General features: G+C 38.0%; 2 protein-coding genes across 38 annotated transcripts; both read right to left on the bottom strand.

Moving 5' to 3' along the window:
* Positions 1 to 9503: 9503 nt before the first annotated feature.
* On the bottom strand, positions 9504 to 22214 carry DIO2 (iodothyronine deiodinase 2). 2 transcript variants are annotated; one of them, XM_075151360.1, is made up of 2 exons: positions 21369 to 22214; positions 9504 to 10255 (listed from the first exon to the last, which is right to left on the bottom strand). In XM_075151360.1, exons 1-2 carry the CDS (start codon positions 21588 to 21590, stop codon positions 9638 to 9640), a joined length of 840 nt encoding a protein of 279 aa, XP_075007461.1. In that variant the 5' UTR covers positions 21591 to 22214; the 3' UTR covers positions 9504 to 9637. The 2 variants fall into 2 exon arrangements, with proteins under 2 accessions (XP_075007461.1, XP_075007462.1); XM_075151361.1 differs by having other exon boundaries at positions 9683 to 10255; positions 21369 to 21679.
* Positions 22215 to 127641: 105427 nt separating this feature from the next.
* On the bottom strand, positions 127642 to 277023 carry CEP128 (centrosomal protein 128). Of its 36 annotated transcripts, XR_012673845.1 has the most exons (26): positions 276935 to 277023; positions 271723 to 271883; positions 270212 to 270298; positions 266529 to 266655; positions 265444 to 265565; positions 262886 to 262977; positions 262073 to 262145; positions 250400 to 250516; positions 240378 to 240464; positions 238807 to 238881; positions 237409 to 237541; positions 235546 to 235706; positions 225341 to 225691; positions 221141 to 221791; positions 216935 to 217099; positions 212711 to 212887; positions 209472 to 209531; positions 207706 to 207898; positions 196476 to 196506; positions 192190 to 192230; positions 172478 to 172527; positions 163918 to 163941; positions 147901 to 147978; positions 145287 to 145400; positions 142013 to 142121; positions 127642 to 137110 (listed from the first exon to the last, which is right to left on the bottom strand). XR_012673845.1 is itself a non-coding variant. In XM_075151364.1 (25 exons), the coding sequence occupies exons 2-24, from the start codon at positions 271867 to 271869 to the stop codon at positions 137004 to 137006; spliced, it is 3300 nt and encodes a 1099-aa protein (XP_075007465.1). In that variant the 5' UTR covers positions 271870 to 271883; positions 276935 to 277023; the 3' UTR covers positions 127642 to 135510; positions 136970 to 137003. The 36 variants fall into 36 exon arrangements, 33 of the variants coding, with proteins under 33 accessions (XP_075007465.1, XP_075007467.1, XP_075007464.1 ...); XR_012673844.1 differs by lacking the exon at positions 163918 to 163941; XM_075151364.1 differs by lacking the exons at positions 192190 to 192230; positions 196476 to 196506 and having other exon boundaries at positions 127642 to 135510; positions 136970 to 137110.
* Between the last annotated feature and the right edge of the window lie 11335 nt (positions 277024 to 288358).

Genomic DNA, 288358 nt, shown 5'->3' with positions numbered 1-288358 from the left:
CACATTCTGAAATAGCAATGTAAAATGTCATGACATTCTCCAGCAAAGAAAAAGCAATAACAAAAAACCCAACAACTTTGGGATGAGTTCATGCCTGGAATGTTTCTGAAAAAAAAATCACAGAAGATTATATTTCAAAAGAGAGTGATGAATAATGGAAAGTATGAACTGTGAAGTTCTATTATATCAGTTGTATTTAGGTTAACCACATTTCATTTTTTTAAGCTCATAAACCCTTAAGAAATGTTAATCACATGATGCACTTATTTGTAAATTTACATACTGCCCTGAAGGAGACACTGATTGTTGCATTCTGTGGTGACTCATGAGCATCTCTGGTTCAGGCTGCCAGGACTGAGAAAGCAAACTGAGTAGTACGATCTTGTATGAACTATGATTAAATTTCCAGTAGAGTTATCCTCAGGACACTCCATAGCATTTTTTAACATACTAAGATATGAAAACTAAAAAGAGGGTGATATAAAGCAGTCTTTAAGTTTGAAACTTAGCATTGTTTTCTTTCATTCTGTTAAAACTGAAAGTAATGCAATCTAAGCATACATACATACTTAAACAGGAATATCCTATATTTTAGTTGCCCACTATATTCAAAATAATTATTCCAACAAATGCACACAAAAACATTTCAAACAGTATGTGAAAGTCCTTTTCATTAATAAAGATGAACTACTATTACTTCTTAGTTTCACTTCCAAATTCAAGTATCACCAACTTTACACAACAGTTCTTGTTCTCTAAATATCAGAAGTAAACCTGCATGCATGCTACATTTTAATAACATGTATATATTTTAAAATTGAATTCTTTATTGCATGTCAATGAAAAAACAAGCTTACAGTAAACTCAAAGCCCTATCAAGTGATGCCATCTGTTATTTTCTTCTATTGACAAGACAAACAGATTTAAGATATATTTAATTAAAGTATTATCAATGATTAAATATATCATGAGTGACAACGTATGGTAGTAGACACAATTAAAAAATAGTTACTTGGGTTCCTATTTATCTGTCAAGTGAACTGATTTATCTGCTGTCCATAAAAGAACATCAGATGTAATCTAATGGCTTTTTAATACAAGGAAGCTTGACAAAATACCAGCAGATGGTATTCTGGGTAATGATCCAGACTGCAATGATCTCAGTAATGACTTATTGTATCTATTTACCTGGCCTCAAACAAAGGGCAGGGGGGGAAGCTAAAATTATTCAACTAGCCTAGGCTGCTCTGGCACTGTAAATGTTTAAATCACTGAAGCAGCCCGTTTGCTTCTGTAGTGGGAGAAAACATGAAACTGATTAAAACAGCATAAATGCAACAGGAAAATCTTCCTCCTCCGCAGCCAGTTTGGGAATGGAAACTTACCTAGTTCTCATGGTCTTTTTTTTTTTCCCCCCTTTGTTTTTGCTCTGAAGTGGTCAGTGCGGGGGAAATTCTGTCCTTTAAAGGAAAAAGATCTTATAGCACCACTGGGCCACTCCAGCATGCCTCTTCTCAAGGAGTGGTGATCTGCTTTCAGAACAGGGGCAATGAGAGTAAGGAAGGCTTTAGGAGTCATGACAGACTGTTGTGTGCGCTGAAAATCTTCCTTTTGCCTCACATTGACATGGATCATGATACAGGGCTTACAATGACTGCTTTTCTGCTTCCCTCTACAACTCACAGAAACAACTCCAAACGTCATCATAAACCGCAAGGAGTATCTCCTGACTTGTCGCAGTTACACAGTTTCTGAAACCTGAAAAAAATACTTGTGTCCTGTAAAATTCCGTTTCAGATACTGAAAGTCCTGTTGAAGGTAGTTTGATGAACTGAGTAAATACAAATGGAAGCCTCATGGAGATTTTCATACATACCCAAACATATAATGAGAAAACTCTTGCAATTAACATTATATAGTTAGTCCCATTGGAACAGAAAAGGTCTGTTGAACTTTCTCTCCCAGCCTCACCTACTGTGATACTTCCACTGCTGAAAACAGTGCTGGGAAACTTGTTGATCTGCTGTCTCAGAAATATCCATCCCAACAATAAACAGGATGACCTGGACTTCAAATTAGCTCAGCACCAGTGTCACACAGTATAAATTAAGAGGTCATTGCAGCCTGCTAAAGAGGAACTAGATGTGATGCTGGACAGTTTGCCATGGTATTGGACAACAGAGAAGCAACATTATACTGAGGTACACAGGTGTTGGTGACAGGCAAGAGAAATATCCTGAGAGAATAGCTATGATGTCTATATGTACCTTCAGTCAAGGCATCCAGCCTAGCTGCTGTCAAATTAGTCTATAGTAGAGATGTACTTCTGGTTTTCAAGTACTTTGAGATGCCCTGGAAGCATAAGTGGCAAAGTTGTGCTATTTTCCATTAGGTGTGTTCAGTCGTTAGGTGAACTGCTGTGGACAGTTTTAGCACTAAAACTGTAGTTTTAGTCTTGAGCCCCCCGCAGTGCTATTCAGGCCATCTGTAAAGATCTGCAAGGATCACTTAGAGAGAACTTCTGCAGCTAGTAAAAATCTGCTGCTCCTTCCATAGTAGGCTACAAGACTTCCTTTTCTCACGAAGCAAGTGCTTTTCATTTACAAGCACAGTCCACCAATTTCTGGTTTGGAAGGATTGTCTAATTTCCTGTGAGTCTCTGAGAAAACCTCAGAAAGATTTGTCTCATAAGACATCTGGTCAGGTCTAATGTGTGGCACTCCCAGTGCTCAGACCTTCACCCTGTGTGAGCCTGGAGTGTTGGCTTTACGAGTTTTTACAAACTGCTGACAGACATGGGGAGGTATGAACTCTGGTAGCTAGGGCTGAGATCAAAATCTGTATGTTCACTCCCTTCCAGTCTCCAGGAAGCTAAATACTTGTTCGTGCTGTTATAATCTGCCCAGAAAGCCAGTGTTTAGCTCTGCAGGCTAGCACGTGGAAAATGACATTTGAGAACAAACCTGCATGCAGATGATCTGCACTGAGGATACACAGACAAACATAACAAAATGCTGTATTCTCCCATGTCACTTAACCTTCTGACAACTGACATCCTTTTAAAAGTACTCATCCTTGAAATGAAGTCCTCACTAATCTGTAGCCTTAAGCAAACTCCACAAAACCAAAGGCTGAGATGCGGGAATCATCACCAAGGGTATTACAGGTTGGAAAGAGCAAGAGATGGGAAATCAGGTGCAGGAAGTATATAAGGGAAAAAGAACAGGGTTAAAGGACATCAAAGGCTGATTAATTCCTGAAGAAGATAAGGCTTTGAGAAAACTTGCCCTCCTATTACCTGTACACATAACCAATAGCTAAGTCACAGTAGCTTTTGTATGGGTAACACAAATATACATATGAAAATATGGGAAATACTGATTTACAAAGAGTATTTTTGCCTGCTTGCTACTTCTTTTTTAATTTTATATAATAGGCACTATCTTAGGGAGAACTAAAACACTTGAGGTATTCATATGTTTCATATATATGACCTAAAATGGATGCTCCTTCTCTAGTCAAGTGACATAGTGAGGCTGACGAATCTTTAAGGTCTTAAGGATTTGAACAGGATGCTCACTCAACATGTTTCCAATTCACATTAGCTCTGTAAGACACATTTAAGCCAGTGGATTCATTAAGATGAACATTAGAAGCACACAAGCATATACAGTGAGTCAAGTAATGCATCAGACCATGGAAGTGATATTCACTTTAGCTGAAGTTGATTTGTCTGTGATCAAAGTCTTTAACCAACATTTAGGTCCTTTGTTTGAAGTTTATATTTGGGAAAAGTTTATTATGTCTCAGGAATTCTCTTCTTTGTCAGAAAGCAAGATCTTGAGCAGTAGTCAATCCTCTTGAGATACTGCTCTATAACTAATCCATTTTCCATTTTTTTTTCCTTCTACCATGAACACCATCCATTCCAGAAAAAAATACTCTTACAAATATTTGGGAGTAGTCAGAGTCTAATTTTTTGTAAAAAGTTATTTATTAATGATCCTGTTTTCTAATAAAACTGTTACTTCATCACATCTGTCTTCACCTGATTTATACAGGTGTGAAATAAGAAACAAGTCCTGAAAGGTGTTTTTATTTATTCCAGAATATTGAGTAGCTCCTTATGGCAACAATTGATATAAAGTTCGTAATCACTAATGGCCAGACTACAGGAATATTCACACAACTCAAAAGTCTCCTTTCAGTACCTTTGGGGGTTATTTTTGTGACACGAACTGGATAATCTAGAGAGAGTTATTTGTTTGGTTGTTCCAAGAGCTTGTCAAGCATACTGTAATGAACATTTCTGCTTGGGACACTTAGATGTAACCTTTTCCATGGCTTTCCTTTTGATGATTTGTTTTGTTCTTTCTTACCTATATTCACAAGCAGTTTTCAGATGTAGGGTCTTATAAAACTGTAACAAAAGATGACAAAGAGGAGGAAATTTCTAAAATACAACTAAATCACAAAGTGAGTTTGTTTAGGAAGTTGCTGGACATTCTTCCATTTGAAATTTTTTTTTTCCTGTAAGAGCTATTCAGCTGTGCTTTTAATTTTATTTTTCACCTTTTGCCTTCTGTGTTTTCATTGAAATGGGAGCTGCATGTATAGGTGATGCATTCACAACCAATTCGTCCAGGTTTCATGTGCTATGTACAGCTCAGCATGCTTTCTTCAAGCACATACTTTTTTTGAACAGTACAATTCTGTGCAGACTCAACTGCTGTCCTTGTAGCTCTCAGTTTCTCTCCCCCTTACTTTTCTTAAAAGTTGAGGAGTAGTCAGCTATTAAATTAGGCCCACCATTTATAAAGGGGTTTGCTCACATTTCTTAAGATCTAGTCAGGCATAGGCTATTGTATTAAATACAGTTTTAAGTTTCCTTGGTCTAACGTCAAGATTCCACTGTGTAGTAACAATCAATATTAGAATAAGAAGACACAGAAGAGGTATATTTTCCTTTATTGTTTATTATAATACAAGAAAAACAAATCTAGAAAGCACATTTCATGGAGCACCATATTGTAACAAAATTTTGCTGGCTCTCCTACAAAGTGTATTTTTGACATTTAAACAATGACACACACATAGTCAGTACACACAGGCATCTACACCCCGGCGATCTTATTAATGGCCCCAAAGAGACCCCTCTTTCAAATACAGAAACACTAAGGTGCACAGAGGAATGCCAGTGTGAGGGCATCTGAACGCCAACTGAGTTAATAACTCTTTTGTTAGCGATCTTCATAAGCACACAAGCCTTCATTGTCTCACCCCAATCTCTCTTCTCTGAAGCCTCTAAATTGGGCCTAAAGGTCACTGAATATGGATCCGGCACAGACATGGTGTAGAGTTGAACAAAACTGGCCAATATTCCCTACCTGATACCTCTTATTGCTTTGGTTATAGTACTGAATGAAAGTCTTAAAAACTCTTAAACCTACACTCCACATCACAGAAAAGCCACTTTCACACATACCTCCCCACACACACCTGAACGCATAGCACTGATACCTTTTTGAGAAGCTTTGTGGGTTTCCCCACCAAGATCACCTTCATAAAAATGATTGCATTTTGTTTTTCAAAGTGTTCAGACAGTTGTTCAACAATATATTCCACAATATATTTCTTTCTTTTTAATAGATAGGGTATGTTTTCCTGCTGCCTTAAATTTATGTCATTGTCTACACAAGCAAGAGCAAAATGCTGTCGTTTTCATCTGTACAAAATGTTTTACATCCATTTTATACAGTGCTAAATAATGATGCTAAGCACAGAACAATGTAGAATGATAGCCCAGAATAGCTTTTTACCTTGCTCAAAATGAAAAAGTACTGGAAGTTTCCCATACTAATGTTGACAGACAGTATTGGGATCTCTACTATACACAGTAGCCTTCCAGAATACTTTCAGGCACCTGTTTTGTGAGCTATTGCTCAATATGTATGTCACACTGAAGCACCTCAAGTAATATGGTTTAGTCCCCTCAAACAGTGAGAATAAGAGACAAAAGCAAATCCAGCTTCACAGCAGACTAGACCAATTGTGAAGTACGATGCTAGCAAGGTAGCAAAATTTCTACCTGGACCCAAAACAAACCACTGTTACAATAATTTGGGGTATCTGACATATGGCCACTTCTATCATAAAATGAGGACAATGCTTGAAGTTTAATTTAAAACCCTTTCTATAAAATGTTTTAATTTTGTCAACAAAAAAAATTGAAGAGCTTGTATTTCTATCAGCCACTTAAAAAGATATTTATTCCTCTAAGCCCATTTCTCTTTGAAATACTTCCTCTGCTTTCTAACCACAAATTTTCTGGGGAAATTTAAGGATTTGCAATATGTATTTCTGTCTTGATAATCAGTGAGGCTGAACTATCTTTAAGTTTTGGGCTGGGTAATGCGTTCATGTTGCCAAGAAAGAAGTGAGGTTATTGTGTATATTTTCTTGTGGAAAATCCATGTGGATTTCCCATTTACAGGAGCCAATTTTATAATTCCTTTATACTATGTGATGAACAGGCATCTATGAATAACAAGACGAAATAATGGAAATTCAAAAGGAGAAAATGGACTTGAAAAATAACTGTAACTTCAGATATGCAAAGGGGTATTAACTAACTGAATTACTAACTCAGACTCTCTGCTCCAAGCTAAAGGTATGTTTCAACAGCTGTGCTAAACATTTGGCTAGCATTTCCTGGATAAACAGTTCAGACTTCAACTGTATGATGGGGAAGAGAGAAAGAGAAGTTACTAGTTGAAGTTTTACAAAGGTTATGGAGTTGCTATGGTTTAATAAAGTTTCAGATGACTGAAGAATAGCATATAATAAGGAAAAGATGTTGTGCTGGGTATATCAATACATATTTTCACTTGGAGTAATGTCTACAGCTTTACTCACCTGAGTAAAAAGACAGTGTAGCAAAAACAGAAGAGATTCAGAGACAGGCAAAGAATATGGACCTGTGTAAGAATGTGAATTATTGGTTGGCTTAAGAAACAAACAAAAGGTATGTAAATTTCCATACAGAGTATATAATCACTGACATACAGAAGAAAAATTGGTATCACTCCTGTTTATACTGTTTTAGCATACAAGAGCAAGAAATGAAAAAAACATTGAAAAGCAGCCAATTTAAATCTGAAAAAAAAATCTGGCTTTATTTGTTTTTCTTCGTTCTTAAACATGATTTTTTTTTATTTTAGTATTCCCCACCTCAAGAAATATTTAGATCTCAAAAATCAGGATCAGCCTCTCATAGAGATGATGAGACATGAATGATCACATTAGACAAGACAAAAATAATAAGGGTTGAAGCTAATGAAAATTCCAGAAGAAATTATTGCACCTTCCCCTGAAGCATCTGATACAGTCAGAGGTAGGACATTGGACTAAATAGACTACGTAGTTTGGCTACGTTACTGTTCCTATGATATTAGATTTAAAAACTTCAGTTATGTATCCCAGTTAGTCATGAAAATGTATTACAATCTTCCACACTGAGCAATGAGTTACAGTAACGTTAATGAATGGGAGGACAGAATAATTATTATTATTGGTCCTAGACACCACGTATGTGTGCATGCATATGTATATACATACATAAAAATATATGATATACATCTATATGCATACGTAAATGCATACATACACACACACACACACACAGAGACACATGCCTTCTGAGAAGTGGGGCTCACCAGAAGGTCTGAAGACCATTCTTTACACCCTTCTCTGATACACATTACCAAACTGTGTGAGTGTGTGTGTATATGTTTAACAGTTTGTGGAGGAAAATGTGAGAAGGAAGGGAAGCATGAACCTGAATATGGGAGAAATCAGTCATGTTACTGTCATTATTTCAGATCTGTGCTTGAAAACACATTTCCAAATGCCTTGTACGTTGGCTAAGTTGACCATCAGCCAAGCAAGAAGAAATACACGATATTAAAGGGAAATTGTGAAAATGAAAATATTTATGTATGTATTTTCTGTTCTTTCCTGTGTTAGTATTAATACATCATATTCCTGACAATTGGCAGGATGAGAAATTAAAAGAACTAATTTGATTTTTGCCACTTACCCTGTTTATATGTTTCATGTTTCTGCCAAAGTTGAGAGAAAACTTGGATAGTCCATCTCCCTATGGGTTTTCATTTATCAACTCTAATGGGGTTAGCTCATTGTAAATTTGCCTTTTCATCAGGCTTGATTAAATAATTTTATTTTAGAAATACCTAAACTTAATGTATACTCGAAGTTAACAGTATCTCTTTAAACATAATTAGTAATTCCTCAGACCCATTCGTATGAAAATTCTGCCATCTTTTACACTTATTCACATTAATTCACACTATTTGTCCTCCCTGTTTCTCTGGGAAGGCTTTTGAGAACACGAGTGAAACAAACAGATTATCACCTCATCTGATAACAGAGCTGCAGCTAATCAATTCTGAGGCTGCAAACAACTTAACTTCCAGACAAACTAACGTAGCTATAAACTAGTCGCAGGTATCTAAGATAGCAAAAATCAGCATGACTACATTTAACAGGGTAAATGACAGGATAGGTTTCCATTTCAATGAGGTAAAGTTGTGTATAAGTTCCCCCATCCCCAAAATACATCTGTAAGGTCATTATCTCAAATAAAAATAAAGAGAGAAATAAGTTATTCTTTAAAAAGCTGAAAATGAAATTACCTTCAAGCCTATTGCTAGACAGAAAGAGATCAAGGCGGGTAAGGAAACTGAGAAGAGAACCAGAGAATATTGATAAATGTGTGTTGTCAGCTCTGAGAACTGAAGGTTGGTTGGCATCAGCTGAGTTTTGCCTCGTGATGCACGTTCTAGATGGTTCTCGCTGTTTTGTTACAAATAGTCCAGGTTTTTTAGTTTTCAAATTGTAATGGGCTTATTTGATCATTTTTGTCTTTCTGGTCCAACTCCATAGATTTTAACCCCTTTCTCAGCAGGCACAGGCCTGCATACTGGATACAAACATATAGACAGAATTACATAGTTAACATGCTGTGCAGGGGCGTCCATAGAGAGTACAAACACCAGCATACAATGTTTCGTCTTGAGCTGAGCAGCCAGTCTGCCTGCAGGATGCATTGCATGGTGGTTCCTGTAGTCTCTGAACAATAAAATCTCTAGAGAGAGGACAATTGCCACACTCCACTGCATTTCTATGCAAAGTAATTGCAAGCTCCCTGGCTCCTCCCAGGTTGCTTGCATTGGCCACAGGAGGGTAAAGAAGCGTTTCTGATGAAATGCACGGCATTGCCTTTCCGTGGATTGCCTTCCAAGCAGCAACGCTTTCTGGCTCACCCCAGGGCCAACACTTCATGAGACGGGTTCCTGGGAGACAGGTCTTATCTCACCACTCTTTCTGCTCGTCAGCAGCTTTTTGCAGAAGCCTCTTCACCTCTTCGGTCCCGTAGCGAGTGCAGGAGTGGGATTTTTTTCATACAATAATGTTTCTGTGGAGTTAGTTTTTTGTTTTATTTTCTTTTCCTAGTTCATGTTCATTTGACCTTGTTATCAAATGTGTTCCCCTGCAATCATCTGAAAGGCCTTTTTCAAACCAGCATATGTTTTCTTTTTTTCCCTTTTACATCACTTTAAAGGGACACATCTGTTGATATAGCTTCTGTAGAGAATGGATTTCATCTTTTGCTGAAGTTTTGTTCCAGCCAAAGCCGAACCTCCTGAAGATTGTAGAAAAAGGGGCCTTTGCCTCCCAGGTAGGCGATTTTTTGTCTCTGCACAATGCATACTCGCTCAAATGAAACCCCGTAGGCCACATTGGCATTGTTGTCCATGCAGTCAGCCACCACTTGGCACTGAGGTGGCAAGGAAAAGCGCTCTAGGAGCTGGTGAGCAGCTGCGCATCGGTCTTCCTGGTTCCTGTGTTTCTTAACTTCAAATGAAGAGGGAGAGATTCCAGGGGCAGCCCAGCCATCTGACGGGTGAGCCTCATCGATGTAGACCAACAGAAAGTCAGCCACACCAGAGAACTCCTCCACCAGCTTGCTGAAGGCCGACAACTGGCTTGTGAACGGTGGTCAGGTAGCTGAACCAAAATTGACCACCAGTGGCCGCTCGGAGTTGGCAAAATCCAGAAGGTGGCATTTGGTTCCACACTTGCCACCAACACTCTTCCAGCTGCTACTGCTGCCATCACTGCCCTTGGCTATGTGGATTACACTGGAGTTTGGGGCTTCTCCTCCCAGTTTGACCTGACGGCAAAACAAATTAAAACATAGCAAGTTAGTGCGACTTGCTTGTCCGGTATCCTTATGAATACTCTCTTCAAATAAATAAAGTCACTTGTTCAAAGAGTACATCTAACTACCTGCATGGACACTAGCATGTGAATATACAAATTATCAAAAGCAGCAGCTTCAGAAAAGTTCATCTAGTCCATCTCCACTCACAGTGCAGGGAAATGTGGCATTCCTGACAGGTATACTACTTCATCATTGTTAGAAAGTTTGATCTGAGATCCGTCTTGTCCTGTCCACTACACACATAGTCCTGTCCACCCTTATGTATTTGCAGAGTCTTATTTGCTTTCAGACAGACTACCTCCAATTTCTTCTAGTTTTTTCTTTTCTCTGTGAGCCAAATTTTCTAGCCATGATTTTTTTTCACTGCCATCCTCTGAGTTCTCTCCACTTGGTTCATATCTTACTTGAAGAGCAGTGTTCAAAACTTCAAAAGAGTTTTTACCAATTCTCAGAATAATCAGACAATTACTTCATGTATCTCACAGGCTACACCTGTTTATACATTCCAGATGGTTGCTTTTTATGAAACATCATGACTGTTTTGGAAGAACAGACTGTTGACTAGGGGTTAGCTAATGAGAAGTTATAATGCCTGGATCCCTTTTTCTGCCTTTCTAGTTGCTCCCCATTGTGGATTTGGGTACTTCAGTCCAGCCTGAATTTGGTGCTTTACACTTGGCCCCATTGAACTGCATCCTACATTTCAAGCTGTTTTTCCAAAATCATTCTGCATTGTATTCCCGATTTTCATAACACATGCAGTGCCTCTCAATTTTGAGGGGTTTGCAGTTTTGATACGTGTATCTTCTCTTCCATCCATCCCTTCCATTCCACCCCAGAATGAAAATACTCAGATTACCAAACACAAGAGAGATCTCTGCAGACACCCACTCTTATATCATTCTGTTTTGACAGTGGACCATCCAAGACTGTGCTCTCCAAAGGGTTTTCTAATCACTTTGCAGTAATTTCATCTTTCATCAGTGATTGAGTGACACATTTCCTTCTACTGTAATGTTTCTCTAGAAGATGATTGGGGAAAAAGCAGCAGGAAAAGGGGAAAGTTTGTACGATGGTTGAAGTAGGATGAAGTGAAAACGAACTGTTCTCAGCTCTAACCCCAGATCTAACTCAGACCCAACAGGCAATTGTCATTTTGCCTGACCGTTTCTATTTCCCTGCCTATAGATAAAAGACAGAATTAAGCATCTCACAGAAGGGACTGCCAGAATAAGGTGGAGCCTGCAGAGGGCTCCAAGATCCTTAGCTGATAACTGCTATAGAACCACAAAACATTATTACATAAGACAATTAGTTTTTAATGAGCTCTGCCACAGCAATTCCTATGTATCTGCCTTTAACATCAAGCTCTAGTACAACAATGCAATTATCCTTTTGTATTTCCCTGAGTCTTTTTATCTCTCTCTGTCTCCTGTCTATTTGATTATGTTCAGAAGTGTTGCTTTGAAGGAAACATACAGGGCTAAATTCTTTCATATTCTTTCATATTTTATTTATTTATTTCCGAAGCTACGCTCCAACTGAAGTCAATAGAAGTTAATGCTGAATGAGAACTGTGTAAAAACTGAATAAATGACTGATTTTTGGTGCACTTCTAGTCTACATTAAATTATAGGGTATTCCAGTGAGTCAGATACAGTAAGAAGCTGAGTTAACAGCTGAATACTTAACTGATGCGATTGCTGCTGCACACAGATCCAGAGGCAAGTATATTGTAGATACTGGATCCTCCATTTCTCCCAGAGAAACCTGACTACCTTGAACAAATCTACAGTTATTCATGACTCGGCATTATTTCATCCGAATAGCAATAGAAGCAACAGTCTCACCAAACCAAAGTTTGTAAGACACTGCCCTTAAAGCTGCCAGACTTCACAGCTACATGAGAAGGTCTCACAGCATGTTGGTATACGATACAAACATTTTGACTATTTTCTATGGGGCAAATTGAGACACAACTTTGCCACCATTCACTCGGTGATCGGCAAGGAAGAGAGTCACAGAAAGTAAGACTGCTCGAGACCCACAAATCTCTCCAGGCCAGGCACGTGGTGATCAGGCCACTGGAAGCAGGGAATGTACAGCTGCAGCTGCACCACACGCAAGGGAAGCAAGTGATGCCCCAGGAAAGCACAGCCCATTGTGGCCCCCCTCCCTGTAAACCTGCATCTGCAGCATCTAGCTATCTGCTAGAGCCCTGGTAACAGTTCAAAAAAAAAGCCTTGTGCTCATTTGCCTTTGAAAGCAAGTGAGGTTTTGAAATAGCTGAGTTTAGGACCTGCTGTGTGAGTGGGATGTCCATTGAACTCAAGGAAGGAAAAGAGCTGTATCCCAGTTTTTGAGAAGAAAGGATCTATCTAGAGAGAAGCAGGCTCAAAGACTCAGGCTGTAGCATTTAAGAAGAAGCATTAAGCATCTTGCAACATTTAAAAAGTGCTGCTACAGGCCACCTACACCTTAGCAGGTAGTAGATACTCTTCTGTGCAGCTGCTGAACATCTCATTTCTCTCTGCCATTCTGTGCAGTAAGATAGGCAAAGCTGGAGTGAATAAGGTAAAGGGCCAGACTTGAGCAAAGAAATACACAGGTCAAGATCATGTGGTGGCCATATAATCATCCTGAGGGCTGCATTCAATCCGTAAGCCAGCTAGACAACTCAGCATTTTGTGGTAAGTTGGTAACTATCAAAAAAGTGCACATCTCAAGAAACACGTCTGCACATCTGCACAAACACTAGATCCCTCTTTACCTAGAAAGCTTAACTGTTCTTGCACTACCAAGCAAATGCTTTTTCAGAGCTAGTTTGCCCAAAAGGTGCCTTTTGGGCAAAGCCTGACATGTAAGTATCTGGGCTGCACCCACTCCCTGGATGAATAATGGACCTCAGTATTTAGGAGTGTGCGCTCATCCAGTCAAAGGAAAGAAGTAATAACATTAAGCAACACACTTTGAATTCCCCTCACTCTTCTGGTCTTATTTTAACAAAACTATTATGACTGAAAATACTCTAACCAACACTCTTGAACTGGGAAACCACAGACTGCTTCTTGATCATATTTAGGCAGAAGGAGAGGCTACATACTGTAAGCTCCTCATTACCAACTCTTCACCTCAGGTCTACCAAACGCTTCTTTTCCTAGGCAAGTTTGCAAACCCTGAAGGAATAGACTAACAAAACAACTCCCATCGAACACCAGCATAGGAATGCTCTGCAGGTACTATTTAACATTGATACCAAGGGTGGCAATGTATTTCACTGTTCTCCAACAATGCAAGTTTGCATTCTGTCTCTCATACTCCTTATTGACCAAAAAATAGATGGATCTAGGAAATAAAGTGCAAATATACCCTACGTCACCTTATAGCAGTTTCTCTTCATTTCCCACAGCCACAAAGTAAGTCTCATGGCCGCAGGTTACCTATCATTTTAATTTTTGTTTCTAGGAGTGCTTGTGTTGGGGTTTTTCCACTTAATGAGACATCCTTGCCAAGCAGGCATTCACGACGCATTTTCTGCTCTTGTGGAGGAGTAATTAGGTCGGTGCCTTGTTCCATGCCAGTGTCAGGCACTCCAAAAAGCAGCCCTGCCCAGTCGTTAATGCTTAAACATAAGCAGCGGCATCTCCACTAATTGGTCTTGATGAAGCGCTGATGTTCCCAAAGGGACTCTTTATTTCACCAGGCTCGGGAACCGATTGACACAGGATGACAATATCATCCTTGCTGATCATCTGCATTGTAGGCCTTGGCTGTCTTCTTTGTTGTTATTTATTGAAAGAAAAAATAGCTCTTGGAAAAGAAAATCAATGCAATGAGAAAACAAACAAAAACCCCCATGTATTCAGCCAAACCGCTTTTGAAATCTTACACAAAGGCAGGCAAAATATAAATTCTGAGAAACAAACTAGCAGAATTCCCCTCACACGCGATCCAGCATTTCTATAATCACGTACTTATGTCCGTGAATATTCGGGCATTCGGCGTCAGCTTTCTGGGTGAGGTGGAAACCGGGCAGTGTGCAGGTACTCCCTCTCACGCAGCCTGCACGGGACACACAAGGTAGGCCAACCAAATCTGAGAGCCAGCCTGGCCATCAGCAAGAGCAAGCACCAGTCCGACACCAATGCAGAGACTTGCATCATTTGTGTCAATTTTGTGTTTGCTTGACAGCCTTGGTACTGCATCTCCTTCTCTGAGTCTGCACGCAGAGTGAAAAGGAACATGGTTGCTGATGCTTTAGCACGCATACTGCAAAATGAAGGAGACTTGGGAGCAGGAAAGAAAGCCCTATTCATAAACGTCAGGCTAGAAATAGCACATACTGCTAACTTTGTTGTACATTCTCCATGAGGACTAGGAAAAGCCCCACGGACAAAACATCGCCTCCTCATTTACCTTTTCTTCTTTCTCATTTTGCTTTTATCAGCTTTAGCATAACCCTCCTGGGATTCTGCGCACTGGAATATGGCTTTCATTCCCTGCATGAGGGATTTTCAAACAGTTTGGCAGAGTCATCAGGCTGTGTCAACCCCCTAAAGAAAATAGGTGTTGCCGGACAATTAGCAGTCTGTGATATTAGCCATTTAAATATGGACATGCTGTGTTTGGGACTGGAGTCCAGCGACTGGTAATGAACTGAATCCCTGGAGCTTTTTGCTCCTTTTCAAATTCTCTGCTTTGATTTGATTTGATCCCATTCAGCTAAATATAGCCTCAGAACAGCCCGAAATTTCTCAGTGCTTCATCCAAATTATAATCAGACTCTGGCTGGAGAATTATACAAATTATTATTTTTGTTTTCTTCATTTACATGATCCAGGGTTGTGCAGTGGATAAAAATTACAGGAGGCCCTTGTCTGGAGTCATTTGTCATGGGGAGGTGGCAGCTTCCTTTAAGAGACTTGATTACTCGAATTGGAGCACAGAGACTGGAATTGACTCGAGTTCTGCCAGAGCCCAGAGTCTTTTATTTAGGATCAGGTGTGTGAAGCTGAGGGAAGGAAGTGGGAGACAAATTAAAAGGGCACATTCCACATAAAAATAACTAGTCAAATGCTGCTTTCTTTATTTAAAAACTGCCAGTCCCACAAACGAGCATGCATGGCAGAGGGAAAGTATAAAGGAGCCTTTTGGCTTGCACTCTTATAAAAGAAAATGAATAATTTTAGTTCCTCTGATCGGGGAACCTATGGCAAGGTTTCCCTCAAGATGGGAGCATGGCCTATGGCAGTGTGGCCTCTGGGCCGCTGGCTGCCCTTGTGGACTCTACCTACAGGTGACAGAGGCCTTCACCAGTCTTTGTTAGTCAGCACCTGGAGGACATTTGAAGTTAATTTGAATGATTTTTTTTTTTTTTTTTACTCAGCTTTAGCACTGTATGAATACACAGTGGTTGTTTTGTTGGAGAGGCAGAGCTGGGGCGCAAGGACCGGGTACGATCATTTTCCTGGGTGGTGCCCGTCAGCCAATTTTCTGTGTCTACCACAGCCGAAGGGGGTTTTCACAAGGGTTTGACAAAAAGACAAGCAGTCTTTTCAGTCAGTTTTTCACACATAATGGTGAAAATGGAAGATGTGAAACGGGTAGGATGAGACCCCATGTGGGACAGGAGTCATATTCCTTTTCCTACCCTTTGTCCCTCTTGAGTGTTTGAACTGTAAGCTCCGTGGGACAAACTGTCTGCTCCTCTTGTTTAGGACACTGCCTAGTACAATGGGTCCCTGGTCTAGGTTGGTCCTCAGACACTACTATAACAAACATGACTATATATTAATAATAATGACAACGTTTTAATAATAATGACAATGACAAGCCCAAATCCTGTTGAATTTATGTTCCAAACACTGCAGGAAAGGTTTTAATTGTGGTTTTGTTTTGTTTTTCTCACTTCTTTCAAGATTGTTTTCATTTGCAAATGTCAATGAAAACAATTCTGCTAAGGCTGAACTTTGTAAAACCAGTAAAATATTTTTAATACCACACAATGTCTAGTTCTAAACCCTGAAACTATACAACATGCTTTCTTTCACAAATTCCCTTTATCACTGTCAAATGCAGAGAGAGACATTTCCTTACCCCGCCAGACAAAATAAATACAAATAATAAGTATAGAGATTATGTCTTTGTTCCAACCTCTAAAAGATGTCCCCAAAAAGGAAAGAGTTACTGGACAGCCAAACAGCAGGTAAAGGATCATGCTGTTATGCTACTTTCAATATAGCTTTGTGATAATGCTGTGCAGCATGCACTTAACATGACAGTTTTCAGGCTGTCCTGCTTTGCATACTGGTTTATTTTAGGAATAAATGAGGTACCTACCAGGCAGGCAGAAGTAGCCAAAGGTAATTTAATTGTGCCTCCCTGAAATATCGGGAAAATCCCACTGGGTGTTTACTGAACCAGTCTACTTGCTGCTACATCCAGAGCTGGGCCTATGCTGTGAAGTTGGGATCCTGTGCCAACCGTTCCCTCCGAGCTGGGTCTGTCATGCCAGAGCTTGCTGCTGGCCTGATCTACAGACAGTAAAAAGCTGTACAAGTACATACACACACCCATCACCATCCATCGCTTGAGATACTGGCATCCTGGTATCAGGACAGGGCTGTAACGTACGTTTACACACATGAGCGTATATGCACACGCGCATGTTACCCCCATAAGTGCACCATGGCATTCCTAAGCATTTGGCTGCTTCAGGGAGATGCCATTAAGGTCTTCCCGCTAACTACCCTGCACTTACGTGGAGAAGAGGGAGGATTTCCTCTAGGATAACCCTACAGCTCTCTATTGCAGACCAGGAACGGTAGCTCTGCATTGCTGGAACACAAAGCTCGTATCTGGCACAGGAAAAGCTCCCAGCATAAGGCCTCACCACTGGGCCCTGCTAATGGGTGCAATCTTTTTCATACCCATCTTAAAAGCATGTTAAGATAACAATTTCTCACCTTTGGAATCTTAGAAAGCAGATTCATCCCAGTAGTAAATAAAGCATGGAACTTAGTAGGTAAAAAAAGCTTTTAACAGTAAATACAATGTTTTTTTCAAAACTTCGCTAGCTTTTTCTCTGGATTTCTGTAAGATATGTGACACATCCAGTATACGTGCTGTGGGCTGAAACAAATGCCTCACTGTCATTTGTACAGGTGGCCTATACAAATCATGCAGAAGGCACACTAACACCCTCCCAAAAATCTCTTTTGTTTTTTTCTTTCTTATCAGTAGGTGTGGTTGCATTCATATCTATACATATGTATACATACACATATATATGTGGATGTGTACGTATACATATACAGAGAAAGGAGAGAGGACTGACTCTTGAAAGAGCAGCTTATGTCTGCCTATGTGTGTGCATTTTTGCATTTATACGCATATACGTAGATGTATGTACATATATATAGACAGATACACACACGTGTATATATATGTATACATACAAACACATATGAAAGTGTAAATACCTACACACACGTATATACATATTTTGCTCTTCAGGAGTCAATCCACTCATTTCTGTAGATAAACAGAGCACAACAGTAAACTAGAAAAAATAACATTTAAATAAAATAGTTGCACTCTTTCAATTATATAAAGTTAATGTAACTTGACTACTAACTCTATTTATCTCTTTTATGACGATTAATCTGGTCCTAAAGATTCCCTTGTTGTAATGCTTGCCTCTCAGAAAAGAATAGGAGGAGGATGGTCTATAAATCACAAAGCTGGTGCAGTGTAGACAATATCAACACTGAGTGTGACAGATAGGGAACTCAGAGCTAAGGAAGTAAAAAGAAATATATTAATCATTGATAAAATTTATATAAGAAAACAAAAATAAACAAAAGATCAATCATTTTGATTCCGATGGGACTGTAAAATGTGGAGAAAACAAGTCATATAGAATGTTCCAATAAAAAAGAATACTGAATATACTCTATATAAAATACAACAAACTCTGCATTGCTTCCCCACTGAGGATGTTAAAATCTTCAACTGTTGCTAGGTACTCTTGCCTATGAAATAATTGCCCTAACCAAAAAGTCATGAGCAATAATATTCAATAACAACAAAAAGGGAAAATGCATCAGAATAGCTATTTTCAAATATACTCTACTTTAACTATTCCAAGATCATCTTTTGTACACACTAGTCTTGAAACAAAATCACTTAATTCTGGGACAGTCTGTGTGCTTTCAAGGCAGAACTCCTTTCTTATAATAAATTTACTTTAATCCAGAATCTAGTATCTATCCACAGAGTTTTTCTGGAATGGCTTCCAGTAAATTTTCTGTGAATAGAAATTTTGCATCAAGTAGTTTTGTGAAAAATGTTATGAAATGTACTCAGGAAGAGTTCTATGTAAGTGACACAAAACATAGTAAAACCAAGCATAGTTACTGCTTTAATCTAGTTTTCTGCTAACTGGCAGTCTAGCTTTGATTTATCTCAAAATTCTGCTATTCTAGCTGAAAAATAGTGATTATCTCATAAATACTCCTCAATGGAATGAGCTTAAGCACCTGCTTAAGTACTTTGCTAATACCTGGCTTCAGCTAGCAAATTGGAGCAATAAGCAATCACGGTTATGATATTGACTGCATTTTGTCATGCTGTTTAGTACCCTGATTCCATAATATTTTCATTTCCTACCCTCACTAATTAGCTAGGATTCAGATATCACAACTGGGCAGTCCTATTCAGGATTTAGAAAAAGATAATTTAAGGAGAAAGATGCTTTGTGGGACAGTCTTTAATATATTTCACTATTTCTCATGCTTTTTAAACATGCCACAAAGCAGGGTATATTTCAAATTTTTTCAACTCTATCCGTACAGCTTTCCAGCTAAGACTTTTTTTCCTTTCTCTTCCTTACAGAAACAGCAGAAGGTTCTCCTCTATTGTGGAGGTGATGACTCTTCTTCTCCTAATATTGCTCCTCAGTTTATTGTGTCCCCTCTATAATTTATTTCCACACTTATCTACCTTTCTGTGACAATCAAGGGTTTCCAATGATCTTCTGTCCTTATGGCCCATAATTCTATTAAGGAAAACAGAGTCTTTCCATGAATTGTTGGTCAATTAGTTTCGTCTTAAGGACAGCTGGCATGAATGGATTTTTACCCTTTTTGGAACAAGGTGATAAAATTTGGTTATGTTTATATGCATTTTTCTGCTGAGTTCATTGAGGCCCAGAATTCATTCTAGGGACCTTAAAGCCTGATTGGCCTGAACAACCTAGGTCATTTAATGGTGAGGGAGAGTTTTTAATCACCAAAGTTCAAGGTATAAGTTTCATTGGCAACACCAAAACTAGCACAGAGTCATTTTCCCTGTAGCTTCCATGGTTGACAACAACAGTACTGAAGAAAAGGTGAAGTATGACTTTGGAAAATATAGAAAGGCATGCAACATCTTTATTTTAAATCATTTTGTGTTATTTAAGCAAAATGAGATTGAAAATATCTCATAGATATAAGGTTCCTTACAGCTCCACACCTTCTCCAGACCCTGGGCCATATACAGGTTCCAAATGTGGGAACTGGAAACTTGGCTGTTTCAGAGCCGTGCTACCACCTTCCACTGGAGCCTTGACCAAGTCATGTGTTAGCTGTCCTGCCTTGCCTGGTCTGTAAAATGGGAACAATTGTGTTCACCAGCCCATTTAACAAGGCCACTGTAAAATTTACTTACTTAATGTCTCTGAAGAGACTAAAAACAGCAACAAGAAGGAGAATAGTGAGCTTCATTCAGCATTACTTTATTTGGGTAGCCAGCTGGCTGATTCCTAGGGTGGCAGTAAGAGGGTGGCCCATTTGGCAAAAGCTAATGTTATTTATATTTGTCTTACACTGAAAATTAATGTCCCCGAGGCTTGGGTTTCAGGCTAAGCAGTCTGTACTCCATATCACAAAGCCAGCAAACGCCACCACCACCAGCTCTTCACACCTCTAGGTAAGAGCAAATACAAAAGCCATTGTGGGGGAGCGAAAGTGGACTGCGGGGAATGCGATACAAAAATAAATGTTTCAGAAGATGCAGAGCTATCGTTTGGATAGGACCCCTATGACCTCATGACATCACACGGGGTATGTTAAATTAGATGGTCTAAATAAGACAACACATTAACAGACTAGGCAGTGTTTTAGAAGCCGCAGAGCTCTGAATCCAGTTCTTCTACTTACTAACTGGGTGGCCTGTGCAAGAAATTTCATTTTTTTGGGTCTACCTTTTCAATCTATAAAAGGGAACTATAACTACCTCATGAGACCTGGGCAGTACCACTGGGTAATGTTTGTACAAAACTTAAAAGGAAAAAAAACAGTACATGTTGCATAACTGCTATTGGCTTTATTAACTTAAGTCACCAGGCAGCTGTCCCTCAGCTAGTCAAGTTCATTTTTAATCTCTGACATGTCCCTCTGTCACTGCTTTCTCGAAGAAAAAAGGCTCACTCTTTCACTCCGTGCCCAATTTTACTATTACCTGGATGCTTCTTCCAATATAAAAATTAACATATGAGTAATAGAAAATGCCAGTGTAATGACAAAGGTTCATTTCTATCTTATACTCTAATTAAAACAATTCTATGTTACATTGATGACATCTATCTATGTAGAGCTTTATCTGCAGATGCAGTCTTTGTATAATCTCTGAGGATCTCACATGGCAAACAGCTGTGAAAACATCTAGAGCATTTTACAATTATTATTATACAAAGATCTTTAAATACTTTATAAGCATGAAGATTATTATTCGTACTGGTGGGGAAACTGAGGCACGACTAAACTAAGTGACACGGCCGTAGCTGCACAGAGAGTTAGTGGCAGAGCAGAGAGACAGCAGCGCCTGAATCTCGTGAGCCCTTAGCCCCGACTTGAAAGTACTGCTCCTTTCAGCTTATACTTCTCCCATCAAACTTAACATCAAATAGGAGACAGTCCGCACCGCACAGAGTCGTTCCCTTCCCTTCTCCGTTGACAACAGGGATGTTTATCACAGCTTGCCCACCCCAACCTGCCAGTCCCCATCCCCGTGTACCCACCTGCTTGTAGGCGTCCAGGAGGAAGCTGTTCCAGACGCAGCGCAGCCCCTCCGAGGTCAGCATCCTCCGCCACTCACCGCGCCCAGACTTAGACCGGCTCAGAAATAGCACCATGTGCTTCAGGAGGATCACAGAGTCATACAGCGCAAGGAAGAGGCAATTGGAGAAAAAGACCGGCAAGATCTGAAGCGTGATCAGCAAATCCACACTTAGCAGACCCATCTTCCTTGCTGCCTCTCTTCAGCCGGATGCCTTCAGCTCCCTTTTTTGCTCTGTACCCTCATTTAAAAAAGTAAAGTAAAAAGCATTTCAAAAGCCTCGTTACTCCTTTCTCAGCCACTCTCTTTAAAATGAGCAGAGATAGTTAAATATGAGCAGGCTGGCTAAAACCATAACTGCATGATACTCATTCAACTCGGAGCTGCTTATTTTTCAGACACGAGGATGTTAACAGAAATTCTTCCCTTAACCAGGAGACCTGATTTTGTTGAAGAGAGAGGCAGCTGTGTTTCCAGTTCCCTGCAGTTACAAAATTTAAGCTGAGACTGTTAATTGTTAACTTTCCTGCACTATCCCATTGTTTCTCAGCTATTTAAGTACTGAACAGACCTCTCATTTCTGTGTCAGTAAAGCTAGCTACCAGGTGCAACAATACTTTTTTTAAAAAAGGTTTATGTACATAAACTTTCTGTTCCTCCCTCCCTCCCTCCCTCCCTCCCTCTCCCTCTCCCTCTCCCTCTCTCCCTCCCTCCCCCCCCCCCCCCCCCCCGCCTCTCTGTATTCCTGCCTTCCTCCTCTCGCCCTCTCTCTTGCTATCTGTCTATGGTGCAAAGTGCTTTCCCCTCTGGAGCCCTAGCTTGCTTCCCTGAAGCCTTTTATACATTCCCTAGCTAATTGCTGCAATAGAGAAATGAAACCCTAATCTTAGTAAAGATCTTGACGTCAATGTAAAAGAGGGCTTTACTTTGGCCAGTACTGCAGTGAATAGAAAAATGAAATTCTCAAAACTTTTTTTTTTTTTTTTAAGAGAAAGGAGAAAAAAAGAGACACAGACAGCAAGGGTGGAACTTTGCTTTGCTTGAAAAGGAAAAAGAAAAAACCCAATATGCTTCTAACTGCTCTTACGAAATGCTTTCAAATTTTGGAAAAAGTATTTTCATATGACATGGAAGGTGACACAGCAACGCAGGTTTCTGTTGTCGATCTTTTTTTTCTCATGGCTGTTTTTTTTCCTTTGCCCTTTTGTCTTTTCCAGGAAGATGTGTGAGTTGACGCATCCCTGTACATTTTCCTCCCACCTCCATGAAGTACAACATGTATAGTGTTTAAATATCTTTTGTTGTCTTCCTGGTATTTAAGGAAACATAAGTAAACACTCAGCACTGACTTCATCTACTGATATGTAAGAGAAGATAAGGAAGAGAGAAAAAAAAGTTTTTGGAGGATTTGGGTTTTTTAAGCTAAAGTTCCCTGCTTAAAAATAATATGCTACAGCCTTAAATGCTGTCAATCAACTGAGCTTCAAGGACTTTAGTATTTCCCTATGATAACTATTTACATCCACTAGTCTAATAAGGATAATTAACTTTTGGTTAAAAGCTTATAAAAAGAAAAAAAAAAACAGAAAGAAGTTTCCTCTGGCAGAGCCACATGTGCTTTAACAACCACAAGCATCCCTTGCAGCCCCATGCTGAAGGTTTGCTTTGTTCATTTGCACTTCTCTTTGTTTCACCTTTTTAGTCCGATATTTAGTCCTCTGTCTACATGATTTTTTTTTTTTTTGTTACAGTAAACACATTTTGTTTGGGTTTTTTTTAGCATGGTTCTAACTTCCTTAGGTAAATATTTCATGTATTTCATGTTGCAGACATCCATAATTTTGTTTTTGAGTGGATGTCTTCCCTGTGTGCTTATGTAGGCTCTCCTCACCAGATACATTTCATTCCCAGAGATGCCAGCATAGTATCTAACCTCTGTCAACTCACATGCTTGATGAGTAGTACAAGCTTCCTTCATTAATATATCTTAGTCTTCATCAGTCATCCCTATCCTTTCACTGCTAGCAACTGCAGAAGGTAAACACGGTCAATCTTCCCTACTTTGGGGTCTTTCATTTGCAGATATTGTAACATTGCTTGGGCTGTCATTATACTAGGATGCACACCTCTAGAAAGGCCACCCCATGTCTTGTCTTGGGCTCACCAAAGAAAAGTTTGTTTAGGTAGCATAATATCAGGCATTTGCAAAAGATATCACCCAGACATATCTTCCAGCAAATGTTTACTCAAAGAAATAACTTTAAAAGGTTATGCACATTAAACCAGTGACCTTCTGCATTGCTAGCATAAACAAAAAAAGGAACAGAGTTTCTTTTTCAAGCTATAACAATTTTTAAATCAAAATGTTGGTGATGACAGTATTCTGTTGCCATAGAAAGGATTGCAACCTCACAGATCTGGCTTTATTACTAAAACTTGCAAAAACACGTTATAAGCAGGCATTTATATATCCCCACACATGGATGAGTCAGCGTGCTCATGTCATGTGAGCGCAACACAGGAACAAGGGTCCCCAGAGCTGCTAAACTAGCTTACTGTCTGACCTCAGGCAAGCATATGTAATCACTTGATTACAAGCACTCTTAAGCCCAGATTACTCTTCTGTAGGTCCACCACCAAAACATACATGATTCTGTCTGGGAAGGTCCCCTTTCTTTATTTTGGGAAGGTTTGTTAAAAGGCAGGCCTGGAGACTGTTGATGACGATGCCAGATGAATCATCAGCCATTGTTTCTGAGAACAGTTTGCAAACAGCTCTGGGGACAGTCCAGCTCAGGCTCTTCCTGTTCCCTGGAGGTAAAGTCAGGCAAGAACCTACACTGGGAACACAATGTATTCTGGGCTTCTGTGAAACAACTGCTCCTACCCACAGCATACTTCATGGGTGAAGAGATTGTTTGTAAGACAGCTGCAGAGCTTTGAAGTGCATCGGAAGCTGAGCAAGAAGCCCATGGAGCACTAGTGTGAGATGGTATTTCATATTTACTATGTCATCTTCCTTGCCTATAAGGCAAACTGCATGTATCGGGTTAAACAGAAGTACTTCAGGCTGTGTGTTTGAGAGCTTCAGTCAAGAGATTCTGATAACTACCTAATCCAATCATAAAGACAAAAATCTTTTGTCTAAATAAAAATGTAAAAAGACAGTTTTTGCCAATTGCTGTCTTCAGAAGCAGTCTGTCCCTACAGGGCAGAAGCACTGCTTCTCAGCTTGACAGTCAGAGTACAGCAGCCCTCAATAGAGAAGGAAAGTGTAATCCCTGCTTCTTCGTGTTGATACCGCTTCTCTCCTTGGGTGAAACAATTCGTCCCTGTGTTTATTTCTCTCAGACATCAAAAATACAAGGGAAACCACTATTTGCATCTTTTGTGAAAGATGGGTATCTGCAGCATAGCCTCAACGTTGAAGCCAACAGTCTCTTGTTATTTCCCTGCAGACCTTCATGAAGTGAGGAGGGCTAGACCTTTCAGACCTCAAGGCATTAAGAGAGCCTTTACTCTCTTGAAGGAAAACTGGATGAATTTGATACGTGAGGGTGAGGAAGAATTAGGCAGGGTTTAAGATATGCATGAAAGAACTGAGATATGGTTCAGCTAAAGCTCATTTCAGTTACCTGCTCTGCCATACCTTCCTATATAATTTGGGCACAGCCCTACAATGTACCTCAGTTCTCCATCAGCAAAAGAAAATAAAAGTCCTCCCATAATCTAAGGAGCAGTCAGGTTCAGTAATGGGAAATTAAACATATCATCCATAATTTGTCAAGGTGGAATGAGCAAAGCCAACAACATTAAAGCATTCACTGTTACTAGACCTTGTATGTGGCTAAAGTCAACAGTATCGGTATAGATGTTCATATTCTGTAATGTTTATAAAAATCAGTGCCATCAAATCCGTATCCAGGCATAGCGTCATGTTTCTTCCCAGTTTCAACCACAGTAGCATGAAGATTAGGACACGGGCAGCTAGTAAGTTTGTTTACTGCAACTCTCTTGATAACTGTGCCTTGATAACTAGGCACAGGAAATCTGAGGTGGAGTTACTACTGCTCAGGCTACTTTGTCTGATCTCATTTTATAGTGGATCCATACTAGTTTTCTGCATGTCAGATATAGTGTATTTTACAGCCTTCACTTGGTTGTGTAGGTCTTTACTTGTTTGTGGCTGAACTATCTGTGTAAGCTGCCATGGCACTCAATAGCACTGTGTCTCTAGGTACCTAAATGCAAGACCCTGAAGCCCAAAACAAGCAGATTGATTGATATTTTGGTTACTCATCCTTATTTTCTTAGAATAAGCAAGACCATTTTGAATGCAGTTACTCTTTGCAACACAGCTGGGAAAGGGTACCTCACAGTGACAGGCAAGCAAAGGCTGCTGCTCTGGTCCTACCCCCAGGAGGTTCATGGGAGAGATCATCCCAAAGGATTCAGCACAACCTGTGTGCCTGCCTTGCTGCTTCTCACTGCTTTCACTGCCAAAAACAAAGAATGAAGCTTTTTGTTTGAGAGCTAGTTAGTGTGTCCATGAGCTTATCCCTGGAGAATTGCGCAGCTGCAGAGTGATATGGCTAGAGATGGGGAGGAGAAAGTTTAGCTTAGCTTTGCCTCCCTGGCCCTGGGCAAAATTTATTTATTACAGCCAAACAAGAATTTGTACCTCTCATAAAGCTGCATTTTTCCTCTTTGCCAAAAGAGAAATCTCCCCCTTCTCTCAGCAACAATTCCCTCACTTAAAATGCCACGGAGCCTTGACTGACTGTCTATTTCCACTTTTTGATTAGGATCAGCAGTGTATTTTCTTAAAGAAATAATATCTTCAATGAAAAATAAAATTTTTCAGGCAAGTCTCAGTGATATCTGGGTGGATTACCCACGGCGTGGATTCACCAGGCCCTGCCTCCCCCCGTCACTCCTGGCCACAGCACCACATCTGAATGGAGCAACGTTCATCCTGCTGGCACCCAGCCCCATTCTGCCTGCTTAAAGCTGCCTCTGTTCTCTACAGAAATCCGCTTACCAGCCTTTCAAAGGTGAGTGCACTAAATATATCCTTACTGCCTAATTTATTTACCTTTTGTATCAGCCTTGGTTGTGTTTTATTTGGGTTATTCTACCACTGCCATTATGCTGCATAATTGAGAGATGATTATTCTGTGAAACTGGCAGCTGTGAGAGGTGCTGATTTAATAGCTTGGAAGACCTGATTCCTCAAGTTTATCTTCAGAGGGGCTGAGTGCAGGTAGTGAGAATGCAAACTGCCCACAGGAGCAGCTCCCCATGGCAATTTGGAGGGGAGTCCCTCGGAGCATGAAAATGAAGCCAGCCTCACTGCCCACTTAGTCCACAAGGCAGCACTACAATTAGAGGTCATTTCATCCAACAGATGCCAAACTGAGACAGATTTCAAATGAACTAAGGAAGAAAAAGGCCATATAATTGGGACACTTCTGGATAGGGAAAGAACAGAATATCCTAAGAGATGGCAAGTTATAGCTAGATTCTGGGTATAACTGAGGCTGTCTTATAGTCAAGCCACCGTGGTTCAGAAAGATCAAAGTGCAGGAGGAGAACTGGGACTGCTGATGTCTCTGCAAAACCTGTTCTGTAGATTTCAAAGCTGTGAGTCTGGCACCTTCTAAGAGCCTGCATTCATTGTATGGCAGAAAAGTGAAATAATTGACTCGTGGGTGTGGGTGTGTAACAGCGACAAATTTGAGGCTAGAAGAGTTCCCCACATCACTTGGCTAATGATCTCCAAATTTCTATGTAAAACAAAAATAATCTCCCTGTTTCAATAAACTGCAGTGAACAAACCTGATGCTAAAACACACCTGGCTGAGTCAGACTTAATTTTGGAAAAAAAGAAAACACCTTACCCACCCTAAAAGCTAGGTAGTTTCTCTTAAGAAAAACAGGAAAGCTGATCTATGAATAAGGACAATCAGAAGACTTCGTCAGAAGAAAAATAATCAGCCCAAATACTCTGGATATTGCACAAGAAGAGGAAAGAAGACATAAAAGTATTGAAACAAGAAGAGGACAACTTCATCTGCTTGTAGATTCTGTAAATTACTTCCCAAACTCCCAAGAGAAGCTGGGACTAGTATTTAAAGTCTTCCACTTATATGACTATCCAGGTAAAGGATATGTATGCGGGAGTCTTATATAGCTGTCAATAAGTTATGATGTTAATGTATTCCTACCCATCTAAAACACCAGAGAGATGGGTGTGTGTGTAAAATTTTAGTAATATCTCTGTAGGTTGTAGTTGAGCCAAGTAAATTGACTCAAAGTTCTAGAAAAGCCCTCCAGCTCCAGCTCTCCCAGCTGAGAAGGGGCCATTTCCTTTTTCCCGGCAAATCACTGACCTTTTTCTTCAGTGTATCCCTCTGGAGAGCTCCTAATCCAGTGTGTTTCAGTGGAATTAAATGAGGTGTGTGTCCTTGCCATTCTCATCACATGTTTGTACATGAATTTCAGTTGCTGATGATAGCTATACACGACCCAAGCTTTCAATCTCCCTCCCTCACATCCGGGCGCATTTTAAAGTCCCACTTTCTATGGATAATTTTCTGTGCAGGAGTGGAGGCAGAAATGCTGAAATACCATAATAAAGGTTCTTATCATTATATTTCTAGTTAAGTCAGAAACAGAAATTGCCAAGAAACCTGTTTAGTTGAACTTGAATCTATTCTCTGACCTTTTTTTCCCAAACCAAGACAATGAGATAGTTCAGATCTTATGTGGATCGAGATCTGAGGTTTTCAGTCTTTATCAAACAATATCCAGCTAGAAGGAAAAAAGGTAGTCACAGTACCTCCTTAAAGCACACCAATACAAAAATGGGTGTGCTTTGCCCCAAATATTCAATTCCCTTTCAATCTGGAGCACTGGAACATAAAAAAAATTAAACGTCTTACAGTGACAGTAAGTTATGCAGCAGTTTGCCTTTCTGAGTGGAGGGCTTCTCAAGAGGAGCCTCTTAGATGCATGAGATTAGAAACTCTATGCTCTAAATATTAATCAAAGTCTACGAAGTGGTGGGTGCTGAAGTGGAAGCCATTAGAAATCTATTACTTTATCATCATCCTGTTCACATTTGATATTAAAGAGGTACTGCACTCACCATCTTTTTTTTCAGCTTAATGTACCTGTAACAATTAACAAAATGTGGTGTTTTAAAAACATATAAATGAGCTGTCTTATTCTCGGATTGACCCGGTCTATACTATAAGTGTAAGTAATAAACTTGCATATACTCCTTAATGCCATTGCCAATCTGAAGTCAATATCAAGAACCTGTGTCCTAGGTTTCTTAATCTATAAATCAGATCCTTAAATCCTGTTACACATTTTAATATCCTACAAACTGCCATCCTAGTGTCCTTACACACTACTCTATTCAGTTCAATCCTCCTCCATCTTGCCAGGCAAGAATGACCGTCCCAGCTGACAGCTGTGAGTGGTTTCACCAGGGCTTCATTCTCAGTGGTAGTTCATCTAAATACCATTCACACTTGGTCTAAGATTAGACAATTTTGGATTTTTTTCAGCAGGATCCAAATTTCCAGCCTAACCTTGCTTCTCATAGTTTTGTCAGATACTCTATTGTCATCATTTGTATGCCATTTATAAATCATGAGTTTGCAACCAAAATATTAATCTTTTTGTCCTCAGGAACAAGGAAAATACCTAGGCCTTCTTGGCTGAGGCAGTAAGGAGTTCATAGGCAGTTTTCTTTCCTAAGTAAGGAGAGGGAGCTTCTTATATCAAAGACTGAAAGTCAAGGCTTCTTTTTTCATTTCAATAGTTTCAATATTCATGACAGAAACTACAGATCTTTGGATGAAACCATATTGTAATGGTCCAAAACTCCTTGTAAACAACTTGATTTTATACATTTGCTTTCAGGCCATTTAAAGACTGGCATTTCTTTAATTAACTCCTTCAGTTTCCCAGATTCTTTATTAAAAACTGTTAAACGTACATGGGACATGCACAATATTGCTTAAAGTCTGCCTTAGCCCCAGGGCTCTAGCTTTTTCCTAAACTGCTTTTTTTTTTTACTATATTTCCTTCAGTTTGAAAAATTGTCCATACAGAACATTTTCTTTGCTACATTAGAAAAAGTTAATTCTATCATGCTAAAACAATCTAAATGATAATGCAAGAAGTGTCCACTGTGCTTCCTATAGTGGGATGTTAAATATGCATAAATTTATGTGCTTCTTTTCCCCTCATGAAGGTATTTTCAAGACCTCTGGCGACACACGAAATGGAGGAAAGTATTTGAAGTCAGTCACCTCTCCAAAAAAATATCCCACTTTCTGTTTTCTATTCTGCTGGCACTGACTTCAGGCTTATTCAGAGTGCAGCTTTATTGAAACTTCTGTTTTTATTCTAGTGAAATTTAACTTCTCCATTCCCACTTTGGGGTGTTTTTTTAATTAATTTTAATCCCATTACCCTGATTAGTTTAGAAATTATTTAGGCCTAGGAAGCCTTGTGAAAGCGTGCTCTTTCAGTCTTCAGTTTCCAGGTGGTCAGAATTGTGCAACACTTGTACAATACCATGGCTTGTTCCATCTATCTCCTACCACAGTCCCCCACATTAGAGTTATGATTCATGCTCATTTCTTCATGGTTTGTGCATTACAGTAGTAAATATGATGTTTGGGTTAAATAATCAACTATGCTAAGCCTTATATTAGTATATATTATAGACAAACCCTGCCTTGAAGGGCTTCAATTTAAATAGAAAAAGATTGAAGGAAAGAAGTGGAGAAAGGGGTGGAGTCCCAGAGAAATTCAGCAATTTGCACAGTCACAAGCCAGGACTTGAATTTCAGGGTCCTGTAATTCTTTTATTTCCATAAATCTCTCGAACCCTTTTATCAAGGGAAAGAATCATTCCAGCCAGAAATAAACAGAAAATAGCAGGTTTGATTCTCAGGTCTTTATTCACTTGATGCTGCCACGACCAATGTTGGTCAATGACAGAGGGTAAAATAAAGATAATCTTGACGATTTAATGTTAGAGTACCCCAGAAAAGCAAGTTTATAAAATGGGGCAATTCAATGAACATAACTTGGAAAAAAAAAAAAAAGAAAAAAAAAAGAGTTTCAAAACTTTGTCTTAAAGAGAAATTTAGCACAGGTACAGGGTTTAGGTTTTTTGCTTTTTATCCCCTCACCACGTTCTTTGCTCTGAGTATGTTTTGCTGTTTATAGTTGCCTAAATAGCTGTCATGGGGTCTGTTATGTCACCTTCCTAACCTAAAGAAGAAAAAAATCTCCAAACAGCTAGCCTCTTCTTGGGAAAGGTAAAGTCATTATGGACGATGAAAGCTGCTTGTTCCAAGGTTCAGCATGACAGACCATTTCAATAACTGAAGTGAGCATGTACGCAGGAATATTAGTCTTCATTTTCTCCTAACAATATTTGAACAGGCATTTGAAAGGAAATGTAGCGATTCAGAAAGATAAATATAATTCCCTTTACATCAGAAGAATCCTCATGGTGGTGGAAATAAGTGTTTTAGACGGAACGGTAGATTAAGAGTCAAAAAACCTGGCCCCTCCCCAGTCAGCAAGCAATTCACTGTGTGCATTTAAATAAGCCACTGAAAACCTCTGCCATGGTTTCTCTACATATCTATTTTTACCTAAAGAGTTATATCACACACAGGTTTTTATGAAACGTAGGTGAGCTCTTTAAAGTCCTTTTTTATATCTTCAGAGGAAAGATGTTGTATAAGTGTCAGATATTACTAATAGCAGTAATAAGAATAATACAGCAGAGATACAAATTAATGCCATTCACCTGTAAGGTTTAATTATATCTTGTTTCCTGTGAGTTATCTAGGTAGTAACCTATTATTCCCTTATACTCAAAGTACCAAGAACCTTATCAAGATTTTATGTGATTTTCTTTATGAAGTCTCATTGCAAGTGAATAAAGGGCCCTCATCTTCACTGTGTACAGGTAGGATTAACGCTATTAACTTAAGAAATAAAAAACATAGACTATATCCAATCTGTTGCCATATATTTCTTTTAAAAACTCCAGGAGCTAAGGTGTTCCTCTGGTCCTTCTGTTACAACCGAACCAAAAGATAACTAAGAGCTAGACAAGTATTTTTGTAGCCTACATAATGCTATGCAGCATTTACCTTAGAGGTGTCCACAATATCATCTGATCCCACTTATATTAATTCAAAATATTTGCTTATTGCAATAGTAAAATTGGTTTTTTACATCAAAACATTGAGAGAGTATGTGGATAAGGTATATATACACTCACAAAAAAAAGATAGCTTTATTGACATATTTAGTGGCATACTTTTATATTATTACTATACCTATTCAAGGGGAAACTTGGCAGAGCATCTGTTTTAGGACCCTAGCAAGGTTCTAATTTCACAAGAAAGAAGTTAAAGTTGTACCTCTTCCCAACAAAATCAGATCATTTTCCTAAACCCCTCTCAAAATGTCTTCCAAAGTACTGAAGCATGTACACACCTAACTTTAAGCAAGAATTATTCAGTCCAGCATAGAAACTTCAAAAGCATGGATTTTCAAATGCAACTGGTATCTTGCACTTGTACAGAAACCAATTTCTTATGACAGTGTTAGATGAAGTGTCCCATCCTTGAAACATGTATGCACAGGCATAATGCAAGTGCCTTGTAGGAAGGACCTTCCACTTTTGAGTTTCCACTGCCCCATACCTCTTGTGATCACAGACACCAGTACAAGTTAGGTGTATAGTTATAATTTTCCAAGGATGTATCCGTTTACACGCATGGTATGCATTAGTGTTGGTGACTGTAAAAAGAACAGAGCAATGACAAATCATTTTTATGTGTCCATGCCTGCAAATAGGAGCATCCCAATCAAGTTCAGCATGGCAACTCGTAAGTGTACAGTTTCTTACAGAAGTGTAGCTACAATTGGTCTTTGCATTCGTTCACTTAGTGCTCATACAATATCATCACTGCTGTAATCAGCAGCAGTAGTAATTCGCCGTGGTTTTTAAAAAAATAAAAATTCAAAGTATTTTCTAATGTTAGTTTTCCTTGAGAACTAAGGAGCTTAACAGCAGCTAAGTCATAGCTAGTTTTATGGGAAACGTAAAAGATAATAATGAGTTGAACAATAGTAACACTTAGCACTTACATAGGTCTGTGTACTTTCAAAGTGCTGTACAAATACTATATAATTCATTTTAATTAAAAAGGCCTTGAAAAGATTGAAGGACCCTTGAAATAAGTAAGAAGTGTTGCTCATTACCTCAACAAGAGAAAGATCTGGCCCCAAATACCTTTATGTTTGAAAATTGTTAAGAAACTAACACTGCAACGTAAGCTGAGGGAAAAATAATACTCAACCACATGGAAAAAGCACCTGCAAATCAGTAAAGCTACTTGCACAAGTAAAAGCTGTAAGATCAAATCCTAAATTATACATCACAGCTTTTTCCTTTTTTTCTCTTTTTCTTTATTCCAGAGATTTCACCCTTTCAACATACCAGGCAAAAAGTCCCACTGACTTGACCAGGAGCAGTTCCTTAGCAATTTTTGTGTGCTTTCTAAGAAGGTGTTTGTCTTTCCTGAATTGTTCCGTTTCATGTCAGCTGTGGTGCTCATAGCTATAAAACGAAGAAGCTTTTTTTTGTGTGTATGTATGCAAAACCACACCTTTCTATTCCTAAGAACAGGGCTTGTTCTCAGCGCTCCTGCCACCTGCCATCAAGAGAAATGCTGCACTTCCTGTCAGGGACCTCCCTTTTGTTCCCTGTAAGAAGGAGGTTGCCAGTAAAAGGGCAGTACACTGCACCAACTGACTTTCACAGCCTCATTTTACTTGGTTTTCTTTACACTTTGCTAGGAGCCACTCCTCGAGGGTGACAGCTGCATACCAGCTGCCATTCTCACCGTCATACTAGCCAAAATCTTAGGGCTGCGTGCAGCAAGCAAGCAAGAGTACGCTTCAGCATCTTCACACCACTAAAGGCCATACCACCTGATGTACAAATTTTCAGTCTCTTTCCCCTACAACTTTCCATCCTTCCCTCTTCTGATTCACTTTTCCCTTTCCTGACAGATCTACGTGGACTTGGGACGCACCTCTCAATCTTGCTTTTAATTTTCAAGCATATTAAATTTTAAACCATACAGCATTAAACTCTCAAAGGCAATTTTTCTAATGCAAAAATAATTTTGTACCTAACTGATCCATGTAGTGCTATAATGAGCCCAGCCAGTCATTGCTATCTCTACTGAGAAGCAGGAAAGGATGCCTCTGGCTATTGAACTCCATTGGTCTTCCTAACCATTTTCAGCAATCTGTTCCAAAGATATTTTAACTAAATTTACATAAAACATCCTTTCTGGTTTTCGGAGGTCTATTAGTTCCTTTGTATTGTGCTCTCAGAGGTCACTGGTTGTCCTGGTTTCGGCTGGGATAGAGTTAAATTTCTTCCTAGTGCTGTGTTTTGGATTTAGTATGAGAAGAATGTTGATAACACACTGATGTTTTTAGTTGCTGCTAAGTACCCTGCTAGTCAAAGACTTCTCAGCTTCCCATGCTCTGCCAAGTGCACAAGAGGCTGTGAGGGAGCATAGTCGGGACAGCTGGCCCAGCTGGCCAACAGGGTATTCCATACCATGTGGCATCATGCGCAGTATATGAATGGTAGGCGTGTCCAGGAAGTAGCGATCGCTACTTGGTTATCAGTCAGCGTGGATGGTGAGCAATTGCATTGTGCATCACTCATTTTGTATATTCTATCATTATTATTATTATTATTATTTTCCCTTCCTTTTCTGTTCTATTAAACTGTCTTTATCGCAACCTACGAGTTTTCTCACTCTTACTCTTCCGATTCTCTCCCCGTCTCACTGGGGGGGCGGGGAGAGGGGGGAGGCGGGGAGTGAGCAAGCAGCTGTGTGGTGTTTGGCTGCCTTCCGGGTTAAACCACGACACTGGTGATACATGGATCTCTGGGAGCATACTGTATCTACAGTAGGCATTCTGTAAGTGTGCAAGAGCAGTGAAGCCCTGATTTCTGGTCAGCAGATTTTATGAGAATGAACAAGGAATTGCTGCTTGCATCTAACACCTTATAAACTTCTCTATGGTAGGGAAGTGTACCACTTAGACATGTTATGTTCTCCTTTGGAGGAGGTGGTACAGGAGAAAAACAGCAGAGTATAAATTAGAGGTGGCAGCGCATATAAAACTAGAGGAATAGTATACAAAAAATAAGCAGCAATCCTAGATTACTTTTGGAAGCCAAGATATGCTGTTTGTAAGGTTGGGCAAAATTGGGTGAAAGCATTTGGTGGAATAGCTTGTCTGCATACATTTGGGAGTAGATTTCATGTGACCACAGCCTGAATAAGAAACTACTATTCAGGATTTCAGGATTTCAGTTCTACCTATTCCAGCACACGCAGGTGCTGGACACACAGGGCTCTGGACTTGAGCATTAAGCCAGTATTTTTAGAGGACCAAAGCTTAAGCTCTGGAATACAAATTTTAAACAAGACAAAGATTTTTACAAGATAATGGGAATGAGAAAGGGGCATAATGGGAGATGTTGTTATACTTCATGCTCCCAATGGGAAACATGAACCGCTTTTTTCCGGTCCATGATCTGCAGTGGACTTGCTGACTTCTCAGAAACTTATATGCCTCACCATCCCCATCTTACAGTGTGGGCAATGACTGACTTGCATCAGAGCTAAATGAAAATACAAGTATTGCAATTAATTTTTTTTATCGTGAAGTGGAGAAAAAGAATCAAATCTGCGTAACAGTTTTGAGAAGAGATGACATATATTAGGGAGCTATGTTGAACATTTTTCACTAGATAAAATTTACATTATCTGTGTATTCTTCCTCCTTCACCACCTCTGATGAAGGTCAGGTATGTTGTAAGCTCTCTCCTGCAGGCATTTTGTGGTTAAAAACAGCTGGATCTGGCTATGGATCCCCTCTGACATGGATGGCCTGTATGACCTCAAGTGAGCCGGAGCACACCTCGGGGGAATTATTCTTGTACAGAGGATCAACTCACAGCCATCAGACTCAAGTCCACTTCTGCTTTGTCTTTTGTAATTTTGCCCTTTGGACCTTAATGATATTTAATACATTGATATTTCTGAGACACTTTTGTATTATAGCATTTCAGGCCATAAATTCAGACAGATCTGGTGAGGTCACAACCAAATTAGAGCTGTCTCTTCAAGATGTATGAAGTTCAGCTATAGTTCACAGTGACTGTATTTTCCAAAGCATCCTGTGCAATGTGATAACATGAGCTTCTATCAGCCAGTAACAAGGAATAACAGGATGTCACTGTGGATATTATTTCTGAGAGGCAATGATAATTCACTAGTATTTGTGCAGATTACTGAGAACAGGTGTGCAGCAAAGTTGATTCCACTAATTTGTATTAATAGGTGTATTAGGGTATTGTATCTCATCACGTTAATTAACTAGAGTGAATTGAGCTAAGGAGTTGACTAGCAACTAATTAAAAATTAATGAGGGGCCATGCAGTAAAAAGTAATTCTTTATGCTGCAGCAGGTAAGCAGAAACACTCCTTTGCTGCTAAAATCTGAGGCCTTTCGCCTTTTCCCCTGCAATAGCTGAGTGAACTCACACAGTATGCTGGGAAGGCATTGCTGCCCAGCTTTCTTTAAAAGTTTTAGGCATATTTGAAGGTATGAACAGCAACAAAACCTCCAATTTCAGGTCCTGCAGATAGGCAAAAGATGTAAGGAATGGAAAAGGATTCCAGACACCTGGAAGAACACAGCTAGACTAGCAAACCTGGCATCACACATTTTGCTTTCCTATGGCCCACTTGCATTACCCAGATAAATCCCTCAAATGGTCTAGAATATAAGAGGGCCCGCTGAAACTGTTCTGGGTAACAACAGTACAAAGTGAGTCACCTCCCCCTTGATGATGAATTTTCTTTTTTTTTACTAGTACATTTAAACTGCAGTTTTGAGTCACTGTCATGTACAAGTACATCCACATAACACAAATAATATACTGCTTTAGTAACGTGTCCCTTTGTGTTGCAATATCTGAATCACAGAAATTTGCCTGCACAGGCCGAGACCTGTGCAGTCCACCTCTATGCCAAAATAGGCTTGTTCTCTACGATTATTCTGAAAGGATTGTCTCAACTGGTAGAAGTTTCAAGGCATGTGACTTCTGCCACTTCTCTCAGGCAGAGGATTTGACAAACCAACAATTTCTAGAGTTCAAAAGGCTTTTAACCTCTATATTTTCTTCTCAAAAGGTCACTCCATTGACCTGAGTTTTGCTGAGGAATGCAAAATATGGCAGCTAGTTTTCCCCACTTTATACAATTCAGTTACCTGTAGACAGCTACACAGAATCACAGCTAGACAGAATCACAGAGTGGTAGAGGTGAAAAGGGACCCTCAGAGATCATTTAGTCCAACCCCTTTGTTCAAAGCAGGGTCAGCTACAGCAGGTTGCTTAGGGTCTTATCCAATCAGGTTTTTAATATCTCCATGATGGAGACTCCACAACCTCTCCTGGCAACCTGTTCCAGTATTTGACCACCTTCACAATAAAAAGGTTTTTTTCCTCTGGTAAAGTGGACTTTCCTGTGTTTCAATTTGTGTGCATTGCCTCTTGTCTTGTCACTGGGCAACACTGAGAAGAGTCTGGCTTCATCTTCTTTACTCCCCCCGCATCAGGTATTTAACACATGGATATGGGTGACAATATGACACACACTCCCGCCCACCCCGAGCCTTCTCTTCTCGAGGCTGAACAGTTCCAGCTCTTTCAAGATTCTCCTTGGATGAGAGATGCTCCAATCCCTTAATGAGCTTCATGGTCCTTGCTGGACTGGCTCCAGCATGTCCATGCCCCTCTTGTACTGGGGAGCCCAGTGCTGGACACAGCACTCCAGATAGGGTCTCACCAGTGCTGAGCAGAGGACAAGATCCCCTCCCTTGGCCTGCTGGCAATGCTCTCCCTCATGCAGACCAGGAGGCTGTTAACCTTCTGTGCTGCAAGAGTACATTATTGGCTCATGTTCAACTTGGAGTTCACCAGGACCCCCATATCCCTTTCTGTCAAGCTGCTTCCCAGACAGTCAGCCCCAGCATGTACTGGTGCATGGGGCTGTTCTTCCCCAGGCGCAGGACTTGGCACTTCCCATTGTCGAACTTCGTGAGATTCCTGCAGGCCCATTTCTCCAGCCTGTTGATGTCCCTCTGAATGGTAGCACAACCATCTGGTGTATCATCCCCTCTGAATCTTCCTTTGGGCAAAGAATATGCATTGGACCATGCAAGTCTGTAATCCAAATTCAGTTGAATTACATCTGAGATCAATCTTGGCTTGCTCCAATTTGTGTTGCTCCACTGGCACAAAAAGATCATGGTAAGGGTTTTGACAACTGTGCTAGTCCTTGCAAAACCTGTGATGAGGAGAGGGGCCCTGCTGGTATAGATGCATCTTACACTTATAATGGGATAAGTACCCTTTTATTTATTTTTTAATTCAGAGTAACAAACCTCTCCTAAAATTGCACAGAAAGGGGAAAAAACAAACTGTTTTTCAAAAATACAGCAAAATCAGGAAACTAGGAAAATAATGTGCACTGATCATTGGCTCACTTTGTGGCTGTGGGTAAGCCTTTCATCTTCACGTCTCCCATTTGACACAAATATGAAAGCTGATGAGAAACAGTAATCTTAATGGAAAACAGTGCAGAGTTTATTCTAATTTAGATTTTAAAATCTCATTCACTGAGCATCCCACCCATCCTGATCCATATCTTCCACTTCTCCTACAAGTGGTCGAGTAATTTTCTCAATAGTGCCTTTTTTTTTTGGCAGCAACTTTTTCTTCAACACAGGTGATTCATATTAAAGAAGCCATCTGCCTTTACTATTCAGCTCGCTTAAGTAGCAAGTTAGTTATACATATAGTAGTCTTCTGCAGCCACTGTGTCCTGGGGGAATCATAATATTGGCAGTGTTGGCATATTGGCAGCAAGGGTAGTAGTGGTAGGCCAAGGGATTTATGACGAAATACATCCTACATGACAAATAACCGAGAGAGGCTCAGGTAGAGCCATTATGGACTAGTCTTGGGGATACTAAGGGGCAACAGTAAAGCAGCACAGTACGATTCATATGAGACAGAGAGACTTCCCACACAAAAAAAATAAAACCAGCCATAAAACTGAAACCCTCAGGGTTCATGCTGAAAAGAATGACTCAGCTTTTTCACCTCTTAAAAATACAAAAGATTAGATATATTATTTCTGAAGTACTTCAGATCGAAGAATCATAATTTTGTCACGAATCACTAGTACTACTTCCTGTGCGATATTGATGTTTTCTTGGAAGGCATTCATCCAGATACCACCCAGACTCAACTTTGCCTAGTTTTTGAGATCAAACAACGTATTATCTAGGATGGCATAATAAAAAAATACATTGTAATGATGTGATGAAATGGCTCAGGGCCAATACATACCAGATCCTGGTCAGGATGAATTTCATGGAGAACTAAGGAAAAGGTTTCTATGGTATGGAAAGAACAAGTAACAAAAAGCCACAAAGAACCTTATACACTGAGGTCCTCATTTACAAAGCATATTATACAAACATACTCCTTGCTTACAGAGATTATAACCACAGCATGTGACAGAACACTTGAGGAGCCTTCTGTATTCCAGGATAAGCCCATAACCCAGCCAGATATCCAAAAGCCTGCTCTCAGTCTGTTTGAAACCAGACTACAAATCCCATATGCATCTACGGTAAGCGACATCAGAATTGTGGAGGGAGAGACTCTGGGGCTTTCCTTTTGGACCAAAGCTATCAAAAGACATAAGACTGGAAAGCTGGAGACTGCCTGGGCAAGTAGGTATGCCCCTAGGGCTGCTCTAAATATGATGTACATCCACCGTTCACTGGGAATACCTGCTAAGGAGCATACAGCCAGCCTCAGTGGCATTCTTGCAGGAACATAACACTGAAGGGCAGTTACTTGAGTCTCATTCTGCCGTAGAGATCTCTCAGTACAGTTTTGGTATCCCTTTCACTCCAGTGGGTTGCAGCTAAAACATCCTATTGCAAGATCACACGAGGACCTCACGTGTGCTGCATACTCTCCAGTGTTCAGCCCGTTGTCATTATTTAGCCAATAATAACGGCAACCAACAGCCACAGCTTTATTTCTTAACAGACTAGGATAGCAGCTTCCAAGTTTTTTTGCTGAAAATGCCTCTTTGGGCTCATGATATGCTTGTAGTTCTGAATTTCACTTTTGCAACTGAATTTCCAGTTGGCTCCTAACTTCTTGCATCACTGCCATGATCGTAGGGTTTGGAACTGGCAAGTTCAGGAGTTTGTCTCCAAATGTTCAAGGTCATAAACTAAGAGAGATCTGATAAACACTAGGCAGAAGTCTGAAACCACATTAAAAATATGAAGAAAGTAAAGATCCTGGAGTATGCTGATGAAAAGTTAAAGTCATAACAGCTCCGGAAGATTCCAAATCTTCAGCCCGCTAATACAACTGTACCTTCTTGTCAGCACTTTTGTCTTGCAATCTTGGGATGGGGCAATTAGTAAAAGCCTTTCTATATATTTGCTTTGTTTGTGGAGAGGTACATGATGTTCAGAGCTCAAAATTCTGCCATGGCCCTTAAAAAGAAAAAAAAATATCTGGCTATGTTGGAAAACAGCGCTTCAAAACCAACCAGGTGTCTTCTTGGCACAGAAGCCCTTTCATGATAAAAATCAAGCTGGAATATTTGGGTGGGTTGGGTTTTTTCCATTTTGTTTTGTTTTTAATAAGTCAGTATGACTGCAAGCCAAGATTAAACAGTGAGAAAGAGCTGAAGTATTCTACCCAGTTTCATAGTGCCTGCAGGCTATGCCAGCTACAATACCTTTCAACACCATTCTATGTCCCATTGTGAGGAATAAAAAACTAAAAAGCCTTTTTGGCAAAAGTGGCTGAGACATTAAAGATAAAATGAATGGTTTTTAGAGGGAAAAAAAAAAAGAAAAGCCATGATGAAACAACCTGCAGCTGACACCATCTGCTCTAAAAGAGCAGGGCCACTGAACTCCATAAAAAAATATTTGGGGTGATTGCCATCCATAGTCAATGTCTGTTTTCTTTATTGTGCAGAAACACTGACTTTTCTTTGAATACTCAGGCTTCTACAAAGGGCAGGCAATCCAGACATTGATCATACAGCCTAAGGGATTTCCTTCTACCACTTAAATATGGAAAAGCATATAATGATCATGTTTACAGGAGGTCTTCCCGTTTATCTGGGAATTAGGAACAGCAGACTTTTAGGGGAGAAGGAACCCTATAGACTGAGTATATTGTTTCTACTGACTGAAGATAATCTACGTTGATGCTTCATTTCCCCAACATTAATCAGTCAGAGGATGAACGACTAAAACACACAAGGACTGGTGGTGATGGATGCAGTGTGATCTAGTTACCGCAAGGAATAGGGAATCAAGAGATAAGGTCTAATTCTAGCCTTGACAGGCTTTAGTTTATGTGTCTTACTGGTTTCTTTTTGTGGTCTCTCTATCCATTTATCTAAGTTTTCCCATGTGTAAAAATGGAAGATTAGTTTTCATGAACTACTGCCTTTTTTTTTAAATCACTGCTAAGACTTTTGTCATAACTCTGCCTCCTATTCTTCCCTCACCTCTGGAGCTGCAGGAAGGAATTCCCATTGCTTTTCACCATTCACATGGAGATTCTTCTGCCTTTGTTTCACAGTAGAGATTTTAAAGCCTCATTTCTCTTCACTACGGAAATCAGTGTTTGTGCAGCACCTAACACAAAAAGAGCCCTCATCTAGTACAACAACAGTCACCGCCACGGCAGCAGCTACCACCACAACAACAGCGTATCCCCACGTGACTTAACAGTCACTTGTATAGTTTGGATTTTCGTAACTTTCACTGAATTTCTTTCTTCAGATTCAGATAGAAAGAGTGCTTAAGCAATGATTTTACTGACAGTCAGGATAATTACATTTTGAGATTAAATGCATTTTGAATTTTTTTAGTCGTCAGTATATATACACTACATTCTGCTGCTTGTGTGGTTCTCATCTATGTATCCTGTCTACTTCACATCAAATCTTTTTGATGTGTACAACAATGATCATTTTACTGGATATTATTCATTTCTTGTTTTCAGCATAATTGAAGTTATTTTAATTAAATCACTTGCATATGCATTGATTAATTGCAGAAAGGTTAAGAGAATTTTTGCAGTGGTAGAAGGAAGAACAGAAAAATATTTGGGGAGGGGTGGGGAGAACAAAACACCCCAACACATGTGGGAAACAAGCTCCAGGGCATTGTCCCTTCCCTGTCTAGGCACTTCATCATGATTTTGTGAGATTGCGCAAAGAGATAGCACCCCTCAGCCTGCCAAGTCCTAAATTATTACACTTTATCATTATTTATTTTCCTTTCCATGTGCCCAAATCATGACACAAGTGTGAGTGAGAGAGACTCAGTGTGTGTATACGTACACATACACATTAATAGGATTATTCATAGTTGCATCATAGTAGTACTGGAGCTACGGATAAATTAAAGTCTCTTCACCTACATTCACCAGACCAACAGTCCTCAATCCATAACCCACTGAAACCAGGAAATCTAAAGTATTGGCTGAAGGAGGCCTGTGGTAAAACCAGGAACTAAGCCCATATTTCTGAAGGCACACTGAAGTGCTCTGAAGGTGACACTATTCAAGAGAAAGAAGAAAGTTAAAGAGGAGAGAAGGGTTAAGGTATGATGTTGTCTGAACTCAAAGAACTGAAGTGAAGGCCACAGGGCTCAATACTTGAAGAAATTTAGGAGACTAAGTATTTAGCCTTTAGAATTAGTAAGTTTTTTCTAAGAGCTGGTTCATCATTCATAGCGCTAAGGAGAATGATTTCTTGCAATGAATATAAGCAGATGCGATGTGGCAGATCCACAGCTGCTGTCAATTGTCATAGTTTCATATGACTTTGGTGGAGTCAGGCCAGCATACATCAGCTGAGGATCTGTCCTGCACTGTGCCCATGCATTTGTTGCTCATATGTTAAAAGCTAACCTGCACTTCTAGGCTAGAGAAGAAATTTAATTCTGGATTAGGAAAAGTACAATTTCTCCCTTTCCAATGCAGTGGAAGATCATGCCACTGGAAGAGCTGAACTTGAATCCAACACCTGTGGACTTAGTTTTGATCCTGACACAGAGAGACTATATCATGTTGGAAAGTTGCACAAGTTCAGTCCAGGCCTTAAAATGTGTCTCTCTGTCACTGAGGTACTGGAAATCTATGCGTTTTTGAGACATACAGTTCCTAGGAAAATAGGGACAACACTAGCACCTGGAGACGCTCTCCAGTGGCAGTATTTTTACAAATGTAAAGTTCTACACACAGAAAATAAAACAGTAGTTCAGACACAAGAACACAAAAAACAAATAAACTTGGGAATGTAATGAAAAAACAGTCAGCACACACATGCACCTTCCTTGTCCTCTGCACACTCCCCAAGATCTTTGTAACACATTATGCAAACACACTCTTCAGTTGTCAGCCCTTCATACATTGGAAGCCTCCTGTAGTATTTAAAGTTGGAACAATACTGTGTGGTTGAGTAAAATTTCAAGGCTAAATAGTAAGATCTGATCCCTATATCCAGTATCATTTAAAAATATTATTACACTTACCTGAACTCTTCAGGGTATTAGGCATATCTGGTATTGCAGATTACTGCCTATTGAGGGAGTCCACTGCTAAAGTTTCTGAAGTAAAGATGAGATACGCCCCCTATTTGCTGAACATCCATGCTTTTCTCTATATATAACTTTACTCTGGTCTCTTATCTCAGGGGAAGGAAAAAAAAAAACAAAAAAAAAAGATTTGCAAGGCAGTTCTGCACTTCATTTAACTAAGACATTAATTTAAATAAAATAAAACTGCTTCTTCTTTTTGAGAAAAGGCTTAAATAAGCAAACTTGATGGAAGAAAGAAATTAAAACATGCATCTATCTATCTATCTGTCTATCTATCTATCTATCTATCTATCTATCCATCTGTCTGTCTTCCTTCCTTCCTTCCTTCTAAACAGCACAGGTCAAATAGAGTTTATCTATTGCCTAAGGGCAGGTCACCTCTATTAAAGGTGATTGTGGTCTCTACTTTCACTGACCAAACCAGTTTTTATTCTAAAATTTGAAACACCTGGCTAGTTTTTGTACCGGTGTCTTCCATGAATTCACCCTACCAAGCATTTTCAATAAATTCCTTTGCACACCTACTTCCCTTTCACCAAGCAGCCAGACCAAAATAGAAAATTATTGCATTTACTGAAATGGAATCAAAACATGGTGTAAAACTCATCTTAGCCAAATTTGAGAAAATTGTATTGTTCTTCATTAGTAGTTAGAATCTAATTCCAAAAACAATGGACAATTAATTAATTTCTATACTACTGCTGTGAAGTGATACTGTCTTGTTACAGAAGGTGAAGATTGGCACAGAAGAATTGAAGCTCAAAGCCTTAATGGCAGGGCAGGAATCTATTAAGGCACTCCTAGCTCCCCTGCACTTCCACCTCCTGCCTTAAATTAGTGACCAAAACAGGAGATGTTCTGCTTTCCTCACCCACATCAATTATGTGTTTCTGTCTTTGCTGGGTGCAGAAGACTGTATCCATAATTTTCAGAGGCAAGAGACCAAAGCTGTGTGAATTTGTGCTCCTGCCTCTTTTTTTTTTAATTTGCATTGTATTATCTAAAGAATCCACCTACAAAGCAAAGCACAAGCCTGCCCAGAGAGCTACACAAGTCAAAAGCTAAGCAATGCAGTTGCCAGCATACACTTATGCTGTGTTCACAAATCCTTATGCATACAGTTTTTTACTTTACTGTATCCATTGACTAAAGCCTTGTACACAGCAAAAGTAAAATACGGAAGAGTCAGTATTGTGGTCTTTTGGCTCATTCAGAAAGCACATCCCATGTTTTAGTGTAGAAGCAGGTGAAAAAACGGTGAGAGAAATGCACAGACAGGTCAGTGCGGAGGTGACACCGTAACAATAAGATAAAATGCAAAGAGTAGATAGTTTGCAGTGCTAGTCTTTGAGCTCTGTGGCCATCTTCCTAAATAGCTACAGCTGTCCTCAACTGTAGGAGAGTTAAACCAAGAAATGCCCTGAGGGCGAAGACAAGAATCTTGATTTTTAAGCAGCTGTGAGGAAAGAAGAAAACAAGTGGTGACATGGTCCAAAAGCAACAGGAGAGAAAGACATAAATAGCAATATTCTGACCCTTATGCAAGGATGGTTTTGTGAGTACAGTGGCAGAGAGAAGAAAGATAGCTGGTTAATGTGATCAATCTGATTGACAAGTTTTAATGGTGTAGCCAAATCTTTAAAAACATCTGAGAACAAAACAAATAAGGACATGCTGGACTCCGGGTGCTCAGAAATTACTTTCGCCATAAAGCCGTCAATGTTTTGCCAGAGAAGTCGTTAGTTGTAACGATTTCCATCTTTGCTCAGGTAAAATGACCTCAGCAGTGTTACGGCAGCTATTCACCCATCAGAGAAGAATGATTTACAGTGAAATGCAGGCAGGATAAGCTGGCAGCCCTCAAGGGGCTGATTACAATCCACAATATGTAGTTTTGCTGTGTAAGCAGTACAGGACAGACCCTTTCAGCCTGTTCTTGCTGTCATGTGCTCTGAAAACTCCTGGGGTTCCCTGGCAACACTGTCTACATTTGTTCTCGATATAGGTAGCCCTTATACACATAGCTCCACGGAATATTCCCAGCAGTAATGACTACTTTCCCAAGAAGGGTTTGTGTAATCACATGTGAGCTTGACTTCAGCTGAATTATTCATGCATTGGAAGTTAAACACATGTAGAATCGTGTTTGCAAGAACTGAGCCCAAGTGAGTACCTCTGTGCAGAGAAAAAGGCTCTGTTTGCAGCTTTCCTTTTTCTGTATTATAGGATGCACACTTCACGGCAGGTACCAGTGTCCCCTTCCTAACCAAATTATAACTGAAAGTAACAAAAGTCTGCAAAAGGCTTTGATTAAAACAAATGAATTTCTCAAGTTATTTCTCTATCAGAGAGCAAAACATCTCCATTTTGTTAACTTTTTTTGCCCCTGTACTCGGCACTGGTGAGGCCGCACCTCGAATACTGTGTTCAGTTTTGGGCCCCTCACTACAAGAAGGACATGAAGGTGCTGGAGCATGTCCAGAGGAGGGCAACGAAGCTGGTGAAGGGCCTGGAGCACAAGTCTTATGAGGAGCGGCTGAGGGAACTGGGGTTGTTTAGCCTGGAGAAGAGGAGGCTGAGGGGAGACCTCATCGCACTCTACAACTACCTGAAAGGAGGTTGTAGTGAGGTGGGGGTTGGTCTCTTCTGCCAAGTAACTAGCGATAGGACAAGAGGAAATGGCCTCAAGTTGCGCCAAGGGAGGTTTAGATTGGACATTAGGAGAAATTTCTTTACTGAAAGAGTGGTCAGGCCTTGGAACAGGCTGCCCAGGGCAGGGGTGGAGTCACCATCCCTGGAAGTATTTAAAAGACGTGTAGATGAGGCCCTTAGGGACATGGTTTAGTGGACATGGTGGTGTTGGGTTGACGGTTGGACACGATGATCTTAGAGGTCTTTTCCAACCTGTATGATTCTATGATTCTATGATTTTCAAAAATGTATATGATTTCTAGATAATACATCAGAATGAAATACAGTGAAGCCACCATTAATATTTCTCCTTGAGTATTTCAGGTTCCAAAAATTACAACACACAGGAGATACATCATCACATCTTCATCTTTTTGGTATGCCAATGGGCTGCGCTGACAGACTTGACTTTAATCCAACTCATTTAAGTCTGCCATGCCTGTTAATTCTTATCTGGGTTACTATTGACCATGAGACAAAGTTCACCATTCAGCCTTTTTAGAAACAACCTTTTAAAAATACAAGATATTTTGAGAAGCAAACAGAGGAAATGAATGAAGTGACATGAAAGGTAGATTGTGCACAAGTGTTTCGGAGGGTGCTCCAGACAGAGGGGAAGAGACTACGGTTCTTGCTTACAAGGATATGGTGACCACAAACCTCACAAACCAATTAGCTACTAAAGTGCTCCAGGCCCTCCTGAAGCTCTAGATACCTGCAAGGTAGATAATCTGCTCTGGGTTAACTTTATGCAAGTGTTTCTTACTGGATAGGAAAAGCTCGGTCAGCATGACATAGAGCTTTGCATATCTACCTCAGTAGCAGCAGCTGTGGCTTGGTGCAGGCACAGAGCCAGCCAAATATCATAAAGAACTATGATATCTTCTGTACTATCACTGAGTACAAGACACTGCTCAATAAGTTTCTCTGATGATCTGGAAGACAAGCCTAGATTCATGCCAAAAAGAGAATTGCTGAACTGACCCTGGAGCTCTCCTCCCACTCTGATTTTGTAAGTACAGAGGTGAGCAAGGATTAAATGTTCAGGAGACCCATGATGTCTCCTCAGGGATTGTTGTCACCTGTTCTCATTGAATAACAATGCTTCATTTGGCAAGTGTAATTTCAATAAGTAAAAAGACTTTTGTTCCTCTGCCGTTATTTCTTAACCTCTCTTACCTCACACTTTCTGTAAAGTCAGCAATGACAACTTCTTCTTCGGCTCCTTCCCTCAACCCATTCTCTGACCTTCCTAAAGGCTATCCCCACCTGAGGGCTGTCAAAGTGTTCTGACATCCCAAAAGCACTCTGAACTGCCTTTCCTAGGAGGTCTTGAAAAATTTCCATTTCCTACCCAACTCACAAATACAAATTCCCATCAGTATTGTCAGACCATGACTCTTTTTGTAGCACATACTGCTATCCCTGATCTCCAAATTGTGGGTTTTGCCTACTTTTTAAACTTCCAGCTTTTAGGTTAGGGAAAGTGTGTTGGTTTGGATCTTGGACAGTTTCAAACTCACAGTTGATATTTAGCAAGATAGAAATAACAGTCTGCATTTTTATTGTATTACTATGGGAAGAATGCACACAAAAGGTCAGAGTCTATTGCCCTGCATCTTAGCTCAAGTGTTCTGCTGCCATAGGTTTGCAGAAGCCAGAATCAGTCTCACCCAAGGACGGTCTCCCTTCCGCGGTAGAGTGGTTCACACCGCGTTCCAGCCAGGACTCCATCCTGGGGCAGAGAAGTGCCTTTCTCTGAGTATTTCAGCACTTCCTCTTCTGTCTGGAACTTCTAAAGCATCATAAAGAAGGAATGTAGTAGTGGCTGTGAAAGCTGACTGAAGCTTGGTGTGTCGATGCTAGCTATATTTGGTACTTTCCTTACAGCCCGGGTTATTTGAAGATGTGGTTACATGACACCTCAAGACCTGGAAACTAATTTTTATTTTAAATCTTTGGGGAAAAAAGGTCAAAAAATGTTCCCCAAATGAACATCTAAGGCTCAGAAGACAATGAAAATCTCCTTTCCAGTATTTTTTATTATTTTTTATAATGAAGTCACATGTTTTTTCAAGTGACCACAGTTTTTGAGGACTGATCCAGGAGGCTGGATGTTTTGAGCTGGCAAGGGTATACTCAACAGACAGTAAGTAAAAGTTTTACATACGCACTGATGTGTAGTAGGCCTCCATACTGCCATGATACAAGTAGACCAAGAATGCACTTTGGCATTAGAATGGGAAGTATCTACATACATATTAAAACTCCGACAACAACCAACTATGTATGTGTGCACATGCTTATCTGGATATATTTATTTTCTATAAGATAGATGCCCGCATACTAAGCAATGGGTACTTAATTTATATTTCTAATGGAGAAATATTATCGTTGCATTAAGAAATCCCAGAATGTTGGAAAAGTACGATGTAGAAATACCTGTACGTTGGCCCTATTCTGAAATTCTTTTTACAGCCATAATTGGCCATTGTTAGAGGCATGACACTAAGCTAGTTGGACCTTTGATTTTATCAAATGTCTTCATTGTTATGTTCTTAAATAAAATTACATTTTCTGTAGAAGAAAAGTTCTCAGAAATGAATCAGGTTGCAAAAATTAAGTCATATGGTGAGCATTGAAACTAATCCAGCCCTTATAGGAGATGCTGCTAGGATGCTCAGTGCAAAAGTATCACTGGTTGTACATGGATACACCAGCGGAGCAAAATACGAGAAGGACTTGGATCTACAGACTTCAAATTCTTTTTTAGTTAAAGAATGCTGTCATTGTATATCTATACACCATAATATGTAGAAGGGCTTCCTTTGCGCTTCTCCACTTGAGCAGTATAGCTCACATTTTGAGAATGGTTATGGTTGTGTCAGATTTTGATTTTCTGAGAATGTTAAAAGGAAAATAAATGAGGTTATACATGAGGAGGACTATCAGTTATTTCCAGTTCTTTGGGGCATTCACGACTTATTTCAGAAGACAGAGAAATAGCTTTCTGTGAGGTCATGCAATCTGCTGACCAGCTGGCATTCCCACATCAAGTTTCTTTTAAAAAGTATCATTTAGACTCATGCCAGCCGCTGCTGTCATTACTTTTTTACAGTCATTGCAATTCTGCTTCCAAAGCAAGATTGTTCATTAAAAAATACTTGATTTTGATTCAAGTATCGAATTGTTCAGCAAATACATTCATAAATTCAGAGGTAGAATTGCAGAACTTCAAACACCAATCAATAGCTAAGAATTTTTAAATACCATTACCAACAGTGCTGTTCCATACTTGTTAAATTACTGGAAGACATTGTTAAGGAGCGTAATGTCTGCTGCTGGGATCATGTGAAGATTTATTTCATGTCTAAATGTAAACAAATATATTCATCTATACTGTCTCTTCAGTTTTAAAAATTCTGTTAAAGAATAGCCTGCTTCTTGCAAATGAAACTCTTCTATTTTACATATAACTTTTATATTCTTCACTCACAGAATGATGGTAGCAGTATAAAACTGAAATACTTTCCAATACACAAGGAGGGGAGAATTTACACCCTGTTCATCTCATCAGTGCTACTTCATAATGTCCAGATAACTATAAAAATACATTTTTCTTTCTTTAGGCATCAGGACTTCAGGGCTTTTCCCAGTATAATTTCACGTCAGTATCAAAGTCAAGTATACATATTTTGCATATAAAAGAGGTACCTTTTTAATGACTATCAAATGACTGTCAAAGAGAAAAGGTGTAGCTGGTGGCTCTCATGAGGATGACAAATCTATTTCCATAAATCACTGAGTGGGACTAATCTGGTATTTGTAAGGAGTCTACCACTTTGATTATGTATAACTTTCTGTGGAAAGCGCAAAGCTATGGCACTTACTAATGAGATTTATAGTCTGCACAGTGCAGACTGAAAAATTATCTTCATTACTATTTTCATTAGCCAGCTGCCAAAGATTTCACTTTGATGTAATTATGCTGTATTCTGGTTTTGTATTTACTTTCCTATACATTTCTGTCAAGTCAGTGATTCATCAGTAACAGATTAGTGAGACAATATTTGTGTATCGTATCTATATAGTAGGGGCAGGATAAAAGAGACAGACATGCACTAAAGAGATAGAATTCAGACCTGGATTAACATTAAGCTTCATACCGGAACTGAAGTTCAGATTTGTGCTGGAAGCTAAGCTCTGAGTAGAGTGTAATATCTTACCCAAGAGTACCAAAAATCTCACAGGCTGTCTTAATAAAGTTTCAGCTCACGGCTACAAAAACCTCACAAACTCCTAATATTTTCACATTCTTGATCCATCACACCTCTAATTCATATAAACCAGCATCACACTGTAAAATTGATGAGTTACATCAATGTACACTAGTCTGGAAAACTGTATCCCTTTAAGTTCTGGATTCAATCAGAACCAAACATGAAAGCACATTGGATCTGAACTGATTAAATAGAACTGAAATGCCATTCTGCCCCATTTTCCTGCCTTGGAAATGCTCTCTTCCAAATTCTGCTTGAGCACTGTGCCCTTAACAAAGTCCCTGAAATACAGAAACTGATGTTATAAGAACATCCTCTTTTGCGTCCTAGAACAGCCCTCAGAAGCTGCCATCACTTTTCCACTTTCAACTGAAAACACTGGCTTTTTCCTTGCCTCTCTCTCCCTCTGGAATATTTTAATTCTGTAGCTATGTTATTTAACTTGGGAAAGTGTTTGTTTGGGACAGTATGTGGAATGAAAGACATTACAGAACTTAACATTCTATACTATTGCCTCATACTTCTCTGAATAGATAATATCGTCGACACAAATGGCTGAACAAAAAAAAGTCATGAGAACTGAAGATGTGTGGGCACAGAAATATTTCAAGAATGGAATAATGCTTTCCTTTCTCTGTTTAGTCTGACAGATGACAATGTGTCTTGAACACTTCAGGACTGAATGACGGAGAAGATGAAAAAGCCATTTGAGAAATGCCTTTCTTATTCCAAATACTTCACTTTGCATTTCAAGAGTGTGCCCAAGTTGGACATAATGTTTCTTTCACTTACGGCAATGTATAATCCACAGAAATGGTACTAGTACTAGTCACAATTCAGTCGCATCTTCCCTCCCCTGCAAATAAGACTGCAAGTTTAATTTGGGACTGGTCTTTGGGAAGAGTGATCTTCAGGAAATGTTATTTTATTGTAACTTCTAATTGTGAATTTCAGTGATATTTGTAATTGGAGAAGCCTGTGGTTTTTCTTAGGATGGGGAAATCTCTCGTGTTTCTAGTAGCCAAAAATCTTCAGACTTCTAGGAAATGTCCAGAATTCTTTAACTGTGCAAAGTAGGGCCAGAACATGAAACTCTTCCTTGAGTGAAGCCAGTAAGACTCTGCTAACAACAGAGAATGGTTTACCGGTGTAAGACTCAGAGCTGGTCTCTTAATTTTGTGGAAGTTCAGGAAATAAGAAGATAAACATTTACTTATATTTGCTTATTGCAGCCCTTGTCTTCTCTAGTGCCAATCATGGTCTCCTTAGAGCGAGGAGTGGGATGTGCATGGTCCTCTCTGCGCACATGGGCTGGTAACTTAGTGGCTGCCTGCAGCACCCTGTGCACCAGCTGTCCTGCACGGACAGCCTGCAAGGTGAGCCAAAGGCAGAAGGTGTGGGTCTTGTCCTCACTCATTGAAGATACACAGAGCAGCAGCCGAAATGAAACACAAACATGGCAGTTTACCTGCTGAAAGTGCAGCAACAATGAATGGAGAACAATCGTTGCTGGATGTATTAGATGAAGATTCCATCCTCTCTACCTAAATAGCAACCTGGTTTTTTTTTTTTTTAGCATTACCATTCTATCTAAAGATAACACATTTCACTATAACAATGACATGTGCAATGATGTGTGCAAATTCACAAAGATCTACCCAGAATGAAGGACTTTAGATTAGTGAAAATCTCATATTTTTCAAATATTTGCCTGAGCCACACTGAAACCAATATCTTCTTAGGTTTCTCACAAGCTCAAGAGTCCAAACAAATGTGTTTGGAAAACACATTTTCTGTACTGCCTCTAAAGGCATCTTCCCTGAGCTTGCAGCTGCTGAATGAAATTGATATTCCAAGCAGTATCATCAGCTGGCATAGGCTGATGCAGATGGATGGGTTGCTCTGAAGTCTAATAATCCAGAAATCTCTTTCAGGGATGCCCCATGAGAGGGAATCTGGAAGTCATGGGAATCTGCTAGAGACAGTAGTCCCAAGGTCCTCTGGCTATCTGAAATCAAGGACTTTCAGACTTATTATGGTCAATTTTAATGCAAATTCCCTGTAGAACAGGCAAATTTTAAGATTAAGGAAAAAGAAATATCTGAAAAATTATGTGAATTTCCATTTCAGACCAAATACGTTTTGTCCTTGATAGGTCATTTACTATACTCTTAGCAGATCTTCCAGATCAAAAATGTTACAGAAGCCATAAATGCTACAAGTTATTTTAAGAATCCACCTTCAGTTAGTTTGGCTAAGACTTTTATTTCCTAACATCCTACAATATATCTCAATGATGTATCTATTTCAAGATATCATTTTTTATAAAAGTGGCAGCACTGCATTTGCAAGAGTTACATGGAAAGGCAGATCACCTTGATTGAGATATGTCTTGTAAAAACAGCTGCTTTTCCTTTGCAGTGCAGCGTGCAACAGGCACTGGGCGAGTCAAGTTATAGAAATTTTCCTTTCTAATAAAATTGAAGCTTGACAAGGAAAATTATCACATGAACAAATGAGAGCTTAGAGCTTAATAGAAAGATTTCAAAGAACTCAGGGAAATTGCCTATCCTATTCCTGAAGACAAGTGACTAAAACCAAAATAATACAAATATATTTTCTTATGACCCAATTTGTAATGATTTTCAATTGCTTAAAAATGCGTGGGTAAATCCTATTTTTAAACAAAGACATCTCGAAAAAATTTAGACACTTAAAATATTTTAGACACTGTTGTAGTCACTTGCAACATATGATCAGTTTTAAGTAAACTATACTTTGTTTTAATATGACCATGCACATTGCTGACACCTTAAAAGCCCTGATTACAATCATCATTTCAGCAGCATTGACAGAATTTGTAAGAAATACAACGTTTTTATTTAAGGGACAATTTGTCCCCAAGAAGGAAGTTTTTTGCATTAAGGCAGGGACTTATAAAATAGCAAATCTAACACCTTTTTTTCTGTCCCCACTCCTGGCTACACAACAAGAAGCCATGAAGGGTCTCTGCCATGGGACAGCGGAGTCCATGCCTACAGCTTGTGCTTGAGTGGTGGCACAGGCCTGCGCTGCACATCCAAAAAGCCTTTTCCAAAACTTCCAGCGCTGTAAGTCTTGGTTCCCCAGCAGAGGCCTGAGACCCCCGCCAGCCGGGTGGCGAAGTCCAGTCGGGCTGCAGACCTGGAGTGCACAGCCCTACCCTAGAAAGGCTCCTGCGACTACCAAACCCAGAGCTGCAGACGCTGCCTGGCTGCATTACATCTGGCCAGCTTCAGAATCCAGGTCAGGTTCAAATTCTCTGAAAGTTTGTTAAATCTGAGACATTTTGGACAAGATATTCAAGACTTAACAAAAAGGATTCTTAAATTAAATTCTTTCACTGTACAATTCACAACAAATACTGTGAGTTAGCTCATTATGTAAACAGCAAAGGGTTGAATTTTGGCTGCTTTCAGTACCTCTAGTCTATTGCTCTTTCTAACCAGAATATCAGTCTCTAGTGTGGTGCTAATTAAGTTTCTTCTTTCTCTTGATACTTATGTGAGTGCTATCACAGTATCTGAATTTTTTTTTACTAATAGTCACTAATAGATATTATTCCCCACAAAAGTCACTAATAAATATTATTCCCCACAGGAAAATAATTATCCCCATTTTGAAGCCAAAGAATAAAACACTAGCTGTAACTTATACAGTTGGTACAGTATATCTGTGGATGCGCCAGAACATTAACCTGATTTCTGGAGTCCCCATTCCTATCAGCTATGCTGGCCTTGGAACCTCTGTTTCCATCTTTTTTCCCCTTACTGCAGCAGTACAGTCTCAACGCCACATTTTTGTCTTTCATCTGCATGTATTTAATTATGAGTCACTATCCCAAAAGAAGAACAAAGTGATTATACTTCCATGTGAATTTGCAGAATGTTTATCTGGTTATAGATACATGAATGAAAATAATGTATGAGCATATAAATAGAAAATAAAAGCTTTATTGTGGCTTCTTTGAAAGTCTGGAATGCATCTCAGAAGACAAAAAGAAAACCAAAAAAAGTCATTATTCCAGCTGATAAATGTTTGTTCTCCTAAGTTTTTAATCCATGGCAGAGAAGGATAATGAAATAAGCCCACCACCAGTGGCTAAATCTATTAGCTCCATTTTTATTTTAGGCACAAGCATATTCAAAAGAATTAATCAAAAAATGAGGTATAAAGTTGTTTGATTAATCAGCATATAAATGAAAATAGCTAAGATTTATGAGTGTTAAATGCTGAATTATTCTAAGAATTAACATGATCCTTAATATTATTATTTTGCCAGAAATAAAACAGTTTTTTCATTCCTGTTAGCTGAATGTGGATTTTGAAATAGGATCACTTCCTACAGAGCTGCTTTTGAGGGTCAGAATAAACTACGTTCTCAGACCATCTTCTCTTTCCTTGCATTACACAATGTTTCCCCAGCAGATGATGAGACCCCTCGAGGGACTTTCCAGACCTGTTTTCTGTGATTGTGGCTTCAATTATCCCATACGCCAGATAAGCAGTATGTCCAAAACCTGGAAAAACTTATTCTCATTCTTAGTTTGAAAGTAGAGGTAAAGAGGACTTCCAGAAAAGAAAAAAAGCCAAAGTGCTGAATCAATGCTAGAGTATTTCCTAGTAAGATGCAGAGGTGGGGGGCCTAACATGACTTTGTAGGTACTTGCACCTTAGTAGTTTCAATACAAGTTTAATTCCCTATTCTATTCACCCAGGGCCCTCTGGGGAGATAAGCACATCGTTGCCACACGTGTAGGGTGGAGGTCCCTTCTCAGTGACCCTCACTGCTCCTTTGCCTGTACCGCAGATGGGGCATTCAGAAGCAGAACCTTTTGTTCTAGGAGAGGAAGGGCTACAGCAAGCCCTAATCCTCTGTTTGTGGCATCATAACAGTATCCACAGCAACTACATGTGATGTGATACAGAAAGGAATGTGACTTCAAGTGCCAGCAGCTGATGAATGACAGGAGCAAAAATCCTGTTGTCATGCAGATACCCCCAGCAATGGCATATGTATGAGGCAAATGAAATACACACATCTGAAATACGCACAGAAAAAGGTTGTTTTCTGGTAAGCGTCGTTTCTGCCTCAGGATACACTTTAGTCACCACAACAAAACACTCCGAAGGATGGAGCAAGCCAAAGATGGCAACAGAGTCCCCAAGGCACTTCTGTCAATCACTGGCTGGCTATTTATTTAAAAGGGCAGTGAGAAATATAAGTAACTACATCAATTTTCTGCATTTTTCATTGTGTTTTCAGAGTTCATTTATTATCTGCGTTGAAGAAACAATACAGATGAGAAAACCAAGGATAAACCCAAAGTCTGGAGTGCAGTAAACTGCTTAGAAGTTGGCCCTGGGACTTTGGATTCAGGAAAGTTCTTTTCCCAGACCCACCTCAGATTTGCCTTAAGAGTATGACAAAGACCTTTTTGTTGTGCGTCTACAATACCTAGCACAATGGGGCCCTGATCCATGACTGGAGCCTCTAGGCATTGCCACAGTACAAACAAATAACAATAGCTAGCAGTCAAAGACATTGCTGGGAATTGCTTAGTAGGCAAGCAAGCTTCTTATAGAAGTGTGTGCTCTGAGCACTTACTCAGTTCACACAGCCTGGGGTTTCAGAACATTCTTTGTTGAAAAAAGCAACCGTTGGAAATACCCCCTTGACCCTGAATCAGGGCCAAGAAGGTGGAAGATATTAGAGCCACTTCTCCTTGCATATTACAGCACTGAAACGGTCTTCAAGGAAGTGAGTTTGGTGTGTGTTTGAGCAAGGAATGCTCCAATAATGTCACAGCAATTACGTAAAACACCCATGCTTTGAGCAGACGCATAGTATGAAATCTTTACACGATACGTCTACCTATTTATGGGGTGCATAAATAGATATGACTGAAAAAAAATCTGCTGGTTCAGGCATTGGGCTGGTACACTGAAAACTTGCACCTGATTCCTGGCTCTGGCACAGATATTTGCATGCTCTTTGGCAATTCCCTTCACATATCTTTCTTTTCCTCCTTAAAACAAAAGGAAAACAAGAATACTTTTCCTGCCTCACAGGCATTATGAAGATTCCCAAGCACTGTTATACATGCAGATGGTGCTGAGATAAAGCCAAAAAGATATGTAGAAACCTAGACAAGTCCATCCCTGAACTTTGGGATGAGAACTCAAGTTGAGGTTATACAGAAAGTAATTCTCAGATTGCATTGCTTCTACTCCTTTTTTTTCTCCTAAATATGGATGGGTCTGGCTTTAAAAGTATTACATTATTTCAGTAATTCCCAAGCTCCATTGATTTTTGCCATTCTTCAATAGTTAGAAAACAGTGTCAGTTTTAATGAGTACAGATTGTGTGAAAGCTGTGCAATAATCTTGACTTTTGAAAAATAGAGCTGTCCCGGTATGCTCACAGGGAGAATATCCAACTTACTCTTTCCAGATCATTAGAAATATTACACACAAGTCTAACACAAGCTTTTTAGTTAAATCGCATCAGTAGAGCCCCTTTCTGGAGTGCCTTCGGTGCTGGGTGTAAGCCAGCACATACAGTGTAGGGCTACACTCTGGTTCTCGCACTTCAGTTTTGCCAGTGTTTTTGATATGAAGAAAACTCTGTCTTGACATTAGATTTTACACCATGACTCTTGTTTCTTTCTTTCTAGAACAAAGTCTGTAGACAAAGTCAATATATTTTATCAGACTAACTAGCAGGCAAACTTTCAGGCACACAAGTCATTCTTCAAACCTCTTTTTTCACTCTCTTACTTTGTAGACTGTCCTGGTTTTGGCTGGGATAGAGTTAATTTTCTTCCTAGTAGCTGGTATAGTGCTGCGTTTTGGATTTAGTATGAGAAGAACGTTGATAACACACTGATGTTTTAGTTGTTGCTAAGTAGTGCTTATATAGTCAAGGACTTTTCAGCTTCCCATGCTCTGCCAGGTGCACAAGAAGCTGGGAGGGGGTACAGCTAAGACAGCTGATCCAAACTGGCCAAAGGGATATTCCATACCATATGACATCATGCTCAGTATATAAACTGGGGGGAAGTTGGCCGGGGTGCACAATTGCTGCTTGGGGATCGGTCGGCGGGCAGCGAGCACTTGTGTCACTTGTTTTTTTCCTGGGTTTTGTTTCTCTCTCTCTTGTTGTTTTCCTCTTCATCACAATCTATTTTTATTGTTATTGATGTTGTTGTTGTTGTTATTAAACTTCAAGTTTTAAACTGTTCTTATCTCAACTTCTGCCCTTCCGATCCTCTACCCCATCCCACCGGGGGGCAAGAGTGGGGGGAGCGAGTGGCTGCGTGGTGCTTAGTTGCCGACTGGGTTTAAACCATGACATAGACTTCATCTGATTCAGTAATTTCTTACAGGCAAAAAAGACATTTCAAGAAAGTCATTCCCTGTTGCCGCAGCTGCCATCCACTGGGCCAAAAAGATGAAAATGTGGCAAACATCACTTCCCTATGTTAGAACTGGAGAAACACAGAGATGCAAGTGGGCCAACCTGCCTAACTGCACAAAGTCAGCTGTAGAATGGGGTAGCAGCGTCCTTGCTCTAAGCTCTATTTTTCTTGAGCAAGAAATTCTTCATGGGAAAAACTAGTAGCCTTGCTCATCCTGTTTTCTCATATACCAAGAATTTCTTTAAGGCATGTGGATATACACAAAACATTTTTTTTCCATCTTACTGAAAGAGACACCAAAGCTGCAATTCTTTTCCCAACAGTTAGCTGTTTTCCCACCCATCCAGCTGTTCTTCCTGTCTCCCACTTTCTTCTTTCACAACAGAGTTATCTGACATGACTGATTTCCTTTGGGTATCTTGACCCTCTCTGCAGCTATCTCTGTCCTTTAGGTTCTGCAGAGAACAATTCAGGTATTTGCAGAATGTTCAGGCAGCAGATGGGGAACCTGGTTATCAGCAGAGTTACATACAACCGCAACGGTGATGGTAGGAGTGGGGAGTTGCAATGGTTCTCCTGTTACATATGGGGAGCTGCCTCACTGGGTAGTAGAAATTGTTAACACTTCTGCCTTCTGGCAGTATTTCTGTCTCTTATACTAGAGGGAGGAGATAAAAAAGTATGGGGAGAAAGTAAGGATCCAACCTGTCTCTTTAACATGGAATTGAAGGGACCTATGTCTTCCATATAGACATAAGGGTAACAATAGGCATGCAATGCAGACATTTAGAGGGTGAGTTAGGGTGTAAGAGTACTTTTAGCAGTTTAAAAGACACAGTACCGTTAATGATTTTTTTTCAGTCAGACCCAATTACAACTGTTTACAGAGCCCTTCCTCTCTCCCTTCAGAGACTTTGGCTGAATTCCCATCATTTCCGGGACTGGACCCAATTATGCCACTGACCGCAGCATTCTGACTGCTTAATGCAATTCCATGGCAAGGACAGGGAACTCCCAGAAACAAGAAAGGGCTTGATTTGCTCCACACTGTACCTGGAAACAGCTCCCAAAGCAACATGTTATGCCAAATAACTATGCCTCAGAGTAGTCAATTAATTTGTGCAATTCTAGATTAAAACAAAGACTATTCCTTATCTTTTCTTTTAGAAAAGCATTTTTTTTTCCAGGTAAAAATTGTTGGCAGAGTTTTCCCTTGGCTGAAATTTCAGAGCTCTGTAATCTTTGTTCTAGTAGTTCCATGAACACCGTGCTAGGAGGCAATTAAAAGGTGGTGAGGTGGGGGAAATGGGTGGTAAGGATGAAGGAGAATATAGCAGGTTAAACTTACAAAGTACTTGTACATATCAGGAAAACCTTCAGTTCTTAGAAAATCCCATGTTATCCCAGGTCTGACCTGTCTCAGCAAGTGTGCTTACTCACGATGGCAAACAAAAGTGTTTGAAATCCACTGCAAGATGATTTATTGACCTATTTCATACCATCATTTCAGTTTATATCAACACTTGGAGAAGTGCTATATTATTCACTTTTTTCCTTGGCTGATCTTCTCTTCTACTCAAGATTGTTATGAGCTTTTCTGTCATTTATACAGTGCCATAAGTTATTAACAACCAAGAAAAAAAATACAGGACAGAATAGAAACTCTCCCTTGAAAAAACAGTTGAGAGACATATGTGAGTACAATGCAATTCAGTAAGTACAGAGCAAACACAGCGGCATGTGACAGCTGCAGAAGGAATGCTCTGTGGAACAGATAGCATTTCAGGAGGACTTAGTCAGAACAAAGTGAGGTGAGATTTGTAAGAAATAGCATTTCTAGTAAACCCTTTGGCAAACTGAAAAGAAGGCACTTCGAGGGACTAGGTTATGAGAAATCCAATCACTGGCTAAAATTATCCAAAGTATGTGCAAGCCAGCAGGAAAGTAATTTTAGCCTTTATGCAATGTATAAGAAGAGCAAAAAGGTCTTCAAGGACATAGGGCAACTATGGGAACGTTTGATAGTTTTCAAGTCTTCTAATCAGGTTACAGAAATGTAATCACATTAAGCATGAATGCTTTTCAGATGGGCGAAAAAAATGAGCATTTGCTAATCAACCATACCATTGAGTTTTCCTCCAAACATTACTTTTCCGAAGTTAACTTTGTGTTTTACCTTACATGGCACAGCACTTTTGGGAAACTGTATCACCATCACTAATGTTGTCAAGATTTTATGGTCAACTGCAGCATCTCAAAATCTAGTGTCATCACACAGCTTTGATTTTTCTCATCTTGAAAGTTGGTCTAAGAAAATCGAATAAGAAGTGAGAAGCAGACAATATCTTCTCTTCCATGACTGTGTCCCAAGAAAGTTTTAAACTCTAACTGTAGTATGCTTTCTCTTCCACTGTTTCTTTTGGTTTCTGAATCCCATTTTACTCACTCAGCACTCGCCTCCTCCTGTTTTCACCCTCTCTCTGGCACTCAGAAGCCAATACCCTGCACAGTCCTAGGTCTGGCCATCATAAAAGGATTCAGTCAGCCCAGCCCATGATGCAGAACTGAATTTCTTGGAAAACTAGACCTTGAAGGCCTAATGCTTAAACAATTAATCAGTTTTTTCCAGAGATTAGGAAATCCTCTGAAGGACCTTAATCCAACTAAACACTTAAGTAGGTGCCCTACTTTAAACATATGAGTCTCCTTTGTTGAGTGAAACAAAGAAATAGATCTGAGAGGATACTTTAAGGCCACACAGGAAAACTGAAAGACGAGGCAGGATTTACTGATTCCTGATTCCTAATTGCATGTTATGAATATTCATTCACTGCCAGTTTCTCAAATTACTTCACTAATGAGCAGCACTGAAAAGATGATAATGTATACATAGTAATTTTCTATTGGCTCTTGGATGTAGATGGACTAGACCTCACAGAAATCTGAGAAGAACAAAGCCTGTCATTCTTAAATTAATTCTCACCTTTTTCCAAAGAGAAGCTGTAGTTTGTATAGAGAATAGAGATTTAAATTTCTCTGGCCTAATCTTGAGGATTTCCAGTAGACACAAGAGTATTGTTATCGTTGTAAACAGTGACAGCAGCACATCAGTGGTAATATTACTGGGGTACTGAGTTGCAATAGCCTAACGTACAGTACTGCCCATCTGAATACCACATGGGCTTGTGCACTCCACCGTTACCCAATATGTGGCCAAGTAATTTGTCACATGGAAACTGCTTGAGATGGAAAATAAAGATGCCCCTTCTCACAGCTGTAGAGAAACTGGGTATTTCTCCACTACACACTTGTCCTAAACAAGAATCAAGTTCTTCATGTTGTAACACTCCCACTAAGGGACGGCTTGGGAGTGATAAGTCTTATTTGTTTCGCTTTCTCCACATCTTTATTCCTATCATTTTTTTTTCTGTTTCTCTCTCCATGTCAAGCCTTTCCTTATCTTTCTACTCTTCTTTTCCATCACTCCTTTTTGCTTCAGTCAAAAGCAAAGAAATATGTCTCCTTTTTTCAAGTTGAGCTCTTGCACACTTCTGCTGTTATTAGGACTTACTGTCCTAATTAGGACTGTCATTACACTTCTCTGTGACCAGAGGCTCCTATGGCTAAAATTCATGTGCCTCCGCAGCTGCAAGGCCAAGTACTTCAAAGAAATTTGACAGGGGAATAACTACCGAAGAGGAGATGCATCTTTCTAACTCAAGGGCAATGGTAGTTAGCTTATAGACTGCTACTAGCAGTGTCAATTCCTTTATATACCCTCAATTTTTTAGACAGTATCATAAAATGGTGGATATTCCTATTATATATAGCTGTGTTTAAAGATTGTTTTTTTTTTTTTAAGTTTGGCCTAAGTCACTACATTTAGGGATGTTTACCCCTATCCTTATCTCCATGCATTTTGTGAAAACCCAACACCTAGAGAAATGGAAGACACAAGTTAAGGGCTACCTGAAGGAAATGTTACCCTGTGTGCATCATAGCTATCAGTTCTGTTTGATGTGCCAGGATGGTGCACCAATCCACACAGCTAGCCATCCCGCATGGCTAGCCAACCAGCACAGCTAGCCAACCAGAACAGTTAGCCAACCCACACACCTAGCTGACCCCTACATGCATATCTCCAAAACAGCCTCAGGTGATGCTGTCTCTTGCCCAGCCTACGGTGAGGGAAGCATGTGATCACTTGGCAGATGCGGGCTGGGAAAGAAGGGGAAAACTGGCGGTACTGCAGGAGCTGACTATCAGGTGGGCATACTGCTAGCTAAAGTCTTCATAGAGTCTGCTATGTAAGCAGCAAAGGCTAAAAAGACTCTGACATGAATCGTTTAGGTGCCTAAAATTATGTGGGGTTAGCCCATATGTAGTATTCATTGCATCATTTGTTTTGTAAACATTTATGGTGCTTTTTGACTTTCCTCTTGTTAGAAGCTCGCTCCTCTGGCTGCCATGGAGTTCAGCCATGAGTTTGCACTCTGTACGTTGCACACATACATAGCACAGAGTATTTGTATCTATGCTTCGGGTGGTTATATTCCTTTCTGTTTGCATTTCTGCTTTTCAGAAGCTTTCATGAATCTGCCAGGGGCCAATTTATGGGGCCAATAAAAGGCAAGCTCCAGACTTTTCATGGCATTTCAGGTCACAAATATGACAATTCATTTAAAAGACCAGTTCTCACATTAATTCACCTTCATAAATGAAACCCTAAGGCAACGAAAGACCACAAAAACTAAATACTGATTCAACATGAGACAATGGGTCACTTCAGGTTTAAGTGAATATTAAGATATTCTATTTATTCTTCAAACCCTCATATATATGGTGGAACTTGTTTTTCATGTACACTGTAGAATTCGTATTGTGTACGTTGAAAGACTTTTTTTTTTCTTCCTGGTAATAGGGAATCTGTGTTATTTGCACATTGCAAAACTTGTTCCACAGGTATGTTGTGAAATTTTATTGGTCATTTTACAGTTTGTGATTCATGTCATGTAAATGTTGTTCAGCTCAGCTTTGTGTTTTACTGATTTATGAATACTGCATGAATGTGATTTGTTGTTTGATTTTCCTGGGATGCAAGGATAATATTACTGTTTAAAAAGTCAACACTAACTTGTACTTTCCTTTCTGAGCCTGCAAGAGTTTTTAAGGCACAAACTGTATCTCTGGGCATTCTTTAACATCTAATACAATAGCACCCAAGCCTGGTTGTCTTAATTAGGTGCTTATGCAATAGAAGTTACTGGAAAGAGAGTAACCACTTGCTTTTATCAGAAATTTGTATTTATTTTTGATACTATCAATGGAGTCACCCCAGTAATTGTCTGATTACCATGTGTTTTGAATGGGTAGTGACCACTGTTTGCGAGTTTGGCATGGCAAACTGACATGCATTGTATCCAACTGAGTGCATAGCCCAAGAATATGTATGGACCAAGATACTATCAAATTCAGTAAGTGCTGTCAAGAATCCCCAATGAAAGTGAAAACATCTGTTCCTATTCATGAGTGTTTAGGTCTACGTTCATTTTCCAAACAGAGTAAATCATGCCAGCCATCTCCAGGCCTCCCCTGCTCCCTTTCTATTTGTAAGTGACAAAAGTGGTCATATTTACTTACTAAAGAAAATTTAGATCATTTTGTAGTTGAGGGTGAAATATGTCTAAGTACAGTAGGAGTTGTTAAACTGTCAAGGGGAAGTCACTACACATGAGTTAAAGGAACCTATGTAAATTCTTTATTTGACTTTGACTGTCTCTATTTCTGGGTGTAAAATACAATGAGACTGGATAAGACATGATGTACCACCCATCCCTCTTTTCTGCAATCCCAAGCAAGTCTAAGTTCTACGTAATTAAAGTCTCTTAGCCTTATTTAAAAGTTGCCATACTTTCATTATTTTGTGCTAAATGATGTCAGTAATTGAATTAACAACCTTTTCAATTTCATAGGCAGCTACACCTTCGGTCAAAGTATACCAGCCCTAATTAATGTCTTTATCTCCTTTTCACCACTTCATTTGAATTGCTGTGCTTGTAACAGAGCCATTTTACCATGCTAACTCCAACCACAGCCCATTATTCTTAGTATCTGGACCACTTTACAAATGCAAACTATTACAACTATTCTTCATGTCTGTAATGGCTTCTACATTTCTTGGTTCCAGCTGGAGCCAAACAGGAGCACCAAAATACCACAGGAAATGCTTTCTTTGTAGTATATTTGAGCATACACCAAAAACTTAATTTTAGGAGCATCAAGCTGTTTGAAAAAGCAGGCAAGCTATTGTGTTCTGCTTCACCAAAAATGAGTTTGAATTTCCTTGAGGTTTGTCTACTGCTGTGCTACTAAGAAAAAGTTAATTTACATGGGGGAAAAAATGAAGATATGTCTAAACTGGCTTCCCTTCCAGAAATTAAAATGTATTTTATCTTACACAAATCAGTTTTCTTATAATAAATCTCCCTGAACAAAGTTCAGAGAGGGTCCAAAGGAGGTGAGCAGAAGCAGACATCTCTTCTGTGGCATCCTGGTATCTCCATTGCATTGGCATCACAGAGGGGGTGGTCTTTGCCCAGCATTTAGAGAAGCACTGAGATCTGGACCTCAGCTTAGGAGAGTGCTCCCTACTCACCTGTGGAAGGGAGAGAAGAATGACTGCTACCTGAAAGCCTTAATTTGAAGACATGAACATACCTATTTCAAGACTTCAGAAAGCTAAATCTGACTGCAGAATTTTCTTTCCTTTCATCACCAGCCTTCAGGTTTCCACTCCTAGGGAAGCAGTGACTGCCAGCCATGCACCGAGGAACCTCGTGCTGTCCTCGGCTATGCCAGGTCACAGCAGGCAGAAAGCCGTGCCGGGCTGTCTGAACGGTGACTGCTTCAGGTCAGTAGGTATTTAACTTGCACATACCTGAAGTAATGTGCGCAGCATTATAATCACCCTTCTCCAGTAAGACTCGAGTGTGTTTTTTTCCTCCACATGCACACATTCCCGCGGGGACCAAACCTTTTTCTCAGTATGTACATAAGATCTGCAGCCAATACATGAGAGATGATGAGCGAGTTACTGGCAGAAAATCCTATTTATATATCACGTACTTGTATATACATACACATATGTATGTACATACTGAAGAGGAATTTAAGCAGATGAACTGCAACATTTTCTCAGGATCCCTTTACTAGATCTCAAACAATTTTCATAGTCAATACAAAAACTTTGTACTTATCTTCAAAATGATCCCTTGCAATTCAGTCAGACCTGTAATTTGTGCTGTGCTGTGCTTCACTTAGATGTGTGTGCCTCCATTGGATAATGTGGCTTACATACCCCAGGGTGTTAGACTGAGCTAAAATTTGACCGGTTGAAGTATGAATAGGTTTAATTCTGCAGCCTTTGGCCCAAGGAACACCACTCTTTTTTATTTTTATTTTTATTTTTAATGAAGGATGATGCAAAAGAAGAAAAAAAAATCCTACTCCCTGAAAGTAAATCTTTAAGCAAGTAAAGCTTGTTATGAAATTCGCAGTTAAGCAGTGTTTCGTCTTAAAAATGTCTACTTATTGAAACTAAAACTCTTCTTAAAAGTAGAACAGCTTCAACAAAAGCTTCCCTCCAGGATGGAAACTTTGATCAAAACCAGAGAGAGCATAAGCCCAAAATAGGTATCTGGCTGATGGGCAGTGCTTTTAGACAGCATAAGAAAGATTCGGGTTCAGTTGCTGTTCTGTCTGACTCCAATCAAACACTCGAACCTCACCCTGACATACCCACTTGTTTGTCCTGCTCTCTGGGATACTAGTTATTTTATGAGTATTGTCTCCTATTCTTGTTTTCTCTGAAATGGAGCATATTTTTCTGATATTGGTGAGAAATAAATATAGGCAATGGCAATTATTCTGTCATTTTTCTGAATAAGACCATGTTTTAAGCATAGACTTCAACAGAAGAAACTATTGTTTAGTTTCAACAGCAGAAACTATTGTTTAGTCAGCAAATGGATAATTATCTTCTAATTAATCAAACTGATCTTTAATCTGAAGAGGATTTGCTTTAGAATGGAAAAGTGTTGGGAAATAAAGTCAACTTCCTCCCTCCCCAGAGTTCTCTGTTTTTCTCAGACTGAAACAGAAATAATTAATTTTGAAAGTTCAGAAATGGTTGGTGAACTCTTGTTTCTTCCAGCTCTTCTGTGTTGTGTCTGCACTTCTGGGTTCCAGATAAATCTGGAAGCAAATGTGAAATAATGGTCTCATGGTATTTTGGCAGGAACCTCTGGAAACCTTACAAAACAGCTTTTTCCAGACTCAAAGCTGATTTTAAAACAGCATAACTTCAGCTATTTAAGAAATACATTCTTTCTTTCAGAAAACTTAATGTTTCATGTGCCAACAGGCATGATTAAAAAGCATCCTCAATGAAAAAGCCATGAAGAACAGAGACAAGAATCATGAAAAATTTGGGGAGACAGCTCTGAGGTCACAATGTTAAGTCTGAATCTAGTTTGATGTTGGGGACATTTAGCTACAGAACTGGAACCTATGTTGTGGTCTTATTTCCAGTGTGAATCTAAACTAAACAACCTTTAAAACTGTCTCTCCCCGCCCCCCGTTAATTTATTGATCTTTAAGCTTTAGTTGTTGTCACTCCAGAATAGTCTCAGGGGCAACCTATACTTTCACCTGTAAAACCAGCTTCAAAAAAAAAGTATGTACCCAGGAGGTTATCTCCCAGGGTGAGACAGAGCATTTTTAGGTGAAAATAAAGGGGCCACAGCTTTCAAAGTGGAAGGGACTGTTATGTAGCAATAAAAGTCTTATACGACAGTGAGGCAGGAGGGCTTCATGTCCTGCTATCTGCCTACTGCCCACAGTGGCTGTTCCTAGTTCCCTGGGATGGGGAGCAAAGGTGGGTTGATTCCAGCCCATTTTCCTCATTAATTTTCTAGGTGGTGTAGACAAAGCATTTATGGTCTCTGTGTCTCATATTCCCGTGTATATATTCAACAAAATGATATAAATTTATCTATTTGTAATGATCTGAGACCTTCCACATTGATATAAATGCTGGGATTGAACATATTTTTACATTAAAAAGCCATGAGCATGTGGGTTTTTACTGGCCCCCATTATTCATTTTGATAAATGAAGATCTAAATCTGCGAAGTATATTCTGATATGTAGAGTGCCTTGAATTTCCACTGATTTCAGTACTCATTGTCTGTCTGTTGTCACTGCTTCAGAACTAAAACAGCTGGTAAAATCATGGCTTTGCTGAAGACAAGGGGAGTTTGGTCTGTCTCAGTGCTTAAAAACCATCATGTTTTGGTAAGATCTGATTGGTTTTTCCCAAAATTTTTCCACTGCCTTATTTCTGAGTATTTAAACATATGTAGATTGATTTGACCCTGCTTCATAGATGTTATGCAACAGTGACACCAATCAATATCGAAGTCATGTTCTGTGCCACTGACCATTCATTCTTTTGCTATATTTACACAAAAATATTTACCACAGAAAGCCTGAGCAGGAGGAAAGCATTTGCATATCCCTGGCAAAGGATCCTACATGGCACCTCTCTGGTGCAGTACCACAAGTCATTTCATATGGTCACCTCAAACAAAGCCATTCCAAATGAAAATCACTGCAGTGCTGCAGGACCCGACACACTGATCTCTAACCACAGGTAATGCTGGGGAACAGAACTCTTTCTGTCTTCTCACAAGGATATGTTCAAAAGTAAGGGCCCTCCTGACCTATACATCAGGAAATTAGAAAAGTTAAATCAGAGTCACACTTCACTGGAAACTAAGTGGATTCAAATTTTTAAGCCATGCAAAGCAAAATTGCAATGCATGTTTTCAGGAACTTGGGTGTCAGCTAAGATTTCTGAGTTTCACATACAAATGTTTGATCTGACATCCAATTTTCAAGAAACAGTATTAGAGAACAATGTTCACTTGATGAAATGTTCAAAAGAATAAACCTGCTGCTCTGAAGGTGAAACAACACAAAGCCATCCGTGCCTTTATAGCCCTTGGTAGGGCTATATGTACATGAGGAAATGCAAATGAGTGACTTAAAAGCCTATCTGTTTACATATATAACATACCAAGGGTATATATGCCAATAGGCTGACGTTAAGGACCATGGAGGACATATCCCAAAATGTACCAGGGAGAGGCTGCAGAGAGATCTTGAGGACCCTTATAATAAGTAATCCATTAAGCAGATGCAGTGGCTACAGCTTGCTGAAGAAAGCTGCTGAAATTATTATTCATGCTGAAAGTTCACCTAACAATAATCTACTATATGCAGTGTTTGCAGAAAAGGCAGAGGTGCCTGGATAAAAATAGGTACTCTAAAATTCTCTACAGGTATTTAACTTTTTAATCTCTGCAGCAAAATGTCAACCACGCTATATAAACACAAAACCACACGTGTACACAGATGTAAGCACACAAACAAACTTCCCATCCAAGAACCAGATACACTGATTCACCCTCCTGTTGGGGAAAAGAGCATGCTCGTGCTTTAGACTTTTGCTGTGTGGAGGAAAAGAGAGTGCTCATCAAGAGTGCCCAGCAGGGCTGGAAGAGGGCAGCCTGGTGTCTTAGGACAGCCACAGAAGAAGGCTCTGTTCTCTTCTTCTGGAATCGTATTGGCAAAGGGTCACTGTCCCTCCCAGGCCAGCACAGTCTTCTTTTCCTAGTGAGATGTAACGGCAAAGGCCATTTTTCCAGGCCCCCACCCTCCCTAGAGTGACAATGGGGCTGTTCCTACCTTTTCTTTCATCCCAAAATGACTTACTGTCATTTCCCCTTTCCTATCAGAGCTCAAGTCAGGCTCTTCCCATAGATGAGCCCTTAAGTGATGTAACAAGGTTCTGACAAGAAGGAACACATACTTTTGGTTAATCCTTCTATTTTATTGTGTGTTAAGCCCATATGGGCCACCAGTGACAACCTAGTGTAACCGTCTATTTGACTGTCCCATCTCTCTTTACCGTGAATTGCTGACAAGACTTCCTTTTGCAAGTAGAAGAGATTAAATAAAGACAAAATGTCCTGAAGTAACAAGTCCCTAAAAAAAAAAAAAGCCTCTTGGATTCAGTTGCTGCAAAACTGCTGGCTGCAATTACTTTCACTCACAGCCTATGCTGAGCCAAGGCTCTAAAACTGGGGTGTGGAGGGAGGAGAGCTCACTGCAAAGGATTTCTGCAGGCAGCCTAATTGCCTGGGACAAGCAATGACAGCTGCCACGTGCCTGCCTGACTTTCAGGTGTACAAAGCATGATCAGGAGGCACACTTGGTCGGGAGTAAAATTTTGGCTACTTCTTGTGTCCACAGAACAGAATGGAGTTTGAGGACTTTGGTCCTGACCTGTGGGCCAATATCCATAGGTGGCCTGAGCTGAAGCAGCTCAGTAAAGTTCTGAGATTTTTGGGGTGGGGGGAGGATGTGTGCATGCAAAACACTTTAAGGCACTTTTTGAGATGAAAAGGGTTGTTGCATTGACTTAGCCAATGAATCTGGAATTGGTTTTGTATTAAGATACAGTTCGTACCTCTCAGGGCTGTTTGTGTTTTCAAATGCTGCTTCCTCAGTTACACAGTAGTTGTGTTTTTAAAGTCTTTTTTTTTTTCCCCAAACAAAAGACAGAAGCTTGAATTCTGTGATAATCACATGACTCCAGCAGCTGGGGCTGTTGGCTCTGGTGTTTGTGATTTAATCCACCTCTGCATGGTGAATTTTATGGGAACTGACTTCATGGCTAGCACTCAGTCCTTAATAAAATGGACAGAACATTTTCTTATTAGAGCACATTCCTTCAAAGAAACTGTGGGAGGAAAGACATTAACAGAAGATTGTGTAACCAGAACCAATTAAAGGCAATATCCTAAATTATTTAAATCATAGGGCTCTTTGCCATTAACATGAATGGGGCTGGGATGCCAGTCCAACTTTCCATTGCATTTTTCCTCTTCCATCCTCTTAAAGCAATTATCCACATCAGAATATCCTTCTAGACTGTTTCATGTTGAAAGGGATCCAGAGAGCTATGCAGACTGTGCAAGTTGTGGGCACGATATAGTTCTGAGGTTCTTTACATCCATATTGTGGTTTTTCTATATATCTCATTAATTTGTATCTCCTTGGTAAGCACCTAACAAATTTAAATCACATTGGTCCCTGCTTTACTCACCACGAAGGTGGAACTTTGCAGCTGTTTGGTTGCACACAGCACAAGCTAAGGGTTTCTGATCCATGAGCATATTGCACAGAACTGAAACAGCACTGAGTCTTTTCAGGTCAGCAGAACATGTTGACCCCCGCTGGCACCAGCCAGCATGCTGGTGCCAACACTCCTACTCACACAAGAAGTGCCATGAAAACATCGGTAACCACAAGTGGTCAGGGCTCTAGTTTTGTATTTCATTCCAAGCTCATCAGAATCTCAGAGCTTCTTAGGTCTCAGAGCTTCCTACAGAGCAACTTTTTCTGTGGGTGGTGAAAGTAGAAATTGTGGTGTTTGCCCCACCTGCTGATTGTTTATAGGGTTATAAAAAATTGGCAGATAGAAAAATGTCAGCAGGCGTGTCTGCCATTTAGACCTCATCATCCATGACTGTTTTGGTCCGTTTGAGCTGTTCTTCCTATGCTGGGAGTAGTTTAGAAGTTAGGATCACTCCTAAATGACCCCGTTTGTGTTCTAGAGTAGAACTGTGTTGTCTCAGGTAATTGGTACTCTTCCATTCTGTCATTACAACTGTGCCTTTCTTGAGTTATAAACTCTGTAAATAGTTTTGATAGTTTCTTCATAAAAATATTTTCCTACCACGTATGTGCTTTAGTAAGGAATTACTGTTTTTCCCTTCAGGCTCTGTAACAGCATACATCACTTTCTCAGCATCTACTTGCCTGTTCTGCTACTCAGCCACACACCAGAATTTACATTAGGGCTCTTATGTTATAATTCTGTTCTGTATTGTTTTATGTGATCACTTAATTATTTTAACATATGCACTGCTTTGTAATAACACAAATTAAACCCCCAAAACTATGGTGGGAAAGACTGTTCTCTACTGAGTAGTAGGAGTCTTTATAATTGGTTTCTTCTGATTTTTCTGTCTGTTACCTGTCTTATCAGTGTGAGTTACCTAACCTTTGGGGATGAACTAATCTGCAGACGTGAGTGACAGTATTTGGGTGTTCCTCAAAAGACACATCTACATTGGCTTAGGTTATCAGGGAGTGGCAACTGAGCTTTTCCCAAATAATGTGTCCTTTCAAGATGTCTCAAGATAGGAACTCCACACATGCGATAAATAGTGACAGCATTGTGGAAACTATGCTTCATTCAACACCTGAACACATGGAGGAAAACAGGGAAGCTCTGGCAAAGAAAGACAAATCTACCTCTACTACTACCATGCCGCAGCTTTTTAGCTGAGAGAATTTCTGTTCAGGAGAAATCAAATTTGGGCTGGTAACTGCCATGAAATTTGCTGTGAGAAGCACTAATAGAAGAAAACACCTTTCAAGAAAACAAGATTTACCCTGAGGCCTATTATATTCTCTTCATAGTCCTGTTGTTGCCTCCCTTTATATTGATATAATCAAATTTCCTCAAGGTTACTCAAGGAACCTGATACACGGGACAAAAAGCAATCTCCAGCTGGTAATATGTAACTACTATTTCTGACACTGCAATGGAATATCTTCCATTTCATTAATCTATTAATAGTAAAGCATTGTTTAGAAATCACAACAGTTTTCAGCATCCAAGCAGTTAAGGAAAACCAAAACAACATTTCTTCTCCTTTGAGGTGGGTCAAAAGCATCCGTGATGAGTTATCTGCCTTTAGATTTAAGATGTAAAATCTTGGATGTTACATTTTGCCCATGTTTGTATTTTGGTACAGACATAAGAAACAACAGCAAAATAGAATCAAACCCCATAACTTTCCATCTGCAATCTGAAAATAAACACAAGAAACCCCAAATACTATGTTGTCTTCGGCTACCATAACGTAGTGAATAACGGGTCAGCCTTGCTCCCACACAGAGTGGTGGTGCCATTTCCCTCGACTCCAGTGGGAACAGACCAGGGCTAATATACTCCAGGAATTCTGAGAAATTACTTGGAACAAGACCTCCAATGTCAGGAGCTCATTAACTGTTCTTAGTCCTAAATGAGTTAGGCATTTCAGTAACATCCCTCCCTTTCACCCATGTTAAATCTGGTAGCACTGTTGATGATATTTCCTTCAGAGCTGATGAACCCCGTTTAAAATTGCTTACTAAATCATGTGCCACCTTTGAGGATAACAAGGTAATGCTTGTCGTTTTCCAGTGGTTGGAAAACTGGCTTTCCGTCAAAGACATTTCCTAAAATGTGTGTGTGTTTTTAAAACTTGTCCTTGGATTGCCATTATACATTTCATCAGGGAAGTGTTTGATTGGGTCCAGATGCATGTGATAAAAGTCCGTGTGTATATAAACCTTTTTATTTAACTTCTGCGAGTTTTAAAAGTTTGGCTCCAAGAGAATGTATTCAACACAGTAGTTATCCTAGATGAGTGGTGCTTAAATTGTCATTCACAGGCCATGGGGTGGCATCGGACCCTCTCACTTCACCAGCAGTGTGAATTTTTTCAGTTTTAGAAGAATGGTCTAATGGATGAAGCCACTACATTTAGGGACCCATTGAAGTCTAATGGCAGGTCAGCCATATGTTCCTTATACATATGTTCTATGCACCATATTTGCTGCTCTTTTTACATTTATCTGTATTCCAGCAGTATAAATGATAACAGAGTGCTGCTGTGCCTACAGTCAAGGAAGAGGCACAGGGGCTGTGTAAGACAGGTGCTGAACTAAGCACATGTTCCTGAGCTTAGTCTCCAGTCTGCGGTTAGAAAACAGGTCCAAGAGGGAAGGCAGAGCTCGCTCTCCCTCTTTCTCTCTCTCAGGGTCTGGGACACTGTGCCAGGGAGCTTGGGTTCCTGCCAGGGGTAGATTTCACCTCGCCATGTTCTCCGCTTGGAGATTGCTCAGAAGTGGTCCAGACTAGACTAGCAAAGTGCTGCTGAGCAGACAGCACCCAATTAATTTAAAATTGAATTTAACAAAATTGCAGTGGCCAGAGCTGATTTCACCATGCCCAACCAGAGGATGACAGCACAGGGCGAAACTTCATGGTCAGTGGGACCCACCAGTGCCTGTGCCAGGGCTGGACCCTGGAGCTCCTCATCAGACAAGGCCTGATTGCTGGACTTGGGAAGAGCGGCGAAGACATTCCGATGGCCTTCACTTTTGCTAAACCTGTCTGGACTTACAGGTGGATTTTAAGAGGCTCAGGGTTGCTCTGTGACAGTTTTCAGCTTCATTTCAGATAGTTGCAGCTGGGAACTCTGAAGCTGGCCAAATTTCCAGTGAAACCATTTGTTAGTTTTCAGTTTATTGCACAGATGATATACATGGTTATCATGTTTCTTGTGGGTTTTTGTTTTCCTCCCCACTCCATAAAAATATTTTATCATTTCATGTTCCAAAAGATGCCTGAATGTTTGCAACTTGAGAAGAGTAATCTTCGAAACATGACATAAGAACTTATACTTTTATTGTTTGACTCAGAAAAAAAGGAATATAGCTCTGGCTCGTGCTCAAACCATAAATGTTTCTCTTAAGAAAGTATTTATAGGATTTGAACCCAACACTTTTTGCAGCTGCTGACACCTACAGAAACGTACACATAGCTCTTGTAGGGCACATTATTTAACAGTGATTGTGGTTTATGATTTCTGACTTGGCATGCTGTCTTCTGTATATTTTACTTTTTAAATAAAAGAAAGTGTAAGGAGTACGGGAAGCAGCACTAGGGATGTCAATAGGACCCAGAACCTTCAAGAACTGGGGGACAGAGATATCAGTGTTCCAGCCTGGGTGGGCAGAGTGTGATGGATGAAGTCCTGCCTACCCAGAGACTGTAAGAGGTGATACAGTACTTGGGCAACGTGGCAGGAAGCAGAATCCCAAGCTGGTCCCGGAAAACAGAGCAGCAAAAGGTAAAGAAAAGGCTCCACTGGAGACTGACTTGTCATAGAGGCTTTGGGAACTGGCTGAAATCTAAACAGTCAGTTCAAGAGAATCAAACTGAACTGGTTCAAGCACAGATTACAGAGCACAAAGCCACAAAGGAACAGTGCTTGGTGCTCTGCAAATAGACACAACTGTCCTTCCTTGGGAGCCAACACAGAGATTAAGACAGAAAACATGGTTCAGGCCTATCCAGTAGATGTTGACAATTTCAACTGTAAATAAACAAAGTAGCGCTTTTAGAGAAAATGTTTCAGAAAAGAACTGAAAAAAATGATACTGCAGTTGTGTACGTTATTTACATGTATGAGGTTTCTGGTCTGGTCTTATCTCATGTCAAGAGAATACATGCCTTACATGACTGTTTGCCCTCACATTCCTAGCAAATTCCAAACTGCTGTTGAGATCAAGGGCAATCTGGGCATGGGAGAAACACAGGACTGGATCTATGTTTGCAAAATATGCAGGGCTATGTTGCTATCAAGTGTGTTAATTCACCAAATGGTGAGAGAGTAAATAATGCAGAACACGGACTTGAATCATTTTTCTTTGTTCCCTTCAAAATCAAGTTTGCTCTAATTTGGATACCTTTCTGCAATATACAGCAATAAAGGAGACCTCCGAGTCATTTCACACCAATGTATTTCTCCTTCTCAACTAAATCAGCCGTTATGAGCATTTGTCTGTAGGATGGGTAATGATGTAGAAAGAGTCAAAAGTAATATTGAAGGAAGGGGAAAAACTGTCAGCTGTAGCATGGCTGATAAAGTTACATTCAGGAAACCTTCTCAGGTGCTTAGAAGAGCCAAGGATGTGCTCTGATGCATTTTAATACATAGCAGAGACCTATTTTATAGCCTAATTGAATTTGATGGAGTTATTCAGCTTAGTTTGGGCCAGGAACAATAGCATATCTCATGGAAAGCAGCATCTGGCTCAATATGATAGAACTCCCACCATAACAAATAATTTAATGAACGTCCACCACTCCCAGAGGTGCTTAAATTACATAAGAGGATTGAAGCACATTTAAACCTGTTAGTGTGCCAGTCCTGAAATACTATTGCAAACTGGCTGAAAATTCTGCAAAAGTACAGCTTCTCACATGCCAGACTTTTGATTGCGCCATTTTTTTGTGATTTCAGCATCCCATTTGTCACTTGGAGCACTGGGGAACTTATGCTGAAAGGACTGAGCCAATGACCAACAATTAGAGGACAGCCAGAGGCAGAGGTCTTGTATGTTACTTTTCCACCCGTTTATGAAATGGTCTTCATAAAGAGTGGGCCAGACTCTCAGCTGATGTGTAGATTAGCACAGATCCACTGACATCAGCTGGAGCCTTTCCAGTTCACACCATGTGAGAACATGGTGCTCCATTTCTTCAGATACTTTGAAAATACTTTGTTCTTCACTGCAGTTCAACAGATCTCTACTGAAATTATCACTAGCAATTTTTGCCCCACCACGGAAAATTTCAAAACAATTTTCAAGTAAAAAAACCATAAACCACCACCTCCTTCATGGAAAAGTAGCCTGAGGCATAGGTGGGTTGATCAGGTGGCTTGATCTAACAGAAATCAACCTTGCATCTGAGGACAGACCTCATGATAAAATTGTAATGACAGGGTAACTATACTTTTGTTATACTAGGTTGTTGTCTCTGGCTAGATCTAAGCTGGTTTTTGAGTGTACCCCTCAGAGGGGCTATAAGCTATATACATCCAAGTTTCCTTTGCCACAGCCAGCAGCTGTTGCTCTTGCTCTAAATGTGACTGGATTTAGGAGCTGATAAATGCTCTCCTAGGCTTCCAGTTTAGACTTCTGTGACCAACTTCCCAATCATCCTTTCTGCCTTGCTGACTTCTATTACTTGTTTACATTGCATAAATACCACACTTCTTCCCAGCCCCAACTTTAGCTCTAAAAGTGCTTTACAACCCATGAAGGCTAATCCTATCTCACACCTGGCCGGACACATAAAGGAGATGCCAACAGCGAATGTCTGATATGAATAGCTTCCCTAAATACATTTAGTGAAAGGATTGGAAGAGAAAAACAAAGCAAACTTTCCTGCAAAAGAAAAAGTGTGTTCTTCTGGGATAGGACAACGTGAAGAAAAGTACAAATGTGACAAAGGAAAAAGATGAGGAAGATGAAGCAGCTTCATAAAACATGCTATTGCCATTGCTTCTACTATGAAATAGGTATCACAGCTCTTTTATTACCACCTTCTCACTGGCTTTGCTTTCTCCCATAGTGCTTTCCTTCAATCAACACAAAATCAGGAGAGTCACAGAAAGCGCCCAAAATGCTGATTCAGTTTGGGCTATCCCTGCACATTTCTAAATGTGTATTGACACCATTTATCTGCAGGTCAAGTTAACAACTCTTGCTGAGTCATATGGCCAAATAAAAAGCCAAAAGGAAAACCATATTTTCCCCAGTCACTCTTTTTATGTTGTGGCCGGGTTTGGCAAACTGGCAGATAGATAAAATATCTGAGGGACAGAAATTTCCAGGAAAACTTTCAAACATGTAACTCTAGTACCCTTAAGATCACTAAGGATAAAGTGTGTTGATCCTCACTCCCGCACTGCTTTGCATCAAAAATAGTTGCATTAAGGGAATAGAATTCAAGAAATTTAACACAAAGTGAAGAATATACTTCCTTCATCAGCATGTCCCTGGAGTGTGCAATTTCATGTCTTGCAAAGAGTAGGAAAAGAATTTTGTGACGAGATGTCTCAACTTAAAGAACATCTATGGAGCTCAGGGCTATAACATATCATGAGATTTCTAGGATTTAGAACTGGGTGAAATGTACATATAACTAAAGAGGACATCCCAATTTACATAAAATAGAAACAAAAATATTAGAGAAGAGGCATAAAACTGGAACAGCCCTCATGTGAAAGAGTGTTAAGAGGATCGTGGACCTCCTTAGGCAGTCTAAAGAGGTCACAAGGTTGGCCCTCAGATTGGATCCCTGATGGAACAAGTCTTCAAAGCAAGTGTTCAGATGGAAAAAATTGAAGGTCATTTTGTCATGTCCTGTCTCCCACCCACACCTCTGCCCAGGCACTGCAACCACTGGTGTTTGCAAAGCCTTGTTATGGCCCATCTTTGCCTTCTTCTACCCAAATCTGAGGCACATGGGGATGAATTGGACAGGAGCAGTAGTATTGCACTAGAAACATGAGTTTTGCAAGTTGTCTATTAAGAAATCTAAACGAGAACGGCTCTCACCTCTCAGTATCTCTTACTCCTTTCTCTCGGTGGAACTGTTCATTTATAAACTTTCTTACTGAAAAGCAGATGTGAAATACTATCTGGGGGCGGGGGGGCAAAGGAGAAACTTTTCCTGAAACTTTTACTGAACACACCCAATTGTTCAGTATATTGTTTCAGGCACGTATTGGAAAGTACCTGAGATGGATTACTGTGAGGACTGGGAAGAAAACACTAATGCCACCAGCTTCTATAATTCTACACATTAAGTGAGGGTTAATAACATCTCATGCATTGTTGTTTCAGCAGATCATCAAAGATCAGGGATGAAATCCAGTTCTGTGTTCCAGAGAAGCCACAATACTGAACTGTGGACCAAAGGCACGGAGATGTGACATGAGTGCTGCCTTTCTCTGAAGCCTCAGGCATTCAGAACGAACTTGATGGATTATTGTTTGAAATTTCGCAGTCATTGGTATTGAGTAAGATGCAAAACTGTACTGTGTGGGGCAGGAGAAGAGAGACAGCATTAATTCTTTATTCATGCCTTTGTCACAAACAAGTGGACATATGGGAAGAAAAGATGGAAAGATGATACTGAGCTAATGAGAGAGGTAAACATGTACCATATAAATCTCCGAATCGCTGGTCATTCTAAGGAGAAAGGATTAAGTCAGAAGAGTTCATTTTTCTAAGTCCACTATAAGAAGCTAGATTAACAATTACCAAATATAGCCATCAGCAGAAGTTCAGTGCCTTAAACTTTGGGTATTTCATCACCCTAACAACTCATCATGAACTCTGATATAATCTTGTAACAGGGAGACTGAAGAGTGAAGATGTTTACTTCCTAATCCTTCTAGAAACTCAATTTTCAGGCTCTCACCCAAGGCCTAATTTAAAAAGATGAGATGAAAACTACAATTTTTTCCAATTCTTCCTTAGATGTGAATTTTTTTTTCATTCTGATGTACCTTTGCTGGCTTGCTGAATGGAAATCCTTCTATACATTCCCCAACACTAGACCAGTTAAGCCTAACTTTTTCTAGCTCTTCAGCAGACTGAGGATAGGACATTTTGTGAATTCTTTCAAGTGTGAAATCTGCAGCATGATTAAAATCTCCTGCTGCTGTTTAAAAAAAACCACCCTCATGGACAGGTTTAGATCCCCCAAAAAGCATCTGCAAGCAGTTTTTAAATGCAGTGTAGACTCCGCCAAAAGTAGGTGCACATATATTAATAAAAGCACAGCTAAGGTTGCTAGCACTGCTACTTCTACATTAAGCAGTTTTCCTTTTACAGCCTTTTGAATCGCAAGACTCGACATTTCTGCCTTTGTGAGAATAAAGCTGGATCACGCTGAGACTGCTACCTCTTTGCAGCTGCTCAACTGTAGGTACTCACACTGTGGGTAAGAGCACCTCCTGGAAAAAAAACAAAGTAGCTTAAGAAACATTAACACCACGGCTCATCTGGATAGATGCAGTCTTGGAAATGGGTGTGAAAAAGGGCAAAAATGGATCCCCTTATTTGGACTTCCTGATGACTATGTGTCTTGAAACAAACGTGTCCCCTATTAGAGCTCTGTGCTCAACTCTTCTCACTGAACATGAACTTGTTGCTGAGGTACAAGATGTAAGAGGATGGAATCAGTCTGTGTCACATTTCCCCTCTTCCGTCAACGTACTATTGCAGAGAGGGGACTTACCCCTTATACCTGTTTGTGCTGCCTGCTGCATAGCCTTGAAAGTGAGCAAACATTTCCACAGGTAAAGCTGCTTTTATATATCTTCGTTTCTAAAATGGTTATGACCAATTCTTACAGCACCAGCAAGAGCCAATCTAAAGCCTACCAGAAGCCACTAATTAATGGGTTCACCTTGCATTTTAAGTGTATTTGCAGTGGCAGTTCTGCAGAGCTCTCTAGGTTTTTCCAGCTGGTGCCTGTGGTGGGATCGCATTTCCCATATGGTTGTTTCCTGTAAATCTCATCATCACATCTAGTATTGTCTGTGCTCTTGGCTGTCATCAGATATATCAAGGGATCCTTACCAGACCCAAATTTCCTAACTCAAGGAATCATAAAAACATTTTTTTTTTACTGTTACCTTATCTATAAGTTACATCTGTCCATATACCTCAGTGCTTCACAGAATTCTTTCTGACCCTTAGGAAGTAATTTTTCTAGATACTAACTTCAGTTTCACATGGCTTGCTTGTGATTCACGAATCTTTTGATCTGGTGAACTGTTCTTGCTTGGATGCCATGCTTCAGGAGCTGAATTCAGTTTAGAATCTGCGGTATATATAAACCTGAGACTGAAGAGACCTATTTTGTTCCATCTGTTTATCTTACTACCAAGGCTGAGTCATGTTCCATGGCAGATTTACTATTAACCACTCATCTTACATTAGTGCCAAAAAGTCTCTCTCAGAATTGGGGCTTCAGTGTGCTGTGCACTATGCAAGCAGATGGACAGCCCTTGTCCAGGAAGGATAACAAAGCAACAATCAGTGCGCTCAAGTACTGTCCTTGTCTTTCTTCTGTCAATAATAGTGAAAAGCACTGCTGGTTCAGATAAGGAATTTCTCTTCCCTGCCTTCCCAGAAACAAATTCAGAAATTTGTCATGACTGGAGGGTAGATTCTAAAACAACAGCTGTTGTTGCAAAGGCAGAGGCTATACAGGCCTCCACATGACAAGCAAAAAAGGACCTCATCTGCAAGAAAAAGGTATCGAAATAACAATTAAGAAAAAAAAACCTGCACAGAAAACAATTTTGTAGATAAAGAAGAGCCATAGTGCAGTAAAGGTCCTTATACTCTTAACATCCCTCTTAAAGATGCAGGTTTTAGACATCACAAAGGGTAAGCTACAATGATATTACCATTAAGCATCAGTATTTGCCATGAGTTGTATCTTTAATACTTGGTTTCAAATTATACATGCTGTGCTTGTATTCTGCACGGTATGTTTAACTTTAAGGATTTTATATCCTGGTCAGCTATCAGAGAAATAATAGCTGAAATCAGAGCTCTTTACACAAAGAGAGCCTTTGCAAGCACAATGTTTTCCAAGGGAAACAGCTACTGGAAAGAAGAATTAACTAAAGAACTAGATTAAGAGAGAGAATGCAGGAAAAAGATCAAATTTCTGACTTGAATTTGGCATTCTACGCTGTACTAAAAGTTTATTCATTCTCAATGGAGAGTTAATGTTTTTCTAGCCAACACTCTTACCAACTGCATCTAAAAAGTCCTTCCCTGACCCATTCCTATCAGGCACACATGTAAAGCTATGCTTTCTGTGCCAACATTGAAATTCATTTAATTTGGAGTCCATTATAACACTTGTAGTCTGGCAAAGTCATCGCAGATGTCCCTTCCAGCAGAGGTGACTCCTTAAACTGCAAAGGACTGTGAAACTGGGGGAAAAGCAAAAGCAAATGTCTTCATTCCTCTCTCGTGCATACAGCTTCTTTCTCACTGTCACACTATTGAGTGAAGGAAGGACAGACAAGATGTAATTTAAAAAAAAAGGATTAAGAAGCAGCAAAAATGGGAGAGAGAAAGATAAAGTGAGGAAAAGTTCATAACATGGAAAGACACATATGGGAAACGGACACAGTAGAAACAGATGTTGATACATAACATCGTCTCATCATGATGCAACTGACTAAACCTCATCAGAGGTCACGCAGCGTAGGAAGAGTTTTCATTTTCATTTGGAGAAAGATAAAGGTCACCACTCAAACAAACTAGCTGCAGGAAACTTTCCTGTCTGTGTTTCTTTTGCCAAACCATCTTTAAAATGACGCCTGGCTCTACTAGCGAGGCCTGGATCTTGTTTAAGGGTGGGACCTGAAACTCTTGTCTTCTTTTTTGTGGAGTCTTAAGAGAAGCAAATAGCTATTTGGGGTTTTTTGTTTTCATGCTAAGCCTTTCCCCATGCTTGCTAGAATTTTTCAGGCATATAGCACTACTGAGGAAACCAAGTAGACCCTCTGCACGCAGGAAGATCGAAAAGGCTAAACTGAGGGATAGATCAGAGGCAGCAGATGCCACAGCCTCATCCAAGAGTAGTGGGAGATGTACCTATGGGACAGGGCTCTCTGGAGGTAGACAGAAAACCAGGGCAGGCCAGGTGCCTTAACAAGGGAGAAGTTTCCCAGCTTTAACTGACTCCAGAGATTTTCACTAATTGTTTTAGGCAAACCTTCCTGCCACAAAATCCTCACTGCTGCAGACTTCCCCACCTCCTTAAGGTGTACCCTGAAAAGATAATGGCAACCCTATTTGTTATAGGATGCCTTTTAGCACTGGTGCTTATATCTCCAGCACATAAGTGAGGGAGGGAGGGAGGATGATATTACATGTGTTTTGAAAAGGAGCATAAACAGTAGAATTTTACTTCATGGTAAAAAGTTTCAGAATCAACTTGTTTTAATTCTGAAAAAGTGAAATTATGCAACAATTCTGTAGTGTGACCTTAGACAAATACTGAATTTAAAAGTATTATACTGCATTAAACAGCCAGTGATTCTGAACTCCAGCACTTACGCTAGTCTGAAAAAGACTAAGCATAAAGAACTACAAAACTACCATCTTTGTTGTTTATTTTCACCTTTTGGTCTTCTGTAAACACTTTAGGACAAGTTTTACTTTCTGTATCACACTGCGAAAATGTATTAGGTGCAAACAAAATGAGCCAGGTCCAGAGAATATAATGTAAAGAATTATGATGTTTCATCATTAAAATAATTTATTCTTTACTGCTGCTGTTTGAGGATCATGGTAGATAAGTAGATAAGACATTATAGACCCATTCTCAGAACATTTTCAGATGATAACAACCCAGCTTTCTCCTCAAGTCCATTCTTGCAAGTCTAGCGCAGTTGGCTTCAGCGTAGTTACATGGAGTATGTGCTGGAAAACTGAATTTGCCTTCACATATTTAGTTCCACAGCTCAGGTCCGGAAGCAGTTCCAAGCGATTCTAGGGAGGTGTAAATTGATGTACACTTTTCTCTTTCTTCCACTCAGTGTATCCAGTACAGAGACATACATCCCCTAAATAAGTGCACATTTCTGAGCTAGCATTTCCAAACCAAACAAAGCCCTGAGTGGAGATTTGAGTTCAGCATCACAGTAACATAGCTCCTGCACGCCCGGGAGTATCAACAGACTGACCTCTTATCTACCCATGTGAGTGCAATCCACTTACTGATCTGCAATTAATGGCGCTCATGTAGCATTAAGAGACTCCAAAGAAGACGTCAGAAGACTTTAGAGTGTATTACTTAAAAATTGTCTGTTCCTTGTTCAGCTTTATACATCCTCCTAGCACATTTCCAGACAAACTGTTAATTTAGATTCTGTTATGAACCATTCATAACTTCCGTACGAAGTACTGCAAGGACATCAAACTGCACACAGGTGTCCCTTGCCTACCTCAAGTTACATCACATTTTTAAAGACCTTTTGCTTCAAACAGTGGCAAGTGCTATTGCAAAATGAAAGGAAAGAGAAGGAGAAACTACTATGCAACGGCAGGGCCATTGCCACCTGCATGATTAGGAGCAGATGCAGCTAATCAGTCTCTCCTAGCTGATTAGAGAAAGTGTTCTACCTTTGGAGGAAGGTTGAAGCCATAAAAATATATTTAGACCATGCTATTCCAGAGATTAATAATATCTCAGGAGGAAGACTTTACTCCCCTGTAAAAGTTACAGTTGTGCCATAGATGTCCCTGCTCAGTGGGGAGTGTGTATTACAAAACATAAAAAGGAAGTTAAAAATATGTGCAAGACAAGTCCCAAGGAAAATCTCTAGCGTTGAAGGCTGTGCTGTGTATTTGCTGAGTATGCTGGGAATGGAAATTACACAGAAATGGACTAAGCAAGAAGTATCAAACAGAAAACAAGATGCTGTTTTTTCTAAGCTGTTAGACTGTCCATTCACTCTCAGTGAAAAAAATAATTTTTTTAAATTCAGTCAATGACAAAAGAAAAGTACATTGTTCTTGTGAGAAAGTACAGTGTGTGTCAATTCTGCAGCCAGTAGCAGCAAAATGGGAAACAAAATGGCATAATCCCTTGGAATTTCCAAGTGTATTCCATGAAAAACAGAAGTAACACCTCCAGAGTAGACAATGTGAAAGACAGTCCACTGGGATGATAAAAATGTTTACTGCAATTTTTTCTCCAACAGACAGTCCTTGTCCCAAATTAAAAATTCTACCCTGATAAAATGAGTGCCGTCCATATCTGTCTAAACGACTTTTCCTCAAGACAGACGGCAACGACTGAAGAAGGCAGACCATCTTAAGGATGACTTTGAAAGAGGCATTTGTTTCTTCTTTGTAGCTCTATCAGTCAGCAGGTTTTCTTTAAAAAGAAAGGAATTACCTTGCTGGAGTCCAAGTGCTACTCCCCTACAATATTTTAGTTTTCTTTCTTTCAGGTTAAAAATGAATAGATTACTACACAGAATAGAAATCCTAACTGGAATACACATACTGTGTGCCTATTTTTTGTTCATCTATTGGCAATTAAAGTACTAATATTAAATATAAAAATGAGGAAGCACTGCATGGGTAAGAAGAAAGATTAATAAAGTTAAGAAGCCCTAACAAGAGCCACAAGTCAAAATTAAAGCCAGATTTCTTACTGAGCTTTCTAAATGAAAAAGTATCTGGGGTTATATGACTACACAGACTGGTTTTTACTTAGTTCTGAAGTAAATTTTGATATTGCATGTAACAATTTTAAAAAATTATTTCATGACATTACTGGCATGTATGAGTTAATAGCTAACAGGTCTAGTGACAAGAGTAATCATAATATACCATGGGCATTTTTTTCTGAATTAAATCCATGACAATCAGAAACAAAAGCAGTTCTAAGAGGGTAACTGGAGCTAAATTATGACAATAGAATAATAAAGCAGAGTGTGTCCAAGAAAAAAGCCCAGCCAGAAAAAAAATGTAAAGGAAGAAACCAGATTAAAAATCCATATAACTAATTGCTTATAGTATGATGAGCCAAATCCATCTCTGGAGTTTCATGAGTGTTGAATTTGGCTTTAAGCAGGATTCTTATTTATGGGGAATTCAGACGATGGGAAAGAATTATAACACAGTATCATTTTCAATGAAAGATAACATCATTCAAAAATCAAAGTGGGAGTTCAGAATGTTATCTGAATCATACAAGCTGTCCTCATCCAAATGTTCATTTTTGTTGGATTCAGAATCTACTTCTTTTCATAATGATGCGCACACACACATACACGACTACTGGGCTCTTTGTTTATGTAAAAGTACCACAGGAGCGACAAGTCACCTAGAGGAGATTTCTATACTCCAACTATTCATGTGCCTCCTAGATACAGTATTGCATGGAGAACAGAATTTTTTTCTAGATTATTTGGTGCTGTTACACTGTTATAATTCCAAAGTGTTGGTCTATCAAGGTAAATGGATGTTTATCCCCATATGTGTATGTATGTGCACACACGTGCTTTTCTCTTACTCCTCCACCCCTCACAAAAGAGACTAATAGGATGATGCTTCTATTTTAATACAAAGCTACTTTTTGATCTGAGACAGAATACAAGCAAAACTACTATAAACATATAAATAGTTATAGGGCTTGTAAACGTGTAAGCACTCAGACTTTCTCTTTTGTGTTGGTACAGCACCTCAGCAACAAGACCTCGCACTACTAAGTGATACTGTAATATAAATAGAAGTGGATAGACATGTCAAACACACTAATTTACCTGAAAATCTACAAGGAAAGTTTACAGCTTTAGCATAGTTAACATTTTCACCTGTAGGGAAAAACCAGTGCTAGACATCCAGATGTTACTGTATAATCACTGTTGGTTATAGAGGACATACAGTGGATGAAGGTGAAGACCAGAGGTTTATGCATTTAATGATGTTTTATTAAGTTTCACAGCAGCTTTTAAGTTACTCTAGTCTTCTATACAAAGGAACTTCACCCAGCATTTAAGCAAGGGCAGCTTTTACGTTGAGGAAAGTGGGATCCATCCACACCAGTACTTCATAACTCTTGGTAAAAATCTTTGTATTTAATTTCCTCCCTTTGCTAAGTGCAGATGGTGCACACGCTAGCAGCCAGCCCTGCATCACAGCGTGCTAGGAGAGGAAGGACACAGCACCCATGCTGTAGGGAGCTTTCAGTGGGGAACCCCACCACCTCAAATGGATTAGAGCCACCATTGCATGTAAGTAGATCCACATTCTGCTCACTTAATCAAAGAACTGGAAGACCAGCAATGGGAAAACAGAATGGGAAAAAAACTCTCTCTCCCTTAGAGGAGATTCCCGGTTTGGATGTGCAGAAGACGACTGTAGACAGGCCCTTTCAGCAGCAGCTTGTGTGTCCTGACCCAAACTTCCAATAAACTGGCTCCTCATCTCTTGCCTGGAAGCATTCCCAGCCTGGAGACAGACATCCCCGTATCACGTGGTCCCTTTTATTCCCACTAGTAAGTATGCTTCGGTCTTGGTGGAGTCAGTTTTTCCTCAGAATTTCCACTCAGACGAGAGAGAGCGAGCTCACAGCCACCACAATACTCACAGCCATTAGTCCTGGCCAGCTGCAGTAAATCCTGCCCTATTCAGTCAGCTTATTACTGGAATAAAACATCAGCTTCATTCTATCACTCTCTTTGCTCCTCAAGTGTATAATTACAAGTCAACCGTGGGTCATACTGTTACCATAACACCAAAGAACAGAGAGCCTGATAAGAGCCAGCAGAACGACTCATGCTGATTTTAATGGGATTTGCCTCAAACCTTCAACAACTATCACGCTGGAAAAGTAGATGCAGGTCACAAGGTTAAATCACAGGAGGAGAAAACAGGAGAGTGTCTGTATTTCAGACATCATTTAGGAAGCCGTTTGCTTCTCGGTGTTTCAGTCTCCATCAGAAATGTGGAGGCAGCGGTACTGGGTACTTCACGGAGCTGTTGAAAGGCTTTATTCATTTATACTAATGATGCGTTTTGTGGGGCTCTAAGGGATGGCACTGACGAGCAATAAGAACAGCAAGAGAAGAATAAGGCTTCATGAGGGTCTTCCCCTCTCAGCTTTTCACTCAGGTGTGACATTAACTGCTAAAACAGCAATGTAGTCACACTTAGTCTTTATTAAAGGCCTCAGTATGGGCAACAGAACATCTTTCTGGTGACCAGCAACAGCTCTAACACAGTCATAAGCAACGGTGAAATTGTCAGGGAGAGGCTGCCATCCCTATCATGTCATGTGAAAACATTAGAGGGGGACTCCCCCGGCCATCCAAAACCAGTCAGGCAAGTAATACATCAGCAAGAGGATGAATTACAGCATATATGATTTATTTGTGGCTATGTATTGATATGGGATTAATTTTTACCAAGAATTTTAAACCAGCGGTGATTCAATTTTCCCAGCAACATCTTTAAGACTAGATAACAGCAAACTGCAGTAGAAGTAAATTAGGGTCTCAAATGAGTTGCTTCACTGAAGTTCATGCTTTGTGCTAGTGTATATGCACATGTTTGCAAATGAACCACCTAATCCTTTTTTATTGTCTGATACTCCCTAGTGGCTCCTGAAACCAGTATTTCATTTACACATTGTATTCTTGGTATCCAGTATGGTTTTCAAGTTCTTGAGAAAAGTTCTCTACTTCACTTCTCCATATTACATCACCTTCCAAACATTTAAAAATAATAATTTTAAAACAGGAAGTTGAAGGTGCAATCGTTTTGCTGGCCTGACCACAAATAAAAATGAGAAAGTATTGGAAAATCATGCATTTCACCAAGCCATGGAAAACAGATGAAGGTCAAATCACAGCGATCATAGCTGGAAATTCTTTCAGACATCCTGCAAAGGCATTACATGATTAAATGTTGTGGTTTCTGGCTGTTTTTTCACTCTGGAAAGAGATGTGACCAGACCTGGGTATACATGGACAGGAAAAGGAATATAGCTCTGTACTGGCATTCAGTTGTCTGTGATGCGTTCATATGCCCTTACTTGAGATTTCATTAGATATTTAAGCAGACCTAACGGAGCACCAATGCTGAAAGAAGCAATCCTACCTTTTACTCCCTACTGCCACCTGCATGATGCCACCCACTCCCTTGTCTCTTCTCTGGAGCTTGTCTGATGTTTTGCAGAGATGTTCCATTCTGTGGACTTCAAAAATGAACGTGTGTGTATGTTCACTTTTCCCCCTTTTGCTTGGGGTCCTTCTCATGAAGCCTCACCCTTTTTGTGTCCTTCCTCTTTTCAAATACATCCATCGTGTGATGTTCTGTAACACTTTCTGCTCCATAACCCTACTGCTGGTTACAGACAGGTTACATAAGACCCCTGTGTGCCAGTTTGACAGAGGGAAAACTGTAACGTATAAAGCTGAAGGGTCTTGGGGCAAAGCTGAGAGCCAACCCCATAGATTCTTATGCTTAACCTCCCTCCCCACCCAAATTTCTGTCTTCCTCTTTTTTCCCTCTTATTTACTAATGGCATTTTATTGGACTAGAGGAACCTTCATGACTGCAAAAGATGGAGTTATGTTTGGCACTACTCACGTTTAGTAAATATTCAAAACACTGTATTTGTTCTTTTGTGCATCCTCTCAGGAGATAAGTATTTTGTCACTCCTAAGAGTGGGGGCATGCAATTCTATGCTATACATACTAAAGAAAATACTACATTTGTGTTGCCAGACCAGCTGGCAAAGTAATTCTAAATAGAGAAAATTAAGGGATGAACACCAAATGAAATAATCATAAATAAATTCATGCTAATACTGAAAAAAAATACAAATATGAAAACCTGCTATGCCTGTACAAGGTGTAATAATCAAGTAATAATGCTTGTCAGTGACACTTCAATATTGCACAACTGGCTCAGCCAGCTCAGGAGAGCTGTGGGAAACATGCTGAGGTCTGAGCAGTTGCAGTTATTGTGGACAATACATGGTACACAGCTGGTAATCTCCTAAAGACTGACTCCGTGAAGCATTAACTTAGCTCTGGTGGCCAAATTCCTATTAATCCAACAATAATAATTAAAAAAATACAAAAAACAAAAAACAACTCATCTTCAGTGTATACTTTCATTCCAGATAGTTGACGCTTGACTGGAAGAACCACACCTAAATGTGTTCAGAGACCGTAAGGGTATCTGTTACAAGGCCCTCTAAAAGGGCCTTGTGATACCACCACACAGGGAAATCAAATTCATTTCACGGTGTCAGAAACATTCCAGCTGCAAGACTACGTTTATTTGTTTATTTTCACAACTCTCACAAAGGAAATCCATGAAATTCTGTATTGGACAGAAATCTTTCCCGAGATCTCGTTATGAAAAGAAGCTCTCCAGACTGTGTGTGGCCTCATTCTCAGCTGTGCCATTGTTCATTAGATGTAACTAAGGAGGAGACTAAGGATGAGGTCCATAAAAAGCCAATGCATTTCTCTTATCCTGGGGCCAGTTCTTTGCCAGCCCAGCCCTTCCATAGATGAAAGCAATCCAAGAGCTGCTCTAATCTACACCAGCTGCTTCGCCAAAGCCCGATGTTGGTCAGGAATTGCTGCAGCACAACCCAGCCAGGTTCCCTTCTCTCCTCTGCCATAATCTCCACACGTGAAGCTGCGAGAGCGCATGATGTTGTAAGATGGCATGTAACAGGGAGCTGTGCACAGAAAGGATCACTCTGCCAGGGACACCTGGCACCTTCCCACCCTCCTCCTAACACAGCAGCAGTGAAAAGGGAATGAAAGGGAGACCAGTCCCAAGTCTCTGTGCATATCAGATGTATTTATTGTTACCCACGGCTCCAGCTCACAGAGTTCTTCCTCAGAAGTCTGCAGAAATGGCCCCCTCAGGGTTAAGGAGAACATGTCCCATGAAAAGTTCTCATAAATCTTAGGATGCCACTGTCCTCTCGGGATTTTAGTTGCTGAGGATCTCAGAATTTATGAGAGTCATGAGTTCACAGTATGACTTAAAATTTTAAAAATCCATGTGCTAGCTTAGCACAACTTAATAAATATAAATGGTTGAATATATTTCAAAGCTGGTTTTGGACTGCAGTTATGAGGTACTCCAACTCTGCAAACCAAAGATCACCTTGGAAGTGTGGGACAGGGAAGAATGGGCAAAGCCTTTCTCTGGTAGCCAGGTGCCAAGATTTTGTAAGGCCAGTGACAATAAAGCCATTGTTGCCTGCTTACAGGTCAGAGCCTGCAAATCCACTTAGCCTTCAGGATTTTTATCTCACTGTCCCTGCAATCTACAACATCAACTCAGCAGCATATTTGTTACACAAAAAAAAAAAATATGCCACCAAGGGTGCTGAACTTTTAGCCAGAAAGAAATATTTCTGTGTAGAAAGTTTCTGAAGATGAAAGACTCCATGAGTGGGAGCAAGGCACAGTGGACCCTTGCATGCCAGTAAGTGATTTATCATCATATGGTCACAACTGTTTCTTGTAAAAAGTGATCAAAAGTTGTGGACATTACAAGGGCTTAGAAAAAGGCTTGTGGTTCATTGTGAGATCTTCTTCTTTAGAGTACTCAACTGTATAAAATCCACCAGAAAAGCTGGCATTCATGGTAGATGGGCAAAGGAAAAAAAAAAAAAAAAAAGAGGTGGGGGAAGGTTAAGATTGAGGTCATTTGACAACTGTGGAGATTTACTGCTTTTTTGCTGTCGGCTGCTGTACTGGATATGCTGTTGGTCTCCAGTACAGCCTGATAACCTTTTACTGAATTGTGCAATAGAAGAATGTTGGTTTTTTAAAAAGCAAGAAAGTCCCAAATGCTATATGCTAGAAGAAAATGGTTCTGGCTCTTCATTATCAAACCTTTAAAAATTTGGCAAGACGCTTTTAAAATTCAAGCTTTACTTTTTCAATTTCTTTAGTTTTGTTGTTAAAAAACATTTTCATAGAAAATGAAAAAATAACATCTTTTAAAGTTATTATTATTATGGAATTGTTGTTTGTGAACTCCCTTAAGTGCAAATAGTCTTCCCCCCCTGCCTTCCTTTACAGACTGAGAAATGGAAACAGAGAGAACTTTAACAATTTACAGCATTGCCATGTGTTAAATTTGTAGCAGTTAGGATGGGAACCCCTATGCCCAGTATTGCTTCCCACACCACCCCTTCTCACTTGGCATGGTGCATGGGGAAGGAACTATTTGGTACTTAAATACCAATTCTGCATTTTAACTACATGTATTTATGGATATCTTACCGTCCAGCCTCTTCAGCTCAATTTTTCTTCTGTGACTCTTATTCTACAATAGGAGTGGCATTTAAGCAAAATCTCTGTTTTAAAATATATTCATAAACTGTTCCACTCTTTTCCTAGCGTGTCCATGGGCTTTGTGTGTTCGGTGATGTCGGAAAACGTGCTGGCAAACACTGGGGAACAGCGCGAGAACCTCCCCGTGCCCATTCCCAGGTCAGAGCCCTGCACCAGGTGCACGCAGCAGCCACCTGGCTGCCCAGCATCCCATGGCATTTGCATTACCACATTTCTGGTGCGTTTGATATATAGTATTAAGATGTATTTTGCTTTGTTATTAGAGCTGTGAACGTAACCTCACCTAAATACTTGTCAGTAGTATTTTATTCCCAGTGCCTTGCCTACAAGGTGCAACAGCATTCCTGGAATTACATCTGCAGACTCTCTGCCAGATGGTTTCGAATCACACAGAAGCACTTTAAGTTCCATTACATGCAGGATAAAACGTGAGGGAGTTGCTGAAAAACTACTACTCGGCTTTCTCTAAGCACCCTGAAAAAACTTGCACAGAACTTGAAAACTCTCTGACTGGGTTTAATACATGGCTTTGGTTTTCAAGATTAGAAATGTAATGCACTGTCACTGAGCAACTATTTTAGGGCGTTTTCTGGGTTTGGTCACACAGGGAATGCATCCACTACTACTCTGTGTATGCAGTTGTTCCTTAGAGCAGTGACAGATTCTTATCAGATTCCTAAACTGGTATTTAGAAATCCTATGGGGGTAAAAGCCTGCAGTCTTGTGGCCCACCTCAAAGGTTAGGCTCCACAGCGGCATTTCTTCTCAAAGGTTCAGCTTAGAGGTAGAAGACGCAAGCCCAGACTTTCATATTTAAACATTGTTCATTCTGTCAGAAGACCTACTGCCAGAGTCCAAATATAAGTCAAACGCCAATCTTTATAGGGTGGAGTACAAGACACAGCCCTTTGTACCTCTGAGAAAGCAAAAAATGCTGGACGGCGAAATATAGGTACTAAGTTCTGATTATCCAAGGTCAGAGAGTGGAATCAAGTAGGGAGGTACTGAGAGTGTGATGAAATATACTGAAATTTGGATCAATGTTTTTTAAAATAGCTGTGTACTAACTACCAAGGCAACCATAATGAGTGAAGAATAAGTCACACCTTTGAAAAAGTAAGTAAGTGCCCAAGTGAATCCCATTTTATCCAACCTATGCTCAAAAGACACAAATACAGATTGATTATAAATGTATGAGGATGGCTTTTTTTTTTAGTAGCTTTAAAGAAACTTAGTTAAAGGAGAAAAATAAACCATTCCTTGTTCCTTATCAGCAATATCCTGAAGCAAACGAACCCCATAACTCCTGGCTGAGATCCCTAACTGTTAACACAAACTCCATTCATACATTTAAAAATCAGTGCAAGGGGAAAGCATGATAAAGCCTGAAATGTGAAACTTCAAACTTTCTGCTTTAATTATTCAGATCTGAATCTTGGGCTGTGGCCAAGCAGCATTTTGTACTGCTCATAACGAGGGACTGGAATGAATGCATGCACATGGCTTCAAAACCCCTGCTTGCCCCTAGAGTGCATCAGAGCAACGAAAAGATTGTTCTAATTAACACCTGCTACTGATGTTCCAAAGGGCCATTCTGACATCCGAGGATCCCAGAGCAAAGAACAAGGCAGTTTTTCTTGCTTCAGAACTTGTAAAGGAAGGGGGACTGGACTTTCCTATGCCATTCTTGCTGTGAGCAGGGAGAGATCTTCCAATATATGGATGAACTTGGTTAAAGGAAGTTTTGAGACAAAGGAATGTCACAAAATACATTTTGCAGTACTGGAAAAGTCAGACCTATGATATATTTTGCTGCACATAATGAAAATAATTGTAAAACCTTTCAGTTTTATTCAGTGTCTTCAAATGATCCTGTCTTTGCCAGAGGGATTCCTTTGTGGAGACAAGAGAGGAACTAACTTTCTCCCAAAGCTTATTCTTAGCAGAAAAGATGAAAGGGTTTACTTTATTTTTAATTTAAATGAAATTGATAAGCCATTTGAGAAAAGGTACTTGAACTTTGTTGTTCTCGGGAGAGGAGCAAAGAGTATGCTTTTCCAAGCAATCCAGGTCTCCCAGTTACACTAGAATGAGCTTTTCATCTTCCCATGCTGTACAACCACCAAGCTGTGGACAAACACATTTTCACTTAATACTCTCAATGCCCCAAGTCCTCCTCTCCCCTCATAGCATTCTTTCTGTGGGCTCTTAATCTCCCATATCCCACTACTCAGTGCTTGGCAAGGAATCCTGAGTGAGGGGCAAAGGAAGAGCAGGACAGTCAGGTGCCATGGTATTTTTTGGGCTCCTAAAGATTAACAGGTCTCAGGGAAGCTCCCATCTACTGACTTCCCTCACCCTTGGCAAGGGTAAGGAGTATTTTTATGAGAAGTGTCGAGCACTTATTTCTTCTTGAGAAAAAAATAAATCTAGAAAATTAAATGAAAAAAAAAAGTGAATGCACTGTTATATTCCTGCAGACATTTATCTAATGACTAATGTTATCCATGTATATACAAAGTTATACAGAGGCATAAATGTTTCAAAATGTGATCCAAGTCTGGTAAACCACTTTCAAAATCAGGAAATTCCAATTGAAAGGTTAGTTACATTTGCATCTGTATTATTTTCTGCTCTTGCTTCCATTTTTGGTGAAAATTTTAATATAATCCTAGTCTCTTAGTCTATACTATAAAATAAATAAAAGGTTTAAGCTTTTATTGAGTCTGAGGCTAATTATGCCACTCAAGCAAGCAAGAAAGAGGCCATGGAGAGTAATTTTGTTCATTCACATTGAGAGTCTCTTAAAAAAGCTAAAGGGATACAAAAATGTTTTATTGTACAAAGAAATCAGACCCAAATTTTGCAGAATGGCTGTGGTAAAGACCTCAGATCTGGGAAATTTCTGACTAAGAGCCTTTCATCTTAAAAGTCGGGTTTTAATATTGGACAAGTCTGCCTCTTTGGGCCAACCTCAGCATAGATGAACTTGAGCACAATAAAGAAAACAAACAAAAAACCCTGAGGAAAATCAGAATGTAATGAACTATTCTGCAAAAATAACTAGTCCTTATAATATATCCAGAAACCTGTCAGAACTGAACACCACTGGCTTACACATTGCACGAGCAGGGCGCATTTACAGTTTACAGACATAATTCTTAACATATTACCAACACTGAGATATATCAGAGTACTTACTGAACTTTAGATTTGGCTCAAATATTATACAACATATGAAAAGGGGAAAGAAGAAAAGGACAAAGGTGAATGAGAAGGAAAAAATACTGTGAAGCAGTTTGTACTTCACTATACCTACTCTACACTTATTTTTCAGAGCCATTTCCCTGCTACAGATGCATATGTGCTTGCATGCAAGAGGGACTTTTCTGGTACACATGGGTACACCAGACTCGTTCCTCCTGCTGCTACACATGTAGCAACAGCCAAACCATAAATGAGACCTAGATAGATTAAAATTTTACCACATTCAGTATTCTTAAACCACCAGTAATTTGAGTTAGCTCCTAATATTTTTTAAAGGGTTACTAAGGAAGAAAAAAACATTCCAACAAGTTTCTTGCATTTCATATTTCAGCTGGTACCTGAATCAGTGCCGTCACAACTTCACATTTCAGGATCTATTCTCTCAGCTGAGGAAAAGAAAACCACTCTTTCCTTCCACTACTGATGTGCTCCATTTTCTAATGAATGTAAAGCTAACGAATGAGGGTGATAAAATAAAGACAATTTGAAAGATAAACAGCATTCAGCTGTACTGCCAGAGCGGGGATTATCTGTTTAGTGCCACACCCCAGCTGTGCTAATTGAAATGAGGATAAGGTGGGAAAGACCAACCCTCACAAGATGAGTCCAGGTTCTGTTTCATAACACCTCCCTCCAACATCATCTGCTCCATAGATCTTTAAAAAAAAAAAAACAAAACACTAGGAGCAGTCTCAAATAAATTCACTCAGCGAAAAGTTTTCAGCCTAAAGGAGTGAAGTCTTATTTATTCACAGACCACGTACTGAAAGCTGAACTGAAAGCTTCCTCCACAGCCTCTTGCCAGCAGGCCTGCTCCCTACCCTAGATGAATGCTGGATATTTTGAGAAATAACAACCACAATTAGAAATACAAGGGATATATAGACTTTCAGCATATATCTTCACCACCAACTCTCAAAACTGAGCAAGAATCATCATCATATGGCCTGGATTGGCATTTGCATCTTCTTTTCAGAGCACTGGTATTGTTTCTTCTTTTTAAGACAAGATACTGCATTAGATGGAACAGATGTCTGGTCCTTCTGCCTTTTGAGTCTGCTGATCCAGTGGTAACTGTCCTGTGATCTTGAAAGATGGATTGCTACCAACCAGGAATCCACTATAGTCACCAGTTCATTTCCCAACAGTGTCAGATGATGGTTGAACTTGTGGCCACTCACAACCAACACACAGAAAAGAATGATTCGTTAACAAGTTCAGAGTCACTTACGTGGTATGTAGCTCCAAGCTACTCTTTCATTTGGAATTACTTCTTTGACAGATTATGCATACAGCAACCTGATACAGTTTACCAGAATCTGATCACAAAACTATCTTTTCTTTGTGCTCTTCTTTCTAATTATTGCGTTCATTTTGCCTTCTTCCAAATTGTATTGTAAAGTCTTTAGAGAAGGGACCACTATTTACATGTCTGTAGAGTATTTACAGCTTGTCATATTTAGGACATCTATTCCTATAATTTTATTTTTCCAACATTTAATCAAATTGTCTTATTTGTATAATAAATGAAAAAAAAATTTACTGATTAAGTGAAATTAGGAAGGAAATAACAAGGCTCTTTTTATGTGGGAGAAGAATAAAACCTGAAAGGAATGGAATAAAATCAAACACAAACTATTCACAAACATGCACAGCTTTTCTAAAAATGTCATAGCGTGTCCTTTCCCATAGCATGAAAATTTTCTAGACTATGAACTTCAATGCATGTGGGGTATTGGTGCCTATATGCTCTCTGGGGTCTTTAGGTAGTACAACAGCTTTATCTAACCAGCAGATCAGGTGGACTAGATCAGATTAAGTTTTCCATTCAGAAATAATGCAGCTTGAGATATTCCCATCTCTACCACTCATTTCTACACAGTGGTGTAGTACCTCTTCACCGCTGTTGGCACAACTATTTGTGGCATCACGTTTTAAACTGAATTAGGGAAATGATCCTGTGTCAAAATAACTCAGCAGAAAAGAAGAGTGTTTTTCAGACCTTGATCCAGTTTACTATGGTCCCACAAAGAGTTGTGCCAGCAAAACTGAGAGGGAAGTGCCAATGATAGTGACAAAATAGGGCAGTGGGTGCTTTGGTTCTTGTCCCATAGGGCATGGCCTTCTAGAATGAACTGAGCTTTGTAGAAACTTATTTTAACATTTGGACAGCACTCAAGTTTCAGTGGGAGCAACCACTGAGCTTTTTTAAGCACCTGGAAGCAGCAGACAAATGATGCAACACATTTTCCTGATAGATAGCCATAGACAAGACTAAATATTAGTTTTTTCTGTTGGGAGCTCATCCAAAAAGCAAGCAGCAAAATCCCTTTCAACTCATGGTCATTATATTAGATGTTTTATTCGATGTCTTCATTTGTTTCAACAGCATCCCTTTTCTTCCATTTAAGAGTTTTTGTGTCATAACAGGTCTACTGTCTATCTAATCCAAGAGACTTGTGTCAGAAGCTTTGGAGAAAAAATAACACCCTCGTTTGTTCTGCCTGTCAGAAGCAGTAGGTACTCTCCCAGAGTTTTAAGCCCACACAACTGTCCTTCCCCTGCCTCCAACCCCCGTATTATCAATGTCTTCAGTATGCAGAATAGCACAGTCTATTAGTGTGGCATGTGAAATGAGGATAGGGAAAGGGATCTACTCCATTTCATTCAGAACATTGTATCAGTTCCTGCTAATCTTTTCACTGGAAATTCATGACACAGGAAAGCCTTTACAAAGGTGAAAAGATTTCACACACGGGAAGCTTATCTTATCTCCACTGTTTTCCAAACTTTGTACTAGATTCCAGGAAGTATTGATTTTTTATTTATTTTTACATTACTGGAATAGATTCAAGAAACTCATATTCTGAACACTGAAAGAGGTGAAGGTCTTATATTTTATCTGGGAAAAGCTGGAACGTCCCAACATTTCACAGTACTCGCTTATCACTTTCACGAGGCCAGGGCCATATTTAACAAACGTGGGGCCTGGTATGAAATCATCAGAGAGCAAGCAGTAGAGAAAGATACTTGCAAGGTTTAGGGCAAGGAAAGTGTGGAAACTAAACTGAATATGTAATGTTATTTTGCCGGGTACTGTAAAATTATTTTCTGGGATTATCTTCAAGTTGGCTTGAAGATGGGCAACTTTTAAAGGGTATTACAACTAGAAATTCATAACACTAAAGTTGGTAGCACAAAAAAGAGTGTAATAAGTCTACAAATTCAGGAATAAACTAATAAAAAGACAAGAAAGAGCTTCTGAGATCTGTATTCAAAGCTACAAACAAAAAACCAAAACTAGCATAGCTGGCTTCATTACAAAATGGCGTCTCACAACTGACTAATCATTTTAAAGTTATTGTATCAATTAAAAATCAATATTCAGAAGTGTAGTTCAAAAGTGTCATATATTTTAGTTCTAAAATTGGAAATAAGAAATAAATCTTCAATATGTTCCATTCTACCTGAAGTACCTTCTTTTTTTCTCTTCCATCTTCCTTTCTGCACTACAGAGTCCTGGGCAGAGGCACAGATGGCACAAGCGGCAAGGGTTTAAAGATAATTCTGCATATCAGAGAGTTGTATCAAAGCTTCCTATTCATTCTGACACTGTACCCTGTGCTCTCTAAAATTCAGTGGGGCTCAAGGCAATGACCTGTAGATCCAAAACTGAACAATGGATCCAAGGCATTTTTAAATGTTCTATATTAAAACTAAAAGTTTAATGTATTTAACTTCACAACATTTATAATAGCACACAACTCTAAATCCCGTAATTTATTTTTAATGAAATATTTTAAAAAGTAGACATACTTTTTATGGTTTAACCCCAGCCGGCAACTAAGCACCACACAGCCGCTTGCTCACTCCCCCCCGAAGAGTAAAAGTGACAAACTCGCGGGTTGAGATAAAGACAGTTCAATAAGTAACGCAAAAGCCGCACACGCAAGCAAAGCAAAACAAGGAATTCATTCACTACTTCCCATCGGCAGGCAGGTGTTCAGCCATCACCAGGAAAGCAGGGCTCCATTACACATAACAGTTACCTGGGAAGACAAACCCCTTTCCTTCTTCTTCCCCCAGCTTTATATGCTGAGCATGACGTCATATGGTGTGGAACATCTCTTTGGTCAGTTGGGGTCAGTTGTCCCAGCTGTGTCCCCTCCCAGCTTCTTGTGCACCCCCAGCCTGCTCGCTGGTGGGGTGGGGTGAGAAGCAGAAAAGGCCTTGACGCTGTGTAAGCCCTGCTCAGCAGTAACTAAAACATCCCTGTGTTATCAACACTGTTTTCAGCACAAATCCAAAACATAGTAGTACATCCTTGTACTAGCTTCTATGAAGAAAATTAACTCTATCCCAGCCAAAAACAGCACAAGCACTTACCGTAAAAATATTTCATGTTGTATTATGGTTTCTGATTTTTTCTACATCTGGGACATGTGAAGTAACATGCCAGAGGTTACAAACAAATCAGTGCCTAAGCTAAGAGCAGAAATGAAGTATTCAATTCTGCACCCCTCTTTTTAATCAGTAGATGGCATAACCATATGTACGAACCAGGTCTGTACAAATACAAATAAACGTTTTTCATTGGCTGACTTTTTATAATGCACCATAATTTAACATATAAAAGTAGTGTTCTTCAGTTCCATAAAAAAAAAAAGTCATGCATTAGGCAAGCATGTTGATATTTTCTTCCCTTCGTTCTATATCTGTCTTTTGTCTGTCTTTACTATTTGCATCTAGCAAAATGAAACCCTCAGAATAAAGAAAAACATTGACATGAGTCTTTCTTCTTTAACATATTAAGGTAGCAGAATAAAGAACTGTTTCTTCCCCATGTACTTCCACACATTTTACTGTTTTTTTTCTCAAGAGAAGCCATACACATCCCAGTTGCATCTCTCGTATTTCCCATATTTAATCCCCTTTCCAACAACTGCCTCTTTAAGCAACCAGTCAACTGTTTGAGAAGGAAGCATGCTCCTTGAAAGCCATTGGCACTGATCTCTCTTTTTATTTTCCTTTCTTTATAGCTCATTTGTAATATTATTTAAGCCACTGTGTTAGTGAAAATGCTGACTTGCTAATGGGACTAAGCTCATCCTAGCAATGGCATTTATTACAAGAGTAAGAGAGATCCATCTGGTGCTTTGGCTGTGTGACAGTCCTGAACTCTAAAGATCTGAGTTCAATTTTCTGCTCTACAGGAAACATCCTGTATGCCTTTTAGCAAAATATCATGACCCTTAGTCCATCCAAACTGCATTGAAGTGGTGAAGTATAGCTAACATTTTCTTGCTGTCCTATAGAACCACATCAAGTGACTTGATCACTAGAAGTACACTCCCTTCCTCTGCATCCCTTCTTTCTTTTTCCTTTGTTCTTTCTACAGCCACCCTCCCTATCAGCAGCTTCCTCACATAGCTTGGAATGGCCACCATTTATTGGATTTTCAGGACAAACTAGTACCACACATAAAGAAAGACTTAAGAAGGACCAGAAGAAAGCGAGCATGACTAAAAAGTAGGATAAAGTCAGCTTCTAAAGTGAGAAAGCACCCTTCAGAAAACTCAAGTGCTGGCATATTAAGTGAAAAAAGAAGAGTAAGGCAAGCCAAAAAGAAAAAGAAAAAGAAAAAGAAAAAAAAAAAAGCATGGGAAGAAACTTGCAGAAGACATAAGAAACTAATAATAAGCCATCAGCAACTTCTGTTCACCCCAAAGTTCTAAGGGAACTCAAGATGAAATAGGGAAGCACTAATTGTGGTACACTGCTTCTTGCCTAAAATTACTTTGGTACTAGAAGATGGCCAACATGATGCCAAATTTTTTTCAGAAGTTCCAGAGAGACCCAAGGAAGACCTAACCAATGAGCCACACAACCCTCTGGGCAAGTTAGTGGAAGTTATTCTACATAATAAAATTAATGAACATATGGATAAATATGAATAGGGAAGAGTCAACATGATTCGTTTCTTGTTTTGTTTTTTTTTTTTAAAGAAAAATTGTACCTCACAAATTTATTTAATTTCTCTGAAGAAGCAATTAAGAATGTGGACAAGGAGTATCCCTTTGATATGGTCTACTTGTATTTCCAAAAGGCATTCAGTAATATTTTTCACCCAAAGACTCTTAAATAAACTAAACAACATGGGAACGTCCTTGGATGGATAAAGAACTGTTTAGAAGATCAGAAACAGAGCCTAAGAATAAAAAACCAACGGAGTCCCATAGGGTTCTGTGCTGGGACCTGAGGTCCTCAGTGTATTCATAAATGAATTAAAGGGGAGAGAATACTGAGGTGACAAAGAACAGTGATGACACTAAACTATTCAAGGCAATAAAGAAGAGAGACAGTTTCAGAAAAGCCTCATGATAATGAGTGACTTGGCAAAGAAATGGCAGATGAAATTCAGCTTAGATAAATGCACATGGGGAAAAACAACCTGAACTTTATGTATAAACTGTTGCTCGGGGCTGACTATTACCAGGCAGGATTAAAATCTTGAGGTTTTAGTAAATACTTTGATGAAAACATAATCTCCATACTTTGTAACAGTAAAAAACACAGTCAAAAATATTAGGAATCATGAGGACAGGATTATTCCACTGTATGCCTCCCTGACACATTGGTATCGTGAAAATTGCGAGTGGGCCTGACCCCTCTTTCCCAAAAGAAATAAGGTAGAATTGGAAAAGATATCAAAAAAGGACAAGTAGTATTACCAGAGGTAGGGAGTGCAAACCAGAAAAACTAATTAACTAAGATTCTTCAATCTAAAACAGCGACCATTTAATCTGAAATATACTAGTGGTTTGAAAGATAAAGAGTGAAATGTCAAAGATTGTTCAGTGTCTCTTTCAATATAATAACTAGAGAACAGCAAGCAAGATGATCAGGGCTAGATTCAAAAATAACAGAAGGAAATACTTCTTGACCACTGTGCTGTTTAAGCAATGGAACTCCTGGCCATAGAAAGTTGTGGACGCTAAAGGTCATGCAGATTCAAAAAGGGAAAGAACAAACCCACAGGAGAAAAATCCATCAAAGTCTTAAAGGGATGCGTAGATTCCTGGCTGCTGGGAGGGCATTCTGGGGAAATATCAGTATGCACTTGCCTGTACTTACCGTCTTCTCTTGCCACCTTCTACAGGCCACTATTTCTGGTTTGTTTTTGAGACATTCATTGATGCAGCCATGCTATAAATTTAGAACCGCCGATTCTGAAAGAACTGCTTATCCTTACAGTCCTGAATTTTTCCTCAAATTTTACCTCCGCTTCATACTTGGCTTTGCATATTAGTATTAGGTGCCTGAATGTACCCTTATTGACAGCAGTTTTGTACAAAGCAATAGCAGCAGAATAGCTGTGGGCATCAGGTAGTTGTAGTTATAAATCTTAATAGAATACTTGATCTGGAACATCTTTTCTACCTTCTCCTGCCCATTGCAGCTGCTTGCTTCCATGGGTAGCAATCAATACTTGTCACCTTGGTGTCTATGTTCTTCACTATTGTAGCCCTAGGCAGGGAGCAGCAGCTGGTTTCATGAACATCCCTGCCTCAAAGATCTTGCTGCAATAAGGCTCAGGCCATGTGAGGGAACCACTGCTCCACTGACCATTCACCTTGTGTCTCTCACCTTATGACTCCAGTACATAACTTCTGCTTCTTTTTCTGATACGAGTCCTGCTGGTGTTAGGACATTGGGTTAGATGGATCTTTGGTCTGACTTGGCATGACTTTTCTTACATTCATCACTATCTGCTTCCCTAATTCCAGTCTTCTGATCACCTTCTTTCCCTATGCTCTATTTCTCACTGCCTCCTAGATTTGCTGCTGTGCTTGCCACACTCTAATTGCCAATGCCTCTGCAAGCAGGAATGGCTAAAAGTAGCTGAAGAAGGTCGTGAGTAGTCACGGGAGGACACAGTGCACAAGGACATTTCCCAGCTTACTGTATGGGCAGCAGCAGCAGTAATTGTGACTTTTAATCTCTTTCCAAAGAGACAGAGAGGATCAGACTCCTGGTTTTTCACTATTCCACTTCTCTTTAGACTATTAATTCTTTGCATCATACTCTCTCTTGGAAGTCTGTAACACTGCTAGCACAAAGGGGACGTGACACTTGCAAACATTGTTGCAATAAAAATGAAGTCTGGTAGTTATGGCCATTTTCAGTCTTGACCTGCTATCCTACTAATTGGGTCTGGGTAGTATCCTTCAGATCCTGTTCTGCTGTTCTTCATAGCACTCCAGGCTGGGGAAGTAAAATGAGTGATCTGGCAGCAGGTTTAAGACAAAAATAAGGAAGAATTTTTCACTCAACACATTATTAAAATGGGGAATTCATTGCTACATGATGTGAGCACTAAATAAACAAAAATGGTTCAGGAAATAGACTAATGGAAAGTAGGTCTATTATCATGGCTAAAAGTGCTCTGGATGCAGTTTCTAAACCACTGCTTGAGGGAAACTGAATACAGAGTTCACTCGATACATTCCTCTCTAAGAATCTTCTGCTGGACAGTATCACAGGCAGGCTGGTAAGCTAGATGGATCACTGGTCAGACAAGGAATGGCTGTTCACTTTTCTTACACTAGCATGTCTGTAATTGATTGATGCCTTTAACTCCTTGTCAGTGGGGAAAGGAGATGAAGGATGGATTGGCTAGTAAAGTAACCTTTGGTAGAACACAGTTTGAAATTCTTGTATGCCATTATAGATGTCAGTCATTAATGTTTTATTAGACTGGACACTCCTAGCACACAAAGCAGTTAAGCTGACAGATTCATACTGAACCTAATAATATCTGCAAGGTGAAGGTGCAATCAAGGAAGCTAAGATTACTTTAGCAACCAATCTGACTGCATTAGTAAATAAAGCTGTTTCCTAGTTAAAAGCCCTGAAAGTTCCAAATGTGGACACATTATCTATACTTTTTCTCCTAATGTTAAAAAACACACTAACCTTTTTTTTCCTTTGGCTAAATATTAGGAAAAATAATTAATAACTGTTAATATATTATTATATTAGTATTTAGCATATGGACTGCAATATCCTCCTGAGGTCTCTGCCAGTACCAGGACCCACTGTATTCACAACATGACACAGATCTTTACAAGGACAGTAGTGCACTACAAAGGTTACAGCCTAGGAAGGCATGTAGTGTACAGAAGATGAGAAGACAGAGAAGCAGCCAGACAAAATATTTTTGTGAACTTCATATTTAAACAGTCAATTACTCCCACTGGGGCAGCTGTGCACTATTGCTCCCTGTGAATATTCAGGAAGAAATGAATAGTGATATTCAAGAATGGACTCTGATCAGTCCTGTCAAGGTCTGGATAAACATCAATAGCACCTTAGGTAAATGATATTAAAAGCATGTGCTAAATCTGAGATATTCAGCATAGGTTCTTCTTCCCTCAACAGGAGTTCATCAGTGGGCACAATCAGATCCCCCCCCCCAGAATACATAATTGTATATGTGAAACTCACGTGTCACTGGAGATCATACACCATGTCTTAAATGAGAGTGAAAACTTCAAAACAGGGACATGTTGAAGATTTTTGTCAGCATGAGAAGACCATTCTCCATTAGGGAAGCCAAAGGAAACCCAGAAAAAAGAACCCAAAGGAAATTGGCATTTTGCCTTTTAGATGGAAGGCATTCAAAAATAAACTTCAGACAATGGCTCTAACACCTCCCTAGTGATTTTTACCAGACAAGTAACAATTTGCAGTCACAGCTCAAAACTGTGCCTGCAGCTCTAAAATGTCATTATGGAGCACTGGGTAATACTAAAGCAAAGATGACAACTGCATTTGCCTCTGCAGGACTGAATTCTGCAACAATGGAAGCAGACACTGTGGTCCAGATTCCAGGATCTTATGGACTCCTTTCCATTACAGGGTGTAAAACAATGCAAATTAAACACAATGCTCATAAGCAGGATGTGTTCTACACAGCAAAAGCTATTTTCAGCTTGAGAGTTTCATTTCAACTATTGTTTCAGCTATGAGCTTAGGTAGTATATAAGATAATGGAGGTTGGCCTACAAGTTACAGAAACCAAACTGTAATTTCATTTAAAGCTTCTCCACACAAAGAAAATGAAGAGGAAAGACTGGTCTCCAGACTCTCGCAGCTTAAAAATAATATAGCTGTATTTCAATAATATAGCTGTAGATCAAAAGCTGTAATACCAGTTTCTTCTGTAGAATACAAAAAAATGTATCCAGATTCTGCCACACTGATGTTAATCTCCTTAAACTTCTGATTTTTCAGTTTTGTTGTTACAAAGTTACTGAAGTAATTTTTTTCCTATCTTAAAGTAGATTGTACTGTTGTAATACTACCTAAAGTATTTAGGACAAGTCCTGTATGGGATATAAAACAACAAATATCTTCACACCCTACCAATAACTCTCCATCTTAATGTAGAAGTATCAACTATGATTTTTCATTCTATGACAAAAAGTTTTATTTCATTGTCCTATTCAGCCTACAGTGTTGATTGAGAGAGAATCTCAAATTTGTTAGTAGCTCTATTGATACAAACTTGGGGTCTTTGAGTATAACTTGCTCAGGCATGGCCATTGGCCACGACGACAGCTCTAGTTCCCAAATTTGTGCTGAAAAGTACATATGAGCAGAGGAAACGTGCCTTTAACCAGAGCTAGTTAGAAGCTATTACAGTTCCATAAACTTTTGGTGGACTTCTGATAAAGAGAGAAAATGCAATTAAGAAAAAAAGGTACACATACTAGAAGTGAAATTTGCATATTTTAACCAATAAAAAATTATGATCATGGGAAAGGAATGCTTGCTTCTTAACTTACAATCTTTTCATATTAAGCATTGTCTTGGTAATCTTCTGAAGGCAGCCTGATTTCAACAGCAATCCATAGCAATGATTTTAATAGCAAAGCTGGTAGAGTACTCGAGCTTCCAAAGGTGGGTTGGGAACAGAAAATATAAGTGCTCACCAAAACCTACAGTGTTTTCATCTTTATTCTCAAGTACAAGTTGTTGAACAGCTTTCTTGAATCCAAGTTAAAAATCTCCAACTCATGACAGCTCTGTCAAGTTCTCTCTTTCCCTGGCAAAAAAGCTAACTCACTGAAGATCTAAAAGAAAAAAAAAGTATCTTCTTTCCAGTTTTTGTTAACTATTTATTGGGCAAAGTATTCACAAACAATACAAACTAAATCATGTTTGATATAGACATCAGCAGTAAAGTTAGAATGGATTTTGAATTCATGTTGAATAAAAAATCGTTCAAGGTTAAAGAAATATTGGAAGTCTTTCTATTCTGTATCTATAGCTACAAAGTAAAGCTTTTTATGTTTTCTCTAAACATGAAGTGGCATCATTCTTATTAACTGTAAATGACACTTCAGCCCTTTGGAAAAATTAAAAGTATCAGCTGCTGCCTCAACAGTAACAACTGATTGTGTTTGCAAGGGCCAGCTGTAGACTTCAACACTCTCCATGTATACAGAACAGATATCACACTGGGTTCTGACACTGGTCCTATATTTTGACATACAATCAACAAATGGTTAATGGAGTGGGTGATTAGCGATCCCATGACAGAAGTAGTGCTTGAGCTGTTGCTGAGTAGTGCTCAGGACCAGGTTTAAAGTCCTTGCAATTAAAGAATTGTAGCATCAGCCTTAACATGCTTAGATTCAGTATCCATAAAACAGAAGAAAAACCCCAAACCCTCAAAAAATCTACACAGTTGCATTTGCCTTCAAAAATGAGAAACAGGTAAGACCAAGAATGTTTCCTTTAAAAACAGCTAAAAGGAACATCTAAGAGAGTTAAATCCTTTCAAGCAGCATGGTGTCTATCTAAAGGTGCCCTACTAGAGGCACATGGGGAATGCATACTACCTATTAAGAAGTCTTATGAAGAAGCAATATTATACCAACATGGCTAAGTAGGAAGATGACACACATAATTAGTAAATTCAGAAAACTAAAATGTTATCCAAAACAAACCGAACAAAAAAAAAATCATTAACTTGTATGAGTTACCTTTAAAAATACCATGCAAAACCACCATGCTCCAGACATAAACTCTGGAAACAACTTTCAAAAAATTAAAAAAAACTTGGAGTAAAATAGCTGCACACTGCTGTGTAGCTTCTTGCTTAATATCATCTTGGTACCTAAGAATGGGAAGATGACATTCTTAACTAGTATTCCAGTGAAGAACTGGAGGACTAAGGATCAGTAAAGGACAAGTTGATAGGGTCTGTAAAGGAGAATAGAACTGATAAACACATGGATAAATCTGATATCCTGGGGAAACACTAGGATGACTTTAGTAAAGGAAGTCATGGCTCACAACCATGCTGGAGTTCTTTGAGGAAATCAATAAGCATGTGGGTGGAAGAGATCTGACTGTAGTCTATTTGGATTTCCAAAAGACTTTCAGCAAGGTCCTGCACCAAAGACTCTTAAGGAATATAAGTAGCCATCACAGAAGAAGATGCTTTTTTTGAGAAAAAAAGGTTTGGAAGATAGGAAGCAGAGGTATGAGTAGATGCGAAGTTTTCATTACAAATGAAGATCACTTGCCAAGTTACACAGAGATCTCTGTTGGTCAACATATTTGTAAATTACCCAGAAAAGTAAAATAATTAATTTACAAAGTTTTCATTACATTAGTCAAGGACTGAAGAGGACTTGTTAATTTTCATGTATTAGAGAAACACAAGATGATATGTAATCTATGTAAATGTAAAGTGCCACAGGTGGAAGAAAATATTTTTTCCAACTTTACATATAAAATGATGTGACCTGAACTATCTATTGCCATCCAGGACAGATCTTGTAATCTGCCAATACTTCTGAGAGAATGTCCTCTTAAAATTGAGTAGTGGCTAAACAGCAGTTGATATACGAAGAATTATTAGAAAAGGAATAAAGAACAAAATAGAAAGTGTCTTTACACTATTATATGAATTGATGATGTGGTTCTGGTTTCCCCATCTCAAAAAGGATATACTAGCAATGTTTTCAGAGAAGGTCAACAGTACTGATCCACAGACCATCCATACAAGTAGGGTCTTCTTGACTTCAGTTTGGAAAATGACAACTGGGATGGTGGAGAAAGGAGAATATGAATGATTTGTCAAATCACTAGTATTAAAGACAGGTTGGAGAGAGACTGATTGTTCATTGAAATTCTAGGTGCACATAGATACGAACAGGGACAGCGAGAACACCTGTGGGATTTCTCCATTGAGGGTCTACACTGGGCCAAGCCCTGAATCATCAGTATGGAGTAGGTGAGCTTTGTTTGACAGATTCAGCCTGGACTATCTGGCCATGTCATGCTGCTGTTGCAGTTTTCTCTTGCCACCTAGACAGTTCTCCAGCTTCTATCAGTAGAAATTCCTTGAGACAGTTTCCCAGTTGCCATACTTTAACCCTGTATTGAAGGCGTTAAGTTTGTGGTTCGGTTCCATTCCCTTCACCAAATTTTGGCTCACAAAGACAAACAGAATATTTCAGAAATTTCCATGGCAATAAATGCAAAACTCCTATTCCTGAATCACATGCTAAGGGACAGATACATTCAGAAGTCTCAGTATTCCTCCCTCTCAGATGACACATGGAATGACAAAAGAGTGTAACAAATGTACCCTCAAAGAGGCAGGACTTCCCACCTCCTGCTACTTACAAAAGAGAGATTGTCAGATGGGCATGTTCTCTTACCTTGCTTCCGGTGACCCAAAATCTTTTTACTTTGCCCGTCCTCCAGCTGGTAGTCATAACCCCACCCACCTCAATTCCTCAACTTTCTGATCCTTTCCCCTCTTAGCAAGCATTTGTAGATGCAATGTATTTTGTCCATAGGACAAAATGTAAATGGAGTAAATGGAGAGCCATACGAATATTCTGCATAATTCAGAAAACATTCCTACAAAAGAAAAAGTCACTTTGACAGACATATTTGAGAAACATATTAACTTAATTTTTCTTCCAACTTCTAACAAAGGGTGGAGCTAAGCTGAACTGACACTGTTTGGGTATCCTGCCTGTTACAGATCAAGCCCTAGGGCTAATACATGCCCCTTAAACTACCCACCTTGTGCAAAACCCAGCCGTCTGAAAGGCTGTTTGGCTGCTCAGTGCAGGTATGTATTGTTTACCCTAGTCAACTGTGTTCTGTGGAGCCAAACTTCTTGGAATGCCACTTAAATGTTGCCTGCCCCAAGGGAGCTCTGGTTTGCTCTCCACAAGGAGTAAGACTGGCAGAATCCTCCATTAAAAATCTGTCTGGGAAAGAGTTAATATCTCACTAACACACAGTTTCTAACGCAAGATCATTTAAGGAAGAATATGGATCCAAAAACAATCCAGCTTCACAGAGAGAGGCTTTCAATTTTTACTCTGAAAGCTCTGGTGTTCTGCTCTAATACCAAAACCTTTGCTCTGTTTCTCATCAAAACCAGCAAAACTAGATTTACCAGATATTGTATTCACCTAGATGATCTCAATTTTAAGATGATTGAAAATTTTTTTGCATTCAAGTGCAATTCTGACCATTAAAGACCAGGTATCATCAGTTGGCATGGTCTGAGTACAGGCAGGATGCTCTCACCATCTGTCAGGCTTTGAATGTCATACTAATTTCCCAGATGCTTTGGGGCACTGGGAGGGCACTTCTGTGCCAAAGACGTAGCAGGAATTGTATTCTGTTGTTTAGCTGGCTGGCTGATTTGGTTATTACTTCTCCCTTCAGATGTCTGTTTCTGATTTAAACCATATGTAGCGATTTTTTCAACCACCTTCAGGTTCCTCCTCAAAACTAACCACTCCATAATGCAAACAAAACCTGCTATTTATACTATAGTACAAATGTAAAACAGAATGATAACAATATTCAGAATACCTCAAGTTATAAATAACAAATTAAAGTTGTGCTAGTTTTATGTGAAGGCGTTTAAAGTCAGCTATACCAATTCTGCAAACTGAGTCACTCATCCTAATGAATTATCCACTCCACTATAGATATTAGCTCTTTAGAGCTGTGAATTTTTTTACAGGGCTTTATTTTATAAAAACATAAAACCAATACATATATTAATATTATAGAACAACTTGCAAGAATTGGAACTGTAATATGCCTGAATTGAAGAAGATTACAAGTTCAAGCATTGCGAAGTTTTTAAACTTGAAAAAATTTGAAAAGAGCTGAAAGTCCTGTAATTTGACTATACCTTCTAGGTTGTAGCATGAAATGTTGAATTTCATGTTACTGTTGTGGGACTTCCAAAATCTTGCCTGCATGATCAAAGACAGAACCCCGTACACTAGATCCTGCACATGAGCACTGTCAGGGTTCCATTCCTATTGACTTACAAGAGTCAAAAGACTGGAGATTGAAAGGCTCCTCAAAGGCACAAGAAAAGAAGACATAGTCAAGATAAAGAAAGAGAATCCTAGTTGATTGTCCATCCTGAAATCAATGATAATTTTGCAAAGTACTTGACTGGGACAAGATTTCATCCCTGGTCTATATATGGCATCCAGAAATTGAACTTTGACGCCTTGATGTCTTGCCTTCCTTTTGATTGCAGAGGGTTAAATTAGGTGATGTCTCATTTCTAACTAATTTTGCTGAAGAGTGGAAGTTCTGCTTCTTACCTAGATTTTTTAGACTTCTCTCCCTTCTTTTCAAATGTCAATTATCTTCCAGCGTCTCAGAAACAAACTAGTGGGTATTTAAAATGTTTTCCAACAGAAACACCTTAATAAAGAAGTTACGTAAAAGCTCAAGCACTGCCTAATGAGTTTGAATTAAGCACCTCAGGCTTTGTTCACTCAACTGGAAAACTAACATTTGCTCAGCTTGGCAACTCTTTGTGTTTACTGGTGTCTGAACGTAATGTACAGATCTCTCCAGCACAGTGTTTGTTCAGCACCTGTGCAAGCATCCACTGCTTGGTTAGATTAAGCTGACAAACTTCCAAAGGTATTTGGCATTCCCAAAGAAAATGTTAAAAAAAAAAAAATCTTTAATGCTTGGAAGGATCCTGTTTTCTTCTGTTTCAGATTCTCATCTGTGGAAATTGATATGCTTCTATTGTCAGTGAGGTTTTGACCCAGCCTCATTTTTTCTTTAATGTGTGTCATTTAAGACGAAAAATTCAATTAACAGAAGTTGCACTTCTTTTACCAGCAACTCAATAGCTGTGGGCAAAGCTATTCTACTCACAAAGGAAACTCAGACAAGCTTTAAGTTAGCGTGCTTGGGAGGCAGTCCTGCTGTGGAAGTACAGATCTTGACAGGCTATATGTCCTGGATAAATTGAAAATCATGTCATACAGGCTAGCAAAGCATTGCCTTTTTCCTTTATTTAGAGTATATCTGAAGAAGGTTGGCTTATTTCAGGAGCATGAGAGAAGGTATTTTAATATGCACAACAGTGAAGATTTCATTTCCAGGGACAACTTTGGTTGTTTCTCACAAAGCTTTGCATGAGCTGCCTGCAAACTGTTTTGACCTGTTAGTCATAGACTTGCATTACCACTTACCTGTTTGGCAGTAAACAAAATTATGTTTGTAGTGTTTCTTTCACCCTTTTAGGAAGGCAAATAAGAATCTAACTGTTCTTTTTCCTCTACCTAATAAAATCAATATTTCTTTCTTAAGTCATCTCAGTGTTTTCAGCATGTTCTGTTTGATCTTTGATCAGGATAATGTTGTCTTGCATCATATATTGTATTATATCTTAACCCTCTTCTTTCTCTTTTCTCTGCATCTTATTCAACTTCAATTTTCAGTGGTATTTTTCTTAGCTCTGATACTCCCATCGTCCATCACTGACAATGTGAAATTTTTCCTACCTGTTGATTCACATATGTGAATTCACATATGTTCTTCACATTAGCAAGGACTTCTCACTTTGATATAATTGTTTCCATCTCTAAATTTCTCTCCTAGAGCTGCCAGCTGGCTATTATTTCCTTAGCAAGCAGCACAGCTATTAGAGCTACAGCACAAATATAAGATGATGTACTTATGCAGAGCAAACATTGTTCTTAGGTGACCAGGCTGAATTTCTGCAGTGGCAACTCTATCCTCCCACATTCCCTGTCTTCACTCATTTAGCATCATTTTCTTACTCTGCATTTGACGAATTCTGATTTCATAGTTTCCTCAACCAGCCTTTTGCTGCCATCTCTCCAACAGTTCTGCTGTCACAAGTCTCCGACTCCTCTCATTCTTTCTGTTCTGTTTCATACAGGTTCCTATATGCATTCCTCAGTGTTTGATAGCTTTATCCTGTTCGCTGGACTTTCATCCATCTATCCATCCATCCATCCATCCATCCTTCCCAATGTGAATTTTTGCTCACGCTTTACCAGCAATGGCTTGAGGATGGCAGATTCCCTTGCTTTTGGCAGCAGCCTGCTACTCTCTCCATACAGAGACAGAAAAGCAGATGAGACTGACTGTATTGAATAAGGCAGGATGAGAATATGTTCCAGCCAAAACCAGTGACAGCTATGCTTAAGCAGCTGTCTCTTAACCTTTTTTTAGGGTCAACTAAACTACAAGGCAGAAATCCCAGAAATACATGGTACTGACCTTTTTTCTTCTGTGTATTGTTTAACTTGTCAGAAGATTCAAATGATACTGTCTTATGCTGTAAAATAATCTGAAACTTTAATGGAAAATACTGGGCGTAACTCTAGCTGTGATAATAGAAACTTGAATATGAATCTTCGGTGCGATAAAAGAAGTATGACCACAGAATTGCAAGAAGCAGATAAGGAATATAGGAACTGATTTGTATTATGGTCTCTACACATACAGCATCAAACTTCTGATGCTCATTATTTGCATTCAGGTAGTTTGTAATCGAACAATACCATGTAACTGTGAAGGTGAAAGTGGTATTCAAGAAAAAGGTAAATATTGCCAACTACATTAAATGAAGAACTGCTCAGATAGAGCAGCTGAAACTTCCCAAAGTCACAAAGGCTATGCCTACATTAGCAAGCAATACAAGAGGATCTGTAGATCAAAGCAGTTTGTTCTGAGACTCCTACATCTCAGCTGTTTGCTTTTCAGGGGATTTTATGCCAGACTAGGTTCATTTTGGTCACCTAGAATGAAAGCGGTCATGAATATGGTTTGAAGCTGTCTGAAGGCCCAGTTCTTGGTGCTGGTGTCTCTTCGGGGCTGCTGTACATTTGGCATGTTGGAGTGAAACTTGTAATTTAATTTCCACTGAATGGAACCTTGTTCTTATGCACCAAAACTGCTAACTGAACTAATATTCAACAAATTTTCATCTCTAGCAAATTGTACTCGCTTTACCTTGAGCAATGGAGTTTTGATATAAGTTGTGGTCAGATACAAGTATCTTAAAAGAAAATGTCCATCTTTCAAGCTCAGTATCTAGACCCTCAAACAAGCATATCTGCAACAAAATATTAAAAGAACAATTTGCAATTCTGACAACTATACTGAAATTCTGGGGTTTTTATTTTTAAAGTTGGTGCAAATCAGCTGGCTGTGCATCTGAGAGGTTTTTAAGGTGCTTAAAACTTATTTCACTGTAACGACCCACACAAAACCGAGGGAGGTAGTAATGCTAATTAGCACCTTGTTAAATCCTCATCCCTTAGCTCTGATGCTGTTTGTCTTTCACACACTCCAAAGTCTTCTGTTTCTGAGAAGCATCGAATATTTATCCTCATTCATTCACAGATGATAGTCCACTTTGAGGCACATGAGGCAATTTATATATGAATACAGAAAAAAGTCAAAGTGACACTTAACAGCAATAGCTCCACTTACACAGTCCCTGCGGAAACAAAGTTCACTTGGAAGCAGTGTGGAAAAGGCAATGCAATCATCACGGTATTTTAAATTACTCACAATATTGTGTAACCCAAATAGGTTACACTATATTGGAAAAGAAAGGTTTTTATAAGGCACTATTTATAAGACTATTTTAGGATAAGAAAGGTTTAATGCAAGATAAAGATCATAACTGGAACTATCAGTGATTCTCTGATTTTGTGTTTTTGAACCAGCATAAATTGTATTCCTCCTCACAGCTTTTTTTTGCCAGGACATGTGCCAATGGAAAGTCTGATCAACTTTAAAAAACAAATAGCTTTGTGCGGCTGTTAGCAATATTCATTGGCCAATTTTTAAGAAAGGTTTGTGAAATTTTGGGAGCCGAAAGGTAATCATTATTTTTTAAAAGTTCTAATTAAGATGTCAGACTGGGCAGTGGAATGTATTTAGAAGCCCATGTAATTTGATTGTGTTGGCCTATTTAGATAAATTGCTTTGGAAAGACAAATAAACCAGCTACTTAAAATGTCCAAGAGGCCCAGGCTTCGTTCCAGTGTTTCAAGCAATGACTGAAGCAACAGCCTTTTGTAACTAACAGCCAATCCAACGGTAGACATCCAAGTGTCAAAGTCTGATACAAAGAATGATACAAGCGCCTGGATCACCGTCACTAATAGAATAAACAGTACACAGTGTTATTTAAGCACAAATGCTCAGCTTTTTTTCCCTTTGAACTGCAGACCTTTGGAGACTAGCATTAAAGGAAATGAACACCCAAAGTTCGAAACATCTGAAGCTGAGACAGCGTCCTACATAAACCCCTGGGATTATTTGGGTTTGTTTAGTTAGTGTGATTTCCGTTCAGTAGATGTACTAAATCTGTATGACAAACCCAGTGTTTAGAACACATTAATACTGTGCTGTCAGTAACCCGAGACTCTAAAATCCATAGTGCCATTCTTGAAAATTCAGAATAGAGTCTGACCCATTAATATATATATAGACTGTTTATCAGTTTGCACCTGAATGAACTTTACACTCTGTTGCCTTTTCCTTTTATCAGCAGGGAGCATCAAGAGTGGAAAGGGTTAGAAAAGCCTGTTTGATTTCCAGAGGAAGTAGCTTGGTACTTTCTTGTCCTTGCATCCATCGTTGTAGGGTAAATTTAGGCATGGACATCTCTCCCAAGAGGAGGAAGATGAGCTTCTTGGTAATCTATCCCAATGGCACACTTTTGGTGCTCTCAGAGTAGCTTTTCTTCCCTGATTGTTGATTCTATCTGCTGGTCCTATGCAAAGGGCAGCATTTAAGCGTTCGGTAGTGCTTTACCTTCACTCGTGTTTCGGGATTTTTGTGTCGTTGATTCCAACACGGTTTTTCTCGCACTGTGCATCTCACGTGACACAACCCCGGCTCAGTTTCAGGGGCTTAGAAGGGGAATTGTGACGTTGCCAGAACAGATGAAACAAAACTTTCCCTTTGAGCTGGGGGCACGGCACGCCCAGCAGGGCTCTGTGGCGCCTTGGCACAGCAGCAGGGGCGTGCTGCCTCCCCCGGTCCCCTTCCTGTTCCCAGGCGGTGCTGTGGATTATGCTCTGAACTCCCTCCAGGGCAGCGGGAAGCCCGACTACTGTCATGCCAGGCAGCACCAAGGAGGATAAGAAAGGTGTTTGCTCTTACTTGGGCAGACCTTGGTCATTCCCTTGATTTTCGTTTGTTTGTTTGTTTTGTTGTTGTTGCTTTTGTTAAGGAGGGAGAGAACATTTTCCTAGCTGGAAGGTGAACAAAACTTAGAAACAATTTTGCATGTCTTTGCAGCTAATGTACCTGTTTTAACACTGCCTGGAGACTTTATTGAGAGGGATAAGTTACACCCAATTTCAAACCCCCTCTTTTGCATCTGAGTTTCCAGACCTTAATGAAACAAAGTTATATTGAAATTTAACCTACTGTTCTTTTCCACCTTTCTTCAAAGATAACAGGGAGAATATGGCAATAGGATCTGAGAAGGTTACTACAACCATTAATTTTATGCTGGTACCTGAAGTCAACCCAACTTCCGATTCATTAATCAGGTTTAAAGCAACAGGAACGGAGAGTTATGGCACAAAACCAGAATAATCCCAAAGCCTTGGGGGACTGCAGTTCACATGACAGGCATGCATGGGAGCTCCCAGCCAGGGCAGCAGGCAAATCATGTGAAACATTAGATACAGGGTAGGCCCTGGCATGCTCAACTTCCCCAGTGTGTTATTTTATATAATTAAAATTAAATTCTTCAGATTTCTTTTCTTTCCTTAAATAGTGAAGAAGATTGGGAGCAGGACTGTTGTTTCCTGACAGCTGTAACCAGTCACAGACTCCTGCCTTTTGAAGTATTTTTTCCTTCTGTGACTTGTGCATTTTCTTTCAAGGTCTTCCGGTGTTGATTTACTCCAAATTCCCCTAATTGATATCTAATTCTCCTCTGTGCTTGGCATGGCTGTGCCCCCCAGTTGCTCACTTACACAGACTTAAAATTAGCAATGCAAAATCTACAGAGATAATTCAAGCTTCTTGCCAGTTCTCTTTAAAAAATCCCAAATTGGACAGTAGAAAGATATCTTACATTTTCCAATGAAAAAAGTGCCACTGCACTCTTTCTTTCTGCTTAGCCTGCCAACAAAGGCAACTTGTTAGACTGTTTAATGTCATTTTTAGTGCATAAAGAACTTTACCCATAAATACCTTAAGTAGATCACTGCAGAGTCTCCTCAAAGCAAGGAGACTTGGGACCAGGACTCTTCCTGGTTTAGCCACAAGCTTGCAGCTTTACTTTGGCCAAGGCACTTTACATACCTGGAAATTAAGGTGAAAGTTAAAAGTAGATATCACTCCTTACCTACCATGAGAAACAAAAGGGCAGATTTAATTACAGGTTTGGCATGTAGGAAGACAAGCTACAGAAACAGTGAGAATAGTAAAATGTTTTGCAGAAGTACCAGCTCACTGAGGTTACTCACTATGCAAAGGACCAATTTTTACAAAATTATTCTCGCGCATACTGATTATTTTATTTATCAACCATCTTCATTGCATCCACAGTATTTGGCATATAGCATTAAAAATATAATAAATAATAATTAAAACTTCATCAAATACACAATAGAGAAGAGAAGCAAACACTAAACAGAGTAATGGAGCATTGAAAAGGAGGCTTTTACATCTCATCCCCCGTATAGCTTCCAGCATCCTGCTGGGACATTGTTTCGGTACTGAAACAGATGGAAGAACAACCCCTCTTGAGTCACCCACATCAGTCCTTCTGGCACCATGTAGAATACTGCTGTCAGCACTGACTTTAGTGAAGAACAGCCCCTCCCTGCAATACCCTCTCTGCTGCCTGTAGCATAGACACTGCTAGCAGTAGGCCAAGACTCCAGTGGTCATAGGAATTGTTAAGGAAAAACACTCCTATATTCCACAAAACAATGGACTTCCCCCAGAATTGCTAAGTTTGAAAAAACTTGGACTCTCCAGGATCAGACACGGATGAAAACACTTCCAGATAGGCAGAGATGGGAGCTGATTTAAGAGCCCAGTTGTGTGCAGCAGCGGCAGATATTCTGCAGATTAAATTCTGTGTACGCTTGAACAAAACTGTGGATGTATTGTAGGTTTGCCTGCACACTGTAGTATCTCACAAAGGATAATTCCTTCCATGTTAGAGCGGTCTGTTGAGATCCAACAAAGATTACACGGGCTTTGAATTCCAGTATAAAACAACAAACCAATATGAAACAGCAATCTTCCACTGTTTGACAAAAAGACGCAGTTGCAGTTACATACCTGATTAGTCTAGGCTACTTGGGGGAACCGGGAACATCATGCCTCCCCAACTTCATTCAGAAACTCCACTTTGAAGAAAGCAGTTTTGCTAGGCCCCAGGTGTCTTCTGTCCATTCATTCCTTTCAAGCATCTAAATGAGCTAGTCTCATTTATTTTATTAGCCGATCTTATCTGTTAAGCAGAACAGCCCTGGTTCCTCAGAAAAAAAGGTGTTCTATTGAGACTAGGATGTGTCTAGGGACAGATCTTCCATCAGAGGTCATGGGATCTCTGGTTCACACGTTGTCTTCCAAGTGCCACAGAATAAAGCCAGAAGGGTCCAACCTCTCTCCAGTAACTAACAACTCCCATAAATCTTTCTTCCTTGTTAAAAAATTCCCATCCAGATGGGATCCTTGCTGCTGAAGCACTTGCAACATATCAGGCAGCCACAGCAGAGACTGACCAGGAAAGAAACAACTTGAATCTTTTATTTTCTACATCCATTTTAGAAAAGCACATTTTGTGATAAAAGAAAGGTCTTCAGGAGACAAATTCCCTTTCACTATAGTAAGAATTAGGTTACTTGAATTAGAAACTTGCAGGAGGCATATTCAAAAGGGTGACTGCACCCACACGGCAGTAACAGAACTCTTTGCTGAAGGATCTTATGGATGCTAGAAGTTCATACAGGTTCAAAAAGTGTCAGCAGAAATTCATGGAAGCAAAAAGAAAACTCGAGGCTATTATTAAGTACAAGACTATCACCACAGGTTCAGGAACTCCATGAAACAAAAATTGTTATGTGCTAGGAAAATATCCTGAAAAAAACACGTGATATATTTGCAAAGTTCTCAATACTGTTCCTTGATATCTGGAGACAGGATTCTAGATTAGATGAAACTTTTGTTTGAAATGGTACCACTGTTCTTGGGGTTTACGTTCCCGAAAGTGTATTGCCTTACTTTGCATTCAGGTACTTTTTCTTTATAACAGAGCATTTGAACCTTGGGCAGTTAGCTCTGAGCTCAGTTCTTGCCAATAAATGTATGATGAAAGTTGGCTAAATCGGGGGTTACTGCCAGCCAGTGCCAGCTGTAGTCATAGCATCAAGATACTTCAAGCTGGCAGTGATGGAACATGTGGAATAGCTGGAACTGAGCAAGAAAGGTTTCCTTCATGAATCTAACCAGAAAGATCCCAAAGGAGCTGGAATATATAACTTTCCCTGGATTATCAAGAAGCTTCCTTACCAGAGGGATTACGTGCATGTTAAGTAATGATGTGATATCAAGACGACAAAAAATCTCTAATCAACTTGGGACTAGTTAATTGCCTTCTGGAGGAAGAGGTGTAGCTGGGTCCTCCAAGGACAGAGAATGGAGCTGAGAACAGGAGGCAGGAAGAAGAATTAGGGGACAGGTTAGAATGGCTGGCAGAGAACGAACAGGAACAAGCAAATGAATGAAGATGGACAGGTGCATGTAAATAATCCTGCTGAGCAGGAGGCTTGTGTACTGAGACCCCGAGGTAAAGGGTAACGAGGAGTACAGCTCCAGGATTTGGCCTGCTCTGGAAAGAGACAGAATTCTGAAAAAGAAAGAGCCTGAAGACATGACATGATGGGGCCTTGAGTCAACTAGGGATGGAAGGTGGATCATCATAAACAATCAACCTAGAGCAAATTTCACCTCCAAGACTACAAAGATTTTAAGCAGGAAAAAAGGCGTGTTGTCAGAACACAGGTTAGAATAATTACCCTTTCTAAAAAAAGAGAAATCTTAAAATATTTAAGTAAAACAGAGTAAGATTAAAAGCATCTCTAAACAAATGTCCTCCTGCCCACAAATGAGTCCTTTCTTCCAGGCTTGGTCTCAGACCAGCAACATGGTGGTTTTCTGAGATGCAACAAATGATGCACAGTCCCTCCTAAGTCCCCAGGAATGTTTATTTCCATCACCTCTCAGGCTTGGCTGTGTGTCTGTTCCCTCCTCTCTGCAATGTCCTGTTTTTGCCTCTTGCTGAGCTCTCCCTCTCTGAGAGCCCCACCCCACATACTGAAAACTTCTCTGCCTAAGCACATTCAGTTACTCCTTGGGGAGAAGTCATCTTCCTGCCTTTCTCCAAAGATTCCTGACCCCATCAGTCTCTTTTTAAAGAAACATGACGTATAAACTCAAACAAATAAAGCAAACGTGACCCATTGCATGGGGATTACAAGACAAAAGGATATGGGAAATGGAAAGTTGCATGTGCCCTGAGGGTAAGATCAACAGATGAAATGCCAAGAGAGCAACTCTCAGGAACTCTGAAAAAATGACCAAAAACCTGGCCATTAAATCTGAAAACCTATTCTCCTAACTTGATTTATGCTGGTAAATTTTGTTATGTCTGTATTCAGTGGATGTCCTAAAGGTTGAGTTTATTTTATTTCTACCACAAAATGGAGCTTACAATAACCCAAGAGAAATAACACAGTTTTTCTAGATAGGGTAGTTGTGGGGAGAATTTTTTGAACCATCTGTTAGCAAAGTCATAGTATAGTTTGTTCCAAGGGACTGTAAGGAAATCATAAGCAGCGCTCGTCTCTATCACTGTTGTTGGTTGCAGCAGTCTATGCTAGATTCAGTGTTACATATATCATTGCCTGTTTGGAAGTTATCATAAAATTGACTATTAACTGGCTTGCACATTGCTGTAGACAGACTTTCAGAATTCTCAGCTCCTGAGATAAAAGCCAAATTTTAATTTTCAGCATTGCCTATTGTTCTTATTCCACGGTTCTTGGGAATCTTTCATAGACCCAATCTTGTACTCTGGTTTAGTTCCTATCTGAATTTGAGGCACCAGGAGGTACACAGGGCCAGGCCAGGAAGAAACATCACTTTAAAGCTCAGTGAGTTCCTGGCTTATAAAAGAAGCATAAGGTGAGGTCCACACTACTGACCTAGGGCCAGCTGGAGCTTCTATCCGAGGACACAACAAATGCATTTTCCTGAGACTACCACTAAAATTCCCATGAAACCAATTTGCCCACTCTTTATATCAACCTACCATCCTTACTCATGGAAAAATCTTGTTTCAGATGTAACGGGGTGCATAGCCAAGTGCATCAAAGATGTTGATTGACTTGTTCTCATAGCCATCCTGTCTTCTGGAGAACCATTGGTGCTTCCAGTAGTGGTTTTCATGCAGCCTCTTCCAGACAGTACTTGCTGCTTTTTCAAGTCTACCTAAGGATCACATGTTCTTAAAGTATCCGAAAGGAGACTAGAATAAACTTCTTGTTTTCACTTGTAAAGGAGCCTGTTGGGTATTTCTCTGCCATCATGAGAGCTCTATTGTCAGGGGATGCATCTCAAGCTGAAGTCTCCATTAGCAGCTGTAGACTGGTACCTACTTCAAAAGACATGAAGAGATGCCTCATTACTTCGTGACAGTACACTAGGCCATAACACCATGCTACAGGCCACCAATACGAGACTGCCCCAATTAATGCTGATCCCCATCCAAAATTTCCAGTAGTTCTGAAACACCGTTCTTCCATAGCTATTGACTCCTGGGAGAATTCTATAACCCATTCTTTAGGAAAGATGAGCTGAAACAAACTAATACAAAATTTGCATATACATTTCTACTTTTAAAAGTTTTTAAAAGGCATCCGTATTAAGTTTTCTTCTTTTTGTGGTATTTAATACAATGGAATCCCGGTTCCTAAGTAAGTGGTTTAGTAATGCAAATCCCATATAATAGGATGTTCCTGGCATTTTTTTTCATTGTGGATTCCTAAGACTATTTATTATTCGTTTTGTAACTCTTTCTTCTTATAAAATGCCAGCAGAATTCCATCATGTTCTCTTTGGAGTACCTGTGACTTCAACTAAGCACTGACCTTAAAAAACATTTTAAAATGTAATGTAACTGCTTTTCTTTCACCATGTTCATTGGAAGCTGCAGATGGAAATAAGAAACACTGGAAATAAACATCACTAATAAATTGAAAAAAGCAAGGTAAATGTACAATATTTTAGAAGTTACAGTGTATATAGGGGACACCTATAACAATTTTTTTTTTTTAATTTTTACTTCTTTAAAAAAATCTGGCAAACCCCAGTATCTTAGAGTTGAAGCTGCTCTTTGTTCCTCTGCAAGGTAAAAATACCAGCCAACATACATTGCATAAAAAAAAGAAAATCCAAACCAAAACAAAATGGATTTGTACTTGAAATTTGACCTTCAGAAGTAGTGGGAAGATTTTGAAAATAATAGTTTGTTTGGGTAGTGATTTTCTCCCTCTCTTTAGAAGCACTTGAAAACATGTTCATACTCACACATTACTAACTACAAATTCATCTTAGGAAGAAATCCAAGCAACTCTGGAATTAATGAAGCCAGGTTTCCTATGGCTCTGTGCCTTACAGTGGAACTGCAATAGTCTGAGGCTGGTGTCACCACCAGAATTTTGGGTTTTTCGATAATGGGATGGCCTACATGACACCAGGCCTGCTGGCGTCAGATAGGATTCATCTTTCTTAAAGGGGGAAGAGGGTCTTTGCTCATGAGCTAGCAGGGCTGATTGACAGAGCTTTAAATTAGACTTGAAGGGGAAAGGAGATAATATCAGGCTCGCCTGTGACAAGCCATGGGATGACACGCCAAGGTTAGAGGGATGGGGTGCTAGCAAGGGTCCTCAGCCTGTTGCTCTGAGACATGCTGGGTACACTGGAGCACACTTGAAGTCTTACAGAGATGAGCCAGAGGCTCCTGAGGTAATAGAAGCCAACAGGGAAATACCAGTGAAATATCTCAAAGGAATTAAGGTGTTCCTCTAAAAAGGTGACACAATCGAGAGCCCAGCTGAAGTGCCTCTACACCAACAAACAGGAGGAGTTGGAAGCCACCGTGCTGCTAGAAAGCTACGACCTAGTTGCCATTACTGAAACTTTGTGGGATGAATCCCATGACTGGACTGCGGCTATCGACAGCTACAAGCCGTTCCGAAGGGACAGGTGAGGAAGGAGGTGCAGAGGTGTTGCCCTCTACGTCAAGAAATGGATAGATTGTGAAGAGCTGTTTCTGAAGAATAGCCACAAGCAGGTTGAAAGCTTATGGTAAGAATTAGAGACAGAGCTAACAAAGGGAAGCTTGTGGTTGATGTTTACTGCAGGCCACCCAATCAAGGAGAGCCTATTGACGAAGCCTTCTTACTCCAGCTACAGGAGGCATTGCACTCGCAGGCTCTCATCCTGCTGGGGGACTTCAACCACCCCGACATCTGCTGGAAAAGTAGCATGGCGAGCTGTAGGCAATGCAGGAGACTCCTGGAGTGCATTGAGGATAACTTGTTAAGCCAGGTAATAGACAGCCCTAACAGAGGAGATCTGTCACTGGACCTGTTGGTCACCAACACAAGTGAGCTAATCAGAGATGTCAAGATTGGAGGCAGCCTGGGCTGCAGTGATCGTGCACTGGTGGACTTCGCAGTCCTGAGGGATATGGGACAGGCGAAGAATAAAGTCAGGACCCTAAATTTTAGGAAAGCAAAATTCCGGCTGTTCGAGGAGTTAGCCCTAAACCAGGTAATTAGGACCCCCTGGGAAACTGCCCTCAGGGACAAGGGAGCAGAACAGAGCTGGCAGGTCTTTAAGGACACTTTCCATAGAGCGCAAGAGCTCTCAATCCCCATATATAAGAAATCAGAAAAGGAAGGCAAGAGACTGGCATGGATGAGTCAAGACTAAACAGCAAGAAGGAAATGCACAGGCAGTGGAAACAGGGACAGGTATCCTGGGAAGGGTATAGGAACAGTGCCCAGTTGTGTAGGGATCGGGTCATGAAGGCCAAGGCACAGCTGGAGCTGAACTTGGCAAGGGATGCAAAGAATAACAAGAGGGGCTTCTATAGGTATGTCAGCCAGAAAAGGAACATCAAAGAAAGTGTACCCTGCCAATGGTCACGACTGGCAAACTGGTAACAACATACAAGGAGAAGGCTGAGATACTCAACAACTTTTTTGCCTCAGTCTTCACTGGCAATCTCTCTTCTCACACCTCTTGAGTGGATGGACCGCAAGAGGAAAGTCCCTTCCACTGTAAGGGAAGATCAGGTCTGAGACCACCTGAGGAACCTGAACATACATAAGTCTATGGAACCTGACGAGATGCATCCCAGAGTCCTGAGGGAATTGGCTGATGTAGTTGCCAAGCCACTCTCCATGATATTTGAAAAGTCATGGCAGTCAGGTGAAGGGCCTGGTGACTGGAAAAAAGGAAACATTGCACCCATTTTTAAAAAGGGTAAAAAGGAGGACCCTGGGAACTACCGACCTGTCAGCCTCACTTCTGTGCTTGGGAAGACCATGGAACAGATTCTCCTAGAAGCTATGTTAAGGTACATGGAGGACAGGGAGGTGATTCAAGACAGCCAGCATGGCTTCGCCAAGGGCAAGTCCTGCCTGACCAACCTAGTGGCCTTCTATGATGGAGTGACTACATCAGTGGACAAGGGAAGAGCTATGGATGTCATCTCTCTGGACTTCCGTAAGGCCTTTGATAGTCCCCCACAACATCCTTCTCTCTAAATTGGAGAGATATGGATTTGATGGATGGACTATTCAGTGGATAAGGAATTGGCTGGATGGTCACATCCAGAGAGTAGAGGTCAAAGGCTCAATGTCCAGATGGAGATCGGTGACAAGTGGTGTCCCTCAGGGGTCCATATTGGGACCGGTACTGTTTAATATCTTCATCAACAACATAGACAGTGGGATTGAGTGCACCCTCAGCAAGTTTGCAGATGACACCAAGCTGAGTGGTGCGGCTGACACGCCTGAGGGATAGGATGCCATCCAGAGGGACCTGGACAAGCTTGAGAAGTGGGCCTGTGTGAACCTCATGAGGTTCAACAAGGCCAAGTGCAAGGTCCTGCACCTGGGTTAGAGCTACCCCTGGTATCAATACAGGCTAGGGGAAAGAAGCCCTACCAAGAAGGACTTGGGGGTACTGGTGGGTGAAAAGCTGGACATGAGCCACCCAGAAGGCCAACTGTATCCTGGGCTGCATCACAAGAAGCGTGGCCAGCAGGTCGAGGGAGGTGATTCTGCCCGTCTACTCTGCTCTGATGAGACCCCACCTGGAGTACTGTCTCCAGCTCTGGAGTTCTCAGTACAAGACAGACACGGACCTGTTGGAGCAGGTCCAGAGGAGGGCCACAAAAATGATCAGAGGGATGGAACACCTCTCCTATGAGGACAGGCTGAGAGACTCGGGGTTGTTTAGCCTGGAGAAGAAAAGGCTCTGGGAAGACCTTATTGTGACCTTTCAATAATTAAAGGGGGCTTATAAGAAAGATGGGGACAGACTTTTTAGTAGAGCCTGTAGCGATAGGACAAGGGGTAATGGTTTAAAACTAAAAGAGGGTAGATATGAGAATGGTAAAACACTGGCACAGGTTGCCCAGAGAGGTGGTAGATGCCCCATCCCTGGCAACATTCAAGATCAGGCTGGATGGGGCTCTGAGCAACCTGATTTAGAATCATAGAATCATAGAATCATTCAGGTTGGAAAAGACCTCTAAGATCATCGTGTCCAACCGTCAACCCAACACCACCATGCCCACTACACCATGTCCCTAAGGGCCTCATCTACACGTCTTTTAAATACCTCCAGGGATGGTGACTCCACCACTTCCCTGGGCAGCCTGTTCCAAGGCCTGACCACTCTTTCAGTAAAGAAATTTTTCCTAATGTCCAATCTAAACCTCCCTTGGCGCAACTTGAGGCCATTTCCTCTTGTCCTATCGCTAGTTACTTGGCAGAAGAGACCAACACCCACCTCGCTACAACCTCCTTTCAGGTAGTTGTAGAGCGCGATGAGGTCTCCCCTCAGCCTCCTCTTCTCCAGGCTAAACAACCCCAGTTCCCTCAGCCGCTCCTCATAAGACTTGTGCTCCAGGCCCTTCACCAGCTTCCTTGCCCTCCTCTGGACACGCTCCAGCACCTCCATGTCCTTCTTGTAGTGAGGGGTCCAAAACTGAACACAGTATTCGAGGTGCGGTCTCACCAGTGCCGAGTACAGGGGCACGATCACCTCCCTACTCCTGCTGGCCACACTATTTCTGATACAGGCCAGGATGCCGTTGGCCTTCTTGGCCACCTGAGCACACTGCCGGCTCATGTTCAGCCGGCTGTCAGCCAGCACCCCCAGGTCCTTTTCCTCTGGGCAGCTTTCCAGCCACTCTTCCCCAAGCCTGTAGCGTTGCCTGGGGTTGTTGTGGCCGAAGTGCAGGACCCGGCACTTGGCCTTGTTGAATCTCATACAGTTGGCCTCGGCCCATCGATCCAGCCTGTCCAGGTCCCTCTGCAGAGCCTTCCTACCCTCGAGCAGATCAACACTCCCGCCCAACTTGGTGTCATCTGCAAACTTACTGAGGGAGCACTCGATCCCCTCGTCCAGATCGTTGATAAAGATATTGAACAGGACCGGCCCCAGCACTGAGCCCTGGGGAACACCGCTCGTGACCGGCTGCCAACTGGATTTAACTCCGTTCACCACAACCCTCTGGTCCCGGCCGTCCAGCCAGTTTTTTACCCAGCGAAGAGTGCACCTGTCTAGGCCGTGAGCCGCCAGCTTCTCTAGGAGAATGCTGTGGGAGACAGTGTCAAAGGCTTTACTGAAGTCCAGGTAGACCACATCCACAGCCTTTCCCTCATCCACGAGGCGGGTCACCTGGTCATAGAAAGAGATCAGGTTGGTCAAGCAGGACCTGCCTTCCATGAACCCGTGCTGGCTGGGCCTGATCCCCTGGTTGTCCATTTGTCCATTTGTCCTGATCCCCTGGTGTCTATTTGAAGATGTCCCTGCTCATTGCAAGGGGGTTGAACTGGATGTCCTTTAAAGTTCCCTTCCAACCCAAACCATTCTATGATTCTATGAATACCTTCAAGCTCCTTCTCCACATTGTAACTACTGTAAGATCATATAATTTATATATAAGTAATGTAATTAAAAAACGTGGACCAACGGATACAATTATAGATTTTATTATAGACTGTGTATATTATATAGTTATATTATAATTATAGATTTATAACCAAATCAATAGCCCTATGCTTCAGAAATCAGTTCTTTGAGACACAGGAAAGTTACATGCCTATGTCAGGTATATAGAGTGTAGGACAGCTCTAAGTTCATACCATTCAGGTTCTCTGTTGCATTTCCCTGCTCAGATCACTTTTGGACTAATCTATCCTTCCTCCCACAGAGAATAGCAGTGCAAAAAATGCCAGAGGGTAGAAAAAATGTATGTAACAAATTAAATTGGGATTTGGCCAGAACTTCCAGGTTAAATCATGGAAGCTGGCAAAAACTGTTGAGAAGTCTATCAAGAAAATTGATGGCCAAAATCCTTATGCTTTTTTTTTAATAATCTCAGCTGAGAGCTATTCCAACTTAATATGTTTTAGGCCAACCCACCCCTAAAACTCCAGAAAATGGGATTAGCAGTGGGTTAGCAGTAGCTGGAGCGAAATATTTCAGTAAAATATCATCTATCTGCTCCAATAAAATACAAAACATTCACAGTAAAATTTGTCCTTGATACTGTTTCTGTGGCATCGGTGACTACTCCTATTCATGTACTGCTTGTGTACGCAAACATTTAAGTTCATGACTTCTGTTGACATAGCTATAGGGACACTGTCAAGTATCAGCTGCTTTTTCAACCTTGCTGACCTTAGTTTTACAGGTAAAATTAGAACCAACATACTGATGTGTGTTAGGTTTGCATGGCAAGGTTTTGGTAGCAGGGGGGCTACAGGGGTGGCTTCTGCAAGAAGCTGCTAGAAGCTTCCCCCATGTCCGATAGAGCCAATGCCAGCCGGCTCCAAGACAGACCTGCCGCTGGCCAAGGCCGAGCCCATCAGTGATGGTGGTAACACCTCTGTGATAACATATTTAAGAAGGGGAAAAAACTGCTGCGCAACAGCAGCTGGAAAAGAGGAGTGAGAAAATGTGAGAGAAACAGCTCTGCAGACACCAAGGTCAGTGAAAAAGTGGTCTGAGAAGACAAAAAGATGTTTGCCATAAAACAACTGCAGATCACAAAACTATGTAAAAGACATGCAAAACCTCTTAACTCCAAAAGGCAAGGGAATATGTAATTGAGGAAAACTGAATTAGTAAAATAATTACAGGCTTTCAATGAGTGATTTCTCAGGATATAAAGACACTGTAGTTTGGCCATCTCGTCATGAGAAACAGAAAAGAAAACTTATTTATATGGAACGATGCAATGCATATTATTTTATTTTTGGTTTTACTTTGTATTTTAAAACATAATGCAAGGCTTTGCTTTTCCATGAAATGCTTCCATAGAAATTTAGCTCAGTGGAACTTTCCAGCAACAGTGATTTTTGTTCCATTAAATACTGCGATGCCTCAATCCCTTTGCGTGTTTAACTGCATCCTGTTCGACTGACTCCAGTGGTGTCTTTTATTTAAGGTAATAAAGAACTTACCCTGGAATCCAGATGAAGCACACGTGGATAGACCCCACCCTGTGGGTGGACATGGTGAATCCCGCCTGACTTGTACCTATAATGCAGGCATATGCATCTAATCTAGCTGTCTGGTTTCCGTTTTTACTAAGTGGAGATCTAGTCAATATAGTTAGGGCATTTCACTGCAAAATTCATTTGATCAAACCCTGGGTGTTTACTTTGGGGTGAGATGAATGATGCCATAGACCCCAGGTACTCTGTTGACCACAAAGGCAGGTTCATTTAGATGGAGGCACGTGTGCTGTACAAACCCAAGTTCAGTCAAATGAAACTAATTCACACTCTGGCTATAGGCACAAGAGCCATGTCCCATTCAAGGCCACCTCCTGAAACACTCAGTGATTCATGGGCAATGTAAAGACACGCCCCTATTGTAACACTATAATATGTTGCCAGATTTTTTTTTTCGGTCCATAATGGTAAACAAATCTTTTACCTAAATAAGTGTTTTAAACACACACTTTTGAAGAAAACTACTGCGTCTCACCTCGAAACTACCACCTTAGTTTTTAAACAAATTTTACAGTAGAAGAAAGAAAGTAAAGAAAAAATCTGAAAGCATATTGTTGTTCTTAGAGGTAAGTTAAAAAGTAAAACTGGACAATATAAATCCACATCACACATCTATATTTCACACAAAACAAAAAAGATCCATTACATAAAACAGGTCTTTACAAAAGTTTGGCAGTGTTAGCCAAATGAATATAGATGCTATGCACAGCTTGGAAAAATAATTTATTTTGTTAGCTTACAAAAATGACAACGTTTCATGTTACACTTTAAATTAGAAGTACAGCTAGCAACCTTGATCCTGCAAAGGTACTAACTATCTCCTGAGATGCAATAAACACTTGCGACCTTGCTTTCAGGAATAGCTTGGAGTAAGTCCCAAGTCAGCAAAAAGTAATGAAGTTTGATATTTTTGTTACTGCCTCATTGGGTAACAGTTTATATTCTGATTGCAGAAAGTAGGTACAAATGTTGACATTAAATTAACATACGAACTTTCCGGGTAGAGACTTAACCAAACCTAAACATACCTGCAGACTCTGTGTCAAGCCATCAGTTTGCAGCAACATATTCATAGCACAATAGACAGCTTTCATATACTTCATACTGTAATGACTTGACATGATCTCAGATCTTAGTATTCTGATTGGTGTTTATGCTTTATACACAAGATTTGATTCTTGCTTCATATTGGTATAAATCAGGCGTAGGCATTCTGAAGTCAGTGCAGCCACGCAACAAGAAAACTGGTGTGCTGGTGTGACACATGAGTCAGACCTCATGCGTGTAACTGAGTACCACAAACTTCACAGGTTGATGAGGACCTGTGCTTCAGAATAACATGGTAACAAGCTTCTTCTTTTATACTTCTACAATGCTTTGTTCCTAAACCTGCAAGAGTTGTTCTAAAAATGCAAATTGTAGACTTATTTTTATGTGCATCCATGCAATTCACAGAAAGTAATAGTCAAGCAGTAGTTTGGTTGGACGTGATGATCTTAGGGATCTTTTCCAACCTAAATGATTCTATGATTCTATATTTTTTTAATTCATTACATAATTCTCAAGACAGCTAAGTTGTTCCCCCCCCCCCCAAAGATAGCAGATAATGGAAAAACTGGAATGCAAATACCTTGGGAAACTATCTTGGAACAAAAATATCATAGGACAAAAAAAAAAGATTTGTTAGAGAATGTCTAACAAATAGTCAAAACTGGTTTTATTTTGTGAGTCTTTTGTTCAAAACCAAAAAAAGTCTATCAATAGTGTTGGTATTTAGATGTAAGGCATAATTAGCTTCTGCCTACACATATGAAAATTCCCATTTTAGGTATTTAATGAATTACTAGATTTTGTTGACAAACTGATGTGAAACAAAACATTTAGCGGTGACTCTGAAATACAATTGATACACCTTAACAGACGAACTATCTCTCTTTTGAGAAGGTTTCATTATTTTGAAAAAGCTGTAGTAGCCCACATTAGAGTGGAACAAAGAGCTGTAATATTTCCGAATTTTCAAATTTCATAAGCTTATATTGATGCCATTTAGAAGTACGGTGGTTTTCATTATATAACTGAATTTGTTTTAGTCTTCTTGAAAAATAAAAGTACTTATACAAGAGCCCAAATGAACTCAAAATCCCATTTCTCAGATTTTGAAAAAAAATCTAAAATAGTAAAATGAGATAGTACCAAATTATTCCAAATGGTTACAGATTGCTATGAAATTATTTTTATAAGATGATGGATTTTTCAGTATTTGTTGCTCACCAGACCAGCACATATTATAGACTAGCAGACCTCCAAAATGCAATGAAAAAGTAGGTTGAGAAAATATTTCTCCTTCCTTTTTCCCAAACTCAGAATGAAATCTTAACTCCCCTGATATTAGAGACAAGGCCTCTGCTAGCTTTAGTGTAGTCAGGATTTTCAAGCACAAAAGATTGATTTGCTTTTTGACCAGTAAAGTTTTACAATGTATGAACATGTTTATGCATGTCTATGTCTATAAGAAAGATAAGTAATTATGTGAACAGGACTATACATGACATCTACATAGCTATTAAAAGTCTGAACACAGCTTTACATTTCAGAAATCAAGTTTGAAGGAAACTGCAATAGTTCTGGTTACTACAGCACTGTCAGCTTCAACATGCTGCCTTCTCTGGTGCATTTTACAGGAATGAAAAGTAGCAGCATGTTTATATATACACACAGAATCAAACTCATGAGAAAGGATAAGATGAAAATTTAACAAAGAAAAGACAGATACACATCTTTTCACACAGATGTCCCTAGTACTCTGCTGAGAGTTGAGCTTATATGGGAATGTGGTCAGGGAGCCTTTTATATTAAATCAGGAGCTGGACTCCTTGCTTAACTACTGGCAAAGGTCTTTCAAAGACTTTATGTCAGGAAATAATTGCATGTGGAGGAATTTCATTCCACTATGCCTATCTCCACTACATTAACAGGTACAACAAGGTTTAGAGTATTAAACTGACCTTTCTGACTTCACACCAGTACAGAGATACAGACATCCTGCATCCGTGTAATTCGTTGAAATTCTGCAGATTCTTTAAGGTCACTTTACAATGTACTGCAGTGGCAACAGTTGACTGGGAAACGCGAGGTAGTATGTTCATTGTCACATGTGTAAGAGGCCTGGGCAAACTTAGTTTTAGAATTTATCAACCTAAATGCTAGATCACAAGACTAATTTTGTTCCAGTTTTAGAATACTAAATGTAAAAAACACTGTATTTTATGCAAATTAAATGAAAACAAAAGATCTGGAGACTCATGCATCAACTAACTTAATTAGGACTGCTTGTTATGAGGTATCAGAATTAGCTGCTTTTTTAGTTATCCCCAAATTAAAAAGAAACTGACAGCATAAAAAGACAAAACATGTTCCAGAACTCAGAAGTGACTAACATATTTTTTTCTCGCACTCTCCAAGGAAAGAAAAAATTAAAAAATCAGTATTTGCTAATAAGCACATATAGAAATTTCAGCTTCAAAAGTGATTCACCTTCAAAACCACAGTAATACACCAAATAGACTAAATGTTTCTCTATTTGTCTCTTTCTTCTGGTAATGTAATAGCAAGGCTGAAATTTGAACACCTGATCTATTTGTTAAAAAACATTGTACCAGCCAGCACTCCATACGTAGCACATCAGCTATCACCAATGGTTTTATTTCAAGTCTGAGATTCAGTGCACAGTGCACATAGCAGAATTTCCCAAAATATGGGACATAATTAAGTCTAAATCAAAGCGAGCAAGTCTCTCACATTAAGAGATGACATGAAGTGGGATTGATGTCTGTTGATCAATATATTCAGGGGCTTCAAAGATAAACTATAAAAGGCTGTCACTTTAGTGAAGTTTAAGAAACTACTCCCATTCTGGAAAAATGAAGTGTTTTATGACTTTGATACTTGATTTTTCCTTTTTCACAGAGATTTTTTATGTACAAAATAAGAATAATTTGTCCCACTTTTTTTAAACTTTGTTGATTAGTCTTTTGTTAATTTATAGACCCTTGATCAATCAATGGACAACACGCTAACAGATGCACATTGCATGGCTAGTGAGCCTCACCGCTGATGTAGCTCACACTAAGGTTTCTGCATTTTCTAGCGTTATGACTGCACTGGAGACCTCTCTGGTGAAGACAAAACAAACAACTCCATGGTTTCTGATGGACTTACTGACATTCTGTTAGTCAAAACATATAACAAAAATTCTGCCAGCTACATGATGTCTTCATGGTTGCAGCTGTTTGGATGAGATTGTGTTGTCAGTGCTGCACCCAGCAGTGAAAGCCTCATTAAAAATGGTGCACTCATTGAGCTCCGTACACAAAATAGCTTATGCCACAGATGCAAACTGTTCTCTTGGCCAGCAGTAAAACACAGCTCATCTTCATCGTTTTCCACATTAAGTACAAAACTGGGTCACTGGTCGTTTCTGTGAAGAGCCTAATGCCAGAACATAAATTGGGCTGGCTTCCCAGTTCAATGCTTGTTTAACAATGTGAGTGACACAGAAATCCACATTTGCAGAACGATACAGTGTGATCGGTTAGACTTGATGATCTTTTCAACCTAAGTTCTTTTCAACCTAAACGATTCTATGATCGTCTTTAGCAAATTTCGGTATCGCTTCTCAGAAATATTTTAGATGTCAGCAACTGTTTCTACTGAGGGCAATTTGATATTGACACACTGAAGAAATATACTTTGTAATATGAGGTTTTTTATGTTCTAGACTAAGCACTTAGGCAGATCTCCTAAATTAGTTGTAGCCTCTCTTTCTGCCTGGAATCAATAATATTTCAGGGTTATTGCAGCAAAGTCTATCCTTTACTATTTTCCTCTAGAAACCAATAGTGGAACGAATGGTAGTATTTAGAAAATCTACACAAATGCAGTAAGACACATTTACTTTTGCCTGTGGGATAATCTTTAAAATTAGGCAGTATGTGATCTGATATTAGTCAGTTTACCAAGTAGGTTTTATCTTAGTAAACAAATAAGAGTGGCAGAATTCATATGAAAAGAGATTATGTTATAAGAAACAACTGCCTTCAAAATTAATGTCATTCCCCGGGTATATCAACTACCAAAATTATTAATGTGGGGTAAGTGAAGAAATGATGGTTTATCTAGTGCACTGTAGATGGCAGATGAGAAAAGCAGTCTAAGATCAAAACAACTCTGGTCTGCAGACAGATGAAATTAACAGACAACTCAGGAACAACTGCTGTACTTATTCAAGCAAAACACCTATTAAGGAGCCATGTCCCTCAATAAAGATAGCAGAATTACCCTAAAAGAGATATCTTTATGCAGTTTTCATATTTAAATGTAATACTTTAATGAAAACATGTTAACAATCGGGTTTAAAAAATATTTAGTTCCAAATAGCATCAGGTAAGTACCTAAATAAAATGACTAGAAATTTAAAAAATATCATCACTGCATATTTTCTCAAGGCTCATGATATTACAGATTTTGCCACTATTAAGGCAAGAGAAAACAAAATCTCATTCTTACAACCTAAGAAATGGCGGATGTGCAACCTTAGCTTTAGAAACGAGAGCTATTGCTGTTAGCACAAATGATAAATGCTGATGTTGCTGTGTTTTAACCACAGCAATCTCTTTCATTTTTGTTGTCAACATTCCTAGAGGCATTAGTTTACAGATTTTTGAAAGACCGAGGTTATCAGATTCTAATCTGCTGTACTTCTGTATACAGCACTAAAATGTTCTTCAGATTTAAAAACTAATTTAGTTCTTTAGATAGAAAAGCAAAACAGTTCATACTCACAACAGCCTAGACATGCTTACAATAAAGAGTTGAGATGCATTGTGCTAGAGTAGAAAGTATTTTAGTCTGTAAATTAAATAATTTATCCAAGATAGAATTTTATTTAGAGATCCCTTTTTTTTAGATGTAAATACTAGCTCTAAAGCAGTTTTTAAATTAAGACACCAAGAATAAAAGTGTTCTGAAATTTTAATTTAATAATGAGCTGCTTTCCATTCCTTCTACTACTAGTTTTCCTCTACATCTGCTTCTACATTCTACAATTAGATCAAAACCACAGGAATTTGTGGGATGTCCTCCTGCACATCCATTTTTGACAAGACTGCATCCCAGATATTGGCCTGCAGCTTACATTAACTTCAGTATCAATTACTTCTGAGGTGAAAACAGGGCTTAGAGAGAGATAAATATATTACTAACGCACTTTGAACATGGAGAGTTTAACAAAGCCATGGTAAAATTCGACTGTAACAAGCAGTCTCACCTAAATTTATTAATAAATACTTCCGCATGTTGTAGATATGAGAATTTATTCAGGTTTCATACTAGTGATTTTTAGCCATAAAAATGGTATCAGTGTTACAAAAATACCTACTTGTTTACTTTCAGGGTAATATTGGCACTTTCATTCATGAAGAATCCATTCAGTGCTACACAGTGCAGAGACTATGCCTTGTAATCCAGAGATGAACTGTTATGCAGATTCCTTAGCAAAAAGTAGATTTTAGAATAGTATTTTCTTTGTTCTACGGAATTTTAATATATCTTCTTTATTTACTTTGGTGGGATAGCTAGTAAAAACGTGGCTGAGGTTTGAATATCCAAGGAGTACTTTCACCATCACCGAAGACTGGCTTCCATCAAAAATTTGAGACGTAAATGTAAGAAAATTGCTTTGTTTCACACTGTAAAATTTTATTTTTTATCCTGGACTAAGTTTTATTTTTATTTTGACGTTTCTTCTTAGGATGACATAATTAAATAATAAAAATAAATTATTTTTAATATTTAGTAAATACCACCTCAAAAGTAATTAAACCATAAGTCTGCTGTAAAACATTAAGGAACTGAAAGGGCATAAAATTTAAAGGTTATTCAAGTGACAATTATTTGATGCTGAAATAAAGGGCCAGTGCAGTTCTGAAAGCACAATATTGAACACTGTATTTCAGGACAGCTTTAAAAAAACATGGATGCCTCATATTAGCTTGTTAAATCTGTATGTACTTAGTACATACATACAAAGTTCACCAAATGCTGAACAGAACAAAGAAACAAACCACCATTTTTAGGTGTGATACCACATTTTTTGATTATTGAAAACTACTGCTTTGGGCAAGAATCGAGGAACAGGTCATTAAAGGGTTAAAGTATTAAAAAAATCTGATTACCAGAAGGGACAGCAATTTTTAAAATCCAAAATGTTTTATTAAAAAATTATCTGTTTTTCTACTTTAAAAACTGAAACTGGTCAGAGGAATATTATTTCAGGCCAATATGGAAAAAATAGTCTTTCTTAAACCACAAAGGGACAGTTTCACGTAATGTCATGAACGGAACTTTAGCCTTCAGTAAAAAGGAAACAAAATTCACTTTGTAATATGAACCTCTATCAAAGATGGAAGAGAGACACATATTACATGCTATCTGGACTGCCATGCCAAGAGGGTGAATTTAAGAAAGAATTTCCTGGCTTTGGAGTCCATAAGCCTACTCATTAAAAATTCCTCTTTTTTTTCGTGGTTTGACTTCTTCCCTTCTGTTCCCCCAGCTCTTTAAGAAAATTTTAAAAAGGGTATAAAACTGCTGAAAACCCAGTCATACGGCCAAAGGCAAATATACTAAGCACTGAGCATATTTAAAGTCTTAAAGCCAAAATTATTCACTTAGTAGACATTTCTGTCCTGCATTGTACAAAAATCGATCCAATACTTGATGTAATAATGAGGGAGTTCAGACTGCTTATCCTTAGTTTTCTAACACTATAAAGCAGTAGCGATACTGTTTTAAGGAAACATACTTAAGATTTCTGAGTTACAAATGAGGAAAAAAATGTATAAATACCTAAAATGGTAAAAGCAATCAATATCCAGATTTTTACAAATTCCTTGGGAAAAAGAGAGGACATCATTTTTCTGTGTATTACTTCTCAGCTGAGACTCTTAAAGCCCCATTCATTTACCAACAGGTGCTTTACCTCAAAAATCATTTCAACTTCAGTAAAGTGGGTTGGACATATATTTACCCATCAGCCATCCATCCATCAGACCTCATTACAACATGAGGTGTTTTGAGAGCATGATTTACTGTTTTATAATATATTTAAAAATGACCTTTCTATATTTTTAGCCATAATTTGTAGGTACCGTAAAATCTGCAAGCTGGTGACATTTTATTTTGCATTTTTTCAATGTTTCACGAGACAAACCAGGTAAAATATTTGAAACACCATATTTCCAGCTGCGCTCCAATCTAATTAAAAAAATAAATTACAGATGTTGGACACATTTAAAGTAAGTTTAGTTTATGGTAACTGTAGCTTGAGCTAAACACTGCTTCATGACATCCACACTCTTTGTAGACCATGACACAAACAGGTTTCTATTTGTCCTGCCTTCTCTAGAGTAGAAGTTTGTTTATGTTTTTGTCTTGGCCTTGTCATTGCTGTTGAGATCAGAAGAGATGGATGTGCCTGTTTTGCTTTCTTGACCTTCTCAATGAGCAGATGTGCCAGAAGTCTGCAAAAAGCCAATGCCAGCACTACAATGCATAGCATTATACACATACAAAAGGTAAAAAAAACTTTTTTAACCAAATTAGATTTTTTTTTAATTTTAAGTAATTTAAATGTATAGAAAATCAAAGGAAAATGAATTCAATTTTTTTCCGATTTCCTTGTCTGATTTTGATGTTCTCAGCAAGTAGTTCTGTTTGAAGCAGGCTGAATACAAGGGGATTGTCAAGTAAGTGCACTCTCCAGAGAACCCACTTGGACTGCAGAACACTTCTTCAGAAAATAAATTAAAAAAAAAAAAAAAAAAAGAGAGATCCTGTTTTCAGGTGGCACAGTGACCTGCGAATTATGTCTGAGACACCTACAGTGCTAAAAAAAGACAGTGTTTCAGAGAAGAGGTAGGCTTCCTAAATATGAAAGAAGCCTACAAAACAAAATGGTTTCAATGGTGTTCATGTTACTACAGTTCTGATAGATTTGGCAAATTTTTTAAGCCACATTAGTAGCGATTCAACCAGAAGCACTAGAGAGGAGAATAAAACAAGAACCATCAGAAACACTTGCATTTCTTTTGACAGCAGAAAATTCTGCTGTGATATGCTGTTTGAGACCACAATAAAGCAGAATTGTATCCAATTTTAGATTTTTAGAATAAAGATAACTGAACAAATACAACTGTGCAATATTGTATTTCCATAACTTTTTAAAATCAATATGACACATCTTTTCTAACAGAGAACAAAACCGAATAAATAAATTATCATTAAACCCTGCTATTAAAATTTTCACAGCTATATAGCAGTGCCCTTCAACATACTTAATACAGATGGGTGAGATTCAGGTGCTGTTAAGTGCCTTACCAGAGGTCATCTGATAAAACTGTTCTGGTCAGAAGAATAATTCTAAACAGCTTATAACAGATATATGCTGAATCTGAAATCATGATACGAATTTCCACTAATTTTGAGGAAATTTGGTTTTGTTTAATATTTATCACTTCTTTCTTAAATGATTGTTGCAAATTGAAGAAGCTAAAATCATAAATGTGTCTGCACAACACGGTCTAATAATAAATATTAGGACAAAGATAATTTCTGAATATTTCTTCATTATTAATAAAGTTATTAAATGTTATAAAAAAAAAAATGTCAGAACAATTCCTGTACAGGGGTAAATAAGCTCATAGCAAAGATCAACGTCACAGGCCTTTCATTCCATGATATTTCAGGCATACAGTAAATTTAGTTTAGGAGGACTGCAGAAACAAATACAAGAGAACAGCATAATCCCAGAAAACCTTTGGTGTACAAGTTACATAAATTATCACAAGAGTTCATTAGACTCACTCTTGGTGCTCTTTCATTTAAGTGTTTGGCAATAGCTGAATCATTAAAGGTGTATCACTCCTATAGCAGACGGAATTACTACTGTTCAAAACCAAAAAAGAGTGGAATAGAATTTACCACAGAGAAAGCTGGTGTGTTTTTGTAAAATGTTCTACTGCTTCCCTCTTTCTGCTTGCAGCTTCATTTCACCGTCAACAACATTAATGGAATCTTCCTTGATGGCACTTGTATCAAAAGGAACCATTCTTTTCGTAAGTGCTAGAAATAAGTCAGACAAAAAAAGTCATTAAACATCTTCAGAGAAACACATACATTTTGCTGACTGACCATCAATGTTTATATGAAACGTATTTCATTATACAATATTATAACGTACACAGCAAAAATATGGTATTAATAAATATTCAATACTTATAATCCTATGAATTGAGAAACTATCTTATTTTTCTAGAGAAACAGATTTTAATACTCTATAATACAGGCATGGCCAAGAGCCTTCTTATACAGAAGAAATGTAAACTGCATTTTAAATTTGATAACTCCACTAAGATTTCTTTTCCATTTAATTTTCCAGCATTTTTGTTTAAATAAGACAAAACAAACCACTCAGGAAATTCCTGAAGGAATATTTTTACCAATAGCATGGACTAAAGTCAACAAGTGACACTGAACAGGTGTTCACAGAATGCCGTACTGTGTATATACCTTCACAGCAGGGTGCATATATAATGCTTATTTCTAAATACATTATATTGCATCAAAATCTAGACAATATGAACTGACAGAACATCTTATGATAAAGTGCTGGTGGAAAAAAATCAAATATTGAAACATCTAGCAAGTATTTAACAAAAGGCAGAAATTAAGGGAAGGAAGTGGATATCAGCTTATACAACACACCCTTCTTCTAATGGCCTTCCTTATATCATAAGCATGTAAGAAAAGTGGTCCTTCCTGATTGTTTGTAATAAATACCCAGAACGCAATTTTTTAATAGTCCAGTAAAACTGTAGCAGTATATAACCAAAAGTTATTTAACAGGGAGCAAGTCTTCACAGTTTGATTAGTCACATCACAGGAGGAGTGGGATGTTTTCACTTTCAGAAGGAGAATGAAATCACTGTGTTTGGGACATTAGTAAAACAGTGAATTATCATTTTTCAGCATAAAGTTTTCAGTATTGGTCCAAAACTATGCTACTGCATGCTATTTCAACAGTACCTCCTGTGGTCAGTATTCAAAGTAAAGTAAAAAATCATAAAGAAAATTCGTTACTAAACTAAATCAATTCGCATTTTTCAAAGTGATGATGTCAAGTTTCCAACCATTCCAGGTTCTTATCCTTGAGCAGCCTTAGAAGATTTTGTTCTAGAATGGTGTCCCACAGCATCATCATGTTACAATGTCTTTTTACTTTTAATTGTTACTTATTTATAAATGTCAATACAAACAGTCTTAAGAACTTATGAGAAAGTATACATAGAGGGATAAAGAGAGACATCAGCATACATTGCAGGAGTTAATTGTTATGACAATAAAATCAACATTCAGGACAACTTGTTTTTATTCAATCATGATATCATTCCTACTATATATCATGTTGACACAAGAGTTGTGTTATCACCAGAGCCAAAGGGACAGAGAAGACTGTGATCCCAGCTACAGAAGTTGGGAAAACTAGTGGCTATTTTCTTCTCTGTAAAGTCACAGCTTATGAAGCTCTGGAACATAAATTCCCAACAACAATAGAAAGCCTGAAAGCCATATGGCTTCTGGGAAACTATCCAAGTTAAAACCTTGAAGTGATGAACTGTACAAAGAGAAAGGCAGGACCCAATTCACAAAGCTAATGCAAAGCAGGTGTAACTCTAGGGACCTTTGTATTACAAAATTTAAGAAAGATATAGTGGCCATGAAAAACAATTTCTGAGGATTATTCTTTAGATAACAACTAGTAGTGACTTTTTAGACCAACTGTTTTGGTCTGACAATAATACAGACTGCAAACCATGTCTAATGAATGCTTCCTTGTATAAGTTATTCTCAGTTAAACTTCTTCCTTTATAAGAAAATGGGTATAGAAATAAAAGCTCATTCCCAGAGCATCTTTAAAAACAAAATAGTTTGTTATGGAAAAGCTGTTATAATTGTAGAAATTATACCAGAAACATGAAGACCAGACATAAAACAGAATGTTAATGTTAATTACTTTTCCTTCTAACTGCCTGCTGCACTGGCAACTTTTTACTAAATATATATATATATGGAAGCAGATTGTTGTTCCCTTATTTATTTTTTTATACTTTTTGTCCCTCTTTCTTCAAGCAATTTTAAACTTAAATCCCAGGATCCCCCTCGCAGATAAATTAAGTTATATCAAACATGTCTGCTCTCCTCCCTGGTGCTCTCTACAAGTCATAAGGGATCCACATTGGGAAGGGAGCTTGTAGGACTACTTATTGACTCTATAACCTGTAAGGTTTAATGAATTTAAGAGAGATGGAGTGAGGAAACATTACATCACAAAGGCTTGCAAACTGCTCCAAAAGGTAAATGGAAAAAAAAAAAGTCCATTCTTCTATTTCTGAAGAAGTAAGGAGATAAATTAATCACAGAAAATAGATGATGACATTTATAGGTAGATTTATTAAAAGCTATAGAAGGTTTGGGAGCAAAAGACCTCAAATTATACTTTGCTGTCAAAGTCTCAAATTATAACTAATGAATATCATTACTGAAATTAAAAGTTCATGGCGTTTATGTGACTAACACAACTGAAGGAGCTGATTTTATCATTTACCACTCACTGGCAATTACAAGAAAAGCTCCTTAATGTTAATATCACTGCAGAATTTTCACTGTCCTCAAGAACTACAGCAACAACTTCTTCTGGTGGAGATAACGTTCAGCATCAAGGTAAAACATTGTGTCACTAACCAAAGTCTATGGAGTAATTCACATACCTTAGTGCCATAAGCTACCACAGACATCTACAAAGGGCTGTGAAAGATATGATGGGACCTATGGGAAACCTAAACCTTCCTGGAATGACAGCTAGAAGCATACTCTAGGACATCTAACATGACATTAGGCATCTTCAATGGGCACCTGACTTGCTCTCATACTTACTTACTAAGCATAAAAAACATATAAGAGCACTAACTCTTAGGAGAAAAGAATCAGCAAAGTGAGAAACAAAGAACACCACTTTCATTCTATCAGAGTCAAATCAAATCAGGGATAGCAAAAATATTCTATGCTTACTTATCTGTTTTAGCATCAGAAAATATGACTAATGGATTTTTATAGAAAACAATTAAGAAACTAAAACTCTAAAGATTTTTGTATCCATTTCCTTTCCCTTAAAAACAAATAGGAAAAAGTGAAACACATTCACTGTTTTCTTACTTTTTTGCTTTTTAAAAAAAAATTATTATTTTAAAAAATAGCTCTTTACCATCTGGGCAAAAGAACAAAACTAAAAACACTCTCAGCACCATTCTGGGATTTGGAAAATATGAAGATCAGCTTAATTTATCATGTGGAAAATACCTTCCTAAAAGTTTTAAGCAAGAAAAAAAAGAAATCCCTCAGCCATGTCTGAACATGGTTTCAAAAGGAGCCTTCCTCAAATGCTGAAGACTTTGCAAATATTTCATAATGATCAACATTGAATCACTACTGTCTTTCATTTATCACTTATTTTTTTTTCCTCCAGAAAGCTTAGTGCTAGTAAACAACACTTGAATCAGAGAATAAATACCCAGAACTGGTTCATCAGATTGGTATTCAGATCCTATGGATCCTATTTCCCTGACAACTGCCTAAAATTGATTAAAAAGTACTAAAGTAACAAAGTCCTAGCAAGTTCCATTCAGGTTAAGCAATATAAAGATATTGTAATATTTTAGGAACATTTATGCTGCATCTGTAAATTTCAGCAAGTTTTTGCACTGGAATCACAGAGTTGTTGGAAGGGACCACTGGAGATCATCTAGTCCAACATGCCTGCAAGGTATGGGTTATTTCTTTTCTATACCTCAACCAGGCTGAGCTGTACTTTGACTTGCAAGACTTTGACAGGGATAAGGTTAGGGAAAATGGAAAAACAGCCCTGAGTCAGGGGAAACTGTTCCTGAAGTACAGATGAGATGGAGGCATTTGCTCTTATGCTTTATTCCCACCATTGTTATTCAGTATGCTCTGCAGAAGATATTAATCACAACACACAGATTCTGAAAGCAAAAGAAACCAATTATCTTTAACCTCATCAGATCAACTCAGGACTTACTGGTGAGCAGTAATGTACTGCAGCACTCATTCTAAGATGCAAAGGTTTGAAAGTGCAATGAAGCCTGAAATAGGACTTTCCATTACATAGAATGCAACTTACTGAATAGGTTCTCAGAACACAAATTGGCTATATTGAAAAGAAATGGAAGGTGATATCCTTCTGAAGAAAAGTATTCTGATATCCATGTGCTGATATGCTCGGAAAAAACCTTAAAAAACTTTTTCTTAAGTTAGTTTTGACACTCATTTTTAGGTTAGTTTTGACACTTATGCAAAGGTGTGCCTGTACCAGATAAAGATCTAATATGTCCTACTTCTACTGAGCAGTTCCTAGCTGTAACAGATCCCATGACCTTGCATGACCACAAGTTGTATACGCACTATGGGATAGAAAGAATAGTTAAAAACAACTATTGAAGCAGAAGCAGAATTAGTGAATTCAACTTTCACTGTTAAACTGGTACACAAGCACGAGACTAACTGGTACAAATGAAAGATCAGGGAAAGAATCCTTGCTGAGGATGTCTCTCTGGTCCCTGAAAGGATACACAGCTTACACAGGTATGATTCTTCATGTAGGGATTCAGAATCCAAGTGCAGCCCTTTTTTTGGCATAGGTTTGGATGACAAACAGAATATATTGTATGTCCCAGTTAAAAAAACCCAAGCAACTCTCAGTGGAATGTAATGAAGTACTTCCTAGACAAAGGCATCCATCCAGTATCTAAAGCTAAAACACAGGAGGACCCGTAAGATGGTTCCAGCATTTTTTCGTCGAAAAGTAGAGTGTCTTACTCTCTCAAGTAAAACAGCTTTGAAAGAGGAAAATACATTACTTGTAGATTTTTTCTGTGAAACAATACTTACAACCTGAATCTGAGAGCAGTGAGCTGGACAAAAAGCTATTTTGAGTTCGCCAACTAGAAGAGGGAGCAGCCATTTCTATATCAGAAATTCCAGCATCCATTTTCACATCCTATAGCAGCCAAATAAAAATATTTTTTATCTGTTAATATTAAGCAGCCGTAAACTTTAACAAAAAACATACACTAGCACACATACAGGTATATGCTGTGATTTCACACGTGCTGGAAAATACTGATTTGAATTCTCAGAATTCTCAGTATTGCAGTTAGGTTCAAATTAATTTGCTTATGAATTTCATGCCCATTTCAACACTACAAAATCTCTGCAAAAAACTGCTTTGCCTTGAGAAAAGCACTGGGAGCATTGCAAGTTTTTGTCTCTACAACAAGTGGTAAAAATGCTCTCTTTCCTGTTTACATCACACCCACAGTTCAGGACAAAGCATAGCAGGAGGCAGACATCAGTGAATGATGAATTCCTCATCAATGAATGGTCCACATTAATTCACTGAAGTTCCACAAGTAAGTAGTAATAAAAATTAAATCCATTTTCCCTGCCACTGAGGAAACTCAAACTTCATTGATTTCTCACATCAAAATACCTGAAGTTGCTTTTCCATTTTTTTGTTAAACCATTAAATAAAGTCTGAAATACAATGTTAACTATTTATGGCTAGACCCATACAGCATAGCTTTTTGGTGAGTAAAGTGACTTGATCTATAAGCTGAAAAAAGATAATTTTAAAAAGGCCATTTAAACAAAAAACTCCGTAAATCTTTATTAGCACTGCAGCAAGTAGTCCCCAGTTGCAATACCTTCCAAAATAAGATTAACAGCTTAGTTTGGTATCCAAATTACTCAGTTTCTTGAAAGGAGAAGAGATAATAATGCACAAATGCATCAGTTCATAAAACACTCAATTTTGCTACTGAATTCTTATCATAAACAGCCTCAGGGAATTTTATTAAAACATCTTGCAATTTATCATTCATGCTGATACTAAGATTTGAAAACTAAACAGAAATCAAAATAAAATTCAACATCAATTTAGAGATACAATGAGCTTTTGTCCCATCACTGAAGAGGGATTTACTCCTATTAAGACTAATGGGAATTATACATATTACTGGAAATCTTACATTTTAACACATACAAATAGCAATTATGATTTTCCTGGGCTTCTAAGCAACAGGTATCTTACAGCCATCTGACAAGACTACAGAGGAGTAGGAAAATTGAGAGGAGACAAATGAAATCATAAGAAAGGAAGAAAAATAACTGCTTTTAGGGGAACATTCAACTTTGGTTTCATTTTTGCTCCTTAGAATGAAAAGAGGCTAGGACGCAGGATTAAATAATGTCTGTCTGAGATTAATGTTGGCAAGGAAGCTGAAAGAAGTGTATTACAAGAAAGGTTAGTAAGAAGATAGTAACAGAGGAGAAAGATTAATTCCACAAGTAATTTTATCTAAAATGGTCAATGTAAAAATTTTACAAGAACTCCCTTTTTTAAAACATGCATTTTCTTATCACCTACCAAATTATTTGTCTACTTTGTACAGCAGAAGCACTATGTTGTGTACAGAGCATGAATCAAAACTATCAGAAAAAATGAACTTTGATGTCCTCAAGCCTACACTCTTCCACCACTCAATTTTAGAGGCTCCCAATTGACAAATAGTAAAATAAAAAAAAATTAAACAACAATGTATTTGAGTGAGTTAGTTCCAAGGGAGGGTAATAAAGGCAACCATTAAAAAGGCTTTTTTTAGACTAAGCTAGCCTGATCACTGAAATCAGATTAGCACCCGTCTGTTACTTGTTTTTGAACATTCTGTTCTATTTGTAACAGCCGTGACAGCAGAGAGTACTGTATGTCATGCAAAAACCCAATTAGGTCTAACTAAATAGAAGCCATTAAATGCTCTCTGTTGTCTAAAGAAAGAGGAAATATTGTTTTGGAATCAGCTTTATACTGGATTCTGAATATAGAGTTCAAATCATGCGAGCTCAGTAAGTTCAGTCAGTTTAGTGCAATATTATATTCTACCATCAGCTGATTGCATTCCACTTAGCTTTTCAATGTTTTCCAAATTTCAATGGCTACTCAATTAGTAACTCTTGTGTGAAGGCAAGAGAAATTGAAGAAACTGAAGATTATCACTAGCAACAGACTGAAAGTGAATCTGCCCTGTTTCTTCCTTTCAATTATTTCTTACAGAAGAGCAAAAGGGCTTTTTCAAGTAGCTTGATAACTACTTCTTACAACAGCAACTTACTAAGCTAAAATACTCTGTATTTATTTTATCTTTTCAACTTTTTAAAAGACCTACTGGTAAGTATGTCCTCATTTTACAGAAGGAAGACCGCTATGGAAGAGGTGGGAAGCACAAACAAAGTTTTTTGATACATGGTGTGTGATCCTAGATTTTGAGCAAAACTGCTTAGAGACACTAGTAAGATTCATTGCCAAAGAATCTTGATTTGATTGTGATAAGTAGCAGAAATAACAGAATGATTCTTCAGTTCTGATCACTTATTTCAACCACGTCCGCAAGAAATTGTAGTTCTGCCAAAGTAAGCTGCTATCACAATGACACGCAGTGAGAAGTGATATGACAATGGACAAGCTAATATGAAGAGAAAGAAAGCGTGTTAACAGTTAGAAAGGTGGACTCATTACAGGCAATGTTTCTAAACAAGAGCACTGGATTTGTATTGCAGGGAGTAAGGAAATTATGCTTAGCCCTGCTATCAGTCCACTGAGTGACCTTTAGCAAATAACTTCCCCTCTGTTTGCCTGGATTTCATTTATGTATGAAATAGACATCATACAGTATCTTTTGTAAAGAATGCAAAGATCAACTACTGAAAAATCACTATACACAATCTACAAATTAATTATCCTTTTAATGGAGGAAACAGGTTCCTATATTTATCTTTTACATGAAAGGACAAGGGAAAATAGAACAAACCAATAAAAAAAAGCTGTAGACAGCAATTTGACAAAGCAGATAAACACTTCAGAGTAGTAAGACACAGTAAGATACTTTTCTGTGACATTTTGAAGATTTTTGGAAAGTATCCATGGAACTTTACAATCAAGACAACACTTCTGTCATCAAATTTTACATCAGCCATGGCAGCTACATAAAACAGAAACATTCATGTGTGTTTTTAGCCTGTGTTTGTACTAGGAGTTAACATACATCAAATAAGCTTATGTTGCTGATTGAAAGTAATCGGGAAACAAAAGTGGAGTACACACACATACCTTGAATTGTTGGACTCTCTGTTTTGAATCTTCCAGCTGTTGCTGTAGAGAGCTCACTATTTCTTTATACTTTGTATACCTTTCCTCAATCATCTCCCTTCGGCAATGGGATTCCTAGAAATGCATTGAAAGATCTAAATGATTTCGTAATGTGAAAAGCAGTTATGTCCTGGTTTCAGCTGGGATAGAGTTAATTTTCCTCCTAGTAGCTGGTATAGTACTGTGTTTTGGATTTAGTATGAGAATAACGTTGATAACACACTAATGTTTTAGTTGTTGCTAAGTAGCATTGACAGAAGTCAAGGACTTTTCAGCTTCCCATGCTCTGCCAGGTGCACAAGAAGCTGGGAGGGAGCATAGCCAGGACAGCTGACCCAAACTGGCCAAAGGGGTATCCCATACCATATGATGTCATGCTCAGTATAAAGCTGGGGGGAGTTGGCTGGGGGGCAGTGATTGCTGTTCGGGGACTGGCTGGGCATCAGTTTGCAGCTGGTGAGCAATTGCATCATCCATCACTTTCTTTGTATATTCTTTTATTATTATTATTATTATTACTACTACTACTACTACTACTACTATTTTACTTTATTTTATTTCAATTATTAAACTGTTCTTATCTCAACCCACGAGTTTTCTCACTTTTAGTCTCCTGATTCCCTCCCCCATCCCACCAGAGGTGGGGGCAGCAAGCGAGCGGCTGTGTGGTGTTTAGTTGCTGGCTAGGGTTAAACCACGACAGTTGGTGGCTGGCTATTGTAAACACAGGTATCACCAAAGATTTCCAATACAGCAAGAATGAATTAATTACTAACTTTCAGAGGTTGAAATACAGGGGCGATATGAAAGCATACAGAAAAGTAATGTTAAAATGAAAATAGGTTAAAATGTGAACAGCCTTATCCTTAATTGGTGAATGATTTCTTGTAACTCTTTCCAAAATTCAGTAATATCATACCTTCTAACAAAGAAATTCTGTAATGGTGAAAAATTAATTACAATACTGTAGAAACAAGCACTTGAAGAAAAAAAGTGTTCTAAAGATATGGACTAAACAGTATTTTCAAATAAGAAAACATAACGCTTCTCACTGAACTAGCTAATGATTCACTTGAATGAATACAACTACCAGACAACTTTTGAGGCATTATCAAAGATTTACTTTTTCTTTCCTTCTCCCTTTCTATGAAAACATTGAGCAAAGAACTTGCTAGCAGCGGAAAGCAATGAATGGCTTTGAAATACTTCATTCATGCATACCACTTATGAGTAAAATACCCTATTGTACAAAAAAATCCAATGTATTATCTTCAAATAGAAGAATTAATGAAATTCCAAACTGACATCATTCTCAAGCTAAGGTCTAAAGCTTAGCTCTCTTGAATAATGAATTATTAAACAATACACAGTTGCTGGTAGGGACTCATCTTAAGAAAACAGTCTTTAAAAAACTAAACATCAGGGAGAAGGACAGAACTGAAATTAAACCAAAGAATTTGGGTTCCAATCTCATGAATGCTGGCTAAGTGATAACTACAGCAAACCAGAATATGACGTCATTTCATAGTAATGTTAAGCAAGAGAGTGCAAGTGTGAAGGAGATTGTAAAAACCCCGCATTCAAGCGAAGGCAAATGCCAACCCCTGTCAGAGCAAAAAGCTCTTCTGGGGATACCTGGAATGTGAAATTAAAACTATACATCTCAACAATATTTTTCTTAAAAAAACCCAAACATTTCAATCAGCATTTGTGTTCCTATCTCCGTTGAAGATGACAGCAATAAAATAGTGTACAATTATTAACACATGACCTCATGTAAGAACACTTAGAATAAACAATTTTCCAAACAAGTATGTTTTGAAATGTTTATGACTACCTCAGGATGAGAAATTCTATATAGCAAATAAAACGCACATCATTATGCATTTTTTGATCTGCGATTTAATACTGATTTAAAATTTATATTGTGCAATGAGGATGCAAATTCTTTTTTAGTAAACCACCAACTTCATGTATGGAAAGTAATAATAATATAGTGGTTTAGCCACTTAGCCATTGAAGATCTGATTTGAGGCTTATCACTCTTGACAGTACTCCACCACTACTGTCAATATGTCCCACTGTGTCCAGACAAACACACCTTGATTTGATAGTGATACTGGGAAAATAAGTGACAATTATTGGCATTATGTCAAAACAAAACTAAAGAAAAGCTGTAAAGATCACCTATTTTCACTCATTACTTTAAATATTGAAATAACTGGCATAATTTATTTCATTACGAAATTTTCATTTTTTAACAAGTAATATCAGAATTCACCACTCAATACAAATATTCTGAACCAGTAATTAGGACTTGACCTATTATGCCAAGCTATCAATGTTTGCTTACATTATGGAGCACCTCAGCAGTGTTACTAATTAGGACTAAATTTATAACCTCAAAAAAATCTGTATAAACATGAAAATAAATTTCTGTATGTTTTTGTCTATATAATATGTACATATGTGATTTTAATATCTTATTAACCAATTCATCTAATCATATGGAAAGGACATTAATTAACCAAAATATTTCAGAACTACTGAAAGAGTCAAATGAAATCTTTCTCACTCCAATATCTTTGAAATCTTCTAACAGGCTCAGTTTCTCAGGAACAGACTCCAGATGGTCTAAAGCTACTCGAGTACTCTAAAGAACAGAACACAAGACAAAACATAAAAAATTAATCAATTCTTTCAGCCATCTCGAACATTAAAAACCTATTACGTCTATGGAAACAGGTTTATAGGTATGTACGCGTCTGTAAATTAAACAGGTCAACAGTAAACAGGCTGTTAAGGAAAAAGGACAAAATAAAACACATAGCAGAGTTTCCTTAATTTGAATCTCCATGACTAGTTAGCAGTTTATTGTGCAGAACAGTACTTATTTACAATTTTGGAGTTTATGTAGCCTTCAGAAAGAAATTTTCTTTTATTGCACTTCAGGGAGTAAAGTACATTTAACGAAAATATAAATCCATACTCACAATGTTTATATCTTTGTAGTTAAACACATAGTAGAAACACCCTTTTTTTTTTCCCAAATACAAATATGTGCAGTTAGCACTTAGCTAAATATAGAACAATAAAATTTCATATTTTTGGTTTAGACATACTGTATGCACTGCTGAAAGATAAATTGCCACTCTAGGGAGAGTTAGGGTTGGACTCAACAACAACTTCACATCCACACCTGTGACAGAAAAAATCTAGTCTATAGCAATATGCAAAGAACTGAAGAAAACGAGTATCATATTTTGGGTTTTGTGCACAGGTGAAGTTGGTTGGTCATGCATAAAGAGTAGTCATGCCTCATAAGCCAGGTGCCTCTGGAGCTTCTCAAAGGCTGCCCTTCTATTATTTGCTGAAGAGCAAGTAGAAACAAGTAAGTACTGTTTGTACTTTCTGAACAACAGTTGGTACTTCCTCCACAATTCTATAAATCACACTTCTTTGGATAAGGTTCTGTTAACCTGATATGCAATCTACCAATAATGGGCTTCATTAACCATATTACTGCCCTGGCACTTTAAAGCAAAAATCTATACAACAAATAAAATTCATCAATCCTGAAGTCAAACATTGTTATGCTGTAAAGTCTCTGAAAATTGAGTTAACTTGCCCTTAACTACAAAAGCTCTGTTACTAGTCTTGGAAAGTCTCAATCTGAGGAACATGAAAAACATCCCGTTTAGATCCCAGACTTAAGACCTGAAGAGACTAAAACTTTCAATCACACCAGGATAAGAAAAATCAGTGGGAACCTCTCAGCACAAGCGCAGTCTACTCCAAAAAGCTGTGTTTTGTATCACATAAAGCTCTCTGACAATCTCCAAAAGCAACCCAATGAGTCAAGATTGTAATAGTGTACTATGCTGGATATAACAAACCATGAAACATCAGTAGTATTAGCAAACAACAAAAATATTTTACCAATGATTAATACTGAAGGAACTGTGTACAGGCTTCATTATTATAAAAAAAGTATATATCCAAATGTAAGCCAATTCCTTAGAGAAGAATGTGATTCTTTAAAAGCATAGCTCACAAGTATATTTCTTTCATTAAAAATCAATCACACAAAAATTTATTAAAAAACTGAAATGGGAGAAATAGGAATGAAATGAACACTCACGTGAGCAGGCAGCTTAGATAACAATATCAATATTGTTATATTAATATTTTATTAATAATCTTAATCACTTTACAAATAGAATGGATATATATTTTATATCAATGTAATAGGTACGTTAATAATTTAGTAATATATTAAATAGCATTATATGCAATATATATTGTACATATATAAAGCAACATACAAATATTATATATTTATATATTTTCATACATTAATAGCAGTATTATTAAAATTACTATTTATACTGCTAACATGACTGTCTAGTGACAACAGATCTTTTTTCCTACATGCTGCTATTTATTATATATATAGGGGAAGAACAACTGACATCATCTACCTGGACTTGTGCGAAGCATTTGATGCTGTCCCGCACGACACCCTTGTCTCTAAACTGGAGACACATGGATTTGATGGACGGACCACTCGGTGGATAAGGACTTGGCTGGATGGTCGCACTTTAAGAGTTGCGGTCAACAGCTCGATGTCCAAGTGGAGACCAGTGACGAGTGGCGTTCCTCAGGGGTCGCTATCGGGACCGATGCTGTTTAACATTTTTATCGGCAACATTGACAGTGGGATCGAGTGCATCCTCAGCAAGTTTGCAGATGACACGAAGCTGTGTGGAGCGGCTGACATGCTGGAGGAAAGGGATGCCCTCCAGAGGGACCTTGACAGCTTGAGAGGTGGGCCCATGTGAACCTCATGAAGTTCAACAAGGCCAAGTGCAAGATCCTGTACGTGGGTCGGGGCAATCCCAAGCACAAATACAGCTGGGCAGAGAATGGATTGAGAGCAGCCCTGAGGAGAAGGACTTGGGGGTGTTGGTTGATGAGAAGCTCAACATGACCCAGCAACGTGCACTTGCAGCCCAGAAAGCCAACCATATCCTGGGCTGCATCAAAAGAAGCGTGACCAGCAGGTCGAGGGAGGTGATTCTGCCCTAGTCTGGTGAGACCCACCTGGAGCATTGAGTTCAGCTCTGGGGCCCCCAACATAGGAAGGACGTGGACCTGTTGGAGTGAGTCCAGAGGAGGGCCATGAAGATGATCAGAGGGCTGGAGCACCTCTCCTATGAAGACAGGCTGAGAGAGTTGGGATTGTCCAGCCTGGAGAAGAGAAGGCTCCAGGGAGACCATATAGCAGCCTTCTAGTACCCGAAGAGGGCCTACAAGAAAGCTGGAGAGGGATTTTTTACAAGGGCATGTAGTGATAGGACAAGGGGTAATGGCTTTAAACTGAAAGAGGGTAGATTTAGATTAGATATAAGAAAGAAATTCTTCACTATGAGGGTGGTGAGGCACTGGAAAGGTTGCCCAGAGAAGCTGTAGATGCCCCATCCCTGGAAGTGTTCAAGGCCAGGTTGGATGGGGCTTTGAGCAACCTGGTCTAGTGGAAGCTGTCCCTGACCACGGCAGGGGGGTTGGAACTAGATGGTCTTTAAGGTCCCTTCCCAAACCATTCTATGATTCTATGATATAGACAAGGAGTTACCTGCACAGTGAACTAAACAAGCCATCACTCCTATAATTTATAAGCAGTATTGCAAATTACAATAGCGTAATATATGAAAAGATTACAATAACATAATATATGAAAAGCCATCACATTTTGCTTTTAGGCAACCACTTGCTAGCTTAATTACATGCTTTCTCGTTCTTATACTATAAGAGAGAGTGTACAACCAATCTCTATTCATCTTCTCTCTGCAAATTCTCATTTTACAGACCTCTTGCAATCCTTCCCATTCATAACTTTTTCAGGCTGAAGAGTCCTAATGTATTTAGTTGTTCCTCACGTGGAAGAAGTTTCATGCCTTTGATTGTTCTTATGTCTCGTGTAGCCTCTCTAGTTCTGTGTTTTTTTAAGATGGAGAGGTGGAGTGGAGAACCAGAATTGAACAGAGTAACCTAAGTGCAGACACATCATCAATTTTGAAGCAATGATGTCTGTCTTGTCTGCTTCTTTCCTAACAGTTCCAAACATTCAGTTTTTAAGATTGTAAGAAATATGCTTTCCATCACAAATGAAGGTCAAGTTTCATAAACAATGGGATTCATTTGCATCTCACAGGACTGAGCTTGTAACCAATATTCAGTCCCAATAAACTAAATTAGGTAGTGGATGTGAGACTGTTTTTTCTGTTTCTGTAATTATATGTATGCAAAAATATTACGTATGTAAAAGTATTTCTCTAATTTTCTGTAATTAGGAAAAATTTGTACTGGCAGTTAGTGTTCTGAAGATATTAGGACCTATTTCTATAAAACAACCACCTGGTTAAATCAGTTTTCCAGATATTTGGGTTCTTTTTCCTTCTGAGACTAATGAGGTTCAAACAATATCTCCCACTTTCTAGGAATAAACTTTTACCCTTAGATTGTATGCTTAGCTAAAAAAGGGCTCTCTTATCCCACTGTTACATTCTGCAGTAGGGATGCAAGATGCAGTAGGAGAGAAATATTTGGGAATTCCCAAATCTGGCCCTTTTTTCCAGGATAATTTCTACTCTTCACACAGTGCAGAAGAGAAGAAGAATACATTGCAGTCAAAGGTGCTAGAACAAGAACTCTGTTATCGCAGGTAAGGGGAAAGAATTTTGAGAGGGCTGGATGAATTGTTGCTTCAAGAACAATAGGAAGAGTAAGAAGCCTACAAAATGGGGTAAAAGGATTGACCAGCAAGGAAGGACATTTTAGATTTCAAGACGTACAGGAAGAACTGTCAAAAGTGAAACAGAGTAAAACAAAGATTCTTTAGTCATTTAGCGAGAACAAGAAAATAGAAATGAGACAGGGAAAATAAGGTGGAGATAATTTAGGTATGAACCCAAAACAAAATTAGTATTTTTGCTTTTCTTTTATACTAACACATTAATTTTGTTAGATTTTTAAAAATGTAGAGGAATTATACAAGACTAAATATACGAAGTTATGTCTGAAAGATAAGTAAATCACTTCCTGAAATGGGCATCACTGAGGACACCCAGTACAAAAAGTCCTTAATTGCAATGTTGACAACTGACCATGGCAAATGCTGGAAAAAGCCTGGAAGGACAGAAAGGTGCATACTTGTGCTGACTTCCAATGCATAAGGTAGGGCAAATCAGTTTTGCAAAACTCAAAGTCAGAATTAATAAAGGTTATTTCTTCTAACAAGAAAACAGCACTTTCTTCTTTCTCACCTGCTGCATGAGAAAGGAAGTTACGTAGATTTCACACTTAGCTAGCCAGGTTTGGACCAAAACTAAAATTTATTGTACTATCTTCATAAGAAGTCTTGTATTTTAATGTGTAACTTAATTTGCAATCAGGTTTTTTTTTTACTTGCAAAATTCACCTAAGAAGATTTTTATAAGGAGAAAAAAATTACTTTTCCTGTAACATATCTGGTTCTTTACCAGAAAAGAATTACAGAACCTGCAGTTATATATTAATAACAAATGTGTAAAATGGATTCTTCTTCATATTTTCAGGATGTAGACAGGAGGCCTACATATTGCATTTAAAGTGTTTTTCACAGATTATAGTGTAGAAATGTTTTTGTAGCTATAAAATATCTTTTTTTTTTTTAAAATGCTACTATATATCTCCATGTGAAAGCAAAATTGCCTAGAGGTATCTATCAATCTCTGATATTTCCCTCTTATAAGAATCAACCATTTCACTTTTACCACAATAAAGCAGTATTCATTCATATTTCATGCTTCATTTACAATGGCCTTATGTTCATCAAAGCATTGATTTTCCACTCCATTAATTTATGATGAGATGCAATGTTTGCTGCTTCTTCTCAGAGTAGCCCCTGGGTCTGCATGTGTGTTTCTAAGGCTGGGAAATATATGAGAGACAACACACCCTAAACAATCCAAACTTAACTATATGTGAAACAAAATACTGAATCCTAAAGTTCAGCAGTCATCCTAGTATCACGCTAATCTGATGGACACATGTCCACAAAGTTTTTTACTTTGAACACCAAAGTAAAATAAAGATGACCTGTGATCTATTCTCAGCATAAAAGGAACTCCTGCCCTAAGTGTAAGCCCATGCCTTAAGCCATCCCATTTTTCAATTCTTTCTCTAAATTCCAATGCCTAGACCTCATTGTCAACACTGTTTGTAAATGGAGTTAAGGAAGATGCTCACCATCTGTTCTCCTCAAGTGTCTCCTAAATATATCTCCTCTATTTCACGTACTTTCGGGGGGGCGGGGCGGGGAAATTATCTGTGCCTCAGCTAGCCCCCATTAGTTACATCATTAAATGTAATCTTGAAAGCAGAAGAACAGCCTTCGGCTTATATGCACACTCAGTCCTTGTTTTTTTTTGTTTTATCAAGAATCATGTGGATAAAGGATGATATAGACTGCTTGGATTTCTAAAAGGTCTTTTAGATTCCTAAAGTTTAAACCTAACTTCACACACAAAATTATGGCCTCTAAGCTAACCATTACTGCTCAGGAAGTAGACCATGGCATAATGATACATATTTCCAAGAACTTGCTAACTCAGTGCTCAATATCAATCAGAAAAGCAAAATCAACACTGGGTATAATCAGGAAAGGAAAAAAAAGCCGGAGAACATAATTATTCCCGAGTATGAATCCACAGTGTGCTTCCATCTTGACTACTGAGTGCAGCTGTGGATCTCTATTTCAGAACAGAAATAGGGAAAAGTCAAAGAAGAGCAACAAGAATGATTAAAGTCATGGAGCGCTGTTTCCATGTAAGAAATTATTAAATGACTCGAAAAAACAGGAAGACAGGTGCCTGAGGGGAGAAATGACCAATTTGCATAAAATCAGAAGTCACATAAAGATAGAAAATTATATGGGTTTAAGCAGAAAACTGGGCAAGTTTATGAATGAGAAAGACAATGGAAGGGTTCCAAATTCGTAGAAGTCTGCAAATCTCTGAGTTTTGAATGCCTGGAATCAGAATGAATGAGTGGGAAACAAAATATACGTCAGTTCTGTTCACACACTCTTCCCTAAGCATTTTATTTTGGCCATTGTTGCGATGTCTATAGCTGGGCTAGATTGACCTTTGGTCTTAACCAGAATGGTTCCTCTTATATTATAAAATTCTCACAGTCTTCTGAGCAGTTTGTGAAGTGATTTGAATAGGATAACTCACATGCTAACTTTTTCAGGGACAGAAATGTGTGCCTTTTTCATAAAACCGATGAAAAGAATGGTAGTGATGTGCAGAGAAAAAGAAAAAAGCCAAGTTTGTTAGAGGAAATTCAATAAAGAAGGCAGCAACAAAAGGATACGTTGCAGAATGGGAGGGAAAGGTGATGAAAGAGCTTTTAGCTGGCCCACAGAATTGGTTTGGTAATTTAATGAAAGGCACAGCAACCTCCTCAACATGGATCAAATGCCATACTTGTATCATTAATGACTACACTCTATTCTATTAAAAGAGATGGATTTAGCTGCACAGATAAAATGCAAAAAAGGATGTTAGAAGCACCTGACATAGAGGGCAATTAAGTACTGTTAACTTTTTTCCCAGAAATTGGAAAGCTGTATGCCATAATGCATACAAATAATCCTAAAGAGAGCAATCACATCTGTTTGCTCATTGTTTAACAGGGAACAGAAGGTACTGATACAGTGCACTGATGGTACCGATAAGAGAAAGAAACACCAATTGTACTGACTGAAGCAGTATTAATGGTATTTTACTTAACAGCAGTCTCTTCCATAGAGTGAGTGCTATTAATCTTTCTGTTTTTAAAATAAAGATTATTTACTTTGAAAAGGGGTGTTCTGTGTTTTTACAGAGAATGATAAAACAAATTACTCATGACTTCATACAAACACTTTGATGTTTAAACTGCATGTGAACAGTTAATCCTCCTATATTGATGTATTCTTGGTGATAGACAGTTTCACACTGTCTCAAGGGACAGATCTAAATCAAAATCAGATACACATTTTATTTTTAGTCTCAAAGCTGCAATGCTAAATGCAAATAAATCAAAGCAGGTTTGTATATAGTCCTCCTAAAGTTTGCCTTTAGAGTCCATATATTGAAAACACATAAACATAAACCAGAAACCAAACTTCATTGCCTTTCAAGTACAGTGCTCCTTTCTTTTCTGAGGTAGGTAAAAACAAATGGCTATCTGTATTGCACAGATATTTTTGAAAATTAGAGCTGACTTAAGTACCAGTTAGCTAATCCCCAAAGAATACCCATAAAAAGATTAAACGCAACTGTAATTTTAACTGACTGCAATGCATGTCAGCAGGCAGTTACTCACAATTCAGATGAAAGATGTAATGTTAAAGGTGACCTACGATGACTTATTTTTAAATGACCTTAGCATGTTGAATACTTAAATAACAAGAATAGAATGCACCCAGCATGAATAAAGGTATCCTTTGCTTTCCCTGTTAACATCTGTAAAACTATGCATTGTCAGCTTCTATCTCCAGCACTAGACTGATACATCATACACTCTTCTTTTACACAGGGTGTGGTTCTACTTAAAAGGCATGAGGTTCTCTGTTGACTTCCATATGCCAGGCAAATTCCATGACAGCTGGGACATTCTGTGACATAATACATCACACGTAAAAAGGGAACTTTAAGAGAAAACAAAAAATGAATTTTGTATCTTTATATTCCACGTATACCATTACTCCAATTATACCATTGTTTTGATGATTTCAGCACATCAAGAAATCAATTTACCTTACAAAGATAGGCAACACACAAATTTATCAAGTTACACAACATGCAAGTCCAATTGGATTTTCTTTCTATACTACCTTGTTTCATCAAAGTTTTAACTAGTAAGATTTTTTTTAAGCAAAAAACTACACTTATACTAATGAAAAACAAAAGACCTTTGTTAACAAAACATTGCAAATGTCAAACTAATTGAACTTTTAATTTAGACTCCAGATGTTTTTGCATGGGGTGGACCACATTTTAATTAAGAGAGCTTCATGGATGCTTCCTTTCCTGTTTGCAATGACATGGACCATCTCTTCTCACATTCATGAGCACATAACATCCCTGTGGTAACTACTGGAACTGTTTACATGGAGAAATATTAGGAAAGTATTTAATGAATTTTTAGTTGTTTGATGCATACTAGCAGCTGGAAATGTGGAGGAGACAGTGTGGTCTTTTGGCAAGCCAGCTCTCTGTGAATCATCAGCTAGCACTCCGAGTACTAGTGGGGGTCCACAGTTTTGAGTTTTGAGAATCTATTCTTCACTGTTTACTAACATTTCGATCAAAGACATCCAGACATAATTACTGGAAATAAAAAGAAATATAACACAAGAGGCAGAGTGTGTAAAGTTAGTGGGCACACATTCTTAAAAGGTATAAAGACTTCCTTGTCATTCATTCATGAATGCTATCTTCAACTTTCTGGAGCTTTGCAGGCTAAAAATCTTTACATTAATGTTTTGTATGCTAACAGTATTTCATCAAGCCTTCCAGAAAGCATTAAAAAAATTCAATTAACATAGCCTTCATGGGAAAGAAGAAATATCGTTCAGTTTTACAGCTGAGAAAAACTGAAATACAAAAGAGAAGTGATTTAATCAATGATTCACAGCAAATCAGTGTCAGAGTAGGAAAAAAAATTTGGCTTATAGATTTCCCCATTTTAATCAAAAGATGCACGAGAGAAAAAAAAAATATCTATGGTAGCATCAATAGGTGTAACTGATGTCTGTGTTCCTAAGGTTATAATCTGATCAAATATACAAAATTTTAACTTGTTTTGTGATATATAAAACAAACAAACAAAAAAGCATGCTATACACTTATCAAGTTATAAGTATCCTATATTCTGTAGAAGAACTCATAGATACACACTCCACAGATGAAAGGCCAACATTTCTAAAGAGAATCCTGTGGATGGAACACATGGGATCTCTCTTTAAAATTGTATTTATATACATATACATACTATGTTCAAAAAAATGAAAGTGAAAACTACTGTATATTACTACTCCTAGTTAAACTAAGATATCTAAAGAATTACAGTCTCTTGTAATGAAGATTTATCCTGAGATTTTTACTTTGTCTAATGGAAAACTGAGAGGATTTTGGTTTATTAAAATTTGACAAAAATGTTCAATATTTGCAACATGTGGAACACATCTTCAAATATTGAAAGGAGCTTTCTGCTTAGAGAATGTAAGAGTTGCATTAGGAGGAGTGTTGCCAGCAGGTCAAGGGAGGTGATACTTCTCCTCTAGTCAGCCCTGGTGAGACACATCTGGAGTGCTGGGTCCAGTTCTGGGTTTCCCAGTACAAGAGAGACATACTGGAGACAGTCCAGCAAAGGGCAACTAACATTCTTTAAAGGACTGAAGCATCTCTCCCATGAGGAAAGGCTGAGACAGCTGGGATTGTTTAGCCTGCAGAAGAGAAGGCTCAGGGAGATCTCATCAATGTGTACAAATATCTGAAGGGAGGATGTAAAGCAGTGGGACCCAGGCTCTTTTCAGTGGTGCCCAGTGACAGGACCAGAGGCAATGGGCACAAACTGAAACACTGGAGGTTCCCTCTGAATATCAGGAAACACTTTTTCACTGTGAGGGTGACTAAGCACTGGCACAGGTTGCCCAGGGAGGTTGTGGAATCTCCATCCTTGGAAATACTCAAAAGCTATCTGGACACAGTCCTGGGCAACTGGCTCTGGGTGACCCTGCTTGAGCACCGGGATTGGACCAGATGACCTATAGAGGTCCCTTCAAACCTCAACCATTTTGTGATTCTATAATGTATTATATTACTGATATGACCGTTGGAGAAATGATGAAGTTATTAGACCAAGTTGTTAGATATGCACCATGATTATTTGTCAATAAATAAATATAAAACTGTCACCCTGACCGCCAAACAAAGAGCAGTTTCATAAAGTTTACAGAGTTACCTACATTTTGTAACCTGCCTCTTTACAGGCAATTTAGCAACAAATTCTTAGGCCAATATTTTAAATATTCTTTAACAAATACACAGTAAGATATTCTTGATTACGCTTATCTGCAAATTTAGTGTTCAAAGTCTCAACGCAAGTACATACATTTTTGTAACCATATGTTATTTTCTTACATTAATTTAGTAATTTCCTTTTACAAAATAGTGAAGAACATTTTTAATAGAAGGTAATTTAAAAATAATGCTATATATCAGTTTTTGAGAGAAGGGGGATTAGAGAGGTGACATTAGAAATATACATACATATGTTTAGTTTGTGGACTTTGTGCAAGTACACAGCCTTAAATGAAATCCATCAATTAGAAAAGTTGTGCAGAATCTTATAAATCTATTTATTTCAGCATTTTTGGTTCACACTCTAAAGCCCCAAATTAGCCAGGAAGTGAGAAATAAGTATGAATAGGAGATAAAGGCAATTGTTAAAAAAATCATACTCTTAACAGCAAAATAAATTATTTTACAGCAAAAAAAAATCAAAATGTTGGCAGAAGACTAGAGGTGGCCGTATTGGCAAAAGTCTAAAAGAACAAGTAAAGCACCAAACAGTAGCGGGCAGAGGACAGCTAAGTAGCAGGGTATTCAATAAGAGCAACAGATATGTAGGGGGAGAAGGCAAAACCAAGGAAGAAGGGAAGAGGAAGGTGAGCACCAGGAGAAAAGAAACGGCTGGCTGCAAGCACCGTCAGGCAGCAGAAGTTACTTGGTGGGAGTGAGCAGAGGAAGGACTTGGAGATCCTTGGGAAAGTTCTCCACCCCCAGCAAAGGGAAGTGACACACTGGCTCGCCGATGAAAGGAAAGGAAAGGGCGAGGCAGGCAGGACAGAGGATCTCAGACTGCTGCTCCTCTCCCGGTCGTTTTTATAGGATCAAAGAAAGGCTGTGTTCTGGGAGGACCAGAAGGCCTTTGATGTAATGGTAGTTTTGGCAAGACACTACAGAAGCAAACTAAGGGGAGAAGAAAGTATTAACCCTTAGACTCAAGATTTCCTAAACATTCATACATACAAAGTATGACAATAATGAAATAATCTCAAGAGCTAACAGCAAGATTTACTTATTGATGGAAGGCATGTTGACAGACACAGAGAGAGAGAGAGTGCACCCTAAAATGGATGGTGTCAGGCGGTCGCATAATCTCTCTGTGAAATGCATTGGGCATTGTCACCCTTCCAATTCTTCTTTTAAAATGGGAAAATCAGAAAACTGATGCAAATTTGAGCCTGCTACTACAGTAGAAAAATCTAATAACTTTTACATTGCTGAGAGTGTGCAGACAGAAATTTGTTTTACTGGTATTCAAAACCTTACTTTCATGAACATAAAATGAGAGTTACAACAAAATACATAAATGTTCATGCTAAAAAGGAAATTCGTATTAAATAACAATTTTGCAGAATACTTACAACATTACTAGCGTTAACCTAGATTTATGACATTGTAACAAAAAGCTGAATCATGTCCAGAAAAGTCTGATCCAAGTATTCTAAGCAAGTGGTAACCTCACTTCTGGGTTCTCTACCAAAAGCAGCAAGCTGCCTTATTGATCGAAGGATATAGAATGCATATGTTCACTGGAATAGCTTCAGGCCATGGTTGATTTCAAATTAAATTTCCCAGTCTTTTATGTCAGACTAGTACTACTAAGGCAGAGGAATATGACTTGCAGCTTATGCTCACAAAGAACATGATGTAGTTTACAGAAACCCACTAAAGTCACAAGCATGGCATAGTAGCAGCATACACCTACAAAATGCACCCTGACCTCTTTATGAGAATTAGACACATTTCCCATTGTAGCTACATCTGAGAATACAGACTTCTTCCCAAGAAAATCATACACCTTCGTCTATAAATAATATAGAGCCAAATCCTGTATGTAAGAACTAAGCTACACTCAAGAATAAACTAAATCACCTTGTTTAAAGATAAATCTTATTCATTCTGGCAAAACATCAGACTACATAAATGATTACTAAAGTAATAAGGAAAATTACTTGCTAATAGCTATGTAATAAATAAATTCACTTTATTAAACAGTATTAAACAAAAAAAAGAGCCAAACAAAACACATAATCTCTAGGTACTCGAAACCTCAGTTTTGCCTGTACTTGTTACTCCCCTGGCACTTCTCACGAGTTGAAGGATTATTCCAGAATACACCTTGGTTCTTCAGCTCCTTTTATATCTACTAGTGAGTCTGTCTAAGTAGCCCTGTTCTTCCTCCTCACCTTCCACCTTGTGCTCCTGTCCTATGCACCCTGCTGGAGCAAGAAGCAGTGTACCTATCTACTGAATCATACTGTAGAACCGATCTGATTGAAGAAAAAGAGCCAAAAAATCCAAAAGCTTCCTGTGATGGGTACTATTTGTTCTCAGGTTCCTTAAGGGAGCGACCAGATCATGTGTCATGTCCTGAAGGAGGATGGTAATACAGCACTTTCCTTGGGAACCAAGTCAGTTGGCTAAGGAAAAAGAAGATCCAAGAAACTGTCAGGCACAGCAGACAGGATGAGTCATGGGTAGGAGATGGAGCTCAGACTGCTGAGAGGGGAAGAAGCCGACAGGGCTCAGAGATGATGCAAGGGACCCCCCTAGTATGCTGCAACTCATGAAATCACTGAGTTAGATTAAGCTAGGCCTGGAAGGTTTATTCGCCCAGAGCTGAGTTCATCACATGGCTACTACAACAATTTTACTAGTAAGTGCAGGAGGCAGAAGTGAGTGGATTGTAGAGGAAGGGAGAAGAGTGAGCTACCAACTATACCTCTCAAAATATGTACACGTACACAGTTTTCAGGTCATTGCATAAAACAGACAGCTTGTTTAGGTTAAAATCTTAATCTAAAGATTTAAAAAATGCATTTACTATTAGATGTACATGTCTTTTCTATTGCTTAAAAAGGCATGTGCAGGGTAGAAACAATTTAAAAAGTGGCTGCAAGAGGCTTCACACTTGTTCTGCACTAAACTTCATCTGTTCCTGTGCAGAGCAATTTCTTCCCAGGGTTAGGCAGAATAAGAATGCTGTGGAAGAAAACGCAGATGAGATTCCTAACCCAGCCATCCAATGGTCTCACAGTTTAAAAATAGCTCTGGAGAGTTGATGCTTTCCTATGCATTTGTATCGCTTGTGTATGTGTGTGTTCTGGCTTCTCCCTCTCTTGGCACCTTTCTGACAAAATTCTTCTAAGAAAATGCTTTTTCTACACAACTTAAATATTTTTTTTCCCTCTAAGGATTCTGTTTGAATTTGAATTGAATACCTTATGTCTCTATTCCGTTTCCATTCTCTATAACCTGAATCAAATCATAAAATATGACTGGTAGTACTTTTTTGATGTCGTGCCCTGAGCACTCAAATAACAGATGATAAGAAAATTATACAAATATATGAGTACCATAACTATTATGTACTCATTGTTATAAATGCTGTATAGATATAGAGCAATGTAGCATACACACTATAAATGTAAGGATTCTTAAGGATCCCTTAAATGGCAAGCCTTATTCATTCTTTTGCTCAACGGCTTTTCTATCATAGCTCATCCTGACACGTTCAGACCACGTAATTATTACTCTGTATTTTCTTTCTAAAAATCAGTGAAGGGGCAGAGGAGAGAGAGAGAACACTATCATCCTCAGACCTGAAACAGAGATATAAAGGTCAAAACCACTTATTATTTCAAAGTATGCGCTATCAGCTATCTAACATCCGACTTTTGAGTACTTAGCAATATATACAGCTGGAGCTCCCACTGAATTTAGCTATTACTAAAACTTTGCATTTCTGAAAATCAGGCCTCAAAAGTCACAGTCACATACCCCAAAAATGAGGAACACAAAGTATTAAACTAAATTTTTCACAGGCTGTTAAGTGATTTGTCTGAAATCATAGAGGAACTTTATGGCAAAAGTAAAATTAGTGCCTTGGGAGCATTCAACAGCCTTAGTGATGACCATACTTTTCTTGCCTGCAATCTCGGGGCTTAACATTACACATCTTCCAATGTCAGCAATAACGAAAGCAGTGATTGAGTTCAAGCTCTAGGATTTAGCATCACAAATTTGCATTCAAGTGTTACCTCCCAACTTGCATTAAGAAAGAAAATTATATTCTACTGATGATAATAATCCTCTTCCTCTTCTATCTGAACAATAACTTACAAATCTTCCTTCTTAAAGTAGAAGAGATTAAAAGAATAAAAAGTAGAAACGTTCCAGAAAAAATAGAAACAAATATTGTCAGAAAATATGGATTGAATTTGCATGATGTTGTGCTATTTGCAAGCAATTACCCTCTGCCTGTGTCAAAACAGCTCTGGGACCAGAAAGGAAAAGGCATTTGCAGGCAGTTTAACTCATGGTTCGTGAGAAATGGAGGGAGTGGATACATGCCTGACTGGTTGTCATGTAAGCAAACCATGAATAAAAGATGCTCCTGAACAGAACTAATGTCCTGGCAACACTTTACACTCACACAGCACTATGTGAAGTGCCAGGACACTGAATTTGAGCATTAGCTCCCTACTCCCACAAGGCAGGAGTTCCAACACTGCACTCTGATTTACAAAGGACCTTTTATGTGTGAATGCAAGCTTTTTTAACATATTGAATATATTTTAAATGTATTTTTGAAATTGGAAGCTGTTTTCAGAGATGTGCAGACAATCAGGAAGGATAAAATAATTTGCACAAGCAAATTTAAAAAGTTTATATTTGCAGCCTTGATATTGTCTCAGTACTGGTTTCTTTAGATGAAATTTTCTGGATTTCCAATTAAAAGAAACCACAGGCCTGACACATACTATTGTGTGATGTCTTATTGGACATTCCTACATAAGAAGAAAGAAGCATGGTTCAGAAATGCTAGGGCAAGCCAAGACCCATCCCAGCTATTCCAGCTGATAGACTTACTAACTTGGGACATCTGGATAATCCAGCTGCATTCATGGCATGTACATGCATGAAGACTTATGTCCTTCCAGCTTAATATCTTATTAAATAATATTAATTAATCATTAAAATGGTATTCCTTCATGCTTTTAATTGCAGTGTTGATGTGGGCAGATGAACCGATTCTGTCTGCACCTCCCAGCATAAACATGTAAAAAGCATACGTAACAGTCACTGAAATGATTAGATCTATCACATGGACCTCAACCATTAGAAGTGTTAGCAGTACAAAAATAACATCCTTTGCATGGCTCAAATCTATGACATTTCTCTTCCCAGGGATGGGATGAGGATTGAACTGTACAGAAAAACTACAACGTTACACTGCATTTCATATAACCGGTACTCAAATTCTCTAGTAAAAACCTACACAGAAAAGTGCAGTGTCAAATTATCACATCTTCTCTTAAAAGTAAAATGACAGTTAAAAACCCAGAACTGCAACCTTTTTTCATAATTTAGGAAAATTATCAGCAATGTCATTGTGATTGGTTTGGAAATGAATTTAAGAAACTTACCACTTCTAAGGCCATAATACGTTCCTAAAAATAAAGTACAAGATGCCATTAGAAAATAAAGAATATAAATGCAACGTAAGTTGAACAATGATGAAAAGGATGCATTTTGGTTTTTTGCTGGTCATATGTATACTATTTTGTAAAAATCTCACTGAATAGGAACTGCTGTACTTAATTGGACCTCTGACCCATTTATCATACTATCTCACTTGGAAATTTGTTCCAAAGAAAAGAAACTCCCCAGAAACAAGGTAAGAAAGAATTTGAAAAAGTTTACTCCATGATATATTTTTTTCAAACAGTACCGTTAGATTTTCAATATTGTTGATTTTACTCTTATGTATCCTAAAGTTTGATTTCTTTTTTTGATCATCTGTGACTGTAAATCTAGCATGTTTTGGAGTTCATGTCACGTTAGCATCTGGTTTAGTTTTCTTTTAGGCATTTCCTTAGAAAACTAAAAAGTAAATTCCATATCGTTATTCTGTTATCCAGAAATAGCTCTGAAGAATGTTTTATTACTAACAAGATGACGTTAGTCAAAGCCTAATGTCAGACAAAAATAAAATGCAATTAAATAAGCTTGTGTCAGTTTTAATCCAGCACAAAAATATAGAGCATCCAGAATTTACAAATTTACTGTATATATTTTGGATGGGGCTTTGAGCACCCTGGTCTAGTGGAAGAAGTCCCTGCCCATGCCAGGGGGATTGGAACTAGATTATCTTTAGAATCATAGAATCATTAAGGTTGGAAAAGACCTCTAAGATCGAGTCCAACTGTCAACGCAACACCCCCATACCCACTACACCATGTCCCTAAGCGCCTCATCTACACGTCTTTTAAATACTTCGAGGGATGGTGACTCAACCACTTCCCTGGGCAGCCTGTTCCAAGGCCTGACCACTCTTACAGTAAAGAAATTTCTCCTAATGTCCAGTCTAAACCTCCCTTGGCGCAAATTGAGGCCATTTCCTCTCGTCCTATCGCTTGTTACTTGGCAGAAGAGACCAACACCCACCTCGCTACAACCTCCTTCCAGGTAGCTGTAGAGTGTGATGAGGTCTCCCCTCAGCCTCCTCTTCTCCAGGCTAAACCATCCCAGTTCCCTCAGCTGCTCCTCATAAGACTTGTGCTCCAGACCCTTCACCAGCTTCGTTGCCCTTCTCTGGACACGCTCCAGCACCTCCATGTCCTTCTTGTAGTGAGGGGCCCAAAACTGAACACAGTATTCGAGGTGCGGCCTCACCAGTGCCGAGTACAGGGGCACGATCACCTCCCTCCTCCTGCTGGCCACACTATTTCTGATACAGGCCAGGATGCCGTTGGCCTTCTTGGCCACCTGAGCACACTGCCGGCTCATGTTCAGCCAGCTGTCAATCAGCACCCCCAGGTCCTTTTCCTCCGGGCAGCTTTCCAGCCACTCTTCCCCAAGCCTGTAGCGTTGCCTGGGGTTGTCATGGCCGAAGTGCAGGACCTGGCACTTGGCCTTGTTGAACCTCATACATTGGCCTCGGCCCATCGATCCAGCCTGTCCAGGTCCCTCTGCAGAGCCTTCCTACCCTCCAGCAGATCAACACTCCCGCCCAGCTTGGTGTCATCTGCAAACTTACTGAGGGAGCACTCGATCCCCTCATCCAGATCGTTGATAAAGATATTGAACAGGACCGGCCCCAGCACTGAGCCCTGGGGAACACCGCTCGTGACTGGCCGCCAACCGGATTTAACTCCGTTCACCACAACGCTCTGGTCCCGGCCGTCCAGCCAGTTTTTTACCCAGCGAAGAGTGCACCTGTCTAGGCCGTGAGCCGCCAGCTTCTCTAGGAGAATGCTGTGGGAGACAGTGTCAAAGGCTTTACTGAAGTCCAGGTAGACCACATCCACTGCCTTTCCCTCATCCACTAGGCGGGTCACCTGGTCATAGAAGGAGATCAGGTTGGTCAAGCAGGACCTGCCTTCCATGAACCCGTGCTGGCTGGGCCTGATCCCCTGGTTGTCCCGCACATGGCTCGTGAGCACCCTCAAAACGAACCGCTCCATGATCTTCCCCGGCACCGAGGTCAGGCTGACGAGCCTGTAGTTCCCCGGATCCTCCTTCCGGCCCTTCTTGTAGATGGGCATCACATTGGCGAGCCTCCAGTCGTCCGGGACCTCCCCAGTTAACCAGGACTGCTGGTAAATGATGGAGAGTGGCTTGGCAGGCTCCTCCGCCAGCTCCCTCAGTACCCTCGGGTGGATCCCATCCGGCCCCATAGACTTGTGAGCATCCAGGTGGCGTAGCAGGTCATTAACTTCATCCTCTTGGATTATGGGGGGTTTATCCTGCTCGCTGTCCTTGTCTTCCTGCTCAGGGGGCTGAGTACCCTGAGGATAACTGCTCTGACTATTAAAGACTGAGGCAAAGAAGGCGTTGAGTACCTCAGCCTTTTCCTCGTCCTTGGTGGCAATGTTCCCCCCCGCATCCAATAGAGGATGGAGATTCTCCTTGGCTCTCCTTTTGTCATTAATATACTTGTAAAAGCATTTTTTTGTTGTCTCTCATGACAGTGGCCAGGTTGAGTTCTAGCTGGGCTTTTGCCTTTCTAATTTCCTCTCTGCACGACCTAACGAGATCCCTGTACTCTTCCTGAGTTGCCTGCCCCTTCTTCCACAAGTGACAAACTCTCCTTTTTTTCCTGAGTCCCAGCCAGAGCTCCCCGTTCAGCCAGGCCGGTCGCCTTCCCCGCCCATTCTTCTTGCGGCACATGGGGACAGCCCGCTCCTGCGCCTTTAAGACTTCCTTCTTGAAGAACGTCCAGCCTTCCTGGACCCCTTTGCCCTTCAGGACTGTCTCCCAAGGGACCTTCTCGACCAGTGTCCTGAGCAGGCCAAAGTCCGCCCTCCGGAAATCCATGGTAGCGGTTTTGCTGGCCCCCCTCTTTACTTCACTAAGTATTGAGTATTCTACCATTTCATGGTCGCTAAGCCCAAGCCGGCCTCCGACCACATCTCCCACCAGTCCTTCTCTAAGGTCCCTTCTTTTAAGGTCCTTCTTTAAGGTCCCTTCCAACCTAAACCATTCTATGATTCATTTAAAAGTATCTTTAAGAAAAATATTAAGCTAGTAAAATCAAAATCATGTACTCTGGCACTATGTTCTGACTAGGTATGATGTTTTAAGTAATCTGAGAAAACACACATTCAAGTGTTTAGGTGAGTCCACATTTAGAGTACCTGACTATTTAAGATATTACAGGAACTCTTACCTTGCTTATATATTACCTTTTTGAAAGTACGGGAGAGGATTTTTTTTTTCCTTTCTGGGTGGATTAGGCTAAGAATCCTTATACTTTTTCCTATTTTATCCCTCCTTAACAGGTAAAAATGATTGTAATAATCTGGATTTATTCCTGCAGCATCCAAAGACAGTTAGACAAGTCTGAATGGACTTCACTATTTTGGAAGCAACAGGTACAACAAAAATTTCTTAGACCAATGGAAGAATTTCAGAGCCAGAAACAGTTCTTGCCATTTGCAAGAATGAGAAAGTATTTTTCTTTTTTTTAAGACTAGGTGGAAATGAGTTACGAAGACTTTTCTAGAGTTATTACTGTCTTAAAAGACTTTAAAATAATGGTTATGTTTACTAAACTGAACAGGTGTACGTATTTATGTAAAACCAGTATTTACATGTTGTATATTTACGTATTTGTTTAAAACCAGTGTCCCTTGGATTCTTAAAGGACTAACTTTTATTCATATAATCTTTTGAAGAAAAGACACAGTTCATGCTAGTGAAATGTTTAAAGTGAAATGTTTAAAGCTCATTCACTGAATGATGTTTGGGGTGCAAATGATGTTAGTTTTCATTAGCCGCTTACAATTGTTGCACCTTTGATTACAATTCTAAACCATAGGCAGAAAGTGAGACAATATACTTTAGGAAAAATAACTGCATCAAGTGAGGCTGAAAAAAAATAAATAAAATAGCGTCTGGGAAAGACTTATGGTTTTGAAGATGTACAAAAGAACAAGCAGGACTGTTCAGGAAAGTATGTACAAGGAAATACCTAAAGGGAAAACAGGAATGCACACATAAACAAGTTTGATGGAAATCTAGTACACTATCAAAATACAGCTGATTAAAAAAAAAAGCTAACATTTTGCCAGTAGTGGATGCCACTAAACTGGCTGATGCTGGAACTGCATACACAGTGGTTCGAAACTCCCTGTCCATGAACCAATGATAAATAACAAAACAAATGTACAAAAAGAAAAAAATGCACTCCTCTTATCACTTTCAGTTACAGGACTCTTTCTAAGTGGGTTTTAGGAAAAAAAAAAAAAGACAAAAATGTAAACTTTTAATATTCTTTTTTTTTTTTTAACAAAACGGAGGATGATCTTACCCCTAAGAGCTGGGAATCAAAAAACTCAGATACATGTCTCAGATCTCCTATAGATTTATTTCACCTATGTTTTAGTTTATCAGTAAAACTAGGATAATATGAGGTTCTAGAATACTTAACTTTGACTTGTCTGTTAAGAAATGTTTGCTCAGTGCCCATCACGATGCATGGTAGTTGGGGATTCCAACTACAATGTTGCATAAGCAAAAGTTTACTGAATTTCACTAAAATTTTTTCTCAGAAAAGGTAGTGTATTAAATACTAAAGTCATTATTCTTTCTTGGAAGCAGGTCTGAGATACAGACGAGTATTTCAGTACATCAGAACAAACTTATGACAACACTCATATTTATTTAAAGGTTCTGCAACAAAACCCAAACTCATTACTATAAAACAGATGGTATTTACAGATCTCAATTTTGTGGTGATAGTGAACAGCAATTCAGATATAAATTTCTTCAGTTAAAAAGGACTACTTTGAAAGAAAAGTCTTAGAGTGAGTGTATTAGTAGAATGATTCCAATGGTAGAATAAATAGTGTTTTCAAAATGACTCATGTATTAAATAAGGCACATGATCTAGCGGCCAAATTCTAAAAACTGAATAAACTCTTACAATCTCAGCAGATAATTTTCTGAAGACTACCATGTAATGTATTAGGAAATTTACCATGGATAATTTATACATTATCAATATATTTATGTTTTCAAATTAATATTTTGGTTTTTATTTTTTAAATTTATATTAGAATGTCACTAATTCCAAAGCAATTGAAAATAGTTTGCAAATGTTTTCCCAGAGAACATCCATACAGTTGAATATTGCAATTATCATGCATAGCATATTACTTTCATGAATGCAGTCTTTTGTACCATGGAACAATTTTCACAAAAAGGAAGGTGAAAACCTTGTAATTGGAGCCTTTTTGCTTCCAATAAAGTAAGAAAAGAAGTAAGGTTATATTCTTGGAGTGGCTATCAGAGAGAATGTAAAAAATGATCTAGACTCCTCACAAGCTAAATATTGTGTTATGATGAGTATGTGTGCACATGTAACAACAGAGAGCAAGCATATATGTAATGAGAACATAGACATTATCTAGAGCATATATAAACTCTCATATATAACTATATCAACGCATATATAAATCATATATAAAATAGAAACTCTAGTCAAAAGTATGAAACAAGTTCAAAATGAAAAACCAAGAATACAGTGATGTCACCCAAAGCATCAGCATCCTAGCTCCCAAAACACCCTGTATCAAAGAACCGCATATATTACATATAGTTTCCATCTTGACACATAATATAAGAAAAGAGTCAGGTTCACGTAGAAAGATGTAGCTATAAACATTCCCACTGTCTACTTAACAAAGTATTATTTTGTCTTTATCATGCTGCTCGCAGTCCAATGAATTCCCTGACTAGAGGAACACATGAAAACTACCAGTGCAATATTTCCAGGAACAATCCTCATAAAATTGCTTTTTTCTTGCTGTCCTTTGTGGTTTTCAGCTGACGGCATTGTAGAAGCACTAACTGTACTTCATTCAAATTATTTTTAACAAAAGCTGCTCTTTGTCTCCCCTCAAAAACCGAGCAAACTAAAAGCATAATAAACATACATCCTTAGCTGTGGCGAATATTCTTGATGCAGAGACATGGCAAAGAACCTCATGGTATCCCCAGTCATCATTTGCCCACAGCAATACACTGTTTTCTGACAGAAGATTTCCTCATGTCTCTAGCTTTTCTAAGACTATGGTCAGCGTTCATGGCTCAAGTAACAAGAAATAACTCCTTCAGCCATGATAACCTGGCTGCTTTCAGTTGTCTGTCCATAGTCTAAAACATAGTCTTTCTGTCCGCCTGTTTCCTGAATGTGCTTTACATATATGGTCTGTTTAGACTGCAAACAAAATGCATCAAGGATTGACTTACTACTATAATTCTCTGTATATATAAGATAATTATCAAAACAGGACCCCGGGAATTGTAGACAAAAAAATAACAGCAATCAACATGACCTACTGTCTACTGAACCAAGGACTAACTGAGCAGGACCTAATACCAGGGGAATTCTATGCAAGGACTGTAAGCCTTGGGTGCAAAGAGTACTATTTTATTTGCTAGTGGTCCTTAATTTGACAAACAATTACCTTCTAGCAATCTACTCCAATGAAAGCATTCATACATTAACCAACTATACACATGCTTTGCTGAACTGGGGCTCAGAAGAAACAAACACTCCATGTCACCTGGTTAACAAAAGGATAAAAGTGCCAGTTTCAGTTCCGGGAAATGCCATATTTAAAGAAACACTCACTTTCCTTTTACTTCCTATGCTTTATAAATAGAGATACAACAGCTTGGGGAGACTCAGTCATGATGACACAAGTTGGTTTTTACAACTATTTGCTAGCAAAGTTGTACATATTCAGCCACTGCAAGTTTAGAATACAACATTACAAGAACAGAAGATCCCAGACTGGGAACATTTTGAAACATATTGACTAGGCTGGACATAATACTATCTAGAAAAATAACAGATGGTTTTGCTGAGTACTTTGACTTTGAAAGCATGGGCATCTGAAGGAGTAAAAAACTGCTATCAAGCATTTGAATACAAAAATAGCAGTCAGAGCAGTACAAGTCACATACTTAACCAGAACCGCCAGTTAGGAAAGGGCATAAAGCAATTTGATCAGGAACTTGACAGACCATCAGAAATGCAGGCAAGCACACATATGCACACAAGACACTATTATGATGCAACTTTCTGCAGTACAAAATTACTCCTCATTCAATCAGAAGTAACATCATTAGAACAATTTGTCAACTATAGAGCTTCACATGAAAGCAGATGCAGAATTGCTTCACATGAAAGGAGATCTTTTTACATTGATGTAACTAGATATGCACCTGTGTAAACTGCTTGCGCAGACAAGCTCTCAGCCTTGTTGAACTTGAGCTGCCAGAAAGCTAGGCCAAGATTTTTGTTTGAACAGGAAACAGCTGGATTGGTGTGTTGTGTAACTTTCGGGTCTTGCAACTTGTCTCTCCTTACTGGATCAAACTCTTTCTACACTAACTCTTTGATACCTCTAGCCCTCAAAATGCCTTCTATTTATTATATGAGAAGAGAAGGCTTATCTTCAAACAAACTCCTATGGTCAAAACTCAGGTCAATACACAATTTCATTTTCCTTAACAGCCTTATCTTCGTGAATTCCCTTACAAATGTCCTGCTTCCAGTAATTTATAGAATGTTGTTTCATTGATACAATCTTCATATTGTATCTAAACATTTTTATGTTCATATTGGGTACTGTTTGCCGTAACTTGTTAAAAATTTCTTTTTTTCCTTCTGTATTCTGAATACATATACTACCCTCCCTAATAACCTCCCAAGCCTCACAGTTTAGACATTCCAGCTTGGTTTTGCTTTCCTAGCCATTTTCATTTCAAAGGAGTATGTTTTCTTTGACTGTAATGCTTAAATAATATTCCAAAGCTGAGCCTAGGGTAAATCTTACTTTTTAAGTGCAAGTTTAAAGTGCTTAGCACAAGCAGCTTTACTGCTAGATGCCATACAAGGAGGATTTACTATATTGTATCAAGTCCTAGCATATATCAACTGGTCCCTTCTTCCTCAGGAAGGTGATTATGGACATTTAATATTTCAGAGATTTAAAACACCTACTTAAAATCTTTTATTTTCAGTATTATTCAGAGATACAGAAGAAAGCAACACAACCCAGAAAATCTAACCCAACCAATGAAGTAGAATATAAACCATTTTTGCAGTTCTGAATGCAGATTTGCACTGCCCCTATTCATATACAGTTTCAATGAAGCCAGCAGTATAACATAACAGAACAATTTCAGTATATAGTGTGACTTAAAAGCAGCCTTCTTTTCACTGATGGACTAGATTTATTGACTCATGGGAGAATGCTGACTACTTTAATCTTCTCTAATGTGCAACTTGATTGGTGGGCAGAAACTCAGCAGTGAGTATTACTGCTATCAAGTCGGTATTTGGCTGAATATATTTCCAAAGCTGAATTTAAGATACAAGGGAGTTCAGAAAATTATAATGTTGGAATACAATTTAGTAATTTTAAGGGTGACAAAAAGTGTAGCTAGTTAATTAAATAGGAAGTATACCTGGAGAGCTCCCATTTCCTCTTCTCTTCTGAGGGTCTTCTCTAGTAGCTCTGTAAAATGAAAAATTGAACTTGTAAATTCAACTTCCTGTCTCGTGGCCTGACAGAAAAAGTACTGTGTAAACAGTCAGTGAGTTTTTTGTTTCACAGTTTTCACAACATTCCTTTTCAGCTGATTAAACTAATTGATGAAATGTGTCAGTGATATGATTGTTTCCAAGCATGGGCTGTTGAAGTGACTGAAAAACAGCCACAAAACCACAGTTTGACTGGGGGGAAAAAAAGCATTTATATTCACAGAAAAACTTGCCTATGGTTAAATCAATCTTTTGGTGTATTTTTAGAATTAAATGAAAAAAAACCAGAGCGATTCACTCTGAAAATTGATTAAAACAGAAGTAGGTCATCCAAACTATGCAATTATATATGAAAAGTTACTCTAGGTTACTTTTTTAACAATCCAGTAACATCCCCTGGGGAAATGAGTGCAGACAATTTTGACTGTTATCACAATAATTACCTTCTCTCACTAAAATGGAACAATTTTGACAGCGGAAATAGCCAGTTCACTGTAACAAACATATTAGAAAAGTTTTTCATAGTCTTTACACAATAAAATCCCAATATCTTGTATTCACGTGTGTGACAATTATATACATTGGCACATACACGCACATATGTAACATTTCATGTTAGAAATTAATTTCTGTTTGAGTTCTGTGGGATATGTCATGAGTTGCTTTTCGATTTCATTTCATTCACATATTTTTATGATTAAAATTATGTTTTTGATCAACTGCATCATATTTAGAATTCTGGGAAACCTTAAAGTTATAACCTCATGGAGAGCAGGAAAAACAAAAAACATGCTGCAGGCTTATTACTATTTTAACTATCAGAAGTTCACTCATGAGTTTTGCATGAGAAGAACACTGCTTTAACTAAGCCAGGGGCCGACTTTGAATCAAGATATGCTCCAGTTTGCTAGCAATTAGGAGAGTTATGAGATTATGAAATTGCCTTGACAAGCTCATAGGACTGAACTCTAATTGTTAATTCCCTCAGCACCCAAGTACAGAACAGCTAACTGAAAGTACCTGTGTATACTTCCTTAAGAAATAAAGGTTACTGATAAATGCATAGTTCGATTATTAAATATTAGCTCCAATGATTTAAAATAGAAACTACTTAAAATATTCTACTGACATGAATTTGCCTTCTTTCCTTTATTTCTCTAATCTTTTACTTTTTTTCCTCCTTTCTCTCGTTATGAAGTCTCCTTGTGAGCACCCTAACCTATTATTTCTTTTCTCATAGTTCATTATCCATTTCTGACTGCATGCAGATTATTTGAGACTTATAGGCACCAGTCCTTTAAAAGAGATGTAGATAACATGTACAAAGTTTTACTTATTTCTTTCACAAGCAGAGAGATTGACTTGCTGTTCTTTCTTCCTAGCTTCTATACAGCTTTTTCAAATCCTTTCTTAAAATTAATAAAGTGACTGTTTCTTCACTTTCTTTTGGCACATTCATGTTTTTCTGGATTATTCTTTGGTATGCTTTCCAGTACAGTGACTCAACTGCCATATAAATTACTGTAGCTAAATGTGCTGCCATCAACATTAGTTAGTGCAAGAATTTGGGTTTGGAAAGTGGCTGCCCTGTATGTTTTCTTTTGGGTATATTCCAGTATTGTAACTGAGTTGGTAAAAATTCGTACTGTAATACTAGCTTTTAAAAAAAATGAGGAGGGAGGAATAAGTCTATGAGAAAGGGATGGGAACTGAAAGATTCTTTCCCATGTTCCATCTGATCAAAAAAAGATTCTTATACTTCACTTTGCTTTATTTTCATTCTAATGCAATATTTGAGACTCTGTTGTACAGACATCATTGTTCCAAGTGAAAAGGATGTTATTACAAGGTACTTTTCAAAGGCCTTTAAAGGTAAGTTGAGCTAACTTTTGCTAACAGTCTCTAGATTTGAAAGTTCTGCATCTGAAATTAGGGATATCTAGAATCCATTTTTTTTATTGTACCACTGCCTAAATTGGCTGTCCTGCAGGACGCTTCATAAAACTCTGTCCCCAGAAGGGCAGGTAGGTATTGAAGTGGTGTTACTTAACTGACAATGTATACCTACTTTACAGAGTCGCCCTTTATGACCATATATTTAAGAACCAAGTTCTGCATTTAAACTGATGATTCCATTTAGTACTCCATCTAAAATAATAGCATGTTTTCTCCAAAGCTGAAGCAAAAAAAAAAAATATTAAAGCAATATACAAACAGCTATACAGAAAGTCCCATAAAAATACAGCATATTGTATCATTCTTTTAAACATTGCTATTTATAACGACAAATAGCTTTGCTTACTTGATCTGAAAAGTTCTGTTGATTTGTTTTATAATTTGTAAAACACTTCCCATATTTAAGTTCTTGTGCAAACATGTTTTATATATTCAGTGCCAGAAAATAATGTTACAGTAAATTTAAGACAGAGAATGCATTGTGTTTGTAATATAGCAAAGATGGTCACTAACCCTAGTTTCTCTAATTATAACTTTCTTTCCTAAAGGAAGTTGCACAGTGGCATGAGTTTCTACATTTGTGAACAATCCTGCTATGATCATCTTTCACAGGGTTCTTGTTTTTTTTTTTCAAAGCAATATATCATTATTCTCATGGGGCGTAGAACACATCAATTTATAGATTGTCTAGAAGAATCAGCATTAATGAAAAAGCATTACAAAGGCACCTTCAGGCATTGATGGTTCTTCCCAAAAGATGAATAATACATGGAAAAAGACAACAAGAGAAATGACTCTTAGAAATAAAGATATTCATCAACACATTTCCTTTTTTTACTTTTAGCTCTATATGAAGTTCGCAATCCTATAATGAGCTATAAGCTAAAACTATTAAAAAAATCAAATATGTTTCAGTTGTTTAATACAGCTTAAAATCAACAGGAAGTTCAAGATATCGTCTGCAAAATTAGGGATCGTACTTTTGTGTAGTTTTACAAAAATAATTTATATACAATGGTTAAACTCTAAATCATCTAAGGTTTATATCTCATTTAGCTATGCATCAGTGAACACCGAGTGCTCTTGCAGTTATACCACAGTGGCTTAGATTTATCTGATCAAACTTCCAGGAAATATACAGGTTATGATTTAAAACATTCCATAAGAATCATTATCTTCTGCAGCTTGCCTGACACTGAAACAACATAGTATATTGCAAAATAGTGCAAATATTAACCTGGAGATTAAGATTTTATATTCCATCATAAGTCTCAGATAAGCAAGGAAAAAAGGTATGCAGGTATTCAGACAGACTTTTCAAACACACACATCCTCCCCCAGTTGCAATTTTCACTGCTGGTGAAAAGTATCAGAAAATAGATTTAGGAGCAGATATTTATTGATTGAAATGAGTAAAATACAACTGTACTATCTTATTTATCCTAGCTGATCCATTAATGTGCCAATAACTAACTCTAGAATGTTAAAAAGCAGTTCAACTCCTTTACCTCTGTGCTGGGAGCAACAAAGCTGGGAAACAGGACATTGACTTTATATTACCCGGAGCAAGCAACTTCCCAAGAATTTAAATTAAAAATCACAATTTATTTCAGAAAGAACAGTGAACAGCCTTCATTCATTATTAAGTAGGAAATGGACTTTAAACACTGCATGACCTCTCATTTTAAGAAACTGAAGATAGTGATACACCACATTCTGCTTCACATTCTCTGTGAAGATTGAAGTGCCAGAGAAAAGTCAACAAATTGGATCAATACCAGACTTGTATGTTCACTACTAAGAATTTAAATTTGGTACCTTCTAATTCACAACTTGTTCTAGCAAAAGGGAACACACAAATACAGAACTGTACTCAAAATCAGTTCTTACAGTCACAGATATCTAGTGATATAGTCAAAAATGTGATTCAGATTACTCTGAAGTTGACATTTGCACTTCAGTTCAGTTCTATGTACATAGCTAATATGCTGCAAACTATCTGAGATATCTGCAAGCTGCAGCAGATCTGACTCAAGACTCTCAGCCCTCTGAAGCAGCTGCAGATCACACAGAAAACTATATAGCAACTCATACAGCACACAAAATACTGCTACTATGTGGCATTAAAGCAAGAAATCCAGGTTATTACCAGAAAAGAACCGCAGCTTGGAGAAAAGTGTCAATATACTTTTTGCATCATCAAGCTAAGAACAGTTCTCCAAAACACAAGTCAGGGCTTTCAGTTATACAGTAGTAAAACTATTTTTGATTTCCCAAAGTTTGCAACCCTAGAAATTTAGGTTTTGTGTTACACAAGTGCATGGCAAACTCTTGAGAAATTACTTAATTAGACACCCTGATCATTTTACCTTAAATTTGCTTTGATCAAAAATTGCAGTATATTTATTTCAAGCCTTTCCTAGCATTCTCACTTCAAATACACATTCCATGGCTTTCAATCATAATTTGGATATGCTTCCCACAAAGCTGCTGAAGAGATACTGCAGCATTCCTGTAGATGCACAAGGCAGCCAAGCAGGTTTCCATCAAGTCTGAAGGAATTTTCAAGCAGCTGAATAAACCAGTTTCTCTCAGCTAGAAATTACTTATCTTGCACATGCCTACACAGGAAAGTTTAATCACATATTATACTACTTAGAAGTTTTTCCCTTCACACAATGAATCGAACATGAAGGCCCTATTTTTGGGGGTGAATTAAGCTGTTTCTAACTGAACCAGTTTAAGCAAAATGTTTCAGAATAAATATATTCATGGCTAGAAGAGACAAGGCAACTGCAATTTCACCCTGTATCTGTGTTAGTACGATTCTGGTGAATGGCCTCACAGTACTGTGACAGCAGTCACGGTCCAGAAACACTCAATATAAAAGATATGTCAATGAGGCTGGACCTTTAACCAGTCAGACCAGACACCACAAATCACCATGGCACTAAAACAACTGAGATGTAAAACAGTACCGGGACTCGCTTTGAACTACTCTAATTGAAACAGTACTGCGAACAGCATGTAAGCCATTAAGGGAACTTCTACATAAACATGTTATTATCTTAAAAGCGCTCTAGAGGAATAGGTATTTCTTAGAACCTTAATTTTTGCTAGTGTAGAACAAGGCCAATAAATTATGAGTATTTCAGAATGTGTTTATGTAATCCCAAGCAAGATTTAAAAACATAAATAAATCTCTGAAGTCAAAGGTGATACTGTTTGACTTGAATACAACATACAGTATCTCTAAGACATAGAATATTTCTATCCTGATAGTTTCATCCCCACCACATTCATAGGTTTAGTGAATGAAGATAAAGCAGGGAGAAATCTCAAAAGGTTTTGTTTTTTTTTTTTTAGAATGGTTAATAGTTTTCATTAATAGTTTTCACAGCCAAACTCAATGGTCACTGCATTTTTTTTTTATTTGTAGCTTCTGTTAAACATAAAAAGTCTCAAGTGATTTTTAATACTGTTTAGAGCTTTCTAGTCCGTCAGCAAACTGTTATATTAACATTGAGCACATTCTACTATCTTTAAAGATTATAATTCTGTTACCACCACTGCAATCAATGCAGTGCTCATCACCACCAAGAATGAAACAGCTGTTTATCTGTATCTAAATCGATAGTTTTCTCATGTACATGTAAAAAGACCTCCAAACTCAAAGGAATACCATTTAAAAAAAGGGATTCCCTTTTACCATATTCTTTACCTTTATAAATTCTAGCAATTTATTAGCTATTGTAGTCTTTAGTAAGTTACATAGTCAATATTTCAAAAGAATATACTTTACACAAAACTTTGAAATTTTTTTTAATGAATTAATTCTTTTGATACCTTTTAGGTATAGGTTTTTATTTTTGCTGTGGAACTTCAAGCAGATTCTTAAACCTACAGTGGTGCGTTTGCATTAATCTGAAGCAGCACCCACAATCATAACAGAGGATAGAAAAAAGGCATCTGAAGGTAAGAGAGAAGGAAACAGTTCAATGTTCAGATTCCCTAAGAGACTTATTGCTCTGCAGGAAACAGAACATACTGTGTCTTCTTTCTATTCCCTGAGGCTTAGGTAGGTTTGATATTTTTTAGCACAATTTTTAAATGTTTGCATCTCCAGTGCTGGCCTGGTCTACGTTTCCTTATTTGCAAAGAAGCTATTCGCTTTTGGGAAAAGAACAAGGTAACACATAGGAGAGAAATGTAACCATTTGTGGGGTGTGAGGGACAACAGAGAAGTGCAACTTAAGATTCTCAGATAATTTTCTATTCAAGTCATACTCGTGCTCATGACTTTTACGGGCCTTTTAGGAATTAGTGGTATCTTACTGGGTCAGACCTAAAACCACGCAGCCTACATCCCACTTCAGACAGTTAAGCAGGAGTGGATATTAAGACAGGAGGATAAAAAAAGGTAATGTTATTTACTCTAACGTCAGCTTCCAGCAATGAGCAGCTGAGAGAATTTCTAAGAAAAAGGACTGCATCTGTACTATCCATGAGCTATCTGACCTCCACGAACTCGACTATTTCTTCATTGAACCTATCTGTTGTTTTGGATGCCAGAACATTTTGCAACAATGACTTTCTGTAATTGAAGCATGTACTGTGTAAAAAAAATGCTTTTTTTTTGTTTTAAACATGATGTCTGGACTGTCAGACTTCTTTACATGTATAAATCTTGTTTCTAATTTACTTCAATAATTCTTCCTTATGTTTCACACCATTATTTCTCTTTATTATTTCCTTTTGACTTTGATTAGTATTTGATGCAGATAGTTCACCTTTGAGTATCTCCCACACTTCATTTAGAAAACATCTTCCAACTTTTCATTTGTCCCAAGAAGCTCTCATAAATTCTCCTCATCAGTTCTTTAACCCCTCTGTACCTACCATTGCTTGAATTATTAGTGTTTGCTTTACCCTGAATTCAAAAGCACAAGAGCAGATGTGTATTTCACATACACAGTTTAAGTATACAAGATACTATGCTGAGTTGCTATAACCCCTTCTACAGTCCAAATACGCTTGCATTGGAATAGTTTGTCTGAATATGAGATTAAATACATTCAGAAAACTATACAAGATTACCAAACAAAAAACTATATAGGTTCTAATGTGCTGCTTATGCATTTTTAAAAGAGGCCTTTATCAAAAGAATAAGAATTTTTTTTTCTAATGCTTACATAAGACTTTTTAGCTCTATCCCTGGCTCTGCCACTCATGTTAATATCTTCCTATTAAATTTTCTGTGCTTCATTTAAAAATGGCTAAAGAAAATATTTCCCTATCTTCACAGAGCTGATGTGAGGCTTAAAGGGCAGTGCACTGAAATCTGCACAAAAGATATTCTTATGAATGCAAAAGGTGATAGCAGCGCAAAATTTCATTATGTCTTAGCAATTGCCTCACTTATTAGCTGGGAGAGAGATGTTAAACTAAGTCTACCATATTTATTTTGGACCATATTGATTCTCAGTTGAAAGCTACTGTAGGAGGAGTAAGAGGGAGGGTTGTGAATATATACATAGTTAACCTATCTTGAAGAACAGTTATAAGTAATCAATCTGTTTTTTTTCCTTTGAATGACTCTTGTGCACCAGCAGAGGATTCCAAACAGCTCCTGAGGGACCCTAGGGTTTCTAGTTAAATGATGACTGAAGAACGACTTCCCAAATGAAGCATCACTTCCTAGATGCTTTAGTAAGTTCCAGTAAGTTTCAGCAAGAAACACTTCGTGACACGGACATATCAGAAGGCTAACCTTGAAGTGATAAAACAAAAACATTGTTTTATTCTGAATCAAAGATGGTTCCATTATGAAAATGTGATCAAGGCACAGAATAATGGTCTTCTAGCTCAGTGGGATTGCACTCCCAAAGGTGTGTACATTTATTTATTATCAATATATATATGTATACTTATTATATGTGTATTTATTATCAATAAATAAATATACATATATTAGGGGTGCATGCTCAAACATTTTTTACTGATTGGAGTATGCGATCAAAAATTTTGGAGATCGGTGCTCTATATTAAGAGCCGCAGAACAATCTCACTTCTGGAGTGAGCAGACTATGGCTGACAGCCAGCATTCAGAATTTGAATTTTTTCAATACAGGTAATCAATTTTCTTAAGTCTGAAACGTTTTCTTGGCCTCTGTTACTCCAAAATTCTTTCTCCTTTTATGTCAAGCTGCATACTTCATGGCACATGAATCGAGAGGAAAAAAAAAAGTTCAAGTAAAAGCAAGGTCTAAGGAGAAAGATGTCTGTAAGAAGAGAAACAGGGTGAGAAGAATGAGGAAGAGGAGAAAGAGCTAGATTAATTTACAGTAGAGGGACAGAACAAGCATGTGTGGCATATTATTCAAAGAGAGGCTCTCCTAGGAGTAGTGGATCATATCTAGAGACCTTACTGTGGCTCTTGAGTTATTAGTGATATGTACCAATTAATCTCTATGAGGAGTGCCAAACACATCTTTGTGTCTGAAAGAGGAACTGTCTATATGGCAATGCAAATCTTTATGGAGATTTGTCATCTAGAGCTATGAACGTCTTTCTAAACAGCTGCCACTATTATAAATTCAGAGATGGTGTCCCAGGTATTGTTTGTTCTCTGAAGTAGTGTCCAAATAAGTAAGCTGAATTCCAGACAGAACAGAATCAAGCGTCTCCTGTAGAATCTAGCGAGATGGTACATCAAAATCAACACAACTGGGATAGCAGCATACAGCTATTAACTCACAGAAGCACTGAGAAATTGGTGAGCCACAACTGCAGAGCTATAGAAAACCTTGTTTGCAAAACATTATTTGCTCAATTCTTCCCTAGAGAGATGTAAAAGCATATAAAATCAGATCACTGTATTTCAGTTTTTGGCAGCCTCATTAATCAACCAACTTGTCTTGATCCTAAGCAGCCACTTTTCCTCAACAGGAAGTATTAAATCTCCTGTGTGAGAGTGTCCTTGCACTATGGACTTTAATCTGCTTCATCTGCTGTAGGATGACACCACGATAGCTTTTCTTATTTGAAGCCTTTACTCCACCATGATTCTACTGACAGAGAAAACCACTATGGACTAAAGTTCTCTTTATGCCTCTATTTAATGATTTCTTAAGTTTTTATTTTAATATATATATTTCACAATAAGTTAGTAATTTAAACAGAAGGAAGAACTTTCTTGTCTGAAAATAAGAACTACAGATGTCAAGGACAGTACAATGAAAAAAAACCTGAACAAAAACATGGAAAATTGATCCAGTAAAGCAAAAGTTTATCTGAAAGGCATGGCTTCTGCCATGAAAATTAAAATGGGACACACCAGATACCAAGAATGCAGTTGCCAAAATTTAATTTTTTTTCAATTATTTTTAATTAATATCTCAGTTGGCTGTTTTGAAAACAGTTTGGAGTTTCAGGATGCTGTCATTTCCTGATTACAAATTAAGTATCTACTTATAAAAACTACATCCATAAATCTGCAGTAATCAGGAGGTTGCTGTGAAGATTAAAAACAAGTCATAGTCATTGGTTGAATCTATGCTCAAATCAATGATTTAAACAATACAAAAAACCCCTAATAATTGCAAGCCAGTCCCATCTTGTAACATTCTTTATGTTCTGTGTAAAATTATATCTAAGAGTCATCATAGCAATCTTAAGATGCCAGTGATTAAACAAACCATAAGGCTAAAATGTCAATATCACATTTTTTTCCATTTAACATGCTCAAATTAAGGATGAAAAACTGATAGAATACAGCAGGAAAAACCAGCAGTGTTACTGCCTATGCCCTCCTCTTATGTGAGCTAAGGAACATTGTCCTGTAACTGCATTTCAACACTTCCAATCAAGAGAAAATCCAAAGCTCAAACAATAACAACTGTGAAATTCTTCTAGTCATTGTAGCTTCTGGGCTATGTCTTCTACTCGCAAACTTCATCTTGCTTATTGTCAAATATACATATCCCAAAGAGAACTCGTTAACATACGTACACTTGGTATTTGAAAAGAAACACTTGATTTGGAGTATGTTGCATACTTTTGGCTACATTTTTACCAAAATATCTATCAAAATATAAAGACTCCAACTCTTTTTTTATATTATCCTTAGATTGGCAAGAAACTCAAAGAAAACACAAGTCACAATGAAAATGTTGCTGTGAATGGCTGTCGTGGTTTAACCTGGCAGGCAGCCAAACCCCAGGCAGCCACTCACTCACTCCCCCACCCCAGTGGGACGGGGAGAGAATTGGAAGGGTGAGAGTGAGAAAAACTCGTGGGTTGAGATAAAGACAGTTTAATAGAACAGAAAAGAGAAAATAATAGTAATAATGATAGAATACACAAAATGAGTGATGCACAATGCAATTGCTCACCACCCGCGCTGACCGATAACCAAGTAGCGATCGGCACTTCCTGGATCACGCCTACCCTTCATGTACTGAGCATGACATCACATGGTATGGCATAGCCCATTGGCCAGCTAGGCTGGCTGTCCTGATTATGTTCCCTCCCATCTCGTGTACCTGGCTCAGTCAGTAGGCACGGGAGCTGTCCTTGGACTAGGAGGGTACTTAGCGACAACTGAAAACATCAGTGTGTTATCAACATTCTCCTCATACTAAATCTAAAACACAGCACTAGGAAGAAATTTAACCCTATCCCAGCCCGAAACCAGGACAATGGCAAACACCTGCTTCGCTGGCTTTTTGCAACCATCTACTCAGTTAGTTGCAGTTAGCAACTGAAATATACAAATAAGTCATTGGATAGAGTAATTGAACAAAAGACCAAATAGAACATATGGTGCTAAAAAGAGAGCCCTTTGACACTGGTCTATCAGGTTTACTGTATAGGAGAGATGAATAGTAACTTGCAAGAGTAACCAGCAGTTACTGGTCATTTTGGGTTCTATGGCTTTTCCAACTTCTTTTAAGCATAACGTTTTTTGGGCCAGCACACATTTACTTCATGTAAGTCTGATCTCACTCATTATTTCTGTCCCTGCAAAGGTTTAAAAAGAATATTTTCATTGTTTCAAAAGTGTGCTAGCTGAAGATGCTATAAATCCAGTTAGTGAATAGTTGTTAGAAACCATATTGACATCATCTTTAAAATAGTCTGATAAGTAATTGCTTTTTCTTCTACAAGTTTGCATGAGTGTGAATTTGACAGCATGTGAGAAACAGAATCCCCTTTAGATGAAAAATATCAGTCAAGATAAATGACAGCACTTCAAATAAAGTCTTATCTTATACTTGGATTTGGTACTATCTTGAAGAGCATCGATGACAATGATTTCAAGCTTCTCTTTGGGTAGGTGTAGCCACTCTTTTTTGAATAGATTTAATCACAGTTTGTACAGAATTCTATCATCTGTGACAGAGTAAATATAATCTTCCATACACCACATAAGGATCCAGACCAGGGGATGTGAATAAATGTATATTAAGTTTTTGCCTTTCCATTCAGCAACCTGTTGTTGACCTGTGAATCACTCAATAGCAAGTAGGCGCAGATACCATTTCCTTTCTGAATTACTGCCACTAAGCATTTTGTGAAGATTATCAATGCTTCTAAGGCCTTAAATGCCAGTGTTTCCATAATGACTTGATTCTACTATGAGGCGCAACTGTTACCAAGTATATAGGTGTTGATTACTCATGCAGCAGTAACATTGCCAACTAGTGCTGGAATGCACGCAAAAATCATAGAATCGTAGAATCATTAAGGTTGGAAGAGACCTCTAAGTTCGAGTCCAACCATCAACTCAACACCACCATCCCTACTAAACCATGTCCCTAAGGGCCTCATCTGCACGTCTTTTAAATACTTCCAGGGATGATGACTCAACCACTTCCCTGGGCAGCCTGTTCCAAGGCTTGACCACTCTTACAGTAAAGAAACTTTTCCTAATGTTCAATCTAAACCTCCCTTGGCGCAACTTGAGGCCATTTCTTCTCATCCTATCACTTGTTACTTGGGAGAAAAGACCAACACCCACCTCACTACAACCTCTCTTCAGGTAGTTGTAGAGCGCGATGAGGTCTCCCCTCAGCCTCCTCTTCTCCAGACTCAACAGTCCCGGTTCCCTCAGCTGCTCCTCATAAGACTTGTGCTCCAGGCCCTTCACCAGCTTTGTTACCCTTCTCTGGACACGCTCCAGCACCTCCATGTCCTTCTTGTAGTGAGGGGCCCAAAACTGAACACAGTGTTCGAGGTGCGGCCTCACCAGTGCCGAGTACAGGGGGACAATCACTTCCCTCCTCCTGCTGGCCACACCATTTCTGATACAGGCCAGGATGCCGTTGGCCTTCTTGGCCACCTGGGCACACTGCCGGCTCATGTTCAGCCGGCTGTCAACCAGCACCCCCAGGTCCTCTTCCTCTGGGCAGCTTTCCAGCCACCCTGTCCCAAGCCTGTAGCGTTGCCTGGGGTTGTTGTGGCCGAAGTGCAGGGCCCGGCACTTGGCCTTGTTGAACCTCATACAGTTGGCCTCGGCCCATCGATCCAGCCTGTCCAGGTCCCTCTGCAGAGCCTTCCTACCCTCGAGCAGATCAATGTTCCTGCCCAGCTTGGTGTCGTCTGCAAACTTACTGAGGGAGCACTCGATCCCCTCATCCAGATCGTTGATAACAATATTGAACAGAACTGGCCCCAATACTGAGCCCTGGGGAACACCGCTCGTGACCGGCTGCCGACTGAATTTAACTCCATTCACCATAATGTTCCTATTATAACATAATGTTCCTAGTATAAACAAATCTTGAGAACATTTCTTTTTTTCAGAAAATCTAACCTACAATGCTAGTGAATAAACACTTCAAATTTTACAAGAGGCTGAGAAGCCAGCAAATTTTCACTCTAACAGCCTAATAGTAAATTTATACTGCAGTGAAGTTCTTTACTTAAAGGAGTTAGCTTTAAATAAGCTAGTTTGGGTACTAATGACTGTGTAATTACTCCTACCTCATGTCCCACAGAAGCTAGCGCAACCCCAGCTGAAATGGTACTAGCACGGTTCCACCAGATGTGGTCAGATCACATCATAGATTTAGCAAATGCAAACTGCAAAGGTAAAGGCATGCCTGCCTCTGTTTGTGCATTGCTCCTGCTTACTTCGTCCTGGCAAAAATGTTGGACCTGGACCTCCACAAGGGTCAATTTAGTTCATTACTATAAGAAGAGAGTTTACTGGCAAAAAACACAGATAGTCCTATGTGGCTAATAGTGAGTAAAATATGGTTATAGAGGGGTCCAACGAGGAGCAGACATAAAACAAGGGGAGGAGCAAGTACCACAGATGGGAGTTAGAGAAATAGAAGCAAGAATTTAGTGAGACAAGGGATTAAGGAATTTTAGTAATTGAATGATTAATAGTAGTTAGAAGATTGAATCAGTAGGTAGGGGCTTGATACTTTGTTCCTCACAAGGCCGGCTCAGCCTGATAAGGCTGACTTAGCTATGGTGTAAATTAACTGAGGCGCCTCACAAGGACAGCTCCTGATAAAGACTAAAAACTTGTCTCAAGAAGCCAGCTAAAACTGACCCTGCGGTATGGACAAAAGTAAGAAGACAACTGAGCCTGCGCCAGAACAAAAGGTTACTAGCGGTGACGAAGAGGAACTATCAGCCTTCATCCCCACGACCCCCGACGACCACCACTAGGAGGCAATGCGCAAGCGCAGATGGGAGGGGTCTATGGAAATGACTTCTTGGAACTCATTTTAATACAAAGCGGGGACAGGTCATGCATATGTATAGGCATATTACAAAACTTTATGAATATGTAATATTTTACTGTATATATTTATGGTGAGTGCCGCATTGAGGCGCGCACGATTTTGGTGGGACTACCCCCCGTGCCGCCCAGCGCTGAATAAACATACCTACTTTACAATCTCATAGATTGTGGAGTCCGGTTTCCGCAAGTCATTAGCTTTTTCTCTGCAGTGACATTAAATGGCTCCATTGAATGGGAAACTGCAGTCTGACCCACTAATTCGATTATTTTGGATTTGTGTATGTGAGCTGTAATCACACGTCTGTCTGCAGCACAGATCTACTCAAGCTAACTGACCAATGGCTTTTTCTCCCATAGTTTTGATTAGAAACCCTATTAAATAACCTGGAAAGAAAAAAAAATCAGCATTATATAAAACAAAATATAAGAAATGTTCTCAAAGTGAGGTCTTCAGAATAGTTGACATTTTAAACAGAAAATACGGTTGAACATTCTGTTTTGTCACTGCATACAATACATAATTGTTACAATTCTCTCCTGAATGGAGAAACATTTCCTTTCCTGATGATGAATAAAACCTTCCAGGAGCACACAGAAAGAAATTGAAACTTAATTTGTTTTCATTCACCAAGTGCAAGCTTGAAAAGATAATTTGTCATTTCTTGTTTTAGAAAATTATGTTGATATGTTTATGGGCATAGCAGCTACATAAAAATTATGGTATGGCATATATAAATGACAAAACAGGAAATTGAATGCCATTTTCTTCAGCGAGTTCTCTGTCTTAATATCCTAGGCTCTTCTTTTTTTGATGTTTATCATCCCCACCATATTTATGCATATCAGCAAATTTCCTTTCGGCTACATCTGAAAGGCAGCTGCTTATCTTAATGCAAAAATACACAGAACTGATCTTGGACCTAACAGCTAAGGAAGGGTCAAAGATTAAGGGTATCAAGTTTTTTGAAGCAGCTAGTACAACTCATTTGAATTGAAGTAAGTGGGCAAACTGAAGGAGGCCGTCAGCTGCAAAACAGAAAGCTTTTCTAGCCGAGGACACTTGTTACTTGAGATGAATAATTCTTTGGAGCTTAGAAGTGTATTTCCTAATTGGGCTGTTTGAAGATCAGAGCTAAGCAATCCATTTGCAACATTCGCAGCAAAGGACAGCAGATAACATAGGAAGCTGAAAGATACTGGTCCTGAAATTAAGTTTCCTTACGAATCTCAGAAAAAAGGAATCTTTTAGCAACTTGGGCATTTTAATAAAATGCCAAAGAGTAAAGCACACAAAAAAGTTATAGCCTGTGGGATTCGGTCCTTGATAAACGCTGTAAGAAAGCTTTTCATTCTACTAGGTTGCCCTATGTATCACTAGGACCCAAACAGCTTCTAAGAAAACATTCACTTCAACCAAGCGTGCACACACACACACAGGTCAGCATGTCTCGTTGCAAAACAGAGAACTTCCCCAAATTTACAGAAGTTCCTTCTTTGTAATTAGACAGGTATTAGAAACCACAACATAATGCAACTGGCAGTTATGTAACACCCCATCTCCCCACACGTGCTTTAGAGGAAGATGCAAGAAACTTAAGCTGGCAATTATGAAGAAAGCCATAATAGTAACTCTTATCCCTAATTTCCTCAGCTGTAGTTAGGCTTTGAGTTTCTTCCTTGGTGGGACAATCCTGTTGTTGTACTGTCTCATGGTAACTGATGATACACAAATGAGACTTACCAACTCAGCTGGTAAACATTTTAACTTTCAGTGACTGGCAATATTTCACTTAGTATCTAAAACCCTATTTTGAAAATTCTAATATCTAAATGCAATAAATTATTATTCCCTCCATGTAGCCAAGTGCAAAAATCTATAGTATAACAATTCTAGTAAATTTTTCAGAGAAAAACATTTAATACATAGATTTGAGGACAAAAATCTCCTATACTTTAAAAGAGAAAAGAATATTAAGACAAGAATGATATTAAACACTTAAGTTAGCCATTGCTTCTCATGCAAAAGGGATATAAACATAAATCGAATTTTTTTTTCCCAATTTAACAAACTGAATAGCAATACCAGAGCTTTGTTCTTCTCTTGTGCAGTGGAGTATATGCCATTTTCAACTGACACTTGACATTTTATTTCTGATCAATCTAATTCCTAGAGACTGATCACAACAAAACCAAATTTACACTGCTGTTTTCTCTGAGTAAAAAGGTAAGAGGGTACTAGTCTCAGAATGGAGATTACATGGAGAAATTAATATCCAGTATAAGCAGTATAATAAACATTATAAAATTTTATTTTTTACACACAGATGTAAATCTTACTCCGAGGTTGACAAGAGCTGCAAATGAGTTATGTTTATTATAGACTTGCTTATCCCATTCTCCCAACACTACATAATTTCTACAGGTGGAGACATTCAATTTACATTTAGCAAAGAAGTGGCAAAATGACACTGTCGGAATCCCACAAAAATGCCACTGTAAATGGGAGAACGCATTGTTTATCCTACACACCTAATTCTGGTACCTATTTACATCATAGCTGTATGTCTGTTTAGTCTCAACAAAATGCTAGGAATGAACTGAAGTTTGCAAAGCTGATAAAATGTTTGATGTGATTTTTATGATAAATGCCTCTTGTTGCACACTTTATAAAGTATATTGACAAACAGAAACCTAGGAGTTGCTTTTAATAGTTGGGGCATCATCTCTAGGTTAGGAATGAATTCTGAACAGTGTCAGGAATGGAGAGATACCAAGCAAATAGTAAACGTGCTGCACTGGATATGCCCCTGAAGGGTATAACGGTTATGAGACATAAGTTAAAACGTGCATTGAGCTGCTCACGCCTCTTGAGAACTCTCTACAGAAAACTAGTCTCAGAACGTATACTTGCTGTTGAAAATTCATACTGTTTACATAAGATTTTTATATCCTTTAGCAATCTTAATAAATGGCTAAATTTCTCTTCCCTCGTGTCTTTATGTTGCATAAGACAAAACACAATGACAGCAAATTAAAGTTCCTGAGCCTAAAAGTAAAGGTTTAAGCCCTAGCTCTAAAATAATGTTTTGCACTGTGAAAATATGGTTCTAAACTTTTTTCAGAAAACAATAAAATAACCAAAATAAAAAGTTGGTTTTGCTTTTCAGAAACCGTTTTATGCCTCTTACCCAAAAGTTTGTATCCTTTTCTGTGGATTCTCTCATTTTTTTCCCCTTTGTCTAGTATAATTTCACTTTGCTGCAACATTACATTTTTGCTGCCAGCATATTTAGTTCAAAAGGTCTTTTAGTCAACATAAGGACCAGAATTTTTTTTTCCTATATGACAACCTACAGAATTAACAATGAAAATAAAATACAAATCATAGACAACTTTCAGTTTCAAAATAATTTTTGAAATTAATCATGCTAGGTTTCTCTGACTATATCAAGCTTTCTGACAGCACCTTTTCCAGCCCTATTCTTCACACATAATATAATGTCACAGTACAACACGCAACTGTGCTTCTCCTATACATATTTGATCCTCAAAGTTCATTTCTCCTAAAGGACTAACTTTATTAATTATTGAGATTTTTTCTCATTGAATAAGAACTTCTGTTGTATCTTGTAAATGTCTGTCCTGCTGCTGTCTTGGTGTGTATTTTATATACTAGCAAACTGGTATACTTAGGCTGAAGGACAACAGTATTAGAACTTCTTCTGGAATAAACTCTGTTTCTGTTGCATCTTGTTTGCTCTGCTAAGACAGTGCAAACAGTGCAAACAAAGTCTTTAAAACTATTTACTTAATTCAAGAAAACAGTTGTCTCTTACATGCCCCAGATTAAGAGCAAGGCTCAGGAAAAAGAATAAAGTCAGTGTGCAACTTGCAGCCAGTCTACATATGCATTACATCAGAAGAGAACAGAACATACGCAACAAAGTTTAAGGTACAAGAGAGCTGACACTGCTTTGTCTTGAGCTGGAGACATAAAATTGTGCAGTCATATTGGTGATTCAGATGGACGAAGAAGCTACACAGCTTCTGATGACCACACACTTCTTATACAGCTCTAAAAATGCCCTGATTACAGCTGGTACCTATATCAGTGAACTGACACTGTGATTACTGACACTTCTTCCAAACTCAGATGCAGCATGAGTGGTTTCTGGATGTGTCCAATACTGTAATGACACTACTCATGTAAGTTAAATTATTACAAGCTAGCAAATCATCATCAACTTGCAGTATTTAATTCCTAATCAACAAAAAAAGGAATTAATTTCAAAAACTATACAAGATGAGTAGCAACAAATAAAATGCTCAAATTAAATCATACTTATTCTGTAGAGTACCGTTTAAGGAAATAAGAAATTCTAGCTTTGTGAACTAAAAATATTTTACATTAACTCCCATTCTTATGATAACAACAGGTTAGCACATGAAAAATGCATAATTGTATAGCTGAATGACCTGTATAGTCTGATTGATTCTCAGTCACAGTAAGGATGAAAATTTTCATCATTTAGTAGTAATAATACTGGTTTTATTGTAAATAATTCTTTGGAAATGAAAATTTCCTTCCATATAACAAGCATAATCTGTTGATTACAACAAGACTGCAAAAGAATTATTTTTATTTAATCAAGCTATTTTAGAAATCAGAAACTGAAGTGCTTTAAGACCAGATCAAAATAGGAGTTCCAGTTGCATTGTATGGTGAACACATTAGGTTTTAAAATAGTCATTTTTAAAACAGCCAAAAAAGAAATCTTAGGAGGCTTCCAGTTGTTATTCCCCTCACAATGAAATCTTCCATAATGTCAGAAGTCGACCTGGAGATGTTATGCTATATACATACTGTGTATAAAATACATATATCAGGAGAGATAGAATATTTTGATCTTTTCAAATTTGAAATATTTCTGCAATAAGTTAGAAACATTCCAACCTTAAAGGTCAGATCTTAATCCTAACTCTGTTGCTTGTTTCCTAGCAGCATGTGTTTCACTGTAATACATGAAAAGTCCATGGTACATCATTAAACCAGTCTGTATATGTAAGTCTTATTGTCCAAGAACGAAGGATTAATATTTCTCCAGCTTTTAAGAAGAATGAGTATGCATATAGTAGAATACTTACTTAAGCCACTTTAAAAATAAAACATAGCCCAACATACTTATAACCCCTTTAATACACTTGGAAAGCATCAGCTCAACAGCCTTGGAAAAGGAAGTCCTTTCTTCCTCGAAAACAAGAATGACATGAAGCTATGCAATGCAAACTTCCTCCAAGTTCCATCACACATCTCGTGCCTTGACAGAAGCAAGGCATCTAAAAAACTAAGTTCTCTGTCAATTTATATATGTTCTTGGCAAAAATAGCAATTTGTAATATTCATTAAGAACTTGATAGGGACACTGGATCACCGTAAGATCACGACAGAACCCACTTCCTTCCTTAGCCTGATCTGGGCATGTATCAAGGACTTGAAAGGCAAAAGACTTTCTTAGCCTCTGACAGTTTGAGTTATACAGACTTTTTACCATTTCTCCTCTTGATAAATTGTGAAACAGTGATAACTATAACAAAGCTTCTTTCTTTAGAGCAATGAGATTATCTTTTGAAGGAAATGTGCTTTTTTCCTACTTATCTCAAAACATCCCCAATCTCTTCTCTTAATTAACTAATACTGTTGCTATTCCCACTATACCTCTCCTTGGATTCTACATATGCATTTGCTAATGTACCCTTAGTTGTGTTCAACAGCTCAAAATAGAAGGACAGAGACCTAAATGAAACTACTCAGTTTAACAGTTCTTCATGCAATTAAATGCTTGTGTTGATTGACAGCATGAGACTGATATACAAATTCAATAATAGCGTCTATATATTCTGAAGTAAAGTATTACCTACATTTTTTCCTGTAAACTGAGCGTAAAGCTTGCTTCATTGCTCTGTAAGCAAAAAAAGTAAAGTTAGATTTTTTTCCTTCAAAATTGTTTGAGTTTTAAAATTACTCTTTTAGATTATTTCCAGTTCTCAACAGTCTCTTAACAGAAGAAATTACTATGGAATGAGATTGCAAAGGGGTAATAAAGCCAGGCACAAACTCTTTAAATTGATAGTCTCACTTTTCAGCATGGATTAAATCTTTATGAATGCCTCAAAAGAAAAAGAAAACGCAACTTAAGAGAAGAAGAAAGATGGGCAAACTTCAGAATAATGATTCTATTCTATTGAATTCTATTCAGACTAAGCAGTACAGTCTTTGGATCTTAAGGTTTCACCTTTATTTGATACTACTTCAGACATCTCACCACTAAGCGTTAGCTAAAAATTGTAATTTTATATATATATAAAAACATGTATATATACACACACATATATATATACACACTTTTACTGACAGCATCCTAGGAGTGGAGCACTTTGCAGGAGGCTGCTTCCACTCAAGGTCTCTGGAAACCATCACTGCTTGAGCTAGAAGCCACCACAGTGCCTTCCGCAAGAAGTGAAGCAAAATTCAGCTTTTCTGTTATTTGGAAACTATATGGTTGACTGTCCATGATACTGCCTCCTTGGCATTGTCCCACCTCAAGATGGAGATAAGAGAAACATTCTATACTTAACCTCCTTGAAAGTCACAGCATTTCTTAACAAGGTAATGGGAGCCAAAATACTGTGCTGAAGAATGTGTTTCAAAGGCATAACTACAACAACTGTACAAAAAGTGCTACTGCTCTTCATAGCATACATTACTACTGAGGGACAAAAAGTTTCTATTATATTTTTTAAAACAGTAACTCCTTCAGTTTCTGATTCTGAAATTATAAAACAATATTTTGGCAATTTTGCAATCTTTGCATTATACTCAAGATTGTGCTAAGTTAATTCTGTCCTTTGAACTCTTCCTTAACAAAAATGCGCTCCATGGATTCTAAGCACATCGCATTAGAATAAATTGCTTTCATTAGGATTTTCCATTTGCTATAGTATCTTGCAAGAAATGACATACTGTCTGGTCATTTGACTTTGCAAATGGAAATGTTTTTCCATACATACAACATTCAAACATTCTTTTCAGAAAATGCTGCTCCTAGAGCTTCAAACTAATCAAGGAAGTAATGTTTTATGGCCAAGTCGTCAATGGTAATTAAAATCAGAAAGACAAACTTTTTGTCCATGCAGCTGAAGTATGTACAACTACATTGATGCAGTATGTATGTATGCATGAAGTACATATATATTTCAATGAATGTGTTTTCTTGGTTTTGTACTTTGTTTCTTTCTCTAGTGGTAGGTATCTCAATTTACCAGATATACTAAAACCAAACAAAAAATCCACAAAAAAATCATACTTAAAAAAGTTAGAATTGTGAAACAAGAATTAATGTGATGAATAAATTTTACATTTAAATATTTTCTGTTAAAACAGATTTACATACTGGCAGTATATAATGTTGCACAAAGGTGCTGGTCAAATACTGGCAAATAAGTACTGCAATATGAATGTTTGTATTTAAAAAAAATTTCTCAGAGTAGAAAGGTGGTCTAGAATTAAGAAATTAGACTCAAACAGAGGACCAAGCTTTATCCTTAGTTCTCCTTTTTTTTTTTTTTGCATAACCAGGAGCAAGCACATTATCTCTATGACTCAGATATTGTGTCTGTCCAACAAGAAAACAATATTTTACAGCAACGTTTAATAACAGTGCTTAATAACCTGCAACTGGAGTCCTTTATAAAACAGGCAAAAGTATGCAAATTGTGCCTACTATGTTATGAACCTTATCCTAAAGACATAATAGACCCAGATAAGAAAAACACTGTGACTCTCTTCGTCCACAGTAAAGAAGATTCCAATATAAGTGCCCATTATTACAAGAGGATTTTTAATAAATTACAGAGAGACTTGGTATTTGGAAAAAACACTTTATAGCTTATTGTTCTAATCACTGATACTGTATGAACTATGTAGTTAATTTGCTTGACTCAAAAGGCAAAGTCCTTAAAAATAATGTTTTAATCACAAAATCTGTAAAGCATTTAAAAGTACCACAGTTCCCATTTTGTAACACCAAAACCAAGGAGACTCAGTCAAAACAGTAAAGGAAACAAAAGCTGAATTTCAGATACAGTCAGTTGTTACCTTGAAAATGCTAATCAGAGTAATACGTTCATTAAACTGATTAGAATCTAGCAATTTGTCATATTTAAACCACTAGAAGGAAAAGAATGCAAACAGATTAATTAACCACTTAGTTAATTTAATCCTTATATAGAAAAAAACCCCAGCTTGTTTTCCTTTTCCCAAGAATTCACCTGTAATGTCTATCCTGTAATAAAAACTATTTTGTTGTATACAGTCAACATTAAGAGTTGGTTTCACTGGTGACTGAAGCTCTCTTCAAAGTGAGAAATTTTTTGGTAGTGAAACAGAACTTAAATTTCAGTTCTCTGTATACACAATATCATTAGCACTCACTTTAGGAAAAAAAAGGGTTTTAAATAGCATGTCAGCTGAAAGGATATAAAAGCTGTTAACATATCAATGAACTACACTGAAATAAATATTCTAATACAGCCTAACACATCCCAGGCAAAAACATAACATTAGCTCTAATTTTAAAAGATATTGAATAGATAATATAGCAATATGCAATATTTCAAATATTTTTTTAATTTCAAGAGCTTTATTATATTAAAAATCTTAGATAGTAAGTTCCTTTTCATTTCTGCTCAAATTTCCAGCATGATTCACCTGTATTTTAGAATAAAATGACTTCGACTCTGGCAATAGGTGGGAGGACCATAGAGCCCTTAGTTCAGTTTCATTTCCTGTAAGACAGCATATTATTTAATTAAACAGGCATCTTCTCAGATATTAAAGAGTTTCCTGGGAATGTCTTTTTTACCTAATGAAGACTGAGTGACAGATAGCACGTTTCTGTTATGTACTTCTCAGGAAAATATTAAATTCAAGACACAAGCTTAAAAGTGCCTGTGTTGGGTTTTTTTGTTTGGTTGGGGTTTTTTTTGGTTTTTTTTGTTTTTTTTTTTTTTTCTTTCGTTTTGTTTTTGGTTGGGTTTGTTTTGTTTTTTTTTTTTAAATAGTGGTAAATCAGTGATACTGATTTGGTATGGAAACACTATATAACCTGAAAGGGTAACAACGCCTTCCATGTTAAGTCAAGGACTTCTGACAAAGTTGTAGAGATGGTTACAAGATTCTCTTATTATGTAGTATTAAAGCATTGCTATGGTATAACTGTGATTCTATACACTCCTATGCCATCATTTCAATAGCTGTAAAAAAAGCAAAAGCCCAATAGTTCTTAGAACACCAACTCTTTAGCTTGGTTTAAAGAAAAAAGTCATAATTCACAACAGGAAGAAAAGATTAAAGAATAGATCCTAACTATTTAATATACATTAAATACCCATCCCACAGATTACGTCTGTTAATTTTGATTTAGGGTAAACCAGGTAGGTAAACCAACAGGTAAAACTAATAAATTTAGTCTCTTACTGTTAGTGTGCACTACAAACTCAGCAATTTAATGTTTAAAGGACACATCATGCTTTCTAAACTAAATCTGTACATAAGTTTCAGATAAGCATTTAAAGTATTGATTCAGAAAGAAAAAAAAAAAATCAAAGGAAGTCTTAAAAACATCTTAGCTACAGTTTGATCCCGTCTCTTACCTTCACTTTTTCACAATGGCAGCCATATTTTTATGAGTGCATAAAAAGATAATGGCAAACGAAAACAGTTGCATAAAATACTAGATAATTAGAGCAATGCATGTCCAGACTGATATTTCCAATTTTCCAGTACAAAAAAAACACAGGGTAAGATTTCCAAATGATATGGGCTTATTTCCATTCCTCTAAGACTCTGAACGCAGGTTCATTTTGGCAAAGTTTAAAATAACTTAGAAGTACTCCCTCCTCCTTCCCCCATCACATTAAAAAAACCAAAGATTATTTAAAGGGCAAGAACACTATTAAGAAGAAATTAATTATTTTAATAGTAATTATATTTCAACTTTATGCATTTTGAAGCTCACCATCAAAAACAAGTATTTTGGAGAGTTTCTCTGAAACCCTTCAGATTCCTTCTTTTATGTATGCTTAAAAAGAATTTTCTCTACCTGATGTTTCCATTCACTGTTCAATAAGAGATGACCTTAAAATACCTTGTGATGTTTCTTGCTGCCACAGAAAGGACTGTGTTGTCATACAAGGACAATATGAGGTAATATATGGAAAAAAAGAAAACAAACGGGAAAGAAAGAAACAAAGCTGAAAGGGCAGAACAAGACTTAAAGTTATATTCAAAACAGTATATGTACTTCACTATTAAATCAACAAAATAGTTCATAATAGAAAGATTTTGCAATATTTTGATTTTCACTGGTTCCCAATTTTCTACTTCTCTTTTTCTCAGTTTAAGCAACAGAGATTGCTCAGTGTCAGTGTATTTGCACTGTCTCTGTAATTTGAACTTTTACACTTTCTGCTTCAGCGTTCCTGGCTCAAACAAAAATTGGACTTACTGGCTTTAAAAAAAAAAACAAAGAATATAATTTGGAAGATAAGATTTTGTCAAAGCAAAGTTTTATCGACATTTTGAATCTATTTTAGTGTAACAGGCTCTTTGAATCTACATTTTCCACAGCAGTTAAATAACAAATAATCCTGACTGAACCTAAAAAAAAAAAATTCCCCAAAATTAAAATAAACTGATGTCTTGCTTCAGAGATCACTTACCAAAATCTTTGTAAAATATACTTGATTTACGTTCACAAGTGATGAAACTAGTAGCTAACTGTATGAGCAGAGATGACACCATCACTAAAAACAGCTAAAAATGTAAGTCTTCTAAAATTTGACTTCGTATCCTCAAATCTAAGACAACGCACAAAAAATATTTTTTCTTCTGACTCTTGATTACAATGAATGAAATTAGAATAAGAACAGAATGAATGATAAATGTAACACATAAAGCATAACATCACAGACGTGCCCAGCTCAGGTTTGTGCTTGTGACAAAAATAACTAAGTCTATTGTAGCTCAGGACTAGAATCATTACCTTCTTAAGCCTTACTTAGCAGTATAATCTACATCAGAGTAATTCTAAAAATGTAATAATTTAAGTGTGATTATAGAGTGTAGATGCTGATAAGTGGTACAGAATATGGCCTGCATCACCTGGGACTTTATGTAAAACAGTGTTTACAGAATATTGTATCTTTGAGATAAATTAAATCAGTATAAGGTCTATATATCAGTGCAATGCACCTGCTTTTCTTACATCACCATAGCCTTACTAATATCGCTTTATAAAAAAAAGAACGGATGTGGCCTTGCCAAATGCATCAGGTCTTATTTTGCTAAACAACGTTTCTTTGTTGACTATCCATGTCTTCTCTGAAGTAGCAGTATATTATCCTGAAACAAAAGAACTGTGCAGACTCCATGTCTCACTGCTATACCACACCATGTCTAGCTTCTATACATTTCAATATATTCCAAGTAAGATTTTCCTGGAAGAGCTATGTTCCAGAATCTATTTATACTAAGTTTCCTCTCTGTACACATTCCCAGAGTATAAGTGAGCCTTAATGTAACAGAAAAATATATACTTTTGTATAGAAGGTAAATATTAAAGCATTTAATATCTGTTACCTAAAACCACATACTCTTAACACCTTCAATTAAAAAATTATGACAAAATTACATTACCTGTAATATTTTAAAGGGATTTAAGCAATAACAAACAAAAGGTTGCTACAGCTTAATGTTGTTTTTTCTTTCAATCAGCTACTGTAACTGCACTATATATACACAGGATTAGCTGCCTTCAGAACTAAATTCAAGATTACACATACTCTGGCACACTGACAAATATGGCCAAAGTTAGTGAAATCTCACAAACACAAGATGGAAACATCAAGAAAGGAACACACACAGGTAAATAAAGGCCAGGGCCTGAGCTCAACAGTCAGTGCTATTCACCTAGTTAATATATATTTTGGAAATAAACATGATATGTACCAAGATAATAGCTCCCAAGCAATTGAATCTATGCTTCTGAGCTAAGGCTGACAAAATAAAACACTAAAACCAATTGTGATCAGAAATTAAGAATTCAGATATACACCAAAGAGAAGATAAATTACTATTATTTATGCATGAGATACAGTTTGATTACAAAATTTAGAGGGAGTGGGCATGGTAAAATATTTAAGGGGTTTGGGTATGAATGGAAATTTTTTCCTTGTGGAAAATAAAAATAAAATTATAAGCAAGCATCTTGACTATGTTTTCCAAAAATGCTGATGTTCTACTCTTGATGAAAAGACAGAGCTGATATTTTCTTTTGACTAAACCAACCAGCAACTAAAGCAAATCTAAGTCTGTAAGACCAATGGATGCCCCCAAGATCAAATATAGACTTTCACTGATTTGTATGATAAGCTTTTCAGACTACCCAATCTGGCTAGACCATATAAAACTGGATAAATGAAAGAAATTTGGGCCAGGACTTGGGTGAAATTCAGGAAGACTGTATTTCTCCTACCTTCAAACATTCCTCTGTAATAATAATAATATCCTGGTGATTTGAACTAATTTTGAAACAGAACTGTAAGAACACCTCAACAGGCTCAGTGATTCCAGAATGCAAATTAAATTCAGTTAAGAAACTGGAATTTATACCTTTTATTTCCTCAGATCTTTGTCCACTTTGTTAAAATATTGAATACTTAGTGCAATGCTATTAAAATCAATTTGATTATGAGATCAAAATAACTTCAAGAGGAGAAATCTAAGAAATTTTTATCTAAATTGTTACTTACTGAAATATCCCATTAGGTGGCATGCTAGATAAATAACTTGTTAAGTAGTAAAATGCATCCAAAGTACAAATCTGCAAATCTGAAATGAGAACCCACATCCTCTTCAGTTCTTAGTTATTTATAAATATTGCTAGACTTCTGGAGAGTTGAGAAATTCAGGATGGTATACTTATCAAGAAGGGAAGACAACTGCAGCCAATCTTGATGCATCACTGGAAAGCTATGAATCTTCTGCTACTCTGTAACCAATCCTGAAACTCTATACTACATTACTGTATCTTCCTTCATTCACTATTCTCTCATTCATGAATCTTTATGTTAGCTTACTTGTATTTGTCAGGATTATATCACGTAGACAGCCAGTTTACCACCACAGGTAGGACTGTGATAATGTTAACACTTCTACAGAAATTCATAAGGAGGATCCAAAAGCCTACAATATCTTAGATATTTACAAATGCTTCGGTGAAGAAGGGAAAAGACAAAAAACTACATAGTTAAGAGTTTTAGTAGACCTATTTAATTTTATAAAACTCCCTGAAACATGTTCATCAATAACACAATTTAAATATTCATTCTACCTACTTTCGGTATGTCCACCATAAAAAGAACAACCTATGTTGACATGACTGTGAAACAAGCCAATTAAATTCACATGTAGATTATAAGTCCATTATTCTTGCATACACTGTCACGTGTGCTGTCATTTAATTCAGTGGCACAAGAAAATGATATTGAATACCAAGTCAACCTGCCTATTTCTTAGTGCATTAATAAAAAGATCTCAAAACTTTGTTCAATGTTTGTAAACATTATTATGAATTTCTGATTCCAGCTTCAAATTCAAAATTGGTATAAAAAATGGTAAAAAAAAACCAAACATAAAATTTCCTTCCTTGGCATCAGGTAAATGAAATTAAATGATCCCAAGGCTATTCCACTTCCTTTGTGTGCCAACAAAGCCACAAAATTTCCTAAGACTCCTAGTTTTATTATCATATTCCTAGTCTTCACACTAAGCTTACTCATGAAGAAAAGTGAGTCTACAGACCAACATCTATGAAACAGTACTAACTATCCCTTTCAATAATTACCCCTTTGTCACTCAGAGTAGCACATTCCTTACTCTAATTTATAGTTTTTATATTTAATCATCACATTTACATTAGTCATTTCCTACATAGTCCCATGTTGAATGCTATACAGACGACAGCCATACTATGTCTTCTGTTACATCTATCAGTTATTTGGCAACTACCAGCTATCTTACCAAATGAATGAAATATCAGGAAGTTGGGCTCAGATTACCTGTAGTAAATCTCAATTGTATTTTATTTCCCTGTCTCTAATTATTCATTCAGTAAATGTTCATTCTAAAGTCTTGAATACTATTAAGAGTAGAGGACCTACTGCTGGAAGGCCTGTGACACGACAGCAGCTGAAGCTAAATAAACACACTGGTACTGGGCCAAATCATGATAACTTCATCTGTATCCACAAAATCGGTTGACTATCAGAACTAATCAAATTAGAATGTGATAAAGTGAACCATAAATTTGCACACATGAAGACTATTCTTAATTGTGTACATGATTAATTGGTTTTGTAAATGGAGGTGCCTGCTTCCCTCCTCCAACACTCTTTTCATGGCAGTGTCCAAAAAACCAAGAAGCAAAAAAAAAACCAAACCCAAAAACAAACAAACAAAAAAACCCCCCACCACCTTACAAGACCAGGTTTCAAATTATACCTCATTAAAATAAGGTGGAGTGTAAAGACCCAATAAGGTGCTTGATAGTTACCTACAAACACTCCTGACTCCCTATTTCCCTATAAAACAGTAAACTCCATTACCATTAACTGTTTAAATCAGAAATAATAATAAAAAAAAAATCTTTATGAATACTTTTAAGTGAAGACAGCAAGGAGGCTATTCTGGAAAAATCCACCAACAGCAGCCAAAGTTACTTATTTTCATCTGCTGCTATCTTCATACCTATGCAGCTCTGGATCCACAGCATGTGCATGGCCTGACCCCAGGCCTTAAACCTAACGCTGGCCTGCACTGACAACATCCTGCCATCTTTTCCTAAGTCCTATTTCTCATCTTGTATTTGGTGAAATTTTAAAGCATAGAAAAACTTTAACAACTATGTAACTGCTATTTCCTTTTTCTTACCTACTTTTAACCAGCATCCGTCTCTAGAAGTACACAGAAGAGAACATAATTTACTTAGAATTACAGAAATTGTAATATGTCAAGTAACAAATGGAACTGAGCATATTTGTAGGGAACAAAGCAATGGCCCTTATAAATACAAGGTATGAGATTACATACTATTTTTTGTGCTCAGTGAATAGCATTACTTTTTATCACTCTTTTCAGTTTAATAATTTCCCATAATAACTTTGTCTATAGCTTGAAATTTAAATGCAGGCTGTGAATTTTTCCACAAAGCCTAAACCAAATTAGGTACAATAAAATTAAAAACTAAATATGGTTTGCTTTTTTTCCTATGCACTTCAAAATTAAAATTAAAAAAGGCAAATAAGGCCTCAGGGAGATCATCTTAGCAGATAATTATTCAAATATAAGAACACTAAAACACTATTAATATTATATCAGGGTTTTGGTGCTATCATTTTAAACAAATGAAGGATAACAATAGAAACATTCAAGCTTGAAAGATCAAAGCATGTTCTCTTTCAAAGTTCTTCGTAAGTAGAGGAAGAAAAATCTTGACAGGATCTTACTATTCTTGTAAAGCAAATAACCTGCATTGTTCTATAAAATATTTACAAGAATGCTTTTGTTATTGCTATTGTTGTTTTGCTATTGTTTTATTTTTATTACAGTATTTCACAAAACATTTTCAATAATAATTAAGTCAGCTACCAGAAGCTATAACTACACTTACTTAAAAGTTTACTCTTATCTAATCTGAGTCTACATCAACCTAAATATGACTACTAACAAAATGATTAAAGAGAGTACTTATTCTGCCTGACAAAAAAATTAGCCCATCATTATCAGTATTGAGTCCTGAATGAAGGCCAGAACAAATTTTTTAAAGAAAACACGAGAAAAGAAAACCTGAGAGGTGACACCTTCCCTTGGAAACTGAGGTAACAGAATACAATGGAAGATCGGACCATGACACAGTAAGGTATGCAAACAGTAGCCTAACATATTACATAAAAAGACACAAACCAGATGACAAGTCAGCCCTATTTATAGACTATATCAAACCATAAGGCATCTTAATAGTTCTCACGGTTTACCTACATGCAAACTTTCAGTAGAAGCACTTTATTCTCCTCCATAGGTCAGGTTAGTGTCAGCCATTTATAGATGCCAAAATACAATCTCCTCACCATGTAGCCTTCCATTTTTTCAGGTCTAGTTAGATCCTCCAAAAAAATTTTAAATGAACGAGGTGGAACCAAAGAATCTATTTCAACATGGAAATTCTGATCCCTGGACCCTGTGTCAATTAGCCGGTTTTCTCAGTGATCATTTTCATGCATTGACTTAGTCTCTTTTTCCTTTGATCACATTCCTTCTACATCTACCTGTAAGATTTCCAGCTATACACATTTCCCTGACGCGTTCAGAAACTTGCTCTTCTGCTGGGACAGTACCTTAGAGGGAGAGTGCGAGCAAGTGTGCACATGTATGCATGCACTGGAGAAGTAATATTCTCAAAACATTCAGTGCAGGTCTTGAGATAATGTTAAGCCTTAAAGCCAAGAATTAACCTCATACAGCATTTCCTCCCTCCTCTCTTCTCATATAAAGACTTCTGGCTCCAGTACCTTTGGTTACGGAATTCTCAACATTAGCTATATTACGCTTTTTATTCTACCATTATGCTTTTAGACAATGATACCTAGGGACAGAAAGTTATCACCAATTACTACTATTATGGGAATATCATAGAATCATGGAATGGTTTCGGTTGGAAGGAACCTTTAAAGGTCTTCTAGTCCAACCTTCCTGCAATGAGCAGGGACATCTTCAACTAGATCAGGTTGCTCAGAGCCCCATCCAGCCTGACCTTGAATGTTTCCAGGAATGGGGCATCTACCACCTCTCTGGGCAACCTGTGCCAGTGTTTCACCACCCTCATCACAAAAAATTTCTTCCTTATATCTAGTCTAAATCTACCCTCTTTTAGTTTAAAACCATTACCCCTTGTCCTATCGCTACAGGCCCTACTAAAAGGCTGCCCCATCTTTCTTATAAGCCCCCTTTAATTATTGAAAGGCCGCAGTAAGGTCTCCCCAGAGCCTTCGTTTCTGCAGGCTAAACAACACCAAGTCTCTCAGCCTGTCTTCATAGGAGAGGTGTTCCATCCCTCTGATCATTTTTGTGGCCCTCCTCTGGACTTGCTCCAACAGGTCCATGTCTTTCTTGTACTGACAACTCCAGAGCTGGAGACAGTACTCCAGGTGGGGTCTCATCAGAGCAGAGTAGACAGGCAGAATTACCTCCCTTGACCTGCTGGCCACGCTTCTTTTGATGCGGCCCAGGATACGGTTGGCTTTCTGGGCTGCGAGCACACATTGTTGGCTCATGAAAAGCTTTTCGGCCACCAGCACCCCCAAGTCCTTCTCAGCCAGGCTGCTCTCAATCCCTTCATCCTCCAGCCTGTATTGATACCAGAGGTAGCCCCGACCCAGGTGCAGGACCTTGCACTTGGCCTCGTTGAACCTCATGAGGTTTACACGGGCCCACTTCTCAAGCTTGTCCAGGTCCCTCTGGATGGCATCCCGTCTCTCAGGCGTGTCAGCCGCACCACTCAGCTTGGGTCATCTGCAAACTTGCTGAGGGTGCACTCGATCCCACTGTCTATGTCATTAATGAAGATATTAAACAGTACCAGTCCCAATATAGACCCCTGAGGGACACCACTTGTCACCAATCTCCATCTGGACATTGAGCCATTGACCACTACTTTCTGGATGTGACCATTCGGCCAATTCCTTATCCACTGAATAGTCCATCCACCAAATCCATCTCTCCAATTTTGAGAGAAGAATTATGTGAGGAACTATGTCAAAGGCATGCATTGATAACTGTTAATTCTGGTTTTGCTCAGATCCATTACGTATGAGTCAGCATACAGTGCACAATTTCTAAGTAATTTTCCAAGCACTTAATAAAATCATAGAATCATAGAATCATTAAGGTTGGAAAAGACCTCTAAGATCATGGAGTCCAACCATCAACCCAACACCACCATGCCCACTAAACCCTAAGCACCACATCTACATGTCTTTTAAATACCCCCAGGGATGGTGACTCAACCACTTCCCTGTTCCAAGGCTTGACCACTCTTTCAGTAAAGCAATTTTTCGTAATGTCCAATCTAAACCTCCCCTGGCGCAACTTCAGGCCATTTCCTCTCGTCCTGTCGCTAGTTACTTGGCAGAAGAGACCAACACCCACCTCGCTACAACCTCCTTTCAGGTAGTTGTAGAGCACGATAAGGTCTCCCCTTAGCTTCCTCTTCTCCAGGCTAAACAACCCCAGTTCCCTCAGCCGCTCCTCATAAGACTTGTGCTCCAGACCCTTCACCAGCTTCACTGCCTTTCTCTGGACACGCTCCAGCACCTCCATGTCATTCTTGTAGTGAGGAGCCCAAAACTGAACACAGTATTCGAGGTGCGGCCTCACCAGTGCCGAGTACAGGGGCACGATCACTTCCCTCCTCCTGCTGGCCACACCATTTCTGATACAGGCCAGGATGCCGTTGGCCTTCTTGGCCACCTGGGCACACTGCCGGCTCATGTTCAGCCAGCTGTCAACCAGCACCCCCAGCTCCTTTTCTGATAGGCAGCTTTCCCGCCACTCTTCCCCAAGCCTGTAGCGTTGCCTGGGGTTGTTGTGGTCGAAGTGCAGGACCTGGCACTTGGCCTTGTTGAACCTCGTACAATTGACCTTGGCCCATCGATCCAGCCTGTCCAGGTCCCTCTGCAGAGCCTTCCTACCCTCAAGCAGATCAATGTTCCTGCCCAACTTGGTGTCATCTGCAAACTTACTGAGGGAGCACTCGATCCCCTCGTCCAGATCATTGATGAAGATATTGAACAGAACCGGCCCCAAAACTGAGCCCTGGGGAACACCGCTCGTGACCGGCCGCCAACTGGATTTAACTCCGTTCACCACAACCCTCTGGTCCCGGCCGTCCAGCCAGTTTTTTACCCAGCGAAGAGTGCACCTGTCTAGGCCGTGAGCCGCCAGCTTCTCTAGGAGAATGCTGTGGGAGACAGTGTCAAAGGCTTTACTGAAGTCCAGGTAGACCACATCCACTGCCTTTCCCTCATCCACTAGGCGGGTCACCTGGTCATAGAAGGAGATCAGGTTGGTCAAGCAGGACCTGCCTTCCATGAACCCATGCAGGCTGGGCCTGATCCCCTGGTTGTCCCGGACATGGCTTTTAAGCTCCCTCAAGACGAACTGCTCCATAATCTTCCCCGGCACCGAGGTGAGGCCGACAGGCCTGTAGTTCCCTGGATCCTTCTTCTGGCTCTTCCTGTAGATGGGCGTCACACTGGCAAGTCTCCAGTCATCCTGGACCTCCCCTGTTAACCAGGACTGCTGGTAAATGATGGAGAGTGGCTTGGCAAGCTCCTCCACCAGCTCCCTCAGTACCCTCAGGTGGATCCCATCTGGCCCCACAGACTTGTGAGCATCCAGGTGGCGTAGCAGGTCTTTAACTGCTTCCTCTTGGATTATGGGGGGTTTATCCTGCTCGCTGTCCCTGTATTCCAGCTCAAGGGGCTGAATACCCTGAGGATAACTGCTCTGACTATTAAAGACTGAAGCAAAGAAGGCATTAAGTACCTCAGCCCTTTCCTCAGCCCCACCCCATCCTTGGTGGCAATGTTCCCCCTTGTATCCAATAAAGAATGGAGATTCTCCTTGGCTCTCCTTTTGTCATTAATATACTTGTAAAAACACTTTTTGTTATCTCTTATGACAGTGGCCAGGTTGAGTTCTAGCTGGGCTTTTGCCTTTCTAATTTTCTCTCTGCACGACCTAATGAGATCCCTGTACTCTTCTTGAGTTGCCTGCCCCTTCTTCCAAAAGTGGTAAATTCTCGTTTTTTTCCCTGAGTCCCAGCAAAAGCTTCCTGTTCAGCCAGGCCGGTCGTCTTCGCCGCCCGTTCTTCTTGCGGCACATGGGGACAGCCTGCTCCTGCGCCTTTAGGAATCCCCTCTTGGAAATTAAAGAAAGCTTCTAAACACCAGAAAGGTAAAGATGCAGAGTTATCTTCCAAAAGCAGTAATGACAGTAAATAAGATACACCTTTGAAGATAAATTCACAAATAAATTATGAACTGACTGTAAGAGCTAGTGACTCAAATCAACAACATGCATGGATTCTTCCTAATCAAGATCAAGTCTACACTTCAAAATTTTACATTTCACCTAAGTCTGGATTTAACGAGGATCCACTCTCACATTGTTTATTAACAACCAAAGTATTGATTTCTGACAGCAGAAAAAAATCTGGTTTTAAGGATAAAAATAAAGATGCGCTGTAAATTGTTTATGTTCCAAGTTTGCTATAATGCTCTGGTTTTACTATAAAAATACTCTTCACTGAAATAATGTCTTTAATTAAGCTACAAGTAACACAGTATAAATGAGCTTGTACACATATGAAAAACAGAATGATGAAAGACTGAGATCTTCCTGTCTTCCTGAGACTCTAGAATAATAAGCTTGTGATGAAAGCATGTTTCCCTACCCCTAAAAGAATTCTGCTCAAAGTCAATCTTCAAGAAACTATAAAATACTAAACTACAAGTACCTGAGCTGAGACTAAAAAATGGCTCTTGGCTGGGCACAGGGAGGTCCACCCTATCAGAACTTTACACCGCTCAGTAAAATCTGATTAGCATTTCCCCTTTATGACAAGCATGGGTGGTACAGATGCTAGCACCAAGCCTGGCACACAACACTCCAGAGTAAGAATTACACACCAAGAGAAGGAGAAAACTATGTTTATGTGGTATTCCATATATAATGTCATTCATTTTAATTAGCACCAAAGCTTGTCTTACTCCATTTTGCAATACAGAAGAAGGGATGAGAAGAAAATTTGCCAAAGTTCTTTGTACATACAATTTAAGCAAAAGGGAGTAACTGCACAGGACTTGGAACTGCTTTAGGCTCTTCCTTTTTGATAGATAAAAGCAGCATTACCAATGCTGCTTCAGACTCTTGAATAATTCCTCTTTGCCTGGGTCGTGGAATGTCTCAGATGGTACAGCTGAAAAATAACTTCTCTATCCACTGCCCATATTGCAAACTCATGTATTATTCTGCCATTGTACTGGGTTGAAATGTAGTTGATTACATTTCCCTTTTTTATCAGCAAGGGAAAACAAAAAAATTAAACTGTTTTCTTGGTTATCACTAGCATGTTACCAACTTAGAGTTTGTAATAACTAGTTGATAAAATACATCTGAATGTGCCCTAGGAATTATAATTAGTAGAGTTTTAAAATTCTTTCTCCCTTTTATTAACAAAAATGGAACCAGCAACATACCTCTTTTTTCCCTGTGAACTTCTTCCAAAAGTTTTTCTTGCTTTTTTATCTGTTTAAAGAGAGACTGATGTTCAGCCTCCTTCATCTGTGTAAGGTGCTTGAGCTGTTCTCGGCTCTGCAGTAAGTAGCATCGCAGTTTTTTTTCCTTACTTTCTCTCTCCTTTACCTCCTCGCACAGCCACTGAAGTTTAGTCTACGTTAAAAAAATTGTACAATAAAAAGTAACAAATTCTAATGAAAAGAAGACATAAATGTTAACTGATCAAATTATCTTTGGAGTCACAGACTACTCATTTGTACCTATTACTGAATAATAATAAAAGGGTAATTCAGATATATTAAGAGGACACATGTTGACCTTCAAAGAGTCTCAAAAGACAGATATATTTTGGCTGATAATTGTATGTGAAGAAGCAATACACAGATTTTTTTTTTTTATTTTATTTTTTAATCAGGAGCATGAATTTGCTAGGGTAGGCATGAAAATTCACATTGAATTAGTTTATACATAGACACCAAGAGATACTCCTTCCTTTCAGAATACCTTTCTCTCTCTATTCTATGTTGATGGAATTTAAAGCATTTATCCATTCTAAAAAAAGTGACATCAATTCTTTCTGGTCAGCAAAAGTTAACATTTAAGATTCAGGCAGAGGAAAAAGGAAAGAGAGCTCATAGATAAGATAGATCATGGTCAATATAGTAAATCTAGAAGTGGTAAAAGAGAATACTTTCACACTGGCTATTTAAAAGAAAAAAAGGGGATTTTAAGTAGTCATTCATTCTAGACTTCCCTCTAGTAGCTAAAGAAACTTAGGTGAGAAATGTATGCAAATGATTATTAGGTGCTCTTTGAAAGGTTTTCTTAATAATATGTCAGCGTCACTTTTTTAAATGAAGAAAATCTTCCTGCATAACATTTCTCCTTTGATTCCAATCTTCGTTACCTATAGTGGCAGTCTTTCTTGGTCTACAAGTCTTACATAGACCATACATCACCAATAACCTTAAATTATCTTACATGCAAACAGTTGCAATTTTTCCTTAAGTCAACTATCCTGTGGCTTTGACCTTTTTACATGAAGCAAAAAAAAAATGCATGTCTTCTACAGTTTCTTGTGATCTACTTTGATCTTGAGAAACTTACTCCTTTTAAAAGATATTGGATAAGAAATGTGTTTATGTGTGAGAATTGGGGGAGCAGGAGGAAAGCTGCAAAATGAAAGGCAAGGGTTATAAGTCACCAGTCATCACTTTGAAGAATTTTCAAGCATATGTGCACCCACATTATAGGATTCAAAAGCTTCAAACAAAGGAGGAAAGAAAATAGTTAATTTTCCAAGAATCCAATCTAATATCCTTTAGATTTAATAAATAACAGCCTTATTTAAAATAATTTCTTGCCTTGTTATAACCCCATAAGAGAAACTTAACCTGCTGACTACATTGTCATGTTTTTCTTGTCTGAAAATAATTGAACCAGATCTAAAAGCTATCACTGCAGTTACTTCAATGCATTTTTTGTAAAAACGGCATTGCTATTTATTTTGCTATAGACACAGCTATTTCCTGTTGATAGCAAAATTTGGAAAATTATTCCATTAGTTGAAACAACAGTCTGGGAATATCAGAATTATTGCCAAAGGAATGCTTTTGTATTTTTCCTTTCCCCCTTTAAGTGCCTTTTCAAACACACTTTCAACTGAGTGATTATAAATGTTGGATATTAGCTTATACAGTAAAATTTCAGGAGGTTTGACTATTACCTTTGTTTCTGCTAACCACCGATGAGGATCATTCAGCACCATTGGTGTAAGTGTTATTGCCTATGGAATAGTAAGGGAGAAAGAAATAGGTATAAAACCGTGAATTAGACACGGAAAGGAGAAAGAGTCTTTCTTGTTTACTGGAAATTCATCAAATAAATATTCTTTGCTAAAAATCCAGCTTGAAAATCATATTTGTAAATGGTTTAATAGAACTATTTAACCATAAATTAGTCACATTTAAAAGCAAATTATGCAAACTCACTGACACAAATTTTGTTTAAAGGTGCAACTTAAGTAAGTTGCAACAATAAGTTGTATTCTGAATCTGTATAGTTTTCTCCTAAAAATCACTACAATCACTACAAGAATCACTGATGCGTTTCGAACATCCTCAGAAAATATAACTCGGCATCGAGGTGTATATTCTCAGTTCGAAACTGTATGTCCTTTTTTGAAAATGTCATAATATTGCCAAATAATACAATCAGACTCTATTTTAAAATTAGTATTTCTTAAGAAAAGGCCAACTTCAAAGTCATTCAACTGTTTTTTCCTCCATTCTGCAGAACAAAGTGGCTGCACGTAAACCAGAAGTAGCAGAACCAATTGTTGTTAAGTCATTGAACTGCTATCAGTATATCTACAGAAATGCTATGTGCAACATAAATGTCTTATCAAAAAATAAAAAAGGACAAACCCTCAAAATCTTTATATTATGCTTCATGATGATGGTCTTAGTGTTTTCATGAAAAAGACAAATCACTTGCTTTGAATATTTGATAGGCATAAAATGAAAACTGTAATCTTCACTAAGTGTATAAAAGGAAGATAAACTTGTGCTGGAATACTTCATTAATACTTAATAAGAAAATGTGATATATCTTTTTTCTGCATTCAAACTGAACTATGTTAATCTTGTTTTAAAGGTACTTCTATACATGTTTGCTATATTAATTATTAAAAAGTTAGTGATAATGGATCTTCTTTTTCCCCACGAGTTGATACATAAGGGGAAGAAAAAAAAAGTCTCATACACAGCGCTCTCAACTGAAATCTATTTAAAATCAAGTAAACTATTCACCTTATGTCCAGCTCCTCCTTTATCTCATGTGGTCCTATCCCATGATGACTACATTGTGCTTTTCTCTAATTTAAAGGTTTTGTGGGGGTTTTGTTAGTTAGTTTGTTTTTAATTTACCACATTTTGCAATTCAGTTGGCACCAAAGGTGCTTAAACAGCACCATCTAATTATATACATACATATGTTTTACGTGAAAATTATCACCACATAAGGACAAAGCTGAAAAGAAATGCTTTAGTAGGCATGTTGGCCATGACTCCACAAAGCAATGCATACTTGAAAGTTGTGACTTCCATGGCAGCAAACCTCGTTCTCTGCAACCACATTCAAAGAAGGCAGTATTCAGTTTATAGTTTAAGCATGACTGGTGTAGTTATTGCAAGCATAAGATTTCTTATAACAAAAGACTGATTGAAAAAATAAATCTGAACAATATATGTGGAATTCTTTGCTTAGAACACCAGTACGTGGTGATTATAAGAAATCCAGTACCTTTTTTCATTAGGGAAGATTAAGCCTGGTGTTTAAGTCTCTGAACACAAGTATTTATCCATTAAATTCCTCATTGCTCACCTCAGTTGCAGTGGCAACTCCTTCTTGAAGTAAAAAACTTGTCTAAAGCATTTTAGAAACGTTGCCAATACCTAAAGTACTGGGCAGAGGAACAATACAACAAAGGAAACTTCTTACCTTTTCAAAAAAAAATTTTCAGACCAGGCACCACAAAACTGTGTAACATTTGTTTTCACATTAGCTGTCTAGTCAAAAATTCAGATTCAAATCTGTTTTAGCTTTGCCAGTGATAAACAGTTAAAGGGGATAAATAAGGAGAATTGTGAAAACAGGGATCAGCAAAACTTTATCCAGAAGACAAACACTCTGCAGGAGGTGGGAAGCAAGTCCAAGAAGGCAGAGTTCGATGATCAAGAATCTGGCAACTATAGCAGATCACAAAGACTTAATAAAAAAAAAGACTTATCTGTAAGGATACAGAGGAGAAAGCTTGTTTGTCAAATACATTTTATTAGAATTCTCATCTGTTTGTGTGCTGCAACATCCCAACTCCATATGTAAGGGGAGAAAAAGGCACAGCCATACTACAAGGCTGAAACAAAGTGACTTCTCTTCACACCTTCAAAGAAAACAGGTGAGGAGATAAACTTAAAATAGAAAATAAAACAAAGAAAAAAAATTGTAAAAATATAATGTATTTTCAGTGTCAAAGCTGAAAAACTTCTATTTCAAAAGCAGCCCAGCCCAGTCAAGTGACCAGGAACTGTACAGTAGAATGCATTCTCTGTTTAAATAGCCAAAGACAAAAAAGGCGTAATCTGAGTGTGCTCTATGGTTACAGCTAAGGCTAAAAAGCCACCAGGTCAAGCACTTGTGATATAAGTACCCATAATGCCAGTGAGTATGACGACAAGCTGAGTCAGACTGTCTGTTTTCTTTTTTCTCAGCTGTGTACAATGTCAATTTAAGAGGATTAGTCATGCAGAATCATCTGGGGGGAGGAAGAGAGGGTTCAGTCCCTGGGGAGCAAATGAGAATGCTCAGGAAAAAAAAAATAATGGGAGAGAAGAGTTGCAAGAGAAGAAGTAAAAGAATGAAAAAAAGTTACAGCAAGCTAAAAGTTTCCTAAAACTTTGAGTCTGAGTTTTCTGGATACAAGGACCTGCTCCACAAAAGAGGAGGTTATAAACTGTTTTCACTTCCAGCATTTACTTCTCTACTTAATAAACAAAGCATCTAAATGAATTTTTAATAAAACCTTTCTTTCATTTTCCACAATTTTAAAAGCCTTTTAGGTCCTTCTTGGGGACTTCCCACCTCTAAGGAGGTGGCTTAGGAAAACCTCCTCAAAATTCTGGCTGATGTAAGGCCCTTTCACACAAGCAAACAAAAGGAGAACTATTTCTCACCAAAAAAATCGGCAAAAGAAAGCAGTAACGATGAACACAGGCGCAGATCTTCATAGTATCCCATTCCAATACCTAGCAATGTACATCTGTACCAGCTAAATATCCATAATCTATTGTCCATAAATTACCTATACCAGTTAATTGATAGGGGACAACAATGCATACAAATTCTGCTACAAACATTCATTAAGAAAATAACAAAATCTGCAGCATACTTAAAACTTAGAATTACTTTGAATTTCTCCATGGAGTCCCGAGAAAAAATTTCACAAGCAGCATCAATTTCACTTCCTATCATGGTAAGAATGGATTCCTGTTCCATTTCTAAGAGACGCAGCTGATCCTTAAACTGCAGTCTGGCCTCATCCATCCTTCTCAAATGATCTTCTTCATTGCTGATCTGTTTATCCTGGAGTGAAACAGGAAAAACAAAACAAAGAGAAATTATGGCATTAATAATATAACATACATCATTAGCAATATATCTTTCAATCTTATAATCACACTATACTCACTCATGCACTGAGTTCAGTTCTTTGCCATGGAAAATAATACCTTCTAATAGTACTCGTAAGTTTCTCTCTTGATTCTCTTTATTCTCCTGTAAATCAGTTATGAAGAAACTGCTACCAAATCCAAGCCCAACAATCACAGAGACTGTTTTCAGACTCAAAACCAGACATTCTATTACAAATCTCTTTTTCAGGAGTGGAAAGAGAGCCCACGACAAATACTCTCCTTATTATCTTTTGCCCTGAACCAGTTACAGGCATCTAGTCTCTGTCATCACAAAAAGAGATCCCTGAAAGAAACCTGTATTGGCAGTCAGTGTGTTCTGGAAGGAAAATAATTTAAATAATATCTCATAGGACAGTGACTGGCACTGAGGAAAGCATTTTATGTTACCATCCAATGTCAAGAAAATCACTAAATATATTATACATCATCTTAAAATTCAGATTCTCTTCCTTTATATCTATAATAGAGCCACCATGTAAAACTGAACCCAGCAGCAGTTTTGTTATACAATATATTGAATTATACATTGTAATTAATATAACAAAACTATCTTGTGAGAAGTGAAATTGGTTCACATCTGTCTACTGCTAAGATCAGGAAGATGTAATGCAGCAAAGGGTAAACACTTTAACAGGTACATTTCAGTATGCAAGTGCACTGAGAATGGTGAGAAAAGCAAGAATAATAATTTTGAAAATTTATTAATCATGGACCTCTGCAATGACAAGGTGCAACCATCATTTAAATTGTATTTAATGGAAATCTTCATACACTCCTCTCATGAGACACCACTGTGGAGCTAGGTAATTTCTAACATACAAGTTCTGTGAATGGGATACTAAGGAATCATAGAATCATTTAGGTTGGAAAAGACCCTTACGATCATCAAGTCCAACCGTAAACCTAACACTGCCAAGTCCACCACTATACCGTGTCCCCAAGCACCACATCTGCACGTCTTTTAAATACCTCCAGGGATGGTGACTCAACCACTTCCCTGGGCAGCCTCTTCCAACGCTTGACAACCCTTTCAGTGAAGAAATTTTTCCTAATGTCCAATCTAAACCTCCCTTGGCGCAACTTGAGGCCATTTCCTCTTGTCCTATCATTTGTTACTTGGGAGAAAAGACCCACACCCACCTCGCTACAACCTCCTTTCAGGAGGTTGTATACATATATATGTATAGCTGTTACATCTATTGGCAAAATAGGTGTTCTTTAATATAGGTGACCTTCAAATGTGAAAAAGCCATACCTGATAAGCAGCCTGATTTCCTCACTTAATTCATACAAAAATACTTGAGTTAGACAGTAACTATGTCAAACTGAAGGAATCATAAGAATTTTTAATATGCACAGGTTCCAGTATTTCTGCACTACCCATATGGGAGCTGAAATAGCAGTTCTGATCTAGATCAGCATTCTGAAGGTAGTAAGATTGCATTATATATGCTTCCAGTGTCAGTATTCTATGCTATCTCATTATTCACTGAACACAGTCCATCACATGCCAAAGTTCACTCCCAAAGACCATGACTAAAAGAGAGTATATAATTCAGTATTTTTTCCTTTATTTTTCATCTGCTTGATTTTCTGAGTGTGCCAACATTCCTCAACATTCTACTTTCAGAGCCTACAGGAGAAATTAAGTCACTAGTAACTCAGAAGTGCACAGAAGGAAAAGAAAAACAGAGAAAATTTTACCATTATTCTCTGCCCCTTCACCTTTCCTAAAAAAAAAAAAAAAAAATTAAAATCCAAGCTATCTATAATACCTATGTTTCTTTGAATTAGTATTTGCGCTAAGGACAGAACGACATTAAAAAGTATAAAAAGTGTGGAAAAGGAAAAGAGATAATTCTTTTGTAACACAGTAGGCTTCTGCAGTACCACAATATGACAGCTAGTATGAGATTTCTCAAGCGGTAATATTACCATTTCCCCCATCCTAACACCCCTTCTGACAATCCACAATAAAACTACAATAATGAATATTCTCTCAAGTTAACTGATGACGCAATCAAGTGAAACTCTCCACCTGCATTTACCTTCAAAGGTTAAGACCACAGGATTGTGTGCTTAAAAGCTTCCCCATTCTTTTTCAGCTTAGAGATAAAATATCATTGCCATCCAAAAACTGTATCTTTCCAATATTAGGTAAGGTTGGAGCTAGTTTACAACCGACTGCAGAAAACTATGTACACTGCTACAAACACATTTCCTTGATAATAGATGTTACAGAGCTAAAATCCCAACCTAGAAAAAACACATTTTGAATTTTCATTTGAGGTACTTTTTATTAGTCTGACAAGTTGAGCTTTTAAAGCACTTCCTGTTAGTTTAACAAGCTAAGAGAAATGCCAGGTTTAAGATTTTCTCATTCCATACTTTAAAAGAAAAAAAAAAAAAGACAAACCAACCCACCCCAACACTTTTCTCTCAGCGCTAGTAGTTGCAGCATACTGACTGACAGACAGTCTGTATATGCTGAAAATATAAGCGGTATGACAAAAGGAGCTAATAGCATTTCCAAACACTCACTTTACTTTACCTACATTCAAACATAAGCCCAGTAGATTTTAAACTCAACACCTAAGTGATGTTGTGCACTTCATTTATAACAACAAAATACAAGTTGAAAATTAAATTGAAAAACCTGAAAAGCCATGAAGGATCTACAACATCCATGGGCCTCTCGTCGGATTTAAATAGTTTGAAACTATTGAGCTAATGAAGAATTATCTGATGAGTATTCAGCGGTCCACGTGAAATGAATGAACAAACCTCTTGCACGATGTTAATATAAATGCCTATATCAAAAAATTTCTTTTCACAAACATGAGAAATTACTACATTGACATACAAGAGCAAGAATCTTCAGCTAGAGGTTAAAATATCCACTTTTTAAAAATGAGGATATCATGAAAAATTTATAAGCAATTTCCTGCAAGATGCACAATTTTTTTTTTCTGTTTTCTTGAATTTTAATCTAGGAAATCAAATTTGTCAAAGATTAGAAACAACCATTTTCAATGTTGTCTTAAAATGAATTAATCAAATACCGACAGATATGTGCTTTACACTGGAGAAGGTAAAACTTCATTTGTGTACAGAAATACTTATCTGAAATCATAATGCTGCAGGAAGAGAAATTTAAGATATAAGAAGAGCACAATGTAAAATACATTCATGTTAAGAAAAACATATTAAAAGCAATGCTGTGGAACCAATCATGGGAAAAAAGTAGAACTTAAAGCAGAAAGAGGAGTTACAAAATAAAATTATTCAGCAACTCTGTATTTATCACTAGATTTTTGAAAAGAAAGGCTGACAACTCCAGGTTGTGAGACTGCAAATTAATATTTGATAGTAAATATTAATAAGCAGAACACCAGGCAACAAGAATGGCTGGCAGGCAGCGTTCATCTCTAGAAGTACAATGCCAGTACAAGAAAAGGATATGAATTTCTTTAAAAACTTGCTGTGTTTTAAATATTCAAGCAGAAAATAATTTTCATCAAGTTATTTAGAATTTCTTTTACTGTGCTTACATTGCTTATCTACTTCAAATTAGCTCTAAATTATTCATAACTGCACTGCAACTTTAAGAAAATGTAAAGAAAACCAGAAGTGTTTGGTTAAACATTTGTTAGTTACCTATATTAGAAACAGGGCAGGCAACGGGACTTATATTTCTACTCCTAAATAGTATTAGCAAATCTTTGGAGGGATACAATTCATGACTCAGCTAAAGAACTTTTGCCTTCTTTGATTTATATAGAAACTGTGTACTGCAGTATGACTGTGTATATTCTTTAAAATACAAAAAATACATGTACATATTAAGTTTACCATCTATTTCTATAATTCATAATTTATTTTAGGTATTTATCAGCAAAAAGACTCACGAATCATGGTTAAAACCAGGTAAGTTTACCTTTTTCTCCAGTTCTTGTTTTACAAACTCACATTTCCGCCTGAGTTTTATATTTTCTTCTTCATTTTGGGTTAATTCTTCTGTTAGTTTATCACACTCAATTTTTATCTTCTCCAGTTGTCGACATTGAGCCTTGACTATGTTTTTCTCTTCTACAAGTTCCATCTGACGGTAATGGGAAAATAGATTACAAAGTCACCATATGGGTTATTTTAAAACATTCCCAGACTGTAGAGTTTCAAATCTGTGGAACACTATTACAGAAGGGTAATTCTATTTAATTTTTAACATTTCAGTTATATTAAGTGTAATCACTTATCTGAACACAGAAAACACGTATCAGAGTTGTAGAACCATAGTGTTTTAAAAGCAGTAAATAGAAGCCTCAGATTCTGCATTTCAACTCTGCTACACTCATCAGCTTACATCACCTTAAGAAGCCTAGTATCTATGCAACTTCTCCATTACCAAAATAATTTGGAATCAGAAAGTCTAAAATTATCATTTCATTTCAGGACCAAATACTAAATTTATATCTGCAAGGAAATAACTGCAAAGATTTGGTATTTTTAATTTCTAGAATTGTATGGTTTTAATGCTATTCATGGAAACATTGCAGAGAAGAAAGAAGAAAACATTTAAGGGCCTTGAAAGCCCTAAATAGGTGAGTGAATAAGGTACATTGATTTCCAGTGGAAAAGATAACTGACTGAAACAGACAGATTTGAGAAATTCTCTAGAATATCTAGAAAATGCAAAAAAAAATACACAAAACAAAGAAGGAAATTACACACATATTACTCAAAACCAGCTTCATACTAGATGAATTGTGGGATGCAGTTACACACAAAAATAAACCTGCAGAGTAAATTCCTTCCTGAGGAAAAGCAAAAATTCTATTCTCCCAATTACACTATAAATATAACTTCTATGGTGAAGAAAGGTAAGAAGAGAAGTTTTATGAGTTAATTTAGACACCAGAGCTAACAGAGTACAAAAGCTCCTCTGAAGGACAATTCCAAGAAAGAACTTTGGTGTCCTAAGTCCACAAAGACAAGCCTGCAATATCTAAAACATTTTCTATGAATACGCTTATAAAATCAACTTTTCAGTTCCTACTAAAGGTAATTGAATTATAACGTCTATGCAGATGGAGACAATCCAAGAACCAAATTCCTCACTTATATTACCTTTGAGACACAATAGAGACAGTTAATTTTTATTAATTTCCAGTATGGACAAGGCAGATGTGACTATAATTTAATTGATCTGGATTGAACCTATTTTCCACATCTGATAATCTTCAGGAAGAAGAACTACACCCATTTGGTATGTTTACAGAAAACAAGTTAAAAAGAAATACACATATATACACAATTCTGTATGTATAGATACATATCTCTATATAATCTTACATTAAAGATTAATGCTTGAAAGTGCTGTCAGGCACGAGGACATTTTGTATTTCATTACTCTGAGAACAAGGATGTTTTTAAAGCAAATGAGGGCATGTAGTAAAATTAGGGGACAGATTCAGAGCTTCTGAACACTTAGCTGACTGGGGACCACTAAGCAAACCACTTAATTTCTAGTTTATCTAGTTTATCTATCATTTTAAATAATAAAAAAAGACATTATAGAGACACTGATTGGGAATCCTTTAAGATATTCTAGCAGAAACAGAATTAAAAGCTTAAGCATCAGAAACTCAGTACTGAGACAGTAAGATCCTTCTCAACACTGACATCATGTACAAAATTTTATGTTCTTCTCCAGTTCTACTGCAACTTACAATATTCCTATGGTTCCTCCCCGACGACCCCAAAAAATCCTTAACTACCTTATAATTTTTCAATCCAGTGCAGCACTATCGAAAGCCAGCAAGAGTGAAGCAGAAAGTACCATACGGAGGAGGCGAGAGGGAAGAACAATAAGGATCAAAAGTCACTTCTTTTTACAATCTATGCAGCAGTTGGTTCTGTAAACACAGGGCTCTGCACCCTTGATTTCCTGAAAGTAACTCATCAAAATTCGTCCTTTAGTTAAGTTTAAGGCCTTGGGTCTTAATAAATGTGTTAAATTTCCTTTTACTCCCCAAGTCTTTCCCAACTGACCTTTATTTTTAAGACTTTAACATTAACAACCTTTATGTATATTCTTTCCCAAAAGCAGTTACAGAGGTTGGACAAGGCTGAGACATAACTATGGTCAAGATTATTCCTGTAACAGTAAAAGACAATTGGTTATTGGGAACAAAAACCTACCAGCCTGAAAAAAAAGTATAATGGGAAAAAAAACCCCACCCTTTCTGTTGGATTTCCCTAAACTCTACCCTAAAACCACAATATTTAAATACAATTTGATAAAATGCATGCTAAGTTTACCTTAATTTGGAAGAAATGTCCATAAAATTGAAACCCAATTGCAACGTAATGAGTTCAGACAAAAAGTAACCAAATCACCTGCACGATGACATGTTCTCATCAGATCTTCCTACAGACGGATATGATTATCTATTTTGTTGCACTTACAGTCTTTGAATCAAGAGAATGTTGTGCATTATCATTTTGTGTACTTCTAAAAAAAAGTTGCCTATCCTAATATCTTACAAAATTCATCTCCCTCAAGCCCTCTGCTCTTCTCTGTTTCAGAGACACAAAGCTGTAAAAAAAATGCATGTAGATTAAAGAATCTGGGAAAGTCATGGCACTATAAATGAAAGAAGGAAATGAATTTTTTTAAATATTCTGTTTATGTACAACAATCAGTACCAATATCAAGGCCCTTACTATAAGATTGACCTTCCCATAGAGGAAACACATAGTCACGATCAACTCATTTTTTTGATTACCACAATCCAGAATACACTTTCTTTCTCTCCCCTTGATATTAAATGTACAGTCTTAATTTCAATGTCATTGTCAAAGGAAAAAACCATAGTTGGACAGATCATTTAAATAATGCTAGACACATTACAAATTAAGTCCCCAATGTTAAGCACTGCTGTCAAAATATTTTGATTTTAATGATCCTTCTGCTAACAACCACCTAGATTATTTTTATTGCTATCCTCATTAAGTGCTTTCTATGTTACCAAGTGCTTAAGAATTATTGTCAATTATTATGTTATGAATGATATATTAAAAAACTAACCATCCTTTTCTAAGTAACACCAATTCATAACTGGAAGAATGCGGAAAATACGCATTTTTAACTAGTTGCATATTTGTGAGAAGAGAAAGGAAATAAACATGCTTATATTACTTATGATGAAGTAGATCATGAATAATTTAAGCTTTGATTAAGGATTTTATAGCTTTTCACAGTTAAATCGGTAGAATTTTGACATGAGCAAATTTTTAATTTGATGGGACTGAGGTGGAAAGCGTATTTATAGTGCTTCGGAAGTGCATACAACATACTATCTTACATATATATTTAACCATGTAATCAAAATTGCTTCAATAAAAGTGCAATGTATAGCTTATACAACTGTTGACAGTTAATTGTGCAGTTTAGACCACTTCAGCTTAACTTTTCCATTTTATTCAGACCGCTTAAAGCCAATAAAATGCTCTTTTTCTTTCCAATGCAATAGCCTTGAATCAGGAGCAAATGATGCAAACTAAAGACATTAACCTGTTTCTTCATTGATAAAATGCTATATTTGATCATTTACTATATGAACATAGTCACTTTTCTGAGAAATTGTACAGAAATTAGAAATTCTAAAAACTCTTCGAAATATAAAGAACTATCAAAATTAACCTTAACAAGTGTTATACATTATCACTATTCACATTCTGAAAGTATTTCCAGATACAATGACAGTATTTCTGCATCATGCAATTTAAACATTTACAAAATGCATTATCCCTGAAATACTGCAAGTTCTTTACTAGGGCTGTGACAATAATTGTCAAAATAACAGTTCAAGAAGAAAGGATCAAATCATATTAAACCACTACAGCCTCATATATCTCCTGTTCTGATCACAGACATACCTATTTCACTACTTTTGAACTAAGAAAAGCTTTTGACCTAAAACCGTTACTGTTACATTTTTTAGACTGAGCTTTAAACTTTTATGATGACCTGCAATAAAACGTGTGTTAAATGTTTTAAAGCCCATGTTTTATTGCCTTCATCACTCAATAGGAGAGAGAAAAAAAAAAGTCTGACATTGGAATTCTTCAGAATAAGTACCTTAAGCACTCTAATCTGAGCCTCTGCATCATCCTTTTCTTGTTTAAGGAGTTTCATGAGCTCTTGAACATTTCGTTCATGTTTGATTTTAACATTTTGTAACTCTGATCTGAGATCTGCCAACTCCTGTTGGTGAACTTCTCTTTCCATCTTCAGCTGCCTGTTAGCTGAAGTCATCTCTTCATGCTTAGATTCCTGCTGTTTCTGGAGATCTGAGAGGCTCTTATGTAATTCCTTTTTGACTTTCTCCTCTTCTGCTATTCTGTTTGTTAGTTCCACACGTACGGAGCTTAAGTTTTTTACATCTGCTTGCATTTCTAAGAGTCTTTCTTGGTCTTTTTTATGGATCAAGTTACTAGTTGCAAGTTCTGTCTCCAAGTGTTCCTTTTCAGCTTGCATTTGATTTTGTAGAAAGACTTGCTTTTTTAACTCATTCTCCAATTTATTGACAGTACCTTGAACTTCTTTGATCTCTTCTTCAAGAGATACCTGGTGAGACTTCATTTCATCCAGTTTTACCTCTTTGCAGCGGAGGAGTTCTTCCTGCTGGGCTCTCTTTGTAAGTACATCATTCAGCTCTTTCCGAAGGTTTTCTATTTGGTGTACAGCAGAGAGAAGTTGACTTCTGAGGTCATCCTTTTCTTTGAGGGCCTAGAAAAGATGAAAAAGAAATCCAGTGCAACCTAAAGTAATTAAAGAAAATTGTTGGAAGGATGTCCCTAGACATTATGAATGTCTAAGGAGCAATTAGCACACTTTGTTCTGTGAAAATACAAAGTTTTTGCTTGTTATGAACTCAGTTCAAATGTATTCAGTGTTTCTTTAAGTTTAGACACGGAACATTTGTGATCTCTAACGTATACTTATCCTTAAATGATCTAGCCTCCTAAGCAGAGATAGTTTTGGTTAATCCCCTGCTTTTCTCACCCTCTTTGCAGACTAAGATGGGTTTCTTTGCTGGTTCCTCCAAATAGGAGGATGGAGGAAATGAGGCAATATAATAACGCAGCAGAATATAGGGAACACTATTGGTCACACACACCTTACCTATAGGTCCATTTCATAGGCTGACTTTTGCTTATTTTCTGAAATATTACATATGAAGTATATAAACTTTAAATTATTTTTGAAACTGCACACAGTAGATGAATGAATAGCAGTTAAAAGCCTAGTTCACTCATGCATCAAAGCCAAGAAATGAAGACTTCATCTTCAAAATAAAAGTCAGCCACATTTAATAAAAATTCCACTGTTTTCCTAAGGAGCTTAAAGGTTGGGGTTTTTTTTCAACATTAATATATTTCAAGTTAAAAAAATCCTAGAAAATGCGTGAAATTATAGGAAAAATTTGCACTGCAAGTACATGTGTGTTACTAAGTACTACATTTCATTAAATTCACGTTACACACACCATTCCTGATTCTTACTTATCTCAAGTTATAATTTTTTTTTTAAACATGCTGTTTAAAATAAGAAGGAATTTACAGTACATCTATCATAAGTCACACACAACTACTACAGGAAAAAAAGAATGATAAAGGGACAACACAAGATTGTCTTGATGTATCACAAGCTACTTTAAACTGGCTTAAATAAATTTTATACTGAATTTTACTATTTCCACTAATTCTACAAACAGTACACATTTCGTATAGATATAGAAAATTTAGTTGAAATAATCCAGAACAAAAAGGCAATTAAGGTTAACAGTGTGCAGGTTAAAAATAATAAAACGATTTGTAATCACATCAAGGATAACCATCTAGGCAAGACTTTAACCAAATTATCCCAATACGTTTATTATTTATTTTTAGAGAGTTTCATCTCAGATGTTAGTTGTCTGTGTATTTCAAAGCTGGTTAAATTATGTTCATGTAGTTCCCTGAAGCTTATCACAAATGCTGCGTCTAGATTGATTATATCCTCATATGGAAAATGTCAACAAGTTTGTATTGAGAACATGAAGTATTGTTTGTATTTTTTTCTCCTCCACAATGACGCACGGTTTATTTGATATTACATATCCTCCAATAAAGAGATTTTCTTCAGGACTAACACTTACGTCAAACTTGTTGGCAAGATGCTGATGATTTTAAAAATAAGAACGAATACTGACAGCATTTCTTAAATGAAGCTTAAACCAAAGTGACTGTATTTAGCATTTTTATGCTTTTGTCACATAAAAAGAGGCAAAATCCACATCGAGGAGTCTTATGTAACAAAGAAAATTTCAATGTGGACAGCACTATCAATTGCCATTACAAAGACCTGTCCATGTGTTCACATGAACAGCAATTTCAGAGCCTTTTGGGGCTCCTCCTGCTTGTTATTCACAACTCACTCTCCTCTACTTCTTGCTTCTCATTTGTCTATTGTGAGAGACAAACAATTTCTAAATGATTCAGGTTTTCTTCCCTTCCTTAACACCTTACCCAGGCAAGAGATGACCAACTTCTTAAATGTTTGCAAACCTTATTTCCTCAGACAACTGTTGGGGCTAACCAATACAACAAGATAACTATGGAATGAATTGCTGGAGCATGGATAGAGCAAATAATAATAATAAAAAACAAGGAATATGCTAGGTAGTTCAGGAGAGAAACAGCAAGCCCAGCTTAGATCTGCTAGAGTTTATTAATTTCAACTCACTATTAGCCTCATTATGGCTTCTCCTAAGCTTTGACCATGCTCATACATTCATATACCAGTCTCAGACAGGTTACTGGATCAGGAACAACACAGGATGAATACAGACGTCCCATACATCACACCATATACCCTTTGAAAACTACAATCTTTGAGCAGGACAAAGCAGAGGATGGCATAGAGCCAGCCCAAGCCCATCAGATTTAGTAACCTAAATTGGATGCATGTCACTAGAAAATAAGCGAAAAGAGGTGAGGGAAGCTCTACAAAAATCAAAAGTAGGCCATACAATATGATAGACTACACCAGCAGAGCATGTAAGTTAAGATAAAAGCTCGCAGCATGAAGCTTAGCCCTATACCAGCCACGATAGGAGCAGGCACCTTTTGACCCAGCCACTGGAAAATACAAAGACCCACAGACTCATTACAAACAGAATAATGGTTTCTACTATTATTCCAAGACGGGATGATCAGCATTAGCATTGATGAGAATGCTTGTCTTTAAAGCAGTGTCAGGACTAGAAAAAGTCAAGGAGTTCTGCTAAGTCAAAAAAAAAGACGACCCAATGTGTTTTCCTGAGAAACTTTATAGGAGGAAGAAGAAAGGAGTAAGTGGTTTGCCACACTGAACAAAGACAAATGAAAAGCCCAGATATGTTACATGATCAATTTTCAAATTGATTTTTTCAAATAAGAAGTTCTGAAAAATATAAGAGGCTGAAATAAAACATGAAAAGCATTAAAGAACAAAGAAGTCCCAAAAATATAAGGAACACAGACTCCCTATCCAGATGAATGGAAAAACCTAGGAACTGCATGTAGGTGGTAGCAGCATGTACATCCCAAAAGGAGGCAAGAGCGACTTTTTTGCTAAAACTTTTGCACATTCTCAAACAAAAACCATCTACTTTTCTGTCTCCAAACATCAAATCCAAACTGAGCTGCAGTCCTTATGATATTTCAGAACCTGTAGTCTTTATTGGCAATAAAAGATGTCATTACTAAGCCTAGAATCTAAGAAAAGCTTAAATACAGAATGGAATTAAAGATATGCTAGCTGTGCCAAAGTCCATATAGGAATCTGACATACATGGTGAAAGTAAACACCTACTTTCAAAGATGTGACCACTGTCCTCTACATGAGACAATGCATAATTTGAACATGGGTTATTAATGTGATTAAAATTTTTTTACAAAAAATAACACCACATTATTTCCTTAAAAATTAACTAAAAATAAGCTAAGTTATGTTAACTGTTAACTGAAAAGATAAAGTAAAAGCAACATTCATAGAGACACTTTCTTCTTTACAAGAAAAAAGCTTTGATTAAGTGAAGAGACTGGAACAAATACTGGATAAAGAAGAGAATGTGGAACTCCGTAATAGTTAAAAAATATTGCCACCTATTAGCTGTTTTGTAGTTCACCAGAAAATTTGGTCCAGAACTTAAGGCAGAAAGTGTTTAAGTCACAGTTTGCATAAATAAACTCCTTATCTTCATTTCTAAAGCAAATGGAAAGGGTACAAAAAACCCAACCCAGTCAGCCTTACCTGACTGTTCTTGTCCATCAGTTGGTTGATAGTTTCATTTTGTTTTTCCACCTCACGATCCAGTTTCTTACATTTCAGCTTCCATTGGCGGATGGTTTCCTGCGCTCTCACCTTCAAATCTTCTCTTTTTTTCTCAGTCTCCAGCCTGAGTGCCTCTGAATGCTTGAATTCAGTGAGGTACCGTTCTGCTTCCTTGGTACTCTCTTCAACCTGTTGAGCTAACTCAGCAGACTGGAGTTCAGTTTGTCTACGTCCATTCTCACAAGCCTTGTAGCAACTCTCTATCTCCTTTAGCTGGCCCAGCATTTTTTCCTGCTGCTTCTCCCTGTTTTCCAGGTCCGATGTTAACACCTGGAATCATCATAGCAAAATATGAAAATTCCAATTCTAAAGATATACAATATGAAACCTTATCAAACAACATACAGCAATGTTAAATCACATTTCTATCTGAAATATGAATAGCATAAGAGATCTCCTTGATTACCAGGGAAAGCCCTGTTAGCGTACAGAATCTCCCCCTCTGCAATGGTAAAGAATTTCAACACAAGATATAAAATACATGGTTACTCTATCCTGTATTTTACTTTCTGCATTTGTTCCTCTTCTGGTTGTACTTGTTATTATTCATATTTTAAGTTTGAGAAGGAATCATTGACCAGGATCCTCATATGTTACACACTAGAGAAATATGGAAAAAAGCAAATAGTAAGGTGTAAGGAGATGAACATAAACAGATGAGAGGAAAAAGAAAATTGGCAAGGAAAGAATAGCATTCACCACAACAAAAGTAATCTGTAGTATATGAGCTAATTGTTACCCAGTTTTATGCTGGTTGCTTTTATGGAAGCAACATGCTGAATAAGGGTATTTTGGAAAGCACTGACGAATGCAAAGAGAATACAGCAGCTTGGTAGATGTTTCTAGAACAAAGTGCAAACATGTTTGAAAATGTAGCAAGCATATCAGAGCCAACATTAGTTGACCTTTCGATACTGAATGAAATTGAAACCACACATTTTAAAAATAACAAGCGCTGCCTATCTCGAATCTGATGATATTTCTCAGGACAGTTTCATAAGCAAGTCAGGAAAAATGTTCTCCATATACCTTCTGCAAGAGCATACTCAGAAACCAGTTATTGAAGATTCACTAGCAAAACTTAATTTTATTAAGATCATCACATAGAATTTCACATTAGTATTCTGTATTTCAGGCCTTTTCATACAATCCAGTATTTTCATTAATGACTTAGATGAATTTAATAGGCCTGCTCTATAGTCAGTCAAAGATATTATCAAGCTTCAAGGGATGGAAATACTTTAGAAAAAAGGATTAGATTTCAGAACAACTGAAACAAATTGGAGATGTAGTCTGAAATAAACAGGGTGCAATTCAGAAGGGACAAGGGAAAAACACTTTGCCTAGGAAAGAATAAGCGACTTTACAGGTGCACATAGAATGACTATTTAGAAAAAGGTCCTTCCACAAGGTTGGCAGGGGGAGGTAAGGTGGCTTGGGTTTGTTGGTTGGGTTTTTCTTTGTGGATTTGTTGGGGTTTTTCCCCCCCCCTCCAAACCTGGCCATTACATCCTGGGAGACAATAAATTGTACCAGTCTTTTCAGGAGAGCATTTGCTGTCCTAGAAAGAAGACTGTATGTGCACTCTTGCATGTGACAGACTGTGGTACTGCCAGAAAATACAGACAGGAATGGACTGACACTACAGACAAGAACAATCAGTCCAGCTTGCTACTCGTACCCATGATACAAACAGGAGTAGGATTATCCACTGGACAATCAGTTGCTCACCTGTAGGATGAATTTTCCTGTTCCAGACAAAATTAAGATATAGATAATAAAACAATAGGTAAACACATTACGGAATAGTCAGGAGTAAGTCTCACACAGGTGGCAAAATGAAAACAGGAAAGTCTTTCCAGATTTACAGTTCTATACATTACAAAAAGCCCACATATATTCTGCTTCAGTATTATTTAAACATGCATTTTCAAGCTCATCAGGCAAAACGACCAGGCCTAACCTTGTAAAAAGTCTTGATTCATAAGACAAAACAACCAACCAAAAAAATTTCACAGGATACAACTAGCAAACTTTTATCAAAATGAGCTTAATTTCAAATGAAAACAGAGATTATAATGCCTCTTTAACGGTAAGGATTTAAACTCTTAATGTAGCAGAAGTTAAAAATAGCCTGATAAAATACAGCCAGACATTACATTTACCCTTCGACAGATTTTCTAAAATGGGTCATCATCTCTTCAGAGTCATGTGATTATACATGCTATTATCACTTCCCATTTCATGTCTTTCTGGGGACACCATAGAGGATGTCAGCCTAAATTGATGTACTATTCCACCCTGCATCTTTTAAAAAAATAGTTATTTATATATAATTCCCCCCAGAGAACACACTTCATTAATACAACTACAGTTCCCACAGACTTTTTAACGGAATATGCGTCTAAGCTTAAACACGGAAAACAATGTTCAATTAATTGTAAACATTCATTTCACTGTATTGAAGCAAATCTTTATCTCTAATTTATTGATTTACAGTAAAATGAAAAAAAGGGAACATTTGTTTTACATATTTATCTTGAAGCACAACTAATTTATCAACACAAGCTATTTGCATGAGCAGGAAAAATGAACTTTGACATGGATGTATCAATATAAACGTGAATTTTAATGTTTTATTTTTACAGTTTGTGAAAAATAGTTTGCGCTTTGCTTAGAAAAGTTAAGCAAGCACAAACCCAAAACAATTGAAATCAGGTGGAAAACAGCAGCATAGCATATCAAGATTTCATGCAGCTTTCCCTGTAAAGCAAGGGGATAGAGAAACAGTGGGTCTCCACACTTTGTTTTTATAATATCATAACAGGGGTCCCAAATGCACTGAGCTGTACTTTTGAATTCCTATTTTGACATATGATAAATATATGTGTATCGGTATGTTAACATGTATGCAGTTGTCAAAATTGTGTCTGATCTATAAGTGGTTGCCCTACTGGTATTTAAAACATTAAATAAGCAACTTTTCAGACATGGGCTGTCATAAAAATAAGAAAGTAAAAAAATCTGGTATGAAATCGTATTTATCATCTACATAGAGAGAGAGGTTTCCCAGAAAGAAGAAAGCCTCTTTCCAGGTATGGCATATACATATATTCACACATGGGAAACGGACATACACAAGCACTATTTGTTAGAGATTTTTTTTGCCTCAGTATCTCTAAGAGCACACCTCAAACCTCACTGTCCGTGTACAGAGCTTAAGTGTCTATAAAAACAAAGATTATAGTCCTGCCTTTTGGTTCCTTGGAAAATCCCAACACACAAATCCCAATTTCTAGGCAGTCTGTGAAAAGCAGGATGACTCATTGTTTACAGTTTTTTAAAATAACATTCTAACAGAAGAGTTACAGGCAAGTAATCTCATTGCCATTTGTCATTACCTGCCTGCACACATGTCAACATTGTGGTTGATTTGAAGCAACAATGAACATCTAGAGGTCACCAGAACCATCTTAAAAGGACACAGTTTTCATTTAATGATTGGAAATAACAATCAACAGGGTCAGTAGAGCATACCTTGCTTAAATATGATACCCCTTTCAGGCAAACACTGCTCAGAAAATGACTGATTACTAGTTTTTGTGGAACTGTACTATCAGCAGATAGTAAAGAGTTAATACAATACATAAAGCTCCATTAAGCAAGTTACATTGCTATATATTTTTAATGCCTAATTTTGATTTTATGAGAATTAAGATTGTTTTGATAGTAAGAAAAAATTATGCAAATTACTGTTGTCATTGGAAGAACATTGCACTTGGCAGTGGTGGGCTGTGAAAGTATGATCTTGCAGTTTCATTTCATAATGATGACCTTATAAACTTAAGCTTTTAATTTCTTTCTAAACAATCTTTACAACTAAAAAAACCTGATAATTAAGCTAGATGCATAGGATCACATTTTTCAATTTTAGCATATTTTCAAAAAGCATTAGATTTAATATAGAAAATTTTATAAAGTAAATACCATGTGCCTACTGTTCATAAGTTTGTCAAGACCTTCAGTCTTGAAAGCCATCTATTTTCTCTTAAAATAACAAGGTATCTTGCATAGAATGTTTATACCTGCATCCTACTGTGGATGCACATATGGTCAGTCTTGAATATTAAAATAATAACATGCGGAGTAAGTAGGTACTCCTATTTCCCCATCATGTTTTATATCATTTGTATACAGATATCTGCAGGGGTCTCAATCCTCAGTTTCCCTTCAGCCTTTTATCTTCATTTTCCTCTCAGCTATAGAATCTCAGTTGCAAAGGGCATTAAATATGCATGCAGACAATACATCATAAAACGTTATCATTAATGTAAAGCACATAGCTTGAATGTTTTCTTTGCAGAGCTGTTTGTACGCACATTCTACTGCAGCTGTGGCCAGAGCAGTACTGAATACAAGTTCAGCATAGGCTGAAACTCAGATAGGGGCTGGGTCAGACACTGTAAGGATGTATTCGGGTATTATAATCAAGTGTTGTACCACAGGGTTTTTGTGGGTTTTTTTTTTTGTTGGTTTGTTTGCGAGGTTGGTGTTTTGTTTTTTGGTTTTGTTTTTTTCATTAGCATTGAGGGTGGAATACTGTGTTACCTGTGGGAAAGGAGTTGCCCTTCATTAGGATGCCACAGCATACAGAAGATAAAGAAAGTGCCACTAAAAGAAAAATAAATGAAACACCTAACACAACAAACTTAAGTTTGCTCTCAGCCTCCAGAGTTGTGCGATTTGAAGGAACTGGTCAAAGAGAAACATCGGTCCTTACCACAGACTACACCTTAATCCAGCTCCTGGGTCTGTTTAGATTTAGAGTGACCAGAGCCCTGTTAGTGCTACAGAAGTTGGAATTATCACAGATCTCAGTCTCCATCTTTATTTTGGGAACATGTTTAAACTTAGTGCTTAAACTTGTCAGCAGACCCATGTCCAATCAAATGTGTCACACTGGAACAGGTTGCCCAGAGAGGTGGTAGATGCCCCATCCCTGGAAACATTCAAGGTCAGGTTGGACGGGGCTCTGAGCAACCTGATCTAGTTGAAGATGTCCCTGCCCACAGCAGGGGGGTTGGACTAGATGACCTTTAAAGGTCCCTTCAACCCAAACTATTCTATGATTCTATTGTATTATTCTATGATTCTATGTGTCTGAAGATATCCTCTTCCATCTGAAGCCTGGACAACGAGCTCAATGTCACAACAGTGTCAGTGCACATATTGACAGGGGTTCCACCAGACAGGGCTGTTACGGGCTGCCCTTTTACTATGGCAGGAGAATTTGGCAGAGTAATGCTTACTTTAGGCCTTGCAGAATATATCCTAATTTTCACATTCCTACCTTTGAATTACCCTTCTAGGTAATTCAGAATGTAAATATTTTAAGGATTTCTACGAGGCAGGAATATAGAGAGGTGGATTTTCTGGTTAGTTTTTTTGTTTGGTTGGTTTTTTGGTTTGGTTTTGGGTTTTTTGTTTGGTTGTTTTTTGTTTTGTTTGTTTTTTAAATATTCATCCAATTTTCTCCTTCTTAATTGTGACTGCAGTAAACAAGAGTAAGATAATCTAAGAGAAAGGACAAGCAATGCCAGAAGGTTGCCCTTCTAAGAAGAAAAAAAAAAAAGAAAAAAATCACTTTCCTTGGACATCTGAGTTTCTCTTCCAAGTAGCAAATTACTAAACACCTGTGATTCCAAAAAAAATTTCTATGTGGATGAGAAATGCTGCCTTTATAGATTAAGACTCCAGATTCCAAGGAGCATCTAGTGTCTTTGGTGACTGAAGGTCAGTCACCCAGAGAACTCAGTGAGCTTCTCTGGATGCAATAGAAGCATGATGATATTCTGTAACATACATTACAACAGTATGGAGGTTCTCCTGACAGAAGCAACACAGGATATTCAGAACAGTTCATTGTTAAAATGTATTGTATATATACATACAGCAATTGTTAGCATGCTTTGCATTGCTGTTACTATAGAAAACACTGACTGTGGTACTTTGTCTCTTCTCAGTCTTTACACAAGACAATTCTGGGTCCCAATTTTTCTAATCTGATTAATTTTATTGCTGCATTTTCATAGCTCCACTGCTAACAGAACCAAGGGGAAGGTATTAGAGTACTCATGTCAACTCATTCGCCACCAACATAATATCACATACTCTCCTCCTGGCTTTAGTATCTGAAGATTTTTATAAAAAGAATTATGTTCGTAGAACACTTAAAAATGTCATTAAGATTAGTTACTAAATCCTGGGGTAAAGCATATTAACACTCTAGAGATCTGAATACAAGTATTATTTTCAAAACTGATTAAAGTTTGTATCAGCCCTCAGACTACAACAACATCACAAACATTTCAATTGACAGGCTCTGGCTAGAGATGACACAGAACAAAGGTGATTAACAAACTCAAAAACAGATGCAACATTTGCCCCAAGTAGATCAGTTGTGAATCTAGTTTTCTACATATCCAGCATCCCAATACATAATCTAGCTTTCAACTTTCATAAGAAACTGGAGGCAGAGAAAGAGGCCAACATTTTCCAGTCATCTTAAATATTTATCTGAAATGATAAATATAATCTTAAATATTTATCTGAAGTGTAAACTAATCACCACATGCAACTCTGTCACCTTTCTGGTAACTTGTGTAGTTTGGACTTCTACTCCCTAGCTTGACTATACATATCATACTTTTGATCTGCATTTTCAACACCTAATTTAAAAATAAAATCACCACAAACTGCAAAACAAAATCCATTCTAGGTATAGAAAACACAACACAGTGTATTCAGCACAACACTCCTTAAAACTTTTATGAACATTTAAAATGCAAGTGAGGATCACTCATTTCCTAAAATTTACAGAACTAATGCCTTATATCACAGTTATGTGCAAATATTCTATACTGATAAGAATACAGAAAGCCACATTTCACGTCACCACACTAATTACATTAGTCACCTAAAGTAGATCGATATGTATTTTTCTCCCTCCTCTCTTTTTTTCTGCCCTGTACCTCAGCAGTGGAGTCCTAGGATTCTAATGGTATGTAATCATACTGCTTGTCATTGATACTGTTTTCAACAATGCTATCCAAATCATGCACCTAATTATTTCTCTTACTAATTTTTCCTGAATGCAGAGCTCAAATATTAATTTATTCATTACATCTGCATCTCTTGCCAAACATATGGTATCTATTAAGAACCATTAATCCAGAAGGTCTAGATTTTTTATACAAGCATAAATTCAAATCCTGTGTATTGAAAAATCAAAGATACACACATTCAATGTCAAGAAGTGTATTCATTCAGTAAAAGGTGTATTGCACAAAATCAATTTCTGAAAGTGATGCCTTCTCCGTATTTTTCCAAAGCTTGAACTGCTACTCATTCTGACAGGTATATGGTTCATGTAAAAATAAGATACAGCTAAAATACCTTTCTCCCTGCCCCCAAGGTTGATATGTGATTTTAGATAGAAACTTTATCAACGTGAATAGCATTTGTACACTTTAAATCTATCTGTAGCACTATTTCAGCATTTGAACTCCATTGACATGGCAATACAGGCTGGTCTGCAAAGGTATTGATTTCTCTTATTTTGTAAGAATATCTCTTTAAATTTAGAAAAGTTACTTATTGATTTTCAGATATCTTAATTGGCTCATATAATGAAAATAATTGGCTAACAGTTTCATCTTTAGAGAATGAAAAAGCCATTAAATGAATTTTAGTGAGGATAAGATCTTCTTCATAAGACTGAAAAACTTACATTACTGAAGAATTCTAATCTTAAATAAACAAATCAGTAACTTTCCCTCAGAAAATTTGAAATATTTTTTACAAACTGACTGTCTGCTGTTACGCTTTTCTGGACAATACTATAAGACTACTTTGACCCAATTAGAATGAGAGGTAATTAGTAAATTAAACAATTTCACAAGCATAAGAGTCGCTTGCAGAGAAACTAGGGTATTGCATCTTTATAATTTGTGTACTTTGTTTATTTCTTAGCCATAAGTCAGGTCATAGTAGTCAGCCATAATAGCCCCATATCTATATAGTTCCATGCAGAAAAATATATTTAAGATAGTTGCATACATTTGCAGATCTTATGGAAGCATCCTCAGGTAAACTACAGCAACTGAAATCAAAATTTTCTCTATTAAATTTAAAAATTCATTTAGGAATGAACTCACTTCTAAACATGAGTTTAGGAATGTGATTATAATCTTTTTCATCCTCTCCATTTTACATCATATTGTGAGTTTATGGCAACTGTCAGGGACTAAATATACAAAAGACAACTCAAATTGTTGAAAACAACGACATTTAAATAAATCAAAAGAAATTTCTAGTATCACATGTACACCAGAGGCAAGTGCAGTTACATCCTCCCCACTAACCAAAGATAAATTACACTCAAGTCAAACATGACTGGTCACTTCCAACTGGGAATCAGACTATCTGATAGGAGCAGCTGTTAGAACAGGCTTGACAAAATGCTTTGTTAGTACCTAAGTTTAGAAATTCACATCCTTGCATTCCTTGATGTCTCGTTAAAAGCAAAACACACTACTATTTTCCTGTTACTGCCTCTGTAGGAGAATGGCAGTGGGAAGCAGATAAGAAGTACAAAGTATTTTCTGTTGAGATAATCAGGGGAGTCAAAGATTTCTAACTCAGAGCAATGACAATGACCCCGACTGAGCACTCTTCCATCAGTATTTTCACAAAGCAGGAAATTAGTATTAGAACATCATTCTGACCCTCAAGAAAGCATGTTCTACAAGCAGAAGTTTAAAAAAATTGGTTTTCTATGGGTTTTTATCCCATTAACTCCTGCCACCAAAGTAATTAGAATTCTCAGGCCCCACAAAACAAAAAACCAGCATGTTAGGGGTTAGTCTGGAGTTGTATTGGCCAGCTAGAACACAAATGCTGATGGGCATCAGCAAATGAGTTCTGCTTGCTTTATCCTCTATAGGAGCACTCTAGGTCTTTTTAAACCTGTTCAATGACCAATTTTCATAAAGCATGTAGGAACTTATTTTGAGACTTCAATTTTTTCCAAATGTAATTTTATGTATTAGTTTGATTTAAATCAGCACAGAGGCTGACAAGGGAAAACAGCAGCAGAAGTAAACCAAACAGTATAGTCCTGTAAATCTATGAAACAACAAAAAAAAATTCCTACTTTTGAATTTCCGAAGTGATACAACACCATTTCAAAGAAAACTACCTTCATTAGAAAAATAAACACAAAATAAAAAAACCCTGATTTACTGAATGCCCCAATACAAGTACAACAAATGTTAAGTATTTGACTGCTGAAATCCCACATAAGGTTTTGAAAATATCCTCATTTCTCCTGACAGTCATGAAAGACAGTAGAAAACAGTTACTGTTCAGGTATCTTACTACCAATGACAAATCTATACAAGATCCAAAAATACAGAAATCTCCTGTCTTAAAAAAAAAGCTACTGCCTCCTTATATCTCATTTCGTGTTCAAGGTAAAAATTATTCTTTTCACAGAGAACCACTTTAAATAGTATACGTTTACCATAAATAAGAATGCTAATACTTATTAATATAATAATTATTGTATTATTGTATTATATTGCATCTAATTGCTAAAAAAAGAGCAGTTATGATCTATTTTTGTTACTCTACTGCACTCTCTCATAGAACAAGGTATCCCGGTTTGTTTAAAGTTAAACTTTAGTTCTGAAGCATGATGGAATGGAGAATAAGGAAGTAAATGCTAACTTATAAAAGTAATTTCAGAAACCATTATTAATGATAACTGCTGATAAAAATCAGATCACCTTTTCTTTGCACATGGGAAAGAGAATTCATCCAAACCATGAATTCATGGGCAATAGCAAATACCTTTTTTGGTTTAGTAGCAAGATGGGAGAGAAAAACCTCTGCAAACTTGGATCACTTTTCAAAGTTATTTTACAATAAACTACTAAAAGCATGACAGTTACTCTTAGTTTTAAAGGTTATTCTCTAATCTGGCACTTCACCTACCTTAAACATATGGGAAATTATTAAAAAAAAACAAAACCAAACCCAAAAAACAACAAAAACCAACTTACCTGTATGTGCATTACAAGCTGTGCTTTCTCCTTGTCCTTACGCTCTATGCATCTTTTTAGTTCTTCTACCTCTGACATTACAGCATTATGACTCAGCTTTGCTTTAAGCTCTAAAATATGTTTCTCCAGTTCTTGCTTCTCTCTCTCGTATCTTTCAGCTACTATAAAATAGCAGAAACACCAACTTGTCATAAGTTTTTTTTTTTCTCATTTCTCTTTTGGCAATTTTCTTTACTTGAGACTATTCTACAACTTTTTTTTTTTTAATCAAAGTATCCATGAAAAATGGATAGGTATACCTATATCATAACCTTTTACTGAATGAGACAGTATTTCTGTTTATCCAGTCATTTTACGGGGGTTTTCCCCTCTTCCTCCCCCCTCCCAAAAAAAAGCCCACAAAACAGAAAAAACTAAAACCCAATGAAATAAAATAGGACGGAAGAAACAATGGGGAAATTCTGGTGTAAATGAAATTTGGCCACAAACTTCAAGGCCAAGATCTTATCCCACCAGAGTAATACCTCCTGATTCAGAAGTCACACTATCTATGAATTTTATGTCTGAATCCTGTAAATACAATAGAAGTTCTTGATGAGAATAAGCTGTAAATTTCCTCAATCAGAAATTCAAAGGTCTTTAGTCATAAACAACTACTAGAGGCAAAGAAAATCTCCATTTGTATTCTTTCCATGCATCTTTGAAGAAACAGAAATAACACAGTAAGGAGAAACACAACTGCATAAATTATATAAATATATGTGTATATATTAATAGCTCCAGTACTTTTTTTTAATTGTCTTCATATTTTTACAACAGTTTTGATTTATAATTATAAAACCAATGGAAAAATTAAAATACGCTTTCATTAACATGAAAGGCATACTGTTTCAAATAAATTCACTTCAAAGCAGCTACATTAAGATGACTAGAGAAAAAACTATTAAAATGACTATTTTGTGTTACATTTCTGAAGCTAAGCCATGTACAAAATCTAGCCATTTTCCAGTGCTCTGGATGAGATTTGTAAAACAGGGAGTCAGAGTCCTATTTTAAATAACCAAGATAATTCAGTAGCTGAAGTATGAAAATATAAAAAGTCATTAACCAAACCAATTAAACATTGACAGAGACATTGGACTTGGAGTCACTATTCCTCTATTACCTTGAGTAATACATTTCTATGCTAATAAGGAGAAAGACTTTCTCTAATGCTTTTTTGATTGTTTGAAAAGTTTAAATACAGATAGATAACTAACAAGCGAACTTTAGCGAAGACCTTGCTAAAGTGGTAATTTAATATGCAATAACATCTTGAAATTGTTTAAAATATTTTTGTTCTAAATATAATTCTTCCGTCTCTCAAATTCTAACATACTGCAAACAGAAGCCCTGACTACATCACACTGAAAAATTTTCTTAATATATTGTTACTCTTTAGAAATTCTACCAGAAATTCATCAGTCTTATTAACCAGCCATAAATGACTTTTGCTATGATTTTCAAGATGGCTGAATTTAAACTGCAAATGGACTGAAATGTAAAATTTCAGAAAAATTATTATTTAAAAATATTTCAAATGTTTTTATTCTGTAAAAACACTATCCACTTCCCTGAAATTGTCTCTAATAACATTCATTTGTTTTAACCATGCAAGTCATGGTATTTTATCCTAAATTTTAACTCTCATTGCTCTTTATTTGTTAATATTCAGGTGCCACTACTTATTAACTTAAAATTGAGGAGTTAAATGGCTGTTTTTGTTGAAACAGCAGAGAATTAGACTGAAACTCAAAGACAGAATTAATGTCCAGCCTAACTAACTAATTTGCAGGCCTCTAGTGCAAAATTTGAGAGTTGCACCTGTTCCAATTCTCCTGTCATCATCTTGAACATCTTGGTAGCTCTGGCGGTGCATAGCAACATGCGAAATTTGATGTTGCAACTCTACACGGTCTTCTTCTGCTCTCAAAAGTTGGGAACGAAGATCCTCAATCTAAAATACATGTACAAGTATCAAATGTTTAATGAAAAACAGAATGAAAAAGTAAATAGCATACTACTTCTGTACACTACAAAACCCAAAAAAGACTATACACAAGTAATATTTATAAATAAATCTCAAGAGTACTGCAGATGGTAAACAAAAAGACAAATTACTTTCTAATTATAGGCCACAAAGTGATTATTCAAAATTAAAGGAAAGATTTTAATTTATTAAGTTGACCACAGATGATCATTAATTTCTCTAGACCAAACAAAATGCTGCCATTTTATATGTTGCAATTGTCTTTTTACATTGCTAGTGAAAATATCTATACAAATTCAATAAGCAATATATTTTATTTAAATTCTACTCATTAAAAATACAATGTACTTATTCTTAAGAAACATAGGGGCTTTTTACATTTTTCCTTTCTATCATATACAGTCTAGCACTTACAAAGATCGCGTTGTGTACAGGAAAATAAAGAAAATATGACACGCTAAAATTGAATTGAAGGAAAATACCTCTAACTCATATTACCTGTATGTGATATAGCACTATATTGCATGCACAGTGAGTTAAATTCAAAACAGTAGTACAGCCAACTCAAACTTCTGCTAGATACACAAGTCAAACAACTAATGCTAACAGATAAGTAGCCTAATTGCCCCCTCCCTATTTATTTCAATCTTTTTCCCCAGCTCCTCTGAAAGAAGGAAGGATTAGAAATATTTAGGAGAAAGGATGTTTTTCTAAAGTTATAATCCAGGTTCCAGCAACTTCTAGATTTAATATGTGCATCAGGTATTGTGTAGAGCACACTTTAGATAGTTTTTCAAGTGTTTGTTTTTTATATATTTTTATCATGTGTTAGTATACACTACAGCAAATACTTCTAGGTCACTGATTTATCTGAATTCACCAATTATAGTAATTATTGTTATGCAAAGTGCATGCTAATACAGAAGTTGTTCTAAAACATACTATGAAGGGCAGTTACAAATAATGTGTTTATGTACTTTAAAAGTACCATAACTACTATCACTACTATAATTATTATATATGAACATATATACATAAAAGTTTGGAAAGCAGAAAAAGTATAACGAGAGCTCAGTCCACATATTTTAGACTCTTAAACTTGTCTTTCTGTATCTCCTTCTTCCCTTCCCAAAACAATTTTATCAGAGTATAAGATAGGAAGATTAAGCAAAAAAACTCAGACGCAGCCCAATATGAAAACTTTGTGATTTCCACCACACCAAAGCAGTTACCTGATGCAAAAGAGCTTCTCTACTGCCTTCTGATTCATTCAGCTTTTTCCGGGACTGCTCCAATTCCTGCTCAAGCTTTCATTACAGAAGATGAAGAAACAAAAGCGATGTATGCATCATAGTACAAAAGTGTATTTTAACTATTTAATTCTGGCACAAATTAATCGATATAAGCATCTACTTAAAACAAGGTATAACAGACACAATATTCTTATTTGTCCAAAATATTGACGCAAATTTTCATTTGTACTAAATCCCTGTTATATTTATTTAAATTACATAAAGAGAGTGTAACTTACACTCTATAATTTTTGTACAAAATTCTATATCACATGAAGATACAAAGTGGTATATATAATCCAAAACAAAAAAGCATGAAAGCAAATTTTTACTGGGTTATAAGTAAAAGAAAGGAAGATGAACTTTTTAAAAAAGTTTCAAAAACATTGTCCCTGGATTTGAAACATACTTTCGAACTCAAATTAAAATTAACAATAACTTAACATTTGAAGTCTCCTTTGTTACATAGTTTATTCATAAAAGTGTTAAAGATGACATGCATTGGTAGAACTGGTAATTGGTAAATTCTGTAGTTTTTCTGTGTTGTGCAAGAAGATGTATTTGAATTATTCTGGAAACAAGACAACTGAAAAATTGAAGTGCCTAGAATTCCTTACAATTAGGATTTTTCCTAAAAATATAATATTAAAGGAATTTAAAAATGTTTAATCAGAAATAGTCAGCAAACTGATGACCATTTAGAAAAAAAACAGAAAACAAAAGCTACAAAATATTTTCTGACTTCTACCATAAATAGTTCAAAGATCACAAAGATCCACATGGAAATAAATATAGTTTTTGACAGCGGAAATTGTTATTGCAGAGATAGCAATTTCAAAGAGGATGTTGAGAGGCTAGCAAATGGGCAAAGTAAACAGCACCAGCATTAATGGAATGGAGAGAGTAACATAACATAAAACACTGCATAGATGGTTTAGCATAAAGGGCTAACTTTGAAAGTATTGATAAAAAGGCTAAACTTAATGTAAGAGGGAAAAAAGTTAGAAAAAGTGTAATATGGCCCTAGCATCCTGCCAGAACAGAAGTGTAAGAAATATTGTGTTTTATGAACAGGAAGAGTGTAATATGGAAACAGATAGTTCAGTAGAAGTAATTAATGATAAGCATGGTGGAAAATAACATGCATTAGTTGCAGGGATGAAGAAAAGCTGCATCTTCGAGCTGCTGCAAATAAGCAACAGCAGAATATGTATAAATTCAGAGACAAATCAGAGAAAGAAATCAAGGATAATCCCCAAGTTATAAACTTGTCTGTCGGTACGATGGAAGAGTCATTAGAAGTAACACACTAACTAAAGAGCTTTGAAGGAAAGACAGAACTTCAGCAGAGCTATATTCACAGTGCTTCTGATGCAAAAAAAACCCTTGTCATCTTAGAGTTAAGAAAGTTTTATCCTGCTGGTTTCTCTGAAAAAGGAAGCATATGCTGTAACATATAACACTATACACTTATTTAAAACCAAACAAGAAGGGAGAAAATTAAGTCTTACTTGGTTCTTTTCACTTTCATATTTCCCAAGTTTATTTTTCATGAGTTCTTCTGTTTCATCTGCTTTAGCATCTTGCTTCCTTAAAGCCTTTAGAGGGGAAAAATATATTGTGAACTTCATTATAAATGTTACAGAAGTCTTCTTTGTAAGTCTGTTAAATTGAAAGAATCTGCTGATATATTTAAGAAAGAAGATCTAGACAAATACTTTCTGTCTATGACTAATATTTCCATGTGGAGCCAATGTACCTTGTTATGAAAAAATAAATATCAGTCTGTGCATACATGAACACACCCATGCACAGAACAGGGCCAAATACAAAGTCAAAACTAGCACTAACATCCTTCCAATGTATAGCACTCCAGACACTCAAGGCTGACCCCAAACACTTTGAGCTTAAGGTCTAAGAGGCTCAAGAGATCCCCTGCAGATGAGCTGTGAACATATCAGATGAAAAGAATATATTCTCCAATATAAAATATGCATGATATGAAATACAATGCACTGTAGTAAGGAAAACACTATCATAAGGTTTTGTTGGAAGTCAAAAAAAGGAAAAAGTTATTTTATCTAAACGGGTGCTTAGAATCACAGTATTAAGACAGAATCAACTGAAACTTTCCTGATCAAAAGTTACTGACATGGATATGCCTACTTTGAAATAAAAAAAAAAAAATATCCACAGGGATTTCTCCTGTCCCCCCCTCAAACTGAAGTGTCTAAAACCACTTACATACATTTTCTAAAGCATCTTACAAAAATAAGATTGCCTGAATGTCAATTACAAAATCTTTTCCCTCTGCAAACCAACACTATTTGCAGAATATAACCAATCCTGGCAAAGGAATGCATTAGACATCACAGACATTAATTACACATACAATTTGCAACATACACAACCCAAGTCTGGATATCTCAAGCCATAACAATGTCATTGGCTCATCTTAAATATCACTTAGACAGACCAGCTGAGACAGATCACTAGCCATACTGATAGAATTTGCTGTGAATTTGAGTAACTGTGTTAATAAATCTTGCTTCTTTGCTGCACAATATGACCAAGCGGTTTTCACACTAGCCACAAATCAATTAGAGACCTTACCGTACACCTTTTACTTTCATCCAATATCATGAAGCATATGTACATCTATTTCTTCCACTATTACTTGCTAAACTATAACAGAACAACAACAGAAACACATAGCCTGTCCAGAAAAAAAAGTCTTTTTCCCCAGTCTGTTCTTCCTGAGCAGCATTTTTATTTCACATTTTAAAGGAACATCTCCTTAAATATCCCTGAAATTTGCCCCTATAATTAGTGCAATTTCATTCAGTTTTTGAACATTTTCTCTTCACTGTATACTGGGGAACGATTTCACTGTGTCAAAACAGAAGGCAAGATATTAATCAACCTCCGTGAAGTCAGGCATTCAGTTTTGAAGTTTTGCTTTTAAAAGTAGCTTTGTGGAGAAAATAAATGGACTTATATACTTATCTCAGTCTTATATCCTCACCTCCGGAAACATAAGGGTTTCAGTATAGTTTGGACTACTCTCCTGCTTGAACAGTTTACACTAAAAACTGAGATTGTGGAAGATATTTATCATAATTATGCCACTGAAAATATTATTCTACATAAAGAATTACGCTTTTAATCTTACTGATTCATAATCAGATATGTAAGACTGTAAGATACTTCCAAGTATTCAGTACAGATTCAAATCTATCATTCCAGTCAACTATAAAACTCAACACTGCACACAGACCTGACACACTCCCATTTTACTCAAAAAGACTCTAGGGAGCACTCCCCAAAAGCTACATGAACAAAAATCAAAGATGATCATCACTTCAGCCAATGCCATTATTGCACAAGGTTTGGTTTTTTTTAATGACTATAAGTACCAGTTCAGAACAGGTCTACTAGGGATATATGATGTGTACTAACTGCAGTTAAGCTTCATTTTTACTAGCAAAATTAGAAGCTCTGTTATATACAGTCAATTGTATGCCAACCTTATTTTTGGCACTAAATTAATAATTAATATAGGACCAAAAATCCATGTTTTCATTTGCAGATTTTGCTAGAGATGTCAGCATCATAAGGAAAATGTTACAGTTGAACTGGAATTAGAAATATTAGGAAAATTTTCAAAGATTTCCTCACTGAAGGCAAAAAGTATGTCTCTGCATCAGTAGCACATCCTAATTCCCAGAAGAAACTACAGAAATTAATATACCATTTCAGCTTATCAGGATAACTGAATGATATTTAGGCTATTAAATAGCAATAACTTCAAATAAAAAGGCAGACTTTCCTACCACTGATACTACAAATATAACGTTCAGTTTTATTTTCTGTATATTGTAAAAATAGCCCATAATAATTTAATTTTTAAGGAAAAAAACAGTTTATATATATCTCTCTATCTATCAGAGTTTAAATACTACAAAAAGAACGTGATATTACAATAAATTAAACATATCACATGTGCACTGCTTCAACTGTGAAACATGCATTTTTCCAGTAGGTGCTAGGTAGGCAATCAGTTAACCAATCAAAATGTCATTAAGAAATGGAAACATCTGGTCATCCACAGCCAGACAAGCATTAGCTGTTACTGACGATACAGAAACTACATAGGTAAAAGTTAATTCTATGTTTTCCCTCCTTCTTGTACTCCTTTTTAAATAATTCTCTCTCACTGGTTTGTGCCACTCTTGTTTTTTCTCCACTAAAGGTTTCTTTATGCAAGGTGTCTCTTCGGAAAGGAAGGGCTAAAGAAAAAAAAAATACCATGTAAAGATCCAACTGATTCTTTGATTTTGTTTGTTCTCTCCAAAGAAGGGGTTGGGGGAGTCAAACAGTCAAAAATGGGAACTAGGAAGGGGATGCTGAGGACAGCGGTTCCAACACACACTCCTCCCTGATGGCTCTCAAGCAGCAGGCAGACACTGCCCAGGAGAGCTCTGCCTGGCAATGCTGAAGCACCAAGGAACGATAACAGGCCTACTGTCATTAGGATTCCCCCACCAAGGTCCTCTCTTCTTGAAAGCATTAATGTCCAGGTTGGCCAGGAGGCGGCTGACAAGGAGGTTGATGAGGCCTTGGAAGGGGCAGGCATGGAGGAGGCCACACGGAAACAGAGAACTGCCATGTAAAGAGGTCTTCACAGCATGGTTTCGGGATGGACCAGCTAGATGTTACACTGCCTGCCTAGGTAGTCAGAAACATACTCTTGTCCCTACAGGTTAGATGAACTTTTGATTTGACCCAGTAGAGCAATTCTTACAGGTCTTTTTAAAGAATTCACTAGCATAAGACAGTATTAGAGTATTAACATATCTGGTATACCCCAGCTCAGCATACCTCATCCATATACAGTATATCGAACCCCAAAACTTGAAATAGATAAAATAATTTACTCCCTGCTAGACAGATATTTTTTCTTATATATGGGGAAAAGTATGTGGAGGCCTCTGTAACAATAGTTCTTAATCTTTCCAACTTCTGTAAATCTTCCAATAGCAAATCATAACTTTTACTGCAATTTAACCCTACTAACTTTTCTTAGGGTTTGGGTTTTGTTTGGTTTTGGTTTTTTAAATAAAACCAGATTACAGACCACAAACTGAAATTTGCTCTTTCAAAGTGAGACTGATCAGTGAATTATATTCATACCAGCAGAAATACACAAGCAGACCAACCTCATGCTATATTTTAAAAATAAGGCAAAAATGTACCACATCCTAATCTGAATGGAAATTCTTTCCCTAACTTGCTACATTAGCAGCTAGCATGGGTCCGAATATGCCACCTAGACATACCAGCCAGGCATTTAAAGACAGACTGCCTAGATATTTCAGTGACAGATATGTATGAGACTTGCTCATGTTCTAAAACAGAGTCAGATTCAAACTACAATCAAAACTGAAACCATCAGTCACAGGTGGCATAGCACAGAGCCAAGGGGCAAGTATCAACGATGCATTAAAACATCCAGATGGCTCAGAGCACAGATCAAGTTTACGTTTGTCTAAAAAGATCAGAGATAGAGACATGCAAAAAGAGAATTTTTAATAATGCTTTTGACTGCCAGCCTATCCCACTCTTTGCTGAAAATCCACCAGCCTCTTGCACTTCACAGTATGTGCAGTGAGAGGCAAACAGAATTTAAGTATCCAGTTGCACGAAGTAATAAGAAAAAAATGCTTCCTGGCCTATCCAAGTTATTAGCTTAAGACATAACTATAGTCATTGCCTTACCACAGTCAGTGGGTTCAAAATGTTCTATAAAGATAATTCTGTTCACCTAAAGCGTGCAAAGTGTGAACATGGACTCATTTCATCTAAATCCAGGAAGCCAAGCACAGGAATTAGTACAGCCATCCAGGACATCCAATGCATATAAAAGCTGTTTAAAGCCCATTTTTAAGAATGATACTTGATCTTATTTTAGAAAATGGATGCATAAATGCAAACAAACAGTACAAGTTGATGGTGTCTTCATGGTCAAAATAAAGCACTGAAGAACCTCAAAATAGTTTTAGTTTACACAACAAATGTATTTTGTTAAAGCAACGCATATATACGTGTCAGTAGCACTGGCAAGGTGAGCATATTTGTTCTCCTTTCTAAGCAGAAACACATTTGTATCAGGAATATAGAAAAAAAGTGAAGATGTATGCTTTGCATGAATTTGTTTGCTAATTGCAATTTTCTAATTTGCAGTAATTGCTGTTCAAACAGATAGTGTTTAAACACACCAATACATACTAAGTTAAAAAATACATAAAATTGTAGAGAAAATTTTTATCCACTTACACACAGCACATAGACTACAGATTCAAAATACTAATGCAATTTTAGATATTAAAGATACAAAATTTTATATGTCAAACTTTCTTTATGATCAGTATACAACTAGATATCATCTTGGTTAATAATCAGTCTATTATTATAATAATAGTGCAATACAAATAAAATGTTTGCACATCACACAAAAGACAGACAGAAAGACAAAACAGACAAGAGAAAGACTGAAACAAATGTATCATCATTTTCAGTTAGACCCTGAAAATATATAATTTAATAATTGAAATTTAGGAAGATGATTCTCTTAGGATGGTGAAATACTGACAAGTAGTGGTCAGTTACAGGCACTGCACTTTCCTTAAAAATAACAACTATTTAAACCTCACAAGATTTCTTAATTAAACCAACTACTGAGCAAATCCAAAAGTCAAATTTGATTTTGTTTGGTTTGAAATGTATAACAGGCAAACTAACGAAAAAATTGTCTCATTAAATAGCCACAAATGCTTTAAATAGCATTTCTTTGTAAATCATTCAGACCATATTAATTGACAGGATTTCAGAACTCAGTCCAAACCCTACCCTCCTTCCAGTAATGTTAATTGGGAAGCATCTTGGAGAAATAAAAGAGGACAGAAAAGACTTTAATAGAACATTACATCCACGCAATGATCACCACAAGACTGAGGCCTCTGACAGAGCTACGAGTCCATCTAACTTGTAATTCAGATTACAAAAGACAAAAAACAGAATAACAAAGTAAAAAGCTGCTCTTAAAAATTACATAGAAACATGCTTCATCCAAATAACAACTGCAGCAAAATATTTAGTTATTTACTTCATTCTCACTAGGGTATGCAAAAGCAATTCAAATACATTCTTTCTAACATACAGCAACTTAAGCTCCAGAGATACACACCATGCCCTAGGAACATTTATATGTTATAAAGACTAATTCCTGGTATATCCCTCAGTACATGCTGTCCACACGCACTTCAAGCTCTCAGATGGAAAGCTTTCTCTCCTAATCAGTATCTGCAGGAGGCATGTCTACCCTTCCCCCCTCTTCCTGTATTTGTATAAATGGAAGACCGTGTCCTCACAGTCCTCAATCCCAGAGTCATTAAAAGAAAGGGGCAACAGAAGATGATGGGCAATGGAAGACAAGGGGCAACTGGCTATCACTCCTCAAAGAAATTCAGGTTAGTAATAAGCAACATGCTGTTCTTAAGGGACTGCCCATACGCATATTTATATGGGTGAATCCAAGTACTCCATCCAAATGGAGTAGGGACCAAAAAATTCCAAGACCATCACTATCCAGGTTAGTATTAGTATTGCAGACAAGCGTCATTAAAGAAAATTAGAAAAATTGCTATCGTCATCTGCAAGCCTTCTTGCAGAGAACCAGCGCAGATATTTATTAGAGTTTACTGGCTCAGGTTTACGTCTAAATGTGTTCATGCTTCACCAGTGGAGGACATCTCATTTACTGGAAAACAGCTTGGCTGCTTCTTCTGATACTTCAGGCCAAATATAAGCCACCACAAGAGGAACAGCTGATTAAAAAGCCAAGTTGCAGAAAAAGGCAACTAGCCTCTCCCTATGTTGACAGTGTTCATTAAGAGTATTTTCATCTACAACGTCCCCTAAGAATCTTTGAGTGAGTACACACTTGTATGGATGTACTGAATGAAGAAATCCACCTTTTTCAGTAGGTGGTCCTCAGTATTAGTCTGTATATCCCATGAGAGATCAAAGGAGTGCACTGATGAGAGTGTTGCAGACTCGAGAATAGCGTCTGCAATAGCCGAGTATCAAAGCAGCATGAAAGAACATATTTCACAATAAGGAAGAAAACCAGCAATGTCATATATTGCGTTAAGAAGTTGCTGTTCTTAATGTACAATGTAGTCACACTTCAACTGCAAGGCAGACAAGAAATAAGTAAGCTTCCACACTGGAGTCTTTGAGAATCTCTGTTCTTGAAAATTCTCTCACCTATCAAGCAATCTTTGTAGCAAATGCTACCACCAAGTGATGGGTGATTAGTAAGAATAAAGTTAAGTGACATCAGATACTTTAGAGAAAATCCAATGATTCTTACCAGGAATTTTATTATTTTCTTTGGAATTTTTTTTAAATAATTGCCTTGTAGGCTTTGCTGAAATTGCCTACTTAAAATATAGGATATTAAAAAAAATTATTAAAAAGGGTGTGAACTATAGAGTTTTTCTAACAACTTTGCTCAGAGATCTTTAAAGCCAAATTTAATTTTGTCTATAGTAGAGAAAAATAAAAAATACCTTAGCAAAATACATCAATTACATTGATGCAAGTAATGAACAAATCAATAAGAAGCCAACTACTACGCAGCTTGAAAATACATTTTTGAAATAACAACCTTTTTAAACTATTCATATTAATAAATTTTAAATACTTCATAGTCTTAAATTATTCATTCTATTTGGTTTGCTATACTGAGTCTATTAATCTGTAACACCACATACAAAGAAAAAAATTGAAAAATCAAAAACCAGAAGCTCAAAAACTCAAATCTGGTACACTCAATTCTCAGACTGTTTTGGTATTGGCATTTTTTCCTGTTTGTTTTTAGTTTGAGATTATATCAGTTCTAAACTTTTTGCCTCCTTAGACATTCTCATATTCTTATTTCTTCTATAATTTACATTCCGTTACAAAGTAATTTCTTCACAAAGCTTTCCCACGCAGCAACCTCTCAGGACGATGGTACACAGAGAGGCAGTGTGTATGGGATGCAGACTATTTTGCTCTCAAAAACAAGTGTTTTTCAAAAAGTAGGGTGCAAGGTGGTCCAATTTGCCAATGTGAGAGCTAAAGAGCTCAGCCAACTATTCAAGAGATGTTGAACCATTCCTGATAAATACAAACACCATCCAGAAGTGAGACCATTTTCTACCTAGGGAAGGACAAATTAACATGAATGTTCAATGGGGAAGGAAGATGGGACAGCTGGATGGAAGCTTGTAATAAGGGTCTGAGATATAAGGACCTTAGCAATATTGGAGTCTAAAGATATCTGGCATGTAGGAAGTTGCAACTCTGTCACAAAGATGTTCTCCAAGCTCTTAAGACAGCTATGGCAGAAGAAGTAGCAGGAAGAGGACATACTGTTTGTTGCTACTGGGAGTGTAATGGAAGTCTGTGTTTCAAGGGCGATACTGTCTCCATATTCCTCTGTAATCTGTCAAAGAAAGGTTGCCTAATACCTATTGAAAGAAGCTCCCTTCTACACTTGTCATTTGACACCACCAGGTTCTATTTTGCATGTTAAAGGTTGGAAGCTCCTGAAAAATACATAATCCATTGCAACAGGAGTAATCTATGTTTTATTAGGATTCCCAAATACGGTGACAAGAGTCCAGTTCAAGAAATCCAGAGTCATGACTGAGATCAGCCACCCAGAAGGACGATTTGGAGATATGAGCCCCTGCTTGAAAGAGTGAAGATAATCACCAGGTATGTGATTCTCCTCCAAACAGCAGCAGCTATGAACATATGGCATGTGGAATAAGCCTCTTCCAGTCAGATTGGCTCTGAATCTTGGCTTGGGCAAATTCCTAATAGTAAAAGTTTACGAAGCAGACTAATAGGTGCTGAGCTTTCCTGTAAATTGAGAATGAGGACTATATATCGAAGTTTTGAATAGTGGTGTCAAAAAAATCTTTTAAATAGAAAGGGGCTCCTTGGGAAAAACAATTTACAAAAATATGCACGGAACAAAATAGAATTTGCAGGAGAAAAGATTAAAACGTCTTCATCTTCAGCTGAACAGCTTAGGGTAATGGAAGGTCAGGGATGTACTTAGTATTTCATATTCATTTTGCATGAAATTCAAAAGATGAGCTACTAGGAAAAAAGGTATCCAGATGAGGGCTCATGATCACATAGCCAATCATATGAAAGTCTTTGAAATACATTTGAATCCATTCACTTGAGTTCAAGTTTTCCTTCTAAGGAAACCATGGCAGTGTCAATGTATCTTTACAGATACAAGTTATTATCCCTTTAAAAGGATAAAAAAAAAGACTGTTCCAATCTGCAGATAACGTTAGCAAATGACACAAACTCATTTCATTAAGCATCCCTCTACCGGACTGAAGGCACAACCAAAGAATCTAGAAATGGATGTAGGCATATTAAAGAGCAATGAAAACTATAATAAAGCACTCGAGTTCTTTTCACCCGCTAGGACATCAATAGGGGGAAAAATGAAACAGTAACTCTTTCTGAAATACTAGCAGAAGCACTACAAGCATTTTGATAAACATTACTTTTTAGCTATATAAAAACAGCATCTTACCTTCTTAAATATGACCTCTTTGAAGAGTCTCTAGCCTTACATGAAATACAAAGTGTCAATCTAAATTAAGCTTCCTCAGTATCACTGCACAGTATAAAACAACTGCCTTCCAAAAGCATGTATACTGTTGCTAGTATTAAAAGCGGAAAACAAGGAATTGCACATTTCTTCTCAACTACAGTATTCTATTGCATAGTTAGAGACAGCATTGCAAATCATATCTTAAGGGGAGTGAAATAAAAAGTTACACTACGTTAAGACACAGATTTTCCAAATAGCAGTAAAATCAGAAACACAGAGATGTATTTTTCATATACTTCCTAAAACAAACAGAAAAAAGCTACTAGCTATCTCCAATTTTAATTCATAATATAAGTATTTGTATTTGTCTCCTAAACAATATTTTATACTACATCAAATACTGTTGAATGAAATGTTTGAAAAGCAATGAAAAGCTGTCTGGCCACTACAGTGCATTTGATTGCTTGTTGAAATAAATTAAAAATAAACCACTCACTGCAAGCAAAGTTTATATTTTAGAAAACAAAGTGTTTTAATTGAGACAACCCAGCTAATGACTCTTATTTGTTTGGGGTTGGAGGGAGGGCATAGGGGGTGGGTTCTTTTAAGAATGTTTGTGCCAGTTACCAAAAAGGTCTAAACATGGACAAGACCATATCATGAAGAACAGAGACCGTACTTGTTATCATCTGGTCGTCAAAATAAGCAGAGCTGGACTGATATAGTTAAAAGCATGTGCCAAAGATATGAGCACTTTTGCCAGTTTGACAGGTACAGGCTCACAAATGCAGCACATTCCTAACTTAATCCTGAATACGCAGGAAGTTTTCATTTGCATACCTCTTGTAGTTGAAGAGACATATGTCCCAGTTGGTCCTGGCGCCTTTCTACAAGTTGTCTTTCAGCACGCATTTCTTGTTCTATCTCCTGAAGTCTTCTCTCTACCCGTTCTGATACCTTCAAAAGGAAAAAAAACAACCCTGCAGGAAATTAGTGCATCTTTTACCATATATTAAGATAACAATGGCAAAAAAGGTAAATAGAGTATGAGGCAGAAAGAGGAGAGAATACAACTTTAATTTTATTAAATAAGGTTTAGAACGGTACAGAAAATAACTAGAGTTGTAGCAGTGAGTACTCCAGAAGTACTCAAGCAGGGAACTGACCTGCTATCTTGCTAGCAATATCCTCCTTTAGGTATATGCATATTTTTCTCTACAGTGGTGGTTCTATTCAAGTGCTAAATATCTCAATATCAAGCTTGGTGCAGCCCACCCTGAAGCTGCAATACAAAAAATCTTAGCTTCTCTGCCACAGGCCTGATTAAGCTCTGGAAAGTCATTTCGTTCACACCTCCAGTCTGTAAAGCAGACCAATGTTTGCCACTTTCATACTCTGAAATCTGTGAGTGAAAAGTAGTAAACAAGAGCTAAGTACATGAGAATGACTGTAATAGCACAAAATAATTACATCACTTTAAGACTTTTTCCCAATATTTTGTGAATCCATGTATGAACTAATACAAATAACACTAGTTATTTGTTAAAGCAATTTGGATTATAAACACAATAATTCAACCTTAAACTACAATACCAGAACTACTTTATTTTTGCATTTCAGGCTGCTAGCAAACAGCACCCTCTCGTGGGCAGCAAATTAAATTTATATTGTTAAAGTTGAAGATTAGCAAGGAAAATATTTATGTATCATTTCCTCCCTACCTTAAAACTAATTATTTTAAACAGTCACTAGAAAGCAATATATCTATTACCAAATGGTATTTAGATAAAAAGAGAAAGACTTAAAACACCATTCAACTACTAGTTTCTGATGTATGTGGCGGGGAACAAGTTCTCATCTGTATTTTCATCATTAAGCATGCTTCTACTAGCACTAGGCACATGCATGGATAGAAAATTTTAAGGTGAGCAACACAGTTGTGTAGCAACAGAAACAATTAAGGTTACATTTATATTCTGGGCTTCATGAGTACATCAGGTTTAAAGAATGAAACAGTCTTTTCTTTACAACAGAATACATCAGCTTGAAAACATTTCTTGTTTGTGCAGCCAGATGAATAGTCAGCTTACAATTTGTAATTTTGTATTTTCTCTCAAAACCATCAGGAGATGCTCAAAAAGTGTACAGCATCAAACCACACTCTTTCATGTAAGTTATGAAACCTCTGCAGTCATAATCCAGAATAATTACTTACTAAAAATTAATGCATAAAAAATAAGGACTATATCACAATGTTTGTATTTGTTTTGACAACTATGATTTAGTGTTACTTCTAATAATTCACAAAATACTGCAGCGAGCAGAAATAACAATACTATGTAGCAGGAACAGAAAATAACACTTTGTTATTAAACTTGTTATATCTTTGCTGAAAACTGGGAAATATCTGTCATCCTTTTCTCCAGATATATCTAAAGTACACAAATGAAACAAAGTCATGTTTTTACATTTTAGAAAAATCTCGGCTACGTGTTTCTGAAGGCAGAAGGTTTCTCAGCGCTCTCACACATCTTTTTCAAATGAAGTTAAGCAAGAGAACACTAAAGCTATTAAGAAAAAAAAATGTATAATTTAGACTTGACAAAGATCCAAAAGTAACATCACCCCCAAGATGACATTCAAAAGGAGAGATCAGTAACTTCCTCACTGACACAGGTCTAGTTCACCACATGCACAGCAGATGACTTGACACGAGGCAGCACTAGGCAAGCTTCAAATTCCTGCAAACTTCAGATTTCACTGCAAATTATCACTAATGCAAAATGAGTAAGAAAGTAACTTTTTAATACCTACAAGATATCAAGTGATTTGCCTTGCCTCTGACTTCTTTCAACTCCCTCCAGAATACAACTGTTATCCTATTTCTAACAAGGTACTGAAAAAGATGCATTCATTATATTTGTCAGGTGTACAGAAATTTCAGAGTTACAGACATAATCCTCTTTAAAAAAACCAAACAACCAAAACAAACCACCAAATATTTTGATGCTACTTATAACTCGTTGAAAAAAAAAACCTCTATCAAGAAACTATAGTTAGTATATATAGTACATCGTTAGCTCATATCCTCTGTACACAGAGCACAGAAAGAAGAGGCTGGAAGGGACTTCAAAGGCTAGCAAACTTACTGCCTGGCTAAACACTTGACCTTTTATATCTATATCATTTTTCTACATGTCTATCTAACCGGCTCAAAAACATTTACAGAAAACTTTTACAGCCTCCCTAGACAATTCATTCCATTGTTTCTAAAATGACCTGGTTTTCCTAAAGTACAGTTTTGCTGAATTTTACACCTATTAACCTTGTTCTATTCTCTAAGCCACATCCAAGACTAGACACTGGATTTCAGCTCTGTTTTCCAACATATCTGAAGTCCATCTGCAGACATAACAAGCATCTCTATATTGCATCATCTAGACTATTAATAAAAACTTCAGAGAGAACCAGATCAAGAATACCAACACGTAAAATTCACTTTACTAACTCCTCTAATTTTAACAGTGAACAGTTTACTATTTACACAGGTATCTGGACAGTTGTGTGTTTATTCTAGACTATATTCAGTTTGTCATGGTTTAACCTGGCAGGCAGCCAAACACCACGTAGCCGCTCACTCACTGCCCCACCAACGTGGGGCTCGAAGGGTTGAGATAACGATAGATCTGACCAAAGTGTGTTAAGGCAAAATTGTTATAAGCATTCGTTATATTGATTGGTCACAATGTTGATGTATTGGCTGTCAAAGTTGTGGGGCTGGCTCTCAATGTTGGGTCATGTAATACCTTGCTTGCAGTATATGTTCCCGTTTGTGCTGTTTATCATTAGTCGGAACTGGGCCAAGATTATCATTTTGTTGCTGTTTTATGAGGTGATAAAATCATTGGTCGCAAGTCTAATCTGGTATCTGTACTCGGCACTGCCGTCATTTCTGTACCTCGGGAACCACCTCTTAGAAATTATTGGTAATTGCACTTTTTGCTCCTCGGAGAATGAATTTAAGGGGGAGACAGGATGGGACACTCTCTCCCACTTGTTCATCTTCCCTTCCATATCGTCAGAAACTCCTTTTTCTTCTGTTCTCTTCACCAAGATGTCCACAATATTCCCTGAGAATTTTGAATATCCTTGGGATGTTCAAACAAGCATGTTCATATTGCTATGTCTCCTGAATGTGGTTCAGGCCTTGTTTAGGGTTAAACAACTCTTCAGGAATACTGTCCAGAGATCAACCCTCAGGAACAAGAAAAGAGGGAGGGCAAACGGCGGTGCCTCATCACGGTGGGAGGAGCAGCGAGTCTCGGGGGCGGCTACAGACACGGTGGCTACTCAAAACCCCACGACAGGCACTGCGGCTACTCCAACCCCCACGACAACCCCTGTGGCTACTCAAACCCCGGCAACAGTCACCGTAGCTTCTCCAACTCCTGCAACAGGCACTGCAGCCACTCAAACTCCGGCAACAGGCACTACAGTTACTCCAACCCCCATGACAAGCACTGCAGCTACCCAAACCCCAGCAACAGGCACTACAGCTGAACCAGAGGACCAACCCTTGCTGGTATCCGTTGCCCCTGTACACAAGAGGAAATCTTGGAAGCGGAGATCAGGTCGTTTAGAAAGGGATGATGGAAGACCAGGGCCATCACGAGGAGAGGAGGAGGAAGAGGAAGAACTCATAAACGAGACGGAAACCACCCGATCGCTACTTGGTTATTGGTCAGCGCGGGTGGTGAGCAATTGCATTGTGCATCACTCATTTTGTATATTCTATCATTATTTATTATCATTATTTTCCCTTTTCTGTTCTATTAAACTGTCTTTATCTCAACCCACGAGTTTTTCTCACTCTTACCCTTCCGATTCTCTCCCCATCCCACTGGGGGGGCGGGGGGAGTGAGTGAGCGGCTGCGTGGTATTTGGCTGCCTGCCAGGTTAAACCACGACAGAGTTCTACCATATTTTACTGAAAAGCTTATTAGAACAGTATATGAAATTCTGCCTAAAAAAAACCTCAAAAAATTGCATCAAGATATAGAAAACGACTGCTTCATCCTTGTAAATTCCTTCTATGATATAAAAGTGTAATTTTTCTTGACAAATCTCTGTGGTCTGCTACTTAAGTTTCTTTTTTGTTTGCTCTTGGATGTTTACAAATCAAGTTCTGGAAAAATAATCAGTCTATTTTCTCCTTTTTCAAGATTTGCCTTTTTTCAATATTCCAAGAACATTTTTTCTAACTCACCCCCACAGTTGTCCATGAATACTTCAAAACAGCCGTTAGTGGTTTTAAGATCACTTCAGATGGTTATGTAAGTTACGTAGCTAATCTGCACAAGGTTATTTCAAGATATTTTACATGCCTGCCTTCCCCCCATAGTATTTTAAGCTAAGGTCTTACATCCCCATTGCTGGTCCCTAACTTGCAGCTTAACTTGTTGGCAAATATCAATGTTAAAAAGGTGTTAAACGGGAATCAACTTTCTTGGCACACTGTGTCAGTAGTTTCCCCTCTTCTGCAAGGAACAGACCAACTGCTTTGGTCTCCCTGAGAAACGGTGATGTATTTACAAGTGAAACATCATCACTCTTGATGTCTCTCTGTCGGTGCATCCTATTATCTACCACTGTGGTCTTTCCACTCTCCTATATTCGCACTATTTTTTATGACTGTTCTTATTAATCTAATTTAGTTTCCATTTTCTGTGTTCTTTCTTTTTGTGTCTGAAGTAAATGCAGAGCTTCTAATTCAGCCAAATAGATATATTGCTATACTTCCTACACTTTGTTGTCAACTTTTCCTTTTTTAAGAGGATTTGCATAGAACATGTTTGAATATTTGCCCAACTCTCATTTCCTCCAAAGACTGATTTTTTTCTGCATAAAATCAGTCATTTCATAAATAAAAAATCTGCAACCTCAAACTATTCCAAATATGTATGAAATAACAAAAGACATAATAAACAAAGAACAACCTTAGATTCCTTAAAGCTATCATTTTTTCCATCAGATTTTTGTTGATTTTTTTTTTTTTAAAATAGAGCTTAGCATACAGAATGGTTGACTATTAGTTAAAGAAAGTTGTTTTAGGATAAAGGAATATATACCACATGGTTAACATTTCTTTAGAAAGAAAAGTATTTTCTGGTAGACAAAATGCTTACTATGAAATATTAAATTAGCATTAATCCTGAAAAAGAGGATTAAACAAAAGGAGCCTCATAAACACTATTTTTAGCCTACTTTATAAAGAAAAATACTTAGAAGATTACGGTCTTTCATTTGTGCTCGTCATTCCCTAGCCTCCCCAAAACTCAGCTGAAATTGGCCAATAGATTCAAATGTTCAGTGGTACAGAGCTGTCAAATATATTTAGACTTTGTGAGAAAATAAGATCCTAGACAGAGGTGATCTCAAATACCCCATTTAGGGAAACAGGGAGAACTCAGCCTTTATTCCTTTGTTTTGGCTGTCAGCAAAGTACATGTATTTAGTCCGAAATTAAGTATTAGCCTATTTAGCATTCTAAAAAAATATTAGGTTGGAAGAAAATAAAGCTAGCAGTGAAGCCAGAATGATGCGAAGAAAGTGTCATGGAACTTTGGAGGTATATCATGGTGAGGAAGCATAATATGGGAAGAATATGAAAGTTCTTGTACAAGGATTTAGATAACCAGGATACAATATAAGTTTTTGTAGGGTGACACAAACCCAAAAGCGTTCAAGTGGTAAGGGAGGAGACTAGGAAAGAATGCAGAGAGCACACAAGTCCATAGTAAATTATGCTTTATTATGTTGCACCTTGCAACCGTGCAAAAGAACCAAGTACCATTGCTTGTGGCTTCCTCTGCATTCTCTGGAAAAGCTGCTATGTCACATTAACATCCCAGCAGTGTTTAGCAGTAAGACTTCCTGGAATGCAGTAAACTTACCTTCTCCATTTTGGAAAATTTAGCATCATCACACTATCACAAACTGGGTCACTTATCACAACATTTTCCAAATTATTTGTCATTTATGCTATGGAATAGCAGAAGTCCCAACACAGGTCCTTCCAAATCTGAGGCCAATCTTCTGATGTATTTCTATGTTGGAACCTGCCAACAGTCTCCCTGGTCAAGATGGATGCAAAAACCTAACACATTCTTTCTCCCATCCTCTCCACAGATATTATCTCCCCTGAACACTCTTTCTAGTTTGATCATCTTTTTACCTAGTGATACTATGGCATTAAATAGTGTTTATTTGCGTATAACTTCGCAACCTTTTTGTCACTTTTTTTAAACCTGCCTTACTGCATTTTTATATTTAACTGCTGAATTTTATCTAACCTTTCTACTTCTATCATTTGACTATAACTTTTGGAAGGACTCCTTTTTACCTTGTGTAGTTACATCAGCTATCTTTTGATCTCCTTCACGTCTTTTAATGCATTTATTCAAAGTCACTACTGTAGCGTATTCAGATCACTTCCACATTGTCTGGAAATATCCTACCCTCTTCCTTCCCCAATATTTTTTTAAGAAGCTTCTTTATTTTTGTGCAACTCTCTTTCAGAAACCAAACATTATTCTAAGAGGTTTAATTTATTTGCTCCAGTAGGGATGGCAAATGTAAGTTTGTTTTGGTCACTGTTACAGGGTGAATATTTCACAGATTAAAAGCCATGCACAGGACTCCTGTTTATAACAAATAACTGTTTTTTTTCTTCTGGAACGTTTCTGCTTATTTGCTCCACAGAGCAGTCAATACACCACCTAAAAACGTAGTTCCCTCAACGTAACATTTACCCAGTCTACACTGGTGTAGACATTACCTCCCACAAGAATTATGTTCCCTGTTTTTGTAGCCTCTCTGGCCTTCGTCACAGAGCCTGTGACACACAACAACAGGGATAAAAAGAAAAAGAAAAATTAGAAGCAGTTAAGTGTTAACTCATTAATTAGTACATGCAGAAGAAACTCTAAAACTCACTTCTCTTCCATTACCCCAAATGACCCTGACTCAGGACAACATTTCTACCATAAGATTATGTATGTTGTCCTCTGGATCTTATCAAAAGCCTTAGCGTAGACAAGTGATTCACTGAAGAACCGTACAAAGAATATGGAGGTTCTACGTAACAACATGAAATGCTAGCACTAAATTATTGCATTCACAACATATTACAATGTGATTTTAAGGATGCATTTTTAGCAACACAGACTACCTGAATGATAATCATGACACTAAGAGCTGTGTCTCTGCGTAAAGCTGTCAGGTAGCAGCAAAATCTATGACAATGGATTAGGCTATCAAAGTTCCCCCACCACCAATTAAACACAAAGAATAGAATGTCCTGTTTAAAACCAGGGTGACATTTAAGTCACACAGCTAAATATAATCTTGTGGAAGATGCTGGATGCTTAATCTACAAAAAGCAGCACCCTACTTCTTGACTTTCTCTCCTGTTTTTCAGTTTTCCACTGTTACTTCTAGTGCACAAGTCCTGCTGACTGAAATCTATTTCAACAGATTTTTGTTGCCTTTCTTGTTATGACCTATTTTATCATCAATGTGGACTTGAAACAGAAGTATTAAAACCACAAAAATAGCAAAATTCTTTCACAGATGTCACTTCAAACATAGTTAAACTTTTCCCTCATGGCAAATGATAATGTGTGATATACAAGTCACCTGTGCAGCGCCAAAAATCCCTATATCAGATCTTCTGAAGGACAGTTCCTTATCTGACAATAATCCTGGCTCTCTGAAATATCATAAGCACATTAACTCCATCCGAGATCCATTTCACTTGACATGGCTATCTTTTTCCAGAGACACAGCCTACACTAACCTTCTAATAGCACCATCTCAATTAAGCATCTACTTTACTTGAACAAATCTGTGCTTCGATGCAGTTGCCTTTTATGCATAAATATCAGCTTCTTGTGCTATTTGGGATGTGCTTCTATACCAGGAGATTGCAACAAAATATCCAGAGGGCCATCTTATATAACATAGTGAACATTCTTTCAATTATTTATAGGTCTGTATGGATATTCCTCTAGCAAACACCCAAACTCTTCTCAAGAAAAAAGGCATCTCACAAAATGTCTAGATAAGATAAGAGATTTTGATATAGAGAGAGTTGTAGAGCCTGCAGTCTTTATACCAAAACTGCACATAGATTCTCAAGCACAAGGCCATTGAGAGTGCTTGATTTGAAACAGGCATCCAACTATGCCACCACCTCAGATGTCCTCTGGTTTTTATACTAGGGTGGAAAAGGGTCCCTTTAAAGGTAAAATTAATGTGCATTGATTGTGTTGTGTGGCTCTTAAAAAAGTATTCACATTCAGCATCAAAAAGGCTCTAAGAATTGTAACCTCTAATAAAAATAAATTCTGAACTAGTGACTTAGAACAACTGTAGTGACTAGACCTTTATCACCACATAACTATATACAGGCAATTTTCCAACAGCACTCGATATACTGGACAGTACAGCTGTAAGAATTTAAGATATATGTTCCTGCAGAAATGAAGACTTAAGGACACTGAACTGAAAAGAATGTTTCTATCATGAACTCATCCTGTCAAATTATCAAGATTTCAAGTTGACAATTTATTGCCAAGAATCATACAGTAGAATACAAATACAAGGCTGGCAACGTTGGAGGTAACAAACAAACACTCCAAAGCAAAGTGATAAAGGCACTAAGGACAAAAGTTCCTGCACAACTTTGCATAAAGTAGTTGTGAGGAAAAAAGTATTTCCTCCTACCCAACTCACTTTCACCAATGAGAAATCAATTCTGAATTAAATAATCTCATTAGAAGAACTCCTAAACACAGGTGCTAAAGGATCTCAAAAATCTAAAATAACAGACCACAGTTTCTACACGCACTCTAATCTCATGCTTTGCTATGCTCACCACTAGAGTTATTTTTATTCTTAATGTCCACATTGAATTCTCCTCTTTTGCATTTACCTCATCTCAGCAATTCTGCCAGGCTCATCAGTGTAACAGTAGATCATCAAGCTTTGAACAAGGGCAAAGGATCCACATCTAATATCAGAGAGCACAGGTAAAGAAGCAGTGCAGAATGTTGCTACCACTAGGCTTTTTCAGTGGTGTGGAATTGCCTGGATACAATGAGCGATTAAGGATCAGAATTCTTCAGCCTGAAGAGAAAGGGAATCCTCAGAAAAGCCTCTGAAGAAACTGAACAACCTCCTCCAATGATAATTAGGGATGAAAAAGCAGTTAGGTTAAAAAAAAACCCTACAACAAAAAAAAAGCCAACCACAAAAAAACAATCCAAACACACCAACCAAATCACACCAAACACACACACACAACAACCAAAAAAACCAAACCACCACAAAAGTGGCAGGTCCTCTCACAATATGTAATCTATCCGGAGAACTCCTTGCTATAGGACAAATAAGATGATAAAGATATACAAGTTATAACAAAGACTGGACAAGTTCCAGACAAGAAATCCACAGAGGGATTACTAAGTACAGAAAGTACAGAGATCAATTCCAGACCAAGAAGCTCCCAAGCCACAAGTGATTAGACCAATATCGTGCAGAATTATCATTAAATGCCTTTTATTCTAGTATCGTTCACTAAACATCCACTTTTTGACCATTCATCATACATGGCTAGATCTTTCCTAACTACATATTTCTTCTGCAAATTGAACCCCAGCAATTGTTTTAACCTTTCAAAGAAGTCTTTGAATGAGTGGCCTTTTTTATTTTTCCCCTTTTATTTTTTTCCTCTCCTTTTTCTGGTCTTCTCTCCATTTGCCCAATGTTCTTCCTAAAGATAATAAGCAGCAATGAGCAGAATATTCCAGCTGAAGTCTTACTAGTCCTACCTGTGAAAACCATCTCACTGCAGCATTTGTGTCTTCGCTAAAAGAGTATCATTAAACACTTCAGCTTTCACAGCTTTATTGGATGATAATGTTCTCTCCCAACTAAGACTTATTCTTCTGGTATTCCCCTTACCATCAGAAGGCTTCCTTGTTACACTTCACTTCTCTCATTTTTTGCTTCTCTCAGGTCAAAAGTTGTAACATTCAATTTCAAATCTTGAAATCCTGCTACAGGGGGTGATAAAGAGCTAGTTATTTCTTTCATTAATGAAAAGACAGTGGCTGCCAGCATCCCAGAGGATTGAGGAGGAAGGTCTGTTTCTCTCATTCAAAGGCTTTGAACAGTTGTAAAGTAGCCAGCTGCAGCAGCTATCTTCTTGAGAACCATCTTGGTTAAAACTTACTGAGTTTGCTAATTTCCCGGTCCATGAAAGAGAGAAAAAGTAAGTATACTGAGAAGTAGGCCACAACAAGAAAAACCCAGAGTTTTGCAAGTCAAGAATTCTTTATCAGATAAACTTATTTTATCCTACCAGGCTATTAGGAGAAAGCAGAGATAACATTCTAACAAAGACAGCCTGTTATGTTTTTCTAGGAAGGCTGACAAGGCAAGTCTTCCTCCACTGATGGATTCTATCATATCAACTATATAACTGGTACTGATAGATTACAGTCTCTTGAATCCCTGTCTAACTTCATCTAGAGGCAGGAACTTACACAAGCACAACTATTAAGTCTACTGGTGCCAACAAATGGTCTGTGCCAACAATATTGTTATCAGTGACAAACACATCTCTAAAGCTCTTGACAGAGCATTTAGTACCAATTCATACAATTTCATGGCAAGGTGAATCACCTATGGGAAAATAAGGACACACCACACTTGCTCTGAAAAGTCAGCATTGCTACTGATACCACATTAATACTTACATAAAGCATACACTCAAGTCTTATGAGTCGAGAACTACCTAAAGGATTTTCACCTCCTAACTACTGGGGAGATTCTCAAATTCTCTTGTTCCTATAGCAATACGCTGTTTGACTTCCATCTCAATAGCAGTTCTCTTTCACATTTAAGTGAATGCAGTTAATCTGCTTCCAGCAGATAGAGGAGGCAAAGAAGAAGAGACTATCATGGCTGTCCTGCCTCCTCCGTTACATTTGTCACAAAGCCTTCAGAGAAGAGTGCAGCCCAAAGAGACTCCTCCCATTATGCTGCACAGATGATAAGGATTGAAAAGGACGGGGAGGGAGGGAGGAAGAATTATTCATCAACATAACATGCAAAAGCTTGTATCTTTCACAAGGTATGAAGTATGATAGTGTTCAAACCAATGTTCAAAATTAAAAAGCAGCTTTCTCCAAGACCGTGAATTTTGAAACAGAAAGATTCACTACACACACACTTGTAAAACACTTTTACTTTAAACAAGTACCTGAAATATGAAACTTGTCTTGCTGATTTCATTATGGAAGGGTAACATTATAATAACCTATAAGATAAGATCATGTTCAGATATATGTACTAATATGTGGTACTGATTACCAACACACACATTAAACTAGAAGCCCTGATTAGAATACTAAATATAAATCATCTTTTCGAGTTAGTCACACTCACCGTTTCTTGTCTTTGGGACTCAGTGAGCTTTTCAGACAATTCTTCTAGAGTCTTTCTTAATTCAGCATCAGTCCTTCATAGAAAAATATAGGTAAGACAACATTCTACAGTGCAAAAACTAAATATCTGTGATAATTTTAAGCAGCAACAATCTCCTGGATTTTTGTGCTACTTCAATTTGTTCTACAGCCTCTAAATTCCTAGCATAATTAGAGACCAGCCTCAAGTGGAAAATTCATGATAAAAAGCATTTCCATTCCTCAAGTGGAGGTAACGGAGTATCTAGTTTGAAAAGCTAGGTATCAGGTCAACAAGTACAAAATTATAAACACGTCTACACAGTCCTTTCAAATGCTACTAGTTCCTACTAGGAACTAGCAGACTAATTCCTGTTATTGCTATTAGACAAAGCACCATATGTTGAGACAGTATGTACTTTAAAAAAACATTATGGCCTGCATGAGAGCTTGCCCTCAAGAGACTCCAGTACCAAGAACAAATAAGGAGCAAAGTTGTAATAAAAGAAATTCCCAAATCCTTGTCGTTTTGTCCATATATTAAAAAAAGAAGGAAAAGCCACATATACCATACAAATCAGAACTGATGGGCATTATTTACATTTATAAATACTACACAAGATGACATGGAACAAGCAGTTCATAATACTGCTTTCATCTACATGTTGTGCAATTCCCCACTCTCCCCAAAATTTTTGTTTTACATACAAAAGAACAAAGGAGTTTAAGAATTATTTAAAAGCACACAAATTATTTTCCACATTATGCTTCACATGGAGTTATATTCTGTTTATACCGATTTCTTCTTGAAAGCTCCCGACTGATGTCATCTCCTAGGCGAACTTGTTCACTACTGAGATCTCGAAGAGACTGGTGGAAAGAATGCAGCTGTAAATTAAAGTACACAAATTAAGCTCAGGCTTAGGAACCCTTTTTCTCTGATATTCCAAAAATACGTATACACATATATTCACACTTTTTAAAAGAAAGCAGATAAAAATAACCTACAAATAACAAAATTCTATCAACTGCAGATGAGCCTGGATGAGTGGATGAGGCTTGCATGCTTCTAATTCAATCAATCCTTCACAACACTTGCTCATTGAAGTTTAATTTTCAGTACATTATTTGCTAAACCAAATTTCCCAACTATGGGGTTTTTTTTCTATGGTTCTGAGCTTGGTCGTTTTGGTTACCTGACACTGCACCACCTTTTTAACCAAAGCAAGTTGAAAGATCTGAACAGGTGAGGTCAGGAGAGACACATTTCCTGCTAATAAATGTTAGTGTAAGTGAAACAAAGTTCTGCCCAGCTACGTATCTTCCTATAAAAAGATGGTATATGAGATTGGAAGTGACCAAGCAGAACACTATGATGTATTCAGGAACTACCGAAGCCCTGAGGAAAGGTATTTTACCTTGCCCAAGACTTTACATACTCTACTAGATTGTTTTTTTCAGAGCTTGGGGAAAAAACAAAACAAAACAAGCAAACAAAAAAAAAAAACCACGAGAAAAGAAAAACCAACACACATGCCTATTTTCCTCTGTAAAACCTCCCTTTTCCCCCATTCAGCAGGCCCCCAATTTATACTCAAAGCTTTTAAGGGAGCAAATAAAAAAAAGTAATAGGTCATCCATCCTTCATGGGATAAAAAGTGACAGTTAATCCATCCTACTGCTGTCAACAGCTCAGTGGCCAGGACCATCATTATGAAAAACCCTAGTTTGTAATATCCCTCATTCTATGCCCAAGACTTAAACCTGGATCTTCCACAGCTCAGCTGACTGCTCTCAACGTTCAGACACAGGCACTACCATCTCCCCTGTGTGATTAACCAGAAATTTCAACCTGACCCAAGAGACACTGAAAAACACAGCATATTTTCAGAATGTATCAGCCTAAGAAGAAGAGAGACTCAAAAGTGTTAAAAGCCCATTCAGCTGGAAAATTACCTTAGCTAGAAGCAGTCAGAATGGGAATAAAGGGACTGTGGTTACAGAAAGAAGAAAAAGACACAGCTTTAGTTAAGTAGTACTGCTTTACCTCTGCCCCAAGTTCTACCTATGGTCATATCAGTGACTACTAGTTTATCATTTCTCAAAGCACTATCCTCTCCTTACAAAATAATTAATGACTGAGTAAAGCCATGTTCACTCACTGAAAAACAAGAATAAGGAATAAACCAGAACAGGAAAAAAAACTATTTGCTTACATAGTTACTCAGTATAAATTAGGAATTCTGTATGCATTGCAGGAACTCCCTTGAATAAAATTTCTAAGATATTTATAGAATATTTAGAAGTAGTCTAAAATATTTCTAAGCTTTTTGGACGCTTAGGAGGAAAGATTTCCATATAACATTATTTCCTTCCAAAGATTATGTTCCACACTAACCTTGGGTGAGGAAGGAATAAGGGGAGAAGTAGACTGAAACAGGGTTAAACAGAAGTCTAGGAATTCCTGTAGCATTCAGACTTCCCAAAAAGTCAACTGAGAGAATAAATTGTGGTTAAGTTTAAAATTAATTATTTGGAAATTGAGACGGATTTAATAAAGCCAACATGAACACCTTATAATCAATTGCTTTAGCATTAGTCATAATACATTCCTCCTGGAAAAATTAGTCCATACACAGGGATTCACACAAGCAGGTCTAGCCACTCTGTCTGAAAGAGCAAAGCAGGTACTGAAATCTCTTCTCTGTCTGTAGGATATAGAAAGCCTATAATCTTATCCATTAAAGTAATTAATTTTTTTTTCTGAAGAGTCTGCAAGTAGACACAAGTTGAGGGGTATGAAAATTACCAGTGCCATACACATCCTCTCCTCCTCGCATCATCGGCCTGAAATACAGGGTCAAATTATCCTACTCACAGGTCAGACCTAGAATTAAGACAGAGAACTAGCTGGCTCAAAAATCAATCCAGGCTACGCTGAAGTAAACGACAAAAGCACTAAGATCCTGTGCCGTTAACTAAAGCAGAACAATCCCCTTTATAGCCACACTGGATTTCAGCATGTAGGTGAATGTTAATCACATATTCAGAGATTATTTTTCTTTCTCATACATGGCCTAAAAAGTACAGAGATTATTTTCATACATTCCTTTTGATATCACTACCATCTGCATCTTTTTATCTATAATGATAGATTTGCATGAAAGTTCATGACACTGACAGATACAAGAGGTGACTGCCTTATAAAGAATGGCACATAACATTGAAAGCACACTTCATAGCTGAAACATTCTTAGCTGCATCATCAGAATAACCTCATTTGATGTAAAAGCGAAGAGCCTGGTGACCACATATTGCCTATTTGGGGAAGCAACTCCCATTAGTGCTCTGTACCTGGTTCAAATTATCTGCCTCATTGACAAATCGAACACTTGCAGATCTAGACCTTCGATGTTTATTGCCCTGTGAGTCTCCATAATCCCTGAGAGGAGAAGTAGGCAGGAAGTGGCGGTTCCCTTTATGAGATAAGAGATAAAAAAATAAGGAGGAAGACAAAACTTTGTATGGGAAATTTTTCATTTTGCTTCATGAAAAAACGTGCGTTTCATCTTGCCAACAACCTTATAAGCCACATTACAGACAAAACAACTACTAAAGTTACGTAAAATGCACAGGCATACTTCTTGTTTAGCTCTTCCCAGGATTCTTCTTCAATTTAAATATTTCTGGAATACATGTATATGATGGGTGAGAAAGAGGTTTCCTTTGTTCCTCCAAGGAATAGGTAGGTTTTTTCCCTCAAATTTTATTTGCCCAAGCAACAGCTTTTCCTCCACTTGGATCTATTATAGCTTCAAACTACAGTATTTCACAGCTTCTACATTAGAAAAAATTGAAGTTTTAGAGCTTTCTACTAAAATACATTAAATGCTACTTCCGGGAGGAATACTCCTCCTAAATAGACCCTTTCCTAAAATAAAATGAATTTTCAGAGATATGTACAAGAAAAAAACTACTTTTCTCTAGGTTACACATTGGTCAGTTTTTTCCTTTTCCACTGAGCCTTACATAATTTCATCCATACATCCATAACCTTATGCATTTAAAATTTAACTTTCCTTTTTGCTGTGAAGCAAACTTCAAAAGCTGCAATATCATTTGGATTTAACTTTAACTTGTATGTACCTACAACTCATGCAGTGTACAAGGAATTTTCTCTGCTGAAAGAATCAATGTTTCATTTAGATCTCTCAGGATATCAGCAGAAAAGACTATGTAACAGAAAGCTGTAAGAATTTACCAAATAAACTGCATAACTTAATGCAGGTCTCCCAAATTTCTAAACTGAATTTCTTTGAAGTAATCAATGATGACTTCTCATGCCACTATCTTTACACATTTTCCTTCTTAATTTCCTCTTTCCATACAACAGCTATATGACATAATTTAAGTATACTCAAGCACCTTAAGTATTTTACCTGACACTCCTTCTCCATCCAGATCACTAGGGTATAAGCTTGAGAGAGAAGCACTTCTCATTCCAGAGTTTCGGGTTAATCGTTGGCTCCTTAATTGACCTATAGACTGTTCCAGCGTTTCTTTTAACTGTGGAGAAATTACAATTTACTGAAATATGAACAGACTGATTAAAAAAATGCACGTAAAGTATTATTTTTCAAAAAAGTCATTAAGAGCATCAAAACTATTTTTAAGCCAAGTATAGCTATGAATTAATAATTAGCTTTTCTTCAATATCTCGTATGTCATATTTCCATAACTATAGCAAAACATGTTTCCAACATTGGCAGCTTCAAATATCAAGTTTCTTAAAACAGTGGTGCAACACACCAGGAAGACTCAAAAGAAAAGTATGTCTCCTACAACCAAATGAAGGCCAATTTGCCAGCAAGGCTCAATAACAGCCCTGCAAAATCCAGAAAACAACTTCAAAGAATCTTTTTTTTATTGTGATTTTTCTACCAGCGCTACCTGGAATCCATTTGACATATGGCTATCAAATTTCACTAAGCACCTTTACATCAAGCCCTACTTTTCATAGTTACACTTCCAGAAAAAGGCAGCCATTCCCAACTTAAGAGTTCAGAACTAACTATATTCCTAAATAAGTTCCTCATTTTTCAAACTTGCATCTTATTTTCTAAGATTGCATTTGCTAACTTTGGTTCTTAGCCACTTGCTTTTGTCACACCTTTATTTGACAATCCACAAAACATCAATTTCTAAAGGTTCACCTTTCCTCTCCCTAACAGAGGCTTGTACACAATGGTTAAATTGCTGCTTTATTCTTGCAGAATTAAACACACTGTGTTGGATCTCTCTCTGGGCAGCACTTTTTTCCCAAAGCATAAAACACTACTTTAAATCTTTTCTGAATCTTTCAATGCTTGTTTAGGTTCTTTTTAAAGTATTATGTTTTCATTATATGGTACTATTAAAACAACTTTATTATCACTAAGAAACTCTCAAACCAAAAACCTTAAGGATTTTCTAATGCTTTCTCAAAAAGACAGAGGTTACTTGAGGGAAAAAGATAAAACAATGCATGTATGTAACAAAAGATCACTTTTGTATTCAAAAAGCTAAAACTTAAAAAAAAAAATTCATGAAAATGCCAGAGGATCAAAGAAAGAACAGCAATAACTCAATTTTCAAATCTAACTTGACTCTGTCAAAGACTTATCTTGCATCTTTAATAAGGAAATAAAAACCCTGAATTAAGCTACAGGTGCTCAGTTTGCATGCTTTAGCTTTACAGCACTCATTTTCATCCTTTCTATGTGAAACCAGACAGCTGGATTTTTTAATTTTTTTTTTTTTAAACAAAGAACCATGACAGTGTCCAGAATTAACAACCTTACTGCTCAGTCTGTTTCTTTAGAACAGAACAATGGCCGATTTTTTTTTTTTATTTTAAGTTATAATTTACATTATCAGCATCATTATATTTTAAGGTATTTGTGTTCTTTTAAAAAACAACTTAATTATTAAAAGAAAGAAGAAAGGCTAGTGACAGTAGAAGAGAGATATTAAAAAACACAAATTTGAATAGTATATCCTTAATATTCACCAATCTGAATTCCATTCCTCGACGTCTCATCTACAAGTTGTTTAAATCCCATCAAAACAGTGCCTAATATTTTAGTCCTTTCTCATTTCTTCTTTTTTTTTTTTTTAATTTCTTTAAAGAGACAAACATCAGTGCCACCAGAAAAAATAAAATTTAAAAAAACCACAAACAACAGATCTCTCTAAAAGGCTAAGTACTTTTAAACCCCTCCAAAGCCTCACAGGAGCAAAAAAAAACACCCCCAAAAATTCCTCTCTCTCTCCCCCCCCCCCCCCCCCCCCCCCAAAGAGTAGAAGGGAACCTTTTCTCTACTATTCTTATCCTCCAGGGACATAACAAAATCACAGACCAACCGTGAAGTCAGCAGGAGAATAACTGCTCTGGAACAGAGCACATATGGAGAGCACAATGTTCCCACCGCTAAAGAACCAACAATAGCAACAATGAAATAAAGTTCTGAGCAGCAAACCTTCCTGACCCTGTAAGTTACTTAGCAAGTTTTGCATTGATCCACAGGCAGACCCGGGGCACCTCAAAGTGCAGTATTGAGACTAATTTTTAAATTAGAATGGAAAAGAGCTCCTCAGCAGCCCAACAGTCACCAAATTCATAAATGCAAATATGCTATACAATGGTCTGAAGAAAGTCTTTAAGGAAAAGATCACAAAGAATTGAAGAATCAGATATTACAATATTCAGCATAACTGACAGAACGTAAACACATATCCCATTCGGAGGAAAACATTCTTAGATAAACAATCTTGTCTAATATGGTAGAACCACTCGACCAACTATCATTATGAAAAAAAACCCAACACATCACCATCCAAATGAGAAATTTATTCAAGTTTTTCTTAAATATTTATTGTAGAAGGAAAACAGATTCACTGCTTCCTGATCCCAGCTTCTTCTTCCCACATACCAAATACATACAACATCTATTCTATGCAAGTGGAAATTTCTGCTTCAGAAAGGGAGAAGCACGCTATCTTTACTAATAAGACGGATTTTACTCTATTATTTAAAGCTCAAGCAGGAGATGGTTAGAATCTCTAGATTTCTCCTCCACTTGAGCCATAATCAAAAGCCACCTAGCATGACTAAGAAGAATGGACATTAAGTCAAAACTAAAATTTGAGTGATGTCTTACTCACCTTCATGTTTCCCAATAGAAAAATCTTTCCAGAATAAGAATGTTGAACTACATTTAGTATCAGCGTTTGTTAAAAACAGATAACCTTAAGTGGTTCCAACGCCCACCAGAAGTTCCACAAATTCAATACCTACTTAGAGCTTATAAAGACACAAACAGCATTCAAAGAAAAAAAATTATGAGGCATATAATATCCCAAATTACTTCCATGTAGAGCTTGTGCACAGTGACTTAGAAAACAAGCTGTCTGAAGAAACAAGCCTTCTTTTCTACATATGTGCTTTTTCTCTCTTTCTCTCTACCCTCACATGCAAAATATTCCTACATCTCATATGTATCTGTTTCAAGGCAGCACCGGCTGCAGTTTGTTTGTAACCAAGTTATAAACCTCTCCTGCCCTACGAGCACTAATTTGTTCTACTTTCTCTGTCTAGACACGTTTTCAAACTTGTAGATGCTTGGTATTTATGAGTATTTCACCCCTTCTGCAATTTAGATAAAGCTGGTCGACAGATTCAGCAGCTGTTGTAGAATGACAGGAAAAAAACCTACACCAGTATGATCACAATCTCATTCCCTGCTGTAATTCAGCTTTTATCTTACCACTTATTCATGCAAAAGAAACATGTTCCCTAATACTCTATTTCAGCTATGCATGTTGTACTTAGCACAGTATCATAACATAACAATCTATTTGGTGCTTATAAACCAGAAAAGTAATGAAGCTACACAACCTGCCAGAGTTTCATTATATAACATATTACTATAGTTTGATTTAGATTGCTCAAATAAATATGAAAAGTTTCTGTTTACATCTACTTAACTCTTGATATATTTTGTCCATTACTACCAAGTTTTCAGCTATGAAAGTTATTAGCAGAAAAGATTTAAGAAGTTAAGATAAACTGAAAATTGCTCACAGTTGCTATTGCTTCGGTTTGTTCCTTGTTGTATTCTCTGTATTGTCCTAGCAAGTGGTCAACATGTCTTAGATTTCTGTTGGTATCCTTAAAAAAAAGTTTGAGGAAGAAAAGTCAAACCAGAAACCTCCTCTAATCAAACATTACTGTTGTCTTTATTATTCTTGGTTTATAAGAGTAAATTGATAACACAAGTGTTTTTTAAAGGGTCTAACCATTCAAAATCCTATTCAAGTAACCAAAATCTGAAAAAGTACAGCACGGCTAAAGGGAAGGAAAGAAAACAAACCACAAACCAAAAAACAACCAAACAAAAAAAGCCCACGCTAAAGGCCTCGGCTTCAAACAAAAAGTTTTGTAAGTTTCAGCCACTCTGTAGAAAAACGTTTTTAATCCAAAGATCTTAACATTACCCGCCTGTAAAACAGAATTAAGTTAACTGAGAAATAACAAATTTTTGAAGATCAACACGTTAGGTAAGGCCTCTGTGTGAGCATTCTCTGACCAGATGAAGAGCTGGATCACGTGGCAGATCTGCTGAAAAGCAGCCCACAAAAACCAATTAGCTTAAAATCAGAATTTCAGAAGAGCAGCTAGGAAGAGGTTAGACAGAAACAGGACAATACCAAAGAGTCCCTTTTAAAAAATAGTCAGATTACATTCTTATTAACTCATCTCTCTTCTAGCTTGATGATTATTTTCCAGCTAAGAAGTATTGAAGTTTAAATTCAGCGTTTTATATGGATTTTTCTCTTCTCACACATTAAAAAGAAAAAGTAAATATTGCCAGCCAAACAATACTTCAACACAAATGATAATACATAAGCCCACCTGCTCTAGGTATTCAGAACTGTCAGCTAGAGAAGAATGGGAATGACTTCTCAAGCAATAAATGGTGTTAAGATAGCTAAATGTCTCCTCCCACTTGCAAAACAGATTCAGAGATTTCCGCTGCTGTCTTCACTGAAGAAGCAGGAATTAGATGAACGCTTTTTCCTGCTCGGGTATGGATCTCTTGCAAGTTTACAAATACTGCTTCTCGCTGTGCTGTTCCACACTTAGAAAATATTTGAATTGTAAACTCTATCATGACGGAATTGACTGCCTACATATTTACTTTATTAGGAACTGGGAAATTTTACACAGTACAACACAACAAAGATGGGGTTGGAACTTTCTGCCACAAAATGTAATGCCTCTTGTGAGAATCCGACAAAGTTTATTTGGCATTATTCAGTTTGCTAACTTTATAAACAGTATTACCAAACACATCATTGTTTCTAACAACATTCTACTACTGTCTGAAATAAGAGCTGTATAAAAGTGTAACAAGCCACATACTTTCAGCTCAAAGGCAATATGGTCGATTTCCCAAAACCTTTTTGGTTTGCACAGAAAGCAATGTTTCCCATCAGTACAGTATTTTCCACAACTTCAGAAATGAAAATTTGACCCTATGTTAGAGAAATGCAGACTCTATAAATACTTTAAAATCGTATTTTGTAAATAACCTGTAAAGTGCTTGCTAAAGTATGGATCTTCTCTGTAACTTCTTCAGCACCATAATTCCGAGCTCTGTTGTGGGATGCTCTCAAAGGTGGCCGCCTTCCTATTCGACCCCTAAGAAAGTTGTCTGACTCACTGGATGAATCTGCCATTAGTATCTTGAAACCTAGGCAGGAAGACCAGAAAAAGTAATGAATGTTAAATCCTGATTGTAACTGAACAGCCTCTGACAATATTCCCAAAACAACTTCATAGACTCAGACAACATTTACATTAGCCTTTCTGGTTCAGGTCACCAGTATGTACTTTTCAAGCAGATCTTCCAACTGCTCCTCAGTTATTATGATTGTTCACACCATGAAGCAGTGCCAAGATGCAAGAGGCAGAGCCCATTAGGAGAGAACTAAATCAAAAGATGCATTCTCACTACGAAGTGTTCAGTACCCAGAATAAGACCATAGCCCAAAGCAAATTCTCCCCCCAAAACATACAGCGGAGACATCAGGGCTTTACCAATTGTTCTGCTGTGCAGAACCATTCCCCTTTGCCTCATGCTACTTGCTAAGCTATATTCAGATTGGCCAGGGCCAACTAAGACAAATAACACCAAGTGACTGTCTGAAGCAAGTCTAAGAACCAGTATCTTAATGACTCAAGGAGAATTGGAAATATTATGGAAGAAGGCAAATGCAGTGTCTTTAAAAAAAAGGGAAAGAAAAGAAAACTGTGGCCAAGAAGTTATAGACTAATCAACTTAATTTAAATATGTGAAAAAAATTAAAATGGACTCTTTTAAGTCTCCAGCAAGAGATCTGTTCTCAAAAAAAAAAAAAACGTATCCATTGATATCAAATCAGTTGATCTGGTAATGAGTAAGTAAATTTGTTAAACAGGGAAGAAGCAGTAGAGGTCACTTTTTTTTTAAAAAAAACCTTGGACGCATATGACATTCACAAAAGTAAACTAAAGAAACATGAACTAAATTAAGCTTTCCTAAAAAGCAAGTGAAACTGGGTGAGTATCAGAATTCAGAGCAGTTAACAGAAATTAAGTGTCAAATTGAAGAGAGGTATCAAGTGAGAACCTAGAGTGAATCCACTATATATTTTCATTAAATGACCTGATAATGTAATATTATATGTTTATTAAGTTTGCAGCTGACACTATTTGTCCAACTGGAAAAATACAGCAAGGAAAATAGAAGTTGGTAGGAGAAAGAGAAAAAAAAAAGGCTATTCAAGAGCTTTCGTATTTCAAGTTGAATATGCATCAACAATGTCATGTTCTAGAAAGAAAAAGCTAACACCATACAAGATGTAAAAATAAGGGTAAGTTTGTAAATTGTGGAATATTATTTCTTTTATCCAATGTTAATTTGACATAACCCAGATTATTATGTTGATGCTGGGGCAATTCACTTGACTAGAATTCAAAAATTACTTGAGGCAGAAGAAATACGGCTTGTGAGGAAAGAATGGGGATTGCTGAGTCTTAAGAACGGCAAGGTAGAGGAGGGAAAACAGAGTAACAATCATCAGACACAGGAAAAATTATTAAAACCTACAGGCAGCTATGACCTGTATAGTAAAGTCACATAGTAACTGATTAAAATTAAAACCCTCAAAAGGTAGGTTAGATAGAAATTTTTTCTTAAACTATTACACACTGCAACAGTTTGCCTAAAGGTCACGGAATCATCATCCTAAGATCTGTGTTAACAGCATTTGTTGGGAGAGACAGTCTGAGCCTACTTTGGGGAAGAGGAAATAGATTGGCAAACTCTTGAACTCCCTTTGGCCCTGTAGTCAATACAAAAAAGCCACAGTAAAGGTGTCATTCTTCTAGCTGTTAGAGCTAAGTTTCCCAAAGAAACCATGGATGAGATTCAATTCTTATATTGTATTTTAAATAGAGGTGACGTGATGTTTTTCCAGAGCCTTATATTTAATTTTTAAAAGGTTTTAAATTTGTGTCCCCCAGACTTGGATAGAAACCTTTCAAACATGAGAGTAAATCAACGTACTCAGTCTATGCTCAAGTATACCAGTATTCCTTACATTTTCTGTAGTGATGAATTCATCTCATCTTCCCTCCCCTTATCTCACTAAAGCACATTTTTACTGCCAGTATCAGAATTCACTGATATCACAGAATTCCAGACTCTTACTCTAGTCAGCTGAAATGAAGTCTAAATGAGGGTGAGAAAGCATAAACACTGAGCACTGGGAAACAGGAAATATGGGATATTTTCAAAGACAGAGAAAAATAAAAGAAATAAAACACCGGTAGAAGTAACAACATGGAATAATATCCATTCTTACCATAATTCAGTACAAAAAAACCCAAACAAATTACTCTGTCCTGCACATTACTACATCAAGCTATATTTTCCCCTCAATCTTTACTATGAACCTCATACAGGCACCAGCAAGATCCATATTACAGCATACAGACCACAGGTATCACCAATAAGCATGAAATGAGACTTCTCTCAAACAAGTTTGGCATCACCTGTTCTAGAGTAATTTTTAATTCCTTCTATAACTGCAGTGTCAGTTCTCTAGGCTAATACATCTCTTTCTGATCTTACCAAGCATGACAAGCAGCACAATCACTCAAAACCCAATAAGCAACTGATTCAGTGATCAATTTCCTCCAAGCTTAACAAAGGCTTTCGGTTTCAAAGCATTTTGTGAAAAGATCTTTAAGACACCAAGTAAAGGGAAGACCCTATTAATGGCCATACTAAGAATTAAGCACAAGATCAGCCTTATTAGGGATCAGAAGCTCAACCCTGAGACATTAATCCACAGGAATCTAGTCTTACCTATTCATGGACCTATGTATCAGCATATTTTGCCTGACTGTTATCATTCCTACAGTCGCAACACATTTATTTTAATGATCATAGCAAATGGTTGATGGTCTGTATCTGTCATATATCACCTCAACTACAAAGCCACAGTAAATATTGTTTTGGCAATTTATATTCTTCAGAACTCCATTCACAGTTTCACAGGAAGCAAATTCTCTTTTCCTCCCAAACTGGGCAGAAAAAACATATGTTGGATTTACTCTGTATGTAGAATACTGCACAGAAGTATTGCATGAGAGCTAGAAAACTAACCTTACATGATGCAATTCATACAGCTCCAAGTGAAAGATTAGGCTTAACTCTTAATTCCACCACGTCACATTTCTTTCTAGAAGCTGAGAGCCCCAAAATAACATCACTTATGACAGTATCAGTTTCACATTAGTGAAAGGGCTTTTTAAGGATACCTGAGTAGACAGAGAAATTAAGAACAATGAGACATGTAAGAACATTCAAATGATAGAAAGTGTTTTAACTCATTTCCAGATGAAATGGCATAAGGCAGCAGAATTCCAAAGGTTAGTTATTGCATCTCAGCTGATGGGAACTAAATTCTTAAAAATTTCTTGAATTCTTTTGAGAGTGGGCCTCTGAACATGGCCCTACACATACCTCTAGTTAGACACGTATTGCAACTTGTAATGTCAGAAAAGAGATAGGCACTGATAGAAATTAATGAAAATAGCAGTTGACTTATCTGCTGAAAACATTGTTCTGAGAAATGTCTCAACCATAAGAGCCCCAACTACTGAAAAGCTATGACACTGGAGAAAACAAAAGGGAAATGAAGATTTACAGCAGAAAAGATTAATGCATTTGTTTTCAGCTGTTCAGAAATAGGCTCATTAAAATACTTACTGGCCAAAGCACTGAAAAAAGGCTAGTAAACAAGGTAAACATAAAAGAAAATACTAGACACAGGAGGACATTTTGTCTGAAGAAAACTTTCTATTTATGGTTAAGTAGCATTCCTCTTTGTTCTCAAGAGCAACCTAAGGGTGACCGTAAGTACTTTTAAGTTGAAGAAGTTTCGTTTCATATAAAGCAACATCCTCATTTTTAAAGGAATTACAGAAGTTTCATTTTAGATTTAAAAAAAAAAAAATCATACAGAAGTAGAAATTTGTACAAATATTCTGTATGCACATTTGCGTATTAATTTAAACCAAAAAAAAGCCTATTATGACTTTTTCCAAAAACCTAGACTGATTTCAGCACATGATCATACAATCTACTTGACAATGAGAAGCATTTGTCTTTTACTGATTTTTAGTCTACCCAAACAGATTATAGCCTTTCTTGCACTGAGGAAAAACATCAATACTCAGTATTTTCCTTCCCTGTAGAAAACAGGGCATTTCAGTTTCACTGAGGATTCTCTTATTAAGAGATGTGCAGGGTAAAACAAACATGAGATACAGCTGACAGTCTCAACAAGCAGCTCTCCAGTTCAAGTAAGCAAAAGATGAACTTCAGTATACACAACCTAATTACTTCTCAAGTGTTTTTATTTGTTTAGCTCCACACAGACTAATCTTATCACTAGGTAACTAACTTAGCGCTAAAGGCATGCTTGAAGCCTTATAGTTAAGACTGAGCAGGACAAAAAAATTCTATAGCCATTCCAGAAAGGGACATCGTGACACCTGAAAGGCCTTTTCCTTCAGTGCTTCTAACTGAGCCAGGAAAAATTTTCAAAAAACCAGGAAGGTGATCCAACATGGTGATATTTCACCATCACGCTTTCAGGCACCAGTGCTACATTTTATTGTCAACTTCTGACATCACTCCTCATCACCGCGACACAGAAAACAGTTCCTTCATACTGTTCACAACAAGCATGCTCAACTAAGGCCCTCTGCAAATCCTCCTCTCGCCGTGCGTGTATCGGACTTTACTAACACCTGACCTCACCTCCGAGGGCCTCCAGGCCTCCTGGATCTTTTGCCCCCGATAGGACCGTGAAAGCCGCGGGGGCAGCGGGACAACCCCAGAACGGCGCCGGGCACGCCGACGGCCGGGCCTCCACGAGGCCCGCGGGCTGCCCCAGCTGCCGCCGCGGCTCGTGAGTAACCCCGCGGCCGCCGCACCCTGCGCCTCCCGCCGCAGCTCCCAGCTGCCGCGCCGCCCAGCGCCGCTCACCTCAGCGCCCGCCCTCCCGCGGCGCTCCGCGCCCAGCCAGCCCCGAGTGGCAGCACAGCCCCTTCCCGCACGCCGCTCTAGCCGCGGCCCCCAGCCCTCACCGCACAGCAGCTGCGGGAGGACGCCTCACCTCCCCGAGGCGAAGCCGACCCTTCCCCGGGCACGCCCAGGAGCCCCACACACCTCTCCACCCTCCTCACCTCGCCGCTATGGCAACTTGAACTAGCCGCCCTGCCACTAGCTGCCGGAGCCGCCTTCCGGGCGCCAGGCCCCTCCGCAAGGCTCTGTGGGACAGGTAGTCCACGAGCGACAGGCCCGCCATAGGAAAGAAAGGGTGGAGGACTTCAACTCCCAAGAGACTTTGCGGCGGCGACGCCAGCCGAGCCGAGTCGCGCGCGCCCGCAGGAGCGGTAACGGAAGGCCAGGCCCCGCCCTGCGGGGAAGCCGTTGGTTCTTCAAGAGGCGGCGGCCGCGACGTGAGGGCAGCGGCGGGGAGACAGTCATGTACACTGGTGTTGATAAAAGTTTTTAAAAGGTAAACCCTTACAAAATACACATTGGCGTTTACAAATACTAAGCTAAATAAACATGAAGAGCAGAAGCAAAAGCTGTTGCCCTGGCAAAGCAGGTGTGTATATTCTGCTAATGGGGAGACTGGGCACCTGGCCGATCCGCTGGGAAAAGGAGTGCGTGAGCTGCTTAAAACAGTTGTTTCTTACAAGGCAGACATCTCCATTCCTATCTCTTGACTTTTTCTTGTTTCTTTAAGCCAGGCATCTCCCTATTCACGAATGTATCTATTACCCTTGTGTGCAGTAAAAACGACCAAATACTGTAGACTGCTACACCGACTGGCCTTGAAGAGAGAAAAGGGATAAAGATTGCTGTGAGTGATCACAGGAAACATCGCCTCGGCCTCTGAAACCTGGGCAGAACTTGGCAGTAGTCCTAAAATCACTGGAATATTTGGCTGCAAATCCCCTGTAGATGAACATGCAAGGCCAAGGTAAATGCAGTGGGTTGGTTTTTTTTTATACAGATATGTCTCTATTGCCTCTGGGATCCACTCCAGGGAGTGACCATTGGCCTTTGAGCACAGTAATAAAGCATGGCTGACAATCCATACTGCCTACCTTCATTCCTATCCTGCAGGACTGTTTCATTTACTCACCCACAAATCTCTAATACAACAGGCATGCTTGCATGCCACATGATTACAACACGCTTCAGGAGTGAGCCAGGCCCCCCCCATATTGGCAGCATCCACCAACAGCCCAGGCAATGCTGTTGTGTCTTTGGTTTGTGGTCACGCTCAAGAGGCATTATCGTCATCTGAGCTGAAGGCAGGCAAGACACAGAACAGGAATGTAATGATATAATTTACTTCACTGTGAGCTGAAGCATTAGTGGAAAATTAGTGATAAGTTTTCCCTGGTTTCCAATGCATGACCAGTGCCCTGGCCTTTCCTTTGCAAACTGCAGCATGGTCAGGTTGTACTGGCAGGTCCAAATGCAGGGTGAGAGTCAGGGCTTCTGCTCAGTCCCATCTCATAAGGCTGCTTATGGTGGTCTCTGGGAGATAGGCCCTGAATATTCCTGAGCTCTCTGAGTGATTTCTTCTCCTCCCAGTTTTGCACCTGGCAATGGGCTTGCTTCTCCATAGACTCCCAGAATTCATCCATGAGCAGATTTCTTTTCCTGCCCTAGTAGCCTCTCTCAGGCCACCACAGAGGGGATGAAGGAGTAAGGGGTGTGTCCTGGATGTGGCTGGTGCATACATGAGATGTGTATTTGTATCTATGCTGAGTGTGAGCACATCTAGCTTGCTATCAACACAACGTTCCAGTGGAAGCTGATGCCAATGCCTGAGACTGCCAAACCAGGCACAGCCACTGGTCCTAAAGACCATGCTAACCATGCATATATCAATTGTGAAAGTAGCTAGTCAGCAAACAACACTTGCTATCTTTGTATATATTGGTCTAATGTTGCAACAGAAGGAAGCAGATGCTTCCAGTGCTTCAGACAGCTATTTTTGCACACAGCTACATTGTCAGCTGCAGCATTACCACAAACATTGTAACTCTTTCACATATGAAATAAGGCTTATGTCACTGACTAATATATAGTTTTCCCATCCTCATCCAGCCAAAGCTTGCTTGGTATAAAAAGTGAAATACTAAAGACTGTTACAGAAAACATGTAAGCAGGCATGTATACCAAGACTCCTGGACTGTGTACATCTTTGCTGAAAAAGATCCAAACTATCAAAATCCCATCCCTCCCAACAGAGAAAAAAGCAGCACGCCAGTGATGTTTTCAGACTCAGTTGATTCAGTGAACACTAGTGTAAGGTAACAAACTGCTTGAAGCTCACTGTGGTTTTTGCACAACGTATTTAGTGCAGACTTCTGGTGTCCTCCGTTCCCTTCAAAATTCAAGGAACGAGAGAGAGAACAGATAAGTGTGATAGGGTTGTTGATGAGGGTTGCTAATTTACCAGTGTGATGAACTGTCAGCTCAGTAAAGTCTGTTCCTGGTACCTGTGCGTGTTGATTTCCAGACTAGATTGATGTATTACGGTTTTTTTGCTGCACCTTTCTTTAGAGTAGGAAGAGGACTAAGATTTGTGTGCATGTATTTGTTACCATGTCCAGATAGGAACATAAAAAATGCCCTGCTGGTCCATTTGACCCAGCATACTGTATTCAACAGTGACAGCAGGAGGTGCTATTTAGAGAGAGCACATGAACCTGGCTACTTTCTGTGATCTAACCCTCTCTGTAGTTTCCTCCAGCATCCACATTTGTCATGTCAGAGGACATTTGTAAGAGGACTGTTTCCTTTGGTATCTGTTTAGGGACTTGTAGCCCCTAAATTTGTATAATCCTGTCTGCCTCCCCAACCTCCCAGCAATGATTTCTGGAAGTTTACTTCTGGATGTGTGAAAAAGTGCTTTCTTTCTACTCTATGGCTGCATAATTTAAGGGCTTTTGCTGAAGGCTGTGCTGAAGGCTATGCTAAAGGCTGTTTGAAAAAGTAAACTGTATCTAAAGTTCTGTTGATAGCTTCAGAAGACTTCCAAAATATATGAAGAACGTCTGTCTTTCAAAAAAGCTGTCTTGACTCTTCCTCCAAAGATCTTATTTATACATGCATCCATTAATTTTATTCTTTATTATAGTTTCTACTAATGTACCCATTACAGTTGTCAGAGCTGAAACTGTATTCTTTGATTCTGGATTTTGTCATTCTGTGTTCTGGATTCTGTAATCTGTATTCTCTGAATTTGAAATTCCTTTATTTTCCTTAGAATCTCTGCTAAATATTAGCATAAAATGAATTAGTCCTCTGGTACAAAAAAGGTTTTAATTGAGAAGTACACCACAGTGACTAGTTCTGCTATTTCAATCACCAAGTAAATAAGATTTTGACTGGTTATTTTTCTCAAGTTGTATTTATCTGTCCACAAAGAAGTATCAGTCTGAGAACCTCTCCGAGCTTTTCTACAGTGAGCATAGAAACAAAACATCATTCAGTTTTGGGTTATGGCTTTATCTCTTCTACAAGCTCCTTTTATATGCTAATTCATCTACCAGTCTTACAGACTCTGGCAGCATTCCTTGTTTTGTTGCATTTGAAGAGGGATTACTAGTTTTTGTTTTTCACAAATTGTTCTTCAATGGCTTTTAAGCTCGTTTTACTGTATTTTACATTTAGCCTGCTAGAATTTGAGAGAAAACTTGGTGTTCTACCCTAAAACATGACATTAACTTTTTGAAGGATGATTTCTTGCTTTTAATAATTGACCTTATTCTAGTGTTAACAACGCTGGCTTTCTTATGCCCTTCCCAAAGCCTTATTTACTAGGTATGCACTTGCAGCTTGGTGTCCTTAAAGATTCACCATGAGGCATGCAAGGTAACTCCCTTGTCTGGCCCTTTTAGCATTTTTAACAATTCTTCATATTTCTGTAATTCTCTTTTTTGAAGCTGAACGGTACTGTGATGAATTTTTTTTGTTTACTTTGTCATAAAGCTGTTAAATGTAAGTGCATAGGATTGCTACAGAGCATCTCTTAAGTTTGGAATGAGTATGCATGAGAAATCAATGATTTAACTATGCATAATAAACTACTATACTAGACAGACTTCTAAAGAAGTTGTTTAACTTTCCAAGCACAGAACACTTTCATGTTATTATATGAAATAAAAAATAGGTATCCCAGCATTCTGTTATCTAAAGTGCCGTGTTGAGACAATCACTTGACAGTACTTGCATTTAGAGAGGCCAGCGTGGTCTTACTACTTAAGGCTAGGGCTGCTTGATTAATGCTGTTGTGCCCCTTGACTCATACACTTCAGAAAGATCATTGTTTTTTTTAAAAAAGGAAAGATTATTATGAGCCATTACATTACTATATATAAAAATAAATGTGTAGGGAGCCTGAGGACACAGACCTTAAGGGTAGAAATTCCATAAAATCATAGAATCATAGAATAGTTTGGGTTGGAAGGGATCTTTAAAGGTCATCTAGTCCAACTCCCCTGCCATGGGCAGGGGCATCTTCAACTAGATTAGGTTGCTCAGAGCCCCGTTCAACCTGATCTTGAATGTTTCCAGGGGTGGGGCATCTACCACCTCTCTGGGCAACCTGTGCCAGTGTTTCACCACCCTCATCGTAAAAAATTTCTTCCTTATATCTAATCTAAATCTACCCTCTTTTAGTTTAAAACTATTCCCCTTGTCCTGTCGCAACAGGCCCTCCTAATAATTTAATAATTTTAATAATTTGGTTTTTTTAGGCTTAAATTGAAATTTTTAAATTCTTGGATTTGTCACTAGTGGCATCTTTTCATGCTACACTACTTGTCATCCATGACAAGTCATTATTCTTGTGGCTTTCAGGAGATTGTTTAGATATTTCTTTCAGAAGGCTATCAAAAAGAAAAGATAAGACATCCCTAAATGAATAAGTAACTGGCTTAAAGATTTGTCATTTACTAGGCTCAGAAGATGAGTTCTTTTATGAACAGGTATCATAGACGCACAAGAAGGAGAAGCACTGTGGGCTAGATGAATTGTCACCTAAGTCAGTGAGCTTAAAAGCCAGTTTTGATTTATGATTGTTGTAACAAAGAAGCAATTTGTAATAAATTGTTGTAATAAACAGTCAAGCTCCTCTATTAAACATGCTGGTCTCCATATCAAAGCAGGCATGTGCCATGACCCAAGTCAAAGAAAAGTGCAAGATCTGTCTGAAGTCTGAATTATGATGGTGTCCAGTGACAGGACAAGAGGCAATGGGCACAATGAACAAGAACTTCTGTCTGGACATAATGAAACACTTTTTAATTGTGAGGATGTCCAAGCACTGGCACAGGTTGCACAAAGAGGTTGTAGAGTCTCCATCCTTGGAAATAGTCAAAAGCCGTCTGGACACAGTCCTGGGCAACTGGCTCTAGGTGACCCTACTTGGTCAGAGGTTTGGGCCAGATGATGTCCAGGGGTCCCTTCCAATCTCAACAATTCTGTGACTCTTTGATTCTGTAATTCTTTCTGGAGACAAACATACCTGCCTGAAAACAGCTTTCATAGTTCTTACCTTAACTAATGGCTTAAGTCCAAGGGATAGTTTCATCTTACTGTTCTCTCTGAGCACTCTTAGAATTGACAACCTCAGGCTTTACAAGGCTTTACACAGCAGTACCTCCTATTTAGTGTTCAGCCAACTGAGTATTTCAATTTTCACAGCTTTTTCATGGCTTTTTCATGAAATAAAGCAAAAGGAGAAGCACAAGAGTTCCTTAAGATTCCATAACCATAAAACTCCATAACTACCTGTTCTTGAAGTTGAACATAAATTGGTTATATAGACATGAATCTTCAGGAACCTAGAATAACATTCTTTCATGTAGCTATTCAAACACTTGGTCTGATGAGTGGTGCTGTGTCAAAGCAGCGTGTCTAATGTAATTTTTTCTGACAGACCAGAAATTATTTCAGATACTGAAATAGGAACATGTAGGAATTGGCATATCTTACAAGTGTCTAGAATGGCTAAACATGTTGATTAACCAGAAAAAAAACCCAAGTCTTTATTCTACTCTTTACTGAATTATTTTCCCAGTTTGAACACTTCCTCATACAGATATTACAAGATTTAACTGTTGATACCTAGTAATCCCTTGGGGAGTTTGTGTGGAACACCAATTAGAGCTAATTGCTTCTTTGTTAGAACCTGTTGTGGTTTATCTGATTTGTGTATAAACCATATAAGCAGTGCAAAGATACCCAAGATACCACATCAAATCTGGCAGATGAGAATAATGTTACTTTTTTGAAAATCACCCCAAAACCAATGGAATTCTGAGCCTTGCAGTGCTTGAGATGATAGATACTAAATGAGCAACCATGGCTGTCACTAGAGGGAGTGTCTGTAACAGTGGAAAAATATGCTTGTCAATTTTTGCCGTGTTTAAATTAATAGGAGCCTGCAGGGGTCTTTGAAAAAGCACCAGGGGAAAAAAAATCTGCAATATACTGCAGATTTACAAGTGATTTTTCTTTCCTAATTGCTTATTAGAATCAGAGCATAAGCCATATTAATTGATTAAAACTACTTCATTTCTCTATCCTTAGGGCATACAGGATTATGTTTATAATTGTGGATGTACACATGTTGGTGATACTTTTAATACATTAACATTTTTTAGTATATAAAAAAGGAATATTTATTAATGTTTTGGGGTGGAAAGTTGCCAGTCACTCTAAGCTGCTAGATGCCATCACTTTTCAGAACTGATGTGGTCAGAACTACTGATTATTGTTCTTTTTTACAGCCTAAAATACTTGCGGTCTCGACTAAGCTAAGCAATTTGTGTTCCATCATTCCTTCAATACGGGTCATGTTTCTAAACCTCCTGTTTTCCTTACTGTCCTGTGAATAATCCTCAGTTTGTCTACTTCTTTCTTGACACATAAAGTATTCCAGACCACTCTATAAATGCAAAGTAAAGTGGAATAATTGCACAATATTCCCATTTTTCTGCCATGCAGGGTGTGTCTTATTGCATGTAGCTACTTGTGTTTTTCTCTTCTGAATTTAAATTCTGATCTAGAGTTCACAGACCTCCCTAGCCTGGGGTTATCTGTAGCTTTACAAACGTACTTTTTGCTCCACCATCTGCCTGCCTGTTCAGGAAAATGTTGAACAGAAAGACCAGAAGGTGTCTAGGAGAAGCCACAGCGTGGCACAGTAAGGCTAGCGGCTCCCTCGGGGCCAGTCACCAGGAGCCACAGGGGATCCCCCCAGGGCAGCAGGCAGGGCCTGGCAGCCCATTCCGTCCCGCCAGCCCAGCCAGGAGCCGAGCATCTGGGGGGCTCTGGGGCAGCCCCAACCCCAGGCACTGGGCACCTCCCTGGGGATTGGGACGGGCCAAGGCTGGGCCAGGATGTCAGCCTGGGTGTCAGGCTTGGCTTAGCAGGGCCCATGGCCGGGCAGGGCAGGGCTGTGGGGAGCTGGAGACCAGGCCCAGTGTGGCGGCACCGGGGCAGAGACTGATGGCCCTGGGGGCTAACATGGGGTCCTGGGCTGTGGGCAGCATGAGGGGAAGTCCTAGAGGAGGCCAGGCAGGGGCAGTCAGGTCCATCAGTGCTCTCAGCCCTGCCAGGCTGCTCTAGGAGGAACAGCAAGCTGGGAGCCAAGTGTGGCCACAGCACAGACAGTGACCTTGCCAAGAGGACACAGTCCTGCAGCATCTCAGCGGGATTGGGTTGGTGATATTGACAGTCCCAGCAAGGCAAGGAATCAAATCAGGTCCAGGGTCCAGAAGAGCAAGAGATACCTGGAGACAAGACTACAATGTAGGTCCAAGCTCTATCAAGAGACAGGACCGGAGAGAAGACCGGAGGCAATGCTACCTACCACATAGGTCCAGAGTCTACCCAGAAAAACCAGTCAGCAAGACAGGGCTGCAGGAATTGGGCTGGGAACGGGTTCAACCTTTAAATAGCTCAGGACGGGTTTGGGTGCCCAGACCTGAGCTGACCCGGAGCTCGGGAGCTGTCACAGAGGGTGCGTGGTGCTGGGGTGGGCAGGTTGGCCAGGGCAGAGCCCTGACAGAGTGAAACAACTAAACTGTGATTGCAGAATTCTAGCCAGCAAATCCCTTAAACATGCTAGAAACTACAATGTAAACAACGTCATCTTGCTTACAGCATAACATTTCAGAGCGAAGCCAGTGCCCGTGGAAACACCATGTGGTTAGCAACAGTCCTTTTTCTCCCCAAACTCTTACTATTGATGTTCCTGGCTCAGAACGTGCAAGCCAAGTCTCGAAGCCCAGGAGGCAGTGCATCCAGACCTAGAGCTCTTCCCAGGCTGAAGTCACATGTTCTGTCCTGTTTCCTTCAAGGCTATTTGGCCTTGAATGAGAGGATTCCCTTGCTTCTCTCATTCAGGGTTCAAGCCCATAAACCATATATTAAGCAGTTCTTATTTATTTTGAAATCTGTTCAGAACATCTACAACTTCAGTATCAGCCTTGCCATTTTTTCCGTCTGCAAGCTTTTATAGTTGCCATTTTTGATCCCTTAGAAATAGCTGGGAAGATATTTATTCCTTCCATTAACACTTTCTGGACTACCACTGGTGCCACAGAGCAGTTGACATGCCAAAGCTTCTAATGCCAATATCTACGTGCATGCTCCTTTTCCTACTAAGTAAAAGGTAATTCAAAATACTTTGCCCTCAGTGAAAGAGCAATGAAACAAATTACCCTTCCTCTAGTTTAAGAGCCTGAAACACAATTGCTATGGAGTACCTAATGCAGGGTAGCCTATTAGTAAAGGTAAGTAGCATAAGGATACCTTTAGTACACCAAATGAGTGAGTATGATTTGTTTTATGAAAACCCACTGAAATTACTCAAATCTTGGGACTGCTTATGTGCCCACCAATAAAACTATTTTTCCTTTGCTTAGTCCACATACAGTGATACATAAAAAGTAACGCTGAAATCAGAATAAAAGTGAGGGGGAGGGGGTTTGCAAGAGAGTACACACAAGAGGTTGCCACAAATCACCCCAGCAGTACTGTCATTAAAGAGGGGATACACATCCCTAGTCTATTCCTGCTAACCAGGCCATGTTGTGAAAAGTAAGGACTTCTCTGTTGTGCTCCGAGTTGTATTAGGTCATCAAGATTGGTTGTGAGAAAACAGATTAAGCTGGAAGAGGATTTTAATGCTGCTGCTCAAAGTTGACAAGCTGCCTCTGGACAGTGTTAGGCAATGTTGTTTGCTGGATGAAACAACTATGGCTTGTACCCACTGCCTGGAAATCAGGTGTAGAATAGACTCATGACAGCTAAGAGACTTCGTCCAAAAGAAGACAGAGATTCCTTTGGTGATACATTTGTTTTGCTAGATGGCTTTGTACACCTCTGTGTCAGCCTGTGTCAACTAAAACATTTCTTTGCCAAAGCCAAAAGGAACTGAGATTTTAATGTCCTATTGCTAATACAGCATACAGTGTCCCCAGGACAAGCTGGATACTTTGGCAGTAAGAACAAGAAAACCAGCAGAAAATTTTGATAGCCTGGGAAAACCCTGTAGGCAGCGGTAGCACTGTCTGAATTTTGTAACACGTAGCACATTAGGTGAAGTTCATTAAGTGGCTGATTAATCCCTTCAGATAGAGGACCCAAGGCAAGCCTAACTCCACTAAACTTTTAGTTTTGTTTGGTCTCTGATGTATCTGCTTTTCATTTTTAAAAATTATGGCCATGTGGCTACAGCAGTATAAATCATGGAAACCACAACAGCATGAGAGAAGATAAGGAGGCAAGTCCTGAGGATCCTGGCAAGTGCCTCCCTGCATGATGGGTGGGCACTGAGGTATTGTTTCCAATTCTGGGAAGGATCAGTGGGACTGGATGGAGTATACAGTAAGGAACCTTGAGTTTGCACCACAACCTTGGCCCCCATCCTTATGAGTTGCCCTCAGAGATTAGTAAGACTTTGGAGTATTATGAAATGATACAGTTGTGTCCCACAACTGATATGATGGATGGATGAGATGGATGGATGGATGGATGGTGTCTTGTCTATGGTGCCCAAAACACAAAGACAGACCATGCCTCATGAATTCTAGGCAATATTACCATGGATGTCTTGGACAAAAATGAGGGAGTAGACTAACCAGTAGGTTGTTTTGCGGGTTGTAGCAACTGTGGTAATGTTGCACCTGCTGACCCTGAATTACTATACCACACAGGATATGGTGTGGCTGGCTTCCACAGGGGACAAGATGGGATCGGACAGGACGGGATGGGATAGCCCAGAAGTAGGTGTGCTTCCACCCTCAAAACCTGTACTAGCTTGTGGCTTTCTTCTTCAAGAAATTTGTCATTAGCCCTTGGCTGGGAGAGAACATGATCCCACTGCTGTGAGATGGCAAGCGTGAACACATTGGTCGCAGCCTCCAGAAACTTGGTCTGGCTTACACTGTACTGGAGTATCCCTTAGCACTGACGGAAGTGGTGAACAGTTACAGAGCTCCATGTCTGACTTGACAACACTGAGTCACACCTTTTCCCTTACCTGTGCTTCAGTGGAGTGTGCAGCTCCCTTGTTCATTGGCCTTGAAATTCAGTGATCTGTCTGGGCTTCATTTTTATTTAGTCAGATCGGTATGGACACCAAAAAGTGGTGGTGGGTGGTGGCTCTTAGGGCTGCAGCCTGAATTACAGATACGAGCAGTGTGCCAGAAGGACATGACCGAGTGGGGCACGGGACAGCCAGCATTCCCAAGAAGATTCCATGCAATGCCGTGTGAAATTGTCTAGGGCACTCTGTGGTGGGTGCTCCAGCTTGTCCCCTCGGTGGGACACCCCTAACGATACCCCTATGCTAAACAGGATAAATGTATCTGATGGGATTCCTCACTTACACAAGACCTAAGTACTAACGTATGTCTGCAAGATCAGGATTTATATTGTATTTCTTTATGGGCATAGTATTATTTGCTCACCTTAAAAAGATATGTTGAGGGCATTAATTATATTTAGGAAATGCACACTAATGAACTCAAATTACTTTTAAAGAGTTATATCAAAACAATATCTGATGTGTTGTACTCATAACTTTTGGATAACTCTGATCTAGCTGGAGGGGAACTATTTATCTAAGAAGATTGTGGTCTAATTTTTTACTGTGGGTAGGTTAGTTTTCAAGTTTCCTCCTCCCAAGGTTACAAACATTTTTGTTGACATTTTGTTGACATTTTTCTTGTTGTGTGCCTACACATGCACAAAATCTACATGAAGGAGAAAACACTGGCATTTAGTTGAAAAAAAGGTTAAAGGAATTGAGGCAAAGTATTAAAGAACTTTCTTTACTGCCTCATTGAATTAAACAATAATATCTCTTTTTTTCTCTCACTACTTTTAAATATTTGTTTTTAGCAAAAGTATCTCTTGTTTGTTGAGAAACCCAGAATTAAATGAGTATTAACCAGATTTTTTCAGCTTTTAGTATGTCTGTCAGACACAGATATGACTGCTTCAGTGTGGGAACCTCTGTGCCATGTCCATTGTAAACCTGTGTCCCTAACAGTGACCGG

This window comes from Calonectris borealis, chromosome 5, assembly GCF_964195595.1.
Source record: "Calonectris borealis chromosome 5, bCalBor7.hap1.2, whole genome shotgun sequence".
NCBI lineage: Eukaryota > Metazoa > Chordata > Aves > Procellariiformes > Procellariidae > Calonectris > Calonectris borealis.
This window is presented reverse-complemented; position numbering and strand designations above follow the sequence as displayed.

What these genes read in the sequence shown, in the direction of transcription:
- CEP128 (XM_075151363.1), bottom strand. Translation starts at nt 271,869, where the DNA reads ATGGCAGATTCATCCAGTGAGTCAGACAACTTTCTTAGGGGTCGAATA. An exon ending in AGTTCACAGGGAAAAAAGAG is followed by an intron (nt 172,528 to 207,705) that starts GTATGTTGCTGG and finishes TTCATTTTACAG; the next exon opens with AGCTACTAGAGAAGACCCTC. An exon ending in AGAGAGTCCAACAATTCAAG is followed by an intron (nt 142,122 to 145,286) that starts GTATGTGTGTGT and finishes TGGCTGCTATAG; the next exon opens with GATGTGAAAATGGATGCTGG.